General features: G+C 37.7%; 45 protein-coding genes, 1 non-coding gene and 3 pseudogenes across 66 annotated transcripts in view; 21 read left to right on the top strand and 28 right to left on the bottom strand.

Annotated features, from left to right (window-relative positions):
* The first annotated feature begins 4,219 nt into the window (after nt 1-4,219).
* Nucleotides 4,220-5,780, top strand: LOC147289820 (sequence-specific DNA binding transcription factor). The gene is made up of 3 exons (XM_086234897.1): nt 4,220-4,250; nt 4,294-4,923; nt 5,418-5,780. Exons 1-3 carry the CDS (start codon nt 4,220-4,222, stop codon nt 5,438-5,440), a joined length of 684 nt encoding a protein of 227 aa, XP_086091023.1. The 3' UTR covers nt 5,441-5,780.
* Nucleotides 5,781-5,852: 72 nt separating this feature from the next.
* On the bottom strand, nt 5,853-7,133 carry LOC147289819 (LOB domain-containing protein 21-like). Its single transcript, XM_086235613.1, has one exon. It carries the CDS (start codon nt 7,040-7,042, stop codon nt 6,482-6,484), a length of 561 nt encoding a protein of 186 aa, XP_086091739.1. The 5' UTR covers nt 7,043-7,133; the 3' UTR covers nt 5,853-6,481.
* Nucleotides 7,134-11,826: 4,693 nt separating this feature from the next.
* LOC147289818 (U-box domain-containing protein 1-like) lies at nt 11,827-14,252 on the top strand. Its single transcript, XM_086238341.1, has one exon. The coding sequence runs from the start codon at nt 11,924-11,926 to the stop codon at nt 14,006-14,008; it is 2,085 nt and encodes a 694-aa protein (XP_086094467.1). The 5' UTR covers nt 11,827-11,923; the 3' UTR covers nt 14,009-14,252.
* A 360-nt stretch (nt 14,253-14,612) lies between these two features.
* UGP3 (UDP-glucose pyrophosphorylase 3) lies at nt 14,613-22,262 on the bottom strand. Of its 2 annotated transcripts, none has more exons than XM_086238026.1 (17): nt 21,414-22,262; nt 21,048-21,228; nt 20,815-20,964; nt 20,538-20,744; nt 20,265-20,437; nt 20,084-20,150; nt 19,732-19,898; nt 19,298-19,456; nt 18,976-19,067; nt 18,786-18,880; nt 18,541-18,618; nt 18,268-18,363; nt 17,943-18,017; nt 17,776-17,867; nt 17,515-17,677; nt 15,532-15,592; nt 14,613-15,048 (listed from the first exon to the last, which is right to left on the bottom strand). In XM_086238026.1, the coding sequence occupies exons 1-17, from the start codon at nt 22,103-22,105 to the stop codon at nt 14,936-14,938; spliced, it is 2,661 nt and encodes an 886-aa protein (XP_086094152.1). In that variant the 5' UTR covers nt 22,106-22,262; the 3' UTR covers nt 14,613-14,935. The 2 variants fall into 2 exon arrangements, with proteins under 2 accessions (XP_086094152.1, XP_086094153.1); XM_086238027.1 differs by having other exon boundaries at nt 20,538-20,699; nt 21,414-22,261.
* Nucleotides 22,263-27,319: 5,057 nt separating this feature from the next.
* LOC147289816 (SGNH hydrolase-type esterase superfamily protein) lies at nt 27,320-28,653 on the top strand. Its single transcript, XM_086238652.1, has 3 exons — nt 27,320-27,940; nt 28,091-28,358; nt 28,460-28,653. Exons 1-3 carry the CDS (start codon nt 27,320-27,322, stop codon nt 28,651-28,653), a joined length of 1,083 nt encoding a protein of 360 aa, XP_086094778.1.
* Nucleotides 28,654-30,109: 1,456 nt separating this feature from the next.
* On the bottom strand, nt 30,110-32,390 carry LOC147289815 (Homeodomain-like superfamily protein). Its single transcript, XM_086237447.1, has 5 exons — nt 31,865-32,390; nt 31,693-31,769; nt 31,554-31,590; nt 31,304-31,415; nt 30,110-31,198 (listed from the first exon to the last, which is right to left on the bottom strand). Exons 1-5 carry the CDS (start codon nt 32,178-32,180, stop codon nt 30,562-30,564), a joined length of 1,179 nt encoding a protein of 392 aa, XP_086093573.1. The 5' UTR covers nt 32,181-32,390; the 3' UTR covers nt 30,110-30,561.
* Nucleotides 32,391-36,129: 3,739 nt separating this feature from the next.
* On the bottom strand, nt 36,130-39,537 carry LOC147289814 (uncharacterized; annotated as a pseudogene). Its single transcript, XR_015121314.1, has 5 exons — nt 38,999-39,537; nt 38,209-38,519; nt 37,097-37,587; nt 36,478-36,991; nt 36,130-36,319 (listed from the first exon to the last, which is right to left on the bottom strand). The product of XR_015121314.1 is annotated as an uncharacterized LOC147289814 (transcript).
* Nucleotides 39,538-42,338: 2,801 nt separating this feature from the next.
* Nucleotides 42,339-46,873, bottom strand: LOC147289813 (Outer membrane OMP85 family protein). Its single transcript, XM_086236248.1, has 4 exons — nt 46,126-46,873; nt 44,679-45,164; nt 43,122-43,631; nt 42,339-42,762 (listed from the first exon to the last, which is right to left on the bottom strand). The coding sequence occupies exons 1-4, from the start codon at nt 46,699-46,701 to the stop codon at nt 42,679-42,681; spliced, it is 1,656 nt and encodes a 551-aa protein (XP_086092374.1). The 5' UTR covers nt 46,702-46,873; the 3' UTR covers nt 42,339-42,678.
* Nucleotides 46,874-48,856: 1,983 nt separating this feature from the next.
* LOC147289812 (Mad3/BUB1 homology region 1) lies at nt 48,857-51,219 on the top strand. 2 transcript variants are annotated; one of them, XM_086238495.1, is made up of 5 exons: nt 48,857-48,942; nt 49,035-49,179; nt 49,406-49,563; nt 49,910-49,994; nt 50,095-51,219. In XM_086238495.1, the coding sequence occupies exons 1-5, from the start codon at nt 48,857-48,859 to the stop codon at nt 51,217-51,219; spliced, it is 1,599 nt and encodes a 532-aa protein (XP_086094621.1). The 2 variants fall into 2 exon arrangements, with proteins under 2 accessions (XP_086094621.1, XP_086094622.1); XM_086238496.1 differs by having other exon boundaries at nt 49,910-49,997.
* A 408-nt stretch (nt 51,220-51,627) lies between these two features.
* Nucleotides 51,628-52,322, bottom strand: MOP10 (Pollen Ole e 1 allergen and extensin family protein). The gene has a single exon (XM_086238585.1). It carries the CDS (start codon nt 52,146-52,148, stop codon nt 51,648-51,650), a length of 501 nt encoding a protein of 166 aa, XP_086094711.1. The 5' UTR covers nt 52,149-52,322; the 3' UTR covers nt 51,628-51,647.
* Nucleotides 52,323-52,792: 470 nt separating this feature from the next.
* LOC147289810 (Protein kinase family protein) lies at nt 52,793-57,420 on the bottom strand. The gene is made up of 9 exons (XM_086237235.1): nt 56,880-57,420; nt 56,632-56,770; nt 55,953-56,024; nt 55,709-55,852; nt 55,478-55,618; nt 54,655-55,136; nt 54,026-54,216; nt 53,808-53,940; nt 52,793-53,696 (listed from the first exon to the last, which is right to left on the bottom strand). The coding sequence occupies exons 1-9, from the start codon at nt 56,992-56,994 to the stop codon at nt 53,098-53,100; spliced, it is 2,016 nt and encodes a 671-aa protein (XP_086093361.1). The 5' UTR covers nt 56,995-57,420; the 3' UTR covers nt 52,793-53,097.
* A 5,077-nt stretch (nt 57,421-62,497) lies between these two features.
* LOC147289809 (uncharacterized protein At5g39865-like) lies at nt 62,498-63,301 on the bottom strand. The gene has a single exon (XM_086238275.1). It carries the CDS (start codon nt 63,299-63,301, stop codon nt 62,579-62,581), a length of 723 nt encoding a protein of 240 aa, XP_086094401.1. The 3' UTR covers nt 62,498-62,578.
* Nucleotides 63,302-65,417: 2,116 nt separating this feature from the next.
* Nucleotides 65,418-71,367, bottom strand: SYN1 (Rad21/Rec8-like family protein). The gene is made up of 20 exons (XM_086234896.1): nt 71,315-71,367; nt 70,977-71,045; nt 70,784-70,842; nt 70,647-70,691; nt 70,463-70,482; nt 70,268-70,344; nt 69,951-70,071; nt 69,088-69,163; nt 68,904-68,973; nt 68,567-68,664; nt 67,996-68,057; nt 67,734-67,904; nt 67,257-67,422; nt 67,085-67,167; nt 66,807-66,993; nt 66,327-66,402; nt 65,992-66,134; nt 65,803-65,887; nt 65,596-65,708; nt 65,418-65,500 (listed from the first exon to the last, which is right to left on the bottom strand). The coding sequence occupies exons 1-20, from the start codon at nt 71,365-71,367 to the stop codon at nt 65,418-65,420; spliced, it is 1,857 nt and encodes a 618-aa protein (XP_086091022.1).
* A 1,651-nt stretch (nt 71,368-73,018) lies between these two features.
* LOC147289807 (protein VAPYRIN-like) lies at nt 73,019-75,934 on the top strand. The gene is made up of 2 exons (XM_086238135.1): nt 73,019-73,943; nt 75,322-75,934. The coding sequence occupies exons 1-2, from the start codon at nt 73,068-73,070 to the stop codon at nt 75,703-75,705; spliced, it is 1,260 nt and encodes a 419-aa protein (XP_086094261.1). The 5' UTR covers nt 73,019-73,067; the 3' UTR covers nt 75,706-75,934.
* A 303-nt stretch (nt 75,935-76,237) lies between these two features.
* LOC147289806 (Peptide-N4-(N-acetyl-beta-glucosaminyl)asparagine amidase A protein) lies at nt 76,238-78,383 on the top strand. The gene has a single exon (XM_086235696.1). It carries the CDS (start codon nt 76,385-76,387, stop codon nt 78,152-78,154), a length of 1,770 nt encoding a protein of 589 aa, XP_086091822.1. The 5' UTR covers nt 76,238-76,384; the 3' UTR covers nt 78,155-78,383.
* Nucleotides 78,384-78,612: 229 nt separating this feature from the next.
* Nucleotides 78,613-81,803, bottom strand: LOC147289805 (S-adenosyl-L-methionine-dependent methyltransferases superfamily protein). Its single transcript, XM_086235695.1, has 8 exons — nt 81,250-81,803; nt 80,851-81,000; nt 80,491-80,761; nt 80,275-80,385; nt 79,904-80,075; nt 79,418-79,654; nt 79,011-79,205; nt 78,613-78,926 (listed from the first exon to the last, which is right to left on the bottom strand). The coding sequence occupies exons 1-8, from the start codon at nt 81,766-81,768 to the stop codon at nt 78,740-78,742; spliced, it is 1,842 nt and encodes a 613-aa protein (XP_086091821.1). The 5' UTR covers nt 81,769-81,803; the 3' UTR covers nt 78,613-78,739.
* Nucleotides 81,804-82,373: 570 nt separating this feature from the next.
* Nucleotides 82,374-85,551, bottom strand: LOC147289804 (eukaryotic translation initiation factor 2 alpha subunit). Its single transcript, XM_086236555.1, has 7 exons — nt 85,024-85,551; nt 84,225-84,281; nt 84,059-84,145; nt 83,819-83,965; nt 83,618-83,722; nt 83,031-83,129; nt 82,374-82,791 (listed from the first exon to the last, which is right to left on the bottom strand). The coding sequence occupies exons 1-7, from the start codon at nt 85,405-85,407 to the stop codon at nt 82,639-82,641; spliced, it is 1,032 nt and encodes a 343-aa protein (XP_086092681.1). The 5' UTR covers nt 85,408-85,551; the 3' UTR covers nt 82,374-82,638.
* Nucleotides 85,552-85,688: 137 nt separating this feature from the next.
* Nucleotides 85,689-85,770, bottom strand: TRNAS-CGA (transfer RNA serine (anticodon CGA)). The gene has a single exon. It is a non-coding gene; the product is annotated as a tRNA-Ser (tRNA).
* A 773-nt stretch (nt 85,771-86,543) lies between these two features.
* On the top strand, nt 86,544-89,151 carry LOC147289802 (protein MID1-COMPLEMENTING ACTIVITY 1-like). Its single transcript, XM_086234895.1, has 7 exons — nt 86,544-86,906; nt 87,350-87,702; nt 87,810-87,922; nt 88,080-88,151; nt 88,250-88,356; nt 88,542-88,635; nt 88,814-89,151. Exons 1-7 carry the CDS (start codon nt 86,544-86,546, stop codon nt 88,864-88,866), a joined length of 1,155 nt encoding a protein of 384 aa, XP_086091021.1. The 3' UTR covers nt 88,867-89,151.
* Nucleotides 89,152-89,433: 282 nt separating this feature from the next.
* LOC147289801 (histidine acid phosphatase family protein) lies at nt 89,434-94,604 on the bottom strand. Of its 3 annotated transcripts, none has more exons than XM_086235270.1 (12): nt 94,422-94,604; nt 94,135-94,222; nt 93,369-93,662; nt 92,887-93,045; nt 92,562-92,702; nt 92,395-92,451; nt 91,848-91,986; nt 90,792-90,896; nt 90,485-90,675; nt 90,144-90,185; nt 89,978-90,065; nt 89,434-89,806 (listed from the first exon to the last, which is right to left on the bottom strand). In XM_086235270.1, exons 1-12 carry the CDS (start codon nt 94,529-94,531, stop codon nt 89,724-89,726), a joined length of 1,497 nt encoding a protein of 498 aa, XP_086091396.1. In that variant the 5' UTR covers nt 94,532-94,604; the 3' UTR covers nt 89,434-89,723. The 3 variants fall into 3 exon arrangements, with proteins under 3 accessions (XP_086091396.1, XP_086091398.1, XP_086091397.1); XM_086235272.1 differs by having other exon boundaries at nt 89,434-89,740; nt 94,422-94,603; XM_086235271.1 differs by having other exon boundaries at nt 89,434-90,065; nt 94,422-94,603.
* Nucleotides 94,605-94,885: 281 nt separating this feature from the next.
* Nucleotides 94,886-97,184, top strand: LOC147289800 (small ribosomal subunit protein eS4z). The gene is made up of 5 exons (XM_086235525.1): nt 94,886-94,979; nt 95,552-95,629; nt 95,765-95,945; nt 96,382-96,479; nt 96,595-97,184. Exons 1-5 carry the CDS (start codon nt 94,977-94,979, stop codon nt 97,027-97,029), a joined length of 795 nt encoding a protein of 264 aa, XP_086091651.1. The 5' UTR covers nt 94,886-94,976; the 3' UTR covers nt 97,030-97,184.
* A 1,086-nt stretch (nt 97,185-98,270) lies between these two features.
* LOC147289799 (ferritin-4, chloroplastic-like) lies at nt 98,271-100,785 on the bottom strand. The gene is made up of 8 exons (XM_086235273.1): nt 100,316-100,785; nt 99,915-99,998; nt 99,774-99,834; nt 99,532-99,619; nt 99,076-99,137; nt 98,812-98,877; nt 98,649-98,712; nt 98,271-98,550 (listed from the first exon to the last, which is right to left on the bottom strand). Exons 1-8 carry the CDS (start codon nt 100,672-100,674, stop codon nt 98,492-98,494), a joined length of 843 nt encoding a protein of 280 aa, XP_086091399.1. The 5' UTR covers nt 100,675-100,785; the 3' UTR covers nt 98,271-98,491.
* A 6,808-nt stretch (nt 100,786-107,593) lies between these two features.
* Nucleotides 107,594-108,234, top strand: LOC147289798 (LOB domain-containing protein 12-like). Its single transcript, XM_086235274.1, has 2 exons — nt 107,594-107,755; nt 107,884-108,234. The coding sequence occupies exons 1-2, from the start codon at nt 107,594-107,596 to the stop codon at nt 108,232-108,234; spliced, it is 513 nt and encodes a 170-aa protein (XP_086091400.1).
* A 5,102-nt stretch (nt 108,235-113,336) lies between these two features.
* On the bottom strand, nt 113,337-118,866 carry ENGASE85A (Glycosyl hydrolase family 85). Its single transcript, XM_086235269.1, has 11 exons — nt 118,281-118,866; nt 117,804-117,941; nt 117,265-117,374; nt 117,026-117,137; nt 116,834-116,941; nt 116,382-116,494; nt 115,780-115,861; nt 115,503-115,583; nt 114,692-114,747; nt 114,449-114,584; nt 113,337-114,233 (listed from the first exon to the last, which is right to left on the bottom strand). Exons 1-11 carry the CDS (start codon nt 118,791-118,793, stop codon nt 113,490-113,492), a joined length of 2,193 nt encoding a protein of 730 aa, XP_086091395.1. The 5' UTR covers nt 118,794-118,866; the 3' UTR covers nt 113,337-113,489.
* Nucleotides 118,867-120,363: 1,497 nt separating this feature from the next.
* On the bottom strand, nt 120,364-124,479 carry LOC147289796 (P-loop containing nucleoside triphosphate hydrolases superfamily protein). The gene is made up of 11 exons (XM_086237237.1): nt 124,132-124,479; nt 123,795-124,028; nt 123,396-123,656; nt 123,217-123,296; nt 123,002-123,107; nt 122,799-122,912; nt 122,615-122,713; nt 122,379-122,468; nt 121,873-121,979; nt 121,614-121,757; nt 120,364-121,066 (listed from the first exon to the last, which is right to left on the bottom strand). Exons 1-11 carry the CDS (start codon nt 124,414-124,416, stop codon nt 120,796-120,798), a joined length of 1,791 nt encoding a protein of 596 aa, XP_086093363.1. The 5' UTR covers nt 124,417-124,479; the 3' UTR covers nt 120,364-120,795.
* A 1,325-nt stretch (nt 124,480-125,804) lies between these two features.
* LOC147289795 (autophagy-like protein) lies at nt 125,805-130,205 on the top strand. 3 transcript variants are annotated; one of them, XR_015121533.1, is made up of 12 exons: nt 125,805-126,132; nt 126,712-126,754; nt 127,087-127,140; nt 127,393-127,456; nt 127,657-127,713; nt 127,909-128,015; nt 128,114-128,152; nt 128,374-128,462; nt 128,582-128,660; nt 129,290-129,337; nt 129,492-129,731; nt 130,183-130,205. XR_015121533.1 is itself a non-coding variant. In XM_086238738.1 (11 exons), exons 1-11 carry the CDS (start codon nt 125,948-125,950, stop codon nt 129,570-129,572), a joined length of 846 nt encoding a protein of 281 aa, XP_086094864.1. In that variant the 5' UTR covers nt 125,805-125,947; the 3' UTR covers nt 129,573-129,909. The 3 variants fall into 3 exon arrangements, 1 of the variants encoding a protein (XP_086094864.1); XR_015121532.1 differs by having other exon boundaries at nt 130,072-130,192; XM_086238738.1 differs by lacking the exon at nt 130,183-130,205 and having other exon boundaries at nt 129,492-129,909.
* Nucleotides 130,206-132,408: 2,203 nt separating this feature from the next.
* Nucleotides 132,409-135,561, top strand: TBL33 (TRICHOME BIREFRINGENCE-LIKE 33). 3 transcript variants are annotated; one of them, XM_086238736.1, is made up of 6 exons: nt 132,409-132,785; nt 132,861-133,077; nt 134,017-134,194; nt 134,290-134,489; nt 134,593-134,751; nt 135,010-135,561. In XM_086238736.1, exons 1-6 carry the CDS (start codon nt 132,560-132,562, stop codon nt 135,347-135,349), a joined length of 1,320 nt encoding a protein of 439 aa, XP_086094862.1. In that variant the 5' UTR covers nt 132,409-132,559; the 3' UTR covers nt 135,350-135,561. The 3 variants fall into 3 exon arrangements, with proteins under 3 accessions (XP_086094862.1, XP_086094863.1, XP_086094861.1); XM_086238737.1 differs by having other exon boundaries at nt 132,409-132,812; XM_086238735.1 differs by having other exon boundaries at nt 132,411-132,758.
* Nucleotides 135,562-139,700: 4,139 nt separating this feature from the next.
* Nucleotides 139,701-140,926, bottom strand: LOC147289793 (abscisic acid receptor PYL4 pseudogene; annotated as a pseudogene).
* A 3,469-nt stretch (nt 140,927-144,395) lies between these two features.
* LOC147289792 (SNF2 domain-containing protein CLASSY 1-like) lies at nt 144,396-151,961 on the bottom strand. The gene is given in 7 exon segments (XM_086238301.1): nt 144,396-144,758; nt 144,760-146,679; nt 146,934-147,080; nt 147,337-148,803; nt 149,672-149,925; nt 150,395-150,488; nt 151,505-151,961. Coding segments are annotated over 6 exon segments (3,858 nt in total). The 5' UTR covers nt 150,444-150,488; nt 151,505-151,961; the 3' UTR covers nt 144,396-144,737.
* Nucleotides 151,962-153,920: 1,959 nt separating this feature from the next.
* LOC147289791 (dehydration-responsive element-binding protein 2A pseudogene) lies at nt 153,921-156,544 on the bottom strand (annotated as a pseudogene). The gene is made up of 2 exons (XR_015121077.1): nt 156,337-156,544; nt 153,921-155,705 (listed from the first exon to the last, which is right to left on the bottom strand). The product of XR_015121077.1 is annotated as a dehydration-responsive element-binding protein 2A pseudogene (transcript).
* A 1,883-nt stretch (nt 156,545-158,427) lies between these two features.
* LOC147289790 (cation/H(+) antiporter 15-like) lies at nt 158,428-161,043 on the top strand. The gene is made up of 3 exons (XM_086234894.1): nt 158,428-158,646; nt 158,785-159,777; nt 159,862-161,043. The coding sequence occupies exons 1-3, from the start codon at nt 158,428-158,430 to the stop codon at nt 161,041-161,043; spliced, it is 2,394 nt and encodes a 797-aa protein (XP_086091020.1).
* A 1,732-nt stretch (nt 161,044-162,775) lies between these two features.
* LOC147289789 (cation/H(+) antiporter 15-like) lies at nt 162,776-165,682 on the top strand. The gene is made up of 4 exons (XM_086234893.1): nt 162,776-162,868; nt 162,954-163,955; nt 164,059-165,180; nt 165,611-165,682. Exons 1-4 carry the CDS (start codon nt 162,776-162,778, stop codon nt 165,680-165,682), a joined length of 2,289 nt encoding a protein of 762 aa, XP_086091019.1.
* Nucleotides 165,683-167,608: 1,926 nt separating this feature from the next.
* LOC147289788 (cation/H(+) antiporter 15-like) lies at nt 167,609-170,220 on the top strand. The gene is made up of 3 exons (XM_086234892.1): nt 167,609-167,839; nt 167,941-168,942; nt 169,036-170,220. The coding sequence occupies exons 1-3, from the start codon at nt 167,609-167,611 to the stop codon at nt 170,218-170,220; spliced, it is 2,418 nt and encodes an 805-aa protein (XP_086091018.1).
* Nucleotides 170,221-171,057: 837 nt separating this feature from the next.
* On the bottom strand, nt 171,058-173,631 carry LOC147289787 (laccase-12-like). Its single transcript, XM_086236168.1, has 5 exons — nt 173,524-173,631; nt 173,256-173,407; nt 172,703-173,076; nt 171,586-172,551; nt 171,058-171,425 (listed from the first exon to the last, which is right to left on the bottom strand). Exons 1-5 carry the CDS (start codon nt 173,629-173,631, stop codon nt 171,295-171,297), a joined length of 1,731 nt encoding a protein of 576 aa, XP_086092294.1. The 3' UTR covers nt 171,058-171,294.
* Nucleotides 173,632-176,731: 3,100 nt separating this feature from the next.
* LOC147289786 (sorting nexin 2A-like) lies at nt 176,732-180,489 on the top strand. The gene is made up of 5 exons (XM_086236175.1): nt 176,732-177,936; nt 178,289-178,498; nt 178,653-178,913; nt 180,081-180,167; nt 180,263-180,489. Exons 1-5 carry the CDS (start codon nt 176,950-176,952, stop codon nt 180,341-180,343), a joined length of 1,626 nt encoding a protein of 541 aa, XP_086092301.1. The 5' UTR covers nt 176,732-176,949; the 3' UTR covers nt 180,344-180,489.
* Nucleotides 180,490-181,204: 715 nt separating this feature from the next.
* On the bottom strand, nt 181,205-183,850 carry MRLK (meristematic receptor-like kinase). The gene is made up of 2 exons (XM_086234888.1): nt 181,942-183,850; nt 181,205-181,818 (listed from the first exon to the last, which is right to left on the bottom strand). Exons 1-2 carry the CDS (start codon nt 183,848-183,850, stop codon nt 181,205-181,207), a joined length of 2,523 nt encoding a protein of 840 aa, XP_086091014.1.
* A 4,194-nt stretch (nt 183,851-188,044) lies between these two features.
* Nucleotides 188,045-189,075, bottom strand: PRA1.B1 (prenylated RAB acceptor 1.B1). Its single transcript, XM_086236528.1, has one exon. It carries the CDS (start codon nt 188,942-188,944, stop codon nt 188,297-188,299), a length of 648 nt encoding a protein of 215 aa, XP_086092654.1. The 5' UTR covers nt 188,945-189,075; the 3' UTR covers nt 188,045-188,296.
* Nucleotides 189,076-190,820: 1,745 nt separating this feature from the next.
* LOC147289783 (neuronal PAS domain protein) lies at nt 190,821-192,534 on the top strand. Its single transcript, XM_086238181.1, has 2 exons — nt 190,821-191,693; nt 191,776-192,534. Exons 1-2 carry the CDS (start codon nt 190,837-190,839, stop codon nt 192,413-192,415), a joined length of 1,497 nt encoding a protein of 498 aa, XP_086094307.1. The 5' UTR covers nt 190,821-190,836; the 3' UTR covers nt 192,416-192,534.
* A 582-nt stretch (nt 192,535-193,116) lies between these two features.
* Nucleotides 193,117-197,710, top strand: LOC147289782 (biotin/lipoyl attachment domain-containing protein). 2 transcript variants are annotated; one of them, XM_086234945.1, is made up of 9 exons: nt 193,117-193,340; nt 193,920-194,132; nt 194,671-194,744; nt 195,333-195,386; nt 195,991-196,248; nt 196,340-196,402; nt 196,831-196,899; nt 196,984-197,029; nt 197,283-197,710. In XM_086234945.1, exons 1-9 carry the CDS (start codon nt 193,307-193,309, stop codon nt 197,342-197,344), a joined length of 873 nt encoding a protein of 290 aa, XP_086091071.1. In that variant the 5' UTR covers nt 193,117-193,306; the 3' UTR covers nt 197,345-197,710. The 2 variants fall into 2 exon arrangements, with proteins under 2 accessions (XP_086091071.1, XP_086091072.1); XM_086234946.1 differs by having other exon boundaries at nt 193,119-193,340; nt 193,923-194,132.
* Nucleotides 197,711-198,141: 431 nt separating this feature from the next.
* On the top strand, nt 198,142-206,458 carry LOC147289780 (protein RETICULATA-RELATED 5, chloroplastic-like). Of its 3 annotated transcripts, none has more exons than XM_086235706.1 (8): nt 198,142-198,893; nt 199,020-199,149; nt 199,373-199,903; nt 200,474-200,581; nt 200,711-201,259; nt 201,767-201,880; nt 202,333-202,480; nt 206,209-206,458. In XM_086235706.1, exons 1-7 carry the CDS (start codon nt 198,160-198,162, stop codon nt 202,477-202,479), a joined length of 2,313 nt encoding a protein of 770 aa, XP_086091832.1. In that variant the 5' UTR covers nt 198,142-198,159; the 3' UTR covers nt 202,480; nt 206,209-206,458. The 3 variants fall into 3 exon arrangements, with proteins under 3 accessions (XP_086091832.1, XP_086091831.1, XP_086091830.1); XM_086235705.1 differs by having other exon boundaries at nt 206,199-206,458; XM_086235704.1 differs by lacking the exon at nt 206,209-206,458 and having other exon boundaries at nt 202,333-202,667.
* LOC147289781 (cation/H(+) antiporter 15-like) lies at nt 203,022-206,183 on the bottom strand. The gene is made up of 3 exons (XM_086235707.1): nt 205,896-206,183; nt 204,786-205,787; nt 203,022-204,675 (listed from the first exon to the last, which is right to left on the bottom strand). Exons 1-3 carry the CDS (start codon nt 206,142-206,144, stop codon nt 203,452-203,454), a joined length of 2,475 nt encoding a protein of 824 aa, XP_086091833.1. The 5' UTR covers nt 206,145-206,183; the 3' UTR covers nt 203,022-203,451.
* A 1,032-nt stretch (nt 206,459-207,490) lies between the features above and the next one.
* LOC147289779 (protein EARLY RESPONSIVE TO DEHYDRATION 15-like) lies at nt 207,491-212,971 on the top strand. Of its 4 annotated transcripts, none has more exons than XM_086236645.1 (4): nt 207,491-207,581; nt 207,666-207,705; nt 212,316-212,560; nt 212,647-212,971. In XM_086236645.1, the coding sequence occupies exons 2-4, from the start codon at nt 207,680-207,682 to the stop codon at nt 212,808-212,810; spliced, it is 435 nt and encodes a 144-aa protein (XP_086092771.1). In that variant the 5' UTR covers nt 207,491-207,581; nt 207,666-207,679; the 3' UTR covers nt 212,811-212,971. The 4 variants fall into 4 exon arrangements, with proteins under 4 accessions (XP_086092771.1, XP_086092772.1, XP_086092773.1 ...); XM_086236646.1 differs by having other exon boundaries at nt 207,663-207,705; XM_086236647.1 differs by having other exon boundaries at nt 207,523-207,705; nt 212,650-212,971.
* Nucleotides 212,972-212,978: 7 nt separating this feature from the next.
* LOC147289778 (Heavy metal transport/detoxification superfamily protein) lies at nt 212,979-213,891 on the bottom strand. Of its 2 annotated transcripts, none has more exons than XM_086236648.1 (3): nt 213,608-213,891; nt 213,434-213,515; nt 212,979-213,314 (listed from the first exon to the last, which is right to left on the bottom strand). In XM_086236648.1, the coding sequence occupies exons 1-3, from the start codon at nt 213,614-213,616 to the stop codon at nt 213,175-213,177; spliced, it is 231 nt and encodes a 76-aa protein (XP_086092774.1). In that variant the 5' UTR covers nt 213,617-213,891; the 3' UTR covers nt 212,979-213,174. The 2 variants fall into 2 exon arrangements, with proteins under 2 accessions (XP_086092774.1, XP_086092775.1); XM_086236649.1 differs by having other exon boundaries at nt 213,440-213,515; nt 213,608-213,773.
* A 990-nt stretch (nt 213,892-214,881) lies between these two features.
* LOC147289777 (staphylococcal-like nuclease CAN2) lies at nt 214,882-218,036 on the top strand. Of its 2 annotated transcripts, XM_086235730.1 has the most exons (10): nt 214,882-215,220; nt 215,451-215,506; nt 215,646-215,760; nt 215,876-215,989; nt 216,087-216,274; nt 216,389-216,445; nt 216,527-216,686; nt 216,770-216,838; nt 217,130-217,244; nt 217,907-218,036. In XM_086235730.1, exons 1-9 carry the CDS (start codon nt 215,074-215,076, stop codon nt 217,226-217,228), a joined length of 1,005 nt encoding a protein of 334 aa, XP_086091856.1. In that variant the 5' UTR covers nt 214,882-215,073; the 3' UTR covers nt 217,229-217,244; nt 217,907-218,036. The 2 variants fall into 2 exon arrangements, with proteins under 2 accessions (XP_086091856.1, XP_086091855.1); XM_086235729.1 differs by lacking the exon at nt 217,907-218,036 and having other exon boundaries at nt 214,892-215,220; nt 217,130-217,443.
* Nucleotides 218,037-218,135: 99 nt separating this feature from the next.
* On the top strand, nt 218,136-221,681 carry LOC147289776 (staphylococcal-like nuclease CAN2). 2 transcript variants are annotated; one of them, XM_086235731.1, is made up of 9 exons: nt 218,141-218,542; nt 218,754-218,809; nt 218,951-219,065; nt 219,179-219,289; nt 219,392-219,579; nt 219,695-219,751; nt 219,830-219,989; nt 220,070-220,138; nt 221,273-221,681. In XM_086235731.1, the coding sequence occupies exons 1-9, from the start codon at nt 218,396-218,398 to the stop codon at nt 221,369-221,371; spliced, it is 1,002 nt and encodes a 333-aa protein (XP_086091857.1). In that variant the 5' UTR covers nt 218,141-218,395; the 3' UTR covers nt 221,372-221,681. The 2 variants fall into 2 exon arrangements, with proteins under 2 accessions (XP_086091858.1, XP_086091857.1); XM_086235732.1 differs by lacking the exon at nt 219,179-219,289 and having other exon boundaries at nt 218,136-218,542.
* Nucleotides 221,682-222,177: 496 nt separating this feature from the next.
* On the bottom strand, nt 222,178-224,511 carry LOC147289775 (uncharacterized). Of its 2 annotated transcripts, none has more exons than XM_086237206.1 (4): nt 223,958-224,511; nt 223,288-223,357; nt 222,694-222,781; nt 222,178-222,338 (listed from the first exon to the last, which is right to left on the bottom strand). In XM_086237206.1, exons 1-3 carry the CDS (start codon nt 224,303-224,305, stop codon nt 222,729-222,731), a joined length of 471 nt encoding a protein of 156 aa, XP_086093332.1. In that variant the 5' UTR covers nt 224,306-224,511; the 3' UTR covers nt 222,178-222,338; nt 222,694-222,728. The 2 variants fall into 2 exon arrangements, with proteins under 2 accessions (XP_086093332.1, XP_086093331.1); XM_086237205.1 differs by having other exon boundaries at nt 222,178-222,344; nt 223,958-224,507.
* A 9,730-nt stretch (nt 224,512-234,241) lies between these two features.
* On the bottom strand, nt 234,242-235,167 carry SAG20 (senescence associated gene 20). The gene has a single exon (XM_086236907.1). The coding sequence runs from the start codon at nt 234,913-234,915 to the stop codon at nt 234,535-234,537; it is 381 nt and encodes a 126-aa protein (XP_086093033.1). The 5' UTR covers nt 234,916-235,167; the 3' UTR covers nt 234,242-234,534.
* Nucleotides 235,168-239,841: 4,674 nt separating this feature from the next.
* On the bottom strand, nt 239,842-242,760 carry LOC147289773 (uncharacterized). Its single transcript, XM_086238466.1, has 2 exons — nt 242,435-242,760; nt 239,842-241,919 (listed from the first exon to the last, which is right to left on the bottom strand). The coding sequence occupies exon 2, from the start codon at nt 241,758-241,760 to the stop codon at nt 240,030-240,032; it is 1,731 nt and encodes a 576-aa protein (XP_086094592.1). The 5' UTR covers nt 241,761-241,919; nt 242,435-242,760; the 3' UTR covers nt 239,842-240,029.
* Nucleotides 242,761-246,014: 3,254 nt separating this feature from the next.
* The window catches only part of ALPHA-SNAP2 (alpha-soluble NSF attachment protein 2), a 4,413-nt gene continuing 4,251 nt past the window's right edge, over nt 246,015-246,176 (bottom strand). The window contains exon 9 of the mRNA XM_086237239.1: nt 246,015-246,176. This exon is cut by the window's right edge and continues 135 nt beyond it. The gene's annotated coding sequence lies outside the window, so the exon portion shown is untranslated.

Genomic DNA, 246,176 nt, shown 5'->3' with positions numbered 1-246,176 from the left:
CCTGAGTGAGGGTGTATTTGGGAACTGCAGTATCCTAAGTGAGTGAGAAAGAGAGAAACAGTTAGCTTGAGAGAAAACATGGCAGAGAGTAGCAGCAAAGGGAGCTTTGTTCAGGCGGCTATCCCTAAGTTTGATGGATACTATGAGCATTGGGCGATGCTCATGGAGAACTTTCTCCGCTCCAAAGAATACTGGGATCTTATAGAGAATGGGATCTCATTAGAGGTGGTGCAAGGAGCTGAGGCAAGAACATTCTCTACAGTGGTGACAGAGAGACCTCAACCTTCAGAGACACAACGCAAAGCAGCTGAAGATCAGGCACAAGCACAACACAGACTTCTTGAGGAGAGGAAATTGAAGGATTTGAAGGTGAAAAACTTCTTGTTCTAGGCTATCGATCGACAAATTCTGGAGACCATCCTAAAAAAGGACACATCCAAGGATATCTGGGACTCCATGAAGAGGAAATATGAAGGCAATGCCAGGGTGAAAAGATCTATCCTTCAGGCTCTTCGCAAAGAGTTTGAGGTTCTGGAGATGAAGGTGGGAGAGAATGTTACTGAGTACTTCTCCAGAGTCATATCTGTGGCTAATCGAATGAGGAGCCATGGTCAACAAATGGATGATGTGGTAGTCGTGGAGAAGATACTTCGATCTTTAACTGACAAATTCAATTATATTGTTTGTTCAATTGAAGAATCAAAAGATGTTGACCAAATGTCCATTGATGAACTACAAAGTTCATTGATTGTGCATGAACAGAAATTTAACAAGCACACTGGAGAAGAACAAGCTCTAAAGGCAACACATGAAGAAGTATCAAGTGGAGCAGGAGGAAGAGGTCGCGGTCGTGGATCATTTAGGGGAAGAAGAGGAAGCTATAATAAAGCAATTGTGGAGTGTTATAAGTGCCATAAACTTGGACATTTTCAATATGAATGTCCAAGTTGGGATAAAAAAGCCAACTATGCAGAGGTTGGAGGAGAAGAAGAGATGTTGTTGATGGCATGTGTGAATGAAGCTACAAGAGATGATGTGTGGTTCTTTGACAGCGGTTGCAGTAATCACATGTGTGGAAACAAAGCTCTCTTCTGTGAGATGGATGAAAGCTTTAGACAACATGTCAAGTTGGGAAATAATTATAAGATGACGGTCCAAGGCAAAGGCAGAGTCAAATTGGTTGTAAATGGTGTCAATCACATTGTTGCAAATGTATTCTATGTGCCAGGGTTGGCAAACAACCTGCTTAGTGTGGGTCAACTTCAAGAGAAGGGGCTTGCCGTTCTAATGCATGAAGGAAAGTGCAGGGTGTATCATCCTGAGAGAGGCCTTATCTTAGAGACAGCCATGACAGCCAATAGGATGTTCGCAATTGTAGCCAGCACACATGAAGAGAAGTGCTTCCATACCAGTGCTCAAGACCTCACTAACTTATGGCACAACCGATATGCTCATTTGAGCCACAAAGGATTGAAGACTCTTCAAGAAAAAGACATGGTACATGGTCTGCCTAAGCTTGCGTCTCCAACATCTCCCTGTGTAGACTGTCTTGTTGGCAAACAACATCGAGATCCTATTCCCAAGAAGAGTGCATGGAGAGCAACACACAAGCTTCAGCTTCTTCATGCTGATTTGTGTGGACCAGTGACACCTGAATCAAATAGCAAGAAGAGGTATGTGTTATGCTTTATTGATGACTTTAGTAGAAAAGCATGGACATACTTTCTTGTTGAGAAATCAGAAACTTTTGGTGTTTTCAAGTGCTTTAAGAATATGATTGAAAAGGAGTCTGGAATGAGTATTAAGTGCTTACGCACTGATAGAGGTGGTGAATTTAATTCTGAAGAGTTCAATCAGTTTTGTAAATGTCATGGCATCAAAAGGCAGCTTACAACCGCCTACACACCACAGCACAACGGTGTTGCAGAGCGAAAGAACCGAACGATGATGAATCTAGTTCGTTCCATGCTTTCAGCGAAGGAAATACCAAAGCCTTTTTGGCCCGAGGCGGTGAACTGGACCACTTATGTTCTCAACAGGAGTCCCACCTTGGCAGTGAAGAATGCAACACCAGAAGAAATTTGGACGGGGGTGAAGCCATCAGTGAGTCATTTCAGAGTCTTTGGGTGTGTGAGCCATGTACATGTTCCGGATGCAAGGAGGACCAAACTAGAAGACAAGAGCCATGCTTGTGTGCTGATGGGAGTCAGTGAGGAGTCAAAAGGTTATCGGTTGTACGATCCTGTAAAAGAAAAAATCATTGTCAGTCGAGATGTTGTGTTTGAAGAAGACAAGAAGTGGAGTTGGCATAGTGATGAAACAAAAAAGGAGCAGGAGCTTACTTGGGGTGACCTTGATGATGACTCAAGTAAAGAAGGAGATGGTGAGATGAATGAAGAACCAGAGCAGAATGAAGATGAAGCAGTAGTGAATGAAGAGATACAGGAGGAAGTACCAAATGGAGCCACAGGCAATGCTCAAGCTGTGTACTCAAGCTCAGGAAGGCCTCTACGAACACCTTCTTATTTGGCAGATTATACTCCTGGAGAAGAGTTATCAGATGAAGAAAATGAAGCTAATATGGTCATGACGGGTTCCAATGATCCAGTTAATTATGAACAAGCTGTGCAAGAGAAAGAATGGAGAAAAGCAATGGATGCCGAGATAGAAGCCATAGAGAAGAATGGGACATGGTCTCTAGTCGATTTACCAGCTGGTTGCAAGAGAATTGGGGTCAAATGGATTTACAAAACTAAATTCAATGAGCATGGAGAAGTGGATAAATTCAAGGCACGTTTGGTAGCAAAAGGTTACTCTCAAGAGCATGGAATCGATTATACAGAGGTATTTTTTGTGGCATTGGCAGCTCAAAGGGATTGGAAACTCTATCAACTGGACGTGAAATCAGCCTTTCTTCATGGAGAGCTCAGCGAGGATGTGTATGTCGAGCAACCGAGGGGGTATGAAAAGAAAGGCAGCGAAGATAAGGTGTACAAGCTTCATAAAGCTCTGTACGGTCTAAAACAAGCTCCACGGGCTTGGTTTAGTCGTATAGAAGCTTGGTTCATTAATGAAGGTTTTGAAAGGTGCCCGAACGAGCAGACCCTGTTCACAAAGAAAGGCAAAGGAGGTAAAATTTTAATTGTGAGCTTATATGTGGATGATCTTATTTATACTGGAGATGATAATGATTTGATAAGGGAGTTCAAGAGTTCAATGATGAGAGCTTTTGATATGACCGACCTGGGGAGGATGAAGTTTTTCCTTGGCATAGAGGTTACTCAAAGCTCAGATGGCGTGTTTCTGTGTCAAAGAAGCTATGCTTTGGAGGTACTGAAGAGATTCGAAATGCAAGAGTGCAAACCGGTGAACAGTCCAATTATTCCAGGTTGTAAGCTTAGTAAGGATGAACATGGTGTGAAAATTGATGAGTCATTCTTCAAGCAAATTGTGGGCAGTTTAATGTATCTCACTGCCACACGGCCAGATATGATGTATAGTGTCAGTCTTATTAGCAGGTTCATGGCCAAGCCTACAGAGATTCATTTGTCAGCAGCCAAGAGGATTCTGCGGTATTTAAAGGGAACTTATGATTATGGAATTTTGTATAAAAAGGGAAGGACAGAAGATCTAATTGCTTTCACTGATAGTGACTATGCTGGAGATGTTGAAGATTGTAGAAGCACTTCGGGTTATGTTTTCCTTCTAAGTTCAGGAGCTGTTTCTTGGTTGTCTAAAAAGCAACCGATTGTCACTCTTTCAACAACCGAAGCCGAGTTCGTTGCAGCTGCTGGATGTGCAAGTCAAGCCATATGGATGAGAAGAGTACTGAAGATGCTTGGACAAGAGCAGGAGGAGTGCACAATTATACAATGTGATAATAGCTCAACAATTAAGCTTTCAAAGAATCCGGTGATGCATGGAAGGAGCAAACACATTCATGTAAGGTATCATTTCTTAAGAGATCTTGTGAGAGATGGAGTTATTAAGCTTGTGCACTGTGGAACTCAAGATCAAGTGGCTGATTTGATGACTAAACCATTGAGATTGGAGCCTTTTCAAAGGCTCAGAAAGAGGTTAGGTGTTTGCGCAGCTGCAGACATAAACTAGCTGCTGTGCAGCAGTTAGTTTAGGGGAGGGATTGTTGAAGAAGTCAGCAAAGTTTTAGGCATGGTTATTGATTCTGTTAAATAAGTCCTAGTGTAGGACCACTTAGTTCATGTTTATCTCAATTCCAGTTAGTGCACCACGTTTGTAGGAGTGTTAAACGTGGGTGTTATCCTTTTGTTTCAGTTGAAGTTGTAAGGCTATTTAAAAGCCAAGACTGTTCAATAAGATTAGGAATCATTCATCCATATTGTTATTGTGCTCTGTTTGTTTCATTAGAGTTTTCTAACAAAACGGACGTCCAGTGCAAGAACCGCATCGACACCTTGAAGAAGAAGTACAAGCTGGAGAAGTCCAAGCCGAACCCAGCCACGTGGCCTTTCTACCACCGCCTCCATACGCTCATCGGCTCCTCCCCAAACGCCGCCATTTCAACCAAAACAAAGCCCCCCAAAACCGTCTCTTTCACCGTCAAATCCGCCGACTCTAACCCTAAGCTCCTCGGATATCGGCGCGGTGGGTCCACAGAGAGCTCAATTGGAGGCGACAATGGTGATGGCGATGATGATGAGGATGAGAATTGCGATAGGGTGTGGAAACATGGAGGGTTATTATCCAGGGAATTGGCGAGGGCGATATTGAAATTTGGGGAGATTTACGAGAGGATCGAGAAGTCGAAACCGCAGCAGATGATAGAGCTGGAGAGGCAGAGAATGGAGTTCACCAAGGACCTTGAGTTTCAGAGGTTGAATACGTTCATGGATGCTCAGGTGGAGATAGAGAAGATTAAGCGCCCCAAGCACGCCCCTTCTTCAGGTATCGTTCGCTTTAAGACCCGAATTCGAATTCTTTCTTTTGGCTTTGAAATGTTTCTGGGTTTTGCTTGATTGTTTGTTAAGAGTTATTGCAATGTGGACAATTTTGGACTCAATGGTATTGATGTGATTCCTTGCTGTGAATTATGCTTTAGACTGAAAATTCCTGATCAAGCTTTCCTTAAATTACTATAAGCATGCCTCTTTTGAAACCTGATCAGGAAATTGAGGAGGAGGGGAGTTAACATGTTGTTTTAGATATTTCTGATGTTTTGATTTTGACATGAAAAGTTGAGTTTGGTGGTATATTGCATTTCGCAATGCTTGGCACTTGTTTGGTTTTGTTCTAGTTTTTTCTATACTTCAGTCTTCATTTCCTGCATTGCAAATAATAGTTCTGTGCTGCTCATGGATTTGAATATGTTAAGCATTGGCATCTTTTGAAAACGTTGGTGAGCCAATGTATTCTGATAAGATTTGTATTGTATGCTTCAGACAGGAAAGAAGTTATAAGCTGAGATTGCAAGAGTAATCTTCATTTCAAAAGGGAAGTGCACCTTGGAAATTTACGTGGAAGCTCGATTTGAATCTCTACCTCTAAAGTACATGTCCTCCATGATTTATTATCCCCATTTTCAAGCTCAAAGCTTTGGAAGCAAATTGCCTATGTTCTATCAGTTGTTGTAATGTTTGTGTACATGAGTAGTTGTTTTGCTACAGAACTCTTGTACTTGTTGTTTCTGTAGTGTAATATTACTTGTTCACAATCATTAGGTTCCATTCACAGATTGCATGGTGTTCCATGTTAAGCACTGATTTTATCAGCTGTCTCTTGGAATGCAATGCTGATTTAACTCATTTCTGTTCTGAATTATATTTTGTGACAAATGCATATATTGGGATGTTCTAAGGTTACTTCGTTAATTACCTTGAGTAGTTTCCAGGTACTAAAATGTTATAGCATTTTACCCTTATAAATGGAGACAGGGTCAGTAACTTAAAGCTATGGAAACCAGTATGTATAAACAGAGCTGGTTTTGAAACCAGGATTGAAATACACTGAAACGTAGTTTTATTGACCCTGTCGGTGGAAGCTACGCAGAAACAATTATTCTAAAGTCTTACATTAGCGATCTTTGGAGATTGGGAAGTTTCAGATTTCCAGGCTTCTCAAAACATGTTTAGGAGTACCCAAAAGGTGAATGGAATTAAGCAAGAAGAATACTTGAGAAGTGACTCTGGCTAAGCATTTTAGAAGCACCAACAGCTGCGTTTGCACTATAATCACAAAAAGCAAAGCTCTGCAGCAACTGCAATGTCATGCTTTACTGGGTTTGAATGGAAACCACAGGCAAGTGTTCTTGGAGGTGAGCAGCAGGAATTGGGTTCTAAATTAGAAAGCAAATAAATCTAATATATTGTATTTTTTATCTTCTTTGGCACATTACAATTTGAATCAACTTTCCTCTTCTTCTTCTTTTTTATTTTTATTTATTATTTCACAAATTAAGGCCACACATTTCAAATCACCATCAGACAGAGAGACGAAGATCATAAATTCACAGTATATATGGGGCATAGGCATAGCTAAAATCACTGGTTGGTCCATGCTGGCTGACCAATTCAGATGCACTAGTACTATGGCTGCTGAAACTATTAGTAATTAATCCGCTGCAAGCAGGAAAGCCAGTGAAAGCAGCCTCACTATGGAGATCATCTAACATGGTATAACAAGAAGAAGAAGAAGAAGATGCTGATGATGATGAATTGGGAGCATAACCCGCAAGCCGAGCTCTAGCGAAAGCCAGATCATGTTGGAGCTGAATCATCTTTCGCTGTAACAAAGCTATGGCACCAATGCAACCATAAACTGGGTCTCTCAGCCTTGCCTCGGCCTCATAAGCCAGCGAGTTCACCGTGTCCTCCCTTTGCTCCTCAGGCACTTCTGTGAGGATCTTGCTCACATTGCTTGCTCCAAACACTTTGTGGACTTTGGCAAATTTTTTGGGCTCGTCGGACCGGAAATATGGTGCAAATATGCAGGTGGGAGTGCACCTTCTTTTCAAGAACTTGCAGGCAGCACAAGATGAGCTTGAACGGGGCTCATGACTTCCCTTCATGGCTTCATCACATTACATCCACTTTTCTGTAATGGGTAATCTCATGCCCATCACATTCATATATATATATAGCCTTGTGCACAAAATAATTTTCAACAGTTTCCCAAATTATGTTTCAAATAAAACTATTTGTAGGATCTCAATTTATTTATTTCTTTTTGAATCACTATATTTTGCATTTTGGAAATAAAAAGGAATCCCAATAATTGAAGTTGGGCACCATCATCTTGCGCCATTGGTGGTTATAATGGGACATGATAGTTCATCAACAAAGATGAGATATCCCATTTGACTGACAGAGGAAATTTCACTACAAAAGTAAATCACCTATCAACAAAATTTGTCTACAAGACTAAACATGGAACGTGCAAAAGATAAATAATGAATCTATAACCCATGGTCCAAAAGTATTTATCACCTTCTTGTTGGTGGTTAATTCCTATGCATAAAGATTTTTCACCTACCATTTTCCAAATTGGGTCCTGAAATTGAAGCTTAAAGCTTTTTGTTTGTTGAAAGTTGAAACATCATTTTGCATTCTTGAAAATTTGAAATCAACAATTTAGCTTAAATAGCATTACTTTTGACATATTATATTGTTTAACTATCAGTTAATAACACATTCGGATATGACATACGGACTCAACCATCTGACAATATTATTTCATACTTACAAAAATATTTAGACAAGTTCTAACATTTCACTATAAAACCCTAAAACTAATATAATTTTTGAAACTTTGTATCCTTGAGTTTTATTTATTTTTGAGCAAATTGTATCATTGATCCACTTATTCTTTAGAAAGTTTTATATTGGTCCATGATATATTTTTCGTTTCTTATTGGTCTACTAACTTTGTGACGTTTTCAATTGTGGTCAAAACTGTTAAATTAATAAAAACAATAGTATATTTTAGTTATGTGCTACGCACATGGGGCACTATTGTGGTCCACTACTTTTTCACTTAATTCCATATTGGTCAACTAATTATTTACTTAATTTCATATTGGTCCACAACAGCGCACCCATGTTCGGGAAACTTGGCTAAAATTGATCGCCGTTTGTCATAATTTAATGGTTTGAACCACAATGAAATACGTCACAAAATTAATAGATTAATAATAAAAAAAACATAGACTAATATGGACTAAGTAAATAATTAGTGTACCTGTGCTACAATTTCCTCTTTATTTTTTGTTGGTATTGAATTTATTTTGACCACCAAACTTTTAGATCAAATGAGGAATAAAATGTCCCTTCAAACATTTTTTGTGGCAGAGTGGAAATGGGATAAAAGATGACAATAGTGCTCCTCCAAAAGCCCACTTGTTAAATTCTTGTCGTTTTCCCAAACTACACAAAGCCGAGCCGTACGATGGAGGTATCCCTCACGCATCACCCAGAATTAAGCCCCAAGGCCCCCAACCCAACAATTGCCCGCCACGCTCGTAAAAGGAGCGTGGGCCAGAGGCACATAGAGTATGGAATATGGGCCGGCCCAATAATGAATGATTAAGGATGATACAGATTTTTATTGTTGGGGTTAGAAAGTGGTGTTCTAGACTGTAGCTTGACTTTTGCATGTTGGTCTTTGCTCGACTCCCCCACCATTTTCCACTTAATTATGATAAAGCCATTGATGTTTCGAGATTTGACTTGTGGCCCCACCACGGCACCACACGTGATTGTACCATATAAATAAGAGAAAGAGAGAAACAAACCAACCAAAAATAAAAGGGCAAAGCAAATGGGTATTATTACCGTATTGCAAAAGGAAGAAAAGAAATTAAATGGGCCTGGGCCTAGTGGTGGGCTTCCACTAAGATGGCAGGCCTAGTACTATTTGAATTGCATGGTACTGGGACAAAAGAAATAAAATATTAATTATGATGTGAAGAAATATGATAATGTATTAATGCATATGGGTTTCATTCTTTTGTTGTTAGCAAGATACGCAATGGATTTATAGTCTTAGATATAATTTATTATAAGTATGGAGAGAGGAGAGACTGAAATTGTGGTGTATGTATGACTGTATGAGAAGGCGACCAATACCACATAATTCAAACACAAAATGTTATTTCAATAGCTACCCAACAGCCAAGTCAAACTGGCTAAGTAAATTACCATAACATCCTTCATCCTTTTTAATGCTTAGGGCTTCTATTTTTGGAAGTTATACCAATGTCCTTTGTTATGGTAGTTCTTTAACTTTTTTGTTTAATCGTCACTATCATGAGTTAATTACACTTACACCCCCTGAAGTTTATCGTCTTTTCATATATACCCCCTGAAGTTTTAATAATTACACATACACCCCCTGAGGTTTCAAAACTGTTGCATATAACCCCCTATAGTGAGACAAAAAATGATGAAAAATTATGCAAAAAGACATGCTAAGGGATTAAATAACTTGATAAGATTACTCAAAGTGTAAGGTCCAACCTCAATACAAATATTTTCTTTTTTATTTCTTTATTTTTTTTCTCTTGTAGGGGGTTATATGCAATAGTTTTAAAACCTCAGGGGGTGTATGTGTAATTATTGAAACCTCAGGGGGTGTATGTGAAAAGAAGATAAACCTCAGGGGGTGTAAGTGTAATTAAACCTCACTATCATCCTCGTCTTATTATCTTAGGCCCATATCTTAATTTTTTTTATTTAATAGAGTACGCTTGCTCGCCGAGCCTTTGATTTGGATTAAAAAAATAGACTTTATTATACTTTATTCACCTGAACTTTGTAGTCGATCTCACTTCACCATCTAAAAAAAAAATTGTGCCAGTTTATCACCTAATCAAAAATTTGTTGCAATGTACCACTTATGACTCATTTTATCTAAATTTTTGTTAAAAATAAGGGTGTTTTGATCTTTTTTAAGTTCCTATTGTTAGAATAAAAATAATTTTTTTACATTTTACCCGCTTTGACACAATAGAAACTAATTTGAAAAGACCAAAACACATTTTTTTCAATAAAAGTTTAGACAAAATGAGTTAGAGATGGTATATTATAACAAATTTTTAATTCAGGTGGTAAACTGACACAATTTGTTTTTTAGATGGTGAAGTAAGATCGACTACAAAGTTCAAGTCGATAAAGTGTAATAAAGGCAAAAAAATATTAAAACTAATAAGGTAATTCTGTAAAAGAGTTGGATCTATATTAAATTAGACTTAAAGGATTTGAACTCTAATTTTGAGTGTGGATAAATACTTACTAGCAATGAAACTATAAGCCTCTACTCTAAATGAAATGCATTCAAATAGACTTAAAAAAAAAAAAAAAAAAAAAAACCAACTAATAGACTTATGTAGAGATTAGACTTGGTAAATTTGAGGTATGAATGTAAAATTTATGTAGAATAGAGACAATTAACAATAGATTCTAAAATTTCTAATCTTGCTGGTCAAAAGAAGCAATTATAAGTTAGCAGCTAATTAACTTAATGGCGGACTTTATTAGGATTTTGTGTTCCGACTTCCGAGTACATTCTGACCATTGCTTGCAATTTAAAATTTTAAAGGCAACTACGAGAATGATGAAGGGGCAACTTGCAGAGAAGACAAAAAGAAATTCAAGATAATATATGCACATACATCTATTGGATTTGAAGAACCAACCTTGATCAACATTCAACAATACATGATTTACTTTTGACTGTTTTGAGTGATTGGGAGATGTTCTAACATATTTATGTAGGATAACCTTTGACTCATCAAATTCAAGGAAGTTCCTGAACTTTATTAGTTTTGATCTAAAAAATAATTAGATATATTTTTATATTAGGTTTTCTAAAATATAATTATTTTAAACTTGATCACTCTAGTGCTGGATTGACATACGTGTTATTTATTATATGTAAAAGAGATAGAAGAGCAGTGTATAATGAGGCTGTCACACACTATGTAATCTCCATCTCCTTGAGTATATAGCACCCAAGGCTCAACGCTTCCTAATAAGACATTCCATATAGAACAATACTTGGGTCACCCCCGGTACCTCAAGGTCACCCCCACCCCCTTAAGTTTTGATTTCGGTAATATCGGCACATAATCGAAATCGTTCACTTTTTAGATAACATATTAAAGATCATCTCTGTAAAAAATTAAATCAATCGGAAATCGTTTGGTTATATAACTGTTGTCAATTAAATAGAAAAAATCAATGGTTTAGTAAAAAAATCACTCTTTAATTGAAAATTATATATTTTTTTCTATTTAATTGACAACAGTTATATAATCAAACGATTTCCGATTGATTTGATTTTTTGCAGAGATGATCTTTAATATGTTATCTAAAAAGTGAATGGTTCCGATCATGCACCGACATTGTCGAAATCAGAATTTAAAGGGGTGAGGTGACCTTGAAGTATCCCCGAGGAGTTACCCAAGTATTGTTCTTCCAATATGGACATACAAAAGACACTTGCAACTTTGCAAGTTTCAACGAATTGGGTCACCGAATACAAGTTTGACATGGCTTCATTTGCATTCAACATTTTCCAATTTTTCATAAATAAAAAAATGGCGGGGAATATAACCAACCCAAAGAGGCCGGAGGTTCCTCCAAGTGGCAGCAACCCATGAACCCCTTCTCACTCGTTCACTCACCATCTTTTCTATTGTCTGTAATGTCAACTATCCAAACAGAAACAGTCAAGAGTCCATGCAATTATATTAGTATTTCTTTCTTTGGCCATCATTTTCATATTAAAATTAATAAAGTTCATGGAATTTTGGTTACAACTTACAAGAAAGAAAAGTTGTTCATGAAAATTCAAACCCTAGCTAACAAAAAGAAAATTTTGGTAAAAACACACACAAACACAATTAACAGAAACTTATACTCAAACAGTGAGAAACATAGAGTACCATACCATGGATATGGCTCTTCTTCCTCCTATGATGGTCTCCTCAGGATTTTTGCCAACTGGGTCTTTGTTGCAGTCATTGATTCACATATGCAATGAAGTTTGTTTCATGGAAGGAAAGCTTCCCTTTACGCAGGCTCGGAACATCTCAACCATGATAAGGAGGATCAAGCTTCTTTCTTCTTTGTTTGAGGAAATTCAAGAAGCAAATGGTCCTCTTCCTCCATCTTCAATCCTGTGTCTCACCGAGCTTTTCTCCGTGATTCGAAGGACCAAGTTTCTAATTCAAGACTGCAAGGATGGCAGCTTTTTATGGGGTCTTATGCAGACAGAGCTTGTTTCAAATCAGTTCTATGTGCTAGTGAAGGAGTTGGGGAGAGCACTTGATATCTTACCTCTGAGTTTGCTTAATATTACAGCAGATATTAGAGAGCAAGTTGAGCTTCTTCACAGGCAAGCAAAAAGGGCAGAGTTGTTTATTGACCTTAAAGAGCTGCAGAGAAGAGAAGATCTTCTGCAATTGAGGGGCAGCAACAGTGAGAAGAACAAGAAGAACAAGGGGTTCACAGACTTGGGCAAAGTGAAGGATATACTGGGCAGCATTGGTCTGAGGAACTCCATGGATTATGAGGAAGAAACTTCAAAGCTAGAGGCAGAAGCTCAGAAGCAAGCAGGAAGTGGTGGACTAATTGTGGTATCCAATATAAACAATCTTATATCCCTTGTTTCATATTGCAAATCCATGGTTTTCATTGATGAAGAATTTGAAAAACCCAACAAAGAAGACTTTACTAAGATGGTGCATTCTGCGCCCTCAAATAGATATTATGATCATTCTTCATCTTCTCAATCTATAGTTCCCAATGTTCCGGATGAATTCCGCTGCCCAATTTCATTAGACTTGATTAGAGACCCTGTTATTGTAGCATCCGGGCACACATATGATCGAAATTCAATTGCCCAGTGGATCAATTCAGGGCACCAAACATGCCCAAAAAGTGGGCAGAAGCTAATTCACATGGCCCTTATACCCAACTATGCACTGAAGAGTCTAATGCAGCAATGGTGCGAAGAGAACAATATTCCACTAGTGGAATCCACACCATCTCCCTCAGATTTTGAGAGGAGCAACAGCAAGAGAGAGTTGTCTGAAAAAGCTGTGGATCACATTTCTGTTACAAAAGCTGCTGCTGATGCTGTCAAATTGACAGCTGAATTTCTTGTGGGGAAACTAGCAACTGGCTCACCAGATATCCAAAGGCAAGCAGCATATGAGCTCCGATTACTTGCCAAATCCGGCATGGATAATAGAAGGATAATAGCTGAGGCAGGAGCTATTCCTTTTCTTGTGATATTGCTGAGATCCCATGAGCCAAGAATACAGGAAAATGCTGTCACTGCATTACTCAACCTTTCCATCTTCAACAACAACAAGATTTTGATAATGGCGGCCGGAGCAATTGACAGCATAATAAATGTCTTGGAATCAGGGAACACCATGGAAGCAAGAGAGAATGCTGCAGCAGCAATCTTTAGCTTGTCAATGATAGATGACTGCAAGGTGACCATTGGGAAACGCCCTAAAGCCATTCCGGCACTGGTGGGGCTTTTGAAAGAAGGCACCCCGGCCGGTAAAAAAGATGCTGCCATAGCACTCTTCAATCTTGCAGTCTACAATGCCAACAAGGTCAGTGTGGTGTTTACCGGGGCGATTCCTCTGCTCATTGACCTGTTGATGGATGACAAGGCTGGGATTACAGACGATGCCTTGGCAGTGCTTGCACTACTTTTGGGTTGCTCTGAAGGGCTGGAGGAGATTGGAAAGAGCAGAATTTTAGTGCCTATTCTTATTGATCTTTTAAGATTTGGTTCTCCAAAAGGGAAGGAGAATTCAATAACTCTTCTGTTGGGACTGTGCAAAGATGGAGGAGAGGAGGTTGCAAGACGTCTGTTAATGAACCCAAGAAGCATTCCTTCTCTTCAAAGCTTGGTTGCAGATGGATCCTTGAAAGCTCGAAGAAAGGCTGATGCACTGCTTAGATTACTGAATAGGTGCTGCTTTCAATCTCAGAATCAGATTGTCACAGTGTAACAGTGTTTGTTACTTAGAGAGAGGTGTAATGGTGTATATTTGTGAAAATTAAGCACAGAAATGAAAGTGTTGTTCATTTAATACTTACTGCAAATGGATCTCAAAGCTCAAGTGTTGTTTGTTTCCAGAATAATATTCAATTTTTCCCTCTTCATTTTTTTAGCAATTATTGTATTTTCATTGAAGATTGTAGCTCACTTCCTCTTTTGAGAATCTAAATTGGTAACTTTTAAAATTTTGTTATTATTGACTTTCGATAATTTTTTTTTTTTTTGAGAAAGTTACTAGAAACTTTAATTTGATTTATTATATTAAATTTAGTTTCTATTTCTTACCAAAAATGTTGTACAAAAATCATTTTCAAATCTAAATCCTATCCAAATAAAGTTTTCTTCGAGACAAGGGATCTGAAACTGTACTCCGTATATATCTTGAAAGGAAAGAAAAGAAAAGGTACGAATCTAACCACCTTAACAAATAATTTATAATTCTTGGCCACAAAAAAAAAACAAATAATTTATAATTGGTGGTGAAATATTCTTGCACACCAGCTACATATCTTAAGCCAGATCTAGTAACTGTACTCGAAAGAAATAATACAAACTTTACATTTGTAAAGAGCTATTGCAAAAATGAAATAATCGACTATATTTCATCGCTTAAACTCTTTTACATCAGTTCCTCGAGGAGCCCCAACCTCTGTTACCATGAGCTGCAGCCGACGGATTACGAGACTCTAATTTAACAGACAACGACCACTACTACTACTACTACTTAAAAAAAACAAAGGCCCGAAGATGAAATGGTTTAACATAGTTAAACCAATCAGACCTGAACATGCTTAATATTATATTATGAGGGTGAGTTTCACATCCATCTGTGAACCACGATTCACCTATGGTGGGGATAAGTATTTTATTTGGTGTTTTACAAATCTACCAATTCCAACTGAATGTGTGTGCCCTTTATTTCATATTTCCAGTACCAGCTTCCACGGTCCATCATGTTCTGTTCAATAGGATCTAATCGGACTGCTAAACCTGTATAATCAAAGAAATGATGGATGAATTGGTGATTGTGTTGCACATATATGTATGTGACAATGCATTCGGGTGTGTGTACATGTAAGAGAGAGGGGGTCAGTTCTAACAGTTATCACCAATGTTACGCTTTGATTCTATCTCCTGGGATGTAAATCACTATGTTTCAAGCAAGTGTTTTTCTATTTGCACCCAATATTCAACATACCTCTCTTCCTAAAGTATTTTCATATTTTTCTCTTTTCATATTTATATCTTTTAATACATACTTAAACTTAAGACATTTTTTAAGAAAAAGACTGATCAGCCGGTCTGGACAGTCCCCCTCCTCTGTCCTCTTCCCTCGCTGTGTCTTTCACATTCCCAATTATATTGGATAATGCTGATGATAGTAGTAGTATGCTTAACTCTACAAACTAAGCAGGACAGTAGACAACAGACACACTAAGCAATTATGTTATGAAAGGCTCTTAGCTTACAAACCTGAATCTCCTGGTGTGATCTTCATTTTGTAGCCATTTGGAACTTCAAATATATGATTTCCCTGCATCAGGTAGAAGCAGTAAAAAAAGCTTCTTAGCTTTTACTTATAATAGAAATTTATAACCAGCTTATAATTTCTGAATAGACCAGCCTGAGAGGTGAACTCCTAACAATTAGATGCTAACCCAATCATTTACCAAAGCCATCAAAGGAAATTACATGGTCCAAATTAGAATTGAATATTGCAAATGTTAAATTTAATAATTTAAAAAACTCTGCCTCTTAGTTTTGAATTCAATACAATGAAATTGATTTACATGTGTAGATTGTATACTAGAAACACAATGTCACATTCCCCAAGCACTCTTTAACAAAATTATTTATTTATCAAAAGAAAATGCTTTTGACTGGATTGTAAGGACGGTAGGACTTACTGCTTAAGTAGGAATACCCAAGGAGTAAAATTTCGGTTTCGAGGAAATTTTCGATGGAAATTTCGACAGAAATTTTTGCAAAAATTTTGATTAAAATTTAGATTTCGAAAATTAGACAAAAACGACAGAAATTGCTATCAAAATACGGAAATTTTGAATGAAACTTGACCATATGCTTATTTAACATATTATCTATTACATTGATAAAAAACATTGAAAAAACCAAATTATATAGGAGGTTTTATATGATATAAGGGGAATATAATGCGCGTTAGAGGTAAATACTGTTAAAAAAATGAGTCACTAATTAATAATTATATAAATCACACCTCAAATTTATTTATACATGAAATTTTTCCTACATGAAATTGATCTACTGGAATTTATTGACATATCACATATCTATGAAGAGGCAATGGGATGACTTTAAATAAAAGCATGAAATTATGGTCCAATTTATTGTGGTGAGACATTTGACATTTCTAGTCAAGTACAACATTGAAAAAAAAAAAAAAAAAAAAAGGTTTGATAACTCATACAAAAAAAAAGGTCTGAAAACTCAGACAAAAAAAGGTCTTTCAAACTGATGGTAAAACCGTAAAACTATTATATATTCTAGATGTTTTCTCAATCAATATAAGCATAATTAGCAGCAAAATTAGAAGTAAACTAGTTAATCTCATAAGCTTTTACAAATAAGCAAATAAAAAAAACGAAAAATGAAAAATAGAGAGTTAGAGAGGCCTCAGATCTTGGTGGATAAAAATGATCAGATGGGAGATGTTTCAGATCCCATCAATAGTAGCAAATACTGATCTTGCATCAGCGGCCTCAAATTTAGTAAAAATAAATAATCGATTAATATCTATATCAATATGGAATTAACTGTCTATATCAATATCAAATAAAAGCAGAAAGAAGTCAAAGAACAGACATATGAACATATCTATATCAATTAATATTACCATATATTAATATATATATATATGGAGGTCCAGGGACATTAGATAATAGCCATATATAGTAGATTCCTCATTTCTTGATCCATATGATCAAAGAATCGCAACATCTTGCAGGGGGTCACACGCCATATCTAAAATAGCCATATGATCAAAGTATCTCGCCGGGGGAGGAGGCAAGGGGCTGCTGCAGGCGGAGAAGAGAGAGAGAGAGAGAACTTGTGCGCAGGGGAGAAGACAGAGAGAAGAGAGAGAGAGATCTGAGTGGATGAAAATGGGGCTGGGAGTGAGGTATCAATAGTCACAGCAGGGGGGTCGAAATTTCTGCTGAAATTTTGGCGAAATAGCGAAATTTCGGAAATTTCGCCAAAATATTTTCGAAAAATAAGGGATATGTGATAAAATTTCGGGTCCCCAAAAAAACGACGAAATTTTCGAAATTTCACTCCTTGGGAATACCTCATATAAGCTGTAAAAGCTGGAGCTACTAACCCTAATTTATAGAATGAAAAAAAAAATGAAATTCAATAATTTCTGAATGATTTGTCTATCCTCCATGCATATCTACATTGATTGGTAGTGAATCTAACCTGTAAGATAATATCAGCCGCATCAAATTCAGCATTTCCATGCAGTACAACCTTGCATGCCTCAATGCGTTGCACATCATGCTTCCAGTATACATTGTCTCCAAAAGTCCAGTCAATGCCCTCATTCAGTACTTTTACATTCTGTAATTTACATCTTCCACACCTACAGAATCAATAGTCTATAAATATGAGTGCCATTGTAAATGGATTCAGCATTTCTGAAAAGACTTAAAACTAGTAGAAATGAAAGCAGCATGCTACCTGTGTCCGTATTGTAAAATGGGTTCACCGTTTTGGTCAATCCTAGTTGAGCCCATAACGTTATCAGCCTCTATGATCAGGCTTCCATCAAGCTGGAATGTAGGAAAAAGATTAGCTAAGGAAACTATAACTTATATTCCTTAATGTTCTATTTGAATAGTATAAACCTGAACATTCCTCCACAGGAACTCTGCAACCTCTACTTGTAACTCGGAACCCTTGGATATTGAGCCTCCATAGAACTGATAGGCAATGAATAATACAAATAAATAATAAAATCAACAACACAGTCTTGGATGCTAATGAGACCACCTGATTACAGTATGTGAAAAAGAAGGAACCATAACTCAATGCAGATAACATCTATATATGCTAATTGGTAACACAAGAATTCAAAATTACAAAAGGAACTAAATGCACATTCCTAGAGAGAAGGGAGAAAAATGAGTTGAACCTTGAAATCATGCATCATTCAGATTCTCATTGACTTACTTTTTGTCTGGTGACCTCCCAAAGTGGGCCAAGAGCAGGGTGCAGAAGAATAAGAAATGGTGGTCCAGAACATAGATATTTGTCATTACTTTCAATCTGCAGCATAGCATGAAGTAAAATACCATTATTGAACATCAAAAAGAAAATTCATCAGAAACTCTATGACTTGCTAGATGGATACAATGAACTTGCATTGAGGAAATACTTAGTGATGGCTCACATCAAGCGGAAGTAATTTTGGCAATATACTGCACAAGAATCAGAAGGATATACCTCGGGAATGTTAATATCACATTGAGAAAGAAGATCATGGGCATTTCGTAAGATATCCAACAGTGAACCATCAGGAGTCTGCATGTGAATTCAAACTTAAAAATATTACCTTAGGGAGAAAAATTACCATGTCCAGTGACTATTCTGTGACGAAAAACGTGTACACTTCAATTTAGTCCAATCTCTACTCCCACAAATTGGAGACAGGGAATACTAATACATAGACAGAGAACACTAATACATACTTGGTGTAAAGATTTGTCTGTGTGCCTTCTTTTTCTCTTAGCAGATGAGGTGACTCTTCTTCGTTGATCAAAAACAATATAAGTATCAAGCTTATCTGCCAACAATTATAGCTATTAAAGTTACTGATAAGCATAAAAGATAACAAGAACTGGTATGTCACAATAATCTGCAATATATCAGAAATAATACCTTCGAAACCCTTATAACATCGAGATGGACATGTATTAAGAAAGTTGTCAGCAATATTCTGCATCGTGCATTCAAGCCTGCCCCCAGAGATACTGATGAATGAAAATGATTAGGAATCAGGCTAACATCATTTATGTGTGCTACAAATTCTGTTTCTTTGCATGGTGTACACATTAATGGTCAGCATACCATGCAGAATTAATAACAATAATAGGTAAAAAGAGATAATTTGAGGTTATCTCTGAAGGATCTTCTATCAAGTATTATTGACGCAGACAAAATAATCACTCATGAAAACAGCATTTAAAAGTTTTAAAAATACCTGTGTGGTTTTCCAAAATGGTCTACAAATTGTATTTGCTTTTTAACATTTAGCACCATTCCTGGTAAGCTGTTTCCGCTATTACTTGACCCAACCAACTCTGCCGAAGGCAAATCTACATACAAGATGTTTGTATTGGCAGGAAAATCTGCCTGCAAACTTGAACATAGAAAGCATGGTTAATTTGGGAGTATATACTGAAATTCTGCACCGTAAAATAAAAAATAGGTGGATAAAATGAATTGCCCAAAGTACTTATAAGAGGAGTTCATGAACTAAGAGACAAAACCAAAATACATAAAACAATAATCTTTACAGATATTAAAAGTCAACAAATGCATCTCTACATAAACCAGAAAAAGGAACCTATCCTATGAAATTGCATCATATCATATAAACTAGATTACAAATTTCAATTAACAGATAATATATACCTATTACGAGAATGAGGTCCATCTGCTATCCCAAACTTGTCAAACTCTGTGTATTCGATGCACGACAAACCATATGCCCACCTTCCATCAAGATTTTTTTTCTCAATTAGAACATTTACTCCTTCTGTAGCCCCCAAGTTCCTCTTACAGGATGCAAAACCCAGTTTCTGTTACATGTAAAGGTAGAGTGAAAAACAATAAAAGAAAAGAAAGTCTAAGTCTGCAAGGACCCTCTAGTAACATAGGTACCATTTTCCACAAAGTCAAATGAACTCAATAGCAATATCAATTATATATAGTAGATGCCAGAAAAGGAAGGGGGACCTAAGATAATTTTTTTGAATAAGTGTACCTTCCCATGGTGTAAACCAATCCCTGCCAGTGCCAAGAGGGTCAAATCTGTAGCTGCCACAACATTGCTGAAAGTTCACCGTTATTTATGTAAATCCAAGTTTGACATCCAAATTATCAAAATTTTCCAATTGAAGAAGAATAATGAACTTGTGATATTAAATATACTACTTGTGGCTCACCTAACTTGTCGTACAGTTGCACCTTTTCGTCCATGATCATAAAACCATTTGAAAATGCCCTTATCATAAGCAAGTTTCCATATCACACCATGACCACCAGGCTTGCATATGGGTGCAAAAGGTTTCATGATTATCCATTGCCCATCCTCTGCAGTAACAGCTGGAACAAGGGGCTGGAAGTTCACAATTTAATTATCTAATCAACAATGATATTCATTGCCCAAACCAGAGAATCAATATTAGCAAATATCCTCAAGGTTTACCACATTAAACCTGTTCAAAAAGTTGGAAACTTGATCGACCTCTTCTAAACCATTCAAGTTTTTCACAAAGACAAGTTATGCGTGCATGGTTGTTCTTTGCAGAGCTTGTCATGATTGCAACAGGGGTGATGCATTGTTTCCCATAGATCTTGAAGTACAAGAACTCTCTAGCCTTGAATTGAAACACACAAATGTAAGATGCATTTAACTTCCTTCGCTACAAAATAATTTAAAGTTAGCTCATTCTTCTTGTCAAGTACAAAGCTTGACAGTCAGAGATCTTATACCTGAAGATCTCTTATAAGACCTTCCAATAAAGTTCGTCCACAATAAGGAAGCATTGCAGCGGGGAGACATTCACCTGTGTCGGGATCAACCAAACCAAGCCTGTCTGCAGAGCCTCCCAAAGGATAAATTTCACCTAGGTCTGGCAAACCCTAAAGTGGATAAGATCTTTTAGTTCAAAACAACCCAATGTTGCATTCTTCATGTTGAATGAACAATAGACCCTGGTACTAACCTGAATTCCCCACAAAGCAGCTTGAGATGTATATTCTGCATTTTGAGAAAGATCCAGTCCACTAGGAGCATGAATTTGCAAAAAGCTGCATTCCATTTGCTCTTGTACGTTTTTGGACCAGGTTGTAGTCTGCATTTCAACTCTTGATTGGGCTAGAAGCTCCAATACTGTTATCTGATATCTGCACCAAGTATGTAATTAGACGGACCTCAAGTTTGTATATGATATTTACAATTTATTTCCGACGCAAAACTTTTCATAGAAGCAAATTGATCAATGGAAACAAAGCAAATTCATACCCAAATACCCAAATACAAAGACTATTGTTAACAAATTAAAATAAAAACATAGAAATAGCTAGCTGACCCAATAATTCCTCCAATGCAGCAATAGAACTGTTCAATCTCTTCCAAATTCTTTAGAAGCTTCTTCAAGTCCTTCAAATCTTCAGCATTCAAAGCCACGCCAATCCTCTTCCCCAAACCCTCGCCATTCATATCCAATTTCTCAATCATATCGACGAGCGCATAAAGCGCGCTCTTCACCGAGCTCCTGACCGAGTCCAGCTCGCTCTCGACGAACTCAAACCCCCAGCCAAGCACGTGCTCTTGCCCCGCCGCAACCAAGCACTTGAGCAAGAACAACTCGTACGGACTCAAATTAAGCGAAGCCAAAACCATGGAGAAGCCGCTCTTGCTGGAATTGAAGAAGCGCTTTACTCTGTAATCGCCGTCGATCGCTCTGAGCTTGGCGCGTAGGGAATTGGAGTCGGCGAGCCTGGAACGGAGAGATTTGAGGCGCGAGAGTTCTTGGTGAAAATCGAAGTCGGGAGCTGGCGGCGCGTACTCTACCGGCGCGGTGGTGACGCGCGTGATGTAACGGGAAGGCTGCGAGCACGATAAAGAAGAAGGAGAAGAAAACGAGGAGGAAGAGAGAGAGAGTGGGGGTTTGGTGAGGCGGAGAGAACTGAGAGAATGGAAGTGAGAGTGATAACTTTTGAAGCTGAAGAGGAAGTTTGTGCTGTTGTGGTTGAGGATTGGCGTTGAGCGGGCCATCATTTACAGAGAGAGAGAGAGAGAGAGAGAGAGAGGGGGGGAAGACAAGAATAAGAAGAAAAGGGAGGGAAGGATAAGAAGGAGATGCTTTAAGCATATACCGACCGTGTTTGGTGTTTGGCGCATAAGAGCGCGCGAGAAAAAATCCTATCAATATTTCTCTCTTCTCGACAGTCTACTCTCGTCCCAACTGTCCAACAGTAGAAAGACCTGTCTGTCTAGATATGTCCCTCACTTTTCCGCCTTTTTCCTCGGTTAATCCTCCCCCTTTTGTTTTTTTTAGGCCTGCTATTTGCACTCTCAATTTATTTTGTGAAATGAAAAACCACTTGAAACCAAATTACTTAAAAAGACAGAAAATAAAAGAAAATGATAAAACAAACCAAAAATACCCAACTACACACCCTTGCCAGCCTCCTCCGGCCACCACCATCGTTGTTGCCGGATCCCTCGCTGCCGACACATCCTCCTCCTTTTTCATCTCTCTCTCTCTCTCTCTTTCTTTTTCTTCTCTCTCTATTTTTTTTTTCTTTCTTTCGCCGGCCTCCTTTTCCATCCGGCAGAAAGGTTGCAAAAGAGAAAAAGAGAAAGAGAGAGACGAAAAAGTGAGAGAGGAAGAGAAAAAAATGAGTTGGCCACCTCCGGCAAGTGGGTCGTTGTGTGCAGAGGATGGGTTGGGTTTGGTGGCTGTTAGTTTTTCTTTTTTGTGTAGGTGAAGTTATGTGGTAATATTGAGGGTATGTATAGAGAAATTCAAAAAATTTAAAAGTGGTGTAGGGTGTGTAATGTGGATAAATTATTCTGTATAACTGATATATTGACACGTGGTATAACCAGTTTATGTGTTATAATATAAGTAGATATTATTAATATTATACCCTACTAATATAAACACATTATCCAATAATACCTTTATACGTTTGATTGGTTATATCACGTGGCTATATATCGGTTATACCTTATAATTTTTCGTGTAATGTAAGGAAAAAGGGTGTACAAATATCAACTTTTTTTTTTTTTTCCTTTTTCTCATTTTTTATATTTTTTAAGAAAAAATTCTCAATCTTCTAAGAAAAATTGGTGGGTGTGTATAGAGTACTAATGTATGAGTAATACAAGATGTATCTACATTTCTACATCATATTGTTACATCTCCAATAGATAAAAATTCATTGTGCATCACCTTGGTACTATATTTATAATAGGTACAAAATTCATTAATATTTAAGTGAATCCCAAGTCTAATAGTTATGGAATTCATTGTGCATCACCTTAGTACTACATATCTAATTAATAGATATATACCAAATTCATTTAAGTGAATCCCAATTATATATAATTACAAAATTTATTGTGCATCACCTTCGTACTACATATCTAATAGATATATACGAAATTCACTTAAGTGAGTCATAACTCTAATAGATACGAAATTCATTGTGCATGCATCTTGATATTACATCTTCAATTAATAGATATAAAATCCTTTTTGCATCACCTTAATATTACATTTCTAATAGATAAGAAAATCATTCAAGTGAGTACAAGCTCTATTACAAATGTGATATTAATGTTATACAATAAAATATAATAAAAATAGTTTTATCTACAATATATACAACATTAGATATTTTAAGTGCAATTGTAATCCTATACCAATTATGCTATTATTATAATAATGGAGACTTGGGGGTGTATTCAATTAGGATTTTAAATGACTTTGGTGGAATTAAAAAGTTTGGTGGTATTCAATCAAAACTTTTAAAGAGTTTATAAAAATCTGGTGGTATTCAATCAAGACTTTGAAAAAGTCTATGGTATTCAATTAAGACTTTAAGAGAGGATAGATGCTATTTGCACACCCTATTTTTTCTTTTTGCACACCCCTATTAAAAAAAAAAAAAAGACTATACAGCCCTTGCACACCCCTTCCTCTGTTTTTTTTTTCCTTCCAAGCCCGGCAGCCCTTTTCTCCTTTCCACTCGCCCGATCACCACTTTCCTCGCACCACCACCGCCCGCAGCACCACCTTCCTCGCAGCACCACCACCGCGCGCCACCTTCTCTGTCTCACCACATTCTCTGTCTTTGTCCGATGACCCAACCAGCCTTTCAGCCCCTGCTCGACTTCTCTTTCTCTCTCTCTCTCTTTCTCTCTCTCCTTCCCTCTCTCCTCTCTCCCTTCTCTCTTCCCTCCCTTTCTCTGCTGCTGCAGTTGGTTCGGTAGACAGCCACCGAACGAAACTAATGGCTTCGGCAGATGACTGCCGAACGAAACTAACGACTTTGACGGATGGCTGCCGAACGAACCCGCCGGTTTCGGCGGATGACTGCCGAACGGCCTGCAATTTTTTTTTTTTACTTTTGGCATGCAACAGGGAGTGTGGCAGGGAGGTGGTGCTGTGGGGTGGCGTGGCTGGGTTGGCCGGACAGAGACAAAAAAAAGGAGGGAGGAGAGAGGGAAGGAGGGAGAGAGAGAGAGTTGAGCTCGGCAGAGGCATGGGGTGGGGGAGGAGCGAGGGAGGGGGTGGGTTGGTCATCGGACAGAGACAGAGAAAGGGTGAGACCCAGAGCTGCGCACGGTGGTGGGCTTCGCGGAGCTTGCAGGCTTCGACGGTGGTGGGCTTCTCAGCGTGGTCGGGGATGGGTTGTGTGTGTTTGTTGATTTTGGTTAGGAGGAGGAGGAGGTTGGGGAGGGTGTGTGTTTTTTTTTTTTTTTTTGTGAAATGGATAAATTAGGGGTATTAGGGTAATTGAAGGGGTGTGTTAAGAGAAATTGTATATTTTAGAAAAGAATAAAGGGTGTGTAGAAGAAAAAAACAAAAAAAAGGTGTGCAAAAAGAAAAAAGGGTGTGCAAATAGCAGCACTCTAAGAGAGTCTATAAAAGTGACATGATATTCAAAAAGTCATTGACTTTATTAAATGATAGACTTTAAAAGACTTTCATGGACTTTGTAGTGTAAATTATGTTATATCAAAGTCAATAATTCTCCAGTGTCTCCCTGCAGATTTCAAAGGATTTCAAATATTAAAAAACTATTAAAAAAGTGGTAGTTATTTTTTTTATAAAGAGTGATGCTAAACCCCCTAATCTTATTTCTTCACCCACCTCTTAATTTATTTTTTTCTAATTACTATATCCTCTTATATTAATTTTCTTTTTCTCTTATATTAATTGACTCCTCATCCTGGGTTGGAACCAACAACGTTGCCACAATGCAATATAACAGCAAGATATTCAAACCAACCACTTCACAGTCTTTAAGTACTCAACAAAATCACAAGATTATATATTCATAATTTGAGAAATAATGTTACCACCACATCATATAATGTTCTCAACCTGTCAATTCAATTAGACAAATTCTAACAACTCGTTAAAACACAATATTTGACAGTCTAACAACATAAAAACTTAAAATTCAAAACACTTATAATAAATTATGGAACAAAATAATTTTGGTCCCCTACAATTTTAGTCACAACTTTTTATATTGTTTGCAATATTAGGACAATTTATAATACATGCATCTCGGTCTTGAAGTTCATCTCCATTCCACTCACTCACAGAGGACAAAAAAAAAAAAAACATATTGGAGAAATCCTAAAATAAATAATAAAAAATTATATCAAAGTTATTAAAAGTCTATAAAAATCTTTCAAAATCTATGAGAAAAGTCAGGAAACTCTAAATAGAATTCTATCAAAGTCTATGTGGAGTTTATGAAAGTCATTAAAAATCCATCAACTTTACCAAAGTCAATGACTTTTAAAAACTCTACAAAAGTCTATTAAAATCTTAATTGAATACACCCCCCTTAAGAGTTCAGTCCATCTTATGAGTTTTTCTTAGACTAAAATCGATAATGATTTAGGGTATCAAGTCATTTTATTTTTTTTTCTTTGATGACTTTATGTTAGGTTTTAATTTATTCAGTTCAATCTACCTTCTAGAAGAGGAAATACCCTTCAAATCGGGGAAGAACTTTATTATGAATTAAAATGATTTTCTTATAAATTTTAAAACATCTCCGGTCTTCATCTAAAAACTGTTTTTTTTTTTTTAACCCAAACCTAATTATCTCTTATAATAATAAATTTGAAAAAAAAAAAACCTCACTTCTAACTTTCTACTCTAATCCACATATCCACATTCTCTATATCTCCATAATTCCAACAAATTTTTTATTATAATCTCAGTTATACGTGTGTTAGTGTGTATAATAATTTATTGAATTATTATTGAGGAAAGTCATTGTAATCTTACCAAAAAAGAAAGAAAAAGAAAGGTCATTATAAGCCCGTAAATTGTAACAAAGTTTTTTGAATGACTTTTGACGTAGCTAGGATTGGCTAGGCTAACCTAAAACTTACACCTAAAAGGAAAAAGTGAGATGGGCCGGGCTATACCCTGGGCTGGTGAGCCTACTAATGGCCCCATCCAGCTGGTTAATAAATACACATGATGAATGTAAATGTTTGTTCTTGTAGCAAACAGCATAAATAAATTAATTATAAATGTTTTTAAAGAAAAATTATCATTATAGCTGAGAATTGGTTTATCATTTTCTAACGAAAGAAAGGCTTGCAGGATGACATTAATTGACATTATTGACCGGCTTAAATTTGGATATTTTTTCCTTCAGAATAGTACGTAGCAGTATCCCTAGTTAATAGTGAGAGGTTAAAGACCGAGTTAGATAACTTTTTGATCGACTTACTTCAAAGTTCAAACCGATGATTGTGAGAAGTTAGAATTTGTATTTATTTTGCAGACGGTAATTAATTAGCCTTGGTCTGTAAGGAATTAGCCATATTTATAATTAAGCACAATTTACATTTAAAACTTTTATAATGCATGTACCTCTTATTTTTTTGTTTTTTGTTTTTTGTTTTTAAAAAAACTAGAATATACATGGATAACGTTATCCAAAACATGCAAGTCTGTTAAGATTTCAAGTCTATTAGGATTAGTTATGCATTATCGATCTGTTCTGTTCGACTACTGTACTTAGAAGTATATATGACAAGTGTAAATAAACTGATGGTGTATATTGGCTTGATTTGTAAATAATTAATGAAATCCGAGAAATGCAATGCAATGCAAACTCAACCATCCCAATATTCTCTATAAATTAAACATGTTTTCGTTCATCAACACATAGCTCTAAATTCCGCAGCAACATCAACCAAGAAATTAGGCAAACCAAGCTCACCATGGAGCTCCAAAAAACCATCTTCTTGATCCTCTCACTTTCTTTGATATCTCTACCAACTCCAACCACCGCCGCCTCTCAACCCATATCCGCCGTCTTCGCCTTCGGGGATTCGACAGTGGACTCCGGAAACAACAACGGCCTCCTGTCGACCTTCCGGAGCGACCACCTGCCGTACGGCAGGGACATGCCAAATCACTTCCCCTCCGGAAGGTTCTCCAATGGAAAGCTCGCCACGGACTTCATGGTCGCCAACTTGGGCCTTAAGCCCATGTTGCCCGCGTACCTTGACCCGAGTTTGACAGACGGTGACTTGTTGACGGGTGTCAGTTTTGGGTCAGGGGGCAGCGGGCTAGATGACGTGACCCTGGATTTGACCGGGGTTTTGAGCCTGTCTACGCAGTTGGCGTACTTTGACGAGGCCCTGCAGAGGATGGAGCGAAGTGTTGGGGCAGAGAATCGTAGCCGGATTGTGGAAAACGCAGTGTTTGTGATCAGTACTGGGACTAATGATATGCTGCTTAACGTGTACGAGACGCTTGTGGCTTTGAGGACAATTGAGTTTGGGGGGCTATCAAGGTATCAAGATTTCCTGGTCCAAAGACTTGCGTCTTTCATTCAGGTGGAGTTTTCCTTCTTGTTGACCATGCAACATGATTGCCATACCATTTATTTGTGCTACTTTGAACATGTTAAGATGGACTAATTTGCATGCAATACCAGATATCTAACAAATTATGTTTGACACTTGACTCTTAATTTTTTTGGTCAGATACTATACAGGAGGGGAGCGCGGAGGTTCCAGGTGACGGGTCTTCCGCCAATCGGATGCCTACCAGCGCAACAGACACTACGCAGCGTGTCCTTCCTGGACGTTCGGCGTATGTGCAACGACCAGCAAAATGGCGACTCTCAGGCATACAACAACAAGCTCCAACGCTTTGTCTCTAGGTTGCAAGCCAGACTCCCTGGTGCTAGGCTCGCCTATTTCGACACCTACAATCCCATCATGGACATGCTCAGAAACCCACTTAAATATGGTACCTACTTAATTATTTGTATTACATATTTAGTACCACATGGCACATACATCATTTATTTATTTATTTTAATTGTATATATGTATGTCTGTACTCTGTAGGGCTCGAGCAAACACAAGTAGGATGCTGTGGAACTGGGCTGGTTGAGATGGGCCCTCTCTGCAACAATCTTTGCCCCATGTGTTATGACGCATCTAAATATTTGTTCTGGGATTCCGTGCACCCTTCGCAAGCAGCATACGGGGTTCTTGCTGACATCGCTCAAAGGACCGTCATACCGCAACTTATTGCTTAGTTAATTACATCATTTTTCTTTTTCATTATTCGGAACGATAGTTTAACTTGTCCTTAGTAGATGTTTTTGTAGGTTTGGGATCGACCTGGGTTGTGTCCCCTTAGATGTTACTGGTAGCTAGGGACTGTTTAGTTTCTCTTTAATTGCGTGGCTTTTGCTGCCTTTAGTTGTTCTTTGTTTCTGGGATAAGTTGACCCTTTCTTAATATATATGCAAACTATAGAAAAGTTTCAAAAACAAAAAGTTCGTGTTTCTTTTTTTTTTTTGTTTAATTTTATTTGATCAAGTACTCTGAAATAGATTAATTCAATAAGTTAGTAATACATATATGCTATTAATTAATAAGATATATTCAGGAATATATTTATATATATGTCCTTTGATCATGTTGGACTTAATTAATTGGTTATCTAATCTAACAATTTGGCTCAAGAACTAGGTATCTATTTTGATTACTTTTCCATTGATCAAACTTGTATATTGGCCAGCCCCTTCAATCTAACACCATTACATGCATAAAGGAAATCCTAGAGGAAAAATTTGCAAATATATGTTCTTTAATTATGTAATTAAGATGAAGAATTAATATATATAGATCGGAATTCAAAAAATAAAGATTATACCATATATTAGTCTTAAATTTTTAAATTTCTGTATATCATATATTACTTAACCAAAGAAATATATATACTTGTCGCTCTTTATAACACTTGCAAAAACTTTGAATCGAAGCATGTTAGGGCATAAATATATAGAACTGTTTAACAAATCTATAGCTTAGCATGCATAAAAATAATATAACATTTAGAAAAGAATATATCACCACCTATCGATTATAAAGCTCCTAGCTAAAAGCTGGGTTTGGTATATTCTAAATTAAGTTTAAAGAAGATCGAAGAAGAAGAAGAAAAAAATACACCTTTTAGCTTCAAGCTAGGAAAATAAAATGTTCGGGCCCTCATTAATGCTGCTTCTCTGTATATATTTAGAAGTGTGTTTTATTGCATTTTGAACCAGGTGAGATGAAATATTTGAGATTAATGTGGGATGTGAGATAACGTGACCATGCATTCACACCAAAACCCACATCCGGCACAAATCTCATACCTTCCCTTCCGCATTAGAAAAAAATTATCCAAACCATTAATGCCATTAATTCTATGTATCTAATAGTAAAGATCAATCTACACCTCCATATATGGATTAATAGCGGTCATTAGATTTGATTGAATGGATTAAATGATTTGAAATGCAACAAAATGCATACTCGATCGATCATACCCTGTAGAGAAAACTCAATCCGCTATTGATATCATTACATGGCTAACTATAGTTTACAAAGAGAAGATAAATTGTAATTCTTTCTTTTGTGCTAAACGAGAAAGATAAATTCATGTAATAATATAAAATGGCATTTTAAGAGGAAATCGTTAGTATTTGCAGGACCATGGTTTCAGAGATAACATATAAAAGTTAATCAAATGAGATTTCCAAGAAATATTGTTCTTAATCAAGCATGAATATTTAAGGTTTTTTCTTTTGGCCTCCATATCTAATAATAAAAGAAGAATTACCAGGATATATATATAGGAGCCCAAAACTCTCAAAATTAACAATGTACACACACCACCACCTACTGTTTGCATATTTGGTAATGCTAAAAAATATTCTCTGTATACCTCGATATTCACCATTTGAATCTTTTGGCTGTTGCTAGCTATATATCATGTGATACAAGACAATACATACAACAAATGAGAGAGAACAAGTAATAATGGTGATCAATATTACCTTTTATGCTGCAAGTAGCTGGATGACGCGACAATGGTCAAGTTCAATATTTGGTCTCTTTTGAGTTTTGACAAGTACGTACCTCAAGATCTCACTTAGAATATTTATTTGTCTCATTCATAGAGTGAGGTCCAGGGTACTTGCCATGGTCCTCCCTTGTTCCCTATCATCACCACCACCTTCTTTCTTCTTCATGCCAAGCCTTGAGGATGAAGATGAAGACAAACAAAGAGATAAACCATAACCCACTTCATGATCTTGATCTTGATCATCATCTTTTGGAGGAATTTTGAGTGATAAATTCAAGTCCAAGTCACAATTATTATGACCCAAATTCGCCTTCCTTTTCAGTGTACTGCTTTGCCCTCCTCTAATTACTGATCTCCAGTTCATGTTACTAAGAGATTGATTGGCAGTACTGCTACTGTTCAAACTACTATGATCTTTCCATGATGACCTGTGGATCGATTCGAACACATCCAGATTTTGATGTTGCCTTCTCCAAGTCATGGCTTGTCCATTAAAAGATGGAATATTGTTTGTATGTAACAATTGATGGTTTGCTGAAGAAGTACTACTCTTATTGTTGGTGATTCCAAATATCCTCTCAGAAACTGAACCATAAACTCCATTGATATTATTCCTGGTATTATTATCAGCCGGTAGGGCAGCCCTGCTTGTATCGTAAGGGCTATAAATCTGTTGGTGGTCGCGACCTCGCCAAGAGGCGTGATGATGATCAGTAGTACCATACCTTAAATTAATATTGAAACAAACTAGTCAGTACTGGTTTAAATTTAAAATCCTTGATAAATTGCTCAAAAGGGAATAGCTAGCTAGCTAGCCATGAATTTCATACCTTAATCCGGAAGAAGGCCATTGGTTGAAAGTTTGTAGCATGGAGAGTTGAGTGAGGTTGTAGATATGGTTATCTCGGCCGCCTTCGATGAAAAATCCTTGCTCTGACACAACTGTGTTGACATAGAAGAAATTAAGCAAGATCTCACAAAATTATTAAGGGATATATGGCTAATCAAGATGATCATGTAACCCTAACTGTAATTTTGCTACTTAATTGTAGATAACTGTGAGTTCAGTAGTTTATATACCTTGATTTGGGTCTTCCATCTTCTTGCTCCTATACATCTAATAAAATCAAAACCAAAAGTTAGAACAAAAATCGATCAGATATGAACTATTTAAAGTAGGAATTATTATTAATTATATATGAAATCTACATCAAATTACTTGGAGATGGCTCTTCACGTGAGCTATGCTAAGACCCTTGACATTCATCAATTGAAGTACCAACTTGGGGGTTGCTCCTGAACAACATTAAATCACAATACTTTTAGGAACTCAAGTACTGGGGAGTACAAGATTTATATATATTACACATGATAGATATAGATCGACTTACTATCTTGTCCTCCTAATCTTTCAACGGCATGAACAAAGCAGAGATGGAGATCAGGTGTCCAGCGAAGCCTTGAGGTCTTGGAACGAACATACTGGCGTACAGATTCAGAAGCTGATCCCTTTTTGTGAAGATCATTCTCTAATTCGATGGTGCTACTGCTGGAGCTAAGACCATTCCTCATCCGCTGCTCGTGGCTATCGATATCTCTCTCCACCTCCTCCTCCTCCTCCTCCTCCTCTTCGATTTCATCCTCATATTCCTTCGTGCTAGAAGGGCAAGTTTTAGAAACTTCACTCCTACTTTCACTTCTCTTCATCGATCTCGATCTTTATGTTTTGCTTCCTAATGTGATCTTCGATCATCTTCTGTTTACGATCAAGTGATCTTTGTTGTATTCATCATGATGCTCTTTCTAGCTAGAGATCCAGTATTTACATACAAGGGAATTGAGCCTGCACTTGGAGGAATTGAGAAATTGGAAATGGAAATCCTCTCCTAGCTAGCTATGAGCCTATGACACATATATAATTTATATAATAGGGGAAGTCTCTCTCTCCTCCCCTCTATATATATATATATATTATATTTATATATGCATATAATAATGTACGTAGCCTTGCACACATGATGCGAATAAATTTTTTCAATGTCTTCATGTATGTATGTACTCTGATGTACATACATCAGAATATTAACCAAATTGCGTACTTAAATGGTATAGTAGGATGACAATACACAAATTAAACTATGTACATGGGAGTTTGTTACAACTAATAACAATCCTTATACAACTCAATATATGCACACATATACCACTGGAAAAGGGTATATATGCGTTCTATTGAATCACCCTAATTGGTAAATATTTTTTAAAGTTCACAGTATATATATTGATCACATCTGTATACACCAATTAATTAATTTGCATAAATATTGTAATTCCAAAAAGAAAATGCTAGGACAAAAATAATGCTACTCTTCACTGCAGAAACTTTCCTTAATTAATCACTTTAGCTACAAGCTAGCTAGGGCATATATATGTTTTAGGGGAAATTAATTAATCACTTCTTTGTATTGAGTGAAAACGTAAAATATATCATTGTCATTAATTTGAAGAATATATATAGCATTGGAGGTGGCAATCGAGTCATATTAATGTGTCCTCGCATTTGGGATGTTGAGCTAGTATTAATTAGTTAATCATTACTTATATATTAATTGATAACTCCTCACAAAGCTGATTTGCGATACAAACATGGACATTGGACACGGTACGTAGTCAACTTTGTGAAGTCTCAAGTAACCAGTGTACGTGTCGCCTGCATCTGTAAATTAACAAGAATCCTGTGGGATGTGGCTTTATGAGAAAGAGGTCAGCCCGTGACTTGTTGAGTTGTGACTGGAAGAAGACCCATTACATTTACATGCATATTGCATATATATATGTGTGTGTGTGTGAGTGTGTGGGAGAGAGAGAGAGAGAAAAAAAAAAAAAAAAAAAAAGCATATGTGGGAGTTCGTAATTTGGTTGGCAATTGGGTTTGGCTCAATGACCCTTCCTTAGTACTAGTCACTAGTAGCAAGTGTAGTATTAGAAAAATGGGACTGCAGCTCTGTATTGCCTAGAATCGATCAAGGATTTGTCCTCACTGGAGGACTAATTGGTGCCCTTCCAAGTTCCAAGTCAACTATCATTTTAGAAACTCCAGGATTAATTTTGTTTTATTTCACTTTTTGTTATATATATATATATATTAATTAGATCAATTAACTATTTACTAAACGTACGAATTAACCCATCATGTATGATAACACTCAATATATATATATATATTGATCCAGTTCTTCATTTCTGAAATTTCAATTCCAAATACTTCAGTACGTGCACCACATTTATGATTGGTTTACAGCATATATATATATAGGGTCAGCATGAGCAATAATGAGTACCTTAATTTGATCCGAAACCAAATGATAATAGGCTTATTCACACCATTGCCCCCTGTAAGATACACTTTTTTTCACTTTGCCCCCTGAAACTTAAATCATCTCAGTTTGCCACCTGAACTTCACACAGCTGTTGCAAAACACCATATGCCGTCAACTCTGTCAATTTTTCCGTTAAAAAAGCTGACGTGGCACCTATATGGCATGAGTGAGACCCTTTTTTAGTTATGTAAGATCCATGTGGACAAAAAAACTAATAAAAAATCATTTTTAAACTAAAAAATAATAAGATTCATGTCAATTTTTTTTGTCCACATGGATCTTACATAACTAGAAAAGGGTCTTACCCATGCTATATAAGTGCCACGTCAGCTTTTTTAACGAAAAAATTGACAGAGTTGACGGCATAGGGTGTTTTGCAACAACTGTGTGAAGTTCAGGTGGCAAACTGAGAGGATTTAAGTTTCAGGGGGCAAAGTGAAAAAAAGTGTATCTTACAAGGGGTAATTGTATGAATAAGCCATGATAATATTCTACCCTCATGCATTTGTATTACAGCACATATATATAATCCTGCATCATATATATATACACTGCATGCATGCATGCATGATATATATGATATATGTAACCAGTAAAGACTAAAGTCGTTCACCTCATCACAAGGATCTTGCAGAGAGAAACTACAGCCGTCAAAGAGAAAGAAATGCTATGTCTCTTGGAAATTAAAGTTCATCATCAGCACAACACCCTCATGGGTCATGATGAGTCATGAGTCATGAGTCTCATGACCCAAGAAGCCCAAACAAATGGAATTGTTCTTTTTCTTTTATGTACACAAAATTTGAACAGAACATATATATTATTATAATTAATGATCTCGAAGAGAACATTGGGTTTTTTTTTTTTTTTTCCTACACATGACATTTAATTTAGCATGTCCATGGCCGCAGGCACTAGTTTTGCCTGTGAAAACTATTAAAATAAAGGAGGCAGGCAGGTTTGTCTGAAAGATTCGTCAGCTAGCACCCAACTGCATGAAAATGAAGTCAACCCCCAACAGTACCTTGGTTTTCTTCTTCTTTCTTTTTTTCTTTTACCTTAATTGTTGTTGTTTTTCTTGGCTTGCATGAGAGCTCGCGATCCATTTAAGCAGATCTATTTTGCTTGGAGACGAGGATGTCTGTCTTTTTCTCGATCATCTACCTATTTTAATAATCAACCATTCATCAATTCATCATCATCATGTATTATTTATACGTATATATTATATATGCTAGCTAACACGACAATATGCCAATATGCCATGCATGTTGCCATTAAACTCTCATTATTATTATATTTATTCTGTTGAGTGTTGACTCTTGGTTCTACTCTCAGTTGATTCTTTCAATTTCAAAAACAAAAGAAAAAGGAAAATGATCAATTAACCAAGACTCACTAGACTATATACAATTCACAACTACCCTCAATTTAATAATTTTTAAACATCTTAGTATATTGCTAATTATGTCACACTACCTTCCAATCTCTAAATATCAAATCATGACGAGAATTTGAGTTCAACTCTTGTCTTTCATCTCCGTAAAATAATAAAAAATTAAAATTAATTAAAATGTGCTATGTAATGGATGGGATATTGGTCAAAATCACCGTGGTCAAATAACTATACCTATTCTTTAATTAATTGGCGTGTTGAGTTAATTAACTAGTAACAAGTGGTGTCACATAATACTACATTGGTGTCTGCATGTAGTATTTTAACCTCAAGGTATATTTAGTCTCCTTTTCATGCAATTTGTGAGGCCCGCGAAGGTGATGTGTTACGGGTAACACATTTAATGTGTTTATCCTTCTATATGAAAAATGGGGTAGACCATAAACGATTACAAGCATGACCAATGATTATGTTTTCAATTTTCAAATGGTTTTTTATTGATCAACTATTGTCTGTGAGTTTTGAACTCGATTAATACCTACTTCGGCAAATAAAAACTTGTCCAATAATTAATTATATAAAGAACAAGAACTTGCCCAAAGCAAAAAAAAAAAAAAAAAAAAAAAAGTTGCCGTTAGTACTAGTTATACCAATCAACAAAACCAAGAGAAAAAGAGTCAGTCTCCTTAATCATGTTTCATATATATAAATGGCGGGAACCCTTTGAGTAATATAAAAGCTTCTTTGTATTTTATGGTTCAGAATGCTAATCCAATTGACCCACCTTAATATAATTGATGTATTAAAAAAAAAAAAAAAAGTAATGACTTTACACTTTACAGTACTCCCAATTAAGATAATCATTCCAAAGTACAAAAAATATATATATATATTGTAATGCTGTCTGAAATGACATGCCATCTGGGTCACTTCAAGTTGCCGGACATATATCAAATATCATAAGAAAAATAAATCCCAGATTCTATGAAGGAGGTGAAGAACTGATGCTAAAGCCGGTCCTCGCGCTGTCATGCTCAAATTGCTTCAGTATGTAGTACGTGGAAGTTGCACTGACAACAAAAACAATTAAGCTCATTAAACCCTGAGACTATATAGCAGTCTTGCTAAACTAGGCAACGTACCGAATAAAAAGCAAGAACAAAAACATCAATCTATTGCTTTCTTATGTTTTTTTAAAAGAAAAAAGAAGATTATATATATAGCTAACCTCAAGGCGGAACCATTTTGTAGGGATAACAATCCCGGCTCCTACCGAGCTTCGAAATGACTGAAAGAAGTTTTGGAAAGAAAAGTTCCGGAACTCGTTCTCTGATAATTTGGCCACATTCTCAGCAGCGAAGACATGTCCGTCCATGGACTCCGTGTTCTGTTAGCCAGCGATTCGGAAGATCAAATGAAATGTCTGCGAATGCAGAAACAGCAAGATCTCCTCCAATAAAATCCCTTCTAGAAGGCCCTAAATTCTCATCATTGGAATTATTTGTATGCCTTGTTGGTTCAGTAGGGCCTAATCCCTTTGTCTTAAATCCCCACACTACTGTCTTAGGACGCCCCACAGAGCATACTGAAGAGAAATTATCACCCAAAAAGAACCGCTCTGGAAGAGATGAAGGCTTGCTCAAGAATCCACTACCCCAAGGAAAAACTGCACCACCAGATATCCCAACGTTAAGTGCAGCATTATAAGATCCAAATGGGACTGCATAACGAAGATCAAACTCCTGTTAATTTTGCAAATCATGTGACAAAGTTAATAAGCATAATATATATAAACCCTAAACAAGATTAAGAAACAAAAGAAAGCAGGGAATTAATGTGTACTAAACCTGGCGCAAGAACCGTACACTCCGACTAACAGGTGCAATCCCACCAACATGGGTAGAAGAAACAAAAGAATAACCTCGAGTTGGCCTCGAACATGAATCTCTTCTATATATCAATCTTAAATGTGTACTGAACAGATGAAAGTAAAGCATGACCAAGCTGCCTTCTTATTGACTTGGAGTCCATTTGTGATTGATCTGCCAGAGTACGCTATCCAAGATTGTACACCAATTCATGGTTCTTGGATGAAAATAAGCTGAGAGATAGACCCAACATTTGCTCTTTATAAGAAGAGAACTCCATACAATCTTGGGAAAGGAACGCGCGTGCCGTCACAGGAGTTACCAAACCTTTGCATCTGGGCGAAAACACACCAGCACTCGACTCCGATGTTTGGTTGGCACCATATGCCAAAGAACCATCCCACAAATCACCATATCCAAGCAAATTTTTAAACTTGGTGCCTAATTTAGCTGACCAATTCAGATGTACCCTACAAAAGCATTAAACAACTTTAAGTCATATATACGAGGGAAAGCATGGTAATTATGCATCTGTTCACATATAAAAATTAGAGAACACGTACAACATACAGTGGCGGAGCCAGAAATTCCGTGGGGGTCAACTTATAAAATTTGGATAACTGGGGTTTGGGGGTTTACCTGAGTGACTGACTGAATTACTACAAAAACCACAAAGAAATCTCAAGAATTTTGTCCATATATGGTGTTGTGTTTTGCGGTTGTGGTGCATAAAGAAAAGACTAGCACTACAAGAAATGTGAGCAAAGTCCATTCTCATTGGGGGCATAGAATGAGATGATAATTGGACAATAAAGACTAAAATGCCTCAATTTTAACAAAAATTATTAGTGACAATTGGACAATAGAGACTAAAGTTTCTAATTGTCACTTCATTTTATGCCACCAATGAATGGTGTGCTTTGCTCACATTTATTGTAGTGTAGACACTGAAGAAGAAAATAAAACACATAAAAAAAAAAAAAGAGATAAAAAAAATTATAGAAGATTTACTTACAAATTTAATTTAATTTCCCAAACCAAACCACTATATATATACAAATACATACAATTATAGAACACAGAAAACGTACCGCCGCCTTCTTGTAAATCCTGATATTGTTGCCGGACCAGGTCTTGGTCTCAACGACCTCAACGAGAACATGGGCAGTTCCATGCAGCTCCGGCGGGGATGAATCGAGCGTGATCAGAACTGAATCAAAGATTTGAAGCTGCTCAAGGTTCGCAGTCGCAATCCCGATGGCCTCAACCAGCTCTTGCATGGTTGTGGCCTTCTTAATCCCATCAAGCTCGGCCTCGATCACATGCTCTTTGGTCCTCCTGTTCCCATTGATCAGAACGTCGTTGACCCTCATATTCACTTGCTCCGTCGACAACCCGTTGACTTAAACATACATATAGTATAGAGTTAGGATTATAGAGCAAATACTTTTACAAAGATTTTAAGCTCTTAGATTTAATTGCATCCAACGGTTGGCATGAAACCATAAAATGATGTGGCAATTAATTGGCAGAATAAATAAACTATTATTAGAAAAAATTAAAAAAAGGGAGGGAGGATGCAGTCTTGCAGACGCTCCACACCCCGACCTGCCGTGAATATATATGAGATTCTCATAAAAACACCAAGGTCGACTTCTTCACCGTTCTCCGCCCACTTCTCTCTCGTCACTGGCGGCCTCCACCAACACCAACAACGACTCAAACATAGCATTTTTATGAATCCACAGACTACTGACAGTACGTAATGCTAATATTATACGAAATAGAACCCATAATTTTTTTTTCTTCTGATAAATCACAAAGAAAATAGACTTGAAACCACCAACACAAATTACCGTATAAAATGTTCCAGATCTTCACCAAATTCTTTGAAGACAGCAACACCCAAAAAAAATTTACTGTAGGGAAGAAACTTCCTGTAAATGCTGAGCAGGAGTTGTAGATAAGGAAGAAAACATAGAAGTCAAGGCAGCTGGAAGAAAACACCGTCAACGTCAACGTACCCAGAACCAAACTACCTTCACCTGCACAAAGATGAGAGAGGTTGGGGGTCGATCCATTGACAAACGATCGCAGCGCAATCGGCGGCGTTGTTCGCTTCACGGCAGACCCATTTTTGATTTATTTCTTCGTTAATTTTGGTGGGTCTTTGTTGTTTCAGGTAAAATTTGGGTTTATTAGTGACATGGGCATCGGTTATATTCTCTGTGAGTACATAGAGTTTGCTTTGTAAGTCTTCTAAATTGAAGCAAGATATATTTGGGAGCTAATTTGATTTGTTATCGAGTGGAAAGATATATATTTGCAGGTGGGTTTTAGGTTTGGTATATATATTTGCAGAGGGAAGATAGAGAGGAAGAAAGAGATGTGGCAGAGGGGAGAGAGCGGCGCAGGCGGGAATGGAGTCGTGGGCGTGGAGGGAGGGGGGGGAGTTGGGGTGGAGGGGAAGAGGGTTCTGCATCCTCCCTGTCTTTTTTTTTAATTCATTTTTTTTTTTCTTTTTAGAATTTTTTGTTAATGGTGATGGAGAAGATAAATTTGCCCTTAAGTTGAGCATGTGCATATTACGTAATTTGGAGTCTTCAATTGGAATAAACTGAACTGAAGGTACGTGGCATACTTAATTAGAGTATAAGTGAAATTCTTTTACTAAAATTTTTCCTTAAAAAAAAACTAACCCTGTGACTTAAGTTACAAGAAAGAGCTATCTAGAAAAACTTGGTGAATACTCCTTAATTAACAAGGAAGAGAAAAACTTGGTGAAGACTCCTTAACTAATAGGAAGAGAAAACCATCCTTATGAGAGAGAGAGAGAGCATAAATAAGATTTTGCAATATTAATTGGTTGGTAACTGCATGGGTTTGGCTCAATGGCCCGTCTTCGATTACTAGTCAGTAGTAAGTGTAGTAGTATTAGAAAAATGGCAGTGCCCTTTTGCCTATAGAATCACGGATTTGTCCTTACTAGTTCCAAGTCAAATATCATTTGGGAAGTACTCGAGGATAATTTGGATTTCACCTTTTGGTATTTTATATGAATATAGATCGATGAACCTTGGTATCACTTGTAAATTAAGTCCAACCCCCAACAGAACCTTGGTTTTTTTCTTTTTTCTTTTACCTTAATTGTTAATGTAAATTGTTGTTGTTTTTCTTTGCTTGCATGAGAACTCAACTCGTGATCCTATTTATGCGGATCTATTTTGCTTGGAGATGAGGATGTCTGTCTTTTTCTATATATATATATATATGCTAATATTAATCATCCATTCATCATCCTCATCCTCATCATTTATTATTTATACTTATATATATATGCTAACACGACAATATGCCAATATGCCATGCTGTGCATGAATTATTTATTACTATTATAATATTTATTATTATATTTATTCTGTTGACTCATGGTTCTACTCTCCTTGATGCTTCATTTTCAAAAACCAAAGAAAAAGGAAAATCAACTAAGACTCACAAGACTATACAATTCACAACTACTCTTAATTTTGATTCTTGTAAACATCTTAGTATATTCCTAATTATGCCACATGCCTTTCCCAAATATCAAATCATGGCATTGGCGAGAGCTTAACTCTAGTAGAGCACTTACCCCCAAACCCATAACAATAAAAATATTTTCCCAAAAAAAAGTAACAATAAAAATAAATAAATAAATCATGCTATGTAATGGATGGGGTATGGGTCAAAATCACCGTGGTCAAATGACTATACCTATTCTTAAATTTTAATTGATTAGTAACAAGTGGTGTCACATAATACTATATTGGTGTGTACTTGTAGTATTACAAGAAATAGCATTAAAAACTTAAAATATTTTAATCTCAGGGTATATTAAATCTTTTTTTCAGGCAATTTGAGAGGCCCTCGAAGTCGATGTGATGAAAAATGAGGTAGCATGGAAGAAAGAGATGGGGAATAATATACAGACCATAAACAACGACTACAAGCATGACCAGTGATGTTTTCAATTTTCAAATTATTATATTTGTCATATTTTGATGGTATTATAATTTGGCTCTCCTGATTGCAACCATTTTATTGGTATAATGGAATAAATAACTAGTCTAATGGTTATCTACAGAACTAGAATTCGTGTAGTTATTGGATAATTCAATTAAAAGGGCCGTAGAATTATTCACATTGCCCTCAAGTTTGATTAAAAAAAAAAAAAACAAGAATTAGTAAGCATTCAAATTAGTCGAGTACAACCACCAAAATGACATATCGTAGCTGAATAGATTACCAGCCTACGAAACTGTGTGGTTGGAAATTTTAATGAATGGGCCCCTGGCCCAAAGGAAGAAAAGTTGCCGTTATACCAATCGACTCTTTTCCCCAAAAATATTATTAAGTGTACAAATAAACAAAAAAAGTGTGTATAAAAAAAATAAAAAAATAAAAACTTAAGCCCATTTGGTATCCTATTCAAATTTTTTTAAAATGTGTGTTTTCAAAATCAATTTTTTAAATTTGAATTTTTTGATATGAAATTAAACAATTTTAAAATTTTAAAAATAATGACAGCTAAAGAAGTGTAAAAAAAATATATATTTTTTATCTTTTTTAAAAAGAGACCTCTTTTTTATTTTTATTTTTAAACTATTTTTAAAAATGATTTATCAAACATGTTTTTTTGACTATAACATATTTTTTTGTTTTTGAAAAAAAAAAAAAGTTTTAAATAAGATACCAAACAGACCCTTAATTTTTAGCGGCATCCGAACCCCCTACATTGCCAGGTGTACTGATGGGCACAACACACCCACCTAAATGGGTCAGCCTATTTGATTCTAAACGATGGCGTTGCAACAGAACCAGAGAAAGAGAGACAAATCTCCTTGGTCTTGTTTCATATATATAAATGGCACCCTTTCTAAAAGCTTTGCTTGTATGGCTCATAATGCTAAACCAATTAACCTACTTCAATATAATTGTTGTATTTTGAAAAAAAGAAATAATGACTTCACAATACTCCCAAGATGAGCATTCCTAGTTGTCCCACCCTTTAGTCAATTCCTCCCTTCTATATAACATTCACAACAGACCACAACTTTAAATGGGTAACTATCAATATGAGAGACTTAAAAGCATTAAAATTGGAAAAAGTGAAGACAAAAACAAGAGTTGCTTCCGTAGTTCAAGCAACAAGCTACAAAAGACCTAGATGGGCAAGAGAAGATCAATATTCAACACACTGTGGCAAGATACTGATTTGACAATTTAACATACATGTGAGAATCAAATTGTATGAAAAAATACGCTGGAATATTAGACCATTCCAGGATTTTCTTAACAGTCTTAATCAAATGCAGCCATGTATATATTCCAGCACCTGAAATCTCATGTTATTTCCTCCATATGTGCATATCATAATGCTTCCTGAAATTTGAGTCTAAAGTTGAAAGTACAAAAAAATATTGGAGTGTTGTCTAAACTAAAACCTCAAATACCTGAAATGACATGCTTTCTGGGTCACCTCAAGTTACATCAAATATCATAACAAGAAAAAATCCCTGATTCTATGACGGAGGTGAGAAGCTAAATCCAAAGCCGGTCTTCCCACGGTCATGCTCAAATTGCTTCAGGATATAGTAGTAGTTGCACTGACAACAAAAACAAGCTCGTTAAACACTGGAATATAGGAATCTTGCTAAACAAAAACACACATGCAGACACACACGCATGCACGTGTCTCACTTTTAAGGACTTGTTAACTCATGAGACTTATGACTTATTCAAGAACACACCATTTATTAGATTCCATTAATCATACCCACTTTCAAAGATCTCAGAAACACTACAGCTTCTTAGTTACCAACCCATTTCATAAATTTAGATTTTTTCCCAAACCAACACCACATCAGATCATGATTTTATACAACCCACTGCTACAGAACATCATTCTATTGCTTCTGTATTTATGTTTCAAAAACAAAAAAATAAATCAGATTATAAAGCTAACCTCTAGGCGGAAGAATTTTGTAGGGATAACAATCCCAGCTCCTACTGAACTTCGAAACGACTCAAAGAACTTTGAGAAAGAAAAGTTCTGGAACTCGTTCTCTGTTAGTTTAGCCACATTCCCAGCTCCAGCAAATATATGTCCATGGACACCTCGTTCGGTTAACCAACGAACGGGGAGATCAAACGAGATGTCTGCAAATGCAGAAACCGCAAGATCTCCCCCAATGAAATCCCTTCTGGAGGATTCTGAATTCTCATTATCAGAACTATCTCTATGCCTTCTTGGTTCAGTAAGGCCTAGTCCCCTTGTCTTAAATCCCCACACAGTTGTAGGGCCCCCAACAGAGCATAATGGAGAGAAGTTACCACCCAAGAAGAACCTCTCTGGAAGGGATGAAGGCTTGCTCAAGAATCCACTCCCCCAAGGAAAAATTACACCACCAGAGATCCCAACGTTAAGTGCAGCATGATAAAATCCAAATGGGACTGCACAACGAAGATCAAACTCCTGTTGCAAATAATATGAGAAAGTTTTGATCAAACTCTTGTTAGCATAATATAAATAGAGAATAAGTGAAAATGAGAAAAGCCGTAAACAGTTAAAAAAAAAAATGAACAGTCAATCCTTAATTTGGTCCTTTACAGTTATCCACATAATTAAAGCCATAAAGTCAAACATCCATTAAAAAGTTTCCACTTGCCAGTTGTCACTACCTTTTAAGGCACAATAAAGATAACAATGCATGCAAGTTTTGAACTACTAAACAAAGAAAGCTTCAAACACAGATTTTCAGATATTGAAAATCAACAATACATGGCAATGGTACAATCGGTTTTCTAAGTTTCATAACATATAAAACAAAGGATCCCTGAGATAAAAGAGGACAGGGAATTGAAAGACCTTATAATTGTTTTCTTTTTCTTTCATGTTCCTCTTCTCATTACGAGTAGTGAATAGTATTAGTAATATGCAAGACAATGAACAAGCTATTATTAAAGTATGAAGTCCACAACAGGCATGTGAGGTGGCCTAGCTGAAAACGGACTGCAGACATGATTATCACTCATGACTATGAAATAGAAGAACCAACCCAAACAATGAAATATCAGAAAGATCCCACAATGCAAAGATAATCCTGGAAAACATTCTATAATGACAATCTGATCGTGAAATATAAAGGGGGTATATACAAGTGTCAATCAAAACACCTTTAACATAAAATTTAAAAAAAATAAAAAAAAAAAATCTTCTTGCCATCCTTCATCCTTCACACTTGAAGAGAAATTAAACTGGCCAAACTCACATGTGAAACCAAAAAGCTAGTAGAATCCCAACATAATCCAATTGATCATGCTTTTTTTTTTTTTTTTCAATTGGACCACAAGAATTCCATTACCAAGAATATAAATCAATCAATCCAGCTCCAAACTATATTAGAGGACAGATTCTAAAATGTGACATTGCATTTCATATGCCAATTCAACTGCTTAAAATCGATAGCTAGAGGCTTGGTAGTCAACAGAAAACCAAATAAATCAGAGAATGTGTACTAACCTGGCGCAAGAACCGCACACTCCGACTATCAGGTGTTAACCCACCAACATGACTAGAAGAAACGAAAGAATAACCTCGAGTTGGCCTGACAGATGAATTTCTTGTATCGATCTTAAATGTGTACTTGAGAGATGAAAGTAAGCCATGACCAAGTTGCCTTCTTATTGACCTGGAGGCCATTTGTGATGGATCTGCCAGGGTTCTCCATCCAAGATTGTATGCCAAATCATGCTTCCTGGATGAAAATAAGCTGAGAGAGAGGCCCAACACTTGCTCTTTATAAGAAGAGAATTCCAGCCAGTCTTGAGAAAGCAGGAATGCACGTGCTGTCACAGGAGTTACAAAACCCTTGCATCTGGGCAAAAACACACCAGCACTCAACTCTGATGTTTGGTTGGGACCATATGCTAAAGAACCATCCCACAAATCCCCATATCCCAGAAAATTTTTGAACTTAAGGGAGCCTTCAGCTGTCCATGATCTAGCCTACAAAAACATTACAAAACTTTATAAGTCATATATGGGAAAGCATGGTTATACATGTGTTGACATATAAAAATAAAAGAACACAGCAACATATGTGCATTCACCTTTTAAATTGCAACCCCCTATCCTCAAACCTAAAAAAAATACATCAAGCAGCAGTATTTCACATTTTCATCCCATCCTAAAATCCTTCCACATTATTACCCCTTCTCCCTCTACAGGGTTTTGACAGACACCAAAGGTGATCTTTACTGCTTATTCTATGATGCATGATTTAACATCAACTTGTCAATGAAACAACTACCAAGAGCCTCAAGATTTTGCGCCACTATAATCCTCAAACCTAAAAAAAATACATCAAGCAGCAGTATTTCACATTTTCATCCCATCCTAAAATCCTTCCACATTATTACCCCTTCTCCCTCTACAGGGTTTTGACAGACACCAAAGGTGATCTTTACTGCTTATTCTATGATGCATGATTTAACATCAACTTGTCAATGAAACAACTACCAAGAGCCTCAAGATTTTGCGCCACTATAATCCAATACAACCAGAGTGCTTTCAACAAACAAAGAACCCCCAAATTGGGCAATAAGCAGTATGGCTAAGCATTAGAAAACTTGTTAGTTGTTACACTAATGAAGTCAAGTATTACATATCCAACCATGAGTAGCCATGTATATCTGCATGGATGAAACATGTAGGAATTCTTTTACTTGGATCTCTAGATTGTACATACGATCCTAATTTCACAGTATCAACAACTGAGCATTCAAACTGAATAACTGGGAGAGGCAGAAACGGACATAATCTTGTTCAACAGTGTATTTCACTAAATATAATTGAACCCGTTTCTTCCAATTTCTCAGTAGCCAATACAAAACCCTAACCTCACAAATTTCAGCAAAGCAAACCACTATATACAAACACATACACATGTAGAGCACAGAAAACGTACCGCCGGCTTCGTGTAAAAACCGATTTCGCCAGAAACCGGGCTCTTGGTCTCGACGACCTCGACAACAACATTGGAAGTTCCGGGCAGCTCCGGCGGGCCCGAATCGAGTGTGATCTGAACAGAATCGAAGATTTGAAGGTCCCGAAGCTTCGCATTGGCAATCGCCGCGGCATGGAGCAGCTCTTGCATGGTGGTGGCCTTCTTAATCTCTTCAAGCTCGGCCTCGATCACGTGCTCCTTAGTCTTCTCGTTCCCTTTGATGAAAACATCGTGGACCCTCAGATCGACTCGCTTGGTCGTCATCCGGTGGACCAGGCTCTCTAGCTTGGACTTCTCCGCACGCAACCGTGCCTCCTCCGAGAGAAGGTTTCGTCGCTGACGTGGCTCTTGGTCGTCGTCTTCGTCTTCTTCTTCTTCTTCCTCTTCTTCTTCAGCTTCGTCGTCATCGGCTTCCAGTGCGTCGTCGCCGGTGTCGTTGACATTGGAGGGAGGTTGGTTTTCGGGGTCGATGTTAGGGTTTTGGTTTTCGTGGTCGTTGTTAGGGTTTTGGGTTTCTGAGTCTGAGCTTGTCGTCATTGTGACTTAGTGAGAGAGCCAGAGGGAGAGGGTAAAGAAGCGGCGGTGGTGCTCGCTCTACTACAATGTCTACGACAATGTGATTGTGTGAAGCCTACTCTATTCTGATTTCTTGGATTTTTCACTTTTTGCATCGAATTCAATTTCATTCTAAAAACAGGGGGAGGTAGTGAGGTACTATATTCCCTTTGTATTGTATACTAATTTTGTAATTTTATTGACGACCATCAAATTTATTTACTAAAATTATCTACCAAATAATATGTTTGTGTAGATATTAGTATCTCACTCACTAATTCACTATCACTAGTCAACATACATCCTACAATTTGATAAGTAAACCCGGAATTAAATTACTTATTAAATTTTTAAAATTACCCTTAAATAGTTAAATGTATTGATCAATCAATAAAGAAGTTAAAAAAAGAACTATTATTTGTACACCTTTTTTTTTTTTTCTTTTTGCACACATTTTTCTCCTACTATTTTTTAAAATGTAAAATTTTTCTTCAACACACTCCTCTCATTACTAAAATACCTCTAATCTCATTAATCTTACCAAATTTCTCTTACACACCCCACCCAATTCATTCAAACAATACACACTCACTTAACTCTTGCAGACAATACACACCCCCACCCCCAACCTCACGCCCACCCGATCCTAGCCAAGAACACACCCCTGTATACCAACATCGTCATCGAAGCCGTCACCACCACCGTCAACTCGCCACCGTCAATCCACCGTTGGTGGTCTCACTACCTTACTACAACACCATAGCCATTGTTGTCAATCCATAGGTATGCCTTAAGTTAAATTATTTTGATTCATATGAAAATCTAGGCTTTTTTATCAAATTTAAATTGGTTAATCCATCCCAAGACCTATTTTTTTTTTTTTTCTATTTGAGATAATTTGGAGTGCGAGTTTTTTTGGTTTTAAGATTGAAATTTCAAGTTTGGGTTATAGGGTTTCACAGGTCGTTTGGCACTGGTCTACCGAACATTCCGGTTTCGTTCGGTAGTAAGCTACCGAACATTTCGGTTTCGTTCGGTAGTAAGCTGCCGAACCTTTCAATTTTGTTCGACAGCTTACTACCGAACGAAATTGAAAGATTCGATAGCTTACTACTGAACGAAACCGAAATGTTCAACAGACCAGTGCTGAACGACCTGCAAATCTGAAAATAAATAACCCGAAAATTCACTTTTGCACTCTAAAAAACATTACTTCAAATCATCGCAAACAGACGAAAAAGGTATTGGGATGAATTAACCAATTGAAATTAGGTTATGGCATGCCTCTAACTTCCAATGGCTATGGTGGAGAGAAGATGCATGGCGGCGATGAAGGCGGGTTGACGGCGAGAGGTGGGTGTCGGCAATTTTGGGATGGAGGTAGGGTCACGGGTGTGGTGTGTTTTGGTTGTGGTTGGAGGTGAGGTTTAGGGTGGGGTGTGTAGTTATGGTTTAAGAGTGTTAGGTTTGGGGTGTGTAAGGAGATTTATTATTTTTTTTTTTTCAAATGATATGAGTTGTCCTTTAAGGTAATTTTTTTCTATGTTAATTAAGTAATTTTATAAAATAAATTAGTGAGGGTGTGCAAAAAGAAAAACAAAAGTGTGCAAATAGTAGCATTCTAAATATTTCATAAAAAGAAAAGTCGATTAAAGTTCATCTTCATCTTAGATAGGTAAGATAATCTCTAATAAGGTCAAAAGTCAAGTCTCGAAGAAATATTATGAATGTAACTATCTCTCTTATAATATAACATAACATGATGTAAGAGACAAACACAAACAATATATTTTTTATTACATGAATATTTTACATTCACGTCCTTAAAAAAAAAGAATAATTTTGAAAATTTAGAATACAAAAATTGGTGTTGGACCTTCTAATCAAATGGTAGGGTCCATATAGAAGGCTCCAAATTAAATGATAGATACACTTGGAGCCACAGTCCAACCCAATTCACTATCGGTGTGATTCTAAAGCCCAACGAACCCAAACAGGCTGGGCTTTCTGGTCTTTTTTCAGTGACCTTGCGCGAAAGGGCTCCTTCATTCAAATTCAAATAAGGTCAGGCTCAATAAAACCTCCCTCCTCCTCCTTCACCACCACCACCACCACCACCAAAGCACCAACGCCATCCATGGCCAACAACAACGATCTCTTCACGTCCTTAATCTCAGACATTAAAACCTATTCTGGAAAAGACCCTCTTCTCCCTTGGCTAAGGTAATATTACCATTACCACCCCCATCTCTTTCTCTCCCTCAGTTGGCCATTGTATTCTTTTAACCTTTGCTGTATAATGTGGTTGGTTGCAGAGGGATTCGAAGAATGAACGACTCACTTCCACCTCACATTCTGAAAGAGAAGCTGCCCCGCTTCTTACAGAAATGCGCGCAGACTTTTGAGTCCGATCGGCGATACCGAAACGACTTGCGCTACCTTCGAGTTTGGCTAAAGTTGGTAACTCATCTGTCTATCCCTCTTCTTTATGATTATGGTTTCTGGGTCGTTTAGATTTTGCTTCATTTGTAAGCTACTGTTTGGTTACTGAAAATTGAGGGAGATATGTGAAATGGGTATGGGAATATTATGCAAAAATTGCTTAAGGATCAGTTTAGTGGAGGTGAGTACAGAGTGGGATTGGATTCGGTTTTTGCCATTAATTTTTGTTGTTTTTGTGGAGTAGATGGATTTTGTAGATAATCCGAGAGCTCTTTTGAGAACGATGGAGGCGAATCAAATTGGGACAAAGCATTCTCTGTTCTACCAGGCATATGCTCTCTACTATGAAAAGAACAAGAAGCTTGAGGAGGCTGAGAAGATGTACCACTTGGGTGTGCAAAAGTAAGTGTTCAGCATTTTTCTTGAATTTATTTTAATCTTCTCAATGTCCCAGGGAAACAAAAACCATATCAAATCAAATTTATTTTTTATGTCCCAAAGTTGGCCTGTAAATGGCAGCAATTTGAATGTTCCAAAGTCTTGTGGATCCTTAAGCTAATGTGCGTTATCAATGAAATAGAATGTATCTTAGTTACCCAGTTTGCTGCACATGGATTAGTCGCTTTCTATAAAACTAGCTATTGGATGATTAGTCCCATTGTATAAGCTACTTCACCGGTTTGATTGGTATGTACATTTCTGAAACTTTAACTGCTGCTAATTTTGCCTCTTACCAACTGTTAAACAGCCTTGCAGAGCCGGTTGGAGAGCTAGAGAAATCATATGAGCAGTTCCTTCGTCGCATGGAGAGATACAGGAAACACCGAAACCAGGTAGTTTCCTCTCACACTTGTTGGTGTATGGAGTGTATAGGGATAGTGGTTTGTGTTGGTAAGACCCCTTTAAACACAGAAAGATATTCTGCACTGGCAGGAAAAGAGAACCACAAAAAGGCCCCTTTCAGATAGGAGTATTTCTCCAACTGGAGAAAGGAACAATGAAAATGTGTGCAGGATTGGGGCCAGGCCTACAGAAGCCCAGTTTGATGGATCTCTACCTGAAATGCTACCCCATGATAAAAAGGAGCTAGAAAAGAGTGGACCTAGAAGTAAGCATCAAGTGACTGCTGAAAGAGGGTCAGATGAACCCCGGATGTTTTGCAGTGATGATACAGTTGTGGTGAAATTTGTAGACACTGCCATTGTTGGAAGGTCTGAAGCAGAAGACGCATGTCATCATGGATTGGTGGATCCTACAATAAACATGAAGGAGGCCATGAGTGCCATAAATAGCATGTTTCGAGAGCCTTTTGAGACGGCTCCAGTTAGTAGAAGATCACGCCAAAGCGAACGGAAAGACAATAATCTGGACAATGGATTCAAGGTATTTGTTGATGAAAGCTTGGATAATGGAGGAAAATCAGAATTTAAAAAGGAAGAATTGAGTATTCCAGTGCAGCAGCATAGTGGAACTGCTAGCCACCAGTCTCACCAAGAACCTTTAAACATTTTTATTGATGACGATGATAAAGATAGCCTTGATCAGAATGAGGTCCAAAATTTGACAGAAGATTCTACCTCATCTGCTTCACATGGAAACGTTTTTGTGTTTCTAAATCCAAAAGATCTTCCTAGTGAAAGTTCTGATGGTGTTGAAGACTCATCTAGACCAAGGTTTAGAGAGGATACAATGGTCCGTAGGTTTGTTGGGTCCACCATTTTGGATGAGCCACAGGTGGAAAATGTTTGCCACCATGGTTTAGTAGAACCCACAATCAACTTAAAGGAGGCCATGGATGATATCAATAACATGTTTGGGAAGCCAATGGATTTTGTAAGAACCAGGAGAGTGAAGAAGCAGGACAAAGGACTTGATAGGAAAAAAGATTTTGGTGGGTTTTCCATACTTCCTGATGATAACTTGGAACATCAACAAGTGCAGAAAATGCCAGATGCACCAGGAAAATTAATACATTCTGATTTGTTTGAGGCTACTGTTAATACAAAGGAGGCCATGGATGAGATCAACAAGATGTTTGGAATGCCACTGGACTTTTAGGAACATTTCAACTGCTATATGTGTGCAGTGTGCTACATATTTTTGGATTTGTTGTTGTTAGCCCTTGTACTTGAAATTTGGAAATCTCAATATAAACGGATTTGTGCCCTTTGTTTTTGTTTCTGTGTACTTGTGCTAATTATTGACTTAGTTTCCAATTTAAGTTCGAGCTGAATTATGCCTGCAATGTCATGAATTTTGTCCTCTATTTTGTATACAGTCTTATTCTTAAGAACAGATAAAGAAATTAGAAATGCGCAAATGAAACATTTCATTTCAAACAGCAGAGTACAAACCTGTTTATTCAAGAAATAAAACAATTGCTGCAAACCCAGTTACATTTAGAAACAAAAAGCGAAAGAAAAAAAATAAAAGCAAAAGATCAAATTTGGGAAGAAAATTTGTCAGAGAACAGCTGGTTTGGAAAATTAAGAGTGAGTTGTGGAAGGGCAATGAGAAGGACGGAAAGCCAAAGGCCCTGCAGCATATACCACTGCCTCATAATTGCTCCCCCTCAACCTCTTGTCTTCATAACGAAGTGGGGCACCATTGAGCCCATCATTGACATTGCTGAGGAGGTTGCAATTTTCAAGAGGTGAAGAAACAAGTTTCACATGGCACCCATGGAGGGGGTGGTCCAAGAGAGAGTGTCCCATTTTGAAGCCTTCAAGCTGGGCATAGAAGTAGCCATTGGCGTTTGTTTGAAAGGCCTTGTAGAAGCTGACTTGGTCTTTGTGGTTCTTGCAGATGACACTGACTTTAGCCGAAGGTATTGGCTCAGCCCCAGACAAGGACCATGAGCCAAAGTGGTCACAGCTCTGGCAATAGATCATACCTTCCACCACCACATCTTCGGTGGCGGCTGTGGAAGGTAAGGCCAGTGGGATGAGGAGGGATGAGATGAAGAATATAAGCTGCCTGGTTGCCATTTTGTTGGACTTGATTTGGAGGGACTGCAGGAGCTTATAAGAGTGTAGAGAAGAAAAGGTGAGTTTGAATGAAGAGAGGGATTGAAATGGGGTGGTATATATAGCTTATTGGATTATGGGAATATTTGGTGAGACAAAACTAGTGTTATTGACGTGGGGACTACTAAGCTGCATGTCAACGACTTGCATTATTCCAAATTTCCACTACGTGAAGGCCATATTTTTTTTGTTCTGCTTTTTAGAGAGAGAGAGAGAGAGAGAGAGAGAGATGAAGTCCATTTTTGCTCACCACAAAAAAGTGGTGAACATTACTACTATAGTGGATGGGTGATATGTGTCACAAAAGGTGATCAAGTGACATGAGTTACCCATCCACCATGGTGAGCAAAAATGAGTCCGGGAGAGAGAGTTCCATGTTTAGTTGCTTTGGGTTTGACTTTCCTATGGTTATCTAGAACTACCAAAATGAAGGTTTTGTAAATCCAAGAGGAGTTATATATCTCGTTTCTGCTTTTAAAAAGTAAAATTCGTCTCATACGGTCTTCAGTTTATATTTTCACATTCACAGAAAGGAGCACAAGCGCACTGCGTGAGGCCTTTAATCCGATAAACTCATCCAAGAATATGCTTCATAGACAGAGACGTGTTTCCAAAATTCATGTTTGGCCTCCTGAAAGGTGCTCTCTCATTGAAGTTCATCACGGTTGAATGAACAAAGAAACTAATTGACAGGTTATGTATTTTGTTGTACCTTTTTCACATTTTACAAAAAAACTATTGCACAAATTAACATATTTTTCACCCTATCTCTGTTATATACAAGTAGAATTCTATCATCCTGCCATAAATACAAGCACTATCAATTTAAGGCAACTATTTAGCGCCATTCCAGCCAGCAAAAGAAGATGAAAAGCGTACATCTTCATACTTACAATCCGGGCTTCAGCTTCTAGCTTCCATCTGGAGACAAAAGTTCAAGCTCTGCCCACCAAAGAGGGGAGAGTTTTGGGGTTGCCCCATCAGGTGAAATTCCAGTTATTTCTCTCAATCTTGCAGTGACTTCTCTCATTGGTGGCCTTTGTTTGATGTCAGGAAGGACACAAGATCTTATTAATTCTCCAATTTGCTCCAGCTTCTCTTCTTGGAAAGATTCCAGTGTTGGATCAACCATTTCTTTGAGGGGTTGCTCCCATCTCAAATAGTCAGAAGCCCAGTCTTCGAGTGAGCCATTATCCACTGAATAAGGGAGTCTGCCTGTTACCATTTCGAACAATATTACCCCAAAGCTGTAAACATTACTTTCTCGGCTTGCTGATGGTGTGTTAAAAAGTATTATGCCGGATGATTCTTTCTCAGCTTCAGCTATTTCATTCAAGAAAGTAAACTCCGAGACCTTCGGCGCATAATCCTCAGTTAGCTGGACGGCTGAAGAAATCAAGTTGTTGTGGGCTATAGGTGGGTTCAGCTGGTGCATATACTCGAGGCAGTAGGCCATGCCCATTGCAATCCTCAGTCGCATTCCCCAGTCCAAGTGCTCAGCTTCTCTTACTGCAGTTTCACAATCACAAACATGAATTAGATATCTCATGCATTATTGCCACAAACAAAAACACTCAAGGGAAGGCCACAGAAGTTTAGCAAAAATGGGTATATACTCACTGTGTAAATGCTCAAAAAGTGTCCCATTGGGAGCATATTCAAAAACCATCATTCTAGTGAAAGGTTCCTCTTCCTCGCAATACCCAATAAGGCTGACAAAATTCTTGTGGTTCACTTTTGATAGTGTCTCTACCTGAAACCGTAAGCATTAGAACAATTAGAGCCTGTCAGACCACATGAAACAAGCATATCGTTTTATAGCTTTGTTTGTTTAATACCTTTTTCCTAAACTGCAACTCTAAATTCCTACTCCAACCGTTAGCAGATGTTGCTGCAACAGAAACCACAGCAATTTCAACCCCACTAGACAATGTCCCTTTGTACACTGTGCCAATTGGTGAAAAACCTATTACATTACTGAAATCTTCACAAGCTGCTTCAAGCTCTGATCTCTTAAGCGTTGGTACACCTGCAATGAAAATTCCATATCATGTTTAATACACAAAACTTGCAACACGAACATGAACAATTTATCTAACAGAAGGGGTTGGGAAAGGGAGTTGCTGATCTGCCTACTTTGCAGCATGATGCAACTGCTGGCGGCTAATGGCCTAACACCTAAGGTTCTCATCATTAAAAACTTCTGAACCAACTCTAATCACAAACACGTGATTTACCATCCATATCAGGACTATTTACAAAATATTGAACAAATTAAAGTTGTCATACTTAATGCTTTTTTGCTCCCCTTATGACTTGATTAAATAGCCTAAGTACAATTCTTCTCTTCAATGACTTGTAATGTATGCATACACATAGGGGTAAATGAGACACGAGTGCAGGACCAAGTTTGACAGTTAAAAGTGTAATTAGCAATTATTTATCAACATAAATTAAGATGCCTTACCAGTTACAAAGGCTTTCTGGAGCTGTCCACTTAATCCTGTGACCCAAGGTTTGACAGTAGCTACCTTGTTGCTTTTGTAGAGATACATGCCAATGATTAAAACTACAAGAGAAGCAGCACCGCCTATGGCCCCAGCCCATATTGCAACTAGATGTTTTGAAGTGGAACTTTCCTTATGGAGACTTCCTGGGGGGGAAGGCACTGGAGCAGAAAGTGAAGGTGGGGAAGCAGATATGGTAGGTGGGGAAGTTGGATTCAAGCTTGGCTCAGATGACGGTGCAGGTGCAGGTGCAGCATTAGTATTTGTGGAAGATGCTGGAGTATTTGGTAATTCGGATGAAGCAGAAGGTTCTGGCCTTGGTCCTTTGTTGGATGCCCCTGGATTCGAGCTAGGAATATTTGCAGGAAGTTGTGATTGTGAAGGGACACCTTCCGCTTGCAGCAGTCTCCCATGACCAGAGTGTTCTGCATGAGGAAGGTTCCTAGCAAGGATAAAAAAACAACATTAGATAAAGCAGAGTATGCACTGTTTCTAATACATAAATATCTCATGAAAAGGCATTACAAAGAAAACAAGACCAAAGTTGTCAAAGGCATAGAATTGACATTAGAATAGTCAGTGACAAAAGGTGATAAACTCATTTTTCCAATACAATTACTCATTATTCTGTTTTTGAATCTGAGAACAAAAAAAAAAAAAGGAAACGAACACACTTATTTACAATTAAGCTTTTTCTGGTTTAGTCTTTGGCATGATCATGAAAGAAGTTTCACTCAAACCCCACATAAAGGTGCCTCGGAAAGCCTGATTGCAATTACATACCATGAAATGGATCTTTCATTGCAAGATGATTGTCTGGCTGCACCAGAAAGATGATTTTCATCAACTTGAAATTCAGAAAGCATCTCCATTAGGTAAATTTCAGGAGATAAGCTACCAAGAAGCCTGTTGTTGTCCAGTAGCCTGCAATGTGAGAAGAAAATTGAATTACTATGCATATATGGGAGATAAATGACCTATATTAGGACTGAATTGTTTGACAGATCAACCTACAGGATTGCCAATGACAAATTACTGCCAAGGTCAGCTGGAAGTGGTCCACTGAAGTTATTGTATCCTAAATCTAACACCTCCAATTCCTTCAACTCTCCGATCCCTCCAGGAATGATCCCCGTAAAGGAGTTGTTGCGCAAAACACTGTAGGCAAACATTAGTTTAGCAGAATACACCAGAGAAGGAGCTCAAAGAAATTTACTACTAATCATTACATATTGAGGCAGTTATACAAAATGCTTACATCGACTTTATGTGGACAAGGTTCCCAAGCTCAGATGATAACGTTCCCTTAAGACAAAGATCTTTTAGGTTCCTGCACATCATATACATCTAACTTTAGAATCAGTTAGCCAACAGCAGCAAAAGTGAAACCACCTATAATGTACTATGAATCATTAGTTGAAAAAATGGCAGTACTACTATACCGAACAATTAGGTCATTAGTCATCAAGTTCAAGGTTTTGACTGATAGGTGATAGAATCCATGGGGCTAGAAAACTAAAGAGTACAGCTTATAAACCTAAACCTGATGTTTTGGCACCTATAAACCTGATGTTCTAAAACCTTAGAGGATGATAATAGTGATTACTTGACAGTTGACACTATAAAATTTTAATAGGTAATAATTGTTCAGAATTTAATGTTATCCAATTTTTCCTTTCAGGGCTTGATTATGTCCTTGAATTAAAACCAAAATGAAAATCACATGTATATATAGCCGGTTCATGAACCGAAAGAAAAAAAAAGCCTTTTGAACCAACTTAAACTTTCCAATCTTAAGCTTTATATCTTCTTAATCTTAAGTTCCTCAATAACTTAGTAGATTGCCTAAGATTCAATTTTGATATTTTATACTTTTCTAGCTTTTCTTAGTAACCAAACAGAACGCAAGGAAAATGGAAAAGAAAGAAAGTACTCACAAAAGCACAACTTTTCCATCTGAGCACTCGACCCCGAACCATGAGCACGGGTCAAGTTCTCCATCATCTTCATTCCAATTTGACAAAGCGCCAAATGGGTCACCCACTACTCTATCTCTAAACCTCAACAGCGCCAAACCTGCACAAGAAACAACCATTTCTTTAAACATTTTCCTTCACTTTCACAAGAACCAAACAACAAACAGTAAACACCAAAAGCCTAGCAACTCAAATCAATAATCCCATACCTTCATCATTCAAAGACCAACACAAACTCGAATTCAGAAACAACAAGCAGACCACCACCATACCCAGCATCCCCAAACGGTTTCTGACCCGACTGAATCTCCACTTCTTGTCCATCTTTATCACTATCAACGCAAACCCAATGAAGAACAGAGCAAACACAAACGAGTTTAAACTTTAAACGGAAACAGAGTTGACCCGGAGGAAACCAAGATTAGAACTTTATGTTCAAAAACCAGAGTTGGGTTGAAAAGCAAATGAGTAAAGATCAAGAAACGTGTTCTCGTACTGCAAACTAATTTAGACCCCAATGTTTGAAAAACGCGTACATTGAAATACATATATTTAATGAAAACAACAAAAAAATAATCTTTTGTTTTGGAGTGTAAGTGAAAAAGGGTTATGGCAAATTAGCACAAGGGAATGAACCCAAATGCGAATGGGTCTAAAGAACCAAAGCGTACGTCAAGGTTTGGCAGTGAGAGCTTGGAAAATTGCAAAATGGAAGAGAAGCTGACTAATAGGACGCGCGCGCGTTTGGGTTTTTTCGGAAATAAACGCGGGTTTGTACTTTAGTCACTTAGTCAGTCGTTTTGAAGCTGCCCATCAAGAGACGGCAAGGACTTGTGGAATAATAAGTTAATAACATGGACAAATAGACAAAGCACACACTGTGTTGTCTTTAAATTGAGTAATTGACTCAGTAAAGCACTCTTATTTGGATAAGTCTTTGAGTCGACACACCTGCCACGAAATTTACAATCCTCCCAAAAATAATCATTTTCTGGGTACCAAAAGTCTTCAATAATTTATACTTTATAGCCCTTTGCTAGTTTTGTATGTAATAAGAAGGAAAAAAAAAAAACTCTTTATAATGGTTTCTGACCAAATAAAATAAAAATGAAACGAAATATAGAACTAGCAAATATTTCAATAAAATGGCCATTTTTTATGTATATTGGATGGCAATCGAAAACATAACTCACCACCTAATAGTAGGCCCTATTCGACAAAAAAATAATAATAATTAGCTCTATTGATGTTCGTTAGAACAGTATAACCAAATTATTTGGTAATTTTGGGATTTTGAAAAAAGGGTATTTGTAGGTTATGTGCCTCTAAATAGGATAGCAAGATTACGCATAGACATACATGAAATTTTTTATTATTTTTTTGCTCGAAATGTGATCTCAATTATGAACAAATATATATATATATATATATATATATAGAATATATGAAAGGAACATGCTTCTTCTATTAAGGAATACTTCAAATAATTTTATTTTATTTAAAAAATTCTTCATAGAGGTCCATTCTATATGAAGAATCCAAACCGTCAAATTTGTAGGTTTATATTCAAATATCATCTATACAAAAAATTAAACAAATTAAAAATCATTAAAATATCTAATTTTGATTAGGGTTAATTACATATATATACCTCAACTATACATCACTTATCAGTTGGATACCTCTGGTTTAAAAACTTTCATTAGGGTACATCAACTTATGTTTTTTGTCAATTGAATACCTCTGTTAGTCTGACCGTTAGGAAGACCGTTAAATGCTTACGTGGCACACACGGACCCCACCATTAAATATTAATTTAGCATTTAAAAATAGCCACTAAACCAAAATTAATAAAAAAAATAAAAAAAACCATTAAAATTATATAAAATTGAAAGAAAAAAAAAAAGCCAACCCCCACCTAGCACCCTCCCTCCCCTTCCTCCCCCACCCTTTCCCCACCCAGGCCACCGCCCCTCCCCCCCAAACCCAAGCCACCCCCCACCTCCCCCGCAAACCCAAGCCAAGCCACTAAACCAAAATTAATAAAAAAATCAAAAATATCCCTCCCCTCCAAACCCTCACTGACCAGCACCGAACCCGAACCTGTCTAAACCTCCGTCAAGGCCTTCGCGCCCGCCACCGTGGCAAACCTCGGCCCGGGCTTCGACTTCCTGGGCTGCGCCGTCGACGGCCTCGGCGACTTCGTCTCCATCACTCTCGACCCGCAGGTCCTCCCGGGAGAGATCTCCGGCAACCATTCCAAGAAGCTCAGCAAGAATCCGATCTGGAACTGCGCCGCCATCGAGGTCATGAAGATGCTCGGCGTGCGCTTCGTCGGCCTCTCCCTCTCTCTGGAAAAGGCCTGCCACTGGGAAGTGGGCTGGGATCCAGTGCGGCCAGCGCAGCCGCCGCCGCCGTGGCCGTCAACGAAAACAAATATCCAAGACATGACGCACACAACCGCGTACATGCCAAAAACGCCACCAAGCCCAACAGATTTGAGCATCACCGGAAGGGAGTAAGTGACAATGATGTCGCAAATCCAAAACGTAAGGGCGCAAATGGCAATGCAGAGGCCTCGAACTCGGGTGGGGAAGATTTCAGCACAGAGTATGTTGGGGATTAGCCCGAACCCCGTAACAAACAAACAGAAGTAGATGTTCCAATGTCAGATGAGATGGCAGCTGAGTTTGCATTTGGAAGTAACATATCAGGGTTAGTGAAACCATGGGAAGGTGAGAGGATTGAGGAATGTGTATCGGATGATCTTGAACTTACTCTTGGGAACACTAGAACCAGGTAAGTTGGAATCAATTTGTGGCTGAATGATTCCAACTGTTGGAGAGTTCCTGCAGATAGAGAGGCTTGAGAGAATGGATTGGGAGAGAATTGTTTAGGGGTTTGGGGGGGAGGGGCGAGGGAGGTGGAGGGGGTGGCCTGGGTTTGCAGGGGAGGTGGGGGGTGGCTTGGGTTTGGAGGGGAGGGGCGGTGGCCTGGGTGGGGAAAGGGTGGGGGAGGAAGGGGAGGGAGGGTGCTAGGTGGGGGTTGGCTTTTTTTTTTTTTTTTTCAATTTTATATAATTTTAATGGTTTTTTTTATTTTTTTATTAATTTTGGTTTAGTGGTTATTTTTAAATGCTAAATTAATATTTAATGGTGGGGTCCGCGTGTGCCACGTCAGCGCCACGTAAGCATTTAACGGTCAGACTAACAGAGGTATTCAATTGACAAAAAACATAAGTTGATGTACCATAATGAAAGTTTTTAAACCAGATGTACCCAACTGATAAGTGATGTATAGTTGAGATATATATATGTAATTAACCCTTTTGATTAAATAAATAGACGAACAAAACGTTTTGGCAAATCTTTGAAATGGTGACCATTTTATTAACAATCAAATAGCTTTCAATTTATCTAATTTTTTACAATAATAATAATTATAATTATTAAAATACAATGTGAAATAAACCTCATAAACAATTCCTTAATGTCATCAGGAAAAGAACACCTAATTTTAATTTTTTTTTTTAGAGGAAAAGAACACCTAATCAATAATCATGAAGTAGATTGGTTTTAAAAATTAAAACCTATACATTTATGTGGACTGTGCAGGAAACTTTCCTGTTGTTTTGGTGATTGCTATAGCAAACCATTGACTTTAAGATTTCTTAAAAAAAAAAAAAGTAATAACTTAAACTAAAGTAATTGTATAAATCATGTTCCACTGTACTACTGTAGGCCTGTGCACGCCACATATGTATTCAGATTTAGCCTTTAGGGTTAGGTTGTTTAATTGAATATATATATATATATATATATATATATATATACACATTCATTAGAACTATCACCAAATGCGTAATTTATTTGTTTGTTTATGTAGAATATATATCATAGTCATTAGCGTGAAATATTGAACATGATGATGTATTTGATGTTGTCCCATACTCCCACTGCGCTTCGAATTGATAGGTTACTTAATATACCAATTTGTGTCGTACACGTGGTCACAAGTTGGTCACGAGTCGCAAGCAAAAAAGTCTCGAGTGGATAACTGGATATCTGGATATGAAAGAAAAACTTGTAGGAGATTGTTCATGCTACTAATCATCATGTGATAGTACTAACTGTGTGTAGTTGAATCAGAAATGGCACTTAGTTTAAAGAGTTGATTATAAGAGTCTTTATATTAATTCAATGACATATGATTTGTTGGCTTTATATAAGTTTTAACTTAAAACCTAATATATAGCTTTAATAAATCTCATTGTATACCTCAAGGAATATATACGTGGTAAACTCATTGATGAATATGATAAAAACGAGATAAATAATAAAATGAATTTGTTGTAGGGTCATGTATAAACCATCTTATATAGTTTTATCAATGATAAATTTTTTTATACGTACAAGAAAAGCGAATCATTAAATTGAAAGATTTTAATTTATAGAAAATTAAAATTAAATATCAAATATCAATAGTTTTTCAGTAAAGCAGCAAGACACTAATTTTTTTAAGTTTAGGTACTAACCTAGAACAAAATATTTTGGATTAGGTCACAAATCAGTTTGCTATATAATTGTGACTGTCGAATAGTCATAATTGTGACTATCGTTGAAATTCATAAAAATTCAAAGTTTATAAGAGTTTAATGCTTTTGATTTAGGTTTAGGGATAAAGTCTTATAATTTATAGACTAAACATTAAAGTTTAAGTCTTACAAATATTGCAAAAACAACAAATCAATAAAAAAATTGTGATTGTTAAACAGTTATAGCTCGGAAGAACCATATTTTTTAAAGTTAGTATCTAAACTGAAATTTAGTATTTAAAGTGAAATGATATAAACGTTTTGGTAATTAAAATGAAATAACATTGAAATTTGGTACCTAAAGTCAAGGGACCTTTTAATTTAAATACAATCATAATCTAAAACCCAAATCTTAATTTTAATGTATATCCAGAATGTGAAACCAAGCAGCCCATGTGTGTATTGTGTAATGTGTTTGCCAAATTTTAAAAACTTTGGACGTGTCGTATTTGGATTGATGCTGTTGTTTGGTTTTGGGTTTGACAATGCTATCTCCACAGGCTTTGACTTAGCCCAAGCCGCAAAAGAGTGATTCGCTCAACTAGAAAATGTGAATCCATGGGCTGGCCCAAAAACAATTATGGGAAAAGGCCCTTTTAACAGTATTTTTAAACAACAATACCACAGTCGCTATATTTATGCAACAGATTCTGACAAAAGAATATTCATCCAAACAAAATAGTTCTCCTTTCCCTTTTTTTTTAGTCAGAATGCTTATATTGAATATATAAAATTTGAATGCTGAGATGCTGACCATGTCCACAACATCACAATTTTCTATTGGCACGCGCAGTAGATTTTGGAAAGCACTAATTTTTTGTACAAGGCGTTTCTATGGAAATGCACTAACTTTTTCATATTTGGCAAACCAATTAATTCACAAGAACTCAAATAATAGATAACAAATTCAAAATTTTGTTACAAAATTTAATACGGGATCGTAATAACCGGAAGGTAAGGACCCAACAAAGTTAAGCCCCAACCCACACAACAAACAGCAAGAACTGAAGAACACAACCAAACTAAATTATATTGCTTGAAATATAAAGTGCAAATTCAACATTTTAACTTTTCGTTAGCAATAAACTTTCATTAAACAAAGGCATCGCCATCAACGATTCAAATGAGATAATTTGAACTTCTTCAAATTACTAAAATGCTAAATCACCATTTAGATAAACTACAATTCTAGTCTCATTAATCCCATCACATTCACATCCCATACTCCTTAACTCAAGTAATTAACATAACAAATTAAAACGATAAAATGTGTTTTTCATTTAATTTTGTGTTTTGAAGGAGGGGGTGAAGGGGCTATACTTGTGTATCTCGCCGGCGCACCGAAGAGCACGAGGGACACATAATCAGACCGTTGACGTTGCAAGCCGTACAAGCCCTAAATCCACCTTTGTCGCTGTAGACCTTGTGGCTCCCATGACACTTTTGACAGAGAACGAATCTGAGCCCTCCACACAAATCACAGGCTGTGGGGTCCACCACTGGGAGCCCTTGGATCAACCTCTTCAGCTCCCCAGTCTCGTGCAGCTGTCTGACCTCCTCGACCCCACCAATGTAGAGCCCGCCGATGAAAACCATGGGCAGAGTGAGAGTCTTGTTGCCCGTGATCACCTGCAGCTCGTCCAGGAACTTGGCGTCCATCGACAGATCTCGTTCGTCGATCGGGACGCGGAACCCGCGGACGATCGATCGGACGACTCTGCAGTCCTCGAAGGTCCTGCGGACCACGCGGAGGCTGGTGTAGTAGATTACCACGCGCTGGTCAGCGTCTTCGGGTAATTTGGGGCTGTGTGGGGCCGCGGAATTGCGGTGGGCCCACAGGCGCAGGACCGAGGTGGATATCCGGACCCGGTGGAAAATGGAGGCGCTCCGGGGGCTGAGGGATTCGGACTCGGGTTCGGGTTTGCAGAGGGTTTGGATGTCTTTAAAGGATGAGAAGGAAAACCTTCGCTGTGATCTCGGGGTTTTCGCTGTGTGCACCTTCATGCTTGGTGATTTCAACCACGATGGTGACCACATGGAGAGAGAGAGAGAGAGAGAGAGAGAGAGAGTGGTGGTGTTTACTGTCCAGTGTCTTATTGGTCTCTGACCTCTGTCTTAGTGTTATTTAAGCAAAGCCAGAGCACAACGGTAAAAACCCTAATAAGTAATAAAGTAAGTGACGCCAAGCATTGCTTCTAGTTCTAGATAAGAACAGAAGGCATCTTTAGAATTTCAAAATATTTTTGTTCCACAAAACTATAAAAGCATTTAGAAAAAGGAATTTCAAAGTATTGTTGGGTTCAAATGTTCAATCAAGCATATGAAATATCAATATGGGTACAATTTGAAAATGTTATTTCATACCCTCAGCTCATTTGGTAAGTAGAATCCACTATCTATGAAATTGTTATTAAAATTCGATACAATAAGTTGGACATATTGAAAATTCCTCTTGCGAGACTAAGTTTACCAAATTTCAATATATGTTTAAAAAAAGTATACGTTACTAGTAGATGTTTAATTTCAAAATAATCTTCGCATATACTAACAAACTATTAACTTAGTAGTATTTGTTTTTATTTTATTGAAAAATACATTTTAATATGTGAGATTCAATACTTCTTATTGGTACTTGAACATGAATTGTGTAGAATTACAAGTCATGGAGAAGGGAACCCTTCACTTCTTGTAGATCGATGACATTTTCTTTATGTGTGTTTTATTTTCCTTTCTTGCTTATCTGTTTTCTTTAGAAGCAAAGCATGTTATGAGATCTGCCAGGTGCATTCTGCACTTGGTTGCATAATAGGATTCACATGGTTGCCAAAGTTGCTCCAAAACCTGCCATATTTGGGATTTTCAATTCCCATAGAATTGTACTCTGCCAGTTGGATATGTTGAGGCTACAGATTATATGGTCAAAGTATGTGCATGCATTTCCTAATAAGCCGTTATTCAAATTTTAAATGCATGTGTAATTATGAGTTGATACTAAGTGCAAAGCAAGGCTGTTAATTCTTAACATCCATTATGGGTTCTTCCTGTTGTCTCCACTTTGGCTACTTTGCTAGTTTAAGCAACTTAGTTCTGCAAACAGAGTTGAAAGGATTATTTTTTTTTTTTTCAAATCTGTACTTTTCCATTTCTTACATATCCTATATATATTTTATTTTTCTTCTTGGTGAGTATGCATGAAACTACTGCAAATTCCATGAGCAAAATGGTTGGAAGAGTCAAAATTTAATTGCGACTTTTCTTTTTTCTTTTTTTGAAAAAAAAAAAGAAGTTGAGACATTCATTACCAACAACCCTTTGACTCAATCCATTTAAAAAAGTCTGTGGGCTCGGTATGATGATGTGTCGGACTCTCATAAAAAAGGAATAAAATCCACAAATAATATCGTAATATCGTATGTGAGATTACCATTTGCAATGGGTCTAAGTCTAAGTTGTCTAACATCTCTAATATCGTATATATTTGTATGGATACAATATTTTATTTTCTTTTTTGGTAACCATATGAATACAATCTTAATGAAAATATTTTCTTTTTCTTTTTCAACTTTGGGATTGAATGTGAAAAATATTTTCCAAAAATAACACAATATGTCCTTGTTTCCTTTTTTTTTTTTATCGAACTAAAGAGAGAAATACGTACTTTGGACTTTAAATGTATGATTTTAAACACTAGATCGAGTTACAAAACCCACATTGTATATTTTCATTTTTCAACAATAGAAAAGTATATTAAGATCATGAACTAAATGGGTCCTGAACTTTTAATTTTTCTAGACATAACGGATCTACAATGGAGCTGTTGGAAGGACAGCAATATCCCATTGCAAGAATTCAAGAAAGTGGGAGTACTAAATTACCAGAAGAGGGGATTTAGAAAAGTGCATGAACAATAAAAAGAAAGCAATCTCTACTTTGTTCATCTATTTGTATCACTTTCTTCATTTAAGCAAAAGTTCTTCAATTTCTGTTGTGTTATGAGACATAAGCTGTAAGTCTGTAACCAGTGGCCAAAAAAAAAAGCTGTTAGTCTGTAACCGAAGACAACTTGTTACATCAAGTAACCATAGTGTATTAACCATGTCAGGAAAATGTAGGAGGCATTAAAGGCATACAAGTTTAGGTGATCTCACCTCTATCACATTCTTGCTCCTCTGGATATAAGAATCTCCCCGTAAGGGACCTTTTGTTCGACTTTTAGGAAGTCACGAGTAGCAAGAACTGCAGATCAAGAGAATATACTCCTATCTTAGTTTCTTAGTAAAAGAGAGCACATAACATCAGCAAGGAGGAGAAAGACAAGTATGGATGGCTACCAATAGTTCGATAGAAGAACATAGCTGCTCCTTTTCGATTCATTCCAGCAGCTAGTTTGTTCAGGGATTCTACTTGAGGGGTTCCCGCTGTGTCAAAATGTGCTTTCATTTGCCTGCAAGCATTTAGGTACAAGAAATGCAATCATATATACAACCGAAAGTTACTTATGGACCAAGCAATCTAACAGATCTCAAAGACAGCCATACATTCGAATAGCATCAGTTATTTTGTCAAGTGGGTCAGTGATGATTGGTTTCTGGGTTTGTGTTGGTCCAGTTTCCACCAATAGTTCTGCAGAAATAGTGATAAAGGTGATTGATATCTCACAAAAACTAAAGAAGTTAACCCCATAGCTATAGTTGCTGCAACAACAGCAAAGGATTGATAAGTTATACCTTGCTCAGGTGTAAGGCCATTTTCAGATAACCTTGATAACATGAAATCTGGATCAGGCTGACTCCACGTATTCTCCTCTGATACTGGTTCAAGTCCACCACTGTTGTGTCTAGAGGAAGAATGAGGCCTTTTCTTGTTGGATCTGTTGACAGTCAGTACTTCATCAAAGGGTTTAATTAGGAGAAGCACAAATAAGTCTAATTTCATGTGACATGTCAAAGAACTCAAGATATCAGTCCAAAGAAAGAATTTAAGAAACATTTCATACTTAGCCATTTAAAAAGTTTGATTTTTGGCCAGAATCTAAATAGTTTGACAGAAAATTTTTGCTAACCGTCCTGAATTGACTACTGAACCATGTGAAGGAACTCCCTGTCCAGATCCTGAGCTCGGGATGGATCTTACTCCATCTGTAAATTCCAATGAACCAAATAACTACTTAGAACATCACTGTAAATGTTTGAAACATCAATACTGATCACGTACTGAGAAACAAGAAAAAGAAAAGGCAAAAAGCAAGAACAGCTAGAGAGAGAAGAGAGAAGATTCAAGAAACTCTAATATTGATTCATAAAAGTTGTACAGAGAATGACTGAAGCATATGGCATTATACAGCAAAACAGAAATACAATCCAAAACTAACTAACTGTTCTCTCAAAGTCACTTAACTAAAGCCACATGTCATAATCCTAATGGCTAATTACAAACTAAAACATTTAAGTAAAGAACCACTAAGATGAAGACAGCTGGATGCTCAACAAATACTTCTCTTAGAGAAGCGAGAGATGCAATGTAATAAAGAAATTATTCATACCAGAATTTGCAGGTGTTACCATCAGGTTAGAATCAATTCCCCTCATGCCATTGTTCATAAGATTAGCTCCTAGTTGTTCCATCATGAAATCAGGTGGTATGTCACTGTTGGGAAAATTTGTCCGTTGCCTTTCTATGGAAGCTCTTAAGGACGGGGAGCCAGCTCCACTATGAAAGTCTTCAAAAGGCTTCACATTTAAACACATTTTACTTGTAAGACAAAAGCTTAATTTTATATCCTTGAAATGAGCAAACTAAATAGTAGGTGGATTGGCTTACATATCCCACAGGTTCTTGATAATGTTGTCTTTCAGGAGGTGATGATGATGATGGTTCTGGGGGCAGGGGTGGGGAGGTCAACTCTGCGCACAAATTAATTATTAAGGTACTCTTTCAGTTACTTGAATTATTCGCGAGGAAGTTCTCAAAACGAACTATGACTAATACTGACCAGAAGGCGAGTCATGGGGAGGCTGGGAACTTTTCATCCATAGGTTGAGGAGAGGAGGTGGATAATATATTTCTTTATTTCCAGGTGTAAATAAATCATCAATTAGTACAAGAGGTGGCAGCTCCATGAGGTTAGCTATCTTCATAGTAGACATTATGTTTGTGCACTGCAATACACATCATAAGAACATTACATTTATGACATGATTATTGGGGAAGATTTGAATTTTCTACTTGGTAACCTAACATCAAACACTTTTTTCATACAGCTTTCAAACTAAGAGTCATGTCCAACTCCATTACTCACAACTGACAATGTACCTATCCATTATGGCATTATCCAAGTCTCTTCAAATTTTAGTTAGCAGGTATGCATGCAGTTGCCTTGCTTGTCACATTAAGCTTAGGGGTTAAACTTTTCCTGCAGTATATAGAATGGGATGAACTGAAGAATATACCTTAGAGACAAGAGACAAACCTGTCGTTTTCTTCCTCTTCTTGAAACTATATCTGAGGCATTTTGAAGCCAAGATTGATATACATGACCATGAATGATTGTTTGTTCACAATCTATTACAGGGGCTTGTGTTTTTCTTATTCTCCTTCTTATAGGCCCCTTTCTCCCTTGAGCCTGCTTCATCCACACTTTCTAGATTGATTAGGTTTGTAGTTCTTTTTTTCCATAATAGTAGTCTCCACAAAATGTTAGATACTGAAAACACCAAATTTATTATGTTTACCTGTCCAAATTCCTTGCATTCAGCAGAGGGCTGATTAACCTGGGGTTCTGGATGTTGATAAGCTGCAAGAGGCCTAGAGATTATCATGCATATATAACTAAACCTCTTACTTTCTATTGTTGACATTTCTTTCTCAAGAAGAAGAAACTGAAAAAAGTAACAAGATGTAGGAACCTAGTTGATATACAGTGAAGAAATCAATTTAAGCGAGGAATAACAAAATCTATGTTAAAAGATCTCATCTTCGAGTTTATTCTTATACGAAATGCTACCACAATGGTATGTCTAAAAGAAGGTAGTGACATATACACCCATGATTGGGATTTCCTTACAAGACAAACAAGAGCATTGTCCTGTAGTCTACTTAAAAAACGGAATAGAATTTCCTGCTTGTGCTTATGTAACTTGCATAAACCTAATAACACGGTGCAATATATAGACATGTAAAATGGTTTCAAAAAATGAAAAGTAAGTAGACTGCTTGTTGGTGCCCCGCTTCAAAATTATTGTTTTAAATTCAAAAATGGACAAAATATTTTATGGGTAAAGGCATGATCATCATCCTGCTGACCTTTTGGAGACTCGTCTTGAGGTGGTGGAGAAGGTATAAGAGTATTTGGAATCTGTGTGAAGTTCAACAGTGTCTCCTCATCCCCTTCAATGTCAAATCTGCCATATCATCCACATAGAATGGATATAAAAGAATATGACCAAAAGCATAGGGTTTGGTTATAAGAGGAATTCATGGACATGAAACTAGTTTGGGGTAAATTCTGCAGACTCTAAACTTAAACAGGCATCACAAACACATCAATTCTTTGTCTTGCATAACCTACAGGATTGCAAAAAATAAAAAAAATAAAGTGCATGTAAACCTTAATTTACAATGCATCATGGTAACAACTCACCTCTCAAAGCGATTTGTGTCTGCCTGATCTGAATCAAAACGTTCAGTTAAGGTGATATCCTCAACATCAGCTGAATGAGATGTGACATAGGTTTGCAGTTCAGCTAGCAGATAAGTAAATTTTGGATATATGTGGTCAAAATTAAAAGTACTATGAAGAAGGCATATTAAATAAATGAGAGAACCTTGATGGAATTGCTGGGGTGGATCTTCCTCCATAGCATTGCTGTTAATATAGGGTTCATCCACACTATCAAGTCGCTGCAAACATAGAAATGATAGCTTAGAATATATAGCTCCATGTGGAATAGAGGATTCCATCTATTATAAATTTTCTGTATGCTGTTCATACATAGGCATCTTCCTCTCATATATAAAATCTTCTAGGCACAACACTCAGGTAACAGCTCGAACCGAAACAATCTTTCTCCCCAGAATGTGACATTTTCACTCAGGTAGCAGGGCTAATGACACATTAGTATACCACCTTTGCTAAGAGAGAGGGACACATCTAATCACTTAATTTTCTATACTAAACAGTTGTGTTGCACTCTCTCCAAATTAACTATGATTCATAGTTAAATCATAAAAGATAAACAAAGAATAGTTATAAAATCAGGCTACATAAACTTGGTAAAAAGAATGAGCTCCAGATAGTATTGTCTGGCACCAATCAAATTGTGAGCTCAAATGCCATAAAGGGAGTGACCCTTCATTTATATCTTGAACTCAAAAAAGGATTGCTCACAATGTAGGCAAATCATTTTATGCTGAAAGGCCCAAAGGCCCTTGATGCATAAATGCATATTCGGGTACTTTATCAAACATCTCACATTCACCATCAGGTGGCAGGCACACACCATCGCTCTTCTTTTGTTGAACTTCTTTTTAAGAAAATTTGATATTACAGTTTTTAACATGGTTGCTACTGATTCACACAAATACCCTCAATGGTGGACCCTCAGAAATCTTGGTGATGTGGGTACAACACCTAGAGCCATTGTCGTCATTTGGATGCTTGCAGAAAGCAGAGTATTTCGTTATTTACCATTTCAAAATAGGCGTTTTGCTGAAACTGCATGGTACTGGTGGTGTGAGGAAAATTAAGCAAATGTTCAATTTCTCCAACATCTGTCTCTTCGTTCTCAGGAAGAGTAACGGCTTCCTTCCTGCAAAAATGGAGACCCCAAATCAAAATTCACAGTGAATTGAGTCAATTAACAATCCTGCCCCTCCCGCATGGGTTGAGATTTCTAAACTTATACTGCAATAGTGAAACGGTAAACTTAAAAGCAATTCTAAGATGGGGTCGTCATTTTTAAAACTGTTGTAATTAAAGAAGAAGAAGGAGAAGCAGTGACTCACTTGGCTTGAGATCTTCCTTTGGGGAGGACAGTGGGGTCTGCAACAGCCTTCACCTTCCACGCTTCGTTTAATTCAACCTACAGCAACAGTTAAACTTATAATTATTAGAGCACAAAAATTAGAGAGTTTAATTAAACAAACAGAGCATAATAGGAAACAATAAATAGGGAAAAAGAATTAAGAGATTCCAAGTACCAGAAGACGAGTCACATCGTCTGTACGAAAATCGAGAAAAATAAAAAGAAAATACGTAAGAAATGGTAATAAATCAGACACTGAAATTCAAATTGCTCTAAACTCAAACCAAAGAAGTAAGTAGTAACCAAAAAAACTCAAACCAAAGGAAAAAATAAAAAAGACAGAAGGATTCGAAGGTTACCGTAGAGGATTTTAACTTTTCGTTCGTAGACGATGACTACGCCACCTGAAAACGAAGTTGAACAAGTGGTCAGCTAATGGATATGGAAGCAGAGACCGACATTAATGAAAAACCACAGAGAGGTTGAATTTGGTTACCCATGAGAATCCCGGAGAGTCTGAGAGCCATAGGAACTGAGGGATTTAAAATCTCCTCGCTACAAAAATCAATAAAAGTTTGCTTCCAATTTAGCTGAATCAACACTTGAAATTTACAGCCAAACAACCAAACTCTGGATATTTGAAAAAAAACAAAACAAAAACAAAAACAAAAAGGTGAAAAGAAGTATACCAGATCTTGATGATATTGAGCTTGTCGAGCTTCCTCCGATTGATTTTCGCGTGCATTGTTGCGGCCATCCTTCATTGTATAAAAGAGAAAGTTCATTCGCAAATCCATTTTTAGAGAAATTGACGACGTGAAAGCAATTTGCAGAAATAGAGAAGTTCACTTGAAGAAGAAGAAGAAACGCCACGCTTAGGAAAACATAAATCCATGGATTCAACAGAGACGACGATCGAAAACTCATGAAAAACAGAGCGCTACGAAAACAGAGAGAAGTATATAACGGTATAGGAAATACATTTTGCTGTATTTTGATTTGCATAACAAAGCAGAAAAAGGATTACCAGATTTGGCCGAGAGGGGCTTTGCGAGCGAGAAGCTGGTGCGAGTAGAACATTTCGTCGCCGGTGAGAGTACGGCACCGGAAGAGAAGGACTGAAGGAGAGAGAGGAGATGAAGTAGAAGAAATATGACAAACAAAAGGCTATGAGAGAGAGAGAAAGAGAGGTGGGAAGGAAGGAGGTAGAATGAGAGTGACTGTGTGTGTGTGAGTGGCTTTTGATTCTTTGCAAATTAACGAACTCTATGCCCGCCACAACGCGGAGCAAACATGCGCGGAGAGTGTCCGTTGCGAAGGCATGTCGTAATTGATAGAGTTACCTTCGGTGCATGAAACTTTGGTGCTATGAGCTCTGAGAAGAGACAGCTGGACACATTGAGCTACGAACGATGATTTGTTGAGACGCGAGGGTGAAATTATGTAATGTAAATTAAGATTTTTAACTGGGCGGTAAATGTAAATGAAGCAATTGCTTTTGTAAGTCGGTTATTGTGGGGCCCACAGGATCATCTACGTAACTTTTACCGTCTTTTTACACAATCCTCCGTTCTTTCCCTGCCTGGGTGTCATATAGGTGGTTAAATGTAGGCTAAGCTAGCAGCTAGCTGATGTGAATTTACATATTAGTACATTAGTTAAGAATTATAATGCAAATAAAAAAAATAAAGTAATTTCCTTGATGGAACAATTTATTTGTGGCTGCATACTAATTATTGCATTAGATTTAATTTCAAACAGTGATTTACATTATAAATTTCTAATTGCTATTACAGTAATTAAATTAGAGCATTATGTGAATCCTTTTCAAAATACATTTTATTATTTTGAAATACTTGTCATATTTCTTGTAGATGCGGTTCAAAGTATATTATTTTTATTTATTTATTAATAACTGTTTTCTATAAGTTTTGAACTTGAGATCTTATCTAATATAAGAAAATTGGACGCTATCTACTATATGAATAAGCTTATGTATCTCCTCATCTCTTCTAAATTTTTCTCGGTCTTTGGCCCAAGCTTGCTTTAACCCAAAATACAAGGCTCACAAGTCCAATATAAGAACTTAACACAGTTGAGAGTAATAACAAATTTCACACGCCAATCTCCATTCCAATCCTTAATACATTTCTTAATCTATAAAAGTTCATTTTAAACCAATCAAGAAAAGGAAATCTCAAACAAAGAGGTCTTCACGAGATTGAACGCTCATACATACTACATTTCCCCCGCATTTAAATTATGCATTAGACAAAAAAATTATCCAAACAAGATACACTTGAATGAACACATTGAGCTTTAATTTTAGAGTGGTAATTTGCCTTAGATCATTTCCATTTGCCAAGCATAACTTCTGATGATCACACCTGTATTAGGAAGCACATATTAAGTAATAATTGTTTAATTTGGCATCCTCCAAATTAGTTCCACGCCTTCTCAAAGTTATGGTTTAGTTAGTAGGCATGCTTAACAGCTTAATTACTAATGTTTTATGTATTATTATTATTAAATTATGTCCCTTTAAAAATACCTAGAATGAAATACCAAACCAAATTGGGGCAATCCCCATAGCGTGAGAACGATAGGACAAAAAGTCCGTGAGTCGAAGACGTGGCTGAGCTGTGGGACCCACAGAATCACGTGATTTCCTTCGTCTCCATGTCCTCCTCAAACAATTTTCCTCTCACTCTCACTCTCACTCAGACAATTATCCTCCCGGACCTCTCCCCTATCTGCAGTCTGCACTCTGTACTCCTCCAATGGAAAAGAAACTAGTACAAGTGTCGGAGCAAGAGGTCCGTATAGACTTCGCGCTCAACTGCAAGTGCCGAGCTAACGTGCGCCTCACCTCTCTATGCGCCACCACCCCCATAGCCTTCAAGGTCCAAACCTCTTCCCCTCACAAGTTCCTCGTCAAGCCCCCCACCGGCCTCATCCCTCCCTCCTGCCACGTCACCTTCCAGGTCATCCTCAAGCCCCAGACCCAACTCCCGCCCACCTATCCTCGCTCGCCCTCCGACCGCTTCCTCATCAAAACCGCCGAGTTCACCCCCAACTCCGCCGAGTCAACTCATTCCGACTCCATCAACTCCTGGTTCTCCTCCTCCTCCTGTCCACGTGGCTCCACTCACGACCTGAAGATCAAGGTTGCTTTTGTTGGTCCTTTGCTTCTGCACCACGCTGTCACTTGCGGAGATTATGACGCCGTAAAGAACATAATCAAGCGGCAGAGGACGATTCTTGCCGAGTTGCCGCCCAGAGACGCTGAGTTGCTCCTTCGAGTTGCGACGGAGCTGGTCGACCCGGAGAACATGATTCACTTGCTGCTCGAAGCTGGGTTGAAGATTGAGGCACGTGTGAGGTCCAATCAAGTAAACTATTATGAGGTGGATTCCAAAAGCGGAAGCGATGATCTACACGTGGCAGCGGCGGCTGATCGAATGGACGAGGTTCTGGGTTTGATGGAATCTGGGTCGTTTGACGGCAGGAACAAGGGAAATATCAGCTGTGGGAAGGTGTTGGTGAAATCCGCTGCAGATGAGGACAGTGGGACTAGGAGTAAAGATGTGGGTGCGGACCCCACTGTTACGAATGATCATGGCCGTCGATTTCATGATGTTGCTCGTGATAATTATGTAAGTAGTTTTCGTCTTTACTCTTTAATTGTGCGAGTGTTACTCACTTATAATACAAATTTGGAGCATTAGTGAACATTTTTAAGAATCAATGGATGAATTTAATATTGTTCATTTAAATGGATGAATTTAAGACAATGAGTCAATGAAATTTTAAGTTCAATACTTACAAGATCAATTTAACTAATCTTTCAACTGATTGTGATTATCTAATGTCTTACTCAAAAGTTGTCCCTCATAGCTAGGGGTGGGCGCAGTGCGGTTCGGCCCGGTTCACCCCCGAAACCGTGCGCCGCGCCGGACGTTCCTATACGGTGCGGTTCGGTGCTAAAAACCAGAAAAGGAAGAGAAAAATCAAACCAAACCAAACCATTCAAAGTGCGGTGCGGTTCGGTTCGGTTTGGTTCTCCACTACGGTTCTGGGTTTAATGAGTTATTATTCATATTGGTATTTTTGGGGAGATTGAGATTTCGTTTGGAATTTGGGCAAATTTGGGTTATAAGTTATAACTATATATAAGATTATATATAACTATTATAGAGTAATGAGTATAGTATATATATAACTATATACTACTATAGTATATACTAGTATACTACTATAATTATATATTACTTATATAGTTATATATAACTATTGTAGTATGTATACAACTATATACTAAGTTATTAACTATATAGTTATATATAACTAACTATACTAAGTTTATATATAACTCTATATGCATAAAACATTATTATATAGACTAGACTATAGAGTATATAGAAATATAATATACTAATTTTATTATATAAGATATAACTAAAATTATATACTAAAACATTATTATATATAATATTAAACTCATAGGGTTATATAAAATATATTTTAGGGTCAAAATTAAAAATGTATAAAATGTGTATAAAAATGTATAAAATATGTACAAAAATATATAAAATGTGCATAAAAATATATAATTATATTTTAAAAAAATTAAACGGTTTGGTTCGGGTAAAATGATGAAATCGGAACCGGAACCATTCATATACGGTTTAGTTCGATTTTCTCTTACGATGTTGACTTTTTGGTCAACTCGGTGTTTTTTCAATTTTTTTACGGTTGATTTGGTTCGGTGTGCCGGTTATTATGCCCACCCCTATTCATAGCAATTGTTAATTATGTTATCAAGGCTGAGATCCTAGTGTAGTAGTGTTACAACTTAATTAATAAGCACATAAAATCAAACATTTGGATAATTTTGTTGGGTCAGAGACCAATAAATGATGGCCTTCGAATTGAGTCAGCTGGCACATATGAGGCCCAAGTTCGTATGAGCTACGGCTAAATATGTTATACAAATCATAATGCTTAAATACTTAATCTTGTTGTTTGATGCAGAAACTAGAAATGGGAGAACTTGTGGTGATGGCAGCGAGACGCGGAGATTCAAAACATGTTGAATTACTGTTGCAAAATGGGGCGGATATAAACTACCGAGACCAATATGGTTTGACAGCGCTGCATGCAGCAGCCATCAAAGGCCACAAGGATGTTGCTCTGATGCTCATAGAATTTGGGTTGGACTTGGAATCCCAGGACAGTGAAGGCCACGGGCCGCTGCATTTGGCGGTTGTGGGAGGCAGCTTAGAGACGGTGGAGGTGTTGGTTCATAATGGGGCTAATGTTAATGCCAAGAACAAGAGCAGTGCCACCCCTCTGTACATGGCTACGGCCATGGGATACGACGACATCACTGAGTTTCTTATCAGCAGAGGAGCCTGATATGAGAGAACAACTTGACAAGTATTGAAAATTGGAATCGGGGAAAACGATGAAGAGGGATTGGTGGAAGAAGCCACTTCCATACTCTATACTCTATAGGAAGCTTCGCTTTTTGGAATTTTTTCATTTTTATATATAAAATCATTTTAGTTTGATTATTACTTATGAATTTGTTGCACTAATATTTTATTTTTATTAATGGGATTTGAAAAATGAAAACTAATTAACATTTTTGTTTTCATTAAAGATTTTGATTCCTCTTTTAAGATTTTTATAAATTTAACTTTTAAGTAGTGTTCAAGTTCTTATTAAGAAGTATTTAAAATTTTTTTGAATAACAATTGAATTATGTTGAATAAAATTTAAAAGAGAGAATTTTTAGCGTAACAGTAATTTATTGTCTTTTAAAACAAATTAAACACTTAACATCGTAGCATCAGATAATCATACTTACACGTAGTCATTGGTCTCCTATTCAAGAAGATTAGAAGATTCTTGCACTATTAGGAGTGTTCGAACTCAAGTACTCTTTCTGGAGTGTTGATTTCTAAGTTTCTAAACTAATTTTTTAAGTTTTTCTTTCAAGAGGATGACAATATAAATATCAATTCGGAAAATACCGAATAAAATGGAAATACCCGTCTGACCGTTATTTTCAAGTCTGAGTCCCTTGGCAAAAATGTACGCCTTCCTCATTCTGCTTCTCCTGTTCTTCACGAACCCAATCTCAACTTACTCCTTCCCAGATCGTTTCACCAAATCCCTCCCCTCCTGTAGTCTCCAACGCGCATCTCAAGAATACTTCGAGCTCGGCCACCCTCTACCGTTCGATCATCTGACTCCATCATGCAGCCTCCGAGTCCTCTCCCACTCCTTCGCCAACACCATCAACGGCCCTCCCTTCTCCACCGCCTACGCCCCACCGTCCAATTGCTCCTTCTCTCCCTGGTCCCACGTCGCCCTCGAGCTCCGCGCCAAATGCAGAGGCGAGCAGTACGACCGCATCGCCGGCTTGTGGCTAGGCGGTGCGGAGCTCCTCCGCACCAGCACAGCCGAGCCCACCAAGTGCGGAATCTTCTGGAAGGTTCGCAAGGACATCACCAGGTACTCCTCGCTCCTCGTACGCTCCGACCTCAACCTCACCATGATGCTCGAAAACGTCGTCGACCGCGTCTTCACCGGCGTTTACCACGTCGAAGTTCACTTCCTCTACTACAAGGAAAACGTGGCCGTTTCAGATAACGCCGTGACGAGGGTTTTTCCGATCATCCCAGATCAAAATTTCAATACCCAAATCGGTGGGAAATCGGGGACTGCCGCTGATGAACCCGCCGATTTGATCATTCCGTTATCGGATAACGGAAACAGGGGATTTTGGTTCAGAATCGAAGGCGAATCGGATTTCCAGTCTAGGCAAATTCGGATTCCGCGGAACACACGACGTGCCGTATTGGAGCTGTACGTGTCGTTTCATGGAAACGACGAGTTTTGGTACTCCAATCCGCCAAATTTATACATCATGACCAACAAAATAACAACCGGGCGCGGCAATGGGGGTTACAGAGAGGTTTTCGTGACGATCGACGGCGAATTGGTGGGGTCGGAGGTCCCGTTTCCAGTGGTGTTCACTGGGGGTATCAACCCTTTGTTTTGGGAACCAGTGGTGGCCATCGGAGCATTCAACCTTCCTTCTTATGATTTAGAATTGACGCCATTTCTGGGGAAGCTTCTGGATGGGAAGCTTCATAGCTTTGGACTCGGAGTGGCCGATGGAATTTCGTATTGGCTTGTGGATGCCAATTTGCATGTTTGGTTGGACCATCAATCCAAGGCCGTGGAAGCTAAATCCATCACTTTCCAGTTGCCTTCTATTGAGGTGAAGCGCAATGCTCAGTTCAAACTTCTTGATGGGTCGTTCAAGATCAAAGCAGAGAGGAGTAGTGAATTCGTGGGTTGGGTTAAGTCCAGCGCAGGCAACTACACCACCAGGTTCTCGCAAAAGTACAAGTTCAGGAGCTCCATCAGCTTCGCCAAGAATGGGACTTACAAATTGGTTCAGCAGAAAATCAAGTCCAAGAGAGAAGTGAAGGTTGAGAATGATATAGGGGTTGTGGTTCTGAGGACGAGAGTTAGGAGGAGGTACCCTCTTGTTGTTGTCACTGCTACTCTACCGGGTTCGCGAAAGGACACTTATGTGCTCATCACCAATGTCACACATTCGATGAAGGAGAAGTACTTGCACGGGGACTATTTGAGTCGTGTTTCTAACAGTCAGGATTCTAGAGGGTGGATGGAGGTGAAGGATCACTCTGTTCTCTCTGGGACAGCAAACACTGAGCAGAGCTTCAGTTACAGGGATGACTTTGGTTGCTACTTGCACACTGTTGGCGTGAGTGATGGTAGTGTGGTTAGGGATAACTCCACCTTCCGTTGTCTGTCTGTCTCGTAGTTTTGTTTCCAAGGACCAAGGTGGTCTGCTATTTCTTAACTTCCAAGTAATCTTCGCTATCTGTGTATGTGTTTTCTTTCTTCAATGTTTCCTCCCAGGCACAAAGTGTATTTGTGCTCGCATTTATGTTTAATCATGTAGATCTAGTAACCAGTGTTTTTATGACTTGCTCTGTTGCTCAAGTAACATTTCCAAGAAAAATGCAGTGGTATCACATATGGGTTCTTTTTGTGTGAAAGCAGAAGAAGAAAACAATTTGATCCATTCACTCATTCAAATAATTTAGAGAAATAAACTGAGAAAGAGACACAAAAGCTACAAGGCCTGCAATTGTATTATCCTCCAAAAGAACATGTAGACTTTGCATTTAAGAATAGCAGACGATTAATAGGAAGTAAATTAACTTGACAATTATCATTTCATTACTGGTATGGAATCTATTGACCGTGGGACGTGAATTTTGCGGGTCAAAATAAAAAAATTGTTGACTATATATTTGTTTCTTACAATTGATTATCATATAAATATAAGATTGTACAGAGGAAATGAAAAAAAAAGAAAAAAAAAAGATGATCTACTTGCACCTCATTCTGGACGCCAGAAACCTTTTTTACCAACAAGAAACTGATCTTGATGGAGGGTTGAAGACCAGTGAAGCGAATGCAAAATTGGCCTCAGCTTGCCTATCATTTCCATTGTGTCTTGAACAACTATGTATCCACCTGGCCTCAATATGCGATCCATCTCCACCACTACATCTACAATGTCGCATCTGACAAAATTGAAGACTGGTTAAAATCAAAATTGTTGGCTAGTGATGCACATGAGATAAATACTGATTTGTGAGTTATCGTACCTTTGTGAAAGGCTTGTGAAGAGAAAACTGGAATGCAGTAGATCATATGTTCGAGGGTAGGTGTTCAAAGACTCACACCAGTCTTGATAGATTCCAATCAACCCTCTATCGAAAATAATGGACAGAGTATCCGGTACATGAACGGGGATGACATTCATTACCCAGAGAGGTTGATCTATAAGTGCCGCAGCAAATCTGAAAAGCACCAACCAAAAATGAGGACTGGATTAGAGCTACACTAATAAGCATACCCCCCAACAAAAGAAAGAAAAAGAAAAACCCTGTATTTGCATATTTTTGCTAATGCATTGGAGTGATCATCTAACGCTAATGGCTAATCAATATGATGATAAATTGAATGATTGAATATGGAAATAGCAACTACTAATTTGCTAAGTATATTTTACCCTCCATAACCAGCATTCATATCCATTACATTCCGAACACTTGACCAGTTTATAGCAGCATTGTTCAGATAGGCATTTGACACAAGAGCAGACCAACGTTTGGTGTCGTTGTAGAACATTTCCTCGGCTTCTGGCTCAGTTGATAGGCTTGGAGGTTTACTGCTAAGCCTCTTGGGCCAGGACACGGGCCAGCTATATCCAGGCAGTTCGGAAAGACAACTAGTAAGTGGCACATACCTGTAACACAGAAATAGACAAGATTAGAACAAGGCTAAAGAGTATTCTGTTTAGACAGGTTTTATATTGGTCCAGACTTATATTTTTCCTATGCTCCTCATGGCTTCATAGTTAACATTATATATGATAATCTCAGATTAAAAGCATTCAACTACCACACCTGCATCATACACACAACTACTCTACTAATATTAACAATAAGCAGCAGTAGCTTAGTTTGATGGGAGAAGACACATTCCAGAAGATTACCATGAAATGTTTTTCCTGTCTTTATGATCACAAACTGGTGGGTTCTTTTCTTTGCGTTTACTGTAGCAGGAAGATGAGTCGGGCTTCTGGTATATTACAAGCCCAATTCCAGTTGAATCATAAGGCTTAGCAACAACCTTCCAGCACATTGATTTTGTCAGAATCTCCATAGCTGCAAGAAGAAACATGCATCAATATCCAACTTAGATCAGCTTAAAACATTTTCACTTTTTTATTGGAAATGTTATTGCTAAAGTCTACACTAATTGTATGAAGCATGTAGAAGCTTCCATGAAATGTAGTCCAGTAAAGAAGATACAAGGAGACTACAAGGATGAAAGAGTGAAAAAGAGAGGGATCAGAATACGAACACTTCCAAACACGCGTATCTCTTTCATCATCACGATAAACTGGTGTAGCAGACCATATGAAAAAACCCCCTGGCCTAAGAATACGGTTGAGCTCCAACAGTGGCTTCCCACCTGCGCAAACCAAAACCATCAAAATAACAGAGAGAAAAGGACAGAGAACAATGAATAAAGAAAGAACTTCATACATGATACTAAGAAGTAATTTAGACAAAGTACCATCTGCATCCCAGTGAACCCTGCACCGTGCACAATGAATCAAATCATATGCATTGTCTGGAAATGTCAGGCTTTGTGTTCCAATAACTGAGAGAGTAGCAGGAATTCCCCTTTCTAGAGCAAACTGTATCTGAGCTTCATGTTCATCTTTTGGGGCAAATGACATGGTAATAACATTTTTGTCCAGCAAATAGCCGCCAAAACTAGCAACACCACAACCAACATCTAAAATAACCCTAATGTGCTTCCCCCATCTAATAGCTGGTAAAGTCTGGAGTGAAAAAAAAAGAAATCAAATTGTTCAAAAGCAATGTAAAATCAAAAGGTTTATTCGTGGCAAAGATGGGTGTTACACCGTACCTTTTCGATGAAATTAATGTAGTGAGTAACTCCCTCCTTAAACTGAGTACCTCCCCCAGGAAAAATAAGATAATCACCAGACTTGCGCACCCAATTCTGGTCCTTCTTATACTCAACCAGCTTTGGGTGAGGGACATTGTCATACCATATCTACAAACAGAGAACATCACCAAAACATCAATGAATGTTCAAGTACAGAAGACATGTCACCCACCATCACATTTCCACAACCACTTTCCCAAAAAAGAAAATCATGCAAATTTTGCTTGGAAAATGAGTTTTTTAAAGTGAATTGCCTTAAATATCAAAAGCTATAACATTCCCAAATACCCACCTTCTTCATTGAAAGCAATATTTGAGAAAAACCAGAAACAAATCTTACCAAAACATAAATCTCACCATGTCCCTGCTCTTAGGCCACGGAACCGGCACCTTGTAACCTTTGGGAAGTGGCTCCAGACACCTCGGACCCTGCTCGGGGCAATGCCGCTCGCGGTGCTCCATGTGCCTCCTTGACTTCAAGGCCTTGATCGCTTTGAAATTGTCCAAACAGGGTATGTAATCAACGGCCACAGGACCCTTGCAGAGTCCCCAAATCAAATTCAAAGAAACAGAAGCAGCAGACCCATCGGAAACGACATCGTTTCGGAGGGTTGGGGTGATGGGGTTGGAGGAGTCCTTGTTGTTTGGGAGGGGGGGTGGTGTGACGGGGTTGGAGGTGGAGGCATGATGAGTCGGTGAAAGGGAAGAAGAGACGGACGGCTGTGATGAGGTTTGGAGATCGGAGAAGTAGAAAAGAGGGTAAGAGGCGATGGTGTTGGTGAAGAGAAGGATGGTGACGCAGACCAGCAACAGTGTGAGAGCGAAGAGGAATGGGTACTTTCTCTCTGTGAAGAAGGTTGGGACTGAGATACCCATTTTTGTCAGCTCTGTGTGTGAATGTGAGAGAGAGAGAGAGACGTATTTATACGAAGCAAGCAGAGCAGCTGATGATGATCAAGAGATTCAATGTAGAGAGGAAGTACGTACATACGCGGTAATTCTATGAGGATTTCGAAATGTCGTTATCTGATGAACGAAGGCGACACAGGTTTTTCAATTATTTTATGACAACTACCTACGGCGCTGTTTTTTAATTGTGATTAATCACTTTTATACACCAGTCAGCGGCAAGTGGTTAACTGGGTCAATCTCTTTTTTCGGCCTCATAAACTGGGTCAATGTGCAATCAATGGCTTTATATATATTTAATAGTAAGATAGGAATGATTTCAGATTGAGTATAAATCAATGGCTTTTCATAGGAGCTTAAAGTTCAGATGAGAGACTACTTTACTCTTACTACACCTCCCCATTTAAAAATAATTAAAAAAAAAAAGCCTCTATAACGACTGGAAAGCAACATTTGAAGATGCTGTACATGGAGACAGAGAAATGTTGCCTCTACAAATCACTTGAAAATTAAAAAAAAAAAATTTAAAAAAAAATTAGAACCATCACCGTCAGCTACCAATCGAAACCCACTTAATTTAATGCACGCCAATACAGATAACCTAGTAAACCTACCACTGATGTTGAACTAAATAAGGTGTCATGTGTCCTCCACCAAATCCTCCAGTCAATCGGTAAATTGGGAAAATACCTCAAAGATACAATACTTCGAAATTGGTTTTATACAACTGTTAAAAAAAGCAAGTACAAAAAAAAAAAAAAAAAAACAGTAACAAAAAAAAAAACTTGCTTCAGAAAAATGGTTGAGCCTTTATATCTATGCCACATTTTTTTTTTTTCAATCTACAATGCCCGGACCTGCATCCACGTTAACTTCTCCCATTCCTGTATCTTCTTCTTCTTCACTATCCTCATCACCACTAATCTCCTCATTCTCCTGCCGGAGCTTAATCATATGCTCAGCAAGCAATTTATCATCCCGCTCACTCACCTACATCAGCACACCATGTTAGACCCAAAAAAAGAAAAATAGTTTTTATGCCAAGTTAAATAAAACACTATTAAGATTTGAAATTCATTGTTTCAACGTCTCATGAATAAAGCAAGTTCTGCAAGATTTGATCTAAAAGACCGATAATGGATTCAATTCAGCTGAATACCTAAACAAATGGAAAAACCAAAATTTTGTAAAAGAAACAAAAAAATATATAGAAGAGGATTGACACTCACCACTCTGGGTGCCTCCTTCACTACTAGTTTCCCCTTGTGATGTTCTATTGCTTGAGTGCAAGCAACAATTGCATTGCTTAGAACTGATATCCCTTGCTCCTGCACAACCCAGAACAGAAATGACAAAATTCATTAGACAAAGTAGCTAGTGACAAACTATATCATGGTAGACAACTGCCTCTAGGAAGGTCAACAGAAACGGTTCCTCAATTTCCAGCTTTCTAAAGATATAGTATCATTAGAAGAGAAAGTTGTAATCAATGCTGAATCCAAGTGGAAACCAAATAAATTGATGATATAAATGAAGCAATGAAAAAGAACCAGCAAACTTAAGAGGTAACTAAAACTTAGTACTAGATGGGCAAGGCAGAATAGCCCCACATCACTAAATTCAAGGTTGAAATTAAAACCTGAACATTAAAAGTTAAAGCACTCTAACTGCTTCACAAAAACATGATATGCAATGTAGACATAAATATCAACATGCCACTATATGGCTCGGTGAGAAATCTGGATTACTGCATAGTAATCATGCAATTCAATCAATAGTTGATCAACTCAAGATTTATATCACAGGTTGAGCGAACCTTATCAAGTGTCTGTGTGGTAAGAACATAAAGTGGAGGAGCAACCAGTTTAATTTTCACAGGACAGTCATTATTGCCCGCAGCTTCTGCTTTCCGCATGGCATCCTGCAAAATTACAAACATGTTTAAAATCAAAATCCAGAAAAAGGAAAACACCCCTCAAAGAAAAAGAAGTAGAGGCCATGAAGAGCAGAATAAAACCTTAATGTGAAGAACACCATCAAATTGGAAACACTTCATTTCAATATCAGCTCGGATCTTCAATGGTTGTGGGGTCATTCTTCTCCTAATATTCTTCACTAGAGATTCTTTCACTTCTTCTGACACAGCAGGAACCACCTTAGTGACCTACAAATTAAGATGTAAGGGAATATGGCGCCTTTGCATATGTGGCATAAACAGGAAAATAAACTGTATAAACCTCATGGAAACAGGCCTTACCTCCTGTCCATCAGGGCCAGCCTCTTTGACCTCACGTGTGAGGGCACTAAGAACTGAATCAGGATCAGTCACAATAATTTTGAAAGCCTGCACAAAGAATAATCCATGTTCACTACTGCAAATCAAGAACACAAAAATACTCCTGAAAAATGGTGAACATTCTCACCTCAAAAGCATGACCGTACTTCCGGTATAATGGCCAGCCAATATTGACATACAAATCCTGTAACAAGTAAAGTCAGTTAGTAATAGCCTACGAAAAGATGGACGACAAACAAATTAAGCACTACACTCGATCAATAATTTGATTGAGCATGCCCTATTGAGCTAAAGGAATTTGCAACCAACATAATTCTAAACAAAAAGGATGTTTCTATCTTTAAACATAATCCTATAAACTCTTTCTTAAAGCAAATCAGCATTGGTTCCAGGTCCCCCTCCCCCCTTCTCTCTCTCTCTCTCTCTCTCTCACACACACACACACACACACACTACTGTCCATGTGTTCCTTGGAAGCAATTTCAAGTTACAACCATAATTCTGTACAAAGAACAACCACAGCGCATACTATTTGTGTAACTATACTATGGTGATTTGACCAGGACCCTCGTAGCACATAGAACAGAAATTAAGAAGAACAAATACAGCTAGTGCTTCTAGAATAAACAAACAGCGGAGTGACCCCTAAAACCAAATCCACTCAAACAATGTATGGAGCTTCATAAATCAACAAAAAGACACATTGACCAAATCCACAGATTAATGCCTAGTTCATATTGAAACTAAACATTTATAACTTTGTAATTGTAGCACTGCTACACATCAAAGCCTAATAAAGTACGCCATTTTGAGCCACAATCTACTTTTCTTCTCCAAAAAAAGCAATTTTCAAAAAATTCTCAGAACCCAAACAGCAGAAAACCAGAAGTATTGAACGTTGAGCAAAATGAACATAATCCAAATACCTCCAAATCGATGGTCAAAGTCTCGGCCACGTGGCGCATGATGGAGTGGACGAGCTTGCTCTTATTGTACCTCTCCTCGCAAGCCTGAATGTCCTCCTCAGAGACCCTCCGCTTGCTCAAATCGATGTAGCCCTTCTCCTTGTCGACCCTGAGGACCATGACAGGCTCGATGCGGCCCACCTTGATGAGGCTGCTGACACTCCGAATCCGACGGCGGGAGAGCTCCGAGAAGAGAATCATGCCCTCGATGTTGTTGTACTCGAGGAGGGACACGTAGGCGCCCATGTCGGCGATGTTCTTCACCTGGATCATCACCGCCATGTCCACCTCCGGGTACCGGGCTTCGTACATGCGGCACTCCAGGTTCGGCGTGTGGGATGCCATTCTCGCTTCGCCGATGGATTCTTTGAGAGAGAAAGAGAGAGAGTGCGTGAGTTTCCGGGAGAATGAGTGTTTGGCGCGGTGGAAAATTGAGGGTTAGGGTTTTGAGCAGTGAGAGTGAAAGAGCTTTGATGGATAGCGAGTTCAGAAAATCAAGTTATTACCGGAAACGGCGGTTCCTGGATTTTCTAATTGTATTTATTTATTTTTTCTTTCGTGGGCTGCACGCGTAGGGTAGGCCCATCACGGCCCATTTTTAAAAAGTAAAATTAAAAAAAAAAGGTCGTCGACAGCAGGATTCGAACCTGCGCAGGCATAGCCCAACAGATTTCGAGTCTGTCTCCTTAACCACTCGGACATATCGACGGCTCGCGGACGAAGGAGCTAAAATAATATATATCAATAATGCTTTCATTGTCTTAACAATAGAATCATTGGTTTCAATATAACTTCTTTTTAGGAATCAAGGATTATAAATGTATTTTTCATTTCACTAATACAATCCTGAACAAGTTTGAAAGAACTTTTAGATTTTTTTTATAAACGATTAAATTAGAAACTATACAAGAACACAATCCAACTTCATTTTAAGATGTATTCTCTAATTTCAGCATAATTAACAGGCATGAATGGAAAGAATTTTCATTCAACAATATCATGGGCACTAACTTTTAGTTAATTAGCAACTAATCTGACACGTAATGTGATGGTATATTTTTTTCATAAACAAATGAGAGTTGTAATGAACTCGAATATGAATAAATTAGACACTAAAACATAAATTGAGATGAGATTTTCGATTGAAGTCAGAAGTTGGTGTTTCTAGTTCTAGTATCTAACAGAAGAAGTAGTACACTATTCTCAATTTCTGATGACAACAGCTTCGGACCATTTTCCTTCCTACCAAAGCAAAACCAAGAAAGAAAAAGATGGAAGCTGACAGATAAAGCACTCACAAAAATAAAACAACAAAGCAAACAAAGTAACACCATCGATCATTGTAGATACCAAAAGAAAAGAAGAAAAGCAAAACATTAATTCACTTCAATTCCACTAGTCCGTGATTTGTTGTCATCAGTTTCACTTCTAGACTTCTAGTCCCTTCCAGGCTTCCAACACACACACACACACACACTTACATGGCGAGCTCTGCTCTGAGTCTCACATACATGATCATATCCTCGGCTGGAAATGCCAGGACACACCGAAACAACTGCGAGCAGCTGGCGGAGCACATGAGGCTGACAGGGAACTTGCTGGAGAAGCTGAAATATTCAACGGACCTGATGAACCTCCCAGGTACAAAAGAGCCGTTGGATCATCTGGAGGAGGCTCTGAAGAAAGCGCTTCAACTAGTGGAGAGTTGCAGAGACAAGAGCTGCCTCTACATGCTTGCCATGGGGTGGAGCGTAGTGTATCAGTTCCGCCAAGTCCAGGCTGAGATTGACAGCTGTCTTGGCCTCCTACCCTTCATTTCACTGCTCCATGAGTTTCGCCTGCAGGTACTTATATATGCATGTCATATTAAGGACATGTCTTGCAAGCTTTGTCTTACTTCTAATTCCTTGCTTTTTAATTTATAATCTCAAATAATGATGTGACAATGTTTCATTTGTTCATATCTACACACACTTTGAATATAATCTAATTCCTCAACTATTGAATATTACTATATAGTTACCAACTTTTTAATAGCAAAGGTGAAATAAGATTTGGTGCTTATAAGATAACTGAAATGAATACTCATGCACCAAAAGAAAGTAATTAAGTAATAATTCACCTCCTGGCCAAAAAAAGTAATAATTCACCTGATCAATAGTTTAAATTGAGAATCTCGCATTTGTTTGATAAGAGAGCAAACATTTTCAAATCAAAATAAAACGGGTTGAAGAATCTTAATTGTGAACTAATTAATTGGTGTTGTACATAACAATTAATGAACTAGGATTTGAAGGAAGGCTTGCAGGCCATTGAAGAGGATCAAAGAGTGTATACAGTTGATGAGGAGGACGTAGAGGCCCATAATGTGGTGTTAAAACCTGATCGAACGAAGAAAGATGCAGATATATTAGAGAAGTCACTGTCTAGCAAGTACCCCCACCTGGCTTTCCATGAGGCACTCCAAGAGGAGAAAGAGAAGCTGAACGTTGAATTGCAGCGATCAAGAACGAATAACAACCCGAATCAATGCCGAGTGATTGAACATCTTATGGATTTAGCAGAAAATGTGGTCAATGTGTATCCGGGAAAAAAAGTTGAGAAGCTTCTTGTCAATGAACCAACTTTTGTAGCGTCAGGGTAAGTGTTTAAGAAATGTAACTAACAATGTAATCCGTCAATATGATACATGTAGCATTACTCGTGTTTAACCCGACATCTGCTTTACTAAAGCATTTGTGGCATAGGTTCATAACCAATGCGAAATGCAGCTATGGAGATCTTGGGTTAGTGCCTGAGAATGATGGTCAGTCTGAGTGGCAGGCTGATCTTTTCGGTTGTTGCAGTGAGCCTTGTCTAAGTGAGTTTCTTAGACCCATTTATATTCTTGCTATATGCATCTGATGGTGTTGATAATCTTGTTATTAATTGCACATAATTGATAATTTATATGTGCAACCAATTTTATCAGTGTGATCATATTTTTTCTCACTGGGTAAATTGCCATGTTTTGACAGGCCTAAAGACATGCATCTATCCCTGTGGCACATTTTCATGGATAGCTAATGTGGTGTCAAAAGGAAAAATATGTGAGTTCACATTTCAACATGATAGTTGTGAACAAAAACAGCCAGTTGGAGGGTGATCTCCATATGGTTCTAATTGCTTTTTTCATTTGAACTTACAGCCCGTGAACAAGCAGCGAGTAACCTAGTGGCATACTCTGTCTTCGGTGCCTGTTGCTGTTACACTTGCTGGGTGAGAAGGAAATTGCGAGAACTTTTTAACATACAGGTATTCATAATTTCGGAATATTCACTTGTTAACTGAATTAAGATAATTAATTAAGTTGACTTTTAACTAAATATGATTCAAATTTAGAGTCTGGCAAGAGAACATTGCCCTTTGTAATTCATTCTATTTCACAAGTATAGTAGAGTTGGCTTCCTATCATGCATACTAACCAAATTTACTTGTAGGGAAGTTTTTGCGACGACTTCTTCACCCACATCATGTGCTGCTGTTGTGCAATGGTTCAAGAGCTACAAGAACTTGAACTACGAGACTTTGAAGGTAGGCGCCATGAGCTTATCGCCTTATCCTTGGTGCTTAACAATAGGAGTTTTTCTTTCTTATGTATGGTCTCGTTCTAGCACTTCAAGCTCTGGTTGATACTAGCATACCAGAGTTGTAGAAGTTGCTTCTTTATATATTGCAGCTTCTGCTCTTGTTAAAAGCAAATCTCTCGCAGGTTGCCAAGGAAGAAAGATGATTCCTCCCCCATTCCAATACATGAAGCCTTGAGTGCCTCGTATGCCTTAAAGTTCAACTTCGAAATATACAAGATAACATGCTCGTGCTTAGAGAAAGAGACCATAAAGACCTAGACGAGAAATCGACTGTGCTCTTGTTTTTCTGTAGTATGTTACAGATGAATTTCTATGTGCAAACTATAAGTTATGTAAACATGACGAGTCAAAATGGGTGGCCAATAGGATCTAAACGGCATGCCATTCTAGAATAACTCAACAGGGTGGCATGCCGTTTACCTGCTTTTATAGTTCCAACGACAGCATGTACTTAGTAAGACCCTGCATAAACTACGCATTGTGTTCTATTCGTTTTTTGGGCCTCAATATCGTGTTATATTCTCGTTTTTAGCTTTAACATCATGTCAAACCCATCTTTAATCTTTGCTCCAACTTCACATACATAGCTATGGACGTGGGTTGAGAAAGATTAGAAGTGTTGTAACTTTACAGAAACTATCCTCCAGAGTCCAGACTACAAAGGGAGACGCATGTAGCTTCTTTTGGTTTAAAATGAATGCTCAACAAGACTGCAATGTAAAGAATGTTACCTAGTCCGGGATACGTGGTTCATCAGAAATGTAACATAACTCGTCTACACTTCATGTTTCAACACAAATAGTAGAAATGTCTCCTTTGTTAGTAGGAGTCAGAAGTGATTTAAGGACAATCAAATTGATTGATACCATAATCATACTTTCTGTAAGAACAAAATGCCCACTGTTGAACTAATAAATACGCATGCCATCTCTCCAAGAACACATTGGCCCAGCAAGACAGTAAAGCTCTATTGGGAGCCAAAATACAAGATGACAATGATACAACACAACTCTATCGCCAGCCTGAGTTACTTCAAACTTCAAAAACTTCTGTACCAGGACAAAAGACGAGCAGTTTCTGTATTAGCAATTGTTTCAATCCAAAATAGAGGTCTCCTAGAAGAAAGAGCTGGCGGTGAATGAAAACCAGTAAACACAGTTCCAGCAAGGAACAGAAGGGCAAGAACTATATGTTCCTCACTTGAAGAACAAACTACAACTCATCGAGGGATTTTTTATCACTGTTCCCCAGTGGGAAAAGCCAACGGAACAGTAGAGATAACTTACTGGTAGGAGGCTTCTGCTCCTGCTGTTCCGGTTTTACATTGCATACTGTATTATAGTCATGCTTCGCATGAGGAGCAACTATTCTTTCCTGGAAAACACAAATGGTAAAATAAGCATGAGCTAAGCGAACATATCTATAAGTGCGGAAGTAGGATAAGTACAATACCTTAAAAACATCAAGTGGACAGAAATCAGAACCATCACAACCCTAAATGCCAAAACACAAAACATTAAACATTATTATCTGAAAATTCAATACGAGGAAAAATCACAGTGGTATACATCATAACTGTTCCTAAATCAGCTCACCACTGTTCAACAATAAAAATTGGATGGAAAGCAAACCAAAGATAAAAATAATATGCAGTTTGTTATCAGATTTGGTTACAACTATATTGTGTTCCTCATGAAATCTTTGCGGTTAAAAAGTGAAACCAAAGTTTGGAAATAAAAAATGTTAAAAAATCATAACTGAAAGTAAAAAATATATAAATAATGGGGGCTTACTGGCATTGGAATGGGATGTTCATTGTGCAGCACTTGCACAAAGTACTTGCTTGAAGTGTTAGCTGGACAGCTATAGAGGACCAGCATGTTATTCCCACCAAAAGGTGCCACAGTGCTGCCCCTCCAATTTCTCTTCTGGGGAGGCTTTGGAGGGAGTTGCAAGGGCTGTTCTCTCTGTATTTGTTGAAATTCTGAAATATATAAAAGATAAAGCCTACTAAGAGAAAAGCATATAGCAGAAGCCATATGTTTGATCCCTACACATGCATTCACCCAAAATTAAGCATTTACTGATTAAATCACTCACCAGGTCCTTCAAGAAATAGTCCAAGCAAGCACGTAAATGGAACCACAGTTTCTGCATGTGCGAACCTTAGCCTTGCCTTTTCATAACTGCCAGGAACATGTTTTTCTAAAAGAGGAAAGAGGGGGAGAGAGAAGGGAAGAGGGGGGGGGGGGAGAGAGAGAGAGAGAGAGAGAGAGAGAGAGAGAGAGTCCAAATCCCAGAAGTCATATACAAGTATGATGGCATTACCAATAGGATTTTATAGGTTCAAAGTACAACTGTACAATAATGTTCTTTGAGGAAATTACAAATTTAGTCCAGTTATTTTATACCTAGTTCAATTTTGATCCACAATCTTTTTTAAGTTTTGTTTTGGTCCACTAATTGTTTTATTTGTTCAATAAAGGTCCAGATTTGTTTTCTCAAATTTGGCCTGCCTTTTACCTTATCAAATCTCTTCCAAATTCAGCAAACATATACTTGTTTTAAAGCTATACATTTCTTCTTTACAACCATATAAATATCATTCAAATTGGAGTTCTAAAACTCAAGATAATTGACCCCAAAGTAGGGTACCCGAAACTGCCAATTTTTCAAATTTCACCCAATTTCAATTTTCTTAGATTCTAATACTCCAAATTTGTTTATATGACTAAGAAATGATGAAATATAACTTATACTTCAATTATAATTGAAGAAAACAGAACCCAAAGGATTTAAAGTCACAAAGCTGGACCTTTATTGAACAAGTGAAACAATTAGTGGACCAAAACAGAACTTAAAAAAGATCGTGGACCAAAATTGAACTAGGTATAAAATAAGTGGACCAAATCTGTAATTTCCTCAATGTTCTTTTTCTCTCTTTTTATAAAAGAATCTACGAACAGAATGAAATATCATGTTGCAAATATAAATCCCACATTGGGCACTCTAAGCCTGCATTTTAGTAAATAATATCTTAGGCCTCTCCACTCATTGCTAATTGGTCAGTACAAGGTTACCCAAGACAGGGTTTAAAGAGGAGAAAAAAGAAAAACAATTCATAAATAATCCTTTTTATCAAGTTCATATAAGTACCTTCTTCAGCCTTAATAGCCTGCTCCATGGATTGCACAACATCTTGAAGTAAGGGCACTCCCATTCGATAGTTTAATGCTTTACCATAACCCTTTAATATAAAGGCCTCCAAATCATCTGTCCACTCCAGCAAAGCAACCTAAACACAGGAGACTTTTCCATGTGAATAGGCAAAAAAAATTGAGAACATAGGAAACTTAGTTTTACTTATATTACTAATTCGCAACCAAAGCAGGGAATAAAGTACTCAATTGCATTCTCCAAAAAACAGTCTATTTAAATTTTTGTTATTCAGTTTCAGCACCAACTCACTTCCTTTTCCCAGTCCATTAATATATGTCTACAACCTAAAACACTAGTATTCATCATAGAAGTAGTTTCAATTATTTTAATAGTCTTCACAAATCACAATATTGGAGTCATTACATACCTGTTCATTTATCAATTCAGGTTCAAACCAAAAATGTTATACAGCATTTTCTGATTACCAGGGAATAAAATCAAATAACTTGGCATATCATATTTGATAATAAAATATCTGACGTACCTCAGAGGGGCTGAAAAGTGCACAAGCTTGATCAGTTATATTCAACAAGGACGCTTCCTGCCAAATCAAGCAACCAACAGATGACCATAATATCAATTGCACTTAAGTCTCAATGCATGAGAGAAACAAAATGTCTTTGTGTATAAAAACCGAAAGAAAGCAATCACCTGTTTGCAAAGAAACCAGAGAGAAGATGTATCCTGCCTTGTAAAATTCAACTTGTAGCGCCCGGTTAATGCAGAAGTAATTTCATCAAAGACAGGTTCCTTAAGCTTATTAACAGCAGGCTCTTGATTTTTCCTAAAGTCCTGCATACATAAGTCTACATCAACCAACAAATAAAGCACTGAATTGCAGATATACCATTAGAAATGGGGTTATGGGAAACCCAGTCCTCTTCCACCCGATCCCACCAACCAAGCAAGTTGCATGATCAGTCTGTGTGTTTGCATGTGTCTTGAAAATCAATGAAAATTGATACCGCAGAATTACCTTGTAGTTATCGCAACAATCATAAAACCTCAGCTGTATATCACTTGCACGGTTTTCACTGATTACTGCAAAAGCTCGATGATTCCCTGGTCCAAGACTTCCTTTCCCACTAAACAATCCCATGCCAAATGCCACAGCACTGGCAGATGCCCGAGGGACCTACCACACATCAAATAATAAAAGGACTATAAATTGATAGGTTCTTAAAGATCTGAAAAAAAATCTAAAGGCATATATTCACAGCCAGTGAGATAAAATTAACTTCAATCAGCTTAAAGCCTCAACCAATGACAATAAGGGTTACTCCAAACATTCCAATAGAAAATTGCCATGCTAATAGATGACTGTTATGCCATATTGAAAGTCGCCACCAATCTATAAAATAAGACTAAACATGGCGATAATATATAACATACAGGAAAAGAATTGTTGAATGTTTTAATATAATAAAAAGTAAAAATCAAACTTAGAACACAACTTACCTGCGTTGCCTTAATTGTATAAACATCAGGATGGTAATCCTCAATAAACAGATTTGGAAATCTTTCTCTAACCCTAATTCCAAGATCATAGAGTTCATCCTCTCCTTTGCTAATCAATTCTCCACCCTTCAGCTTTCCTTTCCAAGGAGAGGTCCAACCCTGTAACCAAGCAGGAAGCTTTTGCAAAGACAGGTTCTGTTCTTCTGCTTCTCTCAGTAATACCTCCAGACGAGCTGCCAGGTTGTCCAACTCCCGCATCCGTTTTTTGGTAGGAGAACGAGTTCCATGCCTTGCCTGGTAACACAAGTTTCATCAGGATCCCTAAATGTGACACTCTCTAGTTCAGGCACTAAAATAGTAAAATAGTGGGTACAAAAGTTGGCCAATAAACTTAAATATAGTGCTAACTATATTAATAACGCTGAGAACTAAGTCCCTATTTAGTTCTAGACGGTTGTTGCACAAATTGAAAATTTCTTGCGGGCAAGTCTAGAGGGTTGTTGCACAAATTACCAAATGGGCATGAGTCAGGCCAACAAAATCAATTCTGATAATTAAATATGCAACTGGAATACATTGATACATACAAACTTATATTACAGATATACATACATAACAAACTGATTTGCAGTTTCAATCTTGAATTTACATTAGAAGCTAATAATGTCTCTTTATCTGATGCTTGTTTAGCATTGGACAAACAAGCAGTTGAAACACAAATGGCAGTTTGGGAATTGGCAATGAAAATATGAAAAAAGAAATTTACCACAAGGTTTAAGTGAATAGGAGTACATCCATCTGGAATCCCAGACGGTACGAATGAATTGTCCGCAATGTCTTTAACGACACCGTATCTGCATACAAGAACCCATTAGATTATATGCTCTATGCCTCATAATCATAGACTCCCATCACTAAGGTTCTTCTATTTTTCGGAAAAGTTAATTCTTAAATTTAATAATTGAATTGTAGAATACGATTAAGAAAAAAATAAATATAAGAGCACATTCATAGTCAAATTAACGCACAAATTTGATTTTGTGAAAGACAAACCTGGACACAGTAGAAAGGTGTCGGCGAACATCGAAAGCTTCTTCTTCGGCGTTTGAATGGACGAGTACTGATAACAGTATCAGCAGAGAAACCGCCATAGCGCGCTCCATTCTCTCTCTCTCTGTTGTGAACTCGACGAAAGGAATAAACCGAAAACAAAACGTTTCAATTTTTTCTTTTAGATAGGGAGAGAAAGTTTCCTTTTCTTTTTTTTTTTTCAAAGTTTCCTTCTTTTTTGGTCGTCAAAGTGACGCAACTAGCCCGCTACTGTGAACGCCACGTGGCACAACCGTTGTGCGCGAGGTGGTGCGGTCTGATGGACCACGACCTTGTGGCCCGTAGCAGATCGAGCCGCGAGTTATGGCCCAAATAGTATTTGGATCTCCAAAAAGCCCACCCACGAGGTCATACGGTCATTGCCACCTGAGATAAACAATTGTATAGGGTTTTGGGGGTGTCATTTCCCTCTCTCTCTCTCTCTCTCTCTCTGGTGAGAGTGCTCCATTGCCGCAGAGGCTCAGACACTCCACCGGAGGTCAAGCTCACAATCGCAAAATGGTACTTCGTTACAGAATGCTTTCTCTGATTTTCTTTTCTTTTCTTTCATATAAATGTGCATGACATGTAATACCCAGGTCTAGATTTATAAGCTGGCTTCGTTTGGAAGCTTAGGACATTGATTAATATACAGAGTGCCACAAAAGCTTTTTTTTTTTTTTTTTTTTTCATAATTTTCAATATTGCCTGAGCAATTGAAATAAACTTTTATTTCAGTTGCGCTGTTTGGTGTTGGTTTTGGTTTTTTTAGCGTTGATTCCTGTTTGTATTTGGCATATGCCTAGAATTTTTCAATGTGATTACATTAAGTGATCACATGATCTATTGATATGATCATATCGTCGCACCAGGACTGACGATAGCGAGTTACCAAGTTCAGTGAAAATATCAAAACTTAGCTTATCAGGATGAATATTGTAAATTGAATATTCAGTTGTGATGTGATTGGCAATTTTAGATAGGGAAAAGTGGAAAACAAACAAACAAAAGAAGTGTTTCACGAGCTGACTTATGTTCTCATTTACAAATGGTATCTTTTTGGTTGTTGAACTTCATGCTTGTGGCTGTTGCAGGCTAGAGGGTTGAAGAAGCATTTGAAGAGGCTCAATGCCCCAAACCATTGGATGCTTGACAAACTTGGTGGTGCATTTGTAAGTCGAAAACCTAAGATTTGGTTTCCTTTTTATGATGATGATGCTTGCGCACCATCCTTATTTATCAGATATACATCTCTAATGGCTCATTTCATTCCTTGGAACTCTTTTTTTTTTTCTTTTCTTCCCTAGGCTCCTAAGCCTTCATCTGGACCCCACAAGTCCAGGGAATGCCTGCCATTGATCATCAGCTTAAGAAACCGATTGAAGTATGCTCTCACTTACCGTGAGGTCATTTCAATTTTGATGCAACGACATGTTCTGGTGGATGGGAAGGTTAGGACTGACAAAACATATCCTTCAGGTTTCATGGGTATGCTCATCCAATCTTCTAACTGAAATCATTGTTTTTCTTCTTCCTGCTAGGCCTTAATCTGTTAAAAACATGATTTGTTGTCTTTGTATGAGAAAATTTTTCCTAGACAGATTGTTGTAAGAGGATTGTGTATGTTTTCTCTTCTCTTTAAGGCACCTATATTTAACCAGTTGGTAGGTGTTGTGAAAAGAACATTAGATTCTTGGGTAGGTAGTCTCAAAAAGATAGAATGATGCTACCACCATGGTGTATTGGCCACACTCATTTTGCCATATAACTGTACTCAACTACTTGATGTGCCAATTTGTTCTTAGATGCGTTCAGTTTGTAAAATCACATTGGTACTGATAGTTGTGTCCCTTCATTTCATGGCCATATATTTTGATTCTGTGATTTTATTGGTTCTCACTTATATTGTCCCTTTGCTTTCCAGATGTTATATCAATCCCCAAAACCAATGAGAATTTCCGTCTCCTTTATGACACAAAGGGTCGGTTCCGTCTACACTCAATCAGGGATGAAGAAGCAAAGGTTATTCTTTTAGTTCTCTGGATATGATTTTTAATTATTTATCTTTCCATCTTGTGAACAAATAGATATCTGATGCTTTATTCTGATGTCTTGAGAATGGTTCTTTTTTCTGCAGTTTAAACTGTGCAAAGTCCGGTCTGTGCAGTTTGGGCAAAAGGGTATCCCATACCTCAACACCTATGATGGGCGAACCATCCGCTACCCTGACCCTCTCATCAAGGCCAACGACACTATCAAGCTTGACCTAGAGAGCAACAAGATCACTGACTTCATTAAGTTTGATGTTGGCAATGTGGTTATGGTTACAGGTGGAAGGAATACAGGGCGTGTTGGAGTGATCAAGAACAGGGAGAAACACAAGGGCAGTTTTGAGACAATCCATGTTCAAGATGCCACTGGCCATGAATTTGCTACTCGACTGGGCAATGTGTTCACCATTGGCAAGGGGACGAAGCCATGGGTAAGTCTGCCTAAGGGAAAAGGTATTAAGCTGTCCATCATTGAAGAGGCAAGAAAGAGGCAAGCAGCGCAACAACCATCCACTGCATAGGCAGTTATGAACAGGCTCCAAATTTTGATGTAGTCATGCGTTACTGTTTTTACTGTTGGGCCCGGAACCATTAGTTCTGAAGTTCCTCAAAATTTTCATGCTTGTTTCGTTTAGTACCTGGGGAGTCCTAGATTGTGGACCTCAATTTTTGTTTTTTTTAAGTTAAATCATGCGGTTTTCTTGCTAAACCTTATGATGTTTCCAAAAAAAAAAAAAAAAAAAAAAGAACTTTTGAGTTTTGATTACTAACGTGTTGAACGTTAGCATATAAAGTGTCAAATCTAAGATGGTCCGTTCGGGCCTTTTTAAGGAGTCCGTCAGTCCGGCTCTTTTAATTGTGCTGCCCCCAACAACTGCGAGCATAGTATTTAAAGCTTATTAAATAAAATAAGGCTTAGGGTCCAAATGTTACCAAATTTAATGAGTAAATTTTCATGTAATGGTGTCTTCATCATGTGATCTAACAATAAAAATACACGCGCAAATATATACATACACCTTTATAGATAAGTTTTTCAAAAATATTTCTTAATAATAAAAATAAGAGGGCTTGGCACTTTCAATGTTTAAGTTGGAAATATTTAAAATTGACCAGGACTTGGCACTTTTAATGTTTCAAGTTGGCAACAAAAGAATTTAATCAGAGTGGTTCGTGTAGAAAATGATAGTCCGAACCCGAACAAAAATTCCACATCCCCACAAGTCCACAACGACCACATCAGTCCTCTTGGCACAAATTTAAGGAGACAGAAAAATTTAAGTGCCAGCACAAGTACTTGAAATACCACTTTGTAGGCACAAATATATTAATGGTCCACAGAATGGAGACCACAACACCCATGAGTTAGACTAATATAGAGTTTCCAGCCCCTCGGGTCCCAGTCTTCATCAAGAAGGTAGAAATAATTGAGGGTCACAAAAATTCCAGTGGACTAGCTTTTTTTCAATTTATTTTTCTTTTCTTTGAAAACATACGCAAACAAAAGAAAATAAGTAGAAACAAAGAGGTCTTATATATTTAATAGCAGGGCAAAGTTCATATGCTGCGTTTAACTAACTTGACTAAGATTTTGTCCATGCACTACCCCCCATGAGTTAGACTAATATAGAGTTTCCAGCCCCTCGGGTCCCAGTCTTCATCAAGAAGGTAGAAATAATTGAGGGTCACAAAAATTCCAGTGGACTAGCTTTTTTTCAATTTATTTTTCTTTTCTTTGAAAACATACGCAAACAAAAGAAAATAAGTAGAAACAAAGAGGTCTTATATATTTAATAGCAGGGCAAAGTTCATAAGCTGCGTTTAACTAACTTGACTAAGATTTTGTCCATGCACTACCCCCATCTATCAAACTAACAGAAGGTTCTAACACCACAATCAAAATCTCTAAACCAAGAACCATCAGCACAGCATGCAGCATCCAACCACCTTCAAACTGGTAACCTCTGAAAGAAAGGTGATGAATCAAGCAGCAATTGCATCAACCTCATCATGGAGCAGCATCTGATCAAAGTGCCAAACCCCTGAAATGCCAGGCAAAGCAGACAGTTTTAGAAAACAGGAAAAGGTCTTTTTTAACACTTGCATAAGATAACAATGGGAATCAATTGTGGGTTCCTACCATGTCCTTTGCCCACTCTCCTCAGTTGGGCAACATATTCTGATATTTTCTTGATGGCTTCCACCTGCAAAGGTAAAAATAGGAGAAATCAAAATCATGCTACATATAGCCCTGTAGAACTCTTTCCCTTTCAGGATAAACAAAGAAGGGCATCAAGAATCACCTGCTCAGTCAGAAACTCGGTTTCGATGAAATCTGACAACTGCACATCTTTGTTCCGATCAGCAACCTGTTAGTCACATAAAAGCATGTATTAGAACATAGCATCGCCTCATAGGTTTGAATCTTCAAACATAGTGGCGTGTGTTAATTCTTACCATGAATCAAATGGTGTTATTGGTGAATTAACATATACCAAATATAATCTGCTAAAACTATCATCATCTCAAGCTAAGAAAATAGCATGGAATAAGAATAGATTCCTTACATGGTGCAGGTTGAGCAGCTTTTCATTTGTCAGTTTCTCTAGAGACAATGCAAGCTCCATTGCTACATCAAAAAATAAGAAGAGTTTGAGCTCACTAATAACAATCATACATAGCATGTTAGTCCTTGAACGGTCCAATGACAGAAAAATCATCACCACAAAACTCAAATATTTATCTATATTTCGTTCTGTCATTTTTCTTTATCTATATTTCAGCACAGATTTAATGACATATTTCACATTTTTCACTGTTAAGTAGGTATCCAAATTTCTTCAAACCTCAAATATACTGTGCCGTGAATAACTAAACACGATTTCATGCAAGCACATCACTCGAGAAATAATTTATGTAAATCCTAATTGAGTAAATGATAATTTTGGGTCTAAGGGACAAAATGTTATTGTTAAAGAGTAGCTCTTATCACAAATACACAAGCGAGGGCCAATGAAACTAACCATATAAAGCATCTCCTTTCTCTGCGTGATCAAACTCAGAGAGGGGCATCAGTATAGACTGCAATTTCACTCTTCCACCACGTATATTCTGAGAGTTACCCAAAAAAAAAATATATATATATATATATATACACAGATATATAAGGAATTCAATTTGATAAATGAGAAACTGAATTTAAAGCCTACAGTGTACCAAAAAACACATAAAGCATTATATACTATATAAGAAATAAACCAAACACCTGGTATTCCATAAACTTCTCAGCATGACCCCTCTCTTCCTCACTCGATTCCTTGAAAAACCTGTATAGAACGAAACCGTAAATAGCCAAATCATTGTAAAATAACGCTAAAAAATAGTTCAAAGATTTCCAAGAAATTACTTTGCAAGACCCCTGAGTGCGACATTGTCCCTGTCGAAGTAGGCATACATGGCATGGTAAACGTACGAGACGTTGTATTCCACACTAAAATTCCACCAAGAAACAAATAAAACGTTAGAAACCAGAGCATATAAACAAACATAACCCAATTTCTATCAGAAAATACAGAGGCTCAATAGCAAAAGATTTACAAACATACCCATAAACACATTCAAGCACACAGAGAATAAACAATGAAAGACACAATCTTTCACAGGAAATATGAATGCTTTGACACACACAACCAGATATTGCATAAAGATTGAACTTTTAAGATTTAAACACCAAAATCAGTCCTCAAAAACTACAAAAGAAATTTTGTTTCACACATAACTTTTTAAGGGAAAAGAAACAAAACCCACTTGATCTGTTCGTTAATGGCGGCCTCACTTTCGTCAGTGAACTTCTGGCGAGCGAGAGAGACTTGTGGGAGAGTAGGGACGAGATCGAGCTCCTTCTTCACCTCTTCAAAGGGCTCGAAAACCACACCGGTGAGCGGCCGATTGTTCGCATTCTTGGACGCACAGACCACAACCCCACCTTCATTTCTGGTCGCCGGCGAGAACCGAAGAATCGAAGACAGGGACGTGAACGAGTTCAGAGGTGAAGACGAATACGACGCCGTCGACAGTGACGATGGTGCAGAGGAAAACAGGGGACTCCCCAAGTTCTCTCCGCGAGTGATCAAGTGAGAGGGGGCTGGAGAAGCTTTGAGAAGCATGGTTTCAGAAACAGAAAGAGAAACACAGAGATTCTGAGAGAGAGTGAGAGAGAGAGTGAGAGAGTTCAGCGGTTGAAGAACAGAGAATTGAGGGTTTTGAGAGAGCGGTGAGTGTGTGTGGTGTGAAGGTGAGGATAGAGATGTGCAGAGATGGACAGGGTTATATGGGTGGCGAAGAATTTTGTGAACCATTGGATTTAAGACACGAGGACGGTCCAGATTGAGTGGTGGGGATGGGCGCGTGGCGGCCTCGTGGCTTAGGTGGCTGTCTTGTCACCTGTGGCATCCCAAAGAAATATCTGGATTTTAGTCCATGCGTTCAATGATTTGGAAATTAGGGTTTCTTTTTACTTGCTTTTTATGAGGCCGAGAGGAAACAGAAAGTGTGAGAATCTTATTTTCCCTTTTGGGTTCTTCATTAATTGGGAAATTAAATTCTTAGCAGGATCCTCACAGTTTCTCATCAAGGATATTTCTTTCTATGGAATAAAGGATATTAATTACCTAGTTTCTCTTTTTTAAGGAAGTAATCACCTAATTTTATTGGATTACAATAAGGTCTTCTTTGGTTCACGAAATAGAGTTTTTAAAAAATTAATTTCAACACATTTTCTAGAAAAAGGAATAAAAATAAAAATTGTTTCGTTTTTTAATCATGTTATAATTTGTATTTTGAATTGTTAATAGGGAAAATTTGATCTTAAAAAATTATATTAATATTTTCCTATTGAAAATGAAAATAAAACCCAAGTTGGTCAGAGGGTTTCAATTTTCCTTTTTAGAGCATCACTTTTCAATAAAGCATGAATTATTTTTTAAAGATTGTACTTATCCTGGAATTGAATGGTTTTCCCATTCCCAAGCATCAAATCTGCAAACCAAATGGCGCCTAATAAGCTCACCAAATGCATTGATCCAATCTTAATTCTTAATTGAGAAGGTTGGAAATAGATGGGGCACAAAATAAGCTCATATTTTTTTCCCCAATTTGAATAAATAAGAAATCTTTTGGTGAACAAGTTTGATAAGTGTAATTGTAATCATTTCGTTACTGTCGTATGAATGAATATCTCGTAAGAATTTGGATTCTCCCTTATCTTCTCTTGCCAATCAGTTTAAATTGACTACTAAAATAAAAATTTTAAAAAATCATCTTGTTTTGATAGTAAAACTCAAAAAGTATTAATAAACATATTAGAAATTACGAATTACAAAAATATAAAGATAATTTAGATCTCAAAAAGAACTTTGGAAAATGCTTAGGTAATCAATCAGTTATGCTCCGGTGTGGTTAATCACAAGAACGCAAAATTTGGCGTTCAAACTCTTGGGCCAAATTTTATGCTATCCTAGCAGCATTTCAGTTGTTTTTTAAATTTTTCCTCAAATTTAAATTTAGGTAACAATAACATTAAACATAGCTTCAATCATTACCTAAAACTTTCTCAAATTTGAGATTTCCTTAAAAAATTTTTTTAAATCAAGTTAAATGGATGAGTTCCTCAATCTCCAACCGTCAAATTTTAGACTAAAAACCTAAACAAACAAAAAAAATTAAGAAAATTTTCAACTTTAGCTTTAACCCCAAATTTATTTATTTATTTTTCCAAAGTTACCCACAAATTGGAAGAAAATATTAAAAGAGAAGATCGGAAATACTCTAAGATAATTAGCTGCTCTACATAATTAGTTGGTAATTAATTACTCAAAATAATTGACTTTATTTTTTGGGATTTTTTTTTTAAGTCCAAAACAAAAAATATCCTGATTGGCCAGTCCACTTGTAAAAACACGGTGATTGGACAATCTACTTTAATGAGCCAAACGCTCGACACCATCACTGAGCACTCGGTATAACCCACCAAGCGCTTGACATAATCAACGAGCACTCCGCAAAATGCCATTGTGCGCTCTGAAAGACAGTGACAATCACTGTTACTGTACTACAATAGCTATTTAATTTGTAAAAACAACTTATAGATTACCACTATTAGGCAGTGGCAGTGACAATTTACCCTTTAAAAGAAAACTTATAGAGCGCTCGGCGTAAAAAACACGGAACAGAACATAACGGGAGCTTTATTTGTACAAAGTGGATCTATTCATCATTCTAACTTTTTAGATGAATTTGTTTATCATTAAAGACTGTAAAATAAATTTTAGAATAATTTACTTTTTTTTTTTTTGAACTCAAAATAATGGAGTCTAGAAAGGTTAAATATCTTTAAAGCCAAAGTTTTGGCTAAGACAAGTATAGTTTGCCTTCATGAGTGCTTCGTCACACTGATCTTTATCTGGAATCTTTCAGAGAGCATGTTGGGTTTCGTTTCCCACATGAAAGGGATATTACACTGTAGAAACTACTACAGTACTACTTCCTCTTCCATAACCTCCAAAAGGTTAAGTTTAAGTTGTACTTTTTTCTTTAATAAAAAGGAGATTAACAGCAAAGAGTTAATTTTAAAAATTAACTTAAGAAGAACTACCAATCACTCATTTGATGTGGAGCTGATATACAAAATGTATATAAAAAAAAAGAATTCCAAGTTTGGGAGAGCTCGCAAAGAATCAAACCATGGCATCTAAAATTTACATTTAAGTGTAAAAAGCCTTCATCAGAAGTTAATTATAACTTTTAATACTCAAATAATGGAATGCAAGCATGTGATTAATCAACCTACCAAAAAGACACTTGCCTCCAATTTTCTGCAATAGATGTCATTATGGACCTGTGGAGGCGTCACTTGAATGAGATGGTTTTGTCTTGTGTCTTGATACTTGATCTTAGGCTAAATATTCCTCATTGGAATGGACTTAAAGGTAGATGAGCTCTTTAACCATTGAGTTCGGTCCAAAAGTCTTAATGATAGGCCACCGTTCTTAGTTGAAATCAAATAGATGTTAAATTGGGCCAAGTCTATTTTAGTACAAAGGGCATGATGGGCTTATTTGAACTAGCTCTAGTTTATGGGACTATGTTGATTCTATCGATGGAAACCTGTTTTAGTAGTTGTAGGCCCATTTGACTCAAACTCCTGGTCTCCAGCTTACTGTAATCCAACACTCGTAGCCAAAATTCAATTTGCCCAATCATTTTTCTTATAAATATTGGAACTTTTCTGACAAAAAACAAAAAAGGAAACTTAAAAGATTAATTGATCCCTAATATGAAAACATTGTATGACTTTTAGCTGATTGCATTTTGTTACACTACTAAATGATGTGTGATTACCACATATTAATAGTTTATTTGTTAGAAATAAATGAAATTCGGTTCAAATTTAAATAAATAACATACTTATACATTATTTGATAAACAATATTCATAATAAATTTAATAAATGTAGCAGTACTCTTAAATTGTTGCCACAAAAGTAAAAATAAATGAAGGCCAAGTGGCCAACAATCATAGCCCAAGAGATGAGCTTACAAGAATTGAAGATATTTTAGCAGCTAGATTACCAATGTTAGGAGCAAAAAAGAAAACACTCATTGGCAGAAGAGAATCAGAATCAGAATCAATTAGTTAACAGTATCATGGAATTGATAGAAAACTATGCATCACCACGATGCTCATTAAAAATTAATTTCAATGTTAATCTCCCTCGAATTGGGTTTCATTTAAATAATCCATGCGACTTAATTAGTGTATGTCAGGGGCTCATTAATTTCTTGATAAGTTTGGGTTGCTTTTTTTTATTTCCCTCTATTATTAAACTTTTGTTGATAACTTGATATTGTAAATGTATATGGAGTAATATTTCTAAGATAATATATAATCCAAATTTTCAGTCTAATAGTATAATAAGACTAACTGTTCTTATGACTATATCATGGCTTTCTTTAGCAGATAGAAGAAATAAAAATAAAAATATATGTGATTGAAATTTGTGGTTGAGAGATCGATCATGTCTCTAATATCACTGACCAGTTTTAAGATTCTGATAGTGATGAATCACGGGTTCATCTCTACATATTGCTTTCCACAAATTATAAAAGCAATATTAGCTCGATCATGTCTTGAATGGTCCAACTGTCCACGCATCGATCTAATTAAAGATTATATCCATTAAAAAATCTGTATTATTTGTGTATGCATACATATTTCTGTGAATGGGTTATCTAGATAGATCATCACGAGATCAGTCTCCGTCCAAGTGCTGAAGAGTATAACAGGGTATGGATGATCCTCCTAGATATAAGCTAGGTGGATCTAAATATCTGCTAATTTCCCCATTCTTTTGGTCAATAATTCACAAATTAAAAAGGATATCGGAGAGTTGTACGTATATATATTATTCAACGGACTAAATAGGACAAGATGGCAGCTAATTAATCCCTTTCATGTATAAGACAAACTTTTGTTTCTATCATACCACATCATGATCTTACCTCAGAAAATGAAGCATATATAAAATGATCGAGAAGCGTCACATGTGTGTGATGTATATATGTTCAATGTGATGGAAGTTAGTGATGTACTTTGTGATTGAATTAAGTTAGCCCAAATTGTGAAGGAAAAAGAAGAAATAGATTAAAATTATGAATTTCAATGTCATGATACGTGACCATACATTATCACACACATTCTAGAATTAAATATGCTCTGATTCTATGTTAGAAGTCCATGAGCCTAACTCAACCCCAAAAATATGCTCAAGATGTGAAGATTGTCCAAGACATATAAACAATTAACTCAGCCAAGTAGTTCTTTAGCCATGTGAGACAACATCTAACTAGCTCTAACACTATTCTTTGTTATTAATGAAGCACGTACTGTAAAAAAAAAAAAAAAATTACATCGTTTATGTGACTCGCATGCATACTAAATTACTAATGCAAGCACAGCTGAGACTTTTGTGTCATTCAAATGCAAGATTTTTTAGCAAATTTTCCTCAAAAAGTAGTGTCTAATTATATGCAGATCGAAGGTATTTTGCAGCTTTAACGATGATTCTATATCCTTCTGCAATTGCAAGTTGGCCAAGAAAATGAATAAAATACTATAAATCACCTACAAGTTGATCAAAAATCAAAACACAAGAAACACAACTGGGGTAGGCTATTGAACTCGAGCGGAGACCCCATCTTCGGGGTATATAGCAGTACGTAGCACTAGGTATTGCCGTATTGCCAATATATAATTTTCACTTGTACAATAATATTGGTTAAATTAATATCAAATACATTTTTGGACCGTTTGTTGATCTAACTAATAATTAATTTGGGTCATAAAATAATATTATTGAGAGAGAGAGAGTGTGTGTGTGTGTGTATTTGTGTGCTTTCATGTGAATGTTTGTAGGTCTAATGTAACAAACATTCACATAAGTCTCTTTCTCTTGCTCTATGTTAGGGTTTCAAAAAGCAAAAAATGATTATTCCGTGACAAAAAAATGTATATATATGTATATATATAAGGAGTATTAATGTTGATCACAAAGTTTTCACCTCGTATTAGAAGCCTAGCTAGTTGGACCTCCTATTAGTCCTAAGCTCACAAAGAGATGTTCATATATACACAAGCAAACAATGCAACCAAGATATGTCCTCTGTAGAAACAAACAAATGTAAAAAAAGAGAGTCAAAAGAAGAAGAACGTGGAAGCCATACAAGACTACAAGTCTTTGTCTTTGATATGGTGAGGGTGAACCTACAACATTCGGCGGCGGCGGCCAACTATAACCGTTGGTTTAAGAGCCACTAAGGCCAAATTCAGATGGGGCCCAACAAAATATATACATGAGGGGACTCATCTATTTATAGGATTTGAAATTGTAATTTTATTGTTAATAACTTTTAAGTTGGAGCAGTGGTATAGTGATTCTAGTGATTTTTTTTTTTATCCAAGTGAAATTGGTCTCTCACACTTAACTTTTTGGAAATTTGAATATTTAATAGAGGCTAGACTTACTAGTATCAAATCAGATCCACCAAGAAGCAAAATAGGTAAATTAACTCTACCTATAAACTTAAACTTTTTATCTTAATTTGTAGGTGTTTCACGGCGTTAAATTTTAGTTTGACCCTTAAGGTTGAGAACAATTATTTGTAGAAATATCTCGAAAAATAGCTATTTTTTCAATGAGAAAAAACATTTATCTCCCCTGTATAAGTAAAAGTTCATGAATCCGCTACTGACTATTAGAAGCTGTAGTGTGCCCAAAATTGGTTGGTGGTGATCTATAACGTTGTGTCACGGTTGGTACTAAATTACTAATTAAACAATCCTACACCAGAACTCAGTGATATTGATACTTACGTAATACTTTCTCATCTGAGATATTATAAGTTTATAACCAGTGGCGGCTTAATGAAAAATGAGACTTAAGGCGAAATTACACATAGACCTTTCAAATATATTATTTAAAAATATATTTTTTTTAAATCTTAGATTAGGAGACCTTTTTTTTTTAGTTTTTCATATCCATATTCTTTATCCTATTAGACATAATTATTACTAATAACAAGAAAGTAAAAAGCCTCTTTTTGAATTATGAGATCTAGCTAATTGACTAATTATAAATATTTAAAGTTTTTTTTTTTTTTTTTAATAGTGTGTCAAATACTTTCAAGACCTCCCTCATGTACTCAACATGAGGCCCTAGGCACATGCCTTGCTTGCCTTATGCTTGAGCCGGCACTGTTTATAACCAATTAATTATTATACCAAGTCATTTATTTATTAGTTATTACCAATAAACTATTTTTCTAAGACAGTAAGTGTGAACTTGATCTATTGAGTATTCCACTCTAAAGGCTCACACGTTCTGGGCTATTATAAATACAGAGACCTCAGACCTCCATTTTGTTCATTTTCTCCAAGTTGTTTTCATCGGTCACGCACCTTCCTACATAGCTACCACACTCTTTCCTCCTCTTTCTTCTCTCCAAGTCCAAAGCTTTTCAAAAACAAAAAATGGGTGGAAATGGAAATTCACCATGCGCTTCTTGTAAGTTGCTGAGACGACGATGCGCCAAGGACTGCATTTTTGCCCCTTACTTTCCCTCTGATGACCCCCACAAGTTTGCCATTGTTCACAAGGTCTTCGGTGCAAGCAACGTCAGCAAAATGTTGCAGGTCCGCTTCTATTGCTTTCGAAAACGAACCCATTTCTTCTTTTTTGGCTTTGCAAATATATATTAGAGCACTCTAGAGCTAACTGGTTAGTAATAGCATATATTGTTATTGTTGCTATGTTGATGCAGGAGCTTCCAGTTCATCAGAGAGCAGATGCAGTGAGCAGTTTGGTGTATGAAGCCAATGCAAGAATGAGAGACCCAGTTTATGGGTGTGTTGGGGCCATATCTTACCTTCAAAACCAGGTCTCTGAGCTACAAATGCAACTTGCAGTGGCTCAAGCAGAGATCCTCTGCGTTCAGATGCAGCAAGAGCCTATGGTCCCAACAACCCCACAGATATTGCACAACCCAGATCATGATAAGCCTTATTTCCTCCACAACAACTTCCCTCAGTACCTCAATTTTGCTTCTTCTAGCAATGTAATTCATGACTCTCTTAAGAGGGAGAGCATATTTGGGCATGACATGGTTTCTTAATAAAATTTCTTTCATGTTTTAGACTTTAAATTAATTTATTAATTACCCCAGTTGATTCTTATCTCTTTGATATTTTTATGATGAGAATGAGACAGATTAGGGGTGACTTAAAACAGGGGTAAAATGATGGGGTCAACTCTAGCATGTGATGAAGTGAAGTAATTTGCTTGTATGGATAAATATTAACACTTAGATGCAAAAGGGTCGGTGGCCATTTTAAACAATATGGGACATAAATTCTTGTCACTAAATTAAAATTACATTAACCTACAAGTTTTCATAGTGATGAATGATGATTCTTCATGCAGGTACTATATATATCATTGCATAAACACTCTGCAGCTGAATTAGTCCATTTGCTCTTTTATTAGACTTATCTTTTGGCTATGTCAACACTATTTGTGCCTCTTCTATTGTGCCACAGCCACTTTAATATTTATGTGAAGAAGGTTTTTGAGTTTGATCACTTACCTAATAAGCCAAAGTTGAGAATTTCATGGACCTTTGTTGCAAGAAAGACAAAATACATATATACTGCTATTCTTTCCAAAACCCACCAATGCAAAAAGTTGTGCATAAGACACAGAATATAAGGAAATTCTAGTATTTAATTGATCATTCAGTTCTATTTTTTCTCACATGGAAAAAGATGCCATTATGTTTGTTCTGCGTAGCAGGCCTTTGGAAGTAAACATTGCCAGTAAACTTCAAATTTTCAGTGTCTTATATTAAAGGTTTATTTACACCATTATCCCCTATAAGATATATTTTTTCTCACTTTGTCCCCAAAAACTTAAATCTTCTCAAATTGTCACCTAAACTTCACATAGTTGTTGCAAAAGACCCTATGCCGTCAACTTTGTCAATTTTTCCATTAAAATAGCTGACGTGGCACCTATATGGCATGAGTGGGACCCTTTTTGAATTATGTAAGATCCATGTGGACAAAAAAAAAATAAAAAAAAATTTTAAAACTAAAAAATAATAAGATCCATGTCAATTTTTTATAATTTTTAGTGTCTACATGGATGTTACATAACTAAAAAAAGGTCTCATTCATACCATATAGGTGCCACATTAGCTTTTTTAACCGAAAAATTGACAAAGTTGACGGCATATGATATTTTGCAACAACTGTTTGAAGTTCAGGTGGCAAGCTGAGAGAATTTAAGTTTCAGAGAATAAAATGAAAAAAAGTGTATCTTATAAGGATAATGGTGTGAATAAGCCTATATTAAACTTGTTCTGCACCTCCTGCTTAATTTTAAACTTTTTCTGCACCTCCTGCTTTGCTAATTGCTTCCATTTCTGACTTAGCTGCTAATTAAACTAGTAATTTACAGCCTAATCTGCAAAAGTGGAAAAAGCAAAAAATTGGCGTGCTGCCACCTGTTGCAGATAAACTTGTTCTTCTAGCTTGTTGACTTGTTCACGTGGGGTGTGGTGCAGGGAATTTATATTAATTTGTAAGTTCTAATATAATATGTTTGTCCAAATCCAGCTCTCAGTACATTATGCGTAGAATTAAACAAATTATTTAAAAGGGATTTAATTATCAATTTACTATCTAAAATTGTAACTCATTCTCACTTTACCATCTGAAAGTTTTTTTATCTCAGATTACCACCTGTAACTTACATCTGTGTCTCATTTTACCTTATTCCATCAACAATTCCGTTATAAATAATGACCTGGTAGTTAATGCTGACGTAGCGCACTGGATGGCGCCACGTGTCAAATCTTTACTTTTATTTTAATAAACTTTAAAAATTAATTAAAAATAGCTCTGAACTCAGAAAAATACACAGAAAATTCCTACGGACTCGTCTTGACTAGCACTAATTTACTATCAGGTTAAATTACAAATTTTCCCTCTAAAAATTTCCAAAAAAATTAGAAAGTCCAAATTTATTTCTAAAAAATTAAAATAAATTTCCCTCTATTAAATAAATTCTAGAAAAAATTCTAGAATTTTCGTAAACTCTTGGAAAAATTCTCAAAAATATTTTGGAAATTACTAAAAGCCTAGTTTAAAGAATTATTTTGAGACTTTACAGAAATTCTAGAATTTTTTCTAAAATTTATTTTCCTTTAAGACCGAGAGGTCTTTTGGGTAGCAAGTGTTCACGAGAAAGGTATTGTTAGTTTTTAGAAGACTAACGGTGCAGAACTCATATTTTTTGGAGTTCGGGAGATTATCTTATGAATTTTCAAAGAGTCAAGAGTATTTTAATTTTTTAGAAATAAATTTGAACTTTTCAAATTTTATTGAAATTTTTAGAGGAAAAATTGACATTTTGACCTCATAGTAAATTAGTACTAGTCAAGACAAGTCAATAAGAATTTTTCGTGTATTTTTCTAAGTTCGGAGCTATTTTTAATTAATTTTCAAAGTTTATAAAAATAGAAAAATAAAAAAAATCAGAAAATACAAGAAAAGATGTGAGACGTGGCGCACATCCAGCGCGCCACGTCAGCATTAACGGCCAGGTCATCATTTTTAATGGAATTGTTGACGGAACAAGGTAAAATGGGATACGGATGTAAGTTACATGTGGTAATCTGGGACAAAAAAACTTTCAAGTGGCAAAGTGGGAATGAGTGACAGTTTTGAGTGGTAAATCGATAATTAAGCCTATTTAAAAAGGGTAAAGGAAAAAACAAAAGGCAACAACTGAAGATTCCGAGTGAGTCTTCGGTGGGGCCCCATACAAGATTTATCCGAAGATTCCTCCTTAGCTTTGTTTAATGTGGAAGCATTAATTTCCTAAGTCAAAATTAAAAGCTCTTCTTCTTCTTTTGCTATCAAATCCTTTTTTTTGTGCAGCACTTTTGTAGCTGTTTCTTTCTGTACTTATGTCTATGATTCCTACCAGTACCACCACAGTTTAACTGGTCTAGGAAGCTTTAATTTTGGGTATTAATATTCTTATCTAATTAAAATAAAAATGGGTTGTTGCACTCATGTTTGACATACTAAATTTTAGAGCAATCCATAATCTTGACGTACATGCATGTATGCACATACATATTTTTAAGATAAGAAAAAAAAAAGCTATCACTGGTGTGAATGAGTGTGTTTTCAACAGAAAGTCTAATAGTAGATTACTTGTTTCTGCAACAATATATTAATTTAACCCAAGTAGATCAATGTATAAAGAAAGGTGCAAAGCATAATTAGATTATTATAATCAGACTACATTCACCTAATGACATTAGTTTGACTAGTTTCAATGCATGTATCACTAGAAAGTGTTGATGTTCAATATTCATGATTATCTTGCAAGTTTACTGTTACTTATTGACATAGCTGTGACACAAGTTAATAGTTTTACTGTTGAGTATTAATCTCACAATGGATGAACTAAGTGTCTATGTAGGCTATAAATAAACATTGGGTCTCTCTAGCTAATAGCTTAAGCTTTTATGATGGGCCCTAAATTATTGATTTAGGGTTCACCATCATTATGCTATTTGCATTGACAGAAATCAAATGCAAGAAGTGTAAGCTCACTTGTTCTTGCATGATGTAGTACTTCCTAGATGTTCCTTATGCAGTGGTATCACTTGTGAGAAGTTCATATATAATTTTGTCAAAGAGCACACAGATTTGAGCAAGAATAATACAACTTGGACCAACTTGGTTTAGAATTAGTGCATGAAACATCTAGTAAGTCAGTAAGTGGGATTGGAGCAAAAAGTTTAGCAGAGTCAAATAGCGTTGAAAACAAATAACAAAACAGCAGATTAATTAACATTATATATATAAATACGTGACAGGACAAAGGTATCTATCTCCGTATTATCTATCTATCAACCTCGATATTTGCCTCTTCATGGAGACAAGAATAGATAGTGGGAGCCTTGTATTTTCTTTTTTGAGGGCTCGAGGTAGTTAATACTTCCAAAACAGAGTAGGCTAATTGAATTGATTGGAGGATGTATTTCAAAATATCATCTTTTCTCCTTTCTTCTCCTTTCTCTTGTCTGATTAAGTCATCTATTGGAAGCACTTTACTTGGATACCAAAAATGCCAAAGTGATTGATAGGTGTTAATCACATGTTCATTCAAATGATTCTATTTAGACTATATTCCAGCTGCATTTGGAACCACAGACAATGCCCTCCTAGTAGCATTAGCAAACACAACACTGTGGATGGTTAATTAATCATTTTTTGCTGCATAAGCAAAGAAATCTCAATCATTAAAAAGGCATCAGATTTTTCTTTTTCTCTCTCTTTTATGTGATATATATGTATTGACCATATACTATGAACTTATCCATCTAAGAGCATCTAGAAGAGTCCATTCTGCACTCACCAGATTATAATGCAAACTCTGAATAGTACACTCTTGCAGTCTAGCTTTGGTAATTTACCCATCAAAGTAGAACCAACTGTTCACTTGATTAAATTATTCAGGGTGTGCAAAGTCATGAATCTTTGTTTATGGATGCTCAGTTCTTATATATATATAAAAAAAGAAATTTCCGTGCACAACCATTTACATGCATGTTCCTGTCCACCCTACCCCAGCTTCTCTTTGAAAAGTTATATTTTCAAGTTCCTTCAGTAATTTTTTATTCAGAGACCGAGATTTGAAAGTGGAGGACACAAACTGTTTGACCCAAAATTGGCTCGTATTGCTTTGACAGAACAGAAGGTTTGGATATAACAAAGTACTTGATATATAGACACTTCACCGTGCCAATGCAGGTAACCAATAACTATAGAGCTAGCTAGCTAGGTGATTTGACTTTTTCGGTGTGATATGTCAGTGGGTGCAACTAGGGTGATGTAGGATGCATAACAGAGGTAAACAAAGTAAGTGATTAGGACTCTGAGTATCAAATATTTATCTCTTAACTTATGTGGTTCCCACGTATCAGCCACACCATTTTTATTATGTGAAAACGAGTTTACTTGTGTTTACAGAATGCATCTACTTGTTAGATGCAAATCTCATAATCCACCAATTTTCTGTCTCGTTTTAAGGGGCAGGGAAAAAGTAAAGCACATCATATCAGTGTGGAAAGTGTTTGCTAGATGCAATCATGCAACGTACGAGCTTACCATATTCGACTTCAGCAAATCAGTAATGTTGAGGAACAACACTTTTTCTTTATGTTAAGAATAAATTATTGTGATTTGTTCATCGTCTTTATTCTAATGATACAACACTAGCCAGATTAGGCAACATTATTCACCGCTCACACTCTCACTTACTCACATACTCACACTTCTGATTTGTTTGCTACCAAAATTCAGTATCCAATACAAAAACCGGCGAATGCTCTAGTTCCTGGCTACTTCCATCAACACTGCAAACTTGAATAATAAACTTGATATAAGAAGTGTCACAAGGGATTTCCAGGTCATGAACATAAAAGGCTTCCACTCGTGCCACTCCGAGATACTCGTGTACCCCTTCTAGTTTTGCACTTGGATTGCAAATCACTGCTTTTGCTAGTTTCTCAACATAAATATTATAATTTGGGAATGCAGAATCATTCCCATATTTCAATTTCCAAGTGATCTTCAGACTAAGGTTCTTGGTACCCTGAGACCCTTTAGTCCATTTGATATGTTGACCTTCAACAAGCCATGAATCAGAGGGTGGAAAATCTGATTTCTGACCAGTAGTGCTAATTGAAATATAACCAAGCACTGCATAATACTCTTTTGAATTGCGGGTACTTGAATTATCTTGGCCATCTGATTCGAATTTCAGTCTCCTTTCATCAAATTCAGGCTCTGACCTGTAGCACACAGCATGTATTTCCGTTAGTCTGTATCCATTCATTGTGATGCTGCTCTCCTGTACGACCCATCCAGGAGCAGTTCCTGGCTTTTCATGTTGACATGGTTTAATCACTTCACAATATTTGCTTGTGAACTGGTTCAGTTTCCAGGATGCAAGAAGTACGGACTTTCTTTCATTCAGGGTAGAAGAGAAATTAAGACAAAGGCCTAGTAGAGAATTATTATCTGATTTCACCTGCATTAATTGGAATATTCACAGTTTAACAAGATGTAAGTGAAAAACTACAGACTGAAAAATAGTACTATTTTGATATTTACTATCAGATTGGAAACACTTGTCGCATGTGCACTATATGTCAAAAAAATCACATTGTAGATAGCAGGCACAGGTTGAGTCGTACTAAGATTTGGACAGTGTTTGCAACTTCAATGCATGGAAGAGTAGCTTACAGAATATATGAAGTGGAGAGGTAAATCTGCCAAAAGAAGCTCTCCCTTAAAGAGCCTTGCATTGAAAAAAGTGTTGTCTTCGAGATTTCCTTTAAATGTGATGTTTCCTCCTCCACTATAAGATGCTTCCTTGGAACTAAAATTTACCAATATATGTTAGAATGAGGAAGAATATTAAAACTTAATAATATATACAATTTATGCACTAAAGGTTTGATGACTCTGGATTAGGATTAAACTTACTCAACGCGGACCTGAATACCATCTGAGGTTGAATCGCCAGTAAACTCAAGGAACGGCTGCCACATTCAAAGCCCAACGTCAATTGCAATAATTAGCATGCTTGACCATTAACAAGATTTGACAACATTGCACCGCACATAGAAGCATATCATAATACATTTCCCATTAATGACAATATCCCTTGATTGCATGCATATGCAAGGAGAAGGAAAACATATTAACATAATTGCAAGAACTGTAATATCTCTCAATTGCATGCACAGGACTTAAATTTGAACTTGTTATGGGGTCTTCAACTTATTTTTAATATTCCTTATCATCAATACTCAAGCTCATACATGTTTTTTTTTTTTTTTTTGTTCTGAATTATATTTTCGGTCAACATATATTCTCCTAACTAAAACAAGGAAGCCATTCAAATATTTCCATTGAGAAAAAGGGAAAAAGGACTTCCTTCGAATTGCTGGAACTCACACAAGACAATAAGATCTCATGGTTACAGTTAGATTTGATCTAATGAAGATTTTATTGTCATGGCGAAATGTGAAAATGCTTATTGGAACCTTGAGAAATTCATTGAAAGATAGTATTTCACGAAGCAAATGGGACAACTGCACAGAATGAATTTCTAAATATTGAACTTCGAATTTTTTTTGAAACTCTTAAACTTTTTCAAAAGTCTGAATGCGACCGATATTTGATGGAGAAAAAAAAGAAGAAAAGAAGAAAAGAAACCTAACTGCAACTTAATGATACATGATTAGATAATATCATAACAAAAGAATAATCTGTGAGTCTATTTGGTACATACCTGCAAACCTTGGGACGAAATGTTACACCAAGGAGCATCTGATACATGCCCTCCATCAACAGAAAAATGATAGCCATGACCCTGAACAATAATACAGAGAAAATAGCACTTAGATAACAGCCATATAAAGGATAAATGAGCCAGGGTCATGCTTCTGACACAAGGACATTCCCTTTCTTGAAAGGGGAAATGGTAAATCTATTAAAAGATATTCATGCTAGCATCTTTCAAGGGCCCTATAGTTTTAGAAAGTTAGACGTAAGGACATAGTTACAACCTGATCAAAATTAGAATAAAACGGTAGAACTTTAGGATAGTTTTGTGTTATTCCCCATGATTTTTCCACAAGGGCCCACCAACTGCAAAATGTATATGAAAATACGTCATAATTTAATTGAAATTATTATAAGAAACTTTAATACATGTCAGAGTTGTACTATAAAGAACTGAAACAAGTCTTAATCCAAACTAATTGGGGTTGATTACATGAAATCCCTGTTCCAACTCACTAGGGTTTGGCTGATACAAAAAGTTGGCACTCAAGATGATAAAATAGGTAGTAAATTACTAAATATATAAAATAAAATTATAATGATTATGTCGAGGACACTTGATGAAGTCAGGAAGATCAGAGCATCAGGCAAGCAATCATGTTTCGTTATCATAACCACCAAAATAATTGGAAATATAATGCCTCTAAACTGACAGGTGCAGGAATTTCCAAAGCTTTTTTTTTCAAAAGAATTTCGAAAGCTTGATGATGCCATCATAAATGGACACAAAATTATAATAAAAACAGTATTAAGGAATTGACTAGTTTACTAATCAATGGAACTAGCAACATAGTGAGATTCTGCAACAAAGGGACGAGTTAATTACTGATTCTGAGCAGTCTGAAAATCTGGTGGTTGCTTAGTCTCATAGATCCATCCAGGAGCAAATATGGCAGCTGACACAGCATCCTTTTTCAGCACATCAAGTGCAAAACTTGTCTGATATGCAAAGAGTTATTAGAAGTCAAGATATAATAATCCCCCATTCAATTTATTAATACAAAAACAAGACTACCAGATAAATCGCCTGAATTGAAAAAGAGCTAATCATAAGAGCTGACATGTCATTCTTATTTAACCGATGAAGTCCTAAACTTGTCTAATCAGCATAGTTCATATATAATGGCACTTAAACACCTGTAAACAGTGAAACATAAAAAATCTCAGACCGTAAAGCAATTTACAGCCAACATTATAGAATGATTGTTTTTTTTTTTTCCTTCTTTTTTTCTTAAGCATAAAGGTTTGCACATCTCACAAAATTAGTGTGACACTTACATTCCATTGTCCACCACCGAAACTGCCCCTTCCAAATACATCAATTCCCATGTATACATCATACTTTCTATCGCCAGCAACAGAAGCTGAAAGCCTTGGATAGTTTTCCTGCATGGTACATGTGTTTAATTATGTGGAAGAATAATGAAACAACAAAAATCAACTTCCATAAGGAAGAAACGAAAACCATACCTTCCATGTATAGTTCATAAAAATGCCATCGCATATATCAAAGAAAGGTTTATTCTTTTTATTTAGTTGATCTTGCCATTTAAGTTTACCATCAGTTGTAACACTATCATACCTGCATGATTAACAATAATCAGTCAAAGACAAACTTCAAATGGTACACTATAAAAAAAGGGGGAAGAAAAAAGAAAGAAAGAGAAAAAAAAGAGACTAGAACATAATATCTCCTAACACTCCCTCACCATAGCACTAAAGAGCCAGGGATTGAGGAATGCATTTTCTGGGTTAAATGGTTGACAAATGCTTTCAAATTATGGATTTGGCCCGGCTCCAATTCAACCTCCATATTGATCTGCAAGTAACAGTTCTTATGAGAACTAAAGAACAGGAGTGCAATAGACTGGATTGCCAAAAAACATAATAAGGAAAAAGAATCAAATTTCTAATAGAAACTTTCCTCCCTCTTTCTCATACCATCTCTCTTTCCCTGACCTGTTTGAAACTTAAAAACTTCAACTATGCATGCTATGGTAGCTTGACAAGTTAACTTCTTGAACCAGCTGAACTGGAGCATTCATGTTTCCATGAAATATAGCATGTGCCCTTTGTCTGTCGCATGCAATGTGTGTTTGCAAAGAATTCAACAATGTGTTGTAAAGCCAAATCACAATTGGCTGGTTAAGAAATTAAAATCTAAAAGCTACAGGACCTACGAAGACTAAGCAAAGATATAGAACTTGAAAAAAAAAAAAAAAAAGGGCAATTATGGTGAACTATATACCAGCCATCCATCGAAGCCCAAAGCAACAGCAAGCTCTGTCAAGCACTCAGCATACATTTGAGCAGACTCTTCTGTTGAGAGCAATTTGTTGCAAACGCCTTTCCCTTCATCCCATTCTGTGATGAAAGTCCCCAATACCTTAGTCCATTCGAAAAACCAAGAAAGTTACAAAAAGCAATTCCTTTCAGTCATTCATTCTACCAAGTGAAAGCCCCACAACCCTATCTTTGGTCCCATTTTCTTAAGCCATTTCTACAATCCTATCTTTAGAATTCCAACCACTAACATTAACGACTCAATCCAAACAATACAAAACCAACTAGCCAAAACATATTTCCTGAAAATCCCAGTAGCCCAAAAGTTGAATACACCCTTCGAATTCCAACCAATATCATTAACCACTCAATCCAAACAACACAAACCAACTAGCTAAAACATATTTCCTGAAAAACCCACTAACCCAAAATTTGAATATACCTTAACACCGTGCCTGTGAGCAGTGTTAGTCCAACACGGAGGTGGGAGAGTAACAAGACTATGCGAGAAATAGATGAAGACATCGATCAAATACCAATGCCATATCGAATACGCATTCGGGTTAGTCCCTCCTTGGACCCACTTATCATCCCCATAGCCACCAGCCATGTCATGGCACACGAGCAGCCTAGGCCTGTTGGGCAGAGACAGAGAAGACGATCCAGATTGGAGAGCAACCGAGGCTTTGTTAAAAGGGTAGTGAAAGGACTCGAAGTAGGACCTGGACTCGAGCTCTTCGAGGGTTTTGATTGGGTACGAGATTGGTACGGAGGGTTGGGTCGGGTCGAATGGTGGGGGGTCTGGTGCAGAAGATTGAGGCACTGGTTCATAGCTGAGCTGAGACATTTTGAAGAAGAAGTGGAAGAGCGATTGGGTTTTTCGGTAAATTAGTCTGAGGAGATTAAAGAGAGGGCTGTGGCGGTTTATACAGACGCGAAGACAACGAAGAAGCATCAGAGAGAGAGAGTGAGAGAGCGAGAAAGAGAGAGAGAGAGAGAGAGAGAGAGAGAGAGAACGAGAGAGTGAGAGAGTGAGAGAGTGAGAGAGAAGAGAGTCTTGTGTGGTTATTGATTGAGGTGGACTGACCTCTGATCTGAGTTTTAGTGGTGGGAATTTTTAAAACCGAAAAAAGGACTTGCACAGGAGGAGACTTAACACGTGTTAAAAAAAAAAAGGTTGTAATAACAAAAAAAAAAAAGTGTTGCTATTTCCACACTTTTTTTTTTTTTTCTTTATGCACACATTTTTTTCACTTTTTCTTACTTCATATTTTCACACTCTTCTCATAATTAAATTTTCTCATACACACCCCTCTTAATTACCATAATTTCCTATTTTATCTATTTCAAAAAACAAAAAAACACATTCAGCCCACACCCAACCCCTCTCTCTCTCTCTCTCTCTCTCTCTCTCTCTCTCTCTCCTTCCCCCTCCCCTCCGAACATCCACTTAAAAAAAAAAAATTGTAGGTTGGCTGGGCTTGAGCTTTCCGATAGGTGTGTGGTTGGCAGGCAAGGGCAGTTCTAGGGAGTGATGGCCGGCCTATGGGGAGTATTTTCCGACCGGTGGGGTGATTGGTGGTGGCCGGAGGAGGGAGTGGTGGTGTCGGGATGGCTGTGTGCGCATGGAGTCGCGCGCTAGCTAGCGGTGGAGGCTGGGTTGGAGAGTCGGGGAAGAGAGAAGGAGCTTTTGGCAGGGTTTTTGTCGGCGAACCTGCTGGACTGAGAGTTGTAGAGAGAGAGTGAGGGCTGGGGTTGGGTTTCGGGGAGAAAGAAAAATTTGGGGATGGGGATGGGGATGGGGATGGGGATGGGAATGGGGATGGGGATGGGGTGGTTGGCGGGATAAGAGGGAAGGAGAGAGAGAGAGAGGGGCGACCGGGCCGGGGTGGTCGGAGGGTGGTTCCTTGTCAGCAGGGCTAGGGTGGTCGGAGGTTAGTTCCTCACAAGGGTGGGTGCTGTGACGGGGAGAATGAGAGATAGAGAGATGAGGTTTTGGATAATTTTATTTTTGGTTTTTTTTGTTATTTCATAAATTAAATTTATGAGGTATGCAAAAAAAAAAATAGTATGCAAATAACAGCACTAAAAAACTAAAAAAAAAAAAAAGCATAAAGTTTGTACAAAAAAAAAAAAGATAAAACAATAAAGTGTCAGGTGAACTGACATTGGGGGCTAAAACTGGTGAATTTTTCAGATATTTATATAATTTCATCGTATTTCATTTTTAAGGAGAAAAGTATATAAACAATAAAATTCTTAAATTTATCAAGAGTTCAACAGTCGAGCCATTTTTCCATCTTCCTTTTTTCTTTTCCTCATTTTTCTCCAATTTTCAGACTAAATGACGATTGTACGAGAATTGTTACATGGAACCAATCCATGACCGAACTTGCATTTGGATCGATAGCATCTTTAAGCATCCAAAGTCCAAACCCTCAAGATATGTACTTTTTATACATATTGGTATTTCTATTTGACATTGAAATACAGTATATAATAGGCAAGACCAGCACAAAATTGTATACTACTGTTTCATTCATTGGAAACCATCAACTGTCCAGACACAATTCTCTGTTTTTGTTTGCAATCTCATCAATATCAACTTAACAAGACCAAAGATTTCAAAGAAATTAAATTAAAAGATCAATTTAAACTAAATTAAGAAAGTGAACAAACCAGTGTTACAAATCTCTAATTACCAACAGGCCCCAAAGCCAAAACTAGCAGGAGCAAAATCTCTTTCTATCCATCACCTGCAAAGTTGTCTCCAAACATTTTTGCTGCATCTTTATATCGTTGAAACAAGCTCAAGATGTCTTAGTCAGTCTGCTCTCGACAAAAATCATGGACCCCAATCCAAGGCTGGAAACTTGTCTTTCACCACCAAAAATCTGGAAGGGCTACAAACTCCGTAATGAGAGGTTTCCCAAAATCACATTCTGTATATTATGACTTCAAAGTAACTCTTCAGTTCCTGTCAACTTTGCATATTGAGTTTCGTCAATAGCTCCCCTTTTCAACTTTTTTAGCAGCCGGTACTCTCTTGTCAACTCATCTTCATCTTCAATTGTCTGGGCAGCACGTCTTTGCTTAGCTGTTTTCTTCCTCATTGCAGCAGATTCTTCCTTCTTGCTTTTGTTGGGTTTTTGAGGTTTAACTTCTTGCTTTTTCGCTTCTTTCCTCACTTGTAGATTCTTCCTTCTTTGCTTCTCGCGAGATTTATCCCTAATATTATAAAAAAAAATTTCCTTTAGCACATGCTTATTTTGAGAAATGAGAATATATATATTTTTTTTGATAGCAAGCAGAAAGCAAAGTATGAAGGTTAAGTAGCATGTCTAAACTAATCATTGATGACTTTAACATGAACAAAATTGTCTTTTTCAATATTCTAAAGTTGGTGAAAGCGAAAATTATCTTCAGAAACAATTTTGGGTGGCAATAGATCCTACAAGCAACAATGCGCCCTTTTTCTTTTCACCCTTAATTTCATCTTCAATTGGGATTTAGATTCAGTTTAAATATTAGTTACACAATAAAACGAACATTTTCTTAAAAATATACAACCAAAAACAAGAATATGCTTAAAAAATGACCAAAAAGTGAAACCAGTTAAGGAATTTTTAATTTTTTTGTATGAAAAGTTCAAAAAAGGAAAGAAACACACTGTGTCCTTAGAATGAGATTTTGTACCCCATTATAAACACTGCATGGGCTCATCAGCACCTCAATGTTATATAATCAAACAGTAAACGATTGAGAGAGTTCTTACTTATATTTGATTTCCTCAAAGTTGATGTCTTCAACAGGGATGAATCCCTCTGTGGAAAGAGAGTGACGCTTTACCTCAGGAACTGATGGGAGCTGCAGTAGTCCGTATCCCATGCCCAACTTCCCAATTTCAAGTTCTTTCCACCTGCATTAAAAGTTTAAATCAGAGGAAGGGGATTTTTTTTTTTTTTTACTTTTTTGGGAAAAGGGGGGGGGGAGGGGAGGGGAGGTTGAAGTTAACATCAAGTGCTGCTAGTCACCTGAAAATGTAAGAGCAGTGATGTTCTTTATATGCACGGATGTAAGAAACAAATGCCCTGATTCCTTTTTCCATGACATCACGATCCTTTTTGGCTGCTGATCGTATCTGAAACAAGGTTTTAACATCATGTCAGTACAATTACTAAATACAAAAACTACAGGTAAAAAAAAACAGAAAGTAAAATCACTATATAATATCGGACCAATACTTCGAGAACAAGGGAGATGAACATACAATTAAGCTCCACCTTTCCAAGAGAACAGCAAGATACATAACGTATGATAATTTAAATAAACTGATTTAATGAATAGTATTAAAATACATGGGAAATGAAATCAATCCCTGTTACATAATAATGCTGCCATCTTTGGCACAAATTGCCAATCAATCAATGTTCACTCAATAAAAAGAAACCCGGTCACATTAAGAATGATAAACATGTGTAAATGACTAATATTTGACCAATGTTGAAGAAAATAAAAGGTAGCATAAAATGATGCTTACCTGAGGAACAACATCAGAAACATCATCAGAACATTTCCTTTCTTGAAGAGGAATTCTTCTTATTTGCAGGAATTCTACATAAGCTTCTTCCTACAATAGTGCAACTACAATAAGCACCTTCATCATCATAAACGAAAAGCAAAAAAAAAAAAAAAAAAGGAGTCAAAAGAGAGCTGTAGAATAGTTTTGTAAACAAAGAAACAATTATCGCATAGTTTTGGGATCTATAACTAAACCTTTGGCAATAGAAAAACGATTGCACTTCCTTGTCTACCCATACGAGCTGTTCGGCCAACTCTATGTACAAAAACATTTGGATCTTGAGGGGTATCATACTGCAAAGCAAGAAATAGATTAATCATACTATGTAGCTTTGGGAACGGGAGATGACCATCTAGGTGTTATTTGTTAATAAGCTACCTGCACTATACAGTCAACACCTGGAATGTCAAGTCCACGGGCTGCAACATCAGTGCATAGAAGGATGCCACTTGAGAGAGATGTAAATAAGGATAAAGCTTTGTCCCTTGCGGCCTAGAAAACACAATAAAAGAAAATGGAATTATGAGCTCATGAAATGCTAATTTAGAGATAGACCAAGTATGCTGATCAGCAATGTTTACCTGCTTCATCTTCCCATGCAGGGCAATCAGAGAGAAATCTTTCAAAGGAGCAAGGGATGGAAGAACAACTCCCCAGTAGTCAACACAAGCACAAGTCATGAAGTATCTAGAAAAGAAAAAACAAAATCACTTTACAAAGTAAAACAAACTTTTCACCACCTCCAAATCCTAATTAGATCACTTCCACTAACAATTAAAAACTCCATGTTACTTACACTATAGTCTTTTTAGAACTATTCTTAACAAGGAGATCAACAAGCTGTGATGGTTTCTTGTCTGCCTCACACTCCATATACTGTTTGTAGAGCGTAGAGTCAGAGGAGGAACAAATGAAATAATAAAGAACTGAGATTTAGTAACACATTAGTTTATGATGTTATGTTAAAGAGCATGCCTCAATGGCAAGGCCAGAAGGTGTTCTGGAAGAGGCCGATTGTTGTGTCAACGCAGAATCATTGAGTGATTTTGTTTCCGCACGTACTTCGACCCTCACGGGATTCCTTAGTCCTGCCCTGGCCAGCTCTTCAACTGCCTCAGTTTGGGTAGCTGAGAAGAGACCGGTTCTCCGAAGCTTTGGTAAGCGAGATATAATATCAGTTATCTGCTTCTGGAATCCCATATCCAAGAGCCTATCAGCCTCATCTAAAATCAAAACCTATAACAATTATAGATAAGACAAGCCTATATCAACATCATATAAAATCAAATTACTGAAAATAATTTCAATCAAATCCCATGAAATATAACTTCATTCAAATCCCACAAAAAATAAATTTCATTTACAAATGCATACCTCAAAGTTCCGCAAATCCAAGCCATCCATGCGTTCCATAATGTCGTATATTCTCCCCGGCGTACCAATCAATAAATTGGCTCCTTCCTCTATTTGCTTCATGTCTTCTTTCACTTGCCCTCCACCAACCAGAAGCACACACTTGAAATTGGACAATGTCGAAATGAAGGGTTTCGCCACGTTGTATATTTGTGAAGATAGCTCTCTAGTCGGAGATATAATCATTCCCATCACCTGCACAAACAAACAAGCAATCTTATTTTACTTCTATTTTCTCGGCAACCAAACAGTGTGTATAAAAAGGAACAATAAAAGAAAATAATGGTGTGGAACGGACCTGCTGAGGTTTGGGAGTGGTTGACGCCCGCCGGAGTATCTCCACCAGTGGGACTACGAAGGCTAGGGTTTTGCCTGAGCCGGTGGCGGCGTCCACGGCTACGTCCTTGAAGCTGCATAGTAAGGGGATTGTGGCGGCTTGAACCGGCGTGCAGAACTCGAACCCGGATTCGGTTAGGGCTTCCAGAACCGGTTCGGAGAGTGGCGGCTTTAGCTCGGAGAAGCGCGTGTCGCTTAACGCACCGTTGGGGTAGGCAGAGTCGGAGTCCATCGGTTCAAAGCCCATAGTGTTTAGACTTCAGACTGTTTTCTTCGCGCTTCGCACCGTTAGGCTTTCGGCTTTCCGCAGTGTATATAAAAGGTTTTTCTTTTTTTTAGGTACAAGAGGGGCCTAAGCCCAAGTATATTAAGGTTTTTCTACTACACGACATGTCGTTGCGCATATATATAAAAGCTTTTTTTTTTTGGCCAGGTAAATATATAAAAGCTTAATTATGTTTTTTCTGCTTTGTCAAAAAAAAAAATATATGTTTTTTCTGATAAAAAACTTGACAACAATTTTAGGAATACCGAATACCACATCTCTAATATATTTGTATCGCTAGATCTCATCCTTATTATAGAGATGATACACAATGATATCAAAATGTGATATTCCTAATATTACTCAAAACTTAATTATATTTATACTTCATGAATTATGCTCCGTTTCTCAATTTGTTTTCTAAAACATATTGTGACTCACTTTACTAGTGAAGAAAAACATACCCATGTAGGCATCACCACTTAAGATTAGTTTCTTAATTGAGATATTGTCCATATAAAGCTCAAACATAATAGGGGAAAAAGCGTAATAACATCATATCTTAATCACATACATTCTTTCTTAATTTACCTATGAAATGTTGTAAATTAATACATTTTTTCTTTTAATAATGAAGATTAGTAGATTACACTCCTACTTCTTTACTAAACATGCAGATAAGTCTTATGTAAGATGCATAGCACTATGTTCAATGGATAACAAGAGAAATTAATAAGTTGTTTGAAGAGTAAAGTCTGAATATAAAAAGAGAAAACATCTAAGAGTTAAAATTTCTTTTAAGAGTATTTAAGCAAAATATAAGAAGATTAATATATGGATTTTTTCTCCTAAAAATGGAGAGGGGCACATGTTCCCTTTGTCCTCGTGTAACTCTGCCCCTGCACTTTACCCCATAAAATTAGGCACTTCCATTATCTAAAATGGTGTGCTCTATATGTACAAACTTTTATTAGGCTTCATATTAGCTTAGCTAACAAAAAGAATGACAAACTTAATAAAATGAGAATTTTTAACAAGAAGCGTAGTTATGAGATAAATTGAATCCTAATCAAATTAAGAAGTGTAGTTATGAGACAAATTGAATCCTAAATAATTTTAGGGAACAAAATGAGACAAGATGAATGATTCAAAAGAGTATAGGCATAAATTCATAATTAAGCTAAAGAAGAAAATGCCAAACCAAACGACATGACGTGTGGTATAGAAGAAAGAATGTCCGGTCGAATGTCGGTTTTTGGCATGGGTGAACAGTGATGGGCCTTCAAGTGTTGATGTCTCATTGTATTGGACCTCTTTGTCCTTCTCCTTCAACCAAGTACTCGGACCACACTTCATGACCAAAACAAAAAAAAACAAAATACTCGGACTACTTGATTTGCAGTGCAGACACTGATACACAATATGAATCCCTGCAATAAAAATTAGAGAAATAAAGAAGGAATGATGAGATTTTAGAAGAATTGCTCAACTGGTGTGAGCTTGGTGGTGAATAATGGTAGTCGGAGGCGATTATTTGGAACGGGCCATAGTTATCTTAACGATTCTAGGCCGAGTTATGTCCCGTAACTCGGTCTCTGCCAACTGCCAACTCAGTGTGATTGACGATAACAAGCTCTACAACTTCAGTTTGGAATCTCACATGCCCTTATTCCCTCATGGCGTTCAAAGCGAAGACGGGTACTCTCTCTCTCTCTCTCTCTCTCTCTCTCTCTCTCTCTCCAACTCTCTGTTACTTAATGTGGGTATTTCTGGCTTTCGATAAATTGGGTTTCAATGCTTTTAGTATGTACCCATTTCGTTTAACACATTTTGCTGCAATGGGTGGAACATACACCTCATCGACACCTCATCTACATGTCTTTCAACTGTTTGATTCCTGTGATAATACGGAGTTCTGAACTTTTTGCATAATAATGTGCTTTTGTCCTATTAAGCATTTTCAAACTTTTTCAATTGTTTATTTTTTATTAATGCAGCTTAATCCGCATACATTTTTAAAAGAAATTCGGTTGAGCCATTCTGATTTCTCTAGTTTACTATTGGGAAGCATCTTAAAGAGCAATAGTTGCATGGAACATAATGCTTTAATGGGTGGACAAAGATCCGTCGCACTTGTGAATTCTGAACAACAATGCTGTTTTAGTTGATATACATTAAAAACAATCTCTTGTATTGTGGCATTTGGAATGCATTTTTTTTAATTATTAATGTGGTCAGCTTCTAATAAAAGAAAAATTCCTAATTTCACTACTACAGGTTCTACAAGGTAGCAGCAAATGAGACTGTGCTATGGTTTCAGGTTCGCTTCATCAGGTCACACCTTTGTTTTTCAACTGATCTTTCTTATGACTATAATCGTGTTACCACCGTGCACTTGTGTATGGGACAATAACTTCTTAGTCTTCTGTTTTTTACTTTTGACACATGAACCATTGTGCTTTATCATAGAAAGTTTAAGATGAGGCTCCAGATTCTCTAGTGTGAAGTTGAAACACTATGACTAGGTCGATTGTTCTTAAGCTGAAGATAAATTTTATGGTTTTGGACTATGGTAACTATTACAAGCAATTATAGGCCTTCTTATGCAGCTAGTTCATTATTGAGTTTCTCTTCTTTGACTCTCTGGAGCAGCTTTGCGATGGAATGATTTTCAATCACGACCCACCTGGATGTGTTGATTGCTGGGTAAATTTCTTGTCTTCTATGCTGTTATTCTCTTTATGTTGATAGAGAAGGCAATGATACTGTTGCAATTTTGAAATGACCTGCAATTATTTACTTGGTGGACTTAGTTCCTCCCTATATTTGGACCTGTAATAGAGCTGTTGCCCCTGGCTCTCTCTCTCTCTCTCTGCCTTCAAAGACAAAAGAGCGGGCTAGAGAGATTTGACAATTTGAGGTCGCACTTAGATAATGCTTTCTTACTGAACATTGCAGGATTGTGGGGGCCCTTCACGTTGTGGCATGGATTGTAGTGCTCTTGTGGCAAATAACATAGGAGGTATTATATTCTGAGGCTCATAATTGATGTTGTAGCCCCATCATGTTGATAAAGGAATGATAACCCTCACAATATCTCGAACTGTACTAAAAAAAAGAAGGAGCTCATGAAGGGCCTTTCTCATCTAATTTGGACTAGAAAGTGTTGTATTTTAGAAGATTGTATGTATTCTTCTAAAATGGACCTTGTGATGACTACAGGTTATGATGTGTGCACTACCATTGGGCGTGCCTCGAGCATGGACATTAACATAATTGGTGAGTTTTTTTTTTTCTTGCCATCTCCCCCAGTTTTGAAATTGAATGTTACTTTCCGATTTTGATTACTGTAGCTCGATTATGGCATTATGCAAATATGTATAAACATGCATGTTTTCTGTCCTTCTTAAATAATTCTGTTGGGGAATAAAATTTTGGAAGATGTATGATTTCCTTGTTACCACAATATGGCAGATAAGAAGAATCCTGAGATTGGTGTCATTGTTAAGATGTCAAGTAGTGGCGTAAAGCTCAATTGTTCGCTCTCTGTGTCTGTAATTTGTGATCCAAATGGAGTTCAGGCAAGACCTTGTACCCAATAATTTCTGTAATGTGAAAAGATCCTAGGGTTCTTAAATGCATGGTTCATGGCCTAGTTTCTTATCTTTCTATTTTACAGGGCCCACATTCGCTGGAGAAAACGGGGACATGTGACTATGTGAGTGCTTTCAGTTTCAGAAAACCTTTTATTCCTCCATGCTTATTGATATTGTAGACTGATTACATCATAGATTCCAAAATATGGATGTCATGAAGGTTTTGAAATGCGTAGCAATGTTCACTTTTGACAGTTCATTTTGTGACATTGAAAAGTGGATTTACAGTGATTGTATGCATGATTCGTAAAGTTTGTGTTTCATAATCTTCTCTATCGGACAGGCTACAGTGCTAAAGCATCCTTCTGGCTGTGCTAAGATTGTACATGTTCATGGGAAAGGGTGGGGCTGGTTTGGCACCTTAGTGATCATGTAAGAGTCAATTTTTTTTCCTGTCAAGTTGTTATATTAAATGGAATTTTCTTTTTATGCCTAACAGTTAAAGTTCTATTGTGTCATCTTATTTGACTGATACTTGATCCGGCTTTCAGAGTCTTATGCCTTTTTGGAGCGTATCTGCTGGCTGGTACAGTTTATCGATATTTCAGTCTTGGAATTCGTGGAATAGATGTATGTTTTCTCACTCAAATTGATCTGCTTCTTGGTTTCCAAATTATATAATTATGTTTGATTTTTGTCCTTTCAAATTTCCTGAAGTCTTTTTATGCATAGCTCCATTTGTTTATGTGCATTGTCATGAAATGGATTTCGAGGTTTCTTAAAATCTATGTGTCAAGGGAGAGCCAATTATGTAAATGAATCAACTAAAACGAGGCTCATGAATTAGGCATATGAAACATGATAGTATATAAATCAGTGGATGGGCCATCACAGGAAATATTTAAGAGGGAGAGAACCACACATGATCCTTCGGGCCAGTGAGTTCAAACTTGTAGCAGTCATGCAATAGGGAATAAAGCCACGCGATCCTTTGACCATCCTTTCTGTAATTTCTTACGTCCTGTTGGGGTCAAAATTTATTCTGTCTTGTTACTTTTTGTGGCAGCATATTGTTTAGAAAATTATGATCACCTATCATCTATTCAATCCAATACCAAAACTGATTATGACATGTTTCATGTCACATTGCAATAGGGAAAAAATGGTAATCGTTACTGGTATTCTGGAAAACATCCATCATTTCCCTTTGGTGTTTAAATCCTTGTAATTAAACTCTGATCTGTTGCTCCTCTTTTCAGATTATACCAAACTTGGACTTTTGGACTGGCTTACCTCAGAGAAGTCAGGTATTCTGCTTATGTGTAATGCTTTGTCTCTTTCTTCTATACTTCTAGTGATGTGGCACAGATATAAACAATCTTGCAATTATGTGCCTGTTCTCTTTCTTCAGCTCTCTATTATATTGTTAATAACCTACCACCTCTTTCCTTCTCATTCCAGGGTCTGTTTGCATCTTTATTGCACAAAATTAGGGGATCTTCTCAAGGTCATCGAAGCTCCTATTCTCCTGTCAACTTCTGAGCATACAATTTTGTTTTAGGTTAAGCTGGTGAATTCATTTTGTATCATCTGTGCTCTGCCATCAACGTTTAGCAAATGAGAAAAATGGTCAGTATGCAGACAAGACAACATCCTAGTCAAAGCTAGCACATAAGCTCGACATGCACCATAATATAAAGGGTGCTTTTTCCATCTCACCTATGCTTTCCTTTTACCAAGAACGAGATTATTTTTTATTCCGTGTTACATTCTGTCAGCAGCTGTTGTTTAGGAAATTTTGGATGTATCGTTTGCGTATGGATTTTAATATTTTTATAGATAGAATTCATAAATGAAAAACATAAGATTTTGAGTGTCATGCATTATCTTGGCTGCTGGAATGTTTGATAATGTACAACTAGAAGTTGGGTGTGAAGTAAGCAGTTTGTTGTTTTTAATCTGATTTATTGAAGGTTAATATTCTGGTTATTTGTAAAATCTGAATTGATGCCATCTGATTCAAATGTTTGAAAAGATGCAGATGCTGGACAGATCTATTTTTGTAGTGGAATTATATTACAGATTGATGCTTACTTCACAAAATATATATTGGATTTTGGATTTGATACATATATTGGATTCAAATATGTAGCTGGGTGTTGTCATAGTTGAGCAGTTAAGGCAGTGATATGGTGGGAGAGGGGTCTTTGGAGTCTTTCCTATCACAAAATCACGCATTTGCCTGTGGATGGATGCTTGAGGGAGATCTCATGGATTGGGTGGAATAGTATGCTAGATACAGGAAAGAGTTCCTGTTAGTATACTGTGATTTTCCCTATCGTAACTAGTATTAAACCCCTTTAGACATGTTATATAAAATTCTTGCTTTTATTTTTTCAACAACTGCAATGGCGACAAATGAAACCATACAAGGCGTACCTGATGTACCAGTAATTTTCTTAGTGGTTGGGATGTGGCTGGCTAACCACATTGTGGAGGTTCTTTGAAAAGCACCAGCAAACACAGCAAATGCTAGTTGTACCCAAGATGGTGCCAGAGAGGTATAAGAGCTTGAGTGAAGATTCTTTGCCCAAACTCTTAAGATACATGAAGCACAAGCGCCACACATCTGACTGCCTCATTAAGAGTTTGTCATTTTGCAATACTCTGTGCTCTATATCTCTTCAGTCTCAGGTACGAAATTACATTGTTCAATTTTTATATTGAAATTTATGAATGGGAATGGCGTTTTCCTTGTGAAGTTTAATGAAATTTATGTATTGTGAAAAGGGGAAGGGAAGGGGTTCGGGGTTTAATGGTCAAGAACATTAATGTTTGAAAGCATATATTTTGTGAGCCTTACTGGCATGAAGATGATCAAACTTTCTGTTCAGCATGCATTTTCTCACTACTTATATTCGTGATGGGATATGAATCTTGGCCTAGTGGTTAGAAGGCCCTATATGTATATATGAACTAACATTATTTATTTTAATATAGTATATTTGAAAAGGTCCCATTTGCATTTTGCCTTAAGCCGGTCCAATGTATATTATACAAATATAGTAATTTTCTCTTACTAAATAGTTTGATATGTTACGTTGTCGAATTCTAAATTAAGACCTTTTGAATAATCATCACATAATAATATAATATAGAGAGGATGAGTGAGACTATCAATTTGAGGATTATCATAAATATGAGGTTTATGGACAACAAATAGAATATAATATAATATAATGATTGAAGCATCTAAGAGAAACAAATGTAACTCATAGACAACGGATTACAAGTCAATTAGTCAGACAATAATTGATTAGTTTAATGAGTTTAGTTGATGGGTCGCTATTATTTGTTCTGATCTGATTGTGAGCTGCGTAGTCCAGTGGTGTCTTGTTGTAAGCGGGTACTGAGTAAGGAAGCAGGTGAATGCCAACCACTATGAGGCTGAAATGTTACCCAATTTCGAATCATCTACCTAAACCCTAATTAGCCCCTTTATGAAAAATAACATGCTTATTCCTTACTTCTCTCTCTCTCTCTCTCTCTCTCTCTCTCCTTCCTATTTTTGGCAGACATCCTTACCTTAGAAGCCAAGCGACATTATAACACTTACACATCATCATGATTCATGTATCACTCACTCTCTAGCCTTCTTCATACTGAAAGAAGTTTGTTTTCTTTGTGGACCAAACATGGTAGTTGATTTAATGACTTTCCAAACACAGAAAAGCCTGAGAATGAAGCAACTTTTTTTAACATTCAGTAGCGTACGTTTAGATACGGTTGTTCATTTTGACACAAGGGGATTGAAATAATGTATACGACTTTTATGTGAAAACAAGAACTATATCTACTAGACATAAATTATCATGAAACTTGTTTTATGAATTTTGACAAATACCTTTTTGAAAATATAAATTTTAGCAAAAAACAAAATATGTCCAAGTAGGGCAATGATCTTTCAAAATTTAAGAAAATTATAGGAGAAAATATAGCAAAACAAGGAAACTTATCCGAGCTGTTATGGTAAAGTCAAAAAGCCAAAAAAAAAATCTGGCTTAAACTTAATAGCATTTATAATTTTTTTGACCTATCCCAAATTGTTTAATGATTAGAGAGTAGAGAGTAGAGATTGGGTCTAGAAGTTCCTCAAGATTAAGAGGTTTTCTTTGCCAAATACAATAACTTAAAATATAAGAAATTTTGAAAGAAAAAATCGTCTCTTCATAAACCAACACTGTCAAAAACGTCTCACCTGGCCACCAACAATAGTATAATAATAATAATAATAACAACTTTAAGTTTTTTTTTTTTTTTTTTTTTTTTTGAGAATGAATCAACTTTAAGTTTAAGAGTAGAAAGTTTTCATATAATAATTCCGACCCACATACATAGTTGATAGTTGTTATATTTATTCAAACACATGGACGATGAATCGCTGTATGGACCTCATAAACCTCAAACAACAAATTAAACCATATTCAATACCAAATCATTTACATTTACATTCACATGCAGATTGATTGATGATGAAAATGAAGCCGCCACCGCCGTTCTCATCCTCTTCCTCCGCCGTTTTTCGAAAATCTCGCCTCCCTCCCTATCTCTTCGCCTTACTCGTTTTCATTCTCTTCGTCGCCGCCCTCTACGGCGAGGACCTCATGTGCATTTTCGGCCAGCAGCTCCAACTCGGCCCCGCCTCGGACCCACTCGTTATCACAACCGGTGAGTCAACGCTACCCACTCAACCGAGTCAATCATTTTTTTTTTGTAAATTTCGTGGAAAACCGTGGTTTCACTGAATTGGGTTTTTTGTTTTGGGGCTAGGGAAGAAGAGGGAGAAGCTGCCCTTCGCCATAGGCAAGACTGAGGAAGCCTGCGACGTGTTCAGCGGGAGGTGGGTCTGGGACGAGTCGAATCGGCCGCTTTACGAAGAATCGGAGTGTCCGTACATCCAGCCACAGCTGACTTGCCAAGAACATGGACGGCCCGACACGGACTATCAAAAATGGAGATGGCAGCCTCACGGCTGTGATCTTCCCAGGTCAGTAGTACTCAGTAATCGCGTTTTTAGATCAGAACACGTTTAATCGTTTATTGCTAAACGCATTTTTTCCTCGTTTAATCGGTGTTATTTGGTAAAGTTTTGGAACCGATTTTGCTTTCCGTTTTGAGCTTTACGAAATCTCGCACTGCGGGAACTCGGCTTTTCTCTTCTCACCGACAAAAGACACCTCTAGTTCTGTGCTACGTGTCTTCCTAAGTTTGTCAAACGAAACCGTTTTGTCGCCTTGTCTTAAACTTGCCAAACCGGTTTTTCTACATCAAACCGGCTGGGCGACCGGCTGGGCGACCGGTTGCGCGGCGGGCGTGCATGGCTGGAGACGTCGTCGTTTTGTGGGATCTGAGCGACTGTAGAAGTCAACTGTGAGCTGCATCAAGTTCCGAGAGAATCGCGTACCTTTCTTCCATCTGTCCCCTTAGTAATGATTATATCCACGTGTCGTTCTTAGTGGGGAGTGGGTCCCAGTTGCGGAGGTTCTTGTATCAGGGCTGATCGCCGCCGTCAGTATGGATCCGCCGCTGAATCTCCAAAATGGGGAAGGCCCAAATTGGGTAATGGCCCAAGAAATTACAGATAATAACATGGGCTAGAGAGAACCGCCCAAATTACAAGTAGCCCAATTCTAGTGGGCACGGTACATGGTCATAATTGATCTACTATTAGTTTTCTAGTGGACACTATATATAGTATAAGCACTGACTGAAGAGATTAATTGCGCAGCAATAATCCTAAATCAACTTAATTTACAAATTATGTGCATGTATCATTGATTATCACATATGTATTAAGTAACTGTATAGGTTTTCGTTTGTCCACCAAGCTCTTTAATCTTGTCATCGGATAAAGTCATATTCTTGATGTTGGATTATATGCCCAATAATTGTAACATAACTAAATTTCCCGTCACAAATTATACAGCTTCAATGCCACTTTGATGCTGGAGACACTACGAGGGAAGTGGATGATGTTCGTTGGAGACTCTCTAAACCGGGGCCAATATGTTTCCATGATTTGTCTTCTCCACTCACTTATCACCAAGGATGCCAAGTCCATGGAAACCTTCGACTCAGACTCACGAACTGTTTTCACAGCAAAGGTGACATTAATTTCATTGCATTTTTATTTTGCTTCATACTTAGGCCGCAAATGTACAATCACATTTTACTGAATTGTTTTCCTCACAACGTATAGGAATACAATGCCACAATTGAGTTCTATTGGGCACCATTTCTTCTTGAATCAAATTCAGACAATGCTGTCATCCATAGAGTATCTGATAGGCTTGTTAGGAGAGGGTCCATCAATAAGCATGGAAAACATTGGAAGGGCGTTGATATATTGGTTTTTAATACCTATCTGTGGTGGATGACAGGCTTGAAATTTAAGATCTTGTACATTCTTGCTCCCATTTATCAAACCCTACATATTTTCTGATAATTATCTCATCCTACATTGCTTAACAAAATGCCTAATTTCCTAAGTTTCAATTTTCAGGCAAGGCTCCTTCGATGATGAGGTGAAAGATATTGTGGAGGTGCCAACCGCAGTGGCTTATCGTATGGCGATGAAAAGTTTGTCAAGATGGGTGCGGAGGAACATGGACCCCAAGAAGGCGAGGGTCTTTTTCACTAGCATGTCACCTTCTCATGGAAAGTGAGTAAAATTCTCTTGCCATATTTCTTTAACCCATATCTCATTCTCACTAGTGCACACATGCAAAGCATAACCCTACTGAGGGTACAATGAAAGAGATTCATATCATCATATATAGTATGCCAAAATGTGATGTAACATTAGAGAGGAAGTGAGAATTCAGAAGCTCGACTTAAAATTGAAGTTCGTAGAAGGGGAACTTTTAATTGAAGTTTTTGCAAAATTTGGGTGGAGGGCTAATATTTGTAGTTGTGGCAGGAGTATAGACTGGGGAGGTGAACCAGAAGGCAACTGTTACAATCAAACTACTCTGATTGAAGATCCAAACTATTGGGGTTCAGATTCCCGGAAAAATGTAATGGAGGTGATAGGAGAGGTATTCAGTAAATCAAAGGTGCCCATTTCATTTCTCAACATCACCCAACTCTCAAGCTATCGCAAAGATGCACACACATCAATCTACAAGAAGCAGTGGAATCCACTGACTCCAGAGCAATTAGCAAACCCTGTTAGCTATGCAGATTGTGTGCATTGGTGTTTACCTGGTCTTCAAGATACTTGGAATGAGCTTCTATTTGCCAAGCTTTTCTATCCTTGAATTTGATTATACAAAAAAAAAAAATGGTGACATCCAGCAGGTGGCAATTCAATGGTGTAAATTAACCATCAAATATGTGCATGTGGAAGGCAAAAAGATAGAGAGAAAAGGATATGTGTAAAAGTCATAGTGATTCTTGGGCATACGATCGAGAAGATTGATTGATTTTTCTGAAATATCAAATTGAAATTTTGCTATTAACTTGGAAAATACACCCGTCCACCATTTTTGTTTCTCTCATTTTTGTATCGATTAACTTTTAAGCTTAGAAAAATTCTTGCTATTAACTGATTATGCCATCAAAGGTGTGAAGAAATTATCATGAGATGAACGTTGTATGCAAGATTTTTTTTGGCATGCCGTTTTCTGGCAACTCTTCAATTGCCATGCCAAAATTCATATGATTAACCTCATCCTTAATCATATGTTTTACTTGTTAAGCATCAGATTCTACAATTATGTTTCAACAACCAGCATGCACAGCACAGCAAGCTAATGAATGCCCTCCAAAATGACCCAAAACTCTTATCACTTGCGGATGAGAAAAATCATATCCCTGAAATGCTTTGGCCATAATTGTTCACCATAATACACCATTAATTACCTCCCTGTGAGTCCCACTCAGTTTCTGGCATTCCAAAATCTAAGGGCCCGTTTGGTATCTTATTCAAAGTTTTTTTTTCAAAAATTAAAAATTTTTTTTTTAAATGTGAGTTTTTAAAATCAATTTTAAAAATTTGAAAACGTGTTTGGTATGAAATTTGAAAACAATTTTTAAATTTTAAAAATAATAACAAGTAAGAAAGAAGGAAGTGTAAAAAAAAAAAAAAAAAAGATGTTTTATCATTTTTTAAAAGAGGTATGTTTTTGAATTTTTTTTCTAAAAATTATTTTTGAAAATGATCTCCTAAATACGTTTTCTTAACTAAAATTTATTTTTTTGTTTAAAAAAAAAAAAAAAATTTTGAATAGAATACCAAACAGGTCGTAAATAACCCATGAAATATATGCAAACAAGTCCTTTCTTCCTCCATATCCACCAGGGTCATACTCACATGTTTCTTAAAGTCCACAAAACAGCTCTCCTTCCACGTTCTCACGGTCTCACCACACATCTCTGACTTGGTTATATTGAGCCATTATAAACAAAGCTTTTTGATCCCAAAAATAGAAAATATCAAGCCCCAAAACAAAGACTTGGGCCCCAAAGACTTTGCTTAGTGCCAAATTCTCCATAGTTAAGGAACAATCAACAATTGCTTGATATTTTTACTTAGAGTAAATTGCAGATTTAGTCCAGTTATTTTATACCTAGTTCAATTTTGGTCCACAATCTTTTTTAAGTTCTGTTTTGATCCACTAATTATTTCACTTGTTCAATAAAGGTCCAGATTTGTTTTCTCAAATTTGGTCTGTCTTTTATCCTATCAAATCTCACTCAAATTCAGCAAATATATACTTATTTTAAAGCTATGCATTTCTTCTTTACAAACATATAAAGATCATTCAAATTGAAGTTCTAAAACTCAAGATAATTGACCCCAAAGTAGGGTATCCGAAACTGCCAATTTTTCAAATTTCACCTAATCTCAATTCTCTTAGATTATAATTCTCCAAATTTGTTTTTATGACTAAGGAATGATGAAATATAACTTATACTTCAATTATAATTGAAGAAAACACAACCCAAAGGATTTAAAGTCACAAATCTGAACCTTTATTGAACAAATGAAACAATTAGTGGACCAAAACAGAATTTAAAAAAGATCGTGGACCAAAATTGAACTAGGTATAAAATAAATGGACCAAATCTGTAATTTTCTCTTTTTACTTAATTGGCAGCGTTCAAAGTCCCAAACTATCGTGTATATATGGTATATCTTTTTCGGATTTGGATTTTATGTATATCTTGTTTTTACTTGTTTTAATCTTAATCATATAATATAAATTTATAAATTTAAGAGTTTATGTAACTTCATTCATACATAAAAATGTTACAAATTTATTTCATTATTTTATTTTCTTATTTTTAGATAATAAATACACGATTATAATAAAAAAATCAAGCAAAATTAGAGCATGCTTAATGCACGTGGAGTAAAGAAAAATATCTCCTCCCTTATTAGCAATCGTAAGGGAGAAGAGATTTTTTGTATTGACGGTAGGTACCTAGCTGTATGTGTACGTACGTGCACAATAGGATCCATACTAAGTAATTAATGAGTATGCCAATGAACCATCACTATTAAGTGATTCATTAATTATTAGCAATCCTAATCCTATTAAATATACGATCACTTGATCTTGTTTACTACTTTTGTAGCCAATGGTGATTTTTTTTTTAAAAAAATTTGATCAAGTAGCCAATGGTGATTAGCTCTAATGAAAATTAAATGTCCGTATGGTTGCGTGCTTGAATAAAATTTCAGCAATGAAATTTGGTTTGGATAGTCAAATCACTCATGGGACACACTAGTTGAGCTAATGGGTGGCTTTGATTTCAATCTCTTGTAAACAAAGAGGGAACAATAAATTGCCTCCTTGCCCACTTGCTATACAACTTGCAGACTATCCCTTGTAACACACAATATTTGAATATATGATATAGTAGACAATTGGATAAAGGGCAAAAATTGCAACTTGCTTTTGTTTCCCAACAAGTTGATCATGTTATTATAGTGAAGTTGCAGTGCAGCTAGCTATTGATTATTCCGCAATCGCCAAAATTAATTAGTACTATTATATTCAATCTTAATTAATTCAAACACTTCTAACATGCGCTAGCTTCCATGGAAAATATCCAAGTCGATCTCCACTTTTTTTTTTTTAATTCAGAAGGTTCAAATTTACATCTTTTCTTTCTATGCATGTGTTCTGAGAGGAATTAATTAGCAGTACCTTTCACTTTTCAAAGAAATTAAATTGCAAAAACGTACAAACAAGAATGCCAACTGCATCCGCAGGCTATAATAAAACATAAAGTTAAGTACAAACGACAACAACAAATAGTGTACTACCGTAATGTATTATGTGTTCGTCTTAACAAATCATGATCATGCTATTTATGACAATTGATCATAAATATCATGCATTGCAATAAAATAAAAAGTAATTGGAGAAATGTTTGAAAATAAAATATTTAATTCAAAATCAATAAATAATAAGTAGTGAAGAGATTCAAAATATTATATATCGTAACATATTATATCTCAACATATTTAATATGGAATGGCAAAAAAAAAAAAAAATGGAATGATAAATTTTCAAGTAAGGACATCCTTATTTTAAGAAAAGTAAGAACATCATATTAAACCTAAAATTCAATGATAAGAAATGTTCATATTTAAAACATCATTTAAAGATCACCTTTACAAAAAATCAGTCAAATTGAAAACTATTTAATTAGTTTATTATAGCCGGCATCATTTTAATTTTATCTGAAGGATTGTATTTGTCTGCACAATTTAGATGACCAAATAATTATCGATTGGAATGATTTTTTATATAAATGACCCTTGAAGAGGGACCTAAAATATGAACAATTTTGATTATTTTTCTTGAAGTAAGAATACCTTTATTTGAATGATACTTAATATGGAATGATAACAAAAAAGGAAGTGTGCATGGGATGGGACAAAAATGAGGGTATAAGACTTAAGAGGTTGTTTCTATTTAATCAATATTTTTATTATATAAATTTAATTGCTTTGGTGAGACTTGAGAGTAAATGAGTGATCACCTCAAAATTTATTTTCCAAAATATTGATCAACATCATCAACTTGCTAGCCACATTAATTCATTCATGCGTGTTCTGCTTGTAAACTCTACGTACACATCGATGTTTGTGCATTGTTGCGAATCTTCAAACTTTACAGCAGTAATCTCATTGGCACTTTCAATGACTCAATGAGCCAAAAAGAATCGATTTCTTAATTAGCCAACTTGATCACGTACTTGTTAATTAAATTCAAATACGTACATTAATACACATTTCGTACGTAATGCCTATCATATATTACAACTCACAGACGGCAAGTCGGCAAGAATCACTGGTGAATTTCGTTCCATATATATCGATATCCTACTAATTACAACTCATAAACCATGCATATATAATAATCGACATCTGGGATCAGCCAGTTTTGTTTCCATTTGATGAGAAGCTAAAGAGAATATATTGACCCTCATGCAAATTAAATAGGGTTGCACTCAATAAATCCGACATTAAACACCTTTTAAATACATAATTAAGAAGAATAGATACGTAGAGAAAGAAATTGAAACATGGAAGAATGGAAGAAGAATAAATAACATAACCAAAAAAAAAAGATGAGTAATGAAGGAGATGAATACATGAAAGCATAATTTATATATATGTCGGTGATATACGCTAAACAATGTCTCAGAAGGATTGATGGTAAAGGAAAACAAGGTAAACATGTACATGATATATATATAATATATATATACACACACAACATCGATCGTTCGCACGAGCAGCCTTTGACCATTTCAACCAGCAGAGATCGAGGCTCAGAAACCTAATAATATCGAAATTATCGAATCTACAATTTCCAATATTACACCCATCGCCTCACATTGGAAACCAAAAAAGAATGAAATATGTACAATAATAATAATAATATATTATAAATATGATGTTTACGAAGGATTGATGAGCTTGTTGTTGTTTCTGATATTGATGATCTGACGCTTATTATTGGTCATGGTTTCTGCGATCTGAGCCAACGACTGCAAGTTGCAACGCACGATGGTATCCACAAACACGCACGTCTCTTCTTTTGTGTTCCCAGGCGGCACGTCCACCGCGTACGACTCCACCACGACGGTCCCGCCGCCGCCGGCGGAGGCGTGGAGCGTTGTCACGGAGCGGTAGTTCCTGAGCCTGTGGTCCCCACCCACGACGCTGAAGCTCAGCACGTGGCGCTCGTCGTCCAGGATCTCGAGCCGCTCCGTGCTGGAGGCCGCGGGGAGCCCCGAGACCACGCGCACCTCGCGGAGCGTGCCGATGTTGCCGTCCCCGTCGATGACGTGGCAGCTCTTGAGGAAGTGCTTGTAGGCCTGGGGGTTGTCGAAGCGGCGGACCATGGACCAGACGGTGGGGACGGGGGCGTCGATGGACTGGACCACGGCGGAGCAGCACTGGTTCGGGGCCATGGGTTTGGCGTGGTGGCGGGCCACGGACTCCGGCAGAGGGAGGACTTGGGATTGTTTGTAGGATGTGGGGAGGGTGGGATTAGAAGGCTTGATTCTTTGGAGTTGAAGTGATGAAGGCATTTGCTTTTGGAATTTGGGTTTGTTTGTTATCACCAAATTAGTGTGTAGCTACCAATATTCTCTCCGTAGCTGATACTAAGACGAATAGCTATGTTTGGTGACAAGGGGTAGGGGTAGCCTGCTAGGTTCAGGGTTTCATAGCAGCACATATATATATATATATATATATCACTATCATGGACGATGGTCATATGATATATGGGCATGGCGGTGAGAGTTGTTTGCTTATTTAATTTTATGTTGTCTTCTCGTCCACTTGGATTAGTTTTGCTCTTTCCTCGGAGAGATAGAGAAAGAGAGAGAATGGGAGGTGATGATGTTTATCACGCAGCATACGCCGGACTCTCGCAAGTGGATCATCAACTTGCAAGTTGCAACTCCAACTTGGACATAGTTTAGCTTAATTATCCCCTTCTTTATTTCGAACTACAACTTTGCCACTTCATTTTTCCTTTTTTTATTCACTTGTTGGTTCGGTTTTCAAACTTAATTTGTACTTTTCCATTTTAGTGAATGAACAACACACTTAGTAAGATAATACTACGAGGTTAATCATTATTTTGATCATACTATACAATATTTGTTTTTTAAGTTTCAGTAATCTTATCCTTCAAAGATTATTATTGTAAAAAATTAATTAAATTAAAAATTATTTAATCAATTATTAATAAATTAATTATCCTCAAATAAACGGTGGACACAAATTTTTGTATAAAATATTGAAATAATTGTGATGAAACCGATTTTCAATTTGATTAATTTTTAAAAAGAGATTTAAAAAATGAATACTTTAGATTATAAAATTATGTTGTGTAGTTGGCCTAAAGAGTGATTAATGTCGTATAATCTTATATTAATTGATTAACTCTAAGGCTCCTATCGATTCAATTTACCCAGTAATCCAATTACCCAAAACCTGACTTCTTCTCCTTCTTGTTTTTTTTTTTTTTTTTTGGTGGACAAACGAATATCCGTTATGTATGTACGGTGAAGCAATTGTGAATTGTGATAAAGTTCTACATTATTTATCTTTTTAACCTATGTTCAATGAATTACTTATCAATGCAACATTAATACCACACCAAACTTAAATAAATTCTTCAACAATTTGCTAGCAAACCCAGTTAGTTTGATAGTTTTATGACATATATAAATATATACAAACCCATTTAAGTAAAAATGTCTTTATTTTAAGAAAAGTAAGAATAACTCTGTGTAACACCTGACAATATAGTTTGATGATCGGAACCGTTTATTTTTTAGGTTCCTTCTCAAGGGTCATCTCTGTAAAAAATCAGCCAAATCGGTGATTGTTGGGTCATATAAACTGTGTAGACAAATATAGTGCATAAGATAAAATCAAAATGATGTTTGTTATAATAAACTGGCTAAACAGTTTTGGATCTAGTTGATTTTTTGTAAGGGTGATCTTTGAATGATGTTACAAAATATAGACGGTTCCGATTATTAAATTGTAGGTCCAAAGAAAATGTTCTTACTTTTCTTAAAGTAAGGAAATCCTTACTTGAAAATTTTCATATATATATATATAATATATACTAGGTGCGTTTTACAATTTAGAACTATGCTGGTACTTTGTGGTGCTTGGTTATTTGATTGTGGTCTAACTCGACTATATATATATATATATATATATATTGTCATTTTGGAATTATTTATTCTGGTGCAGCATTCTGAAATTATTTTCAAATGCTGTGTGCCGGTAATCCATATGAACTCATGCATATAACCTGATAAAAAATAAAAAAAAATATTTGTATTTGTTTAAGATAGAGGTCTTGGCTAGGGACCATTTAAATTTACTATATATGTTACCATAGAATGTTAGTAATTGAGCCACAGAACATGGGTATCCTATATATTTTTCTCAGTCATATATGCATGCATTGTGTGTTCGATTATCTATTAATTTATTAGAAGTCAAATTTAGAACTCTCTTTTAATTAAGAAATAGGCCGGACAAATACTACTCGTCTTCAAAAGTCAATCACTGCAATTACCTTTCATTGGGGCTAACTTACCCTACCATAAAGCTTATTTACTTTATCTAAGTAAGAGAGATTCTTATTTACATCTATATAGGTGCGTGTAAGATATATCCTACAAAAGAAAAAAAAAAAGTAATAACAATTACTTTGAATATTGCCATTCAAATATCCTATCTACTTTTGGGTCACCAGACTCACCACCATTCTTAAATTGAATACTAATTAACAAGAAGAAGAAGATTGAAGAAGAAAAAGATTAAGCTATTAATTCAAATGAATTTGGGCACACCATGCTTACACAAAATCAATTCAATTAATGCATTGATCTTAATCTTTAATTTTGTTGGATTTTAAGGATCAATAAAATAGTTACGCAGATATTATATTTGTAAAAACTTAAAACTTTAAAATTTTAATGACCGTAAGTGAAAAGAATTGAAAAATGTTATATTAATATAACCCAACGTGTTTCAAACTTTCAATGCTCGCATTAGGTCATGGTAATTCTTAATTTGTAACTTAAGTTGGAAAAAGAATTGAGCTCTAAAACATATTCCGGCAAATTTTATATGCAGATTGATGATGATCCTTATCTAAGTAGATATTTCATGTCGGAGCTGTCATCACAATATATAGTGGCAATTGTGTGAAGACACTTTTTGACTTATCATCGCTATTGTGATTTCCTTGTCTATATATGTACATATATAACATATATAGTTCATCACCTTTTAACTTATCTAACTTTCAACCTTTAAGAGCTCCACTAATTAGTTTAAGTTTGAATGCTAGCCTTTATAAAGAAAGCAGATTACAGGTGCTTGGATTGAGTTAAACCATATATCTACGTAGCATTATCTACATAATAAGATCACCTTTTTGTATTTTATTTTATTAAACGATATTAAGAGAGAGAAAACTCGAAATTTAAATAGAGTATAGAAGTAAATACTCTTAACCAAACAATTACAAACTCCCATTATTGTAAAAACTTCAGTAATTAATCGTTTTTTCATGAACTATTTTTTTTTCCCCTATTGTTTATCATCTTTGGACTGATAGCATTTTTGTAAATTTAATAAAACATAAAATTGTATTTATTTTGGAGTGGTAGTTCAGTAACCCTGTCCATATACGCATCAACATGGGTACTATTTTATTACCCGCATTGTGCTTTCTCTCATCTTCCAAGTAGTTGCGGTTTCACCGTTTAATTTACTTTATTACTTTAAGCGCGATTCCATGTCTTTATGAACTTTCTTTTTTGTCCTCTCTCGTTTTTTCTAATTCCAACCACTTCCACCAACTTGATTGTTTTTAAAGTTGGAATTAAGTTGGAACCCACTTGATCTTCACATGGTCTTCTCACAACTTGACCTACTGGATTAGCCAATTTGATTTTCGGTAGATATTTGAAGAATTCAATGACTTGGGTGACTGGTGAGACTAAAATTTTATTTGAATTTATTTAAGAGAAAAGCATTCAAACTTACCACCAAACTAATAGCTAATTCGTTCTATTTTTATCCTCATCGATCAATTCTCAATTTTTTGTTTGTTAAAAAATTCAGCCATACTCATCTACATATGAAGCCTTCAAATATAAATTTTACAATAATACTAGAATCACTATATTTATTCACTAAATGATGTGTAAGTAAACAATGTTAGCATTGAGAAAGAAAACTTAGATTTAAATAAGTGAAACAATGCCACATAATTTGTGCCGAACAAAATTGAATAAACAGATTGGGGTGGTTTCCATTAGTATAGTCTAAAGAAAGTTGGGCCGCCTGCACAAGTAGGACAGATGAGCAAAGTTTCGCAATGATAAATGGATAATGCATGTAGTTATACATGCCCATATTCAAGGATACAGTAGTCATTCATGATAATCAATTATAAATTAGCCATTACACAATTCAACATGTTCATATATGGAGGTCCTCTCTCTCTCTCTTTTCCCGCTTGGCAAAATTCATAGTTAATTAGATACTAGCCCCAACCCAACGCAAGCCAACTATTACTACCACCTGAGCAAAAGCTCAAGCATTGACCATCATTGAGGTTAATCAGTCATTCAGTCCTTACCTCTGACCACATGTTGAAGTCTTTTCATTCTTCATGATCATATGGAATGATTTACTCCTGTCTTCTGCCACTATCTCCCTCAATATATCATCTTCAATCTTCTCTGCTTGCCAGCGAGAAGGGTCTTCCACAAATGCCTCACTGAAAATCATGCTTGACACCCACTCCTTCCATGTTGTCCTCCCATACTTGTCTTCCTCCAGAGTTCCTGTTGCCAGGAGCTGATACACATACACCACCTTCTGCTGACCGGGCCTGAAAGCTCGCGCGATGGCCTGCTTAGTCTTGGACGGGTTCCATTCGGAGTCCAACAAGATAACCCGAGAAGCTGCTGTCAAACTAATTCCTTCAGCACAAGCTGTGATTGATGCAAGCAGGACCCTTGAGGCTCCACCAGGCTCTTCAAATTTGTCCATCACCTTTCCTCGCTCGAATAGCTCCAAGTCCCCTGTAAGGACCAGGACTTCTCTGCCTCTATGCCACCCAAACACCTTCTCAAACAATTCTAGAAACAGTCTTACAGGCGCAATGTTGTGGCAGAAAATCAAAACCTTCTCATTCCGGACAACGCGGTATACAAGGTTCAAAACAAACTTGACTTTGGACCCTTTTTTGAGATCATGCTTGTACTGCTCAAGCTCCATTAGTTCCTCAGCACTGAAAAACTTATCAGCACAAGCCGCGGTTTTGATTAACCAAGGATGGATTGATCCGAGGGTTATGAGAAGTTCTAGTTCCAAGGGATAACCATGGTATTTAGACATTATTTCTTGCAGTCTCTCCAACATCTCTTGTTGTATGTCAGTAGTGTTCATCAACAAGGTGTAAATCTGTAGACCAGGAAGGGTGTCTGAATTTCCACCTTCATACACATCTATAAATCCATTTGTTATATTTCTCAACATGTTTAGACCTTGGAGCCTCTGATCTTCCCCTTCATTCGAATCAATTTTCTTTGCAATCTTATCCAAGAACAACTTTCTTGCTTTGGCTTCCATCAAATGGCGAGCTCTTTCTTTCCCTTTCTTTTTCTTCCTTCTGTATTTTGGGTCCAATGCCTTTATGACTTCATTCACAAACTGGGGTCTTGCTAAACAGAGGGTGTTAAAGTATTCGCAGAAATTGTTCTGAAACAAAGTACCTGAAAGCAATATTCTCAAGTCTGTATCAACTTTCATCAATCCCTTCCTCAACCTTGATTTGGTACTTCTGGGGTTGTGCCCTTCATCTAGTACTAGGAGCCCCGGACTTTCGCGCAGCACTTGAGCCATAAATCTTCTGTGCACAAATTTTGAGTCTTCGCGCATCAATGTTAGAAATGAAGTATAACCCATGACAAGAACACTAGGCTGTGCATGCCACTTCTGTATCTTTTCAAGGCAATCCAAAACATGCATGACATCATCCGTTGGCTTCGGGCCTCCTGAAAAGGCCATGGACTTCTGCTTGAACACTCTGTAGGTTCTACGACCATGAATTAGATAAACTGGTATGGGAATTTTCCATTTAATAAATTCTTTGTACCAGGTATAGAGTGTTGTCTTCGGAGCAAGTACTAAAGGTCGTTTTCCCGGGAATAACTTGAGGTAGCTGACAAGAAATGCAATGATCAAAAATGTCTTCCCAGCTCCAGGAGAATGAGATATAACACAACCACCTATTTTCTTGGCTTTTTGTTCCATAAGTGCTGGTTCCAAAGATCCTGCGACATTTTTCCATAGAAATTCAAAAGCCTTTTTCTGGTGGAATAACAATTTCTTTCTAAGTTCAGGAATTAAGGCCCACACATTGTCACTTTCATCTGCTATAGGCTCATCAGGGGCAGCACGGCTGTGGAAAAAATTAAATTCCTCATATTCAGCTCGCTTATGCTCTGATTCTCCTTCATTATTGACCTTTTTATCATCTGTGTTCCCACACGGGTTTGGCATCTAGAGAAATATACAAGCAATTAGGTATCTTATGAAGCAACACTACCAGATCCCACCCTAACATCATAAAACAAGCTATATGAAAAGGGATTGAAATCAAACAGTCTTGACAGTTGATTATGGTAACAGATCAACCTAATTGAATGAGTGAAAACGATATAACAGAATACAAAGGTCATTCTACCATGCATATGCAGAACATGTAGCAGCACAAGGAATGTGACATAAAATTCTTGCATGCATGATTGACTTACAAAGGGGGGTGTAACATCTCTTATTTCGGTTTTCAGGAAGCCACATTTATGGCACAAAATCCCAATTTCTTCATCCGTTCTAAATTCATGCTGGCAACCTGAACCTGACTTTTGTGCACTCCCACCTGACACACCAACTTTTGATGCCTGAAAATTGTTTTATCAAACTGGATGAGTCAAGCAGATTATATAGAAACTGAAGGTAAACCATAATGCTTAACTATCTCATTGTTTGAAAAAGAAAAGTTACTGCATTATTTAGCAGAGTTTCCAGATTATCTTTCAAACTATGCTTCTTAAGCAACCAACCACACCCACCTAAATGGGGGAGGGGGAGAGAGAATGCAACATTGAGTATCCATAAATAAAAAATTATATGCCACTGAAAAAACTAAAATTTTACCTCATCGTCAAGAAGATAGCATGATGCCAATGCTAATTCCATTTCCCTCCACAGCATTTCAGTCTCTGACATTTCCTCCTCATCCTCATTTTCTTGCATTTCAGTTTCATTCCTTTGGTCAGAGTTCTTTCCTTCCTTAAATTCTTTCCACTGGTCCATAATATTCGGTTCTTGCTTATTTGTGCAATCCATGCCTTTCAAGAATGAATTTATCAGTTCCTTGTATGCACCTGCACTTAAGGACCTCCTCTGATAAGTTCTCTCTTTAAGACCCTCCTTTTTCGAACGTATAGAGTTATGCCTTCTTTTGTTATAAACTCTATTGGTGGACACTTTTCCATCCCATCTAGTTTGAAAATCCATATCATCCACGCCAGAAGTTTTCTTTCTCCTTGATTTAGGAGTACTATAACTATAATAATACTTGGCAGAAAATTCAGGATTCTCTTTTGCACATTTTGCAGGACTATTGGCATTTACACGGAAGTGTCCAAGGGTTAGCGTGTCACTTTTGTCAGGCAGTGGAACAATGGCAAGTTGATCTTGATGTTTCTTCCTATGAGCCACACTTGATTTCACATTGCTCGACTTAGTCTTGCTTGACTTAGTCTTGCTTTTGCATGCAAGCAGATCCTCACTGGATTTCAAATCTTGGAGATCCTGACTGGATTTCAGTTTCTGGAGATCCTCACTGGACTTCAATTTTTTAGGACGTACCTTTTGTTCTGCCTCGGTATGCTCTTCCGAACAACTAGCCTGTTTGCGAAACAAGCATGATAGCGGTAAGAACATTTCATCATCTTCTGAATGATCTATCCTATATGGCCTACTCCGAATGTAACCAATCTCTATCTCTGATGCAGTATCACACCCAAGGAAACGCTCAGGGTGTATATTTCGACGCTTGGAACGCCGCAGGTCCAAAAGCTCAGAAGACGGCAATGGCCCAACTTCACGCATGTCAGAAGTTGGACCAGCCCCATTAGCATCAGCCAGAGCAAATTGAACAACTGTAGGTATTGGGATCCCATTGTCTACTCTGAAATTCACAGCATTTATATAATTGTCAGAGTTTGATGGACCGCTGTCATCATAGCCTCCCATAATTTGATACACAATTTTGTTCTGTACTGATCTTACGTCAAATGCAATCTGCCTCATAACTGACGCAACAAGTAACCATGAAATATCAGATAAGAATTTCCCTAAGAGCAATTTGGTTCTTGGCAGTGAACAGCAATCCACAGAGAAATCCCAACGGTAGTGCTGATTTTCACTAGAATCCCGATCAAGCGTTTGCATGACGAAAATTTCATCAATTCCAACAGCTTTAACTTCTTTGTTAAGCGTTGCTCTCTCTGAACCAAGAGGTCCTTGGTTAACATAAAAGTTAACATAAAACTGGCATGAGCATTGAGATTCATGAGGCTCCCTCTCTATCGAACTTATTCTCGCATCAACCCACACCTACATTAGAAAGAAAATATTTTGATCAAACTAATAGTAAGGCAATCACAACTGCCAAAGTAAACATTATACCTAAACTAAAAAAGTAATGAGTTAAAATATATTTAATGCAAAATGAGAGGACAAACACATTCTAAAAACTAAAGTGATTAGGTAGTTGCATTGCCCTCTATTCTGATGGTAAATAGAATTATGAAGAGTTCTGCCTCAAGTTTTCTTTTTAATTTATTGGTCAGTTTCTCAAAATATATATCTTGAAATCAATAGAGAATATCTCTATTTGTGAAAGGAATTTTTAGTGATCTAGAGCTGGAAGCTGTAAGCAAACCAAGGACATACACATAAAATGATCTCTGTTTTACGATTGCAAGAAGCATGAAATAAAAACCAAGAAATGTAAAATTAGTCTCAGGACTGCCAAAAAAATTCTGAACTAGATGAATCTTTTCAAACCAATGACATCAAAAAACTAATGAGGACTAGCATTGTAAAGCAAAAACTCACATGGAATTCAATTGAGGTATCATGGCAGACAAGCATAACATATTCCAATGCATTGGATAAGCAATCTCACACAACAAGCACACTGATAACGGAGGGCTTTTTAGCAAGATTAGACTGGTGTTACTCAAGATCTCTCACTTGGGAAAATAAAATTATTATATATTTTCATCAATACTTGGAAATACTTTATCCATACAGTCATACAGACATATGGAGTTTTTCTGAATTGCATTAGTCACAAAAAGCTGCAATAAAGATATTAAAATGATCAAAGATTTCCATCAATACTTGAAAATATGCAGTGTAAGATTTAGTGATGTCATGAATTCCAAATGAAACTGCCTAATGATAGAATGCAACTCACAGGATCTCGATTTTGCTCTTCTGAACTCTCTGTATTTTCAGGTGTGGAAAGGACACATATATCAACCCCAGGCCTCAAAAAGCAGGTGCAATCGTATAAAGTTGCTTGTCTCGACCTCAATCGAAGGTTGGGGAATGGACCTTTATCCTGAATCACACATGGATGATTGTCCCCGAAATTCATGGCCATAGTTCCATTCCTAATTCTTATAAGTTCCACAGGTTGCCATGACCCACAACAAAGAGCCTCAAATGCTGTCAAGCCAAATATTAGTAGAATGATATTGTGTACAACTATTAAGCAAAACTATTAAAACCAAATATTCAGGGGATTTGGCAACAACATAAAATAAAATCATTCTAGGTGAATTTCCAAGCCTTTTTTGTTGGTTTGGTCAAATAATAGCACTAAAGTGGCGTCAGTACTGTTCTTTAATTTCAATAATATAATTTAAATAAGGAATTCAAGAATGAGAAATTCCTATATTTTTCCACCAATTCATGACATATGGAAATTTATCTTACTTCATCACTTTCTGCATTCAAGTGTTAAAAAAAAAAAAAAAAAAAATAGAAGACTTGGGAAGAGAAGCCCAGTGGCTCAATTGCAATGTAGGGTTCTATTTACTACCCAGAATTCTATATAAAAATAAAAAAAAAAAATAAAAAAAACTCAAAGTGTTATGTGTTGGGGATTCATTTTGCAAGGAAATGAAAAACTTACGATAAGCATTAAATGGATGCCTAGATCGATACCGATGCCTTTTGGTCATATTGATTGGCCAATTGCTGAGTCTCTAGCTGTGCTATTTATTTATCTGCAACACAGTACTGCCATTAGACACAATATATCAAACTGGACCACCAACTTATAGAAATCAATAGTACTTAACATCGATCGATCGATCAGATATATAGAGAATGTATCTTAAACATGTTATCTGACCAGCTCGATCGTCACTCAAACTTTGATTCTACCCTTTTCCCACCCCTTGAGCTATCACTTGAGCTCATGGAGTAACACCTCTCACTATTAATGTGCTTGCAGATAGGTCTCACAGTTACATCACCATATATATATATATATGCATTTAAATATTTAATGGTATATTATAAATAATATAGGAAAACAAACTTTAATGCACTTCCAATAAAGGTAACATCAATTAACCGATTGATCGAGCATTTACAATCATATCATCCCAACAAACAAATAAAATAATTAATTAAACATTTTATTCTTTCTCCTTTTTTCTTCATCCAAAAGTCAGAACCGTGACTCTACAGTGTACCCAAAAGCCATAAATAAAACAATATTTTTTTCAGGAAACATTGTGCTAAACTGTACAATTTTGCCTCATAAAAAAAATATATATGAATGATGAAAAAGGGAAAAGAATGTATAGCTCATAAATTGCTTGTCACCAAAAAAAAAAAATCTGTCAAATTGATCAGGAGAGATCCTTATCTTTAATTGCGTTAGTCATGAGGAGACGTTAGAATTTAGAATTGGGATTCTTACATTTACATGCAAGCAAAGATAAAACCCAGAGAACTTTCCTTGATATGGTAACAATGCATGCCGTACAGAAATCACCAGATAAAGCAAAAAGTTTAAAATAAAAAAAATATCAATCTAAAAAACAACGTTAAAATGTCAAAATCTCCAGAAAAAGGAAAACACGAAAATAATAAAATTTAAGATGAAAGCAAGCATACCCAATTCGGTGACCATGGAATATGGTGAGTGAGAATAAAAGAAGAAAAATACAACAAGAGCCATAAATTGTTTTGGAAAGAATCTCCGAGTAAATGAATGAGCTAGAGAACATACTTGAAGCAAAAGCTTGAGGGTCTGAAATGGTGGGTTAGATGATCGGAGCTCAGATAGAGAGCTGTAGAAAGCTAGCTATGGTGAAGCATAATTAGTGGGCATTGGAGTGAGAGAGAGAGAGAGAGAGACTGAGAAAGTGACAGTAGAGCGGAGAAATCAATAGCGGGTCTGAAACAAAATCCTCGAACTTGGTGCCTTCTGCATGAAGTCGTTGGGACACTCGCGGTGAAAACCCCCCGCGGGGCGATGTGTGTAAATTGAGGATGATGGGGAGGGTGATTTGGGGAATTGGCACGAGGAATCAATGGCTGTGATTGATGTGTTTGGGGTGGTTGGGTGGGACCCATTTTTCTGGTGATGAAATTGATGATGCTCTCTGTGACTGTGAGTGTGGCAGAGCACTGAGGCACTGAGCTGCCTCGTGGGGGTGGGGGTTTGTTAGGTTCTGCTGATTCCATCATCAAAAACGTAAAACTATGCTTCTCGATTGTGCAAAGCGGGTTTGGTCAAACCATTTTTGTCTCCTTCTTTGACCTTTTCGTCCCATGATCCAAATGCCAATGCATCATCATCCGTATTTTATGCCCGGCCCGGCCCAGAAGTACACTTTTGCATTTTTTTAATTGCTTTAAATTATAACATTTTATGTGAATGTGGTTATGTGATGCTTGCATTCTAAATAAGTCTCTTACAAAAGTAATTTTAAGTGTATATAATGTTATTGAAATTTCCGTTTTCTTTTTTTATGATGCTTTGATATATTTTCTAAAAGTACATGTACAAAACTAATGTTAATTTCACAGCATAGGATACGTTAAGACCTTCCTATTTTTTTTTGGAAGTTTTATCGCGCACCTTTGATATATTATCCAAATCTTGTTGAATGGTACAACAATGATACTACTTTTCCAATGCTAATATTTATTTTTTATATTATGCCAATACAACTACAAAAGTACAAAAAGAGTATTGACGAATCTCTATTTACACGCTCCTCTATTTCTAACTCGTGTGTAAAAGTAGGAATACAAAAATAGTAATGTTATTAATATATTTTGTCGAAATTTCTATTTTCAAGCGCCTCTGATATATTCTCAGATTCTCTTACGGAAAAATGCAAATAAGAAAATAAAGTTGTTTTCCCAACATAAATGAGAAGTACATGCATGATCAAACTATAGATTAGAGGCTCCATAAGTTAATAGTTAAAAGTTTAGGGATAAAGTCCTTTATTAGAGCCTCCTTAAGGTTTAGCAACTTGACCCACTTTTCCGGTTGATTGAGCATATTTGAAGCTAAAGTTTTGTATCCAACGGAGGAGTTGGTTGCAACAGTTTTCCTCATTGACCTTGAATAAATAATGAACTTATTTTTACTCACGCTATAGAATTAAAAGTGTCTTTAGATCACTCCTTTTCTTTTTCAGCCGAAAGGCTACAATATTCTTTCAAAAGTATATGAAAGTGGCTACAAGCATGGACCAAACTTTGCAATACTATCAACCATGGTCTGTGATTCCACTCCTCAACAATTCAAATGGAAAATAAATATTTGCGTCCATGATTTCAGATATTCAGATGACTTGCAATAAATAAAAGCCTTGCTAATGACTGCCTTCCTTTACAAGAATAAATCTTTAATTTGAGAAAAATAATGGGAAATATCTCAAACTTTTCATTAATAATTCACCTTGTTTTATGGTTAGAAATAGCGAGAATCCAATTTTGATGGTTAGTAGGCCCGGCCCAAGTTCGAGACAAGCTTAACTGCTATATTGGGCCTACTTTTCCATAAAAGCCTCATCCTGGAAACCTTTCTTTTTTGGCCGCTTGGAATTGTGAAGAACCTCTTGTATAGGTTGAGGACCATGCCACCAAATCCTCCACCACTTCTTTTCTCTTAAATATCTCGAGAGAGAAAAAAAAAAATTAAATAATTAATTAGAACTTAATTAGCCAAGTTAATTTTGTCTATGGTTATATGTATTAATTTGGTCAAATTCCAACTTTTATTTATTTTTTTTTTCCTCAATGAAATCCCAATCAACTGATGAACCAATATGGACACAACTGTACACATCCTGAGAGGCTGAAAAAAAACAAGGCATGCAGGATTGGCCACCACCTCCGCCTTGGCCACTGCCCCCGCCACTGCCCGTGCTCAGCCAGACTCCAACTTGTATATAGAAGAATGCAAATTTATAACAAATAACACGAATTTAAAGAAAATGGTTTTTTCTTTCTTAAACAAAACTCAATCTGGAATTCTTTTTAGCTAGTCACATATAAACTCAATTTGGAAGTAATGCAAAACATTGCCACAGACATGTGATGTGACATCTTGAATCAGAAAAATGAGAAAAAAAAAAAAAAAAAACAGGCAATAAAAAGCAGAAGGCAGGTAGAACCGTAGAAGGTACATAATAGGAGTACAAACTCCAAACTTTGTTGTATTCATATTTCTGTACACACAAACTGTGAACCTTGAAGGTCACTCCATTTCAGACTATTTCATGTTTTCTTATAATTACAATAAAGAATTTGTTGGTCCAGCATTTAGCATTGTCAACACGAAAAAGTTGTCCAAGATCCTGTAACCAAAAAAGTTGTTGTCCATGAACCTACCATCCAGATTTAACAAATTATGGAAGGCTATGACAAGGGGCAAATGCAACTGCTTAATTCTCCAATCTAAAACCCATAGAGAACTAGCTCATTCACGGGGTCAGCTCCAAAAGGAAAACAAATTGGTAAGAAAGAACAAATAGACACAATGTTATATAGCAGACTACACTCTTGTGTATGCTCTCTGAATCCATCCTCTGCTCCCGGGTCCAATGAACTAACGGACATCCACAAAATTTGCCTCCACTTTCCATGAAACAGTTGCATCGATCCATCTTCAGATTGCATTGTACCTCAAGTTCTGCTCAAAACTAAAAATCAGGTAATCCCAAATCAAGGTATCCCTGATCATCTATGATAGTACCGTTATTCTCCTGGCCCTCACGCTTCAAGAAATCAAAACCATAGTCGACCCCTGAAGGCACCTGCTCCATATGGTGCAGACTCCCAAGAAGCTTGGCATCTGGATACTGCATCTGGTATGATAAATTTGATTGATTGTCACATTTAGAAGCATCTATGCCTGAGAACCCGGGCTGACCAGCAAAAGATCCCAAATCTTGCTCCAACCCTGAATTGAGAACGGAATTGCCATCTATAGGACCCAAAAGTTCATCCACGTCAAACATCTCATCCATATCAAACATCTCATCCATTGCAAAGTTCTTCCAGTCCCGACCAAATTCTTCTCCACTGGGCCAAATATGATTCTCAGCATCTGCTTCCAGTTTGATGACAGGTTGATTACTGCAATTGTAGTCCATAGTAAGTTCATCCTTTGCTTCTGCCTTCACTATACCATTAGGTTTAGTGGCATCAGTGACTGCATTGGGCCAAGCATGAATTGTCGATTCACCCTCACCATCCTCCTTTTTCACATTAAGGGAACCCTTGAAATCCTCATTTGCACAAACCTCAGAGTAATTTGATGTCGTAGTGGATTCAGAGCACCTTGCAGAAGACCCTGATGGAGTTGCAACTGAAGAAGTGTCCTGGGAGCATTCCCTCCAAGATGAGTAGTTGGCTACATTTGGAAGGTTAAGCCGGGCACAGGGACCATACATGGCCTTTGCAGCTTCATCGTAGGCAAGAGCAGCATCAAGGGCAGTGGGGAAAGTACCTAACCAGAGCCTACTTCCCCGGTTCGGCTCCCGAATTTCTGCAACCCACTTACCCCATGTCCTCTGCCTAACACCTCTGTAATTACAATGCGAATTATCAGGCCCTCCTTTACCTTTCATACAACCTTTCTTTGACCCCTTGGCCGGAACCTTCCGTGCCTTTCCATCTTCATTGCCAGAATCGAGAAGTTGGTTATATTCTTTCCATTTTGCCAGAGTCTCAGCCACATTGGTTCCATCCCGTCTACTCCGGGTCTTCCTCTTCCTGGTAGAATCCAAAGGCATAGAATTTGCGTTTGCACCTTGATTATACGCCCCCATTCCTCACCAATCCGTACACAAACTGAATAATACTTCGACAAGCGCCTTTCAATAACTAGTGAAAACTGCTATAAGTTACTCTTCCCAATTCAACAAACAGATCCAATGTTACTCCTATTACGAGACTTTCAAAATCTGCAGCAAGATATTGAAGCAAATTTGTATAAGAACAAAAATAGGGCACAGAAAAATTCTGGAATTACAAGAGAAAAAAGATGTCACAATCACAAATCCCACCCAAGGAGCGATTATATATAGAGGTATGCCCAAATAAACCAAATCAAATTTGCACGAGACTAAGAGCTTTCTTGGGGCCGAAGTACCCATAAAAGTTGTCCTTAGTGGATTAGGAAAAGTATTTACTTCCCACCCAAGTAATCAAAAATGTATCTAATATTTTTTTTAAAAAAATCTGAGCCCAAAATTTCCGGGAGAGAGAAGGGAAAAATACACTTACTTTTTTGGGTCACAGAATAAAAAGTACACACCAAGCAAGAAAACCCAGCGGCATAAAAATCCCCAAACATTAGCGACAAGAAAATACCCAATTCATGAAAAAGTAGAAAACCCTAATACGGAAAACCCAATTACTCAAAAACTCAGATTTCAATTCCCCAAATCCCAAACCAACCAAAATTACTAACAACTACACACCATTTCCCCAGTACCCAACAAAGTTAAACAAAGACACCCAAATCAAGAAATCCAACAAACAATTAAATTACCAAAAAAGAAAAGAACAACAAAACTCGAAAATCCAACTAACCTCTGAATCGTTTGCATCGACATGCCAAACGAAGAAACTTTCCGATCGAAATCGCAGTCTTCCCCTTCCAATCAAAACGATACTCTCAGACGCGGCTAGGGTATTTCAGTCTCTTTCTTGCTCGGTTCGATTTTATACTGGTATGTGTGTTTTCAGAATGTTGGTTTGAGAGAGAGGTTGTGGTTTTGATATTTGGTATTTTAAGCTGTGAAGCTAATAAGCGAATCCAGAATTCTTTCGATTTGCTAGCTGTGAAAGATATTTATAGCCTTCTCTAGATATTTCGGATACTTTAAATCTGCGGCCTATGGATATCGATGACGTGGCGACTTTCAGGTCGCCTCGTGGCGCCTTGGTGCCGAACCTTCCAGCACGTGGCACCCGAACCTTCGCGAATGCTGGAGTTACTCGTCGCTTTCTTGCTGCTGAAGTAATTTTCTTGTCGAGTCCAATTTTATTTTCCTGTTTTGTCCGGTTGAATTTATGAAATTGCAGTCGTGCCACTGGTCAACTAATAATCCTCTCTTGCTGAAATTAAAAAAAAATTATCACTAGAAAAAGAGAAACACGCTTTGTATACGAAAAAAAAACGCACACATTTTTTTAAATAAAAGAGATTCGAACTTCCAATTGTTCACAACATGAAAATAAATGTCAGTAAACTGATCACTCGGTTTTATAAAAATACTACTATTAATTTTATAACGTGAAATAATTTAACATTTATAAAAAATATGTGGACATTGTAACACTAAAAACATTAGATTAATTATTTTATGTAGACAAATTTAAAGTAGACTTAATAATTAGTTATTTTAAGTTTATTAGATTTCTGTGGGCAGGGATTTGGCCCAAACCAAGGCGAGCATGACAGATGCCTTGGGCCTCCATTTGGATTATTTTAAGACAATAATATCTAAATTTGTAATATCCTACTCACATGTAATTTAATAAATTTATTTCTTCTACAAACAATATATCTCAAAAAGCAATCTCTATCACGAAAAAAACAAAAAACAAATAGACGATAATATACGTCGACAACGACTTATCTGTTTCTAATATAAGGATAAGTGTTATTCCAATTATAGAGAGAGAAAAAAAGAGAAAGAGAAAAAAAAAGAATGAGAGAGATAGAGAAAGAAGGGGAGAGAGAGAGAGGATAGCAGATGGCGTACCTTCTCATATATGTCTCCCTTATTCGGTCAGAATATCCAGTCGTACACTGGTCCAGCCTTGCATGTGTATCACGTGTCACATGTAGGGCGGGCCAACTATGGCCTTTTAAATTGGCTAGGCGTGAGTCACCGATGACATTATTCAATTTTTGGTGTACAAAGGAGAGCCAAGCGAATGGGTCATGTGGTGGAAGCTGGAGGCTGGAGGCTGGAGTGTTGGAAAGTGAGTGAGGTGGTACTGCCACCATTCGTAGTCGCTGACGCAGTGGCTTTCTTTGGTATTGGGTGACAAATACAACGGGAAGCAAAAGACAAAATATTATTAATACAAATTCATGGTCATATATCAATATATCATATAGCAGATGCGATCAATGTGACTTTATTATCAATGCGATTATTTGGTATTTGGTATTTCTGTGATTATTTCAATGCGATCAATGTGACTTTATTATCAAAATCCAAATATTGTCTACTTGGGCTGTCAATGTATATTTCTTCTTTGTTAGCAATTTTTTGTTAAACATTCTATTTAAATCAACTTAAAATTTTTTGTGATGCCATTTTTCTTGCGGATGAAATTTGCCACATTTTGTCATAATATGATAACCGTCTCCTTCCCCAACTACTTTTACAGCGCCTCGAAATTCAGGCCCCAAACATCACCACATTCCAATTTTGATTCTTATCTGCCCAAGACCTGCACATTCAAACGCTTAGCAGTGGTGATGGTGATTTTGGTATTAAATTTGATTTTTTGTGTGTTTGGATAATTCATAGGGTTGATATTATGATTCAAACACAATGAATTATCCCATTACCACTTAATATTGAGACGAGATTCATCTGTCGCGTTATTTGATGATGTGAGATTAAGGATTAATAACATTGCATCAAGTTGGGAGGTACAAAAATGGCTAGCACCACATCCAAACAATTAGGCGTCGATCAAGCATCGCTTTGTGGACCACTCGAGGCCGTTGGCTCCAAAGGCATTTTTCTTGGAGAAAATCCTTTGGATTTCCCATATCCTCTAGCGCTTGCCCAAATCATCATTGTTGTTCTTACATCCCGAATTCTTTATTCATTTCTCGGGCCTATTGGACAAACCAAATTTGTCTGCAATCTCCTGGTATGCTTCTCAAAATACTCATATATGTTTTTTTTTTTTTCTTTTAATTTGGAAGAGGAAAAATTCAAATTTAATAGCTATATGCTTCTTTTTAGACAAGCACAATAGAAATTGGCATTTTTTTTTTTTTTTTTCCAGGGTGGGCTTATATTGGGGCCCTCTATGCTAGGACATCGCAAGGAAGTGAGGGACAGACTAACGAGAGCAAAAGAGGCTCCAATGTTTGAGTCAATGGCTTTGGTGGGCGCCATATACTCCATGTTCATAGTCGCAGTGAAATTCGACACACACATGATGAGAAAGACGGCAAAGAATACTTGGAAGATTGGTCTTCCGGGGTTCCTCTTCGCTCTGGCAGTAAGCTTAGGCCTCACTTTCACGGTGGGTTGGACCATTTCTGGGCTCAAAGGCGGATTCGCCGACCACTTATTTTCCGTCTCCGGTATATCCTTCACATTTTTCCCCGTGGTGGCCCAGGCCTTGGACGAACTCAACCTCACCACTTCCGAGTTGGGCCAACTCGCCATGTCGTCTTCTTTGATCACCGAAGGCATCCAATGGATGACCTCGACCATCCAAATCATACTTATGAAAGAAATGCGAAGCGCCGTTTTGACGTTTTTTTCTATAGTGGCGATGATAGTTACGTGTGTGTATGTCATACGGCCACTGATACTTGTAATTGTGAAGAAGACACCAGAAGGAAAAGAAGTGAAGGAGAGTTACGTGGTGGCAATACTTCTTGGGGTTCTTGTGATGGCCTTTATATCTGACATGATAGGCGCAACCTGCATAATTGGTCCTGTAGTTCTGGGGTTAGTCATACCAAATGGACCGCCACTTGGTGCGGCATTAATTACCAAGATGGAATTCATCGTCTCCGAGTTTTTTCTTCCAGTCTTCTTCTTTCGCATTGGCTTAAAAACAAACGTGTATTCGATTACGGATTGGAAGAGTTTTGTCAGGCTTCAGATGATCATTGTTTTCACATATGCTGCCAAGATTTTAGCAGTTACAGTCGCTGCATGGTTCAGCAAAATTAGGTTCAAAAATGGTCTTTTGCTTGGCTTGCTCATGAATATCAAGGGTACGATCGATGTTCTCCTTTATGGTCGCCACTTCCGCTATCGGGTAATTTTTATTCTTTTTTCCTTTTTTTTTTTTTTTTTCATATATACTCCACTAATTTCATTTATGTGTATATATGAATTGCAGCTGTTGGATGAACAATGTTTTAGTCAAATCGTGTTTTCTATGCTGCTGGTGACCATGGTTGTAACACCAATCGTACGATTCGCATACAAGCCTCAAGTCCGACTCGGACCAACAACCATACAAAATTCGCTCCACAAAAGCATTCAATCTCTCGAAAGCAACTCCGAACTCTGCATTCTTTGTTGCGTCCACAACAAAGAAAGTGTCCGCAACATAACCTCCCTCCTGGAAGCCTCGAATCCGACACAAGAAAGCCCCATTTTCGCCTACGTCATCCACGCCGTGGAGCTGATCGGGCGAGACGCGCCGCTGCTCGTCCCTTACAAGAGGGAGAAAAAGAAGTTGGACCACACGAACTCACCCACCCATCAAATGATGCGAGCCTTCTGGAATTACTCCAAGAACTCGAGAGGGCCGGTGGGGCTCCAGTCGTTCACTATGATCGCCCCATACAAAAGCATGCACGAGACGGTTTGTCGTTTAGCGGATGACAGTTTGATACCGTTGATCATCTTGCCATTCCACGACAACCACCAGTGCATGCTCAGCGCGAATGTCCCCGCCGGGGTACGCCAGTTCAACATCAACTTGCAGGCGCATTCGCCGTGTACGGTTGGGATCCTAGTTGAACGAGGCTTGTCTGGTCGGCTGAGTATGGCCCACTTCTCGTACAATGTGGCCGTGTTTTTCATTGGTGGGCCCGACGACCGCGAGGCGTTGGCCTACGCGGCACGCATGTCGGGAAACCCCGACGTGTGCATCACGGTGTTTAGGATCATCTTGCGGAGCAAAATGGAGGAGGATGGCAGCGAGGAGGCGAGTCTGGACGAGTCGTTGGTGGACGAGTTTAAGCTGAAGAAGGTTGGGAACGAGTGCGTGAATTGGCGGGAGATCGAGGTGGCGGATGGTGTGGCGGTTATGGATGCTATTAGGAACTCGCAGGGGGACTATGACCTTGTGTTGGCCGGCCGCCGACACGCAGACATGTCATTGAGGGACGAAGAAATGGCGGATTTTGTGCAAAATGCCGAACTGGGAGTCATTGGCGACATGCTTGCTTCCTCGGATTTCTGTGGTGGGATGGTCAATGTGTTGGTTTTGCAAGAAAGCAGGCAATTCAGTTCTGGAGCTTTTCGTAGTGGCTCCACAAAATCCACAAAATCGGATAGTAGATTTAAGTAATTTCAAGGGTAAAGGTTAATTCTTACTCTAACGAAGATGGTAGAATCTGTGTTATATATGCCAAAATTTTGGCAATGTATATATGTAGAAAGTAGATAGAGGAGCTAGGGCTCTTGGCTATAGTTTTTTCCTTTCGATTCCTTTACTTGTTCTATTAAAAATATGTCCTAGCTAGGTAGAATGTTGTGAACTTTGGAATTTAGAAATTGTTGCCTTGAGCTAGACCTAGTCCTGAATGACTTGGGTTTTACATGTTAGCTTGTTTTCCTTCTTTTATGTCCAGATATTCTGGAGTACAACTAATATTTTAGGGAAAAATTATAGGGTATAATCAATATATCGTCACGTGGTATAATCAATCTAACGTGTAAGGGTATTATTAGACGATGTGTTTATATTAAGGGTATAGTATTAATAACATCTACTTATATTATAATACATAAATTGATTATACCACGTGTCAATATATCGATTATACAAAATAATTTCTCAATTTTAGAAGCACTAATTAAATCATGTTACGTTTCAATTACTTCACATTTAAAACACAAGTTTTATTGAATTATCGGCCAGATATAGATTGAATATTAATGGTGGCTGCAAATTGCCCATCTAGTTATGACTTTGTCGTTAGTCACAAGTTCACGAATATAATTAATTATAATCAATTAATCTCAACATACTTACATTGCTATGAAAGTCGAGATTAATTAAGATAATTGTTTTTTACATTTAAAAGACAAAGTTGATTGAATCCGTCCATTGGTCAACAAACCGTAGGTGTAACTCGGTCCCCTCCTACATGCTTTGTGCTGGTATGCATGAAAAAAAAAAGATCAGCAAGATTATATGCGCGCAAGTCACATCGCAATGGCAGCGTGATACCATAAGCAAGCTAGAAATGTTTTTCATCGATAATAATTCAATTTTTTTTTTTCTTTTGGCTAGTTTGACAATAATTCAAGATTAAAATCATGTACTTAAAAAATTAAAAACCGGATTATAGATCGACCTAAAACCAATTAAATCCAGCTCATCAATTAGTTACGTACTGACTTGTAACTAATTATATCTGTTACAATAAACTGAAATCGATCAGTTAACAACTTAAATAGCAACTCTTTAATTAATTTCTGTTTGAGTGTGTGTGTTTGATCCAACCCTTCTATTAAGTATTAAGCTGGCAGCCCGTCCTTGTATTCCTTCTAGTACTTTGACAACAACAACTGCACCCTGACAACATCTGTTACCCGTGCAATTGCAACCTGACAATGCCTCTTACCCGCGCACGCATAACCATCATTTTCAATCTGTTTTTGCCGTCTTATTAATGTTGAATTCATTTTCAATCTGTTGGATGATTCATAATTAATTTGTTTATTTTATATATGAGAATGAAGATTCAAACTTAGAAACTCTCTCAAACTTGTAAGGAGTTGGTGGATGATTCGAAACTAATTAAGGTAAATTAGAATGACGACCAGACCTAAATCCAGGAATGATGAATTAGACAAGCTTGGGAGGGATATATTGATGATTTGAATTTGCATGCATGAAGCTAGCTAGTTCATTGGGAGAGGTACGTGTTCATATCTACAGAGAAATGGCTACATACAGTAGCCAATCGCACCCGCAGGAAGATCAAAGAACGCTTTGTATACCGTTTCAGCCTATCAGTTCCAAAGGGATGTGGTTACAACATAACCCTTTAGATTTTCCATATCCTCTAATGATGGCGCAAATCGTCCTAATCGTTGTTACCTCCGGAGGGCTTTATTCTTTTCTGAGGCCTTTGGGACAAACCAAATTTGTGTGCAATCTTCTGGTATGTTAATCTTCTTTTCTGAGGCCTTTGGGCTTTAAAATCTTCTCATGATTTACTATAATATTATTAATCTCCATATATATAGGCTGGCATTATTTGGGGGCCCTCTGTTCTAGGACAGCAGCAGGCAATCAAAGACAAACTGCTATATGGAGGAAAAGAATTTCCATTGTTTGACACAATAGCCCATGTGGGAGTAGTATACTCCTTTTTCCTAACTGCTGTGAAAATTGACTTATCCATGTTGAGAAGGACGGCAAAGAATACTTGGAAGATTGGTCTATCGGGGCTGATTATTTCTTGGGCGGTAAGCTTAACTATTCGCCCGTTAGCCAACAACATTGAGGGAATGAAACAAGGAGGATTCTTTTGGTTCTATGCTTCGTTTTCGTTTTCTTCTACTTATTTGTCGGTCATAGCTCAGACCTTGGAGGAACTCAACCTCATGACTTCTGAGTTGGGTCAAATTGCCATGTCCTGTGGACTGCTCAACGATGTGATCGCATGGTCAGTCATGGCTTTTTCTTTCATATTGAGGGTACAAATTACAAGCCAAATATTTGGGGCTGTGCTTGCCTATTTGAGCTTGATAGGTTTAATCGTCTTTGTGGTACGACCAATTATACAATGGATTGCCAACACAATAAGTACTACTGATGGACAAGAAGTAAAGGAATGTTATGTAGTTGGAATACAACTTTTTGTTCTGGTCATGGCATTTATCTCTGATGCCATAGGCACAAAGCCCGCCATTGGTGCTTTAATTCTGGGGTTAGTCATACCAAATGGACCGCCTCTTGGTGCAACAATAGTACACAAGACCGAATTCTTAGTCTCCGAATTTCTTATGCCAGTGTTCTTTTTTCGTGTTGGCTTCCACTTAGATGTATATTCAATTCGCAATTGGATCAGTTTTACCAAACTTGAAATTTTACTTATTGTGACATATATGGCAAAGGTTATTGGCATCACAGCGGCTGGATTGTTCTGCAAAATCAGGTTTAAAAACAGTCTCATGCTCGGCATGATCATGAGTATCAAGGGTATAGTAGAGCTTATCACTTATAATCGATGGAAGACCACTAAGGTAATTAATTAACCAGATAGACTCCATCGGTACCAACTAGTGATAGTAGCTAGTATTGATTTGGGTTCCTAATTAATATTTTGAATTGCATATATGCATGCAGGTCATAGATGAACAATGTTTTGCTCAAATCGTGTTGTCTGCACTGGCTTTGACCATGATGGCAACATCGTTGGTTCATTTCTCATACAAGCTTCAACTACCAGTGAGACCAAGTAGTGTGAGAAACTTGCAATCAGTTTCAAGTGACTCTGAAATGCTTCGCATTCTTTGCTGCGTGCACAAGGAAGAAAGTGTGCACAACATCATCGCCCTCCTGGAAGTCTCAAACCCAACAGAGGCAAGCCCCATTTGCGCCTACATCATCCGCGCAGTGGAGCTAGTTGGCCGCCTTGAACCACATCTAGTCCCTCTCAAAAAGCAGAGAAACACATTCATGCCCACAACCTCACCTTCCTATCACATGTTGCAAGCCTTGGAGAATTACTCCAAAAACTCCAAAGGGCCAGTCATAATCCAAGCCTCCACCATGATCGCGCCTTATAAAAGCATGCACGAGACCATTTGCCGTCTGGCCATTGACAAGCTCATTCCTCTCATTATCATACCCTTCCATGAAAACCACCACCGCATGTTTGGCCCCATTGCTAAGACCGCCGCCCTCCGCCAGTTCAATGTCAATCTACAGTCATATTCCCCTTGTACGGTTGGAATACTTGTTGACAGAGGCTTGTCTTTGGGAAAATCCTCCGCCAATATTAACGTTGGGGTTTTCTTTATTGGTGGGCCCGACGACCGCGAGGTGTTAGCCTACGCGGCACGCATGTCGGGCCACCCGGAGGTGGTTATGAGGGTGTTCAGGTTCACCCTCATAACAAAGGGAACCGAGGAGGAGGAGAAGCTGGACGAGGCGTTGGTCGACGAGTTTAAGCTAAGAAACACCGGGAACCATCGCTTGGATTGGATCGACATAGAGGTGGAGGACGGTGAGCAGGTTATGGATGGCATTAGCAAGTTGCAGGGCAATTATGACCTTGTCATGGTGGGGCGGCGACACAAAGCAATGTCGGTCAGGGACGAAGAAATGGCGGACTTCATGGAGAATGCAGAGCTGGGAGTGCTTGGCGACATGCTTGCTTCCTCTGATTTCTGTGCGGGGATGGTCAATGTGTTGGTCATGCAAGAAAGCTTGGCTTTGGGTGCCGGAGATTTTCATAGTGCATCCGTAAAACCTAAATTGCTAGGGTGCTATAGTTTTGTATATTAATTACATGGAATTCCTGTCAATTAGAAAATTTTACATATTAGCTGTTTTTTTTTTTTTTTTTTTACAAACACCATTTAAACCTTTATACAATCTTTAACAAGTTTCTTAAAATCATGCAAAACAATAAAAAAAAAAAAACCCTTTCTTCCGTACAGATCACCGAGGCACCCCTTTCTTCTTCCGTCTCTTCTTCCCCTCTTTCAAGGGCTATGATCCGAAATCGTTGGGCATGGTACGTACAAATTGATTTCGAAATAACCCTCTCTTAAACATCACGTACGTACGGGCTATCTATAACTTAAAACTTTTACTGGGGTTTTGATCGAATTTTGTTTTGGCATCGATTAATTGGATGCTGTATTATTGAAATTCATTTTGAATTTGAAAGATAGTTGTTGCTATTTTCTCTGTAAATACCAAGCAGAGTGTTACCATGGATGTATGGATCGAATATGATTGATTATGTGGAATGTGATGACCCCCAAATTTCCTCTCTTGTCTACAAGTAAGCAATTTATCATTTGACTTCTTATAACTTGCATTTTCAATTCTTGTAAAATGTAACAAATGAGTCCTAAATTACTCCTAATTGTCCAAAGGGAATTCCTCCTCAATGAGTCTCTGATGCTTAAGTTAGTCTTAAATTGTGAATATATTTACGAAAGGACTTCGATAGAATGACGTTATCATTTCTTTTGATTTTGCCGAGCTTTATAATTCTTCATTGAGGAATTAATTCTTGAATCAGTGGAGAAACCACCTCGATCTCCATTAACTATCGAAGCAGTTAATCTTTTACCCAGCTATTTAATAACTGGGTTAATCTTTAATTTAGACTCGAGGCTTTTTGATATTCATTAATAATATTAGGCTTTTAATCAAATAAATCATGGCATATTATTAAATATGGCCCATCAAAATCAGAGGATATATTCACCAATGTTTTCTTAGTGAGACCAGTAATGCTGCATTTCAATCGGATTCAATTGATTATATATATATATATATTTTTTTTTTTTCAAAAAGAAAATCAGTTTTATATACAGAAAAAATGGAGAAGAAAGGGTTTAGGATTGAGCCTTAATTTTTAGGGTTTTTTTTCATAGTTAGTATCTGAACTTTGACCATTATCTTAATGTGGTACCTAAACTTTTATTTGTCCCAATTGAGTACCTAAACTTTTATTTTGTGTCTAATAGGTACCAAAATGAATTTCTGTTAAAATTATCAACAAAAGTTAGGGACAATATAGTCACTTCAAAAAATTTATTTTTTAATTTTAATTTTTAATTTTTTTTGTTTGTTGTGTGTTTTTTTTAATAATTTTAAACATATAAAGAAAATAATTAAAATATACTTTGACTATATTGTCCCTAATTTTTATTGACAATTTTAACAAAAATTCATTTTGGTACCTATTAGACACAAAATAAAAATTTAGGTACTCAATTGGGACAAATAAAAGTTTAGGTACCACATTAAGACAAGGGTCAAAGTTTAGGTACTAAATATAAAATAAACCTTAATTTTTAATAGGCAAAAATGTTTTTTTTCTTCTAACTGATGTGTTAGATAAAAAAGAATCTAATTGATGTAGCAAATAAAATATCTAATTGCTGCAAATTGCCCTTGGTGTTCAATAGGTGTTTGATCCATACCCATATTCCTCTTTGATCTCTACTTCGATCACTAGCTATAGCTAAAACGGTAATTGCGTATTCGATCCCATATTCTTCTCATTTCATGCTTTGTGCTGGTATGTATGAAATACAAGATCAACAAGACTATACGCAACTCAGATCGGAAGATTGATACTATAAACTACAAATTAAATGCTTTTCATTGATAATAATTAATAAAGCAAGATAATTGTTTCTTACGGAAAATGACAACAATTCTACGTACATTACAACCATGTATATATACACAAAACCGAATAATTGGCCACTAACAAACTCCAGCAAATCAATTACTGACTTATAATTAATTATCTGTTACTATATATAAACTGAAATCAGTTAATTAACAGCACTGTTCATTAAGAGCTAGCTCTTAATTACCAACTTCTTTCTGTTTGAGTGTTTGTCTTTGCCTAACCCTTGTTTTACCGGTCCTTCTATAGTACTATGACAACAACTGCAACTTGACAATGACTCATACACACCTGCGCATAACCAAAATTTAAGATCGATCTGTTTTTGCCGTACGTCTTATAATTAATATTGAATTTGATTTTCATATCAGTTCAATGATTCATAATTAAGGTCAATTAGGATTACAACCATACCTAAACCCACAAATCTGAATTAAACCTTGTCATCGATGATGGGATTGAAGATTTTTGCATCAAGCTAGTTAATTGGGGGAGGTACGTACGTACAGAGGAATGGCTAGTATCTTAAGCACTAACAGTAGCCAATTGGGCCAAGGAGGTCAAAAAGGGTTTTGTATACCGTATCAGCCTATCGGCTTCAAAGGGATGTGGTTAAAAAATAGCCCTTTAGATAATCCATATCCCCTAATGATGGCCCAAATCATCCTAATCGGAGTTACCTCCCGACTGCTTTATTCATTTTTGAGGCCTCTGGGACAAACCAAATTTGTGTGCAATCTCCTGGTATGCAAGCTTTAATTTGTGTTCTCACAGCTGAGCTTTAAAATCTTTGCATGCCTAGCTTACTATTTTGGTATAATATAGATTAATTTGAATTTTTTCAGGCTGGCATTATCTGGGGGCCCTCTGTTCTAGGACACAAGCAGGCAATCCAGGACATACTAGTATACAAAGGAAAAGACTTTCCAATGTTTGAAACAATATGTAATTTGGGCATAATATACTCCACGTTCGTAATCGCTGTTAAGGTTGACTTATCGTCGCTGAAAAGAAGCGCAAAGAATGCTTCCAAGATTGGCCTGCCGGGGATCTTTTTCCCTCTGGCCGTAAGCTTAACCTTTCGCCCTATAACCAACAACATTCCGGGATTCTCAAATGGAGGATTCTTCCTGTTTTCTTCTTCGTTTACGTTTTCTTCTTGTTATTTTCCGGTAATAGCCGAGGCCTTGGACGAACTCAACCTCATGACTTCCGAGTTGGGCCAAATTGCCTTGTCCTGTGGAATGCTCAACGATTTCTTCGCATGGATAGTCATGGCAATGACTTTCATATTCAAGGAGAAATTTTTAGGCCACGGGCTTGAGGCTTTGCTTTCCTATCTTGGTTTGCTATGTTTCATCATCTATTTCTTACGACCACTTCTAAAATTGATTGCCAACAGTGAAGCTACTACTGATGGAGAAGAAGTGAAGGAATGTTATGTCGTTGCAATACTCGTTTTGGTTCTCGTCTTGGCGTTTGTCTCTGACGCCATAGGCACAACGCCTTCCGCTGGTCCTATATTTCTGGGGTTGGTCATGCCAAATGGACCGCCTCTTGGTGCAACAATAGTCAACAAGACCGAGGTCCTTGTCTCCGAATTTCTACTGCCAGTCTTCTTTTTTCGTGTAGGCTTGCAAATTGATGTGTATTCGATTCGCAATTGGCACACTTTTACCAAACTTGAGGTTTACCATATTGTGACGTTTGTTGCTAAGATTGTGGCCATTACAGTGGCTGGATTGTTGTGCAAAATTAGGTTCAAAAACAGTCTCATACTCAGCTTGATTTTGAGTATCAAGGGTATAGTGGAGCTTTTCACTTATAATCGATGGAAGCACACTAAGGTAATTAACAAGATTTTAATTCCTAGCTTTTCACTTGAAACAGTGCGTATTGATTTGGGTTCCTAATTACTAGTCTCCATTGCATTTGTGCAGAACATAGATGAAGATTGTTTTGCTCAAATGGTGGTGTCCACGCTGGCTCTGACCATGATCGTAACACCGGTGGTTTATTTCTCATACAAGCCTCAACTTGGAGTGCGACACAGTGTGAAAAACATGCAATCCGTTTCAAATGACTCTGAAATGCTTCGCGTTCTTTGCTGCGTCCTCAACGAAGAAAGTGTGCGCAACACCATCTCCCTCCTGGAAGCCTCAAACCCGACAGAGACAAGCCCCATTTGCGCCTATGTGATCCACGCGGTGGAGCTCAGTGGCCGCCATGCCCCACTTCTAGTCCCTGTGAAGAAGCAGAGAAACACATTCAGGCGCATAAACTCAGGCACCGATCACATGATGCAAGCCTTTGAGAATTACTCGAGAAACTCCAAAGGCCCGGTGGTAATCCAAGCCTACACCATGGTCGCTCCTTACAGAAGCATGCACGAGACCATTTGCCGTCTCGCCAATGAGCAGGACATTTCTCTGGTTATCATTCCATTCCATGAAAACCACCAGGGCTTGGTTGGCCCCACCGCTATGGCCGCCGCGGTACGCCATTTCAATGCCAACGTACAATTATATTCCCCTTGTACCGTTGGAATACTTGTCGACAGAGGCTTGTCTTCTCGCCTCAGCTTGAATAGCACCCAGTTCTCTTGCAATGTTGGGGTGTTTTTCATTGGTGGGCCCGACGACCGCGAGGCGTTGGCCTACGGAGGGCGCATGTCAGGAAACCCGGAGGTGATTATCTCAGTGTTCAGGTTTAAATTGAGGAATAAAACGACGGGCAACGGAGCGGAGGAGGAGGCCAAGATGGACGAGGCGTTGGTGGACGAGTTTAAGCTAAGGAACACTGGAAACCATCGCTTGAATTGGCGTGACATCGAGGTGGAAGACGGTGTGCGCGTTATGGATGGCATTTGGGAGTTGCAGGGCAATTACGACCTTGTCATGGTGGGGCGGCGGCACCACGAAATGTCCTTGAGAATCCAAGAAATGGCGGTGTTCATGGAGCATGTGGAGCTGGGAGTGGTTGGCGACATGCTAGCTTCCTCGGATTTCTGTGGGGGGACTGTCAATGTCTTGGTCATGCAAGAAAGCAGGGAATTGGCTTCTGTGGCTCAGCGCAGGGACTCTATTAGAGGTTCCAAATGTGGATTAAGTTTGGAGCGAGGATAAACGTACGTTTATGCTACTTTGTATTCAAATTTTGCGGAAAGGTTATGACAATAAATCATAATTTCATAAATCCTTTCAAATTTGATATGTTGACCATATATAATAACTTGATGACTGAGTTATATATTATGCAAGTCATAGGATTTTTGTTTTTCCTTAATTAAACAAGGCCGCAAGGTTACACAACTACAAAGGTGATCACCAACCAGAGGGAGAGACCAAAGCCAGCGGATAGTAACCCAAAGCCAGATCCCATGCAAGTTTTTCATTTCCTTAACAGTTATAATGTTCTTTTTTTATGCGAGGAAGGGAAATGTTAGATAGTTGGAGGGTGTTTAGGACACTCGTAGATGAATTGGTTCTCATTGATGTCAATTGTTTTCTCACTGGGAGCTTTGCCATGAGCACTTACAAAAATACAAAATAGTTTTCAATTTGATTAAGCCGCGTTGCCGCGTTGCTTATTTCGTTTATATTGTTCAAATTTATAGTTAATTCTGAGGAGAGTAAAAACCTGTAGTTTGGTTTGGCTAGAATATTGTGAAGTTTTGGTAGTTAGGAATTGATGCCTTAAGGGTCTGAATTTTCTTGTAAACAAGGACTTGGGATTTACTCGTAGCTTGCTTCCCTTCTTTTGTGACGCTGTTTGTTTTCTCTGTCTGGTTGTAACCACATTTACCCACCAATGATTTCTGAATAAACTTTTAAGCCTTGTGAAAAAAAACATAGACAATGATGGTACGGAACAGAACAGAACAGAGGCATATCTATTAACAAAAAACATCTCATAAACTATTAAATATTTCTTCAACACTGACTTGTACGAAAGCATATGAATCAAGAAACATGTCCATCTGTGACTAAATAAGATGGTTCTCAGTTTTGCAACCCCAGCACCATCCCCTCTAAACCCGCTTTTATGTATCAAAAAGAACCAAAAACAGAGCACCAACTAGACCCCCAATTCAGGGGAAACATATATTAACAACAACAACAACAATGAAATCGAACTCTGATAAAGGGAAAAAATGAGAACCCTGTAATTGGGTTTTTAAAAAAGTTGCTATGTTGATCTTAACACAGAGGAAGATCTGCCGGCGGAGGCTCTATTGACTGAAGTTTCCCAACTCCATTGTCCACAAAGAAAACCATGGCCAAACCCCAGTTGATATGAACATCCAAGTGACAATGCATTACCCATGCACCTATATATTTATGTCAAACAGATATGTATTAGTACAATTAATCATCAAATTCTTGAATTCATACCCACGCAAATTGACATGGGATTAATTAATTGTTAGGTTGTGAGTTCAAATCTCATTGACGATGGTTGTTGATTAATCAAAAACAATTCATTGTTACCTGGGTTGTCAGCTACGAATCTGATGACTGCCCAACCATTCACTGGAACTGCCACTGTGTTCCTCTGAGGAGGATCAACAAGGTTGAATTTTGCAGTATCTTTCTTGGCATTGAAGTTTCCGAATCCCTCTGCGAGGATATAGAAATCGTATCCGTGGAGATGGATTGGATGGTTCTCTGGGGTGAAGATACTGGTGTCTTGCAACACAACCTGAACTCTTGACCCGTACTTCAACTTGTATCCCCTAGTCCCCGAGAGTGGTTGCCAGAGTGAGCGGCTCACGTTGCCGGTGTAATCGAATACGCGAGGCGGGTTTGCTGGAAAATCAGTGGTGAAAACTCCGGGAATGGATTGCTGGTAAGCCTGCAAGATGGAGATGTTGTTGGGGAGCACAAAGGACACGTTGTTCATGCTGGCAGTGAAGCGTGTCCCGTTGGGGCCTTGACAGCGCCTGGCTTTTAAGTGCTTTGGGCAGTTGTTGAGTCCCAGGCCAACTGTGAAGAAGAGGTTCTCGTCGATGTCGGTAGGGACTTCTACTTTTCGTGGACTCCTGAAGCTCTTGGTGAAGGCAGAGGCAGTGGGTGTGTCGTTGAATGCCGGCAGTTGTGGCATCACGGGTTTGGCGGATGGACCCTTTGTGCAGTTGGAGCTGCAAGGGGCGGACTTGTATTCGAGAATGGCTGTGGTGGTGGTGTTGTCAAATGGGGCATTTGGTGCACTGGAATAAGCTTGCGCCGCCAAGTAGTAGCGAGCCGGGGGCTGATCGCCGGTGATTAAAACGTCGGTGGTCTGACCAGGGCCGAGCATGAGGACTGTGGTGGTGAAGGGTTTGGTGTAGGAGGCATCAGCACCAACCACAGTCAGTTTGTGGTTGGCCACCGTGAAGAAAAGAGGTTGGTTGAGGGCAGCGTTGATGACTCTTAGAAGGTTGGTCTCGCCGGAGTCTATGGGAACTATCACTGTGTCTGCATTAGCAATCAAAAGAAATCAACATGTCACTTGAATCGATTCTTTGACCACATTAACTGAATATATGACGTGTCCGTTAATTAACATATTAACTGTCACATAACGTGATTAAAAATTCTTATTTAAAATTGAGCGGCAGAAGCAAACCTTGGCTGGAGCAGTTGTAAAGATCACCAGGTTGGCCATTGATGGTGTATGCGTCGGAGATGTTTGGAGCTGCTCCGGTCCGGGTTGCCTCTCTGACAACATCAATGGGGTTTGCGTCCCACCATTCACCAAGAAGAAGGGTTGTTTGGCGCTTTGGCTTAGTGAATGGGAAGGAGTCACCTTGTTTTGGGTAAATAATAAGGGCACCATAAACAGTGGCTCTAAGCCATGAGCTGTGAGCGTGCCACCACAGAGTACCTTCTTGACCTTCAATTGTAAACCGGTATGTGTAACTCCCTCCGGGCCTAATTGGGCATTGGGTCACAAATTCTGGCCCATCGGCCCATCCAGTTCTCATTTGCCGAATGCCATGCCTGAAACATAGTTAAGTTTTAAACTTTTAATACCTACTATACCTATATATTGACATGCATCCATGCATTGAAATCTTAAATTATGTATAGAAAAGCTCGTGATATTGCAAAAATAAAACTATTTATACCATATGGGTTGAGATGGTACAAATAGCAATACTCACATGCAAATTAATTACCAGTGAATAGTGACATTGTATCGAGCTTTGTTAGTGACTTTGATGACCATAGTGTCACCATTGTTGGCTTCCAAGGTTGGTCCAGGGAATTGTCCATTCACTGTAATGGAGTTGTGGGTTTTGCACAGCCTCTTCACTGCTGTTGCTTGAATCTAATATTCCATGCATTTCAATTATTAAATGGTAAGTATCTAAGAAGAAGAAGAATGAAATGGACTAATTTGAACATAGGGAAAAGTATTATAAGATGATTAGATAGAGAACTTACCACAAATTCATGGTTGTGAGTTTTGGCATCTGCCAAGGGCATTGTTGATGAAGCAAATAGAAGGCAGCATAGGCCTAATAGGTACAGAAAGAAGGCAGAGTACTCCATCTCTCTATTAGCTAGCTTGTACACGAACACTTAACCTTTGTAGAATGATAGTAAAGGTGGTAGTTTGAGTGAGAAAGTGATAGAAAAGGGGGCTTGTTTTATAGGGGAAATTTGAGGAGAGAGAGTAATGTTGAGTGAGGTTGGCAGATTAGGTTTTGATCGATCGCAAAATGGTCAGAATCCTGCGAGCAAACTTAGTTCAACCCTATAGAAGTTGTTGCACCCACTGGCCTATCCAAAATAAATTATTTCTTGAATAATGAATTCTTGTTTTACAAGTCTACTCTCGTTTGCCCGGTTTGAATTAATAATTTCAATGATAGCATTAATTCTGATAATTGATCAATTAATTCTGTTTAATTTATTAATTGCTTATATATGTGTGCATGGCATAAATGTGTATTTCGTCTACAACTATATGACATATGATCTTTTGTATCTTAATGGTACAAAAAAAGAGTGAAATACCACTTTTAAAATGTAATTAAAGACAATCGTAATGGGACAAAGACCAAAATTAAGTTAAGACATTTAATAATCTGGTCAAAATCATTATTCTTTTATGCCCTAACAAAGAAAATTGATGTTCTGTCATGAAAGAAAATTGATGTTTTGACATGAACAGAATCAATCGACCTTATACCCCATAAAAACAGCACATTTATTAATTTAGAGCATTTATATGGCATACGTATGTAACATGCATCACTAGCTAGTACCCTAAACATACATAACATATTTATTTATCTGGCATGAGATATGGTGTACGTTCGTTTGAGATTCTTCAATTTTATTCCCACAAAGTAATTAAATACTCATGTGGCCATAAATGATGGATATTATAATATGTTGGTCAATCAAAATCAAGCCCTTCAAGGGTTATTAATTTTTCAATTTCTAGTCTTAAAATTTAGGACTAATTTTTTAGTTTTAATATAGTTTAATTTATCAAAATTATAATTTTTTAAAGTCTAGTAATCGTCTGATATAACTAATTGATGTATTGTACAACTAAGATTAATACACCAAATTGTTTTGGGTTCAAGATCAGGCGCCTGATGATGATGTTGGACTGGTTCACGGTCGATGATAACTAAGCTGGTTAGACAAGTGCAGGGGATTGAGGTTTAATTATTTTATTTATTCATGTTCAAAATGTGGACCAACCAGGATCAAATCAAGTCTCCCTAGCTTAGAAAGAAAAAACGAGTAGATTAAGTCATCTCTGAAATTAGGTGGCACATGTCGTATGCATTACAATGAAGATTTGATTGGGTCTAACAGCAATTCAGTTAGAGATACCTAAACACATAATTTAATGAGATTTTAGGTAGACTGTCACTCGCAGTGCGCACGGATCACCCATGTAATCCATGATGTCTGTATTTCTTTAATATTCCAAAGACTTTTTTTATTATGGTAAAAAACGATATAGCTATGGACATCCCTATTCTGTGAAATTAGGGGTTGCATAGTTACCAAGGCCACATTAGGGCACTATTTATAGAACTAAGAAGCATATAGAACTCTTACCAAAAAAGAAGAAGGATATAGACCCCCCAAGTATGAACCCTTATATATAAATAAGAGATCTCAAAGCTAGAAAAATGTATTCTAGCTAATGCTTAGTTTAGCTACCACAATTTTATAGGTTTGCCAATTGATTCTAGCTAATACTTAATTTGTAGGCAACAATGAATACTTTAAATTGAAATAAGAACTGTATTATCAGCTATTGGTGACCCAAAAGCCTTAGTATTGATGATTTGCTTTATGCCGATAGGTGGTTTGTACTATTAATTGTACAAAACGTCTTAAAGCAAAAGAGAAAGTTATGCAAGATTTAAGCCTCTAAATGAGTGATAAGGCCAAAGCTAATGTTGCAAGCAGACAAGGTGACAACCGTTAGTCTCTTTCAATGGAAGCATATCATCAACACACCAGAACTTGATCAACAAAGAGAGAGAGAGAGAGAGAGAGAGAGAGAGAGAGAGAGAGAGAGAGAGAGAGAGAGAGAGAGAGAGAGAGAGACAGGGATGGAGGGGTTGGATTAGATAGGTGAACAAGATGAAAGGAGCAATTAACAAAGTTGGTAAGAGTTTGTTCTTGACTTTTTTGAGAATATTGAGGATAAATGGAAATTGCAAGAGATCGAAGTCGTTATGAGAATGCAATGGAAGCAAAAATAATTGATTCAAGAGCAGAGAAGTTCCTTGTCAAACTTGTCTGAGACATAGTTTGTCTTTCAAGCCTTTTCTTCTTGGGTTTTCGTTTTCATTGGTAGTTGTAGGTGGGTGTGAAGTTAATTACAATTCTAGTTCTATTATTAGTCCTTCATCCCAAAAAATGTGCATCAAAATGTCATAGACTCATACTTAATTATTCAATTGCTTTCTTCCTAAATAATAAATATGATATTAAAGTATCCACCCAAGTCCTCAAAGAACCGACTTTCAGTTTGGAGTGTGGTCCATATCATCCCCTATTAGGTTTCACGTGAAGATGTAGGCAATGAGCCACGAAAATAATGAATTCACTAAGAAAGAATCAAAATAATGAAACAATGTTACTCACACTGAAGTTTATTTTTTCCCATTTCTGGCAAAACAAAAATTGCAGAAACACTAACCATGAAATTCAATTCAATAGACAACTACCCATTTGAAGGTTCAAACATGACAAAGGACAAAGTTCTTTGCACGCACACGGCACACCGACCTAGAGGATTCAGGAACATGACTCACATAAAATAACAGTAAAGAAAACAACAACGCTAACAATTCAAACATTTTCTGTTCTTAACTGTCCCAAGCATAATTAAAAAGTCAGCTTGGAGCCACACAAGTCAGCTGCTCATACGAGAAACCACAGGCCCACATTCTATTCATTCCGAACTTTTTACGTTGCGGCCCAACCATCCTGTCAGGACCCAATTGGCCGACCAAAAAAACAATCTTGAATTTTGGGCTAGGCTGGGTCCATTAACACAGACCCAATTAATCAAGCCTTGAAGCCCAATGCTTATGGGATAAACAGACATGATCCACTGCAAGCAGGCCTACGTGGCGGGAGCAGCGTCATCGCGTCGCAAAAACTGTTACTCCAAGGCATCGCCAGATTTGCCCCCACCCCCCCCGAGTCACTTGACTCACTGCTAACTCACTACCTTGCCGTGCAACGCCCGATTTCACATGCACCAGCACTTACACCACCACCACCCTCTTCTTCTTCTTCTTCTTCTTATCCTTCACCGCCTGCGCACGTTAGCCTTAACTCAAACCTCGTTTTTCATTATTTATTAAAGTTTCAGAAATTAAAATGATGAGGCATGAAAACCATGGCGACGAAGAGGCCGCTGACCTACACGCATCCCAAGACGAAATGGAATCTCTGGTACTCGACGAGCCATCGCCATCATCCAACGGCCAATCTTCGCCGTCCGCATCAGGCCCCGTAGACCGCCGGAGCACCTCTACCGCCAGCCCCACTTCCAAAAACTTCAACACCTTCCTCGAACCTCCGTCCTACGCCGACGCCATCTTCACCTCGTTCGATTCCACCTCATCCAACGGCCACGATAGCCCCAAAGTCTCCTCCTCCTCCTCCCAATCGGATCCTTCTCCCACAACCCGCTCCGAATTCCTCAAGATATGGGTCTCCGACCCGCAAAAGGAGCTGGAGCTCTCCAATTCGCTCGTCCCCGGCGGGACCTCGTACTACACCTACTTAATCACGACCCGGACCAATATGCCCGAGTACGGCGGACCCGGATCCGAATTCACCATCCGGAGGCGGTTCAAGGACGTGGTGACGTTGTCGGACCGGCTATCCGAATCGTACCGCGGGTTCTTCATCCCAATCCGGCCCGATAAGAGCGTGGTGGAGAGCCAAGTGATGCAAATTGAGCAATTCGTGGAGCAGCGGAGGGCTGCATTGGCTAAGTATCTGAACAAGCTCGCGGCGCACCCGGTGCTGAAGAAGAGCGAGGAGCTCAGAGTGTTTTTGGTGGTTAAGGGGAAGCTGCCGCTGGCGAGGAGCGTGGACGTGGCTTCGAGGATGCTGGACGGCGCGGTGAGGCTGCCGAGGCAGTTAGTGGGCGAGGCGGCGGCAACGGATGCACACGAGGCGGCGCAGCCGGCCAAGGGCGGCCGGGACTTGCTCAGGATTTTCAGGGAGTTGAGACAGGCGGTGGTGAACGATTGGGGCGGGGTGAAGCCGATGGTGGCTGAGGAGGATAAGGAGTTCTTGGAGAGGAAAGAGAAGGTGGTGGAGTTTGAGCAACAGCTTAGCAATTTGTCTCTGCAGGTTTTTACTACTTCTGATACAATGCTATGTTTTTACATTTTGTTTCGTTGATAGTGGCAACTGCCAAGTGTGATCATATCGATTTTATAATAAATGAAACATTTGGGGGCCAATAGGATTAGTTAAGGGATTTACAAGTTAAACCTTTACCATTTATGTTTATCAGCATCGATTGTTTAATTTGTTTCTGTAATGGGTTCCTTCGTGATGACCAATCCGGCAACTGCACTACAACAGAACAGGAAATGTCTTGGGTATTTGATTTTTGTCATGAATTTTGTTCCGTTGGATTGAATTTAGTCGTGAATTTTGTTGCTAAGCAGGCTGAGTCACTAGTATGCATATTTTGCAGGCTGAGTCACTAGTAAAAGCTCAGCAAGACATGGGAGAGACTATGGGGGAATTGGGGTTGGCGTTTGTGAAGCTGACCAAGCTTGAGACGGAGGGGGCCATGTTCAACTCTCAAACAGTACGAGCCAATGACATGAAAAATGTGGCTACTGCTGCTGTTAAAGCCAGCCGATTGTACCGGGAGTTGAATGGGCAAACAGTCAAACATTTGGTAAAGTACACTAGTTTTCTACACATTGATCTATACTACTGGGAACTTAATTATGGGTAAAAGGAAACATAATAACTAGTATAACAATTTTGATCCACCATAAGAAGATAATCTTCTGTTCTTGTCTTGGCATAATGTTTCATATTGATTGCAGGACAAACTCCATGAATATCTTGGGATAATGTTAGCAGTCAATGGTGCATTTTCAGACAGATCAAGTGCTTTACTGACGGTTCAGACTCTTTCATCAGAGTTAGTTTCCTTGCAGTCAAGGATTGAGAAGCTTGAAGCTGCAGCATCCAAAATATTTGGTGGAGACAGGTCCAGGATGCGGAAAATAGAGGAGTTGAAAGAAACTTTAAAAGTTAGTGAGGATGCCAAGTCTTGTGCAGTTAGAGAGTATGAACGCATTAAGGTAACATCTTATGGCATTGAAAACTTAGGCTATTCAGTTTGCATCCTTGATTTTTAGATTCACTATGATCATTTTCATCCTGTATAGATCTGCCTCGCCTATTTTTATTACCTAAAATCTGCAAAAAGTGTACTGCACAGTATTTTGGATACAAGTGTCATTTTGTTTTGCCTTCTTTTTAACAATGCATGATATCCATTTGCATAATGCTAGTTAATCTACCAGTCTTGCTTGGTCAAGTTTATGATTTTAAATGCTATGCCTGTCTAAATATACCCTAGGAGGCTAGTTCTTATAGCAATGCTGATGCTATTGTGAGATTTTACCTGGATATGCTTGCATTGGCATTTCAAATTTACGAAACTTGTGAATAAAGTTGACAGAAGATATCAAATACCAACTGAGACAGAATGGACACCCAAGGGAAGCAAGGAAGGGAGGGTAGTAGCAACTTCTACACCCAGAGAGATAAAATCCTGGAATCCACCAAAGGGCCCTTGAATCCACAAGGAAACAATAGAATTGAAACTCTCTGAAATATTCTTGATTACATAATAAATGATTATTTACCTAGGTTCTCATTGGCCCTATGTATAAGGGGCTAGACGTACTAATTAAGAAAGAAATCAACAAAGATAACTATTCTAGGATATTTGATTAGTACTAATTAAGAAAGAAGTACTAATGACCTAATGACTTGAGATTCTAAGTTTCTGGCAACTAATTTTTGTTTTTATTTTTTTTCCTTCATGCTGGCTTTTGGTCCTAGTTAAGCTTGTGCAGCTGGACTACTTGTCAAATTATCTAGCCATTCTCTAAACAAACCCAACACCAACCCATACCATCTTTCCTCTCCCCCTTTGTCTTTAAACATTTATGCCTGGGATATAGGGATTAGAAATTCATTTTTGTCCTTTGTGTGTTATCTAAATTCTAATGCAATCAGCTTACGTTGCTGAATATTCTTTATTTTATCATTTGATTATTACTCCATGAATCGGACTTCTTTGGTAAAACATTATTTTGTTTCAGTTCTGTTTTGATTACACAATGTCAAAATATGAGTTCTAATTTGCATTAAATTCGAAACTGGAAGAAGTAAGAACTCATTTTATATTGAGTGAGCTTGTGTACGCCAAGCATGATTCATGGTGAGCCTCTATGCAGGAAAATAACAGGAGTGAGCTTGAAAGGCTTGACAGAGAGAGGCACGATGACTTTATGAACATGTTGAGAGGATTTGTTCTTAATCAGGTTTCTTCTTCTCAAAAACTCATTTTGTTGGTTGCTTATTCCACTTCATCTTAAAAATCCTTGAACAATAATTATGCTACATTTGCATTTAACAGGTAGGATATGCGGAAAAGATGGCAAATGCTTGGGAGAAGCTTGCAGAAGAAACCAGTGGGTACGCGAGAGAGGACGGCTGACACTAGGGCTGCAAATTTTTGTATTTAGCTTTTCACGTTGCGTTCTGTGTATTTCATGCGTGTACACTAGGAAAAATTGACATTCCATTTGTGTTATATACCCAACAAACCTTCATCCTAACCAATTGAATAGGCTACAGAAGACTAATGGTCATTCTCTTTCTTCACTATGTTAATGCAAGTTGTTATAGATTTGATCAAAACTTGTACCGCTGAGCCTCTAGTTTTTGGATTAGCTTGGGACTGGATGTAGCCTGTAAAATGACAAAAATTGGGTCCGGCAATGTGGTTAATCCAAATATTTCTCTCTTCACCCATCTTGATAGAATCGTCTATCAATCATTAAAATAGAATTCAATCATTAAAATAGAATTAACTCTGATAAAGTCGATGGAAAACGAGCAGACATGGCTAAACCTCAGTCTATATGATTCATGGAAGCAAGCTTTTTTCCTCTACTCGATGCTGTTTCGATGTTGCTTTTTATGGCGAGGTTTCCCATGCAAGTTGCAACTTTGCTGGTCGGTGCCTCGGTGGTCATACAACGCAGCCCCCATTAACAATTACAAACTCAAGAACATACGTCCCCTAGTAGTGGAAAGCTAAATCCATTAACATCTAAAGTGTCAAAATCAAGCTTTGATTACACCTAAAATTCAACCTTAACTAAACTTCATTGTCCACTAGATTGAAAACTATAAATAAAGTGGCAACACGCTCTTAAATTAATATAGATCGAGAAACTTGTATTTACAAACACTAATCAAGTGTAACAGAGCAAAATTAATATCGAAGAATGAAAGAATGATGAAGTAGTCTCTCTACCACTAATGCCTAAACCCCACTTGTGGAATCCATTTTTCACCCACTTGTTGAAGGGACTCCAGCTCCATCATCTCCGGAACTGGCAGCTGTTTCGGGTCTAATCTCTTCCAGTTGCTGCAGAACCTGCTGAACTTCTGGTCTTGCTGATGGTGAAGGATCAACACAATGCAGAGCTAGTTTCAATGTGTTTAGCAACTCATCGCCGATAATAGACGCATCCCTCATCAACTCCAAGTCAAAAACTTCGTTTGTCCACTCCTCTTTCACAATGGAAGCAACCCACTGAGGCAAATCCAAACCATTCATTGGCTCACCAGGAGACTTCCCTGTTAGGAGCTCCAATATGATGACCCCAAGGCTGTACACATCAGTTTTCGTGTTGGCCTTCTTGAGCTTTGAGAGCTCTGGTGCTCGGTAGCCTAGTGCTCCGGCAGTTGCAATCACATTTGAATTGGCAGCAGCTGTCATGAGCCGAGAGAGGCCATAATCTGCAATCTGAGCATTAGTGTACTCATCAAGTAGAATGTTGCTGGATGTAAGGTTCCCATGTATAATGTTCTCATTGGCGTGGAGGTAGGACAGGCCTCGTGCCATCCCCTGTGCTATTCCCATTCTTGTTGGCCAATCAATAGGAGTATCAGGCCCTCGAGCTGCAAAAAATGGCACAAGTTATTAGTTTGTTCATTACAAATTTTAGTATACGAAATGCACAGTCTAACATGTTTCAAATTCACAGTCTCACAACATAATAAACCAAATGTTAGAATACTTACCATGGAGAAATGCTGCAAGACTCCCTTTAGGCATGTAATCGAAAACCAGAAGCTTTTCTCCTTTAGGTCCCAAGTAATAAGCCCTCAAAGCCAAAAGATTTGGATGTCTGATTCTCCCAAGTACATGTACTTCTGTCTCAAATTCCCTCTGACTTTTGGTAATCTTTTCTCTCAATCTCTTCACTGCAACTTCACTCCCATCTTCCAGTGTGGCCTTGTAAACAGTCCCAAAAGTGCTCTTCCCCATAATCTCTGCTGTTGCACACAAAAGATCATCTGCTGTAAAAGCCATTGGCCCATCAAAGTGGACTAGTTTTCCTCCGGCCTCTCCACCCGATTCGACTTCACCCCCAACAGCTGGAACCCCCTTTTCGGTTCTTGCAGCACCAGCCCTGGCTGTGTCAGGCCCGTCCTTTGCTTTTGAGGCAGCTCTTCTTCTTATCAAACAGAACAGTAGTATGCAACAGAGCAAAAACAGAACTACTAGAAGAGCTGCTGCTGCAATGAGAATTTTGTCTTTGGTACTTAGTTTTCGGTGATGAGGTTTTGATATCCCAGGGGGTGGAGCTTGAAGACTTTGAGAGGGTGCTTCAGATGGGCAAGGGGTTAAAGCACTGTACCCACATAGCTGAATGTTCCCGATAAAAGAGCTTGCATTGAATTTTTGAAGGAGAGCAGTGGGAACAGAACCAGAAAGGTTGTTGTATGAAACATTGAGGAAACTAAGATGTGATAGATCAGCAAGAGAAGCTGGAATTGGACCCTGGAATTGGTTTTCCCTCAAGTTGAGAGTAGTGAGGTTTTGCAAACTGCCAAGACCTTCTGGGATTGTGTTTCCAAGGTTGTTTCCCTCCAGGTTTAACAGAACAAGTAAAGAAAGATTGGAGATACTAGTAGGCAAGCTTCCATTAATGGAATTATTAGAGAAATCTAGTATTCTAAGCCTAGAGAGCCTACCTATTTCATTTGGTATGGCTCCACTGAACTGATTATTACCAAGCGAAATCTCTTCGAGCTCGCTTAACTTGCCTAAAGAGACAGGAATGGTTCCTGAGAGGGAGTTATGATCAAGGGTCAAGGACTGAAGTCTAAATAAGTTGTTTTTGCTTTGTGATGTGCCCCAAGAGTCAGGGACTGGACCAGAGAGATTGTTGTGTTGGAGAGCAAGGAAGGTAAGGGAATGTGACTGAGTGAGAGTAGCTGGGATAGACCCAGAAAATGAATTGTAGCTGAGGTTGAGCCTGTAAAGCTTGGTGGAGTTTGCAAGGCTATCTGGGATTGTGTCAGTGAGTGAGTTGTGACTGAGGTCAAGGGTCTGAAGCAATGGACTAAAACCCAATGAAGAGGGGACTGAACCAGAAAGCCTATTGTTAAACAGTTGAACCCCTCTGAGGCTTGGAAGGAAGCCCAATGAAGATGGGATTGAACCCTCAATCTGATTGTCATGGAGGCTAAGCTTTCGAAGGGCCTGAAGTTGGCCTATTTTTTCAGAGATTCGGCCACCCAATCCCTTCCACGGAAGCTGGATCACAATAACCTGTCCCTGAGCACACTTGATTCCAGCCCAGCCACCCGAACAAGCTCCATAGCCGCTGTCGTTCCAGCTCCTCAAGAACCCTTTTGGGTCATCCAGCTCGTGCTTGAATGCTTGAAGAGCTTGGTAATCGGCTGCTGTGACAATCACTCCATCCCAGACCTGGCTTCTAACAGGCTGCAGAAAAGCACAAACCAGTAGAGGAAGAAAGAAGAACGCAAATTGGGTACATTTGGATTGAAGATGATTAATCTTCCATTTTTCTTTCTTCTTATGTGAAATGTGGAGCCAATCAGACGCTCTTTTTTTAAGAAACTGAAAAGTCTGAGTTGGGTAGTCGCAAAAAGTATTCAAAATTTGATTTTGGTCATCCATAACCACAAAACGAACTAAAAAACAAAATGAAATTGAAGAAGAAAAAATGCCTTGCAAAACAAAACAAGCTAGCTAGCTTGGTTTTTGTTGTTGGGATGGTGCGGAGAGAGTGTGTTTGTTATGTGCGCTGAGTGAATCTTACAAAAGAAAACTAAAAGGGAGGGATCAATGAAACAGGAGCAAAATAACTCGGAGAGGATTAAGTATTGAGAGGTAGAGGTGAGTGTTTAGTGACTGTGACAAGGCACGTGAGGACCAGAGTTGAGAGAGAGAGAGAGATGGGAATGGAATCTTGTATTGGGAGAGAGAAAATGTCATGTGGGTGGCAGACACTCTTCTTCTTCTTACAAAGCCCAACGGCTAGTTTTTCTTTTGTTGTTGAATGAATAATAATGGCTGCCGCTGGGGTTTTCAATTCATTTACTAAATGTTTTTCTCTTCTCTCCATGCAATATGTATATTATTTTGGCCATCTCGATCTGCTGGTCATGGGACTCATGGGTGGGTTGAAGTTCGGGTCCTTTAATTGCTCAATAGCTCCTCCCAACGGCTATCTTTCTCTCAGCGGGTCCCGCATCCAGGCATCATTAGCTGCACTAGTACTACCGGATCAGACAGCTTAACTTACTATGCCGTCTATGTGAAAAGACTCTTTTACCCCTGATCGCCGGGCTTATTTGTGCCAATCAAAAATCATCACATCAGCACTCGAGTCATGTCGACCTAATCCGTACGGACCGTACCTATACTATACGGCAATATATAATATTTATTTTATACAAAAAATGTCTTAATGCATGAAAACTTTATAGTATAAAATATAGAATGAGCATTATGTATTATTGTATATAGACGTTCTAATATTAGATCAGCATTATGTATATTATGTATCGTCGTATAGGGACATTCTAGTATATAATATGTATGGATTCATTTTTGCTCATTATAGTGAGCATTACTACCATGGTGGATGGATAATACGTGTTACCTAACTACTTTTTTGTGACACGTATCATCTATCCACTACAGTGATAATGATCACCAACACCTTTTTGTGGTGAGCAAAAATGGACTTGAATATGTATCATATATTACCGTGTTGTAACTATGTCCAGACCAAATCTCACAACCCGAGTTTGGATTGGTGAGCCAAGATGTGATTTATAGTAGGAGTGTGCAAAAATACCAAAAAACTGAGTTTCAAACCAAACCAAACCAATTGGATCGGTTTAGTTTGATATTTTTTTTTTTTTTCGGATATCAAACCAAACCAATCTGAACTTTGTGGTTTGGTTTTGGTTTTGGTTTTTAATATGGAAATTTTCGATTTTAACCGAACCGAACCACCACTGATAATATATATTAATTATTTTATATATGATTTTAATACTTATTAATTATAGAGTAAACCAGATTAATTTCCATATTGATATATTAATTGTTTTATATTTTATATATGTTTGTAATTTCGTTTATTCCATGCTGCTGGCTGATGTGTGTTGGGGTTGTTATGTTTTGTTTACTCCTTGTTGCTGGCTGATGTATTTTTAGGATTTAATTTAGTCTTTAATTCTTGTGATATTGTATTTTAATAGGACTATAAAATGGTAAGAACTTGTCACTTCTTCATTTTGTTGGCTATTCATTCTAATTTTTATGTTGTGTAACTGGTTAGAACTTGTCACTTGTTTGTTTGTGTTGAAATTTGTTAGAACTTGTGTTTGGATTTTTAAAAAGTGCTTAGATTGTTGAAATTGGCCTTTATATAGCCATATAAAGTGTGCAAAATGAGCCTTTAGCTAGCCAAATTAAGCTTGTAAAATGGACCATTATCCAAAAAACTTACAAAGTTGGGCTTAATATTTTGGTCCAGTTGTTATCTGGTTTCCGGATAATCAAACCATCCGAACCAATATTCACGATTAACTAAATCAGTTAGATTGGGCTAGGTTTGATTTGGTTTTAATTCTCAAATTGACCATTTTGAAAATATTGGTTTGGTTATAATTATTCTTTTGTGATTTGGTTTTTCGAATCATCCACACCCCAAATTTCTAATGCTGATTTTAACTTAAAACATTTATGGTAGTCTCATTTGGCAGATCAAATAAAACTTAATTAATTAATTCCAGGTAAGTAGTTAGGTAACTTAGGTGAAAAAGCAGTAGATGTACACAGTTGGAAGATGGTGTGGGTCCTACGGGTCAATGGAGAAAGGTATTTCGTCACCTTTCATCATTGATGCTGAAGCTGAACTCAATTGAAACGTGGGACAGTGAAAGGTTTGCTTCAGCTCTTGGGCAATGGCCATAGGCCCAGTATGGTCCTGAAAGTAGAAAAGGGTCATCATCACTATTCACTATGCTGTGTGACTTGTGTCTTGGTCCTTGGAGTGATGTACTGATATGGACGGACCTCAGGTGGTCCACAATCCAGATAGAAGATTAATTTTATTTATTTTTGCAAAAAGATAAAGAATTGGAACATACATCCAGATATTTTATGTTATGCAAACATATTCTAATGATAAAAACTTAGGGCCTGTTTCATATTTTATTCAAAAATTATTTTTTGTTTTTAAAAACAAAAAAACAAGTTTTAATTAAGAAATTGTGTTTGGTAAACCGTTTTTAAAAACAGTTAAAAAAAAAATTCAAAAACATGCCTCTTTTTAAAAATGATAAAACATTTTTTTTTTTTACACTTTCTTTTTTCTTAGATGTCATTATTTTTTTAAATTTAAAAATTATTTTCAAATTTCATATCAAATACGTTTTCAAATTTTAAAAATTGATTTTAAAAACTCACATTTAAAAAAAAAATCTTAATTTTTGAAAAAAAAAATTGAGTTGGATACCAATCCGGCCCTTATATCACCGGTGTATACACTCGTTACTTTTATTTTTCTCATTTAAGAAAGTTTACTCTGAGAGAGCCTTTGCAACAGTACATATCCAGACTGGAGAAATATCAAGTGGGCCTATTGTGAGTTTTTGTCGACTACTTTCTCTCGAGGATCCAGCTGCTTGCAAAAAGTGGGCTTTTCCTTTATGGGCTGTCCCCAATACTAATCAGAAATCAGACACATTAAACCCAAGTCCACGACTTAAAAATAGTGAGCAAAATCGCACCATTTAAAAGCAAAATTCATCTTACTTTGTTGTCACCACCATTAACTATGATATGCCATCACAGATTGCCTCAAAATGTGTTGTGTCACACATTACCTATGATTACTTAATTCTTATTGTAATAAATACAATTACACATTTACTATAGTTAATCATGAGACAAATAATCATTTATCAATACTGCCATACCCATCACCCAATATTTAGTGGGGACAAATTATATTGATTCACTATTCCATGATAACAAAAAGACCTCATTAAGCCATTCATGGATAACAATTACTCAATGACTCCCAATCAAATAATCAGTTGACCAAATAAATAAAGCAGAAAAGCAGAAGAAACAAGAACAAGAAAACATCTCCCCCAAAATTTTTCCTCAGAAATAAAAAATCAAGGCCAAAAAAAATGCATAAAAATTACAAGAGTTTTCTTTTAGTGAATCATCATGAACTGCTCTGAACATAAATGTTAGAAAACCACCATGGCCATAGGCCCATAACAACCATTTCACCCCCCCATCTAGTATCATGTCATGAATGAAGGGGATTCAGATCCAATTCATGAACTACTGTTTTATCCCAAACTTGAATACCTATTTCACACTATAGCACATCAGCAACTGCTTGAACCAAAGTCTCCAACACAGAAATTTGCATTCAGTTCTATACTTATTGATAACCAATCAGCAACACAAATTCCCCCAAATTTCACTATAAAAAATCCTGGTAGAATCTAAGACTTGGGTCCATGCCCACTCTAATTTCCAATGGTAAACCACCAAAACTAAAGTACATCAACTGTAGAATTTAGTTACTAAGAATTCAACTAAAGGAATGTATATATCCAACAATGAATGATAGGCCCATAGTTAATAATCATAAATACTACAAATTCTTGCAACTAAGAAGCTCAGATCACAAACATGCTCCTATGTAGATTTCATTCATGCTTTCACTACTTTTTTTTTGGACAAATTTAGAAATTCCCATATCTAACAAATCTAATTATTAATAAGCATTAACTCACCAGTTAATCATAATAAAATAAATGAATCAACATAGAAGGAACTAAATCCATCAGAATCAAAATTATACTGAAAAAAAAAAAGTAGCATTACATCTTGGCAAGTTAAAAAGGAAAAACAATTCCAGATCCAATCTACATAAAACCCTATAATTCCCGATCCACAATTCCGCAAACAAATTGAATTTTGTTTCCTATATGAATATCAATTGCACGGAGTACAAAACAGATTAGGCCTCACCAACCTTTTCGAGCCATCAGCAGCACACGTGCTAGTGCCGAGATCCAACTACACACGTGCAGCGACTGAAGAAGCGGCAGCTGACGTGGCACCTCCGAGGAACGAGAGGAAGCCGGCGTTGGCTGGCTCCTGGTCGTCAAGGAACAGGTCCTCCGGAACCCTAAACGCGCCGTGCGCGCACACGAGGGCGAAGCCGATCAACAGAGCCGAGATGAGGAGCGAGCCGACGCTGGAGACGAAGACGACGAAGACGGTCAGCACGACGAGGCTGACCAGGGTTTCTGCGTCGGAGAACGTGCGGCCGAGGATGACCAGGGGCTGATCGGACGGCCGGAAGAGGTAGAGGAAGGCCCACGCGCCGAGAAGCGAGAGGAGGATGAGGAGAGAGAAAGGGTGGGTGAGGAGAGAGAGGGCGAGTACGAGGGTGAGTAGGCTGACGTAGTTGACGCGGAAGTAGGTGAAATTCTTGCGGATCCGGGAGTAGGCGTCCGAGAGGGAGTCGGGTCGGGCCATGGAGCTCCGGTCCAGGAGCTCGTACCAGGGACGGCGCTGTTGGAAGCCGTAGCGGATGGAGGAGGAGAAGCGTGAGATGAACGCGCGGAAGGCGGGCGTGGCGATGGGGGGCTGCGACTGGGCGGTGGTGCCTGCGGTTGTCGTTTGGGGGTTTGAGATTGGGAGTGTCGGAGGGGAGGCCATTGTTGGCGCGTGGGATGGCGGGTGTCGTGGAGGGATGGATATTTTTATGTATTCAAGAATCAAGAGACAAAAAGGCAAAGAAAGACCAAAGAGCTGTGTTATTGGAGAGAATTTAGTTATGGTGGTGGTGGTGATGAGGAAGGGACTGATACAGTGTGTGAAGAAGTACGCTATTAATATAAAGCATTAGTCACCTGGGCTCAAACCTTTACAGCCCAATATAACTTTTACTAGACTGTTGGCCCAATTGAAAGAGAAACTTTTTTATGTCATTAGCATAGTGTTACGAATTCAACGAGTCATAACACATATACAACTACTATTAATATATAAATTCTAAATTTTAAACACTTACCATTTATAAGTGTTATAATTTGAATAAATTCGTAAAACTATGTTAGCAACTTAGCATACTATGTAGTGTTATCGTCATACTATAATTTTTTTGATTCTATCTCAATTATTTATAACCAATTATCACATCGTGAGACCATTTTGTAACCAAATATTAGAATAGAATCACATGGGATATCCATGCAATAGTCTTGAAGAAGTTAGTTAGGCATGAGGCCACTTTGGAAGGCAAAGATATAGGCTATTGGGGTTGTTGACTCGGAAGTCCATCTCCATCGACTAGTCTAAAGCTTATGCTAGGAGCATATATTCACCAACTTTGGATGATAGGACTAATTGGATGCATGGATACGAAAAGTTAGGCGAAAAAAAAAATTGGCCATGTAGGCGAAACAAAAATTGAAGTACTTATTTCTTGGTATTTAATGACTACGTTAAGCTATTGCTAAAGTTTGACCTAATTAGCAGCTCAAATCACGTCAAAAAAAAAAAGCATTTGGATTCTCCAAAAATTAGAAGGTCACACGTACACTGGTAGACTCTAGCACGCTATCCTTTTAATGGAGGTATAGACGTACTATAGAATCAATGAACCATTCATCATCCTTGGCTAAGTTAAAATCCAATCTTATCCATTCCTCTTCTCTAAATAGATGGTTCTTTTATGATAGCGTATGTAATTAGTTCAACTCCATATAATCTTGTCAAGCAGGAGGGACATATATATGAAAAAATATAATAATCGTACTACATTATTATGTTTACGGAATACAATAAATCAATAATAAATACAGAGTAGAATATCATCAATTCTATAAAACTTTAAAAAGTTGATTGCATGGTTTATGAATCTCATTTCTCACCCAATATTTTTTTTAAGGCATTACGGTTTGCTATAAGGCTTATTTAAGAAGGCTACACCATTCATTACTATAGACAAATTAAATTGCATATGTTTTATTTTCGCATAGAATCGTTGGCCATATATTGTAATTAACCAAACGTGACTTATCATACACGACAATTAACTCCTTTATAACACAAAAAGTGTTCCTCTTAATTTGCTCTTTTCTATTGTTGGCTTAGTTTTGGATGTAAGAATGAGCTCCAATGATTCCCCTTTTGCATTTGATCAAAACTATTTTGTTAATTTTTCCACGTTATAATCATGCACCAGTTGAAGGGCTATATATTATCTTGTCTTTGTGCAATGAATAATCAAGTCTTCTAATAATTGATTCTCCACTCTCAGTTTTAATCCATCTCGATCATATATCCATATGTGTAAAACACACATCAATTACATTTCTTGCACAACTTTCCGTCTTTCCGTCTATAGCTTCTTCATCAGTCTAACCATCTAACCCATTATTTGCTTTTACACTTTTGACTTTCCCTCCCACCAGAATCTTCCTTTTCAGTTCTGCTAGCTTCCCATTTATGCAGGACTCTATAAATTTGGACTCATTGTTTGAAGTCCTTAAAAAGAGAACTAAATAGCCAGAAACTATAGAGTTAAACTTGTAGTTCTTAATTCCATGGCTTCAGCTTGTGCCTTTCCTGACATATCTTCATGGATTCAGAGCCTTCCACCAGTCACTCAATGGCCAGCAAATTCCATTTCTATACACATATGTTCTTCAAGTCCATCCCAACCATCCCTCAAACTCTCCATAACCAAAAACCATCAAACCCCAACTCTCACTTTTTCCATTTTTGCGGATTTCAATCTCCCCATCTCTCTTTGGACCTCAAAACAGTTCAAGTTCAGCCCCAAATCCACCAATTTAATAAACCAAGAAACTATTTCCAGTCTCTTGGTCAATTTCATTGAAGATGTTCTTCATTATGGCTCAAACAAGAACAACTTCTTGATCAAATTTCTTAAACTAGACTTCATTCCCAACTTTGGAGAAGTTTTCAACCTCTCATTTGTCACTCTCCTGTTCCTTGTTTGCATCTATGAAGCACCTGCAGACCTGCGCTCGGGATGTCTTAACATTCTCAAGAATCACTTGGCAAATTGTTGGTCAAGACAAGCATCAAAGTCTCTGATCAAACTGTTAGGATCCAATTTAGAAGAGGAGTGGATGAGGTCCATAAACCTTGCAATCACTAATTGGATTGTGGAGCGCCAAGCCACCCAGCACACCCTCGTGAAAACACCATCACCACTCTTCTCTTATGCATTTTCATCAACATTTGGGTTATGGAAAGTCCAGTTATATTGTCCTGTCATAGCCATGGACATTGAAAATTCCAGCAGCCCTTCTGTTGATGAGAGGCTGCAATTCTCTCTGAACTACCACCAGCTTGAGGGTGTGCTTCAATTCAATTACAAAGTCATAATTCAAGAGAAGTGGATTGATGTGATGCTAAACATTGACAACATAAGGTACTTAATTTCTAGTGTAATTTGAAAGCCGAAATTTCTTCTATATAAGTTTTGTAACTTAAGAAGCTTCTTTTTTCTGCAGGTGTGATGTTATCAGTCTTGCGAATGAGACTCTAATGAAGGAACGGGGTGCTGGAGCAGCTGAAAAGCACTTCCCATCAAGAATTTCGTTACAACTTACTCCAACTCTCCAAACCAATGTAGTAAGCGTTTCAGTGGGCAAATCTTCTGAGAACCCTGCAAGAGAGATTAGCAAAGAAAAAGGCATAGAAGGCTCGCTTGAACCACCTAACCCTTACTTGACACTCAAGGTATCAGCTGGAGAGACCATAACAATGAGCTTGAAGCCTTGGAAATTCGAGGAATCCGTGTATGGTTACAGTGCAAAATTGAATTGGTTTCTGCATGATAGTGTGGATGGAAGAGAGGTCTTCTCTTCTAAACCATCAAAATTTGCATTGATCAACCCCAAGGCTTGGTTCAAAGACAGATACTCTAGTGCTTATAGACCTTTCACTAGGCAAGGAGGGGTCATTTTTGCTGGTGATCAGTATGGAGAGGGTGTGTGGTGGAAGGTGGACAAAGCTGCCTTGGGAAGGACCATGGAATGGGAAATTAGAGGGTGGATCTGGTTAACATATTGGCCTAACAAACATAGAACATTTTATACTGAGACTAGGAGGTTGGAATTTAGAGAAATCCTCAGCCTTACAATTGCTTAAAGCTTTTGGGGACATAATCACAATTTGCTTAATCTAGGAAACTCACTTCAAGTGTAGTTTGTGATTTCCAGGCTTGTATTTGATAAGATTGAATTTATTATGGAATATAATATTGAATATTTTAGTTTTTCTCTTCCAAAAAAGAAAATTAAGCAAAAGAAGTTGTTTTGAGTTTCTAAATCAAATCTCAGGTAATCTTCTTTTTTTAGATTAAAAATCTAGACTATAGTTGAGTAAAATTCACAGTCTGACAAAGTAAGCATCTTATATCCTCAATTTTTTTGGCAAGAAAACATTTTTGTTCAAATCCCTTCTTCAAAATTCTTCGATTTATACAGACCTTATGATTACATCAGGCTTTTTTGATAAAAGAAAATAAAAAACATTATTGGGCTTAAACTTGTACCCAAGGAAAAATTGGGCTGGAACTCTCTCAGTAGTGGATATCCAATTAGACGAAAGCCCATTACGACGGGATCTGAGATCAAACGACGCTATCTATTCCATCACAGATCAAACGATGGCCACGTGGCAGTCGGACATCGACTATAATCCTACGACCTGCCGCATGCAACCACTCCTCAGATGAGAGCCACGTAAGACAGAAGTAGTACAGAACACACCCCGGCGCAAGTTAGCGATAAGTAGCGGAAAGTTAAACGGAGAAACTGATGGGAGCGGGCGGACATTTCGAAGACAACCTCCCCAACTGTGCTTAACCAAACACACACGGAGTAGTTCTTCGGTTCTTCCTTTTCTTTAAGCTCTCGATTTAACCCCCAAATTTCTCTATAAATTATTAAATTGACATATCGACCCAATTCCTTCATTTCTGGTTCGTCAAATTCCCAGAAATCTCTCTTCTGCATTTTGTTCCATTCGATTACTCCCATGGAGTCCTCTGCTGTTCTCCGATCCTTTAACTGTAACTCTCTCTCTCTCTCTCTCTCTATTTTCATGCATACATGTATACATTATATGTGTATATTCTTGGGTATATCTGTGAAGCTTAAGCAGTGATGTATATGCTTGCATTAGTGATTTAGTGGTTGAATAATTTGAGCTATATTTTTGTTTACTTGTTTGGTTTCGTGAATGAAATGAGATCAGAAGGAATCAGAATTCTGTGGATTCTCAAAAAGGAAATAGAACGGTTCAAATTTGTGTAGTTATCTCGTTATCTCTGGAGAACGAAACTAAGCTGGTTATTGCACACTATCTGTGAAGTGATTAATGTAATACTAATTCAAAGGAAATTTGGATATTGAGGTAACAAACTATGGTCCAGTGGTTTGAGATCTGATGTAATATTCAACTGAATAGCGAATCCGAAAGAAAATTATTGATCCCATGCCAACCATCAATTTTATTATTTTGTTTGTTCTTGCCTATGTTAAAATCATATATGCATAATTCTTTTAACGTTACTCTGCAAAGTGCAAACTGTTCAACCATTGTTGAAGTTTGATCTGGATTCAGGTTCTCATAAGACAATGTGATATAGCAGGTTCTGTAGGCACAGTTTTGCATATCCGGTCCTTGGTTGACAAGCCTGGTATGTTTCCAGCGTACAACGCCAGAAGGCCCACCTCAAGTAGATCATACTTCCAAGGCTTGATGGTCGGTGAGAAGTTCATTTATTCTCCACAAAAGCGGAAGGGAGTGCTACTATCATGTGCGAAGACATCTGAAGCTACCAAGACTGAAAAATCCAATGGTAATTTTATGTCTATTTTCAGGCCCAAAAAAAAAAAGTCCATGTCTATTTATCAGTAACATGTTTGTTCTTTACAAGTCCTATTGCATCAATCCATTGGTTATATTTTCTTTGGGGGTGGGGGTGGGAGAGGTGGGAGAGGGGGAAGTTGAGAGAGTGGTGGGCTGAATGTAATTTTAGATATTTGATATTTTTCACCACATTAAGAAGCTATGACTATAATGCTTTAGATTTATGTGTCATTCTCAAAACAGGATCTATTTCCATGTCCATAATTGAATATTGCTAGAGTACCAACACAATGTGATTTCTCACTTCTCAGCCGAAGTCACTTTCTACTGCATTATTCTACATTCTGCTTTTGCATGGATATTTGGTAAAGTCTGACTTCCATGACACTGTTGCATCAAATTACATGGCACTGCTGCTCTCTGTGCTGGCCTATGACAGACGTGTTTACACATGCTAATATGTTAATGTTTCATTTTCTGAGTAAAACTATTAGACTTCCATCCTAAAGAAATTTATGATTGGGCAGTTCCATCAGACGGCAAGGCACAAGGCTCATCGGAGAGAGCTCCTCAACCAGCAACTTTTCCTAGTGGATTTGAGGTGAGAATATCTCTTTATTAGAGAAAGAAAAGAAACTGAGCCACGGAGCTTGGTTTTTGTTGTGTGATGCTTCCCTTTTTCTAAAGCATATTTAGCTTTTTCCTACATTTGTTAAGGTATTTTTTATTAATGATTCACATAGAGAATTAGCCATAATATATGTAGTTTATCCTTGTATATGTATAATGATTCATTTCTTCCATTTGTTTGTTGTATGATTCATAATGAAAATAATCTTTACTCTTGCTTTGATTATGATTGCTTCATATATTTTTTATATAACAAATTGTTTTCTGGAACTTCTATATTTAGTCACGCCTTGCTGCATGAATCTCAACTGATTATGAGCTTTGAAGATTTTGTATTAATTTCATGTCAGCTTTCACTTCATAAATTAATTTTATCCAATGCTGTGCTCCAACTCTGGATATTTTTAGCTCTTAAAGCACAAGCTTAAGGCATGCCCTCCTATCCTGTGATGATGGTTATTCATTAAATTGTATTAGGTTCAATTTGTCTTGACAAGTTTTGGTTGAATTCTTTGGCATTCTACCTTCTGGTTTGACACATAGTTGTCTTTATCATCAGGCACTGATGCTAGAAGTCTGTGATGAGACAGAGATTGCTGAACTGAAACTTAAGGTGAATCTCTATACCCATCAAGCAACCTGCTAGTCTTGAGAAATCTATTATTGTTGCTTAATGTGTAAATAAAACATGCATTTTATACTAAAGAAGAAAATGTATGTACATCATTAAGTTCAGACAAGCACTGGGTACTCAATTTGTTAAGGGATTGACGACACATTGATTGGTGTGGCAATGCAGTTAAGGCATAAAGGACGCGTATCAATAGTTTCTTCTCTTAAGAAATCTATACGGATGCCAATATATCAGTTGAATGCTTTGGGACTTAATTCAAACAAATAAGTTAATTGGAATTTAGGAAAAAGAATTCTGTATTTAACCAACACAGTGACTTGTGCTGTTGAGCCCCACGTGTAACACAAATGATAATGCATGTGGGTCCAGCACCAGATATATTTCCTTGTGGGGAAAAATCTGCTACGCATAAATTTAAATATTGGAGCGAAGATCATGGTTTTCAACACCTGAATAAAGTTCATTAAATCTCACAGGGTCTCTAATGTTTTATGGTATGGGTTATCTGGAGTTGATTGTCATCTGCAAATTTTTGGCTGTATTACATTCTCTTATTTGATGGGTCATACATTCTCTGTGTTAGATTGGAGACTTTCAAATGCATTTGAAGCGGAACATTGGAGCCACCATTGCTCCAGTGTCTAGCATCTCGCCAACAACAGCACCACCTATTCCAACTAAACCCATGGTTGAATCAGCTCCTGCTCCCCCTCCATCATCACCACCAAAATCTTCTGAAAAATCCAGTCCATTTACAAACACTTCCGTAGACAAGTCATCAAAGTTAGCAGCCTTGGAGGCTTCTGGATCTAATGCATATGTTCTGGTTTCTTCTCCAACGGTATGTGTTAAGCCTATGCAGGGAGGAAAACTACGATATAGCGTCTAGGATTCACTTTTTTTACTCTTCCTTTTTTTTTTTTCTTGGCCAGGTTGGTTCATTCCGAAGGGGCAGAACGGTGAAAGGAAAGAAGCAACCTCCTATCTGTAAAGAGGTATCTCTTGCATACCTATGTTTGGCTTTACATTAATACTTTTAGGTCATAATTCAGAAGGAAAATCACCTAATATGTCCTTATGTGTTGTATCATATTTCCAAGTGCTTGAATCTCTGAATCAATGATAAAACTATCAAGTTCTTATGCTAAGTGAGAGATGTGACATCAGATTCTTCTAAGCTTTTGATTTAAATGAGTAAAGCAAGAGCTGAACCGATCAGTAAAAAAATATCCATCTAGAAGATTGCATTTTCGGTAATAAGATGTTATAAGTCCCTTATTGTAAGCATACAAGTAATGTTAAAGACCACGCCTCCTATGTGTGCCTTTGTAACTTTATTATGATTGAAGTCTCATAAGAGCGTCATTGTCATTTCCTTACCCAAATATTGAAATTTGGCCTCTCTTGATTCCAAAATATACAGGGTGATGTAATCAAAGGAGGACAAGTAATCGGATACGTGGATCAGTTTGGCACCGAACTTCCTGTGAAGGTATGTTTCCCATTTCAGTTGCTTTAATTTCAGTGTTTCATGATAGGCACTTCACTCATGATGGATTCTTGATATGTTGAGCAGTCTGATGTGGGTGGAGAAGTTTTGAAGCTCCTCTTCAATGACGGAGGTATAATGCCTATTATCATTACCAACTCATGGTATTTTAATGTTATTCTAGAACAACTAATGGTATAAAACAATCGTGAGTCTCCCCAAAGTGACATTATATTCTAGAACATACAACAATGTTAAAGCTTTCTTATGTTGTTTTTGGATCAACCTAAAAGAAATGTACATTATGGTTTTTTACTTATACTTTTATACTGTTACCTCTTGTACTCTCTCATTCTTTTTTTAATACAATTGTTTATGATTCACAGAAGCTGTTGGTTATGGGGACCCACTTATTGCTGTCTTGCCATCATTTCACGGGATCGAGTGAGCTTTTCTCTCTTCCCAGTAATTGTTGTTGAAGAGCTTCGAGGCTTGCAGTTTTCTAGAGTCATTCTTTCCATCTTTGTCTTTTTACCTTGTGGCATTAAGGGACAGGCATATTATGTATTGCATATTTCTGGTCAGGAAAATTGACTATTGGATATTTAGGAATAATTTGATTGAGCTTCTGTAATCGATGTGTTAGACATTGTTTCTGCCTTTGGTGGTTTACATTGTAGATGTGCTGCATATGGAAGAAGACTTTACTACTCAAATGCAAGTGTTGCATGAAATGAAAGCAGTTTTGCACTATTTGTAACAACTTTTTGGCCATCAGTATATTGATTAAGTATATGACCCACAATTTCAGCGATGAACAATGGGTCATACGCTTGTAACATGTTGGCTCGTGAACTATGGGCTGTGGGATGTAGATCACAGGTCAGTTCAATAGTTTTTTAATATTGGCATTTATATAAAATTAGGAAAAAGACAAAAATGATTATAATGATGTTTTTTTATTTTCTTAAACCCTACTCGAATTGGCACCACTCAAGATTTTCGTTGTAACTGGCAGATAAGATGGATGACTAGTTCACCATCCAGAGAAGTTTCAAATATTTTCCAAAATTTATGTGACGGAAAAAAAAAAAAATCAATCAAACACTATTTTCTTTTTTATTAAAGAAAAAAATCAATTATTTAAGGCGCTAAACTTTTTTTTTTTTGTGGCCAAGAAGGCGCTAAACATTAACGAATAACGAACCAAAAACAACTTGCTTCAAAAGCCGAAATTCAACGACTCTTTTCTTCTGTGTGACCATGTGGGAGTGTGGGACTGAATGTCTAAATGTTAAGCATTCTCGCCGCAAAATCAAAATGAAGCCCCACACCAACAGAGGCTTCACCGCAAGTGGACCACTATATGTAACGTCTCTTCCACGCGCCTCTCCGGAAATCCAACTCCGCCGGCAACTGTTCCACGTTTTCCGGCGAGTTTCTTACCGAAAGAACCACCACACCAAAATCTCCGTCATTCTCCGCCGGAATTCGTCCGGAGATTCCGATAAAGATATCAGAAATTCAATAGAAGATGCCAACTGTTCCGACAAAGCTCCCCGGAGTCCGCTCCATACGAGGCGACACGCACTACTTGCGCCGTCCCTGGCGCTCGGCGCTTGGTTTCTGAAATCGACTGTGGCGAGCGCTCAGGACGCGCCGTCGCTGTCGCCTTCAGCGACGGCACCGGAACCAAGAGCTGAGGAGAAGAAGGAGGAGGATGTGATAACGTCGAGGATATACGACGCGACGGCGATCGGAGAGCCAATGGCGGTGGGAAAGGACAAGAGCAAGGTCTGGGAGAAGCTGATGAATGCTCGGATTCTGTATTTAGGCGAAGCCGAACAGGTTCCGGTTCGCGACGACAAAGAATTGGAGCTTGAGATTGTGAAGAACTTGGGGAAAAGGTGTTTGGAGAGCGACCGAACCTTGTCTTTGGCTTTTGAAGCTTTTCCTTGTAACCTTCAGGACCAGCTCAATCAGTACATGAACAAAAGGTTATCTCATAACTCATAAATATCGTAAGTTTATTTCTATCTGTTTATGTATAATCTGCATTTCACACACGGTCGCATATATTTCTGTGTTGCTTATATTGATGCCTATATAATATGTGATGGCAGCATAGATGGAGAAGCTTTGAAGTCTTACACATCACATTGGCCGCCTCAACGCTGGCAGGAATATGAGCCTCTTCTAAGTTACTGTCGCGATAATGGAGTTCGGCTTGTGGCTTGTGGTACTCCACTCAAGGTCCTCTTACATACTTACACTTTCCTTTAATCAAACTAGCTAGCATCAATGTATCATGGTGTATCTTGTACTGGATCCTATAATCTAAATTTGAACAACTGGGTTGCATAAATGTCATTTCTTAAGATCTTAATGTATGTTAGTTTTCTGCCACTTCTTATTTTTTAGAGTGTGAATAGGTTAGTAACTAAGTTGTGCATAGTGATTACTCTGGTATTCGTAGGTTTTACGGATTGTCCAAGCTGAGGGAATCCGTGGGCTTTCAAAGGCTGACCGTAAAATGTATGCTCCTCCAGCGGGTTCGGGATTCATCTCAGGCTTCACTTCTATCACGCGCAGATCGCCAGTTGATTTGAATTCTCCGAGTCAATTGGTTCCTTTTGGGCCGAGCTCGTATCTATCTGCACAAGCAAGAGTGGTTGAAGATTATACTATGTCCCAGATTATCTTGCAGGCAATGGTAGATAGAGGAGCAAATGGTATTCTAGTGGTGGTGACAGGTGCAAGCCATGTCAGATATGGGTTAAGAGGGACAGGACTGCCAGCTAGAATTTCAAAAAAGATGCAAAAGAAAAACCAAGTAGTTATATTACTTAATCCTGAAAGACAGGACATACGACGAGAGGGTGAAGTTCCTGTTGCTGATTTCCTGTGGTATTCTGCTGCCAGACCCTGCAATAGGAATTGTTTTGATCGTGCTGAAATTGCTCGAGTTATGAATGCAGCAGGCAGGAGGCGAGACGCCCTTCCACAGGTTAGCTGTATTCTTCTTAGTCTTTTTCTTCCTTTGTTGTTTCATCAGTTTAACTTATTCTTGATTTGAAAAACAGTTTGACAACAAAAGTTCCCACACCAGTGTACACTAATGGTTGAAAGAATATACATTAAAGGACCTAATTGTTTTTAAATGCTCCCCGGAGGTGAAATAATTTTCTTTGTAGAAGTTCTACTTCCCAATGTTTATAGGGAGATTTCACTTAATTGAATAACTGGGAGTGCTTCAAGCTCATGCGTGCACTAGGAGGTACATAATTTTAATGCAACTAGTAGTTAGCTTTTATGGTGGTATAATTGTCAAGAATAAAGATGGATCATCTTAAGCTATGATGAAATAACAGGGATCATCTTATCAATTGCTTATTTAGCTGAAATTTCACCTTTTCCAGAAGTCATTTTGGATTTAACAAATGATGTTTGGTTAACGGAGGTGAGTTGTCTGATGTGATGGGGGGTTTGCAAGTTACATATGCTTTTAGGAAAATATTAACTCTCCTTAATGGTGTTGCTTTCTTCTCTGAAGACCAAATTGTGTTTTGCTTTTCAGGACCTTCAAAAAGGACTGGATCTTGGTTTGGTATCTCCAGAGGTATTACAGAACTTCTTTGATCTGGAGCAATATCCTCTTATTTCAGAGCTCACTCAACGTTTCCAGGTATGTAGATTTGAAATTTTTATACTTTGTTAGGTTTTTAATCATTAGAATGTTTTGACATTTATACTAGATTCAAAGGTGAAAAGCAATAATAGGCACATAAGATTACCATAGCTCATCTTGATGCAGGGTTTCAGAGAAAGATTGTTGGCAGATCCTAAATTCTTGCATAGATTAGCCATAGAAGAAGCCATATCAATAACTACTACTCTCTTAGCACAGTATGAGAGGCGCAAAGAAAATTTCTTTGAAGAGCTGGACTACGTTATTACGGATACTCTAAGGGGAACAGTTGTTGATTTCTTTACAGTGTGGCTTCCTGCCCCGACATTGTCGTTCCTTTCGTATGCTGATGAGATGAATGAGCCTGATGGCATGGATGCTATTAAAGGTCTTCTTGGATCCATCCCAGATAATGCATTTCAAAAGGATCTTGCAGGGAAGGATTGGAGTATCAATCATAGACTTGCATCTATGCTTTTGGGCGGGCTAAAACTAGCTAGTGTTGGATTTATTTCCAGTATTGGGGCTGTTGCTGCCTCAAATGTTCTGTTTTCAGCTCGCAGATTCATTAACCCAGCTCTTGTTATCAATCAGCAAAAGAAAAGATCTCCAGTGCTTAAAACGGCAATAATATATGGATGCTTTCTCGGAACATCAGCGAATCTCCGTTATCAGGTAGAGAAAGTGCTCGACATCTTCTTTGCTTTTATTTTTTCTAAAAAAAAAAGGAAACAGAGAAATATGTTATAGATATAAGAGTAACCAAATTACTTTAAAGGTGAACAAACAGTCCGGAAAAAATAAAAACAAAAACAGAAACGGCCAAATAAAGTCAACTAGCAACTCAAGGAACAAATAGTAACTCATGAAACAGCAGCAACCCTTCAGCGTGGATAAAAAATGGGGTATATCTCAAAATTCACTTGAAGCCAATGCCCACAAAAATGCTTCTATTTCTAAACAAAAAAAAAAAAAAAGAGAGAAGGAAAATTGGGCTACAAGCTGTAAAGTTGGAGCTAACTAGGCATCTTTGCCACCTTATAAGTCAGAATGACCCTCATATACTCATCCAATGAATAGGACAGTCCTTTGCAATATAACAAAAGTAAAAAACATATTTATACATCTTAGTTGTGTTGTAGTGTTCCTTTGGCATTAACATGAAATATAATTGTAATGCAGATTATTGCTGGAGTAGTGGAGCATCGACTTTCTGATGTGTTTTCTTCTCAAACATTACTTGTAAATATGCTATCTTTCCTTTCTCGGACATTAAACTCTTACTGGGGAACTCAGGTTAGAATCATGTTATTCTTCAAGTATAATGTATTCTTATGCTCCAGTTCATTTATTTCTTTATATGTTCAAAGACCAATTAAGCCATGACAACCTTATTATTATTAGTCTTTATGAGAGCCATGTTTAGGAACCTGGCTCATCATGCTATTGTATTAATTTGTAGTTATGTACTATGTGTTTAGAGAATATATACTTGTCTTAATAGATGAAGTGGCTACTGATGGTGTACTGTTGTTTATGTAAATCTTTCATGAACTCTGTGGATCTTTTTCCATTTGTTATTTTGGTTATTGTTCATGCCTCATGGACCTGATGGTTTGTGATTTACAAAATCATTTAATCTTGATTCATTTTCTACGTGAACCATTGTTGCATCACAATAGCTAAAATGCAATTAGATAAATTTATTGCCCAATATTGCTCTTAATATTTCCTCTCAACTGCTGCAGCAATGGGTTGATCTTGCACGCTTTACTGGACTACAAGCTTGGAAGAGTGAATCGTCCTCTTACCAAATGCCAGATTCTACTAGACATGCTGCATTGGAATGTAACAACACAGAGGAGACTAGTGTAGATGAAATCCAGAATAAATGAGGTCATATCCCACTTTATACTTTCATACTAATTTACAGATAATTCTGGAATCTCAAAGAAATGGATTTTGGTCCTTAGCTTTACATGTATCACTTCCATTACCCAATTGTATGTTGTTTAATGTAATTGTACAATATAATTCTTACAATTTTGGTGATCATAAAAGCAATATTCTATAATTAAACTCCTAGTGTGTGTGAGCATACTTTTCAAATCTCGTCTGATCTATAGGTAGGTACTAGGTAGGAGGTACTCGGGAAGAATATAGATTGAAATTATCTCATAATAATATGAATGGGAAAACCTTCATGAAGAGATATATTTTTCCCTTGAAATGGTGCTGTAAACAGTGCTGTCATGATGAGAGAGGTGGGAATTGTTTTGGAGAATGATAGAGGATTGATGATAGCAATGGCCAAACCATAATTGGAGTTTTTCCCCCTACTGTTTATGGAATTATTGGCAGTGTTGGAGGGTTTGCAGATGGCTAAAGATGCTGGATTCAATGATTTCATATTAGAGACTGATGCTTTGCAGGTGATCCATATGCAAGGGGAAGAAGAGTCGTTTTCCATGGAAGGGCCTGTAATAGATGTGGTTAAACATGCTATGAGGGGTTGCAGAATATTGTGTTACATGGGATAAAACTATTTGTACTACTTACCATATTAGTACCACATATCAAATAGAGATGGGATCCACTTATATATGTGGATCAGTCAGAGCCGTTGTACCAAAGTGATACAAAAATTGTGGTACCTCTAGTAGACAACACTTCTCTTGTTTAGAGAGGTTCTTAGTTTCTTACCCAAAAATAATTTTCCAGAGGTCACTCTTGAATAACAAGTGCAAAAAAAAAAAAAAAAATAAAAGCACAAAAAGACCCCAAAATTGTCTCATTTACGGAAAAATGAATGGGGTTAACTTGAAAAGGAAAAAAAGAATTACCAAGACAGAGTGCAATTCTGAAATCTATCTATAACGTTCATTCACTGTGATTGTCCACGATCCTCTTGTTGTATCTTCAGGTGGGGCATCATGAATCAGCGGTTCTCTATCAATGGGTTGCATGGCCCGACTAACTTGTTTTCCTCCTATTCTCTGTTGTTGCACCACTAATACAGAGACTGCTGACTGATAATCCGGCGAAGCAAGCATATCGCCGACGATTCCAAGCTCCGGGCACTCACTCCACTCACCAAGCCCCGCAAGAAGCGGGGTGTCCTGATGATGCCTCCCTACCAACATCAAATCAAAACAGTCCACCATTGATTTGATAACAGCAGACAATCGTGCTCCATCTTGTACAACCTCTTCCACAACAACAAATCGTTCATTCACTGCATTTGCTCGCTGGTATTCGTGGATTAAGTCGCTGTCCCGCTTCCGGTCTTTAGTATTTTCAGCTCCAAAGAGAAGGAACCGTGCAACTGTTAAATCCACATTTGGATGCCTTGCCATGCGAGCGCCATAGGCTAGTGCCTCTGCATCGTCTGCACCACCAATGAAGATCACAGCAACATGGTATATATGCCGGGTAGCTAGAACCAACACCGACCCGCCTACGATTCCTCGGTCGATGAGAATTCCGACGGAGCAAGGTGCCTTTTTTAGGACATTGATGTTCATGGATTGGATGGCTCGACTGACTGACCCAATGGAGCCATCTATTGCCCATTGCTTGTGGAACGGCAGGATCACAATGTTTACTCTCTTGTCCCATGCTATCCGGCAAACGTCGTCGTGCATTGTTTCGTAATGGGAGACGGAGGTGAATGATTGAAGGGTAGCTCGACCTTCATTGTAGTTCTCGTATTGCCTCAATGCATTCACAATTTGACTGGATTTGGATGAAATGCTGCTGATGCTATGTAGGTTATCATGGGTGTGTGCTACAAGAATAGGGGTGGTTCGCCCCACAAGCTCAGCGAGGACAAGGGCTATGGCTGCAACAGGGTTGTCTTCCGTTGCATGTGACACTTCTAGGACGTTTATGATTGTGGGAACGCTTTCCGGGTTGTGAATGCAGGCCATAATTCGGAGCTCCGACTCCCGCTTCAGATGCTGGATTGTACTTCTTCTGAATAACGAGTACTGCTCTGAAGGATCATAGAGATATTTTATCAAGGGTGTTATCACTGCTGTTGTCCCTAGCACCGAGAGCACGGCCAGCGCAAATTCTTGATCAGTCATTATCTGCAATTAAAAGATTCATTCATCATATGATCATCATATCATTCAAGATTAGCATTGTATTGGGGAAAATCAGAGACAAATTAAGATCACCAGCCAAATTAGACACAAACCATGGATTGCTTCCACAAGTTGTAAACAATAAGCTCACTGATGCCTTTTGCGTTGAATATGAGACCAAGCACAAAAGCTTCTTGTGTAGGCAGACCACAATAGCGAGCTGGCAACATGACTGACCCGGTCTTGACCAGACTGGCGAAGAAAATCACAACCACCACGACCAACAAGGACCGCAAGTGAATCTTGAGGACGTTGGTTTTCATCCCACTGACGGCAAGGTATGTTGGGTAGAATAACCATGAAGCCAGAGTTTCAATCTTCCCCACCATAGCTGACCCCAAAGGCGGTCCATCTGGCACCACATAGCCAAGCAGAAACGGCCCCAGAAAGTAATGCTGGGATGCGAGCTCACTGAGAAACCCACAGACAAGAACAAAAACGAAAATGACAAAAGCGTAATTCTCCTTCAGAGGTTTTCCTTCCTGTGAACGGTTCACCATGTACAAAATCACGGGCCTGAACACAAACACAATCACAAGCAGAAGTGCAAATGCCGATGTCAATGCCAAAATTGGTACTGCTATATTTTTGCGATTGGGGTCCAAAGCTACCATACCAACCGCGACCAAGCAAATGCCTAAAAAATCAGTAAAAGCTGATGCAGTGAGGGCAAGGCGGCCCATGTCAGTGTTTAACATCTTGAGCTCGGTGAGCAGACAAGCAATGACAGCGGAACTGGACATACTCTGCGATCCGGCTATTAACGGGAGCACCTTCACTAAGGTGGCGTCCATGGGGAGATATCTGACCAACAAGAAGGATAATGCTTCAGAGCACGCGAAGGTGGTGAAGAAGGATGAAAGTCCAATGGCCAAGGCCTTTCGATTTGGGCGCAACACGTTGCTCACATCTATCTTCACTCCCATCATGAAGAGGAAGAACATGAGACCGAATACTGCAATTGTTTCAAGCACTATGGCGCCTTTGATAGGGAACAGAGCGTCCGAGATTTCCTTTCTATGCCCCAGGATTGATGGCCCGAATATTATACCACCCTGTACAGAATTGATTTGGTAATTAAAACTTTTGTTAATATACATGACTGGAAATTAAATGTAGGTAATTAGGAGGATTGATTAATTAAGAGGTACAGAAAACCTTACAAAAATCTGGGAAACAATGCTGGACTGTCCGATAGGTTTGAGGCCAAGATTGATGAACTGTGAAGCCAATGAAACTAGACATAACTGCAGCAAAAGAAGAGCTGTAGAGGATTGCAGGGGGTTTTTGTGGCGAAACACACTCCCGCCATGCATGCTGTGGGGATTTTGACACACCAAACTCACATTATCTATTGCATTTAGGACATCATGGACCAGTTCACTGCTCATTGCTGGTGGCTCCATTATCATATATGCTAATCAATTGATTAATTATTGCTGATAATTGTACTTAATTAATTGCAGCTTGCTGCAGGAAAAAGAATGAAGAAGAAGAAAGAAAAAAAAGGAAGAAGAGGGATGATATCAAAGTGATCGAATATTGCATGCATGCGACACCTACCACACATACAGTCACAGAGAAATGGGAGGTCAACCTGATATTTTGGATTTGATATATATGAGATGTGATAAGCAACGTATATCCTAAAAATTAGATATCTCTAAATTCGAGCAGTGAGAAAAGTGCGGGGAGCTCAGCTTGCTATATATCTCGTACTGTGTATCAACTATGACATGCATGCATGCACTTTATCATGGTATAAACGACTAGAGAAATTTACATGTAACATGTATATAGCTGATTTAATATTTCAAACAAATAATATAATGATATTTATACTTTTATACTTCATCACATAATATTCTTTAATTTCAAGACATAATTTATTTATTGAGATGTCAAGTCAGCTTTTATCCCTTTATAAGTAAGTTTATCTCATAAATGACTTGTAAATACTCGAATATGAATATGAACTATGTTAACCAAAACCAACTTGATCCAATAATCTACTAAATTATCAAATTTGGATAAAATACAACCATCAGTGTAGGATTTTTCTCAAATTTAATATATAAATTGAAAATAAATAGATAATTTATTTATATTTTTATATCATTATAATGGCTCTCATGAGGGATTGTGAAGTGACTTTTATAAGAATTTTTAGATTAATCTAATAACATATTTTTATTAACTTAAACCGTAAATCATACCTATTTTATTATCCAATAACTTACTTTAAATTACAAACACTTAAAAAAAAAAAAACTTCATTCAAACTCATTTTATTTCTCATCCTTTACTTAATATTCAAATATAGAATGAGACGAAGATATCATTTTATAATACTGTACCTAATATAAAATAGACAAATTATATTTCATTTGATGAATCTGAAAATTCTTATAAAACAATCCTCCGTAATTAATTCATATAAAGAGTCGGATGCGGTAGTCCGAGTCATAACTCATAAGTGATAAGACTGAAGCCTCTCTGGCGTGGCTAAGAATAGATAATTCAGTGGGCCCGCGTCTGAGACTCACTCTCGAAAGCGCAAAGGGGAAATAAGAAAACAGTGGGCCAGTGGGGAAAACTACCAATTTTGGACTTTGGAATTCGGACCCAATTGTGGGCCCAATTTTCATATTTGTCGCCATTCGACATACACCAGTGACCGACCACATTTTTTCACGCACCTTTCCGTTATTACATATTTGATATTTGTTTAGGATTCCGTATTTATTTGCCTATTTATATCACGACAATCAGAGAAGAAGATAAGATACCTCTCGGTCTTATCCTCATCACGTAATTCACCTCCTTCTTCTTCAACGCTTCAACTTCAGGTTTTCTCTCTTGCTAATATTTACCAAATTTCATTTGTATTTTTAAATTTTCAGTCGCATTGATTTGAGATTTGATATTAGCAGACAGCAAAGTGGCAATGGACGTAATTTCCGGTAGGACATCTGTAATTTGGACTCAGACAATTTGGATTTTGGAAACTCTAAAAATTATTGAGAACCATTGATGGCTTATATAGCCTTTTACAGAGCACGTAATGCCTAAATAAAATGCTTAAAAACAGGACAACTAAACAACCACTACTTGACCTTAAGACTCGGTCCTTATTGGACTACTTGAAACAAACACAGACTCATTCAAAACAGAACTCCTTTATTCTCGGTTTGGTCTGCTGCAACAAACCCTCCTTAAACTAAGCTTGGAGCAACAAGCTTAGCTTATCTCCAGCAGAACAAACTCCAAGCTTGCTCCTCAGATCTTCGAACACTTCTAGCTTCAACGGTTTGGTAAAAATGTCGGCTACTTGTTCCTTTGATTCACAATGTTCAAGACAAATCACTCCATCTTTGACCAAATCTCGAAGGAAATGGAAACGAACACCAATATGCTTGCACCTCCCATGAAAAACTGGATTTTTAGAGAGCTTAATTGTTGAAGTGTTGTCACATAGAATGACAATACTACCACTCACGTCATACTTCAGCTCCTCCAAGATCCTTTTAAACCAAACAGCTTGACAAGCACAGACAGATGCAGCAACATACTCCGCTTCGGTTGTAGAAAGAGTAACGATTGGTTGTTTCTTGGAACACCAAGCAACAGCTGCATCATCTAAGAGAAAAGCATAACCTGTGGTACTCTTCCGGCTATCGACATCTCCCGCAAAATCACTGTCAGTGTAAACAGTCAACCCTCCGATTCCTCCTCTCTTATACCAAATACCATAATCCATAGTCCCCTTAAGATACCTTAGGACTCTCTTAGCTGCTTGTAGATGTAATTTCGTTGGCTTTGACATGTAGCGGCTTAGAAGACTTACAGAAAACTGTAGATCAGGTCGAGTGTTGGTGATATACATGAGACTTCCAATTATCTTCTTGTAGAAAGTTTCATCGACTAGCTCTCCCTTTTCATCCAAATCGAGTTTGCACCCAGGTACCATCGGATTGCGCACTGAGTTGCAATTTTCCATCTCGAATCGCTTCAGAACTTCTAAGGCATACTTCGATTGAGATATGTGAATTCCCTCCGGTGTCTGCAACACTTCAATTCCCAGAAAATACCTCATTTTCCCGAGATCGGTCATGTCGAACTCCCTTTGCATCGATAACTTGAATTCTTTCATCATTGAGACATCATCTCCTGTGTAAATCAGGTCGTCCACATAAACACTAACAATCAGAAACTTGCCTTGTTTGTTGCTTTTAAGAAACAAGGTTTCTTCGTTTGGAGATTTCATAAAACCCTCCCTGATGAAATAATCTTCGATTCGACTGTACCAGGCCCTTGGAGCTTGTTTTAAGCCATACAAAGCCTTGTGGAGTTTGTAGACTTTGTCTTCATATCCTTCTGCCACGTACCCTTTAGGTTGCTGAATGTATACATCTTCTTCAAGAACTCCATGAAGAAAAGCAGATTTTACATCTAGCTGATAGATGTCCCAACCTTCTCGAGCTGCTGTAGCGATGATGGTTCTAATGGTATCCATTCGAGCGACAGGAGCATACACCTCTGTGTAATCGATTCCATGTTCTTGAGAGTATCCTTTCGCCACCAATCTCGCCTTATATTTGTTTATATCTCCTTGCTCGTTGAACTTTGTCTTATAGATCCATTTCACTCCGATGCACTTTGCTCCAACTGGCAAGTCTGTGAGTTTCCATGTTTGATTCTTCTCAATGGATTCTATCTCCTCGTTCATGGCTTCTCTCCACTTCGGAACTTTTTCTGCTTCTTCGAAAGTTGCTGGATCAAAAGAATTGATTTCCACCATGTTTAATTCGTCTTCTTCATCAATATCATCTCCGGTGACATAGTCACTGAGATATTGTGGTACACTTCTTGTTCTTCGTCCCTTTCTGACTTCTATGATTTGCTCGTTTGGAGCTTCTTCTTCGACTTCAACCGATTCCTCTGATTCATCACGTGAATCTTCTCCGGTATCATGCTCATCGTCACTTTCCTCCCATGTTCCATCATCATCGTTCCAACTCAAAACAGAATCTGTGTGATGATTTTGATCTTTTTCCCAGTTCCATCCTTTTGTTTCCTCGAACACCACATCTCTGCTTATCAATAACTTCTTCGTCTTTGGGTTGTACAGTTTGTACCCTTTGGATTCCTCTGAAAAACCAAGGAATACACATGCTGCACTTTTGTCGTCAAGCTTCCCTCGTTTCTCGTCGGAGATGTGAGCGTGTGCGAGACTTCCCCACACTCGAAAGTGTTCTACAGTTGGTTTGATTCCATTCCATGCCTCTTGCGGTGTGATGTCTTTTACGGCAAGTGTGGGACATCTATTAAGAATATAGAATGTCCAGATTACTGCTTCTGGCCAGAAAATCTTTGGCATCTTCCTTGCTGAAAGCATGGACCTGACCATGTTCATAACTGTGCGATTCTTTCTCTCTGCAACGCCGTTTTGCTGCGGTGTGTAAGCAGTGGTCAGTTGTCTCCGTATCCCATGTTCTTTGCAGTAATTCAAGAACTCATGAGAGGTAAACTCTCCTCCTCGATCGGTTCTCAGCCCTTTGATGCTCTTTCCCGATTCAATTTCCACCATCGTTTTAAATATCTTGAAGTTGCTGAAAGCTTCTGACTTCTCTTTCAGCAAATACACCCAAGCTTTCCTGCTATAATCGTCTATAAAACACAGAATGTACCTCTTTCCACTGGTGGATGTGGGACTGATCGGACCACATATATCAGAGTGTATCAACTCTAGAGTCTCTTTAGCTCTCCACTTGCTTTTCTTGGGAATGGGTTTCCTCGCTTGCTTTCCCACTAGACAATCTGAACATGTGAACTGTTGTGTGTCGAATTTGGGAAGACCACGAACCATGCCTTTGCTCTGCAATGCTCTCATGCCGCTGTGACTGAGATGTCCATACCGTTCATGCCACAACATTGTCATGTTTTCTGAAATTGTCTGCAGACACTGCTGTTGTGGTCTTGCTTCTTCTCTGGTTTCATCAAATAGTATGAACATTCGATTTGTGCTCATCTTACTCTCTGCTAGTAAACCCTTCTCGTCATGGTAAATTTTGCAGGTTCCTTTTTGTATCAGAATTGACAGCTTCTTCTCTTGGAGTTGTCCGAGACTCAAGAGATTGTTTCTGAGTTCCGGTACGTAGTAGACATCACTGATCACGTATGGTGCATCATTTAGGATCAGCTTCACGTTCCCTTTTCCAACGACTTCCATTTTTTTGTTATTTCCCAGCTTGACAGAATGTTTGAAACTCGAGTCCATCGTTGAGAACAGGTTGCGATCTCCGCTCATGTGATTTGAGCAACCTGAATCGAGAAACCAAGCTTTCCTTCCCATGATTTCTTGGTTATCCGAGTATGTCATCATCAACAGTTCTGCAGTCTCTTCATCCTCTTCGTCTTCGATGTAAGCCATCAACAACATCTCTTCCTTTTCATCGAAATCGGCATAATTCGCTTCTTCTTCCCACTTTGGGCATTCGTTTTGAAAGTGACCAAGTTGATGGCACTTGTAGCATTCTACTGTGCTTTTGTCGAACGATGTCCTGCCCCGACCACGTCCTCTTCCTCTTCCATTAGAACCTCTCCCTCTGGTTCCCGATCCTCTTCTGGTTGTTACTTTCAGAACTTGTTCGTCTATCCTTTCTGGTTTCTTGAATTTCTGTTCGTGAACAGACAATGAGCTTTGTAGTTCATCCAGAGAAATACTCTCAATGTCTTTTGATTCCTCTATCGACACCACAACATACATGAACCTTTCTGTCAAAGTTCTGAGAATTTTCTCCACCACCTTCGTGTCAGTCATCACTTCTCCATTGCTTCTCATCTGATTTGTGATGGCTAGCACTCGTTTGAAATAATCTTCAATGTTTTCAGATTCTTTCATCTCCAGTACTTCGAAATCTCTTCTGAGTTTCTGCAGCAACGATTTCTTTACTCGATCGTTTCCTCCAAACTTCCTCTTCATCGACTCCCATATGATTTTAGATGATCTCCGGTCCAAAATCTGCTCAAACGTCTCTCTATTGATTGATTGATAGAGATAGTGTTTGACCTTGTGATCGTTGGTTTTGGCATCGTCAAGTTGCTGCCTCTGCTCTTGTGTCAACACCGTTGTGACCGGCGGTTCCTCGAAACCGGTCTCGATCAGACTCCACAGTCCTCTGGCTCGGAAGAAATTCTCCATGACTTCACTCCAGTGATCCCAATGCCCATCGAATTGAGGTAGCTTCATCTTATCATCATCTCCCATCTCTCCTTACTCTCGTGTTTGAAGCTGCGGCTTCTTTTCTCACAATATCCAAAACTCGAGCTCTGATACCAATTTGTAATTTGGACTCAGACAATTTGGATTTTGGAAACTCTAAAAATTATTGAGAACCATTGATGGCTTATATAGCCTTTTACAGAGCACGTAATGCCTAAATAAAATGCTTAAAAACAGGACAACTAAACAACCACTACTTGACCTTAAGACTCGGTCCTTATTGGACTACTTGAAACAAACACAGACTCATTCAAAACAGAACTCCTTTATTCTCGGTTTGGTCTGCTGCAACAACATCGTCGCCGTCGTCAACTTTGAACCCGAACGCTCCGATGTTCGTTCCGTTGGCGTATCGGACGGTGGAGGACTTCTCCGAGGAATGGTGGGCCCTGGTTCAGTCCTCCCCTTGGTTCCGCGACTACTGGCTCCAAGAGCGCTTCCAGGATCCCCAAAATGACCCTGTCTTTCCCGATATTTACGACCCTGCCATCTCCGACATCGATGCCCTCTTCGACGACGACCACTACCCCGACAACAAACACAGTAAGTAACTCTACTTTAGTACCCCGGGTCAACTCGCCCGAGTTCCCGATCTAACTCGTTCTTTTTTTTTTTTTTTGGGTGTGTAGCAGAGGAGGAAGAAGAGAAAGACTTCCACAGAGAGTTGGTCTCCATGGGACTGTTGAAATGGCGAAAGGGTCGGGCTTTGGCGGAGGCTCCCAGGTATATTGAAAAGGCTCCGAAGAAAGTGAACCAGAAAGTGAGTCCACGGGCGATTCAGCAGCCGAGGTAGAACGAGTCGGTCTCTCTGACTCACCGAGTTTGATCATGTTGATGTTAGTATTTGTACATAGTATGTAATGTATGATCAGTTTTTAGTGTTTGTTCGTGTACTTGATGCTACCTTTTACTTGCTTTGAGCAGTAAAAAAATAAAATGAAATTTGTGACTCAATTCAATCTAGGAGGAAAATTTTATTTTTATTGTAAACCCCAAACCAGGAATTAAATTACAAAATTGAAGGTGATGTGAATCCCCCAAAAATTAGCTACTAAATGCCTAATTAGATGGAAATTAAATAGAGAAAAATTACAGTAATATTTGATTATTTTTCTGTCCTGCTAGCAAATGAAGCTAAATTATCGAATTATAATTATTCAAGATTTTACTTCCTCTCCTTCCCAAGTGCTTGCCATCTTTCCGATCTTTTGAAGAACTCTAATGACTTCTTCAGTTGTAACGTTTCCAGTCACTGTGACCTTGTTCAGCTGTGTATCAACATTGTATGTTTCAATATCTGATGGAGAAGAAACCAAACCAGTGTTTAAGCTTTATCAATCATAAAAATGGATTGAACTGGATGGGTTGATGAGGACAATCATGGTGTAAAGCATGTATGAATAATATAAGACTTACAAGTACCTTCGATCTTCTTGATGGCCTTCAAGATCTTTTTGATGCATTCCTCACAGTGCAAGCCCACCTTCAATTCCACCACCTAATGCACCAAATCAAAGTGAAAAGTCATAATTTGCAGCAAATGGGACAACAATTAAAACAAAGCCTAGACTCTGTTATTTTGGAGCTTACATTTGCCATTCAATTTTGATAGTTTGAGCAGCAATGAGACTCTCTCTCTCTCTCTCAATAGTAAGAAGAGTAAAAGATGAAGGGGAAGAAAGAAAGAAGGGGTTCTAATGTGTTATACATTATGAATCCAAATTGACACATATTAATAAACAGCGGTGAATGAGGTATTGGATTCTTTACGTGATTGATGGGAATTTTTGTTTCTGTTTTCCACTTTGTGTAAAGCTACTTTGTTTGATTACTGACCTTACAGCAACTAGCCTCACTGCATTATAGGGTCGGCAAAATTAGGAAGCTGCTGGGTTTTGTTGGAACAAAGATTGTGAATTTATTGTTTTATGCCTGCTTATTCATGATGGTGAGGGCCCATTTCAATGGTAATATTCGGTTCACACAATGAAATAGGATGAGCCGTTGATTTCTGTGAGAGAATAACACAAATAAAAAGGCCGAATACCAGTCCTCCACATATACAATTATTTCTTTGAGTGGTAATTACCAATACTTGACTGATCCCACTTTGTATTGCTCTTTGTAGGAGTTGAGTTGTCATCCATAGTTGAAAGCTAAGCCTGAAGTTAGTGGGAAAGAAAGGAGATTAAGACCTTCCCAGCAGGCCTACACGTTTTGTTGCAGGCCTTTGCCAATATCAGAGACACTATATTCTTAGAGGCCTTGTGTTATGTCTGTCTCTACCCACAACCTCACAAATTGGGTTTGGGCTGAAATCATATTCTACTGCCGAGGTGGACTGGTTATTGGGCCTATTTGGACAACAACCATAGTGTTTGCAAATAAAATAACATGGACAAATTGGTTCTTCTCCAAGTTGTGTCTGGCAGTGTAAAGCCTAAGTCAAATTTATCAAAACCAGAGCTCACACATGTGAGATTGAAATGAAAAACCTTCAGATGGGTACAGAGGTCCGCTGTTTTTTCTTCTCTTTGATAGTTTGATTGCGTATGGGTGACCATTTCTTTATTGAATTCTTTTCAGATATTTCTGCCCCACAATATGACAAAGAAATAGAAGCGTTTTTCTTTGCAGCTTCCACAAAAGTCAGGCATCAAGCATTAAACCTTGAAACAAATACAAAACTTGCAAACAATTCGACTAAACAATGTGGTATCGGGTGTCCTCTCTATTGTTTGGTACACTATTAATAGTGCCAGATAGCTAGCTCTTCTTTCTTGGTTCCTTCTTGTAAATTTAAACAGATAACCGTTGACTAACAGACCGGGATCTGCCACCTGTCCATCTGTTTTCTGATTCGTTCTTTCCTAGATTTCCTTGTTGGCATTTAACTCTTTTCGCTTTACCGAAGTCACACCCCACAAGGGCCACAACCTCCGAATTTCCCATATTCTAAAATCCTCAAAAGACCTTTGCTTTGCTTCCTTGTAAAGCTTCTGTGTTCAATTCCCGTGTAGCTGAGCCTCTGCTGAGGCTCAGATTAACATTGCAAGATGGGAAACGCCTTAAGGTTCCTCTGCGGCGAGCCCACTCCCACCGCCTGCAACTCCGAGACGCTTGGGCCTCACGGCGTTTCCGCTGCCACAGTCGGCGTTTCGGCTCTTGCCCGCGATCTCTTCCACTTTGAGATCACCTCCCAGGTACTTTTTTAAAACTCTTCAGCACTGTTTGTAGCCTGTAATGTAAAAATATTTCTCAATTCTCATTCGTTTTCTATGTCTCGGCAAAACATAAACAAATAGGTAAGGTCAATGGTTTCAGAACTTTCAGTCTTTCTGGGTTTGTTAAATCTTCATCCCATATATTTTATCGAAAGTTGACTTTTTTTTTTTTTTTTTTTTTTTTTTCATTTTTGTGATTATGATTAAAGGTCCCAGAAGGACTCACTCAGCAAGTTGTCTCGTCCAAGAAGGCTCAAGCTAACTGGTGATCAGCATGCAATCTATCTCATTAATCTACATTTGAAACAAAAAAAAAAAAAGAGATAAGAAATGGTCTTAAGAAAATTCTCTCCATACATGCAGTTAACTAAATTTGGTTTCTCTGAATTTTCAAATATATAAAGGTACAGAAAACTAGTTGAGAAATGGAGAGAAGCAAAACCACCACCACAAACAGCTGAAGAAGCATCTAGGCTTGTTATAGAAACACTCAAGAGACACCAAAAGGCTGATGTTGAGGTACACTCAGTTCCTCAAGAACCAATGCCACACAATATGTAGGCTGTTACATGATGCTCACAACAATAATGGACTATAGTAACATATTAATTCTTTTGTGATTGTTTATCTATAGGGCTTATTGGCTTTCTATGGTCTCCCTCTTCCCCATACTCTGCTGGTTCAACTTTCTGCTGGGGTCCCAACTTCATTGCCTCAAGGAGTAAAGTTTGAGTTCCAGACACTACCAGTAATAAAAACAATATAGAGCTCTCAAGTACTTCTTTTCACCAAAACTAAGTGCCTTGAAACTAGTTCTGATTGGTGAATCATTTTGATGAAACCAGGTTGACGCAAAAGCAATTCCAGATGGTGATACTGTAACAGTGTATGTAAGCACAGCAGATCCCAAAGAGTCATCATGTGTTCCGAGCGATGTACACATGGCGGCCATCCAAAGATCAAAAGCACGCACTAATAAGAATTATACAAAGGCAGATGCACTTCACAAAAAAATCACTGATGCAGGATATCGGTTGGATATCATATGCCTCTTGCATAAATTTCATCTAATTGATCGTTTAGATTTATGACCATTTAAGTTGTAAAATAAAAAAGGGTTTCTAATTGATTTTTCCCCTCCATCCAGGGTACTGAATTTTCAAAACAAGGATATTCTTGCCCGAAAGTATCGGATTCGACTAAGGTAAGATTATCTACTTGTAGGCTTTCAACTAGCTGCAACTTATTCTACAAGCGAAAGATAATTGATTCTAAGAGAAAACAGGGGTATAGATGCACCAGAGAGTAAAATGCCATACGGAAAAGAAGCCAAAGATGAGCTGGTTAAGCTTATTCAAGGCAAGTGTTTGAGGGTCCTTGTCTATGGGCAAGATCGTTATGGCCGTTGTGTAGGTGACATATATAGCAATGGCATATTTGTGCAGGTATTATGCCACCTAACATTAATCTCTTTCTGCCATATATTGCCAACAAGTCTTCTAATCTCTCCCTTTTCAATTTCAACCAGGAAGTAATGCTCAAGAAGGGGTGTGCATGGCATTACGCAGCCTATGACCAGCGCTCAGAACTTGCGAGAGTGAGTATAAACTGTATAATTAATATCATATTACTAATTCTGTATTTATTGCACTAGAATTGTACTAAGTTAAATAGTATGATAAATTTGTAAAACAAAAAGAAAAGAACTTCAAGATCAATACTATATAAATGTCTTTTAATACTGAGATCTTTGGTTTAGTTTCTTTTATCCGTCTAGGTAAAACTATTAAAACGACACAATTTAAATAAGTAGAATTATTTGTACCTTTCAACATTTTCACTCGTATATGTATCCACACTAAAATTCCACATGTATGAAACATATTAGTGGGAGAAAGAGGCTCGAGTGAAGCGAGTTGGGTTATGGGCTTCATCAAACCCTGAGAAGCCGTGGGAATGGAGAAAGGATAGACGCAATGGCAGATGATGCATTCATGACAAAGGTAACCATAACAGTGGGTTTATTAAGTTTTGAATGAAACTCTATGTACTTATGTGTAAGACACAAGATTATGTGTTCAATGCAAGATGGTTGGCGTATTTGGGAGAAAGAAGATCTTTTTGTGTAATATCTATCTCTGAATGTATAAGAAAATGAGCTATCCTTGCACGCTCAGCCAAACATTATGTGCTCTTGCCTGATATGCTTTCAGCTTTATTTGAATTTTAGAATGCTCTGCACTTCTCTTCGTTCTCTTGTATTGTTAGAGCCTTGGAGTCCTTGCATAATGTCTGTGTCTACCCACAACCTTACAAATTGGGTTTGAGAAATCATTCTACTGCTGAGGTGGACTGGTTATTGGGCCTATTTGGACAACCATGGTGATTCATGCAAATAACATGGACAGGGGACAGCAATAGAAGGAACATCAATAAATGGGTTCTTCTTTCTTCTTCTCCAATTAAGTTGTGTCTGGCAGTGTAAAGCCTAAGTCAAATTTATTAAAAGTTTAAAACCAGAGCTCACACAAGTGAGCCTGAAATGAAAAACCTTCAGATGGGTAATGATGCATTGCACTTGTATTAACATATACAGGGGTCCCCTGTTTTTTCTTCTCTTTGATTGCATATGGGTCATGACCATTTCTTTATTGAATTCCTTCAGATATTCTGCCGCACAATATGACAAACAAATAGAAGCGTTTTTCTTTGCAGCTTCCACTAAAATCAGGCCTCAAGCATTAAACTTTGAAACAAATACAAAACTTGCAAACAATTCGATTAAACAATGTGGTGTCGGGTGTCCTCTCTATTGTTTGGTACACAGTACACTATAGTGCCAGATAGCTCTTATTTTTTGTTTTCTTCTTGTAAATTTAAACAGATAACCGTTGATCAACACACCAGGACCTGCCACGTGTCCATCTGGTTTCTGATCCGTTGTTTGCCTTGCTCCTTTCCTAGATTTCCTTGTTGGCATTTAACTCTTTTTGCTTTACCTTTGACAAAAAAAAATAACTCTTTTTGCTTTACCAAATTCACACCCACAAGTCCACAACCTCCGAATTTTCCTTTTCTTTGCTTCCTTGTTCAGCTTCTGTGTTCAATTCCCATGTAGCTGAGCCTCTGCTGAGGCTCAGAGTAACATTGCAACATGGGAAACGCCTTAAGGTTCCTGTGCTGCAAGCCCACTCCCACCGCCGGCGACTCCGACTCACTTGGGCCTCACGGCGTTTCCGCTGCCACAGTCGGCGTTTCGGCTCTTGCCCGCGATCTCTTCCACTTTGAGATCAACTCCCAGGTACTTTTTAAAAACTCTTCAGCACTGTTTGTAGCCTGTAATGTAATTATAAGATTTCTCAATTCTCATTCGTTTTGTATGTCTCAGCAAAACATAAACAAATAGGTAAGGTATTGGGTTTTCAGCCTTTCTGGGTTTGTTAATTTTCATCCCATTTGATCGAAAGTTGACTTCTTTTTTTGTTTTTTCATTTTTGTGATTATGATTAAAGGTCCCAGAAGGACTCACTCAGCACGTTGTCTCGTCCAAGAAGGCTCAAGCTAACTGGTGATCAGCATGCAATCTATCTCATTAATCTACATTTGAAACAAAAAAAGAAAAAGAGAAAAAAGAAATGGTCTTGAGAAAATTCTCTCCATGCATGCAGTTAACTAAATTTGGTTTCTCTGAATTTTCTAATATATAAAGGTATAGAAAACTACTTGAGAAATGGAGAGAAGCAAAACCACCACCACAAACAGCTGAAGAAGCAGCTAGGCTTGTTATAGAAACCCTCAAGAGAAACCAACAGGCTGATGTTGAGGTACACTCAATTACTCAAGAACCAATGCCACAATATTTAGGCTGTTACATGATGCTCACAACAGTAATGGGGTATAGTAACATAAAAATTCTTTTGTGATTGTTTATCTATAGGGCTTATTGGCTTTCTATGGTCTCCCTCTTCCCCATACTCTGGTTCAACTGTCTGCTGGGGTCCCAACTTCATTGCCTCAAGGAGTACAGTTTGAGTACCAGACACTACCAGTAATAAAAACAAAATATAGCTCTTCAAGTACTTCTTTTCACCACAACTAAGTGCCTTGAAATTAGTTCTAATAGCTAGGTGAATCATTTTGATGAAACCAGGTTGACGCAAGGGCAATCCAAGATGGCGATGGCTTAACAGTGTATGTCAGCACAGCAGATCCCAGAGAGTCATCATGTGTTCCGAGCGATGTACACATGGCGGCCATCCAAAGAACAAAAGCACGCACTAATAGGAATTATACAAAGGCAGATGCACTTCACCAAAAAATCATTGATGCAGGATACCGGTTGGATATTCATGTGCCTCTTGCATAAATTTCATCTAATTGATCGTTTAGATTTAACACCATTTAACTTGTAAAATAAAAAAGGGTTTCTAATTGATTTTTCCCCTCCATCCAGGGTACTGAATTTTCAAAATGAGGATATTCTTGCCCGAAAGTATAGGATTCGACTAAGGTAAGATCATCTGCTTGTAGGCTTTCAAGCTGCAACTTATTCTACAAGCGAAAGTTAATTGATTCTAAGAGAAAACAGGGGTATAGATGCACCAGAGATGGAAATGCCGTACGGAAAAGAAGCCAAAGATGAGCTGGTTAAGCTTATTCAAGGCAAGTGTTTGAGGGTCCTTGTCTATGGGCAAGATCGTTACGGCCGTTGTGTAAGTGACGTATATAGCAATGGCATATTTGTGCAGGTATTATGCCACCTAACATTAATCTCTTTCTGCATATAATACCAACAAGTCTTCTAATCTCCCTTTTCAATCTCAACCAGGAAGTACTGCTCAAGAAGGGGTTTGCATGGCATTACGCAGCCTATGACCAGCGCTCAGATCTTGCGAGAGTGAGTATATAGCACATTAGTAATTCTGTATTTATTGCACTAGAATTCTACTTGAGTTAAATAGTATGATAAAAATGTAAGGCTAGATTTCACTTTCAGTCCTTTTGAGTTAGGTTTCACTTTGGCCCCTGTAATTTTAATTGTTTTGATTTTGATCCTGTAGTTCACAAATCGTTGCAATTCAATGACAGCGTTAACATACTTGTCAATTAATTCATTAAATTGGTTATTGAATCGCTAACGGTATGTAAAGTACATGACCAAAATCGAAATGGTTTGTAAAGTACATGATCAAAGGCATAACAAATTTGACAATTTTATGAACAAAAATGCTAACATGTCCTTAAATTGCAACGATTTGTAAATTATAAGACCAAAATTATAATAATTGAAACTACAAGAATTAAAGTGGAACTTGGCTCAAACTACATGGACCAAAAGTGAACTTTGGCCAAATTGTAAAAGAGAAAGAAAAGAACTTCAAGATCAATACTATACAATGTCTTTTAATACTGCGATCTTTGATGGCCCGTTTGGGATTGTAGTTGGACAACCAAAATCTGTTGTAGATGACAATTCTAAGTCACTCACAAGAGTTTTGATGTTTGGTAATAAATGCAAAAACTGTAGTGTCTCACAATGCTAGGTCACTCACTACAATTTTGAAAAACAACTATCCACATGCTTTTTGAAATTATTGTGAATGAAAGTTGTGGGCCCCGTTAATAAAAATTTTGATTTGCCTAATATACTCTCAATTTTTATTCAAAATGACATAGGGTTACCCTCATTTCAAGCACTTTCAATATCATGTTTATTTTAATAATTATACACAGTCACATCAGTTTTACACTAAAATTTACCAAACACCTTGATACTTCTTTTTGTACTCGCAATACTTTTGAAAATATAGTTTATCAAACACTCAATTGTTTTACTTTATAATCTTTTTACTTCACAATTGTTTTTTCTTATAGCAATATCAAACTAAGCATTAGTTCCTTTTATCCATCTTGGTGAAACTATTAAAACGACAAAATTTAAATAAGTAAAATTATTGATACCTTTCAACATTTTCACTCGTATATGTATATTCTATCCACACTAAAATTCCACATGTATGAAACATACTAGTGGGAGAAAGAGGCTCGAGTGAAGCGAGTTGGGTTATGGGCTTCATCAAACCCTGAGAAGCCGTGGGAATGGAGAAAGGATAGACGCGAAGGCAGATGATGCATTCATGACAAAGATAACCATAACAGAGGGTTTATTAAGTTATGAATGAAACTTTATGTAATTATGTGTAAGACACAAGATATGTGTTCAATGCAAGATGGTTGGCTCTTTTTGTGTAATTTGGGAGAAAGAAGATCTTTTTGTGTAATATTTATCTTTGAATGTACAAGCAACTGAGCTATCCTTGGCTCTTTGCACGCTAAGCCAAACTTTATGCGCTCTTGCCTGATATGTTTTCAGCTTTATTGAATTGTAGAATGCTTTCTGCACTTTTCTTCATTCTCTTTTTAATGTTAATATAAGAGAAGAACACTTGTGGCCTTTTATAGTTTCGGTAACTGCACAACTGCTATAAAGTTTTGTTCTCCTAGGAGTTGTAATTAGCACAATATCACGACTCCATTGTGATAACATTTGGAACAATCTTGAAACTAGTCCTGATATGGGAAATCAATTTGAATATTTGATCGAATAACGTTGCTTGCATGAGAATTAACTAATTTCATATTTTATGTATGTGATCCTATATACATAAGGTATTGAAGGTTCATATCAATTTATTTGGTTGGTTATAACTTGATTAAGCTGCTGCATGTTCAATTGTAAGTTAGAATTTGGTAAAATTTAAATTACTACTAGTCACCCCTCTAAGCTTTGTGTGATTTGGCCTAGAGAGATTCGTAGCACCTAGCAGACCAATTTTATTTTTTCCCCCAAGTGAATATCAAGGATTAGCTTAGCAGAAAAAAAAAAAAAGAAAAAAAAAGAAAAAAAAAAGAAGACCATCAAGGATTAACAGAAAGTGTAAGAATGAGAATTTTCTTTTATTCAATGTAGCGGGAATTGCCTCAGCATTTATAACATCAACCAAAAGAAACTAGTGAGGAGAAAAAACAAATAAAATCAGCCTGTAGATTGTCATCGAGACCTGGTGATGCGAAAACTGTCAGATCCCCAAGAGTAGCTGTAGCTGCGAAACATAAGCACCCTAGGTAAATACATTGACAGCAGACCAACATTACTATAAAACAATAACATTGAATCATTTTTATCCGAATTGTAGGATCATCTGCACACTTATTGACTTGTAGCCTTGTAGGTATGAAGTGCAACTGATAATATATTCTACTAGATTTTAGAACTTATTGACTTGCAAATTGAATTGAAGACAGAGCTTCTTAAATGAGGTAGTAATGAACAAAGTTCCTTATGCAAAGTAATAGAGGATATGAATTTATTACTGAGTCATGCAAGATCCCATCAAAATCAAAACACAAAGGTTATCCAATAACAGTAGGAATGGAAGAAAACCAACCCACCTCAGATTAAACTCAAAAGGAAAGTGCACTTGGCCTTATTTGGCATCATCTTTCAATTCATCTGAGTTGGAATCACTTGCGTTGTAACCTAATGGAAACCAACAAGAAATCAATTAGAACAAGTAAGGTAGTGAACTAATGATCCAACCTGTTGATGCATAATATTGGACACCGAGCAGAACTACCACATGACAAAGAAACGAACACCCACCGACCACGTGATCGAGACCATTGAGAGTGTGTATTTGGGCCTTAGTTGGGCCTTATTTATGTAAAAGTCCCACACTTGGGCAATTGTAAGGGGAAGGGCTCCCTATCCATTATAAATAGGGACCCTTACCCACATAGAAAAGGTTCTCTCCTCTCTCTCATCTCTTTGACCTAGCTCTCATTCTCTCTAGAGCTTCCATGCTCTCTTGTATGTTGTAAATAACTTTATTCGTAGTGAAAACCCAAAGACCAAGTGGACGTAGCCCGATCACATGGATCATGGTGAACCACTATACATCTCGTGTTCGTTGTATGTTTGCCTAACCTATCGCTAACCAAATTTATGCAACAACACAACCACAGAGACAGGGGGAGAGAGAGTACCTGGTTGCTTATCACTTACTTTCCAAACCGAAGTTCGACTTTTTGAAGCTTTATGCATCCAAGCATGCCCCTAATCACAAATAAATCAGTACCATCTTCAGAATGAACAACTCATAAATTCAGAATAATGAAAGCAGAGAGTATAAACATAAATGCCAACGAGATTACCCATAGTTCATACTTCATAGTCTCTTTTACCCAGAAAAACAAAAAGGCTAAAACAACCCAGCACCCACTTCCTAATGAGGCACCAAGAACAATATCATGAATGCTTCATTGCATGCCAATAAAACCAGGAAAAAAACAGAATCATACCTTTGTGATTTTAGAGTTCTGTAAACTGAGATACTACATAACAATAACCCCCACACTGAACGTGCTTAACACAACTATGAACTACCTAGCCTAACTAGTAGCCATTTTCCCTAAAACATATGGAAGCCCAAACAATATGAAGCACAGGATTCAAAAACCTTCCTTGTCTAGTTGTCTTTGTCTCAGTTTTCCCAGTGAGCACATTAAGAACCAATTTTCTAAATTTAAATAGAATGCTTAAAGCCAGTAACCTCCAAAGTTGCCCACGCAAATATAACAAAGCAAAATCAAAGAAACCCAAAAATAAAATGTGGGATAGAGATTTAAATTTAAACAAAATGAATAAAGAAATGACCTTTTTGGGGTCTCTACGAATACCATAGCCACTGTAATACATCTGGCCCACCAAGACCTGCATTGAGCTATCACCCGCCTTGGCCTCCTTGAGCGTGTCCTGGAACCACCGTGTCACGCAGTCCGAGACCACCCGAGCCAGCGGAACCCGACTCTGGCCCTCGGAGCTCTCCATCCTCAGCCGAACTCGCTCTGGGTCGACCCGGAGACCATCCGATTTCGCTGTTTGTGGAGACGAAACTCGGACGTGCGACACTTGCTTTGTGCGTTTCGGCCTCGGGAGCTTGTCGGCAGAGACAATTCTGGTGAACTCTTGGAGTCTGGTCGTGGAAGGGAGTGACTTTCCCATTAATGATAAGAACAAACAAACAAACAAACAAGCAGAGTTAATTTTCTTTTTTGTTTAGGGTTTTATGGGTTGGATTTGTTTTCTGGTTTTCATACTATTTTTGGGGTGTTTCTGGGATCTTAAACCATGTTTCAGATTTGTGGAAAGTGGCTCAAATTTTGGTGTTTGCATTTTCTTTCTTTTTCCTCTGGATAATTTCTCAATAAATGGAGGCAGATGTGTTGATACTTGATACTTGATAGTAACTTGATACTTGATAGAGAAAATTTTTTTAATTTCTTTGTTTATTATTAACGTAATTAAACTTATAAATTTGTTATGGATATATTTGTCTTAGGGGGGCTGTTTAGACCACCCTAATCCACTAAGTTGACCACCCCACTTAAATTTTTACCCCTTTTTGCCCATTTTGCTTCTACATTAAAAAAAAAAAAAACCATCTCCAGTTTTGGCCGGCCACCCTCCCCTCCGCCGGCGCAACCCCACCCCCTCCCCACCACCGGCGCGACCCCACCTCCCCCCTTCGCTGGTCGACCCCACCCCTCCAAGGCGAAGACCCACCCACCCAGGCGAAGATCCGATCGGCCCAGGCGAAGACCCGACGGCCCCTTCGCCGGCGATCTTCCTTTTCCGGCAGAGTTGAGACGCCGGACCACTTGGGTTTTGTTCCCCAGGTCACGGCGAGTCCAACCCTGGTCTTCTCTTGCTCATCCGACCACCGTGCGCGGCTAATCGACGTCGTGACCCGATCGGCCCCTTCGCTGGCGATCTTCCTTTTCCGGCAAAGTTGAGACGCCGGACCACTTGGGTTTTGTTCCCCAGGTCATGGCGAGTCCAACCCTGGTCTTCTCTTGTTCATCCGACCACCATGCGCGGCTAATCGACGTCGTGAAGCTCCGCGGCGGAGGGGAGGGTGGCCGGCCAAAATTGGAGATGGTTTTTTTTTTTTAATATAGGGGCAAAAAGAGGTAAAAATTTAAGTGGGGTGGTCAACTTAGTGGATTAGGGTGGTCTGAACCGCCCCCCCCTGCCTTATTATTATTTCTCAATGGATTGGATTCACAAGTAAAGACTAGGTGTGGGCCGGGCTTATATGACAATGTAGCCCAAAGCTAAATCAGAACACCATATCTCTCTTTTTATCAATGACTTGGCCTTCAACCTATGACCTTATCAATATGTTGATTGATAGGGATACAACTTAATTAGACGGTGACATTAACAATTAACATTAACCTCTTAATTTGTAATATGCGACAAATGATTAATCATGCACTTGGCCATTTGATGAGAATGCTCCAAAATGCCCTATCCCATCTATGAAAATATGACTCTGGACCAAACCCACTGTGTGATATATAGTGTGATATAAATAGGTGTACCCATGAATACATAACCACAGCGGTCCTCATCATTGTGGATGATGTTTCGTTTGCATCCATGCTCTTATTCCTCTGTATTTTACTTTTTCTAATTGGGGTTTTAATAAGTTTTGTATATATATATATATACCTGAATGGAAATTAGTTTTGTTTTGGGCAAGTTACATTTATATATGGTCCTTAAATTTTGACCAGAATTTCATTTTGGTCCTTGATGTAATGGTCATGTGCATGATCACTTTTAACAAAAATATTACAAGAAATTAGGCTTTTTCCTTACTCAGCACATATCTAAAAATATGAGGACCTAAATAAATACATGCTATGAAGGCTCTAGAAGCAAAACAAAATTTTGGTTATGTTTAGTGATCATTTATGTAATTTGCCCATTTGTGTTAATCTAGTTTGAATTAGCTTAATGTGGTCAAGCTAGCAGAACACAAGGCCTTGAATCTCCATTTTTGTTTCAACTAGCTAGATTGGCAATTGCAAAGACCACTTGGGCAAATGTATACAGATCCATAGCTGGGTACTTTTATCAAATATCAAGGAATAAATTCTTACATTCCATGTGTAAAGTTGCAAACAATTGGCCATACCCAACTTGTGCTTGGTTAAGTACGTATTTTTTCCTCGTTAATGCTTCCTTAATTAAAGAGAAAATCATGCTTATCTTAAGGAGTAATTAACACTTCTTTTAGCAAAACATGCAAGAAGTCAAAGCTATATATATATATATATATATATATATATTCAAAGTTTAATTGCCGTCTTAAACTCTAATTAATTGGAGCTTAACGAACAAATCTGAATCAAAGTCACACGCAAAGACTTGGTAGCTAGATGTCAAGGTGCTTGTGTTAATAATATATTTGAATTCCATAACTTCTCAATCAAAGCTTGTGTGATATATCAATATATTAAATAGGATGTTACTTATAAGATAAATTATGAATTCGGTGTACGGCTGCTGGAAGTAGAAGGCTGCTTATATAAGATAAGTATGAATAAGAAACTACAACTTGTTAATTAACCATTTCTCTTCTCGTACCATACAAATATCAAATTAATATGTGTGACGACGGAATGATTGAAAACAATAAACATAATTAATTAGTGGAAATAAATAGAGAGAGCGACGTGATAGAACTAGTCTTTAGCATGAATTTTGGTCGCACACTACAAATTTTCCTCCAAATTATCATTTTAAATAGTTAATTACTATGCGAATGTGTTTTCAAGTAATTATCAATCAATTTCCGGAATCGATTAACAACAAAAGGTGGAAGACTCGATCGCAGTAGTCTTTATCTAATAGCAGCTTCAGATTATCAACATGGCCCTTCCCAATATCATTATATTTCCCACTTTTTTAAATTTTTTTCGTGGATTCCAGAATGAAATCATTAAATTAATTAAAGTCACTTTTCCAAGCATGTTTGGAAGTAGTGACGACTGTTTCATGTAGGGGTGGGCATTTAAAACCGAAATACCGAAACTGAACCCGTACCATACCGTACCATACCGACGTTATACCGAAAAACAATACCGATTATATACCGTACCGATACCGTACCGTACCGAGTCTAAATCGGTATGGTATAGGTATGGAACTTTCAATACCGAGAAATACCGTACCGTACCGAATTTATTTTTTATTTAATTATTTAATTTTTTTTTAATTAAGTGTTGCTGTATATATGAGTATGACATACGGTCAGTACATTTGATCTCACATAATACACATATTAGACTCAATTGGGCCTGGGCCCTGGGCTAGACAATACGTTCAGTAATTGGGCTAGTCAGTACTTGGGCTTCGTATTACGTTCAAATGTTCAATATTAGAGTATTACTCAATTACTGTATTAGACATTTAGACTCACAGGCAGTCAGGCACTTCCAGTCTTCCAGAATCCACTCTCGGACTCTCCAATCCCTAAATCAAAAATCCCTAAATCAAAAATCCCCAATCCCCACTCCCCAAGTCCCCAGCGAGTCCTCTAATCCTCCCTCTAATCCTCATCTCGATTTCCCTCCCTCTAATCCTCATCTCAGTCCAATCCATCCCTCCCTCGCTCCATCTCATCTCTGATCTCTCAATCCATCCCTCTAATCCTCATCTCGATTTCCCTCCCTCTAATCCTCATCTCAGTCCAATCCATCCCTCCCTCCCTCCATCTCATCTCTGATCTCTCAATCCCTCCATCTCATCCCTCACTCGGTAACTCCTCTCGGCTTTGAGTGAAGACAACGCGACGACGCGACGACGAGAAGACGACGCGACGACGCAACGCCGAGACGACCTGTGAGGCTGTGACGACGGCTGGGTTCTGCAGTTCTAACTTGGAACATCATGGTGAGTGACTGAGTTCCTTATTTCCTCTGGGCTTTGAGTCTGAGGGTTTCTCTTCATTTTTAATTGAGCTGCGAAGGGTGAGTGACTGAGTTCCTTATTTCCTCTGTACTTCTGTGATTTTGTTGATGCAGTCTCAAACTCAATCACATCAGCATAGTGGGGTTGCTTGTTCTTCAACAGCAACCTCACCCTCACCATTGGGACCTCCAGCAACAGTGGGAGAACCCATTCAATCTGCAACAGAAGTAAGTGAGCTGAATCCCCTTTCTAAACCTAGTATTGGTACCAAACGTAGTTGGGTTTGGGAGCATTTTAAACAGTATGATGTAATAAAAAAAGAAAAAAAAAAAGATGAATCAGGGAAGATGATAGAGGTAGAAGTGATATATAAGAGAGCTAAATGCATATATTGTCCTAAGGGTATTCTAGGAGATTATGCATGTGATCCTATTCTAAATGGGACATCAGGAATGAGTACCCACATTAGAAAACTGTGCAAGTATTACCCACCAAACCAAAACAAAAACCAAAAGATTATTTGTGGTGATAAGGGTCAGGGTAACAAGATGGTTTCTAAGGGGTTTGTGCAGAGTGATGTGATGGAGGCTTGTGTTGAGATGATTGTACTAGATGAGATGCCATTTAGTGTGGTAGAGAAGAAGGGTTTTAGGAAGTTCTGTAGTAGGGCTTGCCCAATGTTTGAAATACCTAGCAGGAGAACTATAGTTAGGCAGTTTCTGAAAATGTATGATGAGCATAAGGAGAATTTGATGAAAGATTTGAGTGCACATAGGATCTGCCTAACTACTGACACTTGGACAAGTGTCCAAAACTGCAATTATATGGTGCTAACTGCCCATTTCATTGACAAGGATTGGAAGATGCACAAAAGAGTTTTAAACTTTTGTGTGATTCCTAATCACCAAGGGACCACTATAGGGAGGCTTATTGAGGCATGTTTGTTACAGTGGGGAATAGAGAAGGTGTTGACCATAACTGTTGATAATGCTTCTGCAAATAAAGTAGCTTTAGACTGGGTTAGGTCTAAAATGAATATGTGGGAGAAATCACAAGCCGTTTTGGGTGGGAAGTACTTGCATGTGAGATGTGTTGCTCACATAACCAATTTAATAGTGGGAAGTGGGTTGAAGAAGCTTAATAGGTCTGTTTTGGCCATTAGAAATTCTGTGAAGTATGTAAGGTCCTCTCCACAAAGATTAGAATATTTTAAATCTTCTGTGGAGAAGGAGAAACTGACCAGCAAGGGTCTTGTATGCATGGATGTCCCCACAAGGTGGAATTCAACATTTATAATGTTGGAGGCAGCCTTGAAGTTTAAGAAGGCTTTCACAAGAATGGCGGAGGATGAAGGCAGCACCTTTTTGGCTTACTTCAAGGAACCAGATGAAGAATTTGATGATGATGGCAATGTGGTTCAATGTAGTAGTAGGAGGCTTAGGATTGGGCCACCAAGTGAGGTTGATTGGAACAATGCTAGGGTGTTTGTAAAGTTTTTGAAAGTGTTTTATGATGTGACTTTAAGGGTTAGTGCATCTTTGCACCCCACTATCCACACAACTTTTCATGATGTTCTTGCTATTGAACATGCAATTGACAAGTTGTTTGTGACACCTGAGATGGCCACTGGTGATGAAACTGAACGAGTGTTGGCTGACATGGCAGCCAACATGAGAGGCAAATATAACAAGTATTTTGGCACATTGAATGATCTGAACCCACTGGTGCTGATTGCACTTGTGTTGGATCCAAGGTTTAAGCTTAGACATATAACTCATTTGTTTAGGAAGGAGAGGTTTGATGAGGAAGAGGTGCAGCTGAAAACCAAAGAGATGAAATGAGTGTTGATGAGCCTTTATGAAGAGTATGGTCCAAAAGTAGATGGTGGCATACACTTGAGAGGTAATGTGGATTCTAATTCACACAATACTAGTGCTGCAACTTATATGGTAGAAGATGAGGAGAGTAGGGATAATGGGAGGGATGATATTTTGGATGATTGGAGAAAGGTGGTGGAAGAGAGCAATGAGGCAGTGGTGGCACATGAAGTGGATACATACTTGATGGATCCTTTAGAATACACAACCCAAAGTTTTGACATTTTATTGTGGTGGAAGCTCAACGGTCCCAAGTACCCTGTGTTGGCAGCAATTGCAAGTGATGTTCTTGCAATTCAAGTATCAACAGTGGCATCAGAGAGTAGTTTTAGCACTGGGGGTAGAGTCATAAATTCATTTAGGAGTTCATTAACTCCTTCATCAGTGGAGGCCTTGATTTGTATGCAAAATTGGTTGAGTGGGGATGATATTTCCAGCTTGGAGGATGAACCTTGCATTGAAGAACTTGAATTTTATGAAGGTGTAGAATCAGGTAATGTTTTGTAAATATAATTACTTGCTTTGCTTTGTTGCTTGCTTTTAAAGTTTGCATTGAATTAATGAATTTTAATTATGTTGTATTCCATTTTGCGTAGAACATGCAAGTGAAGTCAAGGCAAAGGGAAAGGGAAAATAGCATGTTTGAGCTCACTGCTGGCCAAGACCTTGCAGCTGGCCATCACTGCTGGTCTGCTGTCCATGTTGCCTTATGTTGTGTTCTGTCAATTTATCAGTTTCTTCTGTTATGCAAATTTATATGGCCCTGTCTCAAGGTGATGTGTTATGCATATTAGTGCGAGTTATGTAGTGGTGAAAGAGGAAGAGAAAACAAAAGCTCTCTGTAGTTCCATTTACTACTTCCATTTACAACCAAACAGCTTATTGCCTTATGTTGCTTACTTTTATGTTCTAAAACAGAGATGCAGTGTGTTGCTGTGTGTTCATTATCATGCTTACATTTTCTTTATATGGTGGTTCCTGTTGTTTTCTTTATATGGTGGTTCCTGTTGTTTTCTTTGGCATTGATATATATATATTTCTTTTTTGTTGTTAAATATTGTTTTTTGACAAAAAAATAATAATTTTAAAATGTTGGTATATACCGAAACCATACCGAACCATACCGAATTTATAGAACACTGGTATGGTATGGTACGAGTTTTAAAAATGTCCATACCGTACCGATACCGTACCGAATAAAAATTTCGGTATGATATCGGTATGGGGCTCATACCGTACCATACCGTACCGTGCCCACCCCTAGTTTCATGCACCAACTTTTCTTGGTTTGATTCTCGATGCACTGATGTTGGGGTCGCCTTATCAAATGATCAATAATCAGGGACTAATACAAACTATTTGAACAATTTTTTTTTTTTTGTTATAAAAAGATAATAGGAGAGGATGATTAAACTCAAAATCATGAGCTTAGAATAAGTACTCTTTACCACCACTTGAGTTACAATAATGTAGAATAATAGTGGTCACAACAATATATCCTATGGTACTATAAGCCTATACGGAAATTTATATTCCATATGCTACACACTGCTCTGTTATTTTATTCTTTAGACTTGGACAATCCTTGCTTGGGCAAACAATATATGTTTATTATTAGTGATTTTCTTAATCAATTTATTGAAATAGTCAGGATAAGGTTGAGAAGGACAATTCAAAGAATCTTTCAGGGGATGGGAATCAATTCGATTTGAGATCCTTTCAAAGTTTCAACTGTTGGATGCCTAAAATGTTCACCTGCACACCTACATGAACACAAATTGAAAGCTGGTTCAAGAACAAGAATATGCCTCATGCAGAGCATATTTTGTCTTTCCGAATCATAATTTTGCTACTGTTTTTCAATGTTAAAAAAAAAAAAAAAATTAGAGCAAGCGTCGTACTCTTTTGATAAATATATGGGGGTGAAAAAAAAAATAAAACAAAGGTCAGGATGAAACTAAAAGATAAATTAAATTGTATCCCTACATTTTGAGAAAATTATTCATAGAATTAAGAACGAGTTGTATATATCTAATTTGTCTAACAGTAATGTTACACTTACCACATTTTTATACCATAATTTCATACCATCTTACATGGTATTTATATATTGGATACTAAAAATTAAAAAATAAAACCTAAAAAAGAAAAAAGAAATACCCTTCCAGTAAAAAGTAATAACACATCAGATGGGATACAAATGTGGGAAAAAAAATGTGGGACAACTAGTATTATTGTTTGTCTAAATCTCCCTACGTCTTAATTAGCTCTGTTTGTATTATTTTTTATTATGTCGTGGGGTTGATGTCATGTTTTAACGTAAGTAGTTTCATAGTAGTTGCAAAAGGCGTGAATGACCATCCAAATATCACCTGATGATCGATTTCTATGAACCATTCAACTTTCTAGATGAAACTAGTGTTCCTGGGCTGTTGGCCATAGCATAATTCATTACTTGTATGTTCATCACCTTTTTTTATCATTCTCTTTATTTTTCAATGTTTAATGTTTCTATATATGGAAAAAGTTTTACTTTTAACTCTCTTTATTTGACCAAGATTACTTTGAACCCTTTAGTTGGTTACTTACTGTACACCAACTATCTTTAACTTAAAGTGACACAAATATTCTTTTCAATTGCTGCATATTAAGACATTTGTTGCACCCGGCCTCCGTCGCTTTCTTAAACTATCTTTAGGGCTTAGCTTAGCTTAGCTTTGCTTTTTTTTTTTTTTTTTTCTTTCTTTTGGTGATATCTCCTGTTGCAAGATCCTCTCCTTTGTATCTAGTCAAGGTGCATCCTCTTTCTGTTGTGTTTTTTGCTGACCTTTGCTGCCTTAATGCAGTATTTTTGGACCCCAAAAAAATGTAGGAGATTTGTTGCACCCCTTATCCTTTATTAATAATTTTATTGTTAGGGTAAAATTCATAAACAAAAAATGGGTTTGGGAAAGTGTTAATTTTCAATTTTCATGGGGATGAATCTGGTATTAAGGGATTGTTTGTTTCAAACTTGGCCTATTTGCACGAGTTCCAATAATCAAATGGACAAGAAAATTTCTCGCGTGATAAAGGGGTCCCACTAAATAAAGGACATGACGATCACGCTATACATGTGACGATTCTCTTTCGGACTGTATTTAAACAAGGGTTTTAGTCCGACATGATCGACATTCAGATGAGTTTCATGTCGGAGGGAGGCTGAGATCTGCGTGGATCGTTTACTATACATGGTGAAATGAGCTTGAAGAGCATATCCACCGTACACGTGGCGAAGGACGAATTGCTTCCCTCCGAGACCATTTTATGACCTACAATTAATTTTATTTCCAATCCGATCTCCTAGTTCAAATGCTTATCACATCACTTGTTTTAGACTTTGGAGTGAACAGCATGCTAACCATGGTCACTCGTGACTTCATGATCCAGTGGTGAGTCAACAATCACCACCGCCGGCCGCCGGCCACCTTCAAAATACGGGACTAATTGAACCAAAAGGAGTTGATATGCACTATGCACTTCATTACAAAGGTCAAGCTGCCACGTGGCACAATGAATAAAATGACAAAACCAAAGCAAGCATTGGAACATCGACTTGGATTCCTTGGGGAAATCCCATTTCTTAAGAATGCGACAAGTACCAACAGTGCTTTTGGATGAAAAAAAATTTCTAGTCAATTTTAAAATATGAGATTTAAAGTTGTAAAATTTGTTCATATTTGACTAATTTATAAAGCATAGTACGCAATGTATAGATTTTTCTTTTTATGTATACATGTCAATCGATCTCGAAAATGAATGGTGATGGTGACAACAGCAATATCAAAGAAGATGGTGGAGGAGGGTTGGCAGTAATTAATTGCGGTATTGGTGGTGAAAGTGGCAGGAATGGTAGTGGCCGTGGTGGTGGTAGCTTTGATGGAAATTAGATCTTTAAAGCCCAAGTTTTATTCCACGAGAAATGTTATGTTAAGTTATGAACTCAAACAAGAAAATTAATTAGTATATGTGATGGTATAAAGGTTGAGTTTTGTCTAATTAATTCTACATTTATTTTCTCCATCCAGATTCCAGACACATTATAATTCAAGATTAGAGGAACAAATATCACGTAAGGCTGTTTTGTGTACGTAGTATAATAGTATTCCCGGAATCCAGGTTGTTAGGCTGGTTTTCGATCTATTTATTTGTGTACAATGTATTCAGGTAGGTAGGTTACTGAAAAACAGTACCAAAAACACGAATTGGTCCTCGAAATACAAAGCAGTAGAAATGAATTAAACTCCAAACTTCCAAAGGGTTATTAAAAAAGCACGTCTTTATTGCAAAAGGAGAGTAGCATAATAATACAGACGCGTCGTCAGGATATGACCAAAAGGGTCTCAGCCCCATGATTCCACCCAACCAAACCAGACACACACACTCACACACTCACAGACCCAAACAAAACAAGCTCAAACTTAAAGACAACCCACAATCACAATTCACAAACCAAACCAAGCAAAAACCATATGGGACCTACATCTCTATGTCAGTAGGCACCCAATCACAGGAGGACACCTCAGCACCCTTTTATTGGTAGTACTAATTAATTTATATTGCGAGGACCAGACCCGGAACGGACTTGCCGACCCGATTGGAGCAGCTGCTCTCCCAAACGGAGGGGCAGTGGAACGAGGTAATCTCAGACGTCGATGAGGATGACTTGGCAGGAGAGAACTTACTGGACGGCGAGGATGGAGCGGAGGAGGAAGTTGAGTTTGAGTTTCCGCCGAGGCGTGTGACGGTGAGGGCAGTGTTGAGGTACTCCCTGACCTGGGTGATTATCCCATCCGTGACGGTCCAGGCGTGGACCCAGGAGATGTCGCAGTGGCAGCCCTCGACGAGGACGACGGGGCCGAAGGAGGTGATGGACTGGGGTTCAAACCCGAACGAGGGGTCAGAGTCGGATGCAGAACCGGTGAGCAGGCGCATCAAGAACTGGTGGGTCGGCGGACCATGGAACCACCACTCGAGGTCCGGGGCTACAATCTGGTGCACCGTCGCCACGTCACGTGATTTCAGGGCCTCATATAGGGCGAGCACCACCCCTTCACTGCTGGAATCGCTACTGGCTTCCAGAGCTTCCTGAGAGTTAGCCAGTTCTAGCAGAAGCTCCGAGGCGGGTTTTCGGGTTTAGAGAGAGAGAGAGAGAGAGAGAGAGAGAGAGAGAGAGAGAAAGAGAGAAATGGAGTGTTGCGATATGTGGATTGAGTTTTATGGGGGGGGAGATGAGGGGGTGTTTTATAGACAGGAGTCTGGGATTCCCTACATCCGTTCTTCTTCTTGGTTAATCCGACTGACCAATCAAGTGCAAGGCCGTTAAAGAAATGAACAACCTGCGGTTATTGATGACGTGGGGTGTTTTTATTGGGTTGAGGGGAGGGAACAGGTGGCGTGCGATGGGCTGTGCTTTCGCGGTTTTTGGTACGCGAAGGATCGCGAGGAGTGAGGAGGGTCAGGGAGGAGGGGACACGTGAAGAGAGAGTCGAGCCAACTTTTTTTGACAAATGGACCCCACCCTCCTCCACCTAATTACGTTTTTCCTTAATTAGTTAAATACATAATGTTGGCTATAAAAGTCTGTTTGTTAATAACTTAATCTTAACTCTTTACGCTATTGGCTTCGTGGTCACTGCTCTCTACCAGCTATAAAATGAAAATTCTCATCTTTTGGTCTTGATCAATTTAATGCGGTATTTAATGATTTTTTGACGTCGTTAGAGGAAAAATGTAAATTCCAAATCTCCGAGTATTGGATTGAATAGCTACAAGTTTCCACGAAAAGAATGCTGAGGTGGGAGTAGGGATGGCAACGGGGCGGGTTCGGAGCGGGTTTGCCAATACCATACCCGCCCCGCCGGGTAATCGGGTCCCCATCGGGGGTATTCGGGGCCCCTATTATTTTCAAAAAAATAATTTTTTTATTAATAACATATCAAATTAATATAAATATATAATATAATAGATGAAATACACTAAAATTCATCATATTATATTACAATAACACTAAATTATAAAGAGAACACTATTAAATTTTAAAGATATGCAACAAAAATTAAGAAAATAAATTAAAATATAATTATGTAATATAATATTTTTATTAAACGGGTATACGGGGCGGGGCGGGGATGGGGATGGTATTACCATACCCGCTTAATCGGGGCGGGTCCCCACGGGGATTTTCTGGGGCGGGGAATTTTGCCATCCCTAGGTGGGAGCTTAAAAAACAAAGGAAAGCTAATTGAAAATGTCGTTTAACTAAACGGATCTGTATTAGAAGAGGCTAGACTATTATTCCAATTTTCTGAATCTCAACTAAAGTTGTAATGTTTTATTTATATTTTTGGATCACGATCTTTTAAATTCAATTGCATTCTTTTTTCTTAATTTGAAATGTAGCTATTGAGTTAAAAGTAAAGGCTTATTATTCTATTTGCTCCTTGCAAATAATTTGAATTCTCACTTCATCCTCTGATTTTTTTTTTTTTAAGTTATTCTCTGACGTTACATTCTGTGTCTCATTTAATCCGATTATGTCAAATTCGTCAATATCTCCAATTAAAAATACTTATGTGGCATCCACATGTGTAGAAAAATTAATTAAATATTATTTAAAACATTAATATCTTAAAAAATTCAAATTTTAATAAAAAATTACAAAAAAAAATAAAAAAAATCAAATACTCACCCCCACCCTCCCTTCCCGATATGCAACCCACCCACCCTCATCTTTCCTGATCGATAACCCACCCAGCCCCTCCTTTCCTGATCGACAACCCACCCAGCCCCACCCTCCCTTCTCGATCGGCAACCCACCCAGCCCCACCCTCCCTTCCCAATCGGTAACCCAGCCACGCCCACCCTCCTTTCCCAATCAGAAACCCACCCCCACCCCCACCCTCCCTTCCTGATCGGCAACCAACCTACCCCCATACTCCGTTTATTATTTTTTATTAAATTTGGAGTTTTATTTTAATTTTTTGAAATATTAAAATTTTAAAATAATATTTAATTTATTTTAAGCACACCTAGACACTATATTAACACTTTAATCGTAAATATTAATGAAATCGGATTAAGTGAGACACATAGTGTAACATCAAAGTAACTTGAGACCAAAAAAAAAAAGCCAGAGGGTAAAGCGAGAATTCAAATTATGTTCGGGAGGGCAAATAGAATAATAAGCCAAAAGTAAATTTACAAAAGTGGAGGTTCAAAACTGAAGCCGATCGGTTTCTACTTTACAGTAAAGTAGGGTGTAGGGGGCAAGTGGACCGAGGCAAGGAATAGCACAGTCTTCTTGAAAGTGAAGGTTTTAAAAGTGAAACCTCATGGGCCATGGGCATGGGCCCACAAAGTGGCGTAATTGCCAAATTGTACATCAATGTGAGGGAAGAAGCTATTCGCTCATTAGTTGCTCATAGTCATAGGAAAAGAAGGAAATTGCTTTCTTCAAAGTTCAAAGTCCAAAGTTCAAAATTCAAAGTTCAAACCAACTAAGTCTGATTAATGTTCTAAAAAATTAATGCAAGGTAACCAATCCTGGATGACTGGCCTTTATGGGCAACTAGAATTGAGCATGGGCTAAGCATTGGTCTTCTCTTGTGCTGTTGTGCATATGAACTTTGATTACCTTACCCCCACTTATAAGAAGCTGTTTGTGACTAGTGGACTGCACTTTTGGTTGCATATCATACCCATCAAAATTGGGTCCCTTCTGGGTAATGAAGACAAAATTGATTAGGAATTGTCCTCTATGCACTAAAGACTAGAGGTTAGAGAGTAGGAATAGTACAGTGCTAGACTGGATCTAGAACATGTTGATCTGTCATTGACTCATTAGGGTCACAAGAAGAGGGATCCTCTTTGTCATGTGATGCAAATCAGACAGCTAGAATGCCTCCTAGCTTACCAAACATAGAAGGGGTTCATGGCTGTCCCTACACTAAACATCACCTTTGAAAACAACAGCTTCAGAGTGAAAAAGTTGAAAGTTAAAGGTGATATTCATCATGCTTACAAAGGATCCACTGTTGCTATTACTTTGTAAGCCATAGTAACACTGATAAAGACTGCCACTAGTTGTTGCAATCAAAGTGGATTGGATGTTATTCTTGTCACTTTCTCTGGAATAGCATCGATTTTGGAGATTTTTATAGAACTGGATCCAAACTTAAGGTAGATACAGAACAAAAATCCAGTGCTAATTGGACTTAGTATGGAGCTAGCAAATGGGTTAGGTATTGGTTTTGGGGTTTCTAACTCCAAGCACATAAAGAACTACCTAACCTGCCAAATCATTTATGTCATATATTCTTAGGCTAATGATAGACCATGTACAAGTAAACAAACTGTACCAACTAAAACGGGGTGTATTGCTTTCTTTTATGGCACACATACTTAAACCTGATTAAAATATAAACATTTCAGGTAAGACATGGAGTCCTCATCTCCACTTTGGAAGTTGTTTGTCTTTCGGTACCGGCCTTCATGGCCACTTTCCAAAGCTAACATCACCAAAATATAAAAATCTAGAATAGAGTATTAGAGTAGATGATAGAAAAGCTTTTACCCGTCCATACAGCCAACTTGTGCAAACATGCCAGCAATAAAACCAACTACACAACACACCTTCCGCATTACAATGGGCACGCATTCTCTACTACTCTACATAACAGAAAGTCAGAAACTTGAGAATAAAATGTAGACACAGACAAGAAGTGAATGACTTGGTGGATAAAAGTTAAGCCCTTTTTATAAATCACTCAAGCTACAAAGAAACTATGGCTTTGTCATTTGTGAGTCACAAAGTGCTCAGCTCATTCTGGGGTAAAACATGACTTACTACACTACTTAGTACACCTACTGCCATTATTTATTATAGCTCAGAATGACCATCATATAGAATAGACCTTGCTGAGAAAAAAACTTATTATCAGTCCCTAACCTAACATAAACCAGAAATCCCAACAAATGAAGTAACTACCAAACAAAAGATTATCTACACCGGGGCGGTGGTCCCTGTCATCATGCGACATGGTACCTAATCCCCTCCGCTGCTCTATTCTCTCAAACAAACGTGTTCTGGTGCATGTCCCTACTCTCAACCTTGAATTAATGAAAGCATTTCCTTGTTTTGCTTTGCTGCCATATCAGAAATCCTCGACCAGAGGATCATATGCAAGCAAATGCCAAAGTCAATAAATCACTTCACAAATATGTACTCTGATTATTTATTTATCAGATTCTACAGAATCACATTAAAATAGGAGAATAAACAGAAATCTTGGGCAGACAGCTGGATACAGTAAGCTCACAGAAACTGACCTCTGTGAGTTGTGTGGTAAAAGTCTTTTTTTATATTTTTTAAAATTTATATATTATTTTGTATGCTTCTATTTGCACCCACAAAAATGTCCTGGCACACCTCTAGCTCCAAAGATTTTCCTTCCTTTCCCACTTCCCACAAAAATGTCACTCGTTTTAACTCCTAACTACCAGATTACTTCTTGTAGTTTACTTCAGTTATTATTCATATATTTCTGATTTCATTGCTAACCCAAGAAAACTATGTACAAGTTAACGAAATCTCTAAGCAGCCCAACTAACCATCTTTCAGAAACTCAACTGCACAAGAGTTTTAAGTCAGATATTTCCATTTCAGTGGAATGAAAACAATAGAAAGAGAAAGAAAACACAAATATATTACTCAGTAAAGAAAGATAGCTCAGTCAAACATAGGCAATGTAACAAGATTCTAAGTCAGATAAAATTAACAAAAAGAGAGAGATGCACAATTATATTCAGAACAGAAATATTGCTCAGTAAAAATAAGAAAGCAGATAATTTCTTTGTGCGTGAATCAAAGTACTATTAGACTATCAATTATCACATATTAACTCATGGTGTAAAAAATTTCAAAAGAAAGTACATGGATGCATCTGAGCACACAAAAGATACATGTAAGTTACACAAATAATTCTACAGAAATTCATAAACAAATCATAAGACTACAGAGTATATAGATCTTATCCTCATCCGTGGGGCTATGTGGCTTCTCTTTGTATCAATGACGGTGCAGGTGGGCTCATAGTTTCATCCTTACCTTTTACATAAGACTCTTCTTTCACACTAGAAAGTGGCCTATCTGGACTATAAAATCCCTTTGACATTCGGCTAGGACTTGGCAAACCAACTGTGCCATTCTTAGTTGGGCTTGAGTAGTTTCCCAGAGAACTTGGAGAACCAACTCTGCCAATCTTGGTTGGGCTCGAGTAGTTCCCTGAAGGAGAACTTGGACCAGATCTAAATGGAACCGCTCCATTTTCACGGGGCAAAGGTGAAATTGGTAGCTGGCTGCCACTATCTGTTTGTTTTTTATAGAACTTTTCTTCCAAAATGTCATAGGAATTCCCAGTCCTCACTTCCTGAGCAAGAGAACACCAACAACAGAAAAGCCACAATGCACAATCAGCCACTGCCGGTTCACCAAAACAGAAGTTATAAGAAGGCAAATTGAATCTCTTCCTCATTTGGATCCTCCAAAAGCCACCATAGAGCAAACCAAATACACATAGAACAATCCCAGTAACTGCAAGAGCCTCCCGAACAGTCTCATTGTCAATATTAACAGCAGCCAAGTTAAAAATCCAGAAAGGAGCCATGCAAAACAGAATAAATGTCATAATATGGACATACATGTTTCCAAATCCAAGCCTCTCCATATTCCACCCAAAAACACAAAAACTACAGAACAGTGAGGCATATGCTAGAGAAATATCATCCCAAAAATCAAGTATCCCTCCACTCCACTGTGGTCTATTCTCAACAATACGATGTTCATCCCTCGATGCAAAAGAATATCTTCTCTCTAATGATTTTAACCTTAACCTGTCTGGTCTTTCTTCAGCGCTACTCTGAACCTGTGCTTCCTCATCCACATCTGAATCATAATCCTTCCCCAGGGGACTGATAATGTTGTATATACCAGAAATTGCAGGTGCACCAATTGCAAGAGATACACATATTCCAACTCCTATGGCTGGTCGTTCAGATCTTTTGTAACCCAAGTTTAAACCACAAAGTGCATATTGAGCAAAGCAATTTACATGGAGCAGAACAACGACCACCATCATGTGGGCCCATTCATGCGGCTTATAGGTCCCATTTTTACAGTAAATCTTTCTAAGTGTAGTAATGTCTTCTGGTTTCCATCTACACAGAAGTACAAGGTGGTGGAACCGCTTTGGATGTTGGTACAAACATATAAGAGTAAAAAGCGCATTGAGAATTTGATTATTGACCTCGAACCAAGCATCCCTCTGGGACTTCTTTGGTAGTGCATGGTTCAACATTCCCGTCATGACAAGAAACAGAATGGCACCTGAAACAGCAACACAGGTGATCCACACAAAAAGAGCCATGTTAAATGGGTTTCTAATCCATTCTTTGCTCATTTTCAAGAGCAAAGCCCAATCAATTTTCCGGGAAAATACCCCATTGATTCGTTCTTTAAAACCATGACCACTTGAAGAAGCCACAGAGCGTGACCTCTCATCTCTGTCCTCAGCTAGCCGCTTGAATTTGGCAGATGCAGAACCAAATTTGAGGAACCTTATTCTATTGGGAAGAGCATCATGGAACCTTCTTTGAGGTTTTTCATTGCTCAACAATGTCTTCCGAGACACTGAAATGTTAAAGGGAATTTGAGACTTCACTTCTCCACCATTGGGTTCTTCCATTTCCTCTTTGTGCTTGCCATTATCAGTGGAAACCATTCTCAAATCCAGAACAAATCTTGTACACCAAGATCAGATTTGTGATATCAGAGTCACAATGCGTACCTTTTCTTCAATGTTTCCACTAGGGTTGCATTGCATATAATTTTGAGTGTAATCAACTGAAAAGTGTTCTTGGAAAGAAGAGAAGAAAGGAATCTACAAGGAAAATAAACATTGAAAACAGAAGACTTTAATCCCAGGAAGCAATCCAAATAACCAAAATCATCATTCATCAATCAAGACTGAAATTTCATATATAGAATTCGACCCAGTTGATAAAATTTAAAAAAAAAAAAAGAGCAAAACGTCGCATAAAGAACAAGAGCCTTGCACAGTAATCCTTACTAGCTAATTACTCATTACTAATCCAAAACCCAAATTTTACAAAGAAAAAAGTTTGGATCATTCATACTTTAATTTAAAGAACAATCCTTTCATCAATAGGTGATCACAGAAGCAATGGAGAAACACCCAGAAAGTTAAATTATAGATTTTGATTAAAAACTGAGAATATAATATACCCAGAAAAAAAATAAAATAAAACGGAGCAGTTAAACCCTTCAAAAGAACAAATCAAATAAAGGATTACAACCTTAGAGGCAAAAATAAAATGAAGGAATGACAGCATAAAAAAAGCTACGGTAGAGGAAAAGGCAAAGCTTAAGACATACCTAAAAACTGACGGAGAAACATGAGAGAGTCGAAGAAGCTTTCATTGAAGTTGCAGTTGCTAAACTATATTGCTAAAAGCGACAAAGTCTTCTATACAAGTTACAAAGGGGTCAAGAATGCGCGTAAGTGGGTGGCACACAGACTCCGTAACCCTGAAAAGAAGAAAGCACGAATGCGTCGTCGTTTTGCACGCTAAGCCAATGAACATGTGAAGAACAGCGTCGTTTCTCTGCCTTTGGACTGACGTCAAAACTGAGAGCTCAAAAAGCATAGAATGAGAGGCATTTGTTAATTAAAGATTAATGGTTGGCAATTTGGCATCACTATGGGGGTTTCGACTTTCGCGCTGGCTGAGATTCCATTCCATTCCATTTGGAAGAGTGTCACCTTGAATTGATCACATCTGATCTTGCCGCGTGGACCCATTGCTGTTTGGCGACTCCTCAATTCAATCACATAAATGCTCAACCATTTATTTTTCAATTACTAAATTATAATATGAATAAATATTATTAATATTATATTTTATAAATATAAGGATTTTTTTTTTGTAAGTCAAGCTCAATAAAAATCGTGATTATCCGACCCAGCAACAATAACACGCTACTGTAATGGCCCAGTCGCTATTGTAGCGGCTCACTTTTTAAAAAATTAAACGGAAGCGTTAACGGCAAAAAAAACACAAGTTTTCTCTCGAACTCCAACAAATGAATCCATCACTTTGTAAACGGGTCTAATCAAGTCAAGTGTCTGCATCTAAATTTCTGTTCAGAAATGAGAAATAACCAAAATGAAAACCAATCAAAGTCCGTGGTACAACTTTATTTGATTTTATTTTCCATATATGCCACACATCACCTCATCTAAAGCCAAAATTAACTTTGTGATTGGATTTGTGGCTTAAAGGAGTCATAAAGCAGAATGAGTTTTACTACACCAAGTCTTTGATCAAAAGCTTAGTCATGTGTCTTTTCTTTTCATTTCTTTTTAATAATTAATTGGTGTGGCACTGTAGCAGTAGCAATTAATAATTAATCAATTTTCTCCCAAATTCATAGCCCTACTTACATAATTACATATTGCAGTAACAATTATAGTCTCACTTATATATTGTTACTGACAAGTAGTAACAAATATAGCCTCATTTACATATTATTACTGACAAGTAGTAACAATCATAGCTTCACTTACATATTGTTAATGATTGTCAATAACAATCATAACCTCACTTATATATTGTTACTGACAAGTAGTAACAACCATAACCCCACCTACATATTATTACTGTTTGTCAATAACAATCATAGCTCCACTTAGATATTGTTACTGACAAACAGTAACTAATCATAGTTTTACTCACATATTGTTACTGCTTGTCGGTAACAATATATAAGTGAGATTGTTACTATATTTCTCAATCGAGTCCAGCTCTTCCAAATCGCGCTCAGCACCTCCAGATTGCGCCCACATTAACAATAATTGTAACTGTCTGATAATAACTATTGTCCCAAATAGTTACTACTCGACAGTAACAATCATAGCCATTTTCGTCCACAAATTATTTCCAACTGAAAACAAAGACAATTTTCAAAATACTTACTTAGAAAATACACTTCCACACAAAAAAAAAAAATTACAAAAAATTCCTTTATTTTAAAAGCAACCAAACAGATAGGCATAGAATGTTTCTGGCTGCATTGCATTTCATCATTTCATTTGCATTTTGGGATTGACTGTAGAAAGGTAAAGCTATTAATTTAATAGCAACAGTACCAGAGGCTCCATTGCATTTCATTTGCATTATGTGATCGCTTGCAGTTTTCATAAACATTACTAACCATGAAAACTAGCAACTGTAGGAAGGTAAAGCCATTAAATAAAATATATATAATGATTAACTTGAACCATATCAATATCCAACTCAATCAAAAACATATATAACCCACAACAGTAATCACACCCACAACAGTTTCCCAAATCAAACACCCACAACATTAAAAAAAACATCATAAACGTATTGCGTTATACATGCAATCTCCCAACACCCACAACATTAATCACACCCAAATCAAACACCTAAGAAATTGATTACTGTTGTGACTGTGTTGTGACTGTATAACGCAAGATATATCATTTCATCATAAATCAAACACCCATAACAGTAATCACACCCAAATCAAAGACCTCCAAGAAAATTAAAATATTAAATGACAGATATACAAATTAATAGCCATTCAACCAACCAGAAATCATAATCTTAAAGAAGAGGGATAGACAATGAGTTACCAACTTTAACCAAACTCGAAGGTAGTGCAAGTTGTTTCGGTATTGCCGATCGGACTCAAAACCTCGACGGTGGCAACGAAGCCACTGAATCTGGTTGCTCCGAGATCGGCGTCACAACGCCGTTCGAGCACCATCGCTCAACCTCCAAGCCCACGTGGGACGACATAGATCAAGGAGGAGGGGTGGCTGGGCGTGAGTGAGGAAAGAGAAATGAGAGAGGGAGACGGAGAAGGGATGAAAAATTAAAAGTGGGCTGGAAGAAAATAAGGTGGACGGCTGGGAAATCCAATTAAATGGGTAGGTCTAAGAGGGAATAAGAGTCCAAAACTGGACTTTATAATCATTTACTTTAAATATAAAATATGTTGATATCTCAAATTTTTACTTATATTTATGTTAAGATAAATAGTATAATGTGATTAATTATAATTATCAGACATTTATATTATCCTTAATAATTATAGAAAATTAGGATTAAATATTAAATTTCAATAATTTTTTGGTATAACATAAAAACTATATAATATTTCAATTGAACTACCAAATTTAAATGTAGTTTTTTAGATTAGGTCACAAATATATTGGCTCCTTTGATTTGAGTTTTTTTCATATGATATTTTTATACTTTGACCCACATATGATGAATGTTAGTTAAAATTTATAAGGTTTCGACAAAATTGCCCTTAAGACTTTTATATTATCTTGAAAATTTGCTAATGTAGTCTCAACTTCACATTTAGTTATGATTGTATGACACTCACAACTTTAAATTTAGTTGTAACTGAACGACAGTAACATCTAAGTTGTGACTTAATTAAATTTTTTTAGAAAAATTATATTACAATATAGTATAAATAGAAGTCAAAACAATACTTTTACTCAAAATAATATATAGTATAGGGGTGTGAACTATCTCTTTTAATTTACCAAAATAGTCACAGTTAAGTTATGACTGAATTTTTATTTATCTTAATACAATATTTTATAAATTAATATAATATTTATGATATAATATTTTTTTTATTTTTTTATTATAGTAGCATATAATGTAATATTTATAAATTCTAATCTCTTTTATTTTATTATTTTATTTGATTTTTCAACTAATACTAATTTAAAACGCTTTTTAATTTTTATACCTAAATTAAAAAACAATTATTAAAATTTAATAATTAAAATCAATGGACAGAAATGTGATAGATGTGCTATAATTAAGTTGGCGATCACTAGACAAAATTATACTTGACTAATTGACACGAGACAAAATTAACCATTTGTCCAAAACTCCACAAATTTCGGAAGCAACTCATAATTCATATCATTATACGATCATCCCACCAAAGCTCATATAAATAAAAAATTCGTGCATATCCACTCTCAAACCAACTACAATTAAGTAACCAGTACAGATTCTCAATGTAGTACAACTTAATGACAAACCAATTGTAATAAAAC

The sequence above is a fragment of the Dryas octopetala genome, chromosome 3 (assembly GCF_963921425.1).
Source record: "Dryas octopetala chromosome 3, drDryOcto1.1, whole genome shotgun sequence".
Classification (NCBI taxonomy): Eukaryota; Viridiplantae; Streptophyta; class Magnoliopsida; order Rosales; family Rosaceae; genus Dryas; species Dryas octopetala.
Note: the sequence above shows the minus strand (reverse complement) of the source record. Positions and strands in the feature narration are given on the sequence as shown.

Bases quoted from the DNA above. Each gene is read 5' to 3' on its own strand.
- LOC147289820 (XM_086234897.1), top strand. From the start codon at position 4,220: ATGTTTATCTCAATTCCAGTTAGTGCACCAC. The intron at 4,251-4,293 runs GTTTGTAGGAGT...CTTTTGTTTCAG, and splicing joins AATTCCAGTTAGTGCACCAC to TTGAAGTTGTAAGGCTATTT. The intron at 4,924-5,417 runs GTATCGTTCGCT...TGTATGCTTCAG, and splicing joins CAAGCACGCCCCTTCTTCAG to ACAGGAAAGAAGTTATAAGC.
- LOC147289819 (XM_086235613.1), bottom strand. From the start codon at position 7,042: ATGAAGGGAAGTCATGAGCCCCGTTCAAGCTCATCTTGTGCTGCCTGC.
- LOC147289818 (XM_086238341.1), top strand. From the start codon at position 11,924: ATGGATATGGCTCTTCTTCCTCCTATGATGGTCTCCTCAGGATTTTTG.
- UGP3 (XM_086238026.1), bottom strand. From the start codon at position 22,105: ATGATGGCCCGCTCAACGCCAATCCTCAACCACAACAGCACAAACTTC. The intron at 18,364-18,540 runs GTATATCCTTCT...GCTATGCTGCAG, and splicing joins GTGATATTAACATTCCCGAG to ATTGAAAGTAATGACAAATA. The intron at 17,678-17,775 runs GTAGCATGCTGC...TTGATTCTGTAG, and splicing joins ATTTTACAATACGGACACAG to GTGTGGAAGATGTAAATTAC.
- LOC147289816 (XM_086238652.1), top strand. From the start codon at position 27,320: ATGGAGCTCCAAAAAACCATCTTCTTGATCCTCTCACTTTCTTTGATA. The intron at 27,941-28,090 runs GTGGAGTTTTCC...TTTTTTGGTCAG, and splicing joins GACTTGCGTCTTTCATTCAG to ATACTATACAGGAGGGGAGC. The intron at 28,359-28,459 runs GTACCTACTTAA...TGTACTCTGTAG, and splicing joins CAGAAACCCACTTAAATATG to GGCTCGAGCAAACACAAGTA.
- LOC147289815 (XM_086237447.1), bottom strand. From the start codon at position 32,180: ATGAAGAGAAGTGAAAGTAGGAGTGAAGTTTCTAAAACTTGCCCTTCT. The intron at 31,770-31,864 runs GTAAGTCGATCT...AATGTTGTTCAG, and splicing joins AAGATTAGGAGGACAAGATA to GAGCAACCCCCAAGTTGGTA. The intron at 31,416-31,553 runs GTATATAAACTA...ATGTCAACACAG, and splicing joins GATGGAAGACCCAAATCAAG to TTGTGTCAGAGCAAGGATTT.
- LOC147289813 (XM_086236248.1), bottom strand. From the start codon at position 46,701: ATGACGACAAGCTCAGACTCAGAAACCCAAAACCCTAACAACGACCAC. The intron at 45,165-46,125 runs GTACGTTTTCTG...ATGTTTTTGTAG, and splicing joins GTTTTTACACGAAGCCGGCG to GCTAGATCATGGACAGCTGA. The intron at 43,632-44,678 runs GTTAGTACACAT...TATTTGCAACAG, and splicing joins GTGTGCGGTTCTTGCGCCAG to GAGTTTGATCTTCGTTGTGC.
- LOC147289812 (XM_086238496.1), top strand. From the start codon at position 48,857: ATGGCCAACAACAACGATCTCTTCACGTCCTTAATCTCAGACATTAAA. The intron at 49,180-49,405 runs GTAACTCATCTG...TTTGTGGAGTAG, and splicing joins TTCGAGTTTGGCTAAAGTTG to ATGGATTTTGTAGATAATCC. The intron at 49,998-50,094 runs GTTTCCTCTCAC...CTGCACTGGCAG, and splicing joins GGAAACACCGAAACCAGGTA to GAAAAGAGAACCACAAAAAG.
- MOP10 (XM_086238585.1), bottom strand. From the start codon at position 52,148: ATGGCAACCAGGCAGCTTATATTCTTCATCTCATCCCTCCTCATCCCA.
- LOC147289810 (XM_086237235.1), bottom strand. From the start codon at position 56,994: ATGGACAAGAAGTGGAGATTCAGTCGGGTCAGAAACCGTTTGGGGATG. The intron at 56,771-56,879 runs GTATGGGATTAT...TTTCTTGTGCAG, and splicing joins TTGGTCTTTGAATGATGAAG to GTTTGGCGCTGTTGAGGTTT. The intron at 53,697-53,807 runs GTGAGTATATAC...GTGAAACTGCAG, and splicing joins ACTTTTTGAGCATTTACACA to TAAGAGAAGCTGAGCACTTG.
- LOC147289809 (XM_086238275.1), bottom strand. From the start codon at position 63,301: ATGTGGTCACCATCGTGGTTGAAATCACCAAGCATGAAGGTGCACACA.
- SYN1 (XM_086234896.1), bottom strand. From the start codon at position 71,367: ATGTTCTACTCGCACCAGCTTCTCGCTCGCAAAGCCCCTCTCGGCCAA. The intron at 70,483-70,646 runs GTAACCTTCGAA...ATTTTCGTACAG, and splicing joins AAAAGTTAAAATCCTCTACG to ACGATGTGACTCGTCTTCTG. The intron at 65,709-65,802 runs GTATGGCTGTCT...AAATGCTTGCAG, and splicing joins ATAACTGATGCTATTCGAAT to GCAAATGAAAGCACATTTTG.
- LOC147289807 (XM_086238135.1), top strand. From the start codon at position 73,068: ATGGAAAAGAAACTAGTACAAGTGTCGGAGCAAGAGGTCCGTATAGAC. The intron at 73,944-75,321 runs GTAAGTAGTTTT...TGTTTGATGCAG, and splicing joins ATGTTGCTCGTGATAATTAT to AAACTAGAAATGGGAGAACT.
- LOC147289806 (XM_086235696.1), top strand. From the start codon at position 76,385: ATGTACGCCTTCCTCATTCTGCTTCTCCTGTTCTTCACGAACCCAATC.
- LOC147289805 (XM_086235695.1), bottom strand. From the start codon at position 81,768: ATGGGTATCTCAGTCCCAACCTTCTTCACAGAGAGAAAGTACCCATTC. The intron at 80,762-80,850 runs GTACGGTGTAAC...TTTTCACTCCAG, and splicing joins ACATTAATTTCATCGAAAAG to ACTTTACCAGCTATTAGATG. The intron at 79,206-79,417 runs GTAAAATATACT...GGTGCTTTTCAG, and splicing joins ATGAATGCTGGTTATGGAGG to ATTTGCTGCGGCACTTATAG.
- LOC147289804 (XM_086236555.1), bottom strand. From the start codon at position 85,407: ATGGCATCCCACACGCCGAACCTGGAGTGCCGCATGTACGAAGCCCGG. The intron at 84,282-85,023 runs GTATTTGGATTA...TACTTGTTACAG, and splicing joins CTTTGACCATCGATTTGGAG to GATTTGTATGTCAATATTGG. The intron at 83,723-83,818 runs GTTTTATTCTGC...GTAATTTTGCAG, and splicing joins ATGGTGTTCTTCACATTAAG to GATGCCATGCGGAAAGCAGA.
- LOC147289802 (XM_086234895.1), top strand. From the start codon at position 86,544: ATGGCGAGCTCTGCTCTGAGTCTCACATACATGATCATATCCTCGGCT. The intron at 86,907-87,349 runs GTACTTATATAT...TTAATGAACTAG, and splicing joins TCCATGAGTTTCGCCTGCAG to GATTTGAAGGAAGGCTTGCA. The intron at 88,636-88,813 runs GTAGGCGCCATG...AATCTCTCGCAG, and splicing joins TGAACTACGAGACTTTGAAG to GTTGCCAAGGAAGAAAGATG.
- LOC147289801 (XM_086235270.1), bottom strand. From the start codon at position 94,531: ATGGAGCGCGCTATGGCGGTTTCTCTGCTGATACTGTTATCAGTACTC. The intron at 93,663-94,134 runs GTAAATTTCTTT...TTGTGTTACCAG, and splicing joins CTATTCACTTAAACCTTGTG to GCAAGGCATGGAACTCGTTC. The intron at 90,897-91,847 runs GTACTTATATGA...TTCCTCTTTTAG, and splicing joins GGCTATTAAGGCTGAAGAAG to AAAAACATGTTCCTGGCAGT.
- LOC147289800 (XM_086235525.1), top strand. The intron at 95,630-95,764 runs GTAAGTCGAAAA...TTTCTTCCCTAG, and splicing joins ACAAACTTGGTGGTGCATTT to GCTCCTAAGCCTTCATCTGG. The intron at 95,946-96,381 runs GTATGCTCATCC...TTTGCTTTCCAG, and splicing joins ATATCCTTCAGGTTTCATGG to ATGTTATATCAATCCCCAAA.
- LOC147289799 (XM_086235273.1), bottom strand. From the start codon at position 100,674: ATGCTTCTCAAAGCTTCTCCAGCCCCCTCTCACTTGATCACTCGCGGA. The intron at 98,878-99,075 runs GTAAGGAATCTA...TGTGACTAACAG, and splicing joins AGCTGCTCAACCTGCACCAT to GTTGCTGATCGGAACAAAGA. The intron at 98,551-98,648 runs GTAGGAACCCAC...CTGGCATTTCAG, and splicing joins GAGAGTGGGCAAAGGACATG to GGGTTTGGCACTTTGATCAG.
- LOC147289798 (XM_086235274.1), top strand. From the start codon at position 107,594: ATGGGTGGAAATGGAAATTCACCATGCGCTTCTTGTAAGTTGCTGAGA. The intron at 107,756-107,883 runs GTCCGCTTCTAT...ATGTTGATGCAG, and splicing joins ACGTCAGCAAAATGTTGCAG to GAGCTTCCAGTTCATCAGAG.
- ENGASE85A (XM_086235269.1), bottom strand. From the start codon at position 118,793: ATGCTTCTTCGTTGTCTTCGCGTCTGTATAAACCGCCACAGCCCTCTC. The intron at 117,375-117,803 runs GTATATAGTTCA...TGTTACTTGCAG, and splicing joins TGGGCTTCGATGGATGGCTG to ATCAATATGGAGGTTGAATT. The intron at 114,748-115,502 runs GTATGTACCAAA...TGAATGTGGCAG, and splicing joins TTTCGTCCCAAGGTTTGCAG to CCGTTCCTTGAGTTTACTGG.
- LOC147289796 (XM_086237237.1), bottom strand. From the start codon at position 124,416: ATGGGCTTTGAACCGATGGACTCCGACTCTGCCTACCCCAACGGTGCG. The intron at 124,029-124,131 runs GTCCGTTCCACA...TTGTTTGTGCAG, and splicing joins CCACTCCCAAACCTCAGCAG to GTGATGGGAATGATTATATC. The intron at 122,469-122,614 runs GTTTAGTTATAG...GCACTATTGTAG, and splicing joins TCGTTTTTCTATTGCCAAAG to GAAGAAGCTTATGTAGAATT.
- LOC147289795 (XM_086238738.1), top strand. From the start codon at position 125,948: ATGGTAGTCGGAGGCGATTATTTGGAACGGGCCATAGTTATCTTAACG. The intron at 128,463-128,581 runs GTAAGAGTCAAT...TCCGGCTTTCAG, and splicing joins TTTGGCACCTTAGTGATCAT to AGTCTTATGCCTTTTTGGAG. The intron at 128,661-129,289 runs GTATGTTTTCTC...TCCTCTTTTCAG, and splicing joins TTGGAATTCGTGGAATAGAT to ATTATACCAAACTTGGACTT.
- TBL33 (XM_086238737.1), top strand. From the start codon at position 132,560: ATGATGAAAATGAAGCCGCCACCGCCGTTCTCATCCTCTTCCTCCGCC. The intron at 132,813-132,860 runs GTGGAAAACCGT...TTTTGGGGCTAG, and splicing joins ATTTTTTTTTTGTAAATTTC to GGAAGAAGAGGGAGAAGCTG. The intron at 133,078-134,016 runs GTCAGTAGTACT...CAAATTATACAG, and splicing joins CACGGCTGTGATCTTCCCAG to CTTCAATGCCACTTTGATGC.
- LOC147289790 (XM_086234894.1), top strand. From the start codon at position 158,428: ATGGCTAGCACCACATCCAAACAATTAGGCGTCGATCAAGCATCGCTT. The intron at 158,647-158,784 runs GTATGCTTCTCA...TTTTTTTTCCAG, and splicing joins AATTTGTCTGCAATCTCCTG to GGTGGGCTTATATTGGGGCC. The intron at 159,778-159,861 runs GTAATTTTTATT...TATGAATTGCAG, and splicing joins GTCGCCACTTCCGCTATCGG to CTGTTGGATGAACAATGTTT.
- LOC147289789 (XM_086234893.1), top strand. From the start codon at position 162,776: ATGGCGCAAATCGTCCTAATCGTTGTTACCTCCGGAGGGCTTTATTCT. The intron at 162,869-162,953 runs GTATGTTAATCT...CCATATATATAG, and splicing joins AATTTGTGTGCAATCTTCTG to GCTGGCATTATTTGGGGGCC. The intron at 163,956-164,058 runs GTAATTAATTAA...ATATGCATGCAG, and splicing joins ATCGATGGAAGACCACTAAG to GTCATAGATGAACAATGTTT.
- LOC147289788 (XM_086234892.1), top strand. From the start codon at position 167,609: ATGGCTAGTATCTTAAGCACTAACAGTAGCCAATTGGGCCAAGGAGGT. The intron at 167,840-167,940 runs GTATGCAAGCTT...GAATTTTTTCAG, and splicing joins AATTTGTGTGCAATCTCCTG to GCTGGCATTATCTGGGGGCC. The intron at 168,943-169,035 runs GTAATTAACAAG...GCATTTGTGCAG, and splicing joins ATCGATGGAAGCACACTAAG to AACATAGATGAAGATTGTTT.
- LOC147289787 (XM_086236168.1), bottom strand. From the start codon at position 173,631: ATGGAGTACTCTGCCTTCTTTCTGTACCTATTAGGCCTATGCTGCCTT. The intron at 173,408-173,523 runs GTAAGTTCTCTA...ATGGAATATTAG, and splicing joins CTCACAACCATGAATTTGTG to ATTCAAGCAACAGCAGTGAA. The intron at 173,077-173,255 runs GTAATTAATTTG...ACTATGTTTCAG, and splicing joins TACAATGTCACTATTCACTG to GCATGGCATTCGGCAAATGA.
- LOC147289786 (XM_086236175.1), top strand. From the start codon at position 176,950: ATGATGAGGCATGAAAACCATGGCGACGAAGAGGCCGCTGACCTACAC. The intron at 178,499-178,652 runs GTAAAGTACACT...TATTGATTGCAG, and splicing joins GGCAAACAGTCAAACATTTG to GACAAACTCCATGAATATCT. The intron at 178,914-180,080 runs GTAACATCTTAT...GCCTCTATGCAG, and splicing joins GAGAGTATGAACGCATTAAG to GAAAATAACAGGAGTGAGCT.
- MRLK (XM_086234888.1), bottom strand. From the start codon at position 183,850: ATGGATGACCAAAATCAAATTTTGAATACTTTTTGCGACTACCCAACT. The intron at 181,819-181,941 runs GTAAGTATTCTA...CATTTTTTGCAG, and splicing joins TCTTGCAGCATTTCTCCATG to CTCGAGGGCCTGATACTCCT.
- PRA1.B1 (XM_086236528.1), bottom strand. From the start codon at position 188,944: ATGGCCTCCCCTCCGACACTCCCAATCTCAAACCCCCAAACGACAACC.
- LOC147289783 (XM_086238181.1), top strand. From the start codon at position 190,837: ATGGCTTCAGCTTGTGCCTTTCCTGACATATCTTCATGGATTCAGAGC. The intron at 191,694-191,775 runs GTACTTAATTTC...TTTTTTCTGCAG, and splicing joins CTAAACATTGACAACATAAG to GTGTGATGTTATCAGTCTTG.
- LOC147289782 (XM_086234945.1), top strand. From the start codon at position 193,307: ATGGAGTCCTCTGCTGTTCTCCGATCCTTTAACT. The intron at 195,387-195,990 runs GTGAATCTCTAT...TCTCTGTGTTAG, and splicing joins TTGCTGAACTGAAACTTAAG to ATTGGAGACTTTCAAATGCA. The intron at 196,249-196,339 runs GTATGTGTTAAG...TTTCTTGGCCAG, and splicing joins TTCTGGTTTCTTCTCCAACG to GTTGGTTCATTCCGAAGGGG.
- LOC147289780 (XM_086235706.1), top strand. From the start codon at position 198,160: ATGTGGGAGTGTGGGACTGAATGTCTAAATGTTAAGCATTCTCGCCGC. The intron at 198,894-199,019 runs GTTATCTCATAA...ATGTGATGGCAG, and splicing joins AATCAGTACATGAACAAAAG to CATAGATGGAGAAGCTTTGA. The intron at 201,260-201,766 runs GTAGAGAAAGTG...ATTGTAATGCAG, and splicing joins CAGCGAATCTCCGTTATCAG to ATTATTGCTGGAGTAGTGGA.
- LOC147289781 (XM_086235707.1), bottom strand. From the start codon at position 206,144: ATGATAATGGAGCCACCAGCAATGAGCAGTGAACTGGTCCATGATGTC. The intron at 205,788-205,895 runs GTAAGGTTTTCT...AATTCTGTACAG, and splicing joins GCATTGTTTCCCAGATTTTT to GGTGGTATAATATTCGGGCC. The intron at 204,676-204,785 runs GTTTGTGTCTAA...TTTTAATTGCAG, and splicing joins ACTTGTGGAAGCAATCCATG to ATAATGACTGATCAAGAATT.
- LOC147289779 (XM_086236645.1), top strand. From the start codon at position 207,680: ATGGACGTAATTTCCGGTAGGACATC. The intron at 207,706-212,315 runs TGTAATTTGGAC...TGCAACAACATC, and splicing joins GTAATTTCCGGTAGGACATC to GTCGCCGTCGTCAACTTTGA. The intron at 212,561-212,646 runs GTAAGTAACTCT...TTGGGTGTGTAG, and splicing joins CTACCCCGACAACAAACACA to CAGAGGAGGAAGAAGAGAAA.
- LOC147289778 (XM_086236648.1), bottom strand. The intron at 213,315-213,433 runs GTAAGTCTTATA...CTTCTCCATCAG, and splicing joins CAAGAAGATCGAAGGTACTT to ATATTGAAACATACAATGTT.
- LOC147289777 (XM_086235730.1), top strand. From the start codon at position 215,074: ATGGGAAACGCCTTAAGGTTCCTCTGCGGCGAGCCCACTCCCACCGCC. The intron at 216,275-216,388 runs GTTGGATATCAT...CCCTCCATCCAG, and splicing joins ATCACTGATGCAGGATATCG to GGTACTGAATTTTCAAAACA. The intron at 216,446-216,526 runs GTAAGATTATCT...AAGAGAAAACAG, and splicing joins AAGTATCGGATTCGACTAAG to GGGTATAGATGCACCAGAGA.
- LOC147289776 (XM_086235731.1), top strand. From the start codon at position 218,396: ATGGGAAACGCCTTAAGGTTCCTGTGCTGCAAGCCCACTCCCACCGCC. The intron at 219,990-220,069 runs GTATTATGCCAC...AATCTCAACCAG, and splicing joins GCAATGGCATATTTGTGCAG to GAAGTACTGCTCAAGAAGGG. The intron at 220,139-221,272 runs GTGAGTATATAG...GAAACATACTAG, and splicing joins AGCGCTCAGATCTTGCGAGA to TGGGAGAAAGAGGCTCGAGT.
- LOC147289775 (XM_086237206.1), bottom strand. From the start codon at position 224,305: ATGGGAAAGTCACTCCCTTCCACGACCAGACTCCAAGAGTTCACCAGA. The intron at 223,358-223,957 runs GTCATTTCTTTA...ATTTGTGATTAG, and splicing joins TTCGTAGAGACCCCAAAAAG to GGGCATGCTTGGATGCATAA. The intron at 222,782-223,287 runs GTACTCTCTCTC...GGTTTCCATTAG, and splicing joins AGTAAGTGATAAGCAACCAG to GTTACAACGCAAGTGATTCC.
- SAG20 (XM_086236907.1), bottom strand. From the start codon at position 234,915: ATGCGCCTGCTCACCGGTTCTGCATCCGACTCTGACCCCTCGTTCGGG.
- LOC147289773 (XM_086238466.1), bottom strand. From the start codon at position 241,760: ATGGTTTCCACTGATAATGGCAAGCACAAAGAGGAAATGGAAGAACCC.